The 288,358-nt window shown below is 42.6% G+C and overlaps 1 protein-coding gene across 1 annotated transcript; it reads left to right on the top strand.

Annotated features, from left to right (window-relative positions):
• The first annotated feature begins 90,109 nt into the window (after positions 1–90,109).
• LOC124712108 (galactose mutarotase-like) lies at positions 90,110–260,459 on the top strand. Its single transcript, XM_047242406.1, has 9 exons — positions 90,110–90,133; positions 117,656–117,847; positions 126,525–126,672; positions 172,325–172,497; positions 184,545–184,760; positions 188,153–188,240; positions 202,944–203,088; positions 236,220–236,412; positions 260,277–260,459. Exons 1-9 carry the CDS (start codon positions 90,110–90,112, stop codon positions 260,457–260,459), a joined length of 1,362 nt encoding a protein of 453 aa, XP_047098362.1.
• The last annotated feature ends 27,899 nt before the right edge of the window (positions 260,460–288,358 follow it).

The following is a 288,358-nucleotide window of genomic DNA, read 5'->3' as shown; positions in this document are numbered from 1 at the left end:
TTTCTCACCTCATACTTAATATTATATTTTCATATGCAAAAGATAAAATAATATTCAGCAGGGAAAAGAATAAAGGACCATACCTATCTTACACAAAAATTCAAATATTATTGAACTAAAAGATTTTGTTTAACCATTGTATTGTATATATCAAGATATGTAAAGTCAGTTTGCAAATTTGTTGTTAAACTGTTCACTTCATACAGGGCTGGAAGAGAAATACTTAATCTGACCATGAGCATGTCAAGGTATTTGATCATTTCTACTCTAATATTGATGAGATGACACAGTGCTCAAATGTTCCTAAAAGAAATTGGAAGAGTTATAAACCACAATCAGGTAATAAACCCACAAAAATGCATGTCATATATAATGAATACAACAACACTGTTAAGGGTAGAGTTGACTATCTGGATCAAATTTACAGTAGTTGTTCAGTATTCAGACAAACCAGAAGATGCCCAGTGTAAACATTTTATGTCATATTGAATACTGCTGTGATAAAAAGTGTAAAATCATCAGTTTCAGAGGAAATAAATCACAGAGAACAATTAATTTTGTTTTAGAAAGGTCAGGTTTGTCAACTTATAGGGTACAGAGTATTTGTATGCACTTTCCTTGGGACTTGCAACAAATTATTTGCGCTTTTTTACAGGTGAGTGAGTCTCAGCTCACCTTCAGTCAGGAAGCACAAAGGAAATCAAGATGTGAAGTGTGCCTAAGACATACAGACAGAAACGCCAAAATCCAGCACAAATTCTGCTGTATTTTTATTTGCACCCAACATGCCCTTTTGTGTGTGAAAATTGCAAATAGTTTACTCTAGTCAAAATTTGTATATTTTTACTATGTTTCATGCAATAAAAATATTTTTTGTGTTAGTGAATTTTATTTTGAGTTTTGCGAAATCCATGATGGAATGGCAACAAAATTAAAAGGATTGATTGCTGCTTACCATACAGGGCAAGCATTGAATGGCAGAGAAGATTTGTGAGACCCTATCACCATGCTAATACAACTTCAAAACGCCAGCATAGTTAAGGTGGTTAAGGGTTAAGAGTGTTTACTAACAGAAGAAATGATGTACAGAAGTCAAAGCACAAGGGTTGTTTACGTAATTGTAACAATACTGTTTTTGGTTGAAAAAAAAAAAACTAACATTAGAATGTGAGGAGTGTGCAACTGAGTTTCCATGGTGCATGCTGCAATATTTTGTTGTCAGATATTGCGAGACAGTTCGGATGTATATGATTCCGTAAGGATGTGTAGAATACTGCTGGTCCATTATAGACCAACCTGTAGAGAAAGGCACTGGAGAATAATTAATAGCTTGCAATGATTATGAGCACTATAATAGGAATGTTCAGGAAATCTATGTTAATTCTCCAGTTTTGTTTGTAATGGGACATGGTCAATAGTAAATAATTTTTCAATAATGTTTTGTAAGAGCGTGACTTTAACTTCACTTTTATTTCTGTGAATAATGCCATCCACATACATACTCAAAAAGGCTTCGTTTATGACACACACTGGCAACAGTTCATGTGAGAGTACTAATTGTGATTTGATGGAATTCTGCACACAGTACTGCCATGCGTGCTATGGTAATGTCCATCTATAAAACTGGAGATAAGAAAACATCCTCTGCAAATTGAGTTCACTCCATCCTGTTTTTTAAAGTATGTTTAAGAAAATGACCTCTGACAGATGATGACTCATTTCTGTAAGCTGAAATTTAAGTTATGGTAACTCTCATGAATGGATGTAGTCTTATCTTACAGAAAGCAAAGGATCACATTGATAGACCACATCACAGAAATAAAATTAAACTTTTTCTTTATTTTATTTATTTATTTATTTATCCATCTTTAAGCATTTACATGCAATCGATGCTGTCATGAGAAATGTACAGTTTACATATTAAGAAATATAACTATTGTGAGGTATCACACAAAGCTAAAGTATACATTTTAAAAGAACATACATAATAGAGGAATACATTTGATACATAAAGATATCCCACATAAATTAAATGTGCATTTTAAAGAATGTGCATAATAAAAGAATACATTTCATACATAAGGATTTCTCCACGTATTTAACAGTTAAATGTGGAACTACAAAGGCAAAAAAGCTTAGGAAGAGGTACAAACAGAGTTGCTAGTTGTTTCGTAAGTCAGGTCTATTTTTGAAGAGTTTTCAAATTCTTTAACTCTGTAAAAAGCTTTGTCTTTCTTTTATGTACAAAAGGCAGCTGTATATAAAAAGAGAAGGGTCTGTCATTATCTGTAATTCTTTGAAGTATGACCTACATGATATGTTATATTTGGTAATCCCAGAGATGCTCCTGACGGCTTTCTTCAGCCAAATAAAAATTTTCCTGGACCATGGGGAATTACCCCATAGAAGAATACCATAGCTAATATGGCAATGAAAGAATGCATAATAGGAATTAATCAGCAGGCTTTCAGAAACACAGGTGCGTAATTTTTTCAGTAGATAGATAACTCGCGAAAGCTTTCGAGATATGTTGTCTATGTGACTCTGACAGGTTAATTTCGTATCTACGTATATGCCAAGAAGTTTGGTAGAAGTGCACTCAATATCAGCATTGTCTAAGCCGAAGGATATATTTACAGTCTTTTCATAGTTAATAGCTAACTCATTGGCTTCGAACCATATATTGGAAAATCTGAGAAAATCTTTACTTTGCTCCTTCAGTTTATTTATGTCCTTCCCTGAACTGATGGAAGTTGTATCATCTGCATAAAGCACAGATATGCATGGCATATTGCTGGGCAGGTCACTTATAAATATTATAAACAGTAATGGCCCAAACACTGATCCTTGGGGAACACCTCTAGTGACATTCAGTAACTGTGACTTTTGACCGTTGTAGCTTACAGTTTGCTTTCTGTTACTGAGATATGATTTAATGAGGGAGAATTCCAGATCCGTAATGCCATAACACCACAGTTTTTCCAGCAGTATTGTGTGGTTTACAGAATCAAATGCTTTGCTTAAGTCCACTAGTGTGGCTTCAGCAGATAATGTGGATTCAGAAGAAGATTGCACAATAGAAACAACATTTTCAATAGCTTTAATTGTTGATAACTGGTCCCTAAAACCATATTGAGACTTAGTCAGTATATTGTTTTTTGACAAACGCATGTTAATTTGCTTTTGTATACAATATTCGATTATTTTTGAAAAAATAGGTATCAGAGAAATTGGATGATAATTATTAGTGCAGGATTTATCACCCTTTATGTGTAATGGAATTACTACTGTCTTCTTTAGACATTCTGGAAAAATACCACTGTCAAATATCCAGTTTCTGAGTGGGCAGAGAGGGAATGATATCAAGTCGATTATTTTTTAATCACAAAATTTGAGAGGCCATAAATATCTTCAGATCTGGAGTCACTGAACTTTGCCACTGATTTAATTACATCATTTATTTCCACACGTCCCCAATTACAGGTTGGCACGGTATCATCAAAGTTTTGTAAAAACTGGTTTATATAAGTAGATTATGAATTTGATTTTGAACTCTTCTTATGAGGAGATGAGGGATTAGGGTTTGCTGCATTGATAAAAAAAGAGGTTAAATTCATCTGGGGTGACATTAACATCAGTTGTAACTTTTACACTATGACTACCTATACCTAATTCTGCTTTAATGACCCTCCACGCAGCCTTACACTTATTATTGGAGTTTTTGGTGAAGTTATCATTTGCTCTAAATTTTGCCAGTCTGATTTGTGATCTATAGTGTCTCTTGAGGCTAACATACGTTGCATTGTCAACACTACCATTTTTTACCTTATCATAGCATATCAAAACCATTAATTGTAGCTTCTGTAAATATGGTGTGAACCACCTATGTGGAGTAGTTCGACCATGCTTTCTTGCCATAGTTTTGTTTCGTTTGGTAACCATTGGACAGGAGGTATTGAAAATTTCAGATAGAGTACTAACAAACCTGCTACAGTCCTCCTCAACATTGTTGGAAGCATATATTATATTATTCCACTTTAGTACCTTCAGCTTATTCCTGAAGCTATTTATGCTTTTATCATTTAATAACCTGACATACCGGGTTGGTTCACAATCCCCCATTGTTTCATTAATTGTTAGTTTTACCTATATACCTTTGTGATCTGTCAGATGGTCGACATTAAGGAGTCCCAATTGAAAATCATCTTTATGTATATTTGTGATAAAATTGTCGAGACAAGAAAGTTGTCTTGTGGGACTATAATTTGCACAGAAGAGATTATTGGATCTTAGCATGTTAAGCAAATTAGTATTTTTGTGTGTTTTTTTTTCCTTACATCCAAATTTAAATCTCCTAAAATTATTGTCTTGTGTTTGGTATATTTTTCTGTACGGTGAATAAGTTTATCTAAACACTCTACAAATTGATCGGCAACACTATCAGAAGAATGGTATATTGAAATAACTGTGAGTTTTAATGTTGGTAGTAGCATGACAGCCGCTTCAAGAATGCCTTTAACACATATGTCTCTAACATCAAGCACAGTATATCTTAAGCCTAGGTTGTCACTTATATATATTGAGGAACCCCCATAACCTTCATTGGGTCTGCAGTAACTTGTAATTAAATTAAAACCTGGTGGTACATACACTTTTATCTCTTCTTCTCTTAACCAGTGTTCATGAATACGTAATACTATTCTATTGTTTCCATTCAATACAACACCAAGTTCATCAGCTTTATATTTCAGAGATCTAATATTTATGTGCATGATTAATATTGATTTTTCACAGCAAGAGGGAAGATGCATGGTGTCTCGGGCCCAATTGGATGTACACATGGTGGTTTGCCTTTCACTGGTCCTCATGTTTGGTGTGGTGATGGTGTTATGTTTCAGTAGCAGCTGGACGTCCTTGTGGCAGGCCATAAAAAATCATTACTTCTCTGCAGTATTTTTTTGGTTCTGTTTGAGGCTTGGGTGGCAGACTTTTTTATTTCACTTCCTGCATAATTTATCTGGCATGGGGGATTTGATATAGGCCTACTTGATAACACATTAGTGTGGGATGGCTGATTTGATGCACTAGATAACACTTCACTATGGGATGGAGATGATACAATACTTACTGAGGTTTCTGTCTTCTTATCTGCTAATGGAGATGACATTTTTGTTGTCTGTTTCTCAAGGTTCTTGTTTGTTTCACATGTTACATAGTTTATGTGGGCAGGCTGAGTGGAGGCATTTGATAACACTTTGGCATAGGACGGAGGTGGTGATACAATACCCACTGTGATTTCCTTCCTCTTTTCTACCGGTGACTGCAGTGGAACTGCTAGAGTTGTTGTTAATACCATTTCTGCTTCTGTTGCTTGTCCTGCTGCTGTTATTGGTCTTGTTACTTGAGCTGGTTCAGTTGTTGCTGGTTTTGCTGGTACTGCAGTTGTTACTGAATTTGATCGTGATGCTGTAGCAATTTGTGGTTCTGCAGCTGCTTTAGTTGTTGTCTCCAAGACAGAGTCACTTCCTGCATGGTTGCTTTCAGTAATGTATTGGTAGTTCATTACCATGGCTGGTACTGACTCATTGATACTCTGTTTTTCATATGTTTCTAACGTTTCGTAAATTGCTTTGTACAGGGATGACTTGCCTCTTCTATTCAGGTGCATGCCATGTTTTGTAAAGCTGCATCTATCCGGGAAATTGACTGATAGAAATCTTATGTTTGGGTACACCTTACACACTGTTTGTATCTGTTTATTTGCTTACTTAATTTCAGCGTTCACACATGAAGCAGATATGAGGTCATGCCTATGTGGTATACCAATAACAGTTACTTTTTGGTTCTCTATCAAACAGAGGGCACTTTTGAGACTGATAATAGCGTTAGCTAACTCGTTACAATACACGTCATTTGCTCCTCCAATTAATACCACATGACGTTTTTTGTTGTCTTGTTTGTCCAGTAAGATGTCCCTAATAATTTCCCGCATTGGTGCTCCTCACTTAGAGTGAGGGAACATAGTTTGTTGTGTATTGGCTTCATTCATGTTCTGAATCTTGATAAATGATTTTCCAGTGTCTTGAAAGGATGTTTAAAACTGTAACATCCGCTAATAACACAAATATACTAACTATGGGCCTAAACACATTATTACCAGACCCAGTTCAGATTGTAGCTGAATGGGTATAAAATTGACTTGTTCTGAAAATTTGAGGACATAAATGCCAAATGACATATGTTATACAATGTCAAAAAAAAGGAGGCGTTAATAATCATACACTAAATTTATTTAGTTATTTATTTATTTTTCGACCTTTGACACTCTTTTTAGTGATGTTGGATATGTCTGGCTATACAATGATATAAAGGGTTTGGTGCTTACTTAAAAAACATAGGTATCCACAATTTTTCATGCATATGTAAAAAATAAAAATAAATTCTATGAATATTTAGGGTTTACACTATTATAAATAAATTATACACATACATAAGAAAGTAGCATCAAAAAGCGGTAAGAAAATATATACACTTGTAAAAGAGAATATATAATGTTGTGTATACATACAGTGGCCTAAACAACATCTTTATGTGATTTTACATGGAACTGTAGAAGAAACTCATAACTAAGGATTTTGTATATTTGCATCTAAGAACTCTCTGACACTGTAACAATAGCTGAGACTAGATAACATCTTGGTTTTTGTTTGAAAGTAGTCCATGTTTTTAAGTTTTTTATACTGTATGGAAGTTTGTTATAAAACATGCATACAATAAAATACTGTGTGTAAAATTCCTTGCAGGCAAGATAACTAACAAGTCAAAAGGGAGTCATCAAGATAAAATAAACATTAGGCTCAGTTTGCCATGTTTTACTCTAGGAAGTAATTTTCATTGTGTTTGTCTCAAGATAACCATATTAGTTTACTTTGCATGCCTTCACTCCTCATTATCTTGCAGAATTATTCTCTGATGTGCAATAAAAGAATTAAATTGAGTATTTAATCAGCAAAAGCAAGCTATGAGAATGTACAGTAAAGTAGATAACCAAATATCTTGCAAAAGTCTTAACAGTCATAGAATTGATTAGGGCAGTACCTGCATTTCACAGGGTCTGTATAGTTCAGTGCAATGTTCCTTCAGACATGCATGCATGTCCAAAGGAACAGACACTGCTGGCGATTGGCAGCTGTATTAAATTATGAAATGCATTCATGAACTGTGAAAATGATTGTACAACAGCTATACGGTTTATTGGTAACATACAGAAATGTGTGCCATACCAGAACTCGAATCTGGGTTTCCTGCTTCATGTGAGTGGTCACCTTAACCAATTTGGCCATCTAAGCATGCCCCTAGTATCAACCCAAGCTTCCATATGCCCTAGTGTCCAAGACCCATAGGGCTCATATACAAATTGTATGATTCCCATGCAGGAAGAGACATTGTTTTACTCATCCAATTGCCTTGCTTTGGCATGAAATAAGGTAGGGCAGGGTCTGTATTTTACAGTGTCTGTGTAGTTTGATGCGATATTCCTTCTGACATGCATTCTTGTAAGCGGTATTTCATGCCTAAGCAAGGCAATCTGATGAGCAAAACAATGTCTCTCCTTGTGTGGGAACCATGCAATTTGTATGCAAGCACTATGGCATGTAAACCCTAGCACATATGGAAGTTTGGGTTGGTTCTGAAGGTGTACTCAGATGGCCAAGGCTGTTAAGAAACCAGTCATGTAAAGTGGGAAATCCAGGCTGGAGTCCCAATATGGCAAAACTTTAATGTTACTAGTAAATTGAATAGCCATTGCACAATCAAATTCAAATTTGTGAATGCATATCATAATCACAGACTTCTAATTAATCATATTAAATAGGAAACTCTTCCTAATGTTCTGTAACATTATATTTCTTGGGTCACAAATTAACTTTCAGCTTCTTAGGCCACATACAAGTGATAACTGAATGTCACAAACACAGATAAAATAACATGCAACTTACATGGGTCTCATTTACACAGAAGATACAAAAAAAGATGACATGAGGTGAGTTTACATGAGAAAGTATTACTGTTTTTGTCTTTCAAAAATAGTTACATCAACTAAAAAAGGGAACAAAGTTTTACTATGTGGAGTGACATAGAATAACTGATGAAAAAACAAAGCTGAGTTTACAAATTGAATCTAGTGTTTGTAGCTGAAATTGTATTTGGTCATCCTGTGCCATACGTGGAGTCATGTCTCTGTTTTCTTAAAAGAATGTAAAATTTTACTTTTTACATCAAATGGGCAATTTTTTGTTAAAAAGTGATTCGTAAAGGCTGAATCTTTCTTTGTTAATCTCCATCTTATCTCATGTTCACATAATTTAATTACAGCAGCACCACCTCACTCACCAATATACATCCTCTGACAATAAAGTTTGGTGAATAGTCCTGTAGCATTAACATGAATGAATTACAGTTACGTTACTGTCCTTCAAAATAGTTACCTCCCATAACTATGCACCACTGATCTCTGTGATATATGTCCTGGAAACTTTGCACAAAGTCTTCCTTTTGGAATGATGTTCAAAAGCCACGTCACATTTCATTTGATGTCAGGAATGTCATACAAATCCCCTTCCTTTCAAAGTGAGTTCGAGTCAAGGAAATAAGAAGTAGTCTGGAGGATGTGGATCCAGCAAGTATGGTGGATGTTCAAGTTGCACCACCCCCTTTCTTGGCAAGAACTGTTTGACTATATTGGCTGTGTGTGGGTGAGCATTGTTGTGAACATAAAACCAGGAACCTTGTTGTGCATACTGGGCTTGTACCCTGTGTGGACGTTACATGAAATGGGTCAAAATTTCACCATACTGTGCAGCATTCAGCATCATCCTTCAGATAGAAATTCCTTGTGGATAATGCCTTGACTATCAAAAAAGGTGATGAGTATCATTTTGATGGGTGATTTTTCAGCTCTGACCTTTTTCTGATGAGGTGATGTCGGAGAATGTCATTCCATGCTTTGCTGTTTTGTTTTAGCATCATACCAGAGACACCAGGTTTCATCCTCAGTGACAATATGGTTCAAGAAACTGGGTGTCACATTCACTGTTTCGACAAAATCTTGTGAAGCCTCTAAACATGCCTGCTTCTGATCATCAGTCAAGTGATGTGGCACAAGACGACAACACGTTTCCCTTTTCCCTAACTCCTGGGTAAGGATTTGTCACATGGATTCACAGTTCATCTGCATTTCATCAGCTATCATGTGCACAGTCAATAGATGGTCATTGGTGATTAATGTCCTCACTTTCTCAATGTTTTTGTCACTGACAGTGGTCGCTGGTCGTCTGCTATAGGGATTGTAAGAAACACTTTCCCGCCTCCTCAAAAATGGGTGAACCACTCGTACGCACACTTCATGGACAGTGCTTGATCCCCATAAACACATACCAGCAATGCATGTGTTTCTTTCGATGTATTGTCAAGCTTAAAACAAAACTTTAAATTGATCCTTTGCTCGTTCATTGTCCTGTTCTCAGTTCAGAACCAACACACTAAGCCAGCACTTCATCCAACAGGCCTAACACAGAACACACACAATGCTCAACTGAGCTACAGTGGGGGCAGATTGCCAGCACCAGTCACTATGGAGGTACAGTGTTGTGAGTAGCCATTGTTGCCCGATCGATCATTCTGACTTAATTCACCAATCTTTATTGTCAGAGGTTGTATATTTTTCCATGGTGTAATTTTATACAAGGGTTGCACTTTGTCTTTAAACCTACAGTCGAATAAAAATTTTTGTATGCTGTTGGAATTATAAAATGCAGGTCTGTAGTGGCAAAACTTTAACCTTTTTGTGAGGTTATCTGAAATTTTGTCAGAATGTGGGATGATGCACCAGCTTTTGTAACTACTCTCTATATTAACAACCAGCACAGAGCTGTAGCTATTAATGTAGCAAATAATGGAAGCAATTAATTCTGTTTAAAGGCCGACTCAGTTAATGGAACAGATATGAGGTGATGCACCATTGAAAGGAAAGCTGCATATTTGTGGTTGTTTTGGTATGGGAACTCACTGGGATCACTCTGTCTGTAGCTATGATTTTTCTGTAAGTGTTGAGTAAGTGTCTCCTTGTGCTTATTTATTTAAGGCCCAGGAAATTTATAAAAGAGACTCCCAGCTCTGTGCACTGAATAGCACCGGCTGGACACACAACTGCTGCAGTTCGGCAAGTGGACTAGGTTGGGGTGAGGGTTGTGTTGGGTGGCATGGATAGAGTGAGGGAGAGATGGGAGGCAGGAAAATGTGTTTCACATGGGTAGTTAGTGGCTCAGAGGGAGACAGCCACTTTGCCAGCCAGGAACATGGGGGGGAGGGAAGGGGGGGGGGGGAGTGGTGGTAGATGCACAGTCTAGGCACGTGCAGGCGTTGGAGCTGGTGGTGAGGTAGTCTGTTGAGTCGAGGGTGTGGGGATAGTGGATTACTGAAGCCAGGAACTAAGGATGTATTGCAAAGACAACTCCCATCTGTTTAGCTCAGTGTAGTTGGTCATGGAGGAAAGGGTCCAGATGGCCACACTGCGAAACAGCCATTGAAACTGAGCATGTTATGATCAGTTGCATTATGTGCCACCAGTTGGCCAACTTTGTTTTTGGCAACAGTTTGGCAGTGCCCGTTCATCCTTATTCACAGCTGACTGGTAGTCAACTGAAATAAAAAGCCATGCAGTGTTTGCAGCAGAGTTTGTATATAACATTGCTGCTTTCATACAGGGCCCAGCCTCTGCTGGGGGTAGGAAAAGCGTCTTGCAGTTGGTTCTTTCACAAGGATATGATGCCTGTGGAAAGGGGTTGGGAATAGGAATGGCATAGGATTGGATTAAGATGTTCTGTAGGCTGAGCAGACGATGGAACACCACTTTAGAAGGGCTGTGACTAATTATATGTTCCAGTTCATTTCCAGTCTTCAAACAGGAAAAATATGAACTGTTTAATTTCAGAATAGACATTAATGGTTATACACTAAATGAAATGTTGTGTTTCTAATTCCTTGGGGGCCAGATGACCAACAAATCAAAATCAAGTCATCATGCTATACTAAACCTCGAGTTCAGTTTGCCATTTTTTACTCTAAGAAGTATTTGTCATTATTTTGAAACTCTTCACTTTGTGTGTCTTCACTCATTGTTGTCTTATGGAATTCTCCTCTGAGACACTGTATGTAAAGTGCATTGGGAATTTATACAGTAAAAACAAGCAAGGAAAATGTAAAGTGTTCATGTTGTTGTTGTTGTAGTTGTTGTGGTCTTCAGTTCAAAGTTCATCTGTGAATAACTATTGCAACTTACATACTTCTGAATTCACTTACTGCAGTCATTTCCTTGCCTACGCCCCCCCCCCCCCCCCACATTCCCTCCAATACTAGTTTGATGATATTTGATGTCTCAGAATGTGTCCTATCAACTGGTCCCGTCTTCTATTCAGTTTGTGCCACAAATTCCCTTTCTCCCTAATTCTGTTCAATACCTCTTCATTCCCCCCCATGAACCATGGACCTTGCCGTTGGTGGGTAGGCTTGTGTGCCTCAGCGATACAGATAGCCGTACCGTAGGTGCAACCACAACGGAGGGGTATCTGTTGAGAGGCCAGACAAACGTGTGGTTCCTGAAGAGGGGCAGCAGCCTTTTCAGTAGTTGCAAGGGCAACAGTCTGGATGATTGACTGATCTGGCCTTGTAACAATAACCAAAACGGCCTTGCTGTGCTGGTACTGCGAACGGCTGAAAGCAAGGGGAAACCACAGCCGTAATTTTTCCCGAGGGCATGCAGCTTTACTGTATGATTACATGATGATGGCGTCCTCTTGGGTAAAATATTCCGGAGGTAAGATAGTCCCCCATTCGGATCTCCGGGCGGGGACTACTCAAGAGGATGTCGTTATCAGGAGAAAGAAAACTGGCGTTCTACGGATCGGAGTGTGGAATGTCAGATCCCTTAATCGGGCAGGTAGGTTAGAAAATTTAAAAAGGGAAATGGATAGGTTGAAGTTAGATATAGTGGGAATTAGTGAAGTTCGGTGGCAGGAGGAAAAAGACTTCTAGTCAGGTGACTACAGGGTTATAAACACAAAATCAAATAGGGGTAATGCAGGTGTAGGTTTAATCATGCATAGGAAAATAGGAATGCGGGTAAGCTACTACAAACAGCATAGTGAACGCATTATTGTGGCCAAGATAGATACGAAGCCCACACCTACTACAGTAGTACAAGTTTATATGCCAACTAGCTCTGCAGATGACGAAGAAATTGAAGAAATGTATGATGAAATAAAAGAAATTATTCAGATTGTGAAGGGAGACGAAAATTTAATAGTCATGGGTGACTGGAATTCGAGTGTAGGAAAAGGGAGAGAAGGAAACATAGTAGGTGAATATGGATTGGGGGACAGAAATGAAAGAGGAAGCCGCCTGGTAGAACTTTGCACAGAGCACAACATAATCATAACTAACACTTGGTTTAAGAATCATGAAAGAAGGTTGTATACATGGAAGAACCCTGGAGATACTAAAAGGTATCAGATAGATTATATAATGGTAAGACAGAGATTTAGGAACCAGGTTTTAAATTGTAAGACATTTCCAGGGGCAGATGTGGACTCTGACCACGATCTATTGGTTATGACCTGTAGATTAAAACTGAAGAAACTGCAAAAAGGTGGGAATTTAAGGAGATGGGACCTGGATAAACTAAAAGAACCAGAGGTTGTACAGAGATTCAGGGAGAGCATAAAGGAGCAATTGACAGGAATGGGGGAAATAAATACAGTAGAAGAAGAATGGGTAGCTTTGAGGGATGAAGTAGTGAAGGCAGCAGAGGATCAAGTAGGTAAAAAGACGAGGGCTAGTAGAAATCCTTGGGTAACAGAAGAAATATTGAATTTAATTGATGAAAGGAGAAAATATAAAAATGCAGTAAGTGAAACAGGCAAAAAGGAATACAAACGTCTCAAAAATGAGATCGACAGGAAGTGCAAAATGGCTAAGCAGGGATGGCTAGAGGACAAATGTAAGGATGTAGAGGCCTATCTCAGTAGGGGTAAGATAGATACCGCCTACAGGAAAATTAAAGAGACCTTTGGAGATAAGAGAACGACTTGTATGAATATCAAGAGCTCAGATGGAAACCCAGTTCTAAGCAAAGAAGGGAAAGCAGAAAGGTGGAAGGAGTATATAGAGGGTCTATACAAGGGCGATGTACTTGAGGACAATATTATGGAAATGGAAGAGGATGTAGATGAAGATGAAATGGGAGATACGATACTGCGTGAAGAGTTTGACAGAGCACTGAAAGACCTGAGTCGAAACAAGGCCCCCGGAGTAGACAATATTCCATTGGAACTACTGACGGCCGTGGGAGAGCCAGTCCTGACAAAACTCTACCATCTGGTGAGCAAGATGTATGAAACAGGCGAAATACCCTCAGACTTCAAGAAGAATATAATAATTCCAATCCCAAAGAAAGCAGGTGTTGACAGATGTGAAAATTACCGAACTATCAGCTTAATAAGTCACAGCTGCAAAATACTAACACAAATTCTTTACAGACGAATGGAAAAACTAGTAGAAGCCAACCTCGGGGAAGATCAGTTTGGATTCCGTAGAAACACTGGAACACGTGAGGCAATACTGACCTTACGACTTATCTTAGAAGAAAGATTAAGGAAAGGCAAACCTACGTTTCTAGCATTTGTAGACTTAGAGAAAGCTTTTGACAATGTTGACTGGAAAACTCTCTTTCAAATTCTAAAGGTGGCAGGGGTAAAATACAGGGAGCGAAAGGCTATTTACAATTTGTACAGAAACCAGATGGCAGTTATAAGAGTCGAGGGACATGAAAGGGAAGCAGTGGTTGGGAAGGGAGTAAGACAGGGTTGTAGCCTGTCCCCGATGTTGTTCAGTCTGTATATTGAGCAAGCAGTAAAGGAAACAAAAGAAAAATTTGGAGTAGGTATTAAAATCCATGGAGAAGAAATAAAAACTTTGAGGTTCGCCAATGACATTGTAATTCTGTCAGAGACAGCAAAGGACTTGGAAGAGCCGTTGAATGGAATGGACAGTGTCTTGAAAGGAGGATATAAGATGAACATCAACAAAAGCAAAACAAGGATAATGGAATATAGTCTAATTAAGTCGGGTGATGCAGAGGGAATTAGATTAGGAAATGAGGCACTTAAAGTAGTAAAGGAGTTTTGCTATTTGGGGAGCAAAATAACTGATGATGGTCGAAGTAGAGAGGATATAAAATGTAGGCTGGCAATGGCAAGGAAAGCGTTTCTGAAGAAGAGAAATTTGTTAACATCCAATATTGATTTAAGTGTCAGGAAGTCATTTCTGAAAGTATTCGTATGGAGTGTAGCCATGTATGGAAGTGAAACATGGACGATAAATAGTTTGGACAAGAAGAGAATAGAAGCTTTCGAAATGTGGTGCTACAGAAGAATGCTGAAGATTAGATGGGTAGATCACATAACTAATGAGGAAGTATTGAATAGGATTGGGGAGAAGAGAAGTTTGTGGCACAACTTGACCAGAAGAAGGGATCGGTTGGTAGGACATGTTCTGAGGCATCAAGGGATCACCAATTTAGTATTGGAGGGCAGCGTGGAGGGTAAAAATCGTAGGGTGAGACCAAGAGATGAATACACTAAGCAGATTCAGAAGGATGTAGGTTGCAGTAGGTACTGGGAGATGAAAAAGCTTGCACAGGATAGAGTAGCATGGAGAGCTGCATCAAACCAGTCTCAGGACTGAAGACCACAACAACAACAACAACCTCTTCATTAGTTACATCATCTACCTGTCTAATCTTCAGTATTCTTCTGTAGCACCACATTTCAAAAGCTTCTATTCTCTTCTTGTCTAAACTGTTTATCATTCATGTTTTACTTCCATACATGGTTACACTTCAAATAAATATTTTCTGGAAAGATTTTCTAACAGTTAAATCTATATTCAATGTTAACAAATTTGTCTTCACCAGAAACGCATTTCTTCTATTACCATTCTACATCTTATATCCCCTCAACTTCAGCCAACATCACTTATTTTGCTGCCAAATAGTGTAACTCATTTACTGCTTTAAGTGTCACATTTGCTAATCTAATTCCCTCAGAATCACCTGATTTAATATGGCTACATTCCGTTATCCTTGTTTTGCTTTAGTTGATGTTCATCTTATATCCCTCAATCAAGATGCTGTCTATGCCATACAACTGTTCTTCCAAGTCCTTTGCTGTCTCTGAAAGAGTTTTCAATGTCATTAGCAAACATCAAAGATTTTATTTCTTCTACCTGGACTCTAGTTCCTACTCCTAATGCTTCTTTGGTTTCCTTTACTGTTTACTCAATGTAAAAATTGAATAACATTGGGGATAGGCTGCAACTCTGTCTCACTCTCCTCTCAACCACTGCTTTCCTTTCATGACTGTAATCTTATAACTATTGTCTGGTTTCTGTACAAGCTGCAAATAGCCTTTTCCTCCCTCTATTTTTCCCCTTCTACCTTCAGAATTTCAAAGAGAGTGTTCAGTCAACTTTGACAAAAACTTTCTTTGAGTCTACAAATGCTGTAAATGTGTTTACCTTAGTTTAACTATCTTCTAAGATAAGTTGTTGGGTCAGTACTGCCTCTTGTCTTCCTACATTTCTCCAGATCCTATCTAATCTTCCCTGAGGTTGGCTTCTATCAGTATTTCCATTCTTCTATAAAGAATTCCTTTTAGTAACTTCCTGGCAGATTAAAACTGTGTGCTGGACCGAGACTCTACAGTGGAGCGTGCGCTGATATGAAACTTCCTGGCAGATTAAAACTGTGTGCCGGACCGAGACTTGAACTCGGAACCTTTGCCTTTCACGGGCAAGTGCTCTACCAACTGAGCTACCCAAGCACGACTCACGCACCATCCTCACAGCTTTACTTCTGCCAGTACCTCATCCCCTACCTTCCAAACTTTACAGAAGCTGTCGCAGGAGAGCTTCTATAAAGTTTGGAGGGTAGGAGACAAGGTACTGGCAGAAGTAGAGCTGTGAGGATGGGGTGTGAGTTGTGCTTGGGTAGCTCAGTTGGTAGAGCACTTGCCCGTGAAAGGCAAAGGTCCCGAGTTCGAGTCTCGGTCTGGCACACAGTTTTAATCTGCCAGGAAGTTTCATATCAGCGCCCACTCTGCTGCAGAGTGAAAATTTCATTCTAAGAATTCCTTTTAGTATTTTGCAACCATGACTTATTATAGTGACAGTTCAGTAGTGTTCATACCTGTCAGCACCTGCTTTCTTTAGAATTGTAATTATTATATCTTGAAGTCTGAGGGTATTTCATCTGTCTCACACATCTTGCACATCATTTGGAAACATTCTTTCATGGTAGTCTCTCCCAAGGCTGTCGTCCACTCCCAAGGCGAGTTAGGTCTTTCAGTGCTCTGTCAAATTTTTCTTACAGTATCAATCTCCCATCTCATCTTCATCTACATCTTCTTCCACTTCTATAATACTGCTCGCAAGTAGATCTTCCTTGTGTAGACCCTCTAAAATCTAAATAGTCACTCTATCTTTCAGTTTTCCCTTCTTACATTAGGACTGTTTTTCCTTGTGAGCTCTTGATATTCTTCTCTTTTCCATAAAGGCCTTTTTAACATTTTTATATGTGGTATCTGTTGTTCCCCCAGTGATAATGCTTCTAAATCCTTACATTTGTCCTGTTTGCTATCCTGCCTACCAATTTTGCACTTCCTGTCAATCTCATTTTTTAGATATTTGTATTCCCTTCATTTATTGAATTTTTATGTTTCTCCTTTCATCAGTTAAATTCAATATCTCCTGTTTTATCCAAGGATTTATACTACACCTTGTCTTTTTACCCCTTTGACCCTCTGCTGCCTTCACTATTCCATCTCTCAGAGCTACCCATTCATCTTTTACTGCGTTCCTTTATCCTGTTCTTGTCAATTGTTGCCTAATGCTGCCTCTGAAACTCTCAGAAACCTCTGGTTCTTTCAACTTATCTTACACATGCTGTTATGACCATGTGCATTATCTTTGAGATTGGACATGGTGAGTTGATGTTAGTCAACAATGCCTTCAAAGTGACAAAGATGCTATTATCAACAGCTCACTAAGTTTGAAAGAGATCATGTAATAGGGCTACAAAAAGCTAGAAGTTCCTTCTAGGGTACTGCAGAAAGGCGTACATGGCTGCTGGCAGCAGCAGTTATGAGACTGTACGATAGCAGGTGCATAGGTCTCCAGATAGTGATGTGGCACTACCATGAGGGAAGACCATCATGTTGGCCATATGATTCTGATACATTGTACTGCATCTGCAGCAGCAATTTTAGCAGCAGTTGGGACCATAGTGACACAATGAACTGTTACAAATCAGTTACTTCATGGACAGCTCCAAGCCAGATGCCCTGTTGCATGCCTTCCACTCCCTTTCATGACTTCACAGGTGTCAAGTGTGAGCTCACTGGAGGGCACAGTGGAGGTCTGTTGTGCATTCTGATGAAAGCTGCTACTGCCTCGATGCCAAGGAGGCCAATTGAGGGCCTGCAACCAACCTCTCTGCTTGCTAAACACATTGAACCTACACCTGGAGTTATGGTCAGGGGTGCCATTTCGTATGACATCAGGAGCAATCTCATAAACATTTCATGCACCCTGACCACAAATTCCTATGCCAGTCTAGTAAATCGACCTGTTGTGTTACCATTCACAAACAGCTTTCCAGGGAGTGGTTTCCAAAAGGATAATGCTCACCCACATACTGTTGACATAACCCAACACGCTCTACTGTGTGTTGACACATTGTGAATTGTGTATTATTCATCTCATGACATACATTTGCAATCTATTTTGTTTGCATACAGGAGACATGTCAAAAATTTATAAAACAGATACAATGATTTTTACATTAATAAATAATAGCACTATAATAAATGATAACACTATAAGGCTATTTCTTGGAATGAGTAACACACTGCATCCAGCTCAAATTTCCAGTTTGTCCCACATGATTTCATCCACTGAGTAATAACACTTCAGTGACAATACCTCATATACCTTTCAGTTAATTGAACCTAAATTCATTCATTTTAAATTGTTACAGATTTTCATTACCATGTATTGAGGTCCATGGGCATACAATCTGAGGCGGTGGATGGGGAGCATAACATTTTCTTTGTTTCTAGCATCATGTGAAGGGACAAAACGGTTTTCATCAAAGAATTCATGTCTGGTGTACAAAAGTATAATAATCTCATATATGTATAAGGATGGCAGAATTAATATCTTAAGTTTTCTAAATAATAGTCAGCATGGTTCTTTGTGATTTGCAGTGCACATATTTCAAATGATTCTTTTTTCTGTATTTTTAGTATCAGCACTACGTTTGTCAACTTACCCCCAAAAACAATACCATACCTAATAATGGATTCAAAGTAGCTTGTATATGCTACTTTTTGTGTGTCCATGTCAGTTGCAGTTGATAATATTTGCATTGCAAATGCAAAGCTGCTGCCAGCTCAATTTTTTATCTACATTTAAACCTAAGAATTTGAGAGAGTCAACTTCTTCTATATCTTGAGTGTTGTGTACAATCTTAATCTGCTCACATTTTGACTGTTTGGTTTTTAACTGCATCACATGAGTCTTTGATACGTTTAGACTCAACCCATTGAGCTGAAACCAAGTTTCTAAGGTACTGAGGGTACTGATAACAGATTTGGTAATTTTTTTCTGAATCCTGATCTTCAACTACGACAGAAGTATCAGCTGCAAACAGAGCTGATGAGGAGCTGATATTTAATACACTCCGTATACACTCAGGCCACAAGTGGCCCATCGGGACCATCCGAACGCCGTGTCATCCTCAGCTGAGGATGCGGATAGGAGAGGCGTGTGGTCAGCACACTACTCTCCAGGTCGTTACGATGGTTTTCTTTGACCGGAGTCGAGTAGCTCCTCAATTAGCATCACGAGGCTGAGTGCACCCCGAAAAATGGCAACAGCACATGGCGGCCTAGACGGTCACCCATCCAAGTGCCGGCCATGCCTGACAGTGCTTAAATTCGGTGATTGGACGGGAACCAATGTATGCGGTCATTAACATAAAAGAGAAATAGGACTGGACCTAAGATGGAGCCTTGTTGAACACCCTGAGATGTTTTTTTTTTTTTTCCAGTCAGAAAAAATAATATATGCCATTTGAAGAAATGCTAACTCTTTGCTTTATGTTGGATAAGTAGGATTTAAGCCACTGTAGGGCACTGTCGCTAATGCCATACTTTTGAAGTTTGTAAACAATCGATGCATGGTTTACAGATTCAAATGCCTTTGTGAGGTCACAGAAAATTCCTACCACCTTATTTCTCTTGTCTGATGATGTACTCTCCTGGTAAAAACCAAATTGATTGTTTAGAATAACAGAATATTTCACAATGAAGTTTTGGATTTGTTCAACAGCAAGTTTTTCAGATATTTTAGATAGGACTGGGAGAATCGAAGTAGGACAATGATTTCCCATGATCTCTCTTGATCTCTTCTTGAAGAGTGGTTTAACTTCAGCATATTTCAGTACCTCTGGGAAACAGCCCTCTTCAAAACATTGATTTATTATTTTAGCTAGTGGGTTTGCAATTCTGTTATATACCACTTCAATAACTTTGGTGGGTATTCCATCCCAACCTGCACATTTTTTGTTTCTTAATGTTAGAATAGCATTTTCTACATCCTAGACAGAAACTTTTAAGAATTTTGTAAAGTTTTCACCAAGGCCAAAGGAATTTACTTTGTTGTGATAATCTGTTATACCTGCATTAGACTTTGCTACATTTATAAAGAATTCATTAACGTACTCTGGTATTTGAGTTGGATTTACAATAATATTTTCTTCAATGTCAGTTTTTGAAATTTCTTGGTTACAAGCCTTAACACCTAATGATTTAATGACTGACTACACAGCCTTCGTCTTATTTTTATTATTTAAAATTAGCCTGTTACTTGCCAGTTGTTTTGCAGCCCTGACAACTCTTTTAAATATGGTTTTATAGAGTCTATCATATTTAATGAAATCAATATCTGTATTATATTTTAGTTCTCAGTGCAGTTGCCTTTTCCTTACAATCGAAATTTTTACGCCGTGGTTAATCCACTTTACTTTATTTGTTATTTTATTGCTGCAGAGTCTAGGTGGAAATGTTTCATTAAAGACACCAAGAAAACTTTGCCTGCTTGATCACCAGATTTGCCTCTGGTTGAGAATGAATGGGATGTTATCAGATGAAAACTTCAGTGTCATCTACAAACAGCATTGGCCATCCCTTTATTGACTGACTTAGTGCAATGGGCGTAGAGCTCCCTCCCACAATCTAATATCTGGCACCTGTACAACACAATACATGTACATTTGCATGCTTGCATACAACATTCTGGTGGTTACACCAGTTATTAACATACCAGCATTTCACATTTGCAATGGTTTATCTCAACCAACATTAGGGGTACTATTTTGTACAACAAACTTCCAACTCAGCTAAAAGAAATAAAAACGTTGTCTACATTTAAGGAAGCAATATTTAAATTTTTAATGACCAACTGCTATTATAGTATAAATGAATATCTGCAGTAACCTTGTAGCAAGTAACTACATTCATTTACTGTATGTAAATAGTACCATAAATCAAATGCTTGCCACAGCCTCAGTGTATTTACTCGTAATGTATTTCATCCCCCCCCCCCCCCCCCCCCATGAACCATGGATCTTGCCATTGGTGGGAAGCTTGCGTGCCTCAGTGATACAGATAGCCATACCGTAGGTGCAACCACAACGGAGGGGTACCTGTTGAGAGGCCAGACAAACATGTGGTTCCTGAAGAGGGCCAGCAGCCTTTTCAGTAGTTGCAGGGGTAACAGTCTGGATGATTGACTCATCTTGCCTTGTAACACTAACCAAAACAGCCTTGCTGTGCTGGTACTGCAAACGGCTGAAAGCAAGGGGAAACTACAGACGTAATTTTTCCCGAGGTCATGCAGCTTTACTGTTACATGATGATGGCGTCTTCTTGGGTAAAATATTCCAGAGGTAAAATAGTCCCCCATTTGGATCTCCGGGTGGGAACTACTCAGGAGGATGTCGTTATCAGGAGAAAGAAAACTGGTGTTCTACGGATCGTAGAGTGGAATGACCCCTTAATCGGGCAGGTAGGTTAGAAAATTTAAAAAGGGAAATGGATGCATTACAGTTAGATATAGTAGGAATTAGTGAAGTTCAGTGGCAGGAGGAACAATACTTCTAGTGGGAAACTGCCTGGTAGAATTTTGCAGAGAGCGTAACTTAATCATAGCTAACACTTGGTTCAAGAATCATACAAGAAGGTTGTATACATGGAAGAAGCCTGGACATATTGGAAGGTCTCAGATAGATTATATAATGGTAAGACAGAGATTCACGAACCAGGTTTTAAATTGTAAGACATTTCCAGGAGCAGATGTGGACTCTGACCACAATCTATTGGTTATGAACTGTAGATTAAACCTGAAGAAACTGCATAAAGGTGGGAATTTGAGGAGATGGGATCTGGATAAACTGAAAGAACCAGAGGTTGTAGAGAGCTTCAGGCAGAGTATTAGGGAATGATTGACAAGAATGGGGGAAAGAAATACAGTAGAAGAAGAATGGGTAGCTTTGAGAGATGAAATAGTGAAGGCAGCAGAGGATCAAGTAGGTAAAAAGATGAGGGCTAATAGAAATCTTTGGGTAGCAGAAGAGATATTGAATTTAATTGATGAAAGGAGAAAATATAAAAATGCAGTAAATGAAGCAGGTGAAAAGGAATACTAACATCTCAAAAATGAGATCGACAGGAAGTGCAAAATGACTAAGCAGAGATGGCTAGAGGACAAATGTAGGGAAGTAGAGGTGCATATCACTTGGGATAAGATAGATACTGCCTACAGAAAAATTAAAGAGACCTTTGGAGAAAAGAGAACCAATTGCATGGATATCAAGAGCTTAGATGGAAACCCAGTTCTAAGCAAAGAAGGGAAAGCAGAAAGGTGGAAAGAGTATATACAGTGTCTATACAAGGGCGATGTTCTTGAGGACAATATTATAGAAATGGAAGAGAAGGTAGATGAAGATGAAATAGGAGATATGATACTACGTGAAGAGTTCGAAGAGCACTGAAAGACCTAAGTCGAAACAAGGTCCCGGGAGTAGACAACATTCCATTAGAACTACTGACAGCCTTGGGAGAGCCAGGCCTAACAAAACTCTACCATCTAGTAACCAAGATGTATGAGACAGGCAAAGTACCCTCAGACTTCAAGAAGAATATAATAATTCCAATTGCAAAGAGAGCAGGTATTGACAGATGAGAAAATTACCGAACCATCAGTTTAATAAGGCCACGGCTGCAAAATACCAACATGAATTCTTTACAGACAAATGGAAAAACTTGTAGAAGCCAACCTCGGGGAAGATTAGTTTGGATTCCGTAGAAATTTTGGAACATGTGAGACAATACTGACCCCACGACTGATCTTAGAAAATAGATTAAGGTAAGGCAAACCTATGTCTCTAACAATTGTAGACTTAGAGAAAGCTTTTGACAATGTTGACTGGAATACTCTCTTTCAAATTCTGAAGGTGGCAGGGGTAAACGACAGGGAGCAAAAGGCTATTTACAATTTGTACAGAAACCAGATGGCAGCTATAAGAATCGAGGAGCATGAAACGGAAGCAGTGGTTGGGAAGGGAGTGAGACAGGGTTGTAGCCTCTCCTTGATGTTATTCAATCTGTATATTGAGCAAGCAGTAAAGGAAACAAAAGAAAAATTCGGAGTAGGTATTAAAATCCATGGAGAAGAAATAAAAACTTTGAGGTTCACCGATGACATTGCAATTCTGTCAGAGACAGCAAAGGACTTGGAAGAGCAGTTGAACGGAATGAACAGTGTCTTGAAAAGAGGATATAAGATGAATATCAACAAAAGCAAAACGAGGATAACGGAATGTAGTCAAATTAAATCAGGTGATGCTGCAGGAATTAGATTAGGAAATGAGACACTTAAAGTAGTAAATGAGTTTTGCTATTTGGGGAGCAAAATAACTGATGATGGTCGAAGTAGAGAGGATATAAAGTGTAGACTGGCAATGGCAAGGAAAGCATTTCTGAAGAAGAGAAATTTGTTAACATCGAGTATAGATTTAAGTGTCAGGAAGTCGTTTCTGAAAGTATTTGTATGGAGTGTAGCTATGTATGGAAGTGAAACATGGATGATAAATAGTTTAGACAAGAAGAGAATATAAGGTTTTGGAATGTGGTGCTACAGAAGAATGCTGAAGATTAGATTGGTAGATAACATAACTAATGAGGAGGTATTGAATAGAATTGGAGAGAAAAGAAATTTGTGGCATGACTATAAGAAGGGATTGGTTGGTAGGGCATATTCTGAGGCATCAAGGGATCACCAATTTAGTATTAGAGGGCTGTGTGGAGACCAAGAGATGAATACACTAAACAGATTCAGAAGGATGTAGGTTGCAGTAGGTACTAGGATATGAAGAATCTTGCATAGGATAGAGTAGCATGAAGAGCTGCATCAGACCAGTCTCTGGACTGAAGATCACAACAACATATGTGTGGTGTTGTCTATTGCTCTATGGCCAAATGACAATAAAATTATTATTATTATTATTATTATTATTATTACTATTATTATTATTATTATTATTATCATCTTAAATGTTTTACCTAGACAATTGTATTCACAGATTTTCGTTACTCTACATTAATTATCTTTTTTTGCATCAGTGTAGAACTGTAGTCACATTTAACAGAATCTTCCGTCGGTTCTTGGTAGAACAATATTACAATAATAAATGAAAAGCACCAGTTTGCTTTTGTTCTATAATATTATTTTTATTGCTAACCGGTTTTCGGCTTACAAGGCCATCTTCAGACATTTACTAAACCGGTTGGCAATAAAAATAATACTGTAGAACAAAAGCAAACTGGTGCTTTTCATTTATTATTGTAGTCACATTTGGTCACACTCAGAACAGTGAGAACACATATAATTGCAGTTATGTCTCTAAAAGTGAGGTGAAGTGTAAATGATGCTATTCCAGCAAAGAGAAAGTGCAAAAATGAAGAAACTGCCATATCTATATAATATGTGTAACAAAGTTTCTTTTGCCGTCAGCCTCCACTAACAAAGAGGGAAGAACAAGTGCCAGCAACATCAATGACCACAGAAAATGCTTTGTAAATAAAAGCGAAGCACTTCTGGTGTAAAATTCTCTTTAATGAATTGCAGTAAGTTTAAGATAGAGAAACCAATAATAGCTCATAAATCTTTCTACTTACTTAAGTTGCTCTTCTACTTTGATAACCATAACTACTATAGGTGCCGCATGGTCATTGATACCAGTTTCAAGATGGAAACCCTCAAAGAGGTCACGTTTATTTATTGCCATTAGATCCAATACATTTTCATCATGATTCAGGTTCCAAACTTTCTGTTCAGAGAAGGCTGTTAGTGATTTTAGACAGGATATTTTGTCATTCTTGTCCCTAACAAATCTATGATTACATCGGTTGATTATTGGATGATTAAAATTTTCTTCAGTGATTACAGTGTGATTGGGGGAACTTATATACTAGTGAACTGAGGCTTTCTCTAGAGCTTTTGTTAACCAGGGGCTGAGTCTGGTGGTCTATAGAGGAATCCAGTTATAAGTTTATGCCCATTCCTGACATGGACTCTTGCCCAAACACTCTCAACTGCAGCTTCAGTTTCAATCTCAGTGGATCTGAGTCTCTGTCTGCTGTGACCAACGCATCACCTCCATTTCCCATTTGCTCATCCTCTGGATATACGTTTAAATGTTTCCCAAAAGTCCCACTGCTGTTAATGTTGGGTTTTAACCAGCTTTCCGTTCCTACTGTTATGATAGCTTCACTGCTTTTAAGGAGCATTTCAAACTCTGACACTTTGTGTGAAAACTAAAGCAGTTACTAACTAGAATTTTAATATTCTGGCCTATGGGACACTGTTATTTTGATATAACTGATACTTCCATGTCTCTTACAGCTGTCGGTATCTAGACTGGATGGAGAATCACATATTCTAAAAAATCTTTGTGTGCAACCCACACACAGATGGCTACCTGGATAGCAGCCTCTGATGTGTATTGCACACCTGACCCATTTAGGGGGCCCAACAGTTCTCAGTCCTATAGTGCAAGTCTAGGAAGCCGCAAACTAGCTTATCATAGGACCTTCAAAGCTCGAACAGCCTCTTTGACAAGTTGAAAAAGACATTCATGAGTATACACAGAGAACACAAGGTGATCCTCCCCATCCTTTACACCCATTTTCCTAATGCTGCCATTGTTTATTAATGAAACACCCAATATTGTGGATGTTCCATAATATTAATTTATTTCGTTCACCAGTTTCCAGGTTGCAAGGCTATCATCAGACTTTAACTGATCATCATCATCAAAGAGAGTGCAATACTGGTGAGCAAAATTACAAACCATGTTAAACATTGTGACTGAGGTACAAACACACAGTAAATGTCGTTTTTGATTGTGCAATGGCAATGTAACTGAAACTGTTTAAGTAACACAGTGAGTAGATATAAAGGAAACAAAGAAAATGACAGAAACACAATATCATCAAAGAATTGCACTCAACAGAAGAGAGGATGTAATTATGTATAAAACAACCTAGTAACTTGTATAATAACTGAAATTAAATTGTGTTGTTTTGTAGCCTTCAGTACATAGACTGATTTGATCCAGGTGTCCATGTTACTGTCTATCCTGTGCAAGCATCTTCTCTCCCAAATCACTACTGCAACTTACATGCTTCTGAATATGCTTACCGTATTCATCTCTTGGTCTCCTTCTACACACCCCCTCCCTTCCCCCCCCCCCCCCCCTCCACACACACATACATGCACTTCCCTCCAGTACTAATTTGGTGTTCCTTGATATCTCAGAATGTGTCCTATCAATTGGTCCCTTCTTCTAGTCAGGTCGTGACACAAATTTCTTTTCTCCCAGTTCTATTGAGTACCTCCTCATCAGTTACATCATCTATCCACCTAATCTTCATTATTCTTCTGTATCACCACATTTCAAAATCTTATATTCTCTTCTTGTCTAAACTGTTTGTTGTCTATGTTTCACTTCAATATATGGATACACTCCATACAAATACTTTCAGAAAAGACTTGATGATACTTAAATCTATATTCAGTTTTAACAAATTTCTCTTCCTAAGAAATGCAATTCTTGCAATTGCCAGTCTACATTTTATATCCTCTCTACTTCTGCCATCAGTTATTTTGCTACCCAAATAGCATGACTCACCTGTTACTTCAAGTGCCTCATTTCCAAATCTAATCCCCTCAGCATCACATGATTTTATATGATGACATTCCATTATATTTATTTTATTTTTGTTGATGTTCGTCTCATATCCTCCTTTCAAGACACTGTCCATTCTGTTCATCTGTTCTTCCAAGTCCTTAGCTTTCTCTGGCAGAATTACAATGTCATCGTTAAACCTCAAGGTTTTTATTTCTTCTCTGTGGATTTTAATTCCTACTTCAAATTTTTCTTTTGTTTCCTTTGCTGCTTGCTCAATACACAGATTGAATAACATTGGGGATAGACTACAACCTTGTCTCACTCCCTTCTCAACCACTTCTTCAAAAATCAAGAATTTTTATGCACTATTGATCATTTTACATTGAAATAGGCTAAATCATTGTTGTATAATACAAGATGTAGTAATATATGTGGGTATACAGTAGTAAAATAAACTAATATCAATTAACTGTAGTATACATATTGGACATCACAATAATCATTTACACTACAGGAAGATTTCTCAGAGCTAGCTTCCATAAGTTATACTATGATGTTGTATGGTACAAACACTGTGTAATAATAACTGCATAGAGTACATCTACGTCTATATTCTGCAAACTACTGTGAGCTCATGGCAGAGGGTGCATCCCATTGTACCAGTACATAGGATATAACTATACAAAACATAGAAGCACAATTATAAAAAGCATAAACCCACCACATAATGATACAGTAGACTATAGGAAAATTTGTTACATGCTAATATCCTCTTCAGACATCTAAAAGAATTCTTTAATATGGTAAAATGGGTGATCTGATAGACAGCTGTACCATTTGATTTTAAAATTTTTTGGATACATGGTCCAAACAGGTATTGGTAATTTGTTGAAAATTTTGAGTGGGTTCACTTTGTGAGAATTTCCAGGTCTTCCTAACCCATGCTTTGGTATATCTAAATTAGCCTTAGCTCTGGTGTTGTGTTCATGAGTTTTTCCCCTAGCAGTAAATACTGAAACATTACTTTTAGCACAGAGCACAGACACATGTAAGTATAAATCTATATTTGTGAGAGTTCTGAGCCGGGGAAAAAAGAGGATGACAGTGCTCCATGTATCCTGCAAGGAAAAATACCAGGGAAGAGAAGCGTTGGCTGGAGAAGAATATCCTGACTTAAGAACATCAGAATGTGGACCTCTAAAACATCTACAAAGCTATTTAGAGTTGAAAGTGACAGGAAAAGCACTTCTAAGGTGGTTGCCAACATCCGGAATGGATAGAAACCAGAAGAAGAAGAATAATAAGAAGAGGAGGGAAGTGTCCTCGTGCAATCAGACCATACAACATACGTGGCTGGAATAGTCCAAAGTATGTCATCCTAGAGTAATCAAGCTCACTAAATCGCTTAGCTTCAAATTGAGTTGACACACCATAGGTATTTTTTCACATATGTGATTGATATGTTTCTCCCAATGGAGTCTAGAGTCAACATAAATACCTAAAAGATTTACTGACTTATTTTCTATTTCATTAGACATTCCCTTTGGGAGTTGTTGGGTTTTATCAGTCTTTCACAGAAGCTTATTAGCTACAAACCAGTACAACTCTGCTTCAAGAGCTTCTTTTGTTATCCTACTGCGATCTGAGATTCTCTGATTTTTGGTAAGTAGCACTATATCATCTGTATAACCTATGACAGAATGAGCTACATTATTAGACAAATCATTGATTGCTGCATTGAGGGAGAAGAGACCAAAAATAGATCCTTGTGGAACACCTGTGCTGATTTCTGTTAAGGAGGAATTTACGTTTTTGACTAAGACAGACAGTTTTCTGTTGCTTAAATGACAATGCATCACAGTTAATGTGTTCCCACACACTCCATAAAACTCTAGCTTCCTTATTAATATGTCAACAGGAATGCAATCAAATACTTTGCTTTTGTCACATAATAGCAGTGACAGTAGAAGATCATGTTTTTCAAAGTACAGGGTGTTCGATAAGTAACTGTGCAGTTCATAACTTGCCATATTAAAGTCATGGAAGGTATACAAGATGCTGGACGTGATCCCCTTGAAGTTGAAGACACAATTGCACACATTTTTGCATGTTCTTGAAGATGTTGTGGAGAACTTCAGGAGTGATGTTCCAAATGTGACATATCAGTACAGCTTGAAGTTCTTGTATGGTGGGCAGGTGGCCTTCATAAGCCCTTCCCTTCAACATACCCCTTGCAAAGTAATCTGGTAGAGCCAAGTCGGGTGAACATGGAGGCCAGAGACCTCAAGAGATGATGTGGTCACCGAAGCTGTCCTTTAAAAAGTTTATCACCTTGTGGGCAGTATGTGCCGTCACCCTATCCTGTTGGAATCAGGCATTCTCAATTTCGTCTTCATTCAGTTCGCCTAGGAAGGGCTCCAGAATTCAGATGCAGTACTGCTCTGCATTTATGTTGTTCTGAAAGATCAGTCCATGATGTATTTACAAGTCACAGCACACCAAACACCAAACTGTTGATCACGCTGTGGGGTCACATTAAATTCATCTGGCTTCTCCATAGTGCACACACAACTATTCTAGCTATTCACATAACCAGAGAGGTGAAACCATGTCTCATCCATGAAAAATGTTGTGTCAAGAATCCCCTCACCATTGTCCTGCAGAAAGAACAGAAACCAGTTGCAAAAGATCTCATACTCCGGGTGAAAGATGTCTCTCAGTTCATGCACAACCAACATTTTGTACTGATACATAGACAGTGACTTCAGGAGAATCTTTGGATGTGGATGGCCTGTCTGGTTTTGGAGCATTATGAATCCTTCTGGTCTTTTGAAACTTGGTGATGAGTTTCCTTAGAGCACTGTCGTTAAGCATCATCACTCCTGGGAACTTGCTGCAAATGCAGCTTCTACACTCCTGGAAATGGAAAAAAGAACACATTGACACCGGTGTGTCAGACCCACCATACTTGCTCCGGACACTGCGAGAGGGCTGTACAAGCAATGATCACACGCACGGCACAGCGGACACACCAGGAACCGCGGTGTTGGCCGTCGAATGGCGCTAGCTGCGCAGCATTTGTGCACCGCCGCCGTCAGTGTCAGCCAGTTTGCCGTGGCATACGGAGCTCCATCGCAGTCTTTAACACTGGTAGCATGCCGCGACAGCGTGGACGTGAACCGTATGTGCAGTTGACGGACTTTGAGCGAGGGCGTATAGTGGGCATGCGGGAGGCCGGGTGGACGTACCGCCGAATTGCTCAACACGTGGGGCATGAGATCTCCACAGTACAACGATGTTGTCGCCAGTGGTCGGCGGAAGGTGCACGTGCCCGTCGACCTGGGACCGGACCGCAGCGACGCACGGATGCACGCCAAGACCGTAGGATCCTACGCAGTGCCGTAGGGGACCGCACCGCCACTTCCCAGCAAATTAGGGACACTGTTGCTCCTGGGGTATCGGCGAGGACCATTCGCAACCGTCTCCATGAAGCTGGGCTATGGTCCCGCACACCGTTAGGCCGTCTTCCGCTCACACCCCAACATCGTGCAGCCCGCCTCCAGTGGTGTCGCGACAGGCGTGAATGGAGGGACGAATGGAGACATGTCGTCTTCAGCGATGAGAGTCGCTTCTGCCTTGGTGCCAATGATGGTCGTATGCGTGTTTGGCGCCGTGCAGGTGAGCGCCACAATCAGGACTGCATACGACCGAGGCACACAGGGCCAACACCCGGCATCATGGTGTGGGGAGCGATCTCCTACACTGGCCGTACACCACTGGTGATCGTCGAGGGGACACTGAATAGTGCACGGTACATCCAAACCGTCATCGAACCCATCGTTCTACCATTCCTAGACCGGCAAGGGAACCTGCTGTTCCAACAGGACAATGCACGTCCGCATGTATCCCGTGCCACCCAACGTGCTCTAGAAGGTGTAAGTCAACTACCCTGGCCAGCAAGATCTCCGGATCTGTCCCCCATTGAGCATGTTTGGGACTGGATGAAGCGTCATCTCACGCGGTCTGCACGTCCAGCACGAACGCTGGTCCAACTGAGGCGCCAGGTGGAAATGGCATGGCAAGCCGTTCCACAGGACTACATCCAGCATCTCTACGATCGTCTCCATGGGAGAATAGCAGCCTGCATTGCTGCGAAAGGTGGATATACACTGTACTAGTGCCGACATTGTGCATGCTCTGTTGCCTGTGTCTATGTGCCTGTGGTTCTGTCAGTGTGATCATGTGACGTATCTGACCCCAGGAATGTGTCAATAAAGTTTCCCCTTCCTGGGACAATGAATTCACGGTGTTCTTATTTCAATTTCCAGGAGTGTATTTCTGAGGTAAAGTTGTCTCCATTGTGGAACACGTGCTCCACAAGAAACACTCTTTGTTCAGTCGTCAGCATGATGACCTGGATTGCAATGATGTCACACAAGATGTTGATCTTCAATCAAACCAGACCTGTGAACAAATACAAATACCTAGTCAAGTATGGTTCAAATACATTAAACAATGCAAAATTTTGTATTAATAATTGACAATCATGTCAGTCATTACTTAGCACACTACAACATGGCACTGCATAGTTACTTTCTGAGCACCCAGTAGCTGCTTATTTGTATGTGTAGCAGTGCCTAAATATTGGCACAGTTGAGACTACTCTGTAACTGTAGGGAAATTATTTGTTCCCTTTTTTAAAAACTCTTAACTTGTGATACTTTCAGTGATTTCAGAAGTACCCAAGTTCTACACATTTATTAAAAATAAAATCTAATGGTGTAGGGACTGAGTGTGTTGTCTTTTTAATAATGTAATTCAACTACCAATAGCAGTACAGACTTTTAGAATTTGAAAACAGTTTCTATAATATCAGCAAGTGGAATATTAATCCATTTAATACCTGGTGACTTGGCAGAAGGGCTCCAATCAGGTAAATTGGTGATGAATTTGTTCCTTTAATATAGCTTATGTTTTTTAATGAGTTTAAAAAGTGGTGATTTCATTCCTTGGGGTCCAGTGGAGCTGCTTGTGTACACTTTGAAGTGACCCCTTGTTTTATTATTTGCCATGCTGCCTTGCATTTATTGGGGACCCTTTCTATACAGTCAAAATATCCACGGGTGTGCTGCCGGTCTATAGTGTCCAACGGGCACAATATTTCGGCGATAATACATGTCGCCATCATCAGGTGAACTGACGGACTGAGCTCCTCTGAACGTGCCGGCACGGAGATCCGTACGCTATGGCTGCTCAGAGGGAACTGGGTTCGGTGGCGGCGGCGGCTGATTTAAATACCCTCCGCCCGCGGCGCGCTCCCTCCGCCGTCCGCGCCCCGTGCCACGGTCGCGCAGTGGAACAGATTGCGACGGCGTCTGAGATGACGTCGGAGTGATGGCTCTGTCCACCGTGGTCGTCACAACTATACGTTTGCTCGATTTACTCTTGATTAACCCGATCGCTGGTTCCCAAGCCTTGCTAAGATTATAGCCACAGTCACGGTTTATGAGGTCATCATTGGTGCGAATTTCGATGGCCTCTCTAACATTGCGGTCGCTGAACATTGTTTGTCGGAAAATCACGCCATGGAATATGACCGCACGAGGATTCTGGTACAGACGTCGAGATACTGGGACAGCATTGTTAGAGAGGCCATCGAAATTCGCACCAATGACGACCTCATAAACCGTGACTGTGGCTATAATCTTAGCAAGGCTTGGGAACCAGCGATCGGGTTAATCAAGAGTAAATCGAGCAAACGTATAGTTGTGACGACCACGGTGGACAGAGCCATCACTCCGACGTCATCTCAGACGCCGTCGCAATCTGTTCCACCGCGCGACCGTGGCGCGGGGCGCGGAAGGCGGAGGGAGCGCGCCGCGGGTGGAGGGTATTTAAATCGGCCGCCGCCGACACCGAACCCAGTTCCCTCTGAGCAGCCATAGCGTACGGATCTCCGTGCCGGCATGTTCACAGGAGCTCAGTCCGTCAGTTCACCTGATGATGGCGACATGTATGATCGCCGAAATATTGTGCCCGTTGGACACTATAGACCGGCAGCACACCTGTGGATATTTTGACTATCAAATACGCCGGGAGAAACTCAAGAATCCTTTCTATACAGTTTTCCACTGCCAGTTTTTTTGTGATGAGGAGCTTACTTTGTAGAATTTTTTTCATTTCTCTCTCTGTTCTGTCCTTTGTGCACAAGCATGCTTATGTATCTGGTGCAATATGAACATGTTTCCCCTGATTACTGCAAGTTCTTCAGAAAACCAGTTCAGCCTTTTATTTTTAGGTGTAATTGGAGATCTATTTTTCTCTTATGGAGAACAAGAATACCATAAATTATGTATATTTCTTAAAAAGTTATCAAAGGCCAGTTCAGCTCCCCTTTTCCCTGAGTGGCAATTATAGACAAAGTCCCAGTTTGCTTTACGTAGTCTTTTAGTAAACACTCTTATACACACTTCCTTTTGCCTTCTCAATAGTACCACTTAAAATTCCTCCATTTTAGTTGGTTGCCTCTGATACAGCGTGAGGAGTAAAGGCTCATGATCTACCAACACTTCTCCTGAAAGTCTGACTGTGAAGTCTTCCCTGTGGAAATTCACTAAGTATTGTCTATGCAGGCATTCATATGTATAGCACAGTTATTTGTACAATGTATGTCCAATAATCTTAGCATATTCAGAAGTTTCCTTGGGATGTGCCCCTCTGTGTTTGCCATTTCTATCTTAAAATAACCACATATACCAATTCTTGACTTATTCTTCAAGATTTTTTAAATATTAACTCACATTTTCAAATAAACAAGTTTACATCTCCATCTGGAGATTTATAGAGGCTTAACTACAACTACATTTTCATTCTCTATTTTTACACATCTAAACTCCCCATTCAGTTCTGGGCAATATGTAGACAAATCAATTGTGGTAAATTTTACTCATTGTTTGACAAAACTTCCAGCCTCACCATTCTTTCTCTGTTTTCTGCACATTATCTCTGAAACAACATATCCTTGGGGAACAAATATACAAGGAATGTCCACAAAGTAAGTTCCATTTGGTTATATAAAACAAACGTGTACAGATACAGAAAAAATATTTATTGTACAAAACTCTACAACTGTTAAACTACTTTTCCACATATCTTCTGAAATTTTGTAGGCACTTGTCATAGTGTGGCACAAGTTTTTGTATGCCTTCTTCATAGAAGGTTGCTACCTGTGTTTTCAACCATGTGGTAACATGTTCTTTCAGCTCATCTTCATCGTTGAAGTGTTGAGCACCAAGGACAGATTTTAGGTGTAAGAAGAGATGAAAGTCACTAGGAGTGATGTCCGGGCTGTACGGAGGATTATCAAACACGTCCCAGTGAAGTTCCCACAAGAGTTGTTTCGACACATTTGCCATGTGAGGTCGGGCATTATCGTGGGAAAAAACAACACCTTTTGACAGTAATCCTCGGTGCTTGTTCTGTATTGCAAAGTGCAGTTTCTTAATGGTCTCACAGTAACCGTGTGTGTTGATTGTTTGGCCTCATGGTAAGAAATCAACCAGCAAAATGTCTTTTCTGTCCCAAAAAAATGGTGCACATGACTTTTTGAGGTGTCAAGATTTGCTTAGGCTTAACCTTTGTTGGGGATGAAGTGTGCCTCCATTTCACTGATTGCCATTTTGTTTCAGGGATGTCATACGATACCCAAGTTTCATCCCCCCCGGACTGAGAAAGAAAACCATCACCTTCTTCACTGTAGTGTGTCAAAAACTGAAGTTCACTGTCCATCTGTTGTTTCTTGTGTTGTTCAGCAAGAATTTTGGGTATCCAATGTGAGCAAAATTTCGAAATTTCAGTTTTTGAGTAACAATTTCATGAATTAGTGATCGTGAGATTTGCATAACTTCCATAGCAAGGGCACTAAGTATAAACTTACAGTTGTGCTTAATCTTCTCTTCAATTGTGTGAACCAGTTCATCAGTAACTACAGACAGACGTCCACTTTGTTCTTCATTGTGCACTTGATCACATCCTTCATTGAACAGTCTGATCCATCTTCTAACCATTGAATCACTCATAGCATTTTGTCCATAAACCTCACAGATTTGCTGATGAATTTCCTTTGGTTTAAATTTCTTTGCATTTAGAAAACAAATCACAGATCTGATTTCACACACAGAGGCATTTTCAATTACGGCTGAAATTATAAAGAAGCACTACAAAGCTCACGTTGGCAGCAGCGAAAATGCCATACATGTCTTCTCCTTGAGTCAGAGTAACTGCCATGCATGCTCGGAACTGCAATCATAGCGCTGCTGTGTATAGAAATAGAAACGGAACTTATGTTGTGGATGACCCTTGTATTTACTTGGCCTTGGGTTAACCAGTGATCAGATACACATGTAATGTCAACATGCTGATTTATTTCTAATGTAACATATGTCAATTTGTAGAAAAGTGAGTAGTTTGCCTCTATCTGTATTGCTATGGGAGACAATTGTGTCTATATGTGAACAACCTTTCTGAGCACTATTTTGATGGTCATTTAACCCATGTGAATACAGGGAGACACTTTGTTTTCTCAAGTTGGACATAGAGGGGTTAGTTGTCTGCACATTTGTTGAAAGAAATGAAGAACGTAATGCATCTGTATTTACAATTTTGGTGACTAGCTGGAGCAAGATAGTTCATAAAAAATCTTCACTGCAGTTACTCACATTCCTGCTTCTGGTAGATGAACTAGTGGCAGCACTATCCTTCTTCTTGACTGCTGATGTGACTGTATCTGTGGTTCTGTTGCAGTCTGTTGAAGTGGTTGCTGTTGTTGGTTCAGTAGCAAGTTCTACATATGGTTCATACGACCATAGTTCCTCTGACTGTCTTTTGGGATTTCCTTTTAATTGCTTCACTCATCAATTTTCCTATCATGCACTTTTCTTTACAGTTCAAGTGAAGTCCATGTCTGATAAAACAGACTCTATCAAGTGAGCTGATATCTATTAATTTAACATTACTGAACACCTTACATGTGTTTCTTTAACTTTTCCATTTATTCTATGAATTTCATTGTTTACAGGTGAGGATTCTGGCAGGTCATGTCTGTGGTTGAAGTTTACAAGTATGATATTTGTATTAGTTTGAAGTAATAGAAATCTCAAGAACTGTTTACACATGTTTGTCACTCTATTGTTGCAAATGTCATTTTCTCCAGCACAAATCATTATGCTGTCCTGTTTAGTGTAGTCATTCTTCACAATATTTTTCTTCATTTCTTTGAAATTGGCACCTCCAATGTTTTGCTAATGCTTCTAAGTTTTTGAGAAAGTCCTTTTTTGTAGTTGTCTCCATATACAATGATTTTTGTTTCTTTCTTCTTCTCAGTGCATAATTCACTTTCACTTTCACTTTTTGTACATCTGTTTGGGCCTTTTTCACAGAGATATTTGTAGTATCATTAATGGTGTTGTTCATTTGTTGTGTTTTCATTCTGTTGTGCACTTCCAGTGGAGGAAGAGCACTTTAATCATTGTTCATTTTGCTGCATTTTTCTTTGAGCCCCTAAGAGCAGCAAATTTATTCATGGTACTTAGTATGTTTGCACATTTAGTTTTGTTTTCCACAACATTTAGTGAGATGCTATTTGTAGGTCAGTGCCATGTGTCACTGTTTAAATCCCAATTGCTCAAATGACAACACTGTTTAAGAGACAGTTGCTTTCCTAAATTTGCAAGTTTTTCACTCAGAGCATTGTATTTATTTCCCTATCATGCGCCCCACTCCCCCCTCCCCCCCCCCCCCCCCCAACTCTTAAAACTGATAAAATTTTAGGTAAAAAGAGGAAGAAGTAAGCTAGGCCTCTACTGTCCACAATGAAAAACACAGGCCAACAGGCAAGGAAATGGTACAGATTACCTTTTATAGGGAAAATATCAAATAGCATAAGTAACATCAGTGTTTTTCTATGTCCCCCAGACAATAGATGGTTTCTTGTTCAATGCAAAAGACATACAACCAGCAACCACAAAAAGTGGAGTTTATAAAATCACATGCCAGGAGTGTCAGTCTCGCTTCATTGGCCAGCTGGGAGGTCAATCTGTACCAGACTTAAGGAACACCACAGAAGCTGGAGATTGAGGAAACCTGATTCAGCCCTTGCAGAACATTGCCTGAACAATAATCACAAATACGTAGTAGATGTACAAGTCCTACATACAGAGGAAAAGGGGGCCAGACTCGACCAATTAGAAATTTTAGAAATGAAAAACAGATGTGTATATCCCCACACCTATTATTAAACGAGCAGACCCAATTCAGTTATTCAACTCTTTTAGATGAGATCACAATCCCAGGATAGAAGCAAAACTTTGGGCTCCAATCTGTTGTAGTTAAAAATATCTTAGCTGATGCTTAACTTTAGTCTGGTCATTGTAGTAAGTATAATTGGTGAATGTGTAACAATGGATGTAATTTGCTACAGAATGTTCCTCGATGTAAGTGTACATTAAGCTATGGATCGATACCTAAGAAGTTGAGACTATCTTTGCCTTGTCATCATGTTTATCCATGCATTATCATCTTTGGGAATCAGTAATTTACTTGAAAATGGGCTTATAACCCGAAACCTAGGTTGTGCAATAACATTAGAAATAAATTGTGAAACAAGGGTAATCTTCCTGTAAGAAAAATTAAAATTAACTAAAGTAGGGAAAAGAAACAGAAGAGGAATGCAGACCTTGAGTACACAATGGTTAACAAAGGAATAATTATGGGAAAACTTGGAATATGTCATGACTGTGAGTGCAAGAAACAGTGTTTTGTAAAGATTCCACAAGAACTTAGGGAAAAAATATTTTCAGAATTCTGGGGCATGAAAAACTATGATCTTCAGAATTTGTATTTGCATTGATAAAACAAAGTCATCCCAATTAAACATAGGTACATGAAGAAGTATGATGGAAGTGGAAGAACTAATAGTGTGGTGTATACAGTTTTGAAAGATTCTATGGAAGTGGTAGTTCATGAAGCAGCATTTCTAAACCCACATGGACTTCAAAAATCAAGGGGAAGGATTGACATTGTGGTTAAAAAAACTAGCTCTAGGTCAGAAGAGTCCTCCTTTGAACCAAAGAGGCCTTCTTGGAACTAGAAATAATGCTTTTTGAGATGATCAGAGAAAGTGTGTAATTTAACACATTAACAAAATTCCATAATACAGAAGTCATTACAGCCGGAAAGATAACACAGACAGTGTTTGTATTGGTCATTAACACTCAATTAGAAGCATTTATGATGGTTATTTCAATAATTTATGCAAAGAAAATGCACTAATAGATTTAGAAGAAGATACTTATATGTCCTCATTTGGCCTTCAGTAAGCACTGCCTCTTCTTAAACTGAGCACTGGTGCAGCCTTTTATTCTAGGAAATTGTAGTGCTACAATTTTAGTGTACATGACTGCAAGTATGGACTAGGTCATTACTTCTCTATTTGGGATGAACCAACTACAGGCCATGGATCAGAGGAGATCATAGGCTTTTAAAAGAAGCATATCAAGATAATCAAAATATCCACGGGTGTGCTGCCGGTCTATAGTGTCCAACGGGCACAATATTTCGGCGATCATACATGTCGCCATCATCAGGTGAACTGGCGGACTGAGCTCCTGTGAACGTGCCGGCATGGAGATCCGTACGCTATGGCTGCTCAGAGGGAACTGGGTTTGGTCGCAGCGGCGGCCGATTTAAATACCCTCCGCCGGCGGCGCGCTCCCTCCGCCGTCCGCGCCTCACGCCACGGTCGCGCGGTGGAACAGATTGCGATGGCGTCTGAGATGACGTCAGTGTGATGGCTCTCTCCGCCGTGGTCGTCACAACTATACGTTTGCTCGATTTACTCTCGCGACCGTGACGCGGGGCGCGGACGGCGGAGGGAGCGCACCGTGGGTGGAGGGTATTTAAATCGGCCGCCGCCGCGACCAAACCCAGTTCCCTCTGAGCAGCCATAGTGTACGGATCTCCGTGCCGGCACGTTCACAGGAGCTCAGTCCGTCAGTTCACCTGATGATGGCGACATGTATGATCACCGAAATATTGTGCCCGTTGGACACTATAGACCGGCAGCACACCCATGGATATTTTGATTATCAAATACGCCGGGAGAAACTCAAGAATCACAGCATATCAAGAAATTTAATGTGAGAGGAAGGAAACTTGTTTCAATAAGTGGTAAATGTTTCGTCCACAACAAAAACTGGTCTGTGGTAGATTTTTTATCATATCTCATTGCTTCTGGTTGCTTTGAACATGTAGAACATTATTTCCCTACTTGAGGCCATACAACATTCCATTCAGACCAAGATTTTGGCCATTGTTTTGTTGTTGTGGTCTTCAGTCCTGAGACTGGTTTGATACAGCTCTCCATGCCACTCTATCCTGTGCAAGCTTCTTGAATACTTCCTCATTAGTTATGTGATCTACCCATCTAATCTTCAGCATTCTTCTGTAGCACCACATTTCAAAAGCTTCTATTCTCTTCTTGTCCAAACTATTTATCATCCATGTTTCACTTCCATACATGGCTACACTCCATACAAATACTTTCAGAAAAGACTTCCTGGCACCTAAATCTATACTCGATGTTAACAAATTTCTCTTCTTCAGAAACGCTTTCCTTGCCATTGCTGGTCTACATTTTATATCCTCTCTATTTCGACCCTCATCAGTTATTTTGCTCCCCAAATAGCAAAACTCCTTTACTACATTAAGTGTCTCATTTCCTAATCTAATTCCTGCAGCATCACCCGACTTAATTCGACTACATTCCATTATCCTCGTTTTGCTTTTGTTGATGTTCATCTTATATCCTCCTTTCAAGACACTATCCATTCTGTTCAGCTGCTCTTCCAAGTCCTTTGCTGTCTCTGACAGAATTACAATGTCATCAGTGAACCTCAAAGTTTTTATTTCTTCTCCATGGATTTTAATACCTACTCCGAATTTTTCTTTTGTTTCCTTTACTGCTTGCTCAATATACAGGTTGAATAACATCGGGGATAGGCTACAGCCCTGTCTCACTCCCTTCCCAACCACTGCTTCCCTTTCATGCCCCTCGATTCTTACAACTGCCTTCTGGTTTCTGTACAAATTGTAAATAGCCTTTCGCTCCCTGTATTTTAGCCCTGCCACCTTCAGAATCTGAAAGAGAGTATTCCAGTCAACATTGTCAAAAGCTTTCTCTAAGTCTACAAATGCTAGAAATGTAGGTTTGCCCTTCCTTAATCTAGCTTCTAAGATGAGTCATAGGGTCAGTATTGCCTCACGTGTTCCAACATTTCTACGGAATCCAAACCGATCTTCCCTGAGGTCGGCTTCTACCAGTTTTTCCATTCGTCTGTAAAGAATTCGTGTTAATATTTTACAGCTGTGGCTTATTAAACTGATTGTTCGGTAATTTTCACATCTGTCAACACCTGCTTTCTTTGGGATTGGAATTATTATATTCTTCTTGAAGTCTGAGGGTATTTCACCTGTTTCATACATCTTGCACACCAGATGGTAGAGTTTTGTCAGGACTGGCTCTCCCAAGGCCGTCGGTAATTCCAATGGAATGTTGTCTACTCCAGGGGCCTTGTTTTGACTTGGGTCTTTCAGTGCTCTGTCAAACTCTTCATGCAGTATCGTATCTCCCATTTCATATTCATCTACATCCTCTTCCATTTCCATAATATTGTCCTCAAGTACATCGCACTTGTATAGACCATCTATATACTCCTTCCACCTTTCTGTTTTCCATTCTTTGCTTAGAACTGGGTTTCCATCTGAGCTCTTGATGTTCATGCAATTGGTTCTCTTATCTCCAAGGTCTCTTTAATTTTCCTGTAGGTAGTATCTATCTTACACCTAGTGAGATAAGCCTCTACATCCTTACATTTGTCCTCTAGCCATCCCTGCTTAGCCATTTTGCACTTCCTGTCGATCTCATTTTTGAGATGTTTGTATTTGTTTTTGCCTGCCTCATTTACTGCATTTTTATATTTTATCCTTTCATCAATTAAATTCAATATTTCTTCTGTTACCCAAGGATTTCTACTAGCCCTCGTCTTTTTACCTACTTGATCCTCTGCTGCCTTCACTACTTCGTCCCTCAAAGATACCCATTCTTCTTCTACTGTATTTCTTTCCCCCATTCCTGTCAATTGTTCCCTTATGCTCTCTGTGAAACTCTGTACAACCTCTGGTTCTTTCAGTTTATCCAGGTCCCATCTCCTTAAATTCCCACCTTTTTGCAGTTTCTTCAGTTTTAATCTACAGGTCATAACCAATAGATTGTGGTCAGAGTCCACATCTGCTGTTGGAAATGTCTTACAATGTAAAACCTGGTTCCTAAATCTCTGTCTTACCATTATATAATCTATCTGAAACCTGTCAGTATCTCCAGGCTTCTTCCATGTATACAGCCTTCTTTTATGATTCTTGAACCAAGTGTTAGCTATGATTGAGTTATGCTCTGTGCAAAATTCTACCAGGCAGCTTCCTCTTTCATTTCTTAGCCCCAATCCATATTCACCTACTACGTTTCCTTCTCTCCCTTTTCCTACTACCGAATTCCAGTCACCCTGACTATTAAATTTTCATCACCCTTCACTATCTGAATAATTTCTTTTATTTCATCATACATTTCTTCAATTTCCTTGTCATCTGCAGAGCTAGTTGGCATATAAACTTGTACTACTGTAGTAGGCATGGGCTTTGTATCTATCTTGGCCACAATAATGCTGTTTGTAGTAGCTTACCCGCATCCCTATTTTCCTATTAATTATTAAACCTACTCCTGCATTACCCCTATTTGATTTTGTGTTTATAACCCTGTAGTTACCTGACCAGAAGTCTTGTTCCTCCTGCCACCGAACTTCACTAATTCCTAATATATCTAACTTTAACCTATCCAGTTCCCTTTTTAAATTTTCTAACCTACCTGCCTGATTAAGGGATCTGACATTCCACACTCCGATCCGTATAGGAAGGATTTCATCTGTCTGGAGAACCTCAGGAACCTTCTGAACAAAGACTGACCAAAAGAAACCTACTCAATTCAAAGGTACAGTTACCTTCTCATGTTCAATGGATGAACCAATGAAATTAAATATTAATTACCAATTTAATGGCCTGGATGAAATGGTAACTCTTCGTCTGAGAGGTCAAGTTGGATCAACAGCAAAGGCAGTCTTTCCCTTAAAGTACAATGAACCGAAAAGAGTAGATTCATTAAAGATGAAACACATTTTATCCCTGAAAGATTACATCCCAAACATCTTAGAACAATATTACAATAAAGTGAAGATAGGTCACATACCAGAAGAAGAGTTAGAGGAAGAGAAATGTTCTTCAGTGATAACTGAAGATCCATACAAACAGTAAATACCTATGTACTTCAGTAACAATGTTCACTATATTTTTCTTACTTCTCAATGTAGAAGGATGTGGGAAAAAATGTCAGACTGTGTTATGCAACTCAAATTTATGAAATATTATTAGGCTAAATATGTTTATTAGTATTAATTGAGGTTCATAATACACTTTTGAATATTCAGCATATCTTTTATACCAGTATTAAAATATTGTCATAAGTGCATTGTTTTGTTATGGCATAATGCTTTCAACAGATATTTTTTAATACTTATTCCTTAAGAGTTTGAAGTTCTCTAACGCTATAGATACAGCAATAAGGAATAGCGCAGCAGGCAGTACAGTTGAAGAGGAATGGACACCTCTAAAAAGGGCCATCACAGAAGTTGGGAAGGAAAACATAGGTACAAAGAAGGCAGCTGCGAAGAAACCATGGGTAACAGAAGAAATACTTCAGTTGATTGATGAAAGGAGGAAGTACAAACATGTTCCGGGAAAATCAGGAATACAGAAATACAAGTCACTGAGGAATGAAATAAATAGGAAGTACAGGGAAGCTAAGACGAAATGGCTGCAGGAAAAATGTGAAGACATCGAAAAAGATACGATTGTCGGAAGGACGGACTCAGCATACAGGAAAGTCAAAACAACCTTTGCTGACATTAAAAGCAACGGTGGTAACATTAAGAGTGCAACGGGAATTCCACTGTTAAATGCAGAGGAGAGAGCAGATAGGTGGAAAGAATACATTGAAAGCCTGTATGAGGGTGAAGATTTGTCTGATGTGATAGAAGAAGAAACAGGAGTCGATTTAGAAGAGATAGGGGATCCAGTATTAGAATTGGAATTTAAAAGAGCTTTGGAGGACTTACAGTCAAATAAGGCAGAAGGGATAGATAACATTCCATCAGAATTTCTAAAATAATTGGGGGAATGGCAACAAAACGACTGTTCACGTTAGTGTGTAGAATATGAGTCTGGCGATATACCATCTGACTTTCGGAAAAGCATCATCCAAACAATTCCGAAGATGGCAAGAGCTGACAAGTGCGAGAATTATCGCACAATCAGCTTAACAGCTCATGCATCGAAGCTGCTTACAAGAATAATACACAGAAGAATGGAAAAGAACGTTGAGAATGTGCTAAGTGACGATCAGTTTGGCTTTAGAAAAAGTAAAGGGATGAGAGATGCAATTCTGACGTTACGGCTAATAATGGAAGCAAGGCTAAAGAAAAATCAAGACACTTTCATAAGATTTGTCGACCTGGAAAAAGCGTTCGACAATATAAAATGGTGCAAGCTGTTCGAGATTCTGAAAAAAGTAGGGGTAAGCTATAGGGAGAGACAGGTCATATACAATATGTACAACAACCAAGAGGGAATAATAAGAGTGGACGATCAAGAACGAAATGCTCATATTAAGAAGGGTGTAAGACAAGGCTGTAGCCTTTCGCCCCTACTCTTCAATCTGTACATCGAGGAAGTAATGATGGAAATAAAAGAAAGGTTCAGGAGTGGAATTAAAATACAAGGTGAAAGGATATCAATGATACGATTCGCTGATGACATTGCTATCCTGAGTGAAAGTGAAGAAGAATTAAATGATCTGCTGAACGGAATGAACAGTCTAATGAGTACACAGTATGGTTTGAGAGTAAATTGGAGAAAGAAGAAGGTAATGAGAAGTAGTAGAAATGAGAACAGCAAGAAACTTAACATCAGGATTGATGGTCACGAAGTCAATGAAGTTAAGGAATTCTGCTACCTAGGCAGTAAAATAACCAATGACGGATGGAGCAAGGAGGACATCAAAAGCAGACTCTCTATGGCAAAAAAGGCATTTCTGGCCAAGAGAAGTCTACCAATATCAAATACCAGCCTTAATTTGAGGAAGAAATTTCTGAGGATGTATGTCTGGAGTACAGCATTGTATGGTAGTGAAACATGGACTGTGGGAAAACCGGAGCAGAAGAGAATCGAAGCATTTGAGATGTGGTGCTATAGACAAATGTTGAAAATTAGGTGGACTGATAAGGTAAGGAATGAGGAGGTTCTACGCAGAATCGGAGAGGAAAGGAATATGTGGAAAACACTGATAAGGAGAAGGGACAGGATGATAGGACATCTGCTAAGACACGAGGGAATGACTTCCATGGTACTTGAGGGAGCTGTAGAGGGCAAAAACTGTATAGGAAGACAGAGACTGGAATACGTCAAGCAAATAATTGAGGATGTAGGTTGCAAGTGCTACTCTGAGATGAAGAGGTTAGCACAGGAAAGGAATTTGTGGTGGGCCGCATCAAACCAGTCTGTAGACTGATGACCAAAAGAAAGAGTTACATGATGTTAAATGTAAAATTATTTGCCTCTTATTAAGATCATTTTCATGTGTGTATGAGATAATTTTGTTTTAAATTGATGTTTACTGAACAATGAACAAATGAATCCATGTTATTAGAAATAACTTTTCAAGCTAAGAAGATTATTTCAATAACTCTTTTTGAATAAGACAGTAATGTGTTACGCAGTGTGATAGAGTACACTTTTCTCAGCAATTAAATAATAAATATAAATGATATCAATATAATGGAAGGAAACATTCCACGTGGGAAAAATTATATATAAATACAAAGATGAGGTGACTTACCGAACAAAAACGCTGGCAGGTCGATAGACACACAAACAAACACAAACATACACACAAAATTCAAGCTTTCGCAACAAATTGTTGCCTCATCAGGAAAGAGGGAAGGAGAGGGGAAGACGAAAGGAAGTGGGTTTTAAAGGAGAGGGTAAGGAGTCATTCCAATCCCGGGAGCGGAAAGACTTACCTTAGGGGGAAAAAAGGACAGGTATACACTCGCACACACGCACATATCCATCCACACATACAGACACAAGCTCCCGGGATTGGAATGACTCCTTACCCTCTCCTTTAAAACCCACTTCCTTTCGTCTTCCCCTCTCCTTCCCTCTTTCCTGATGAGGCAACAATTTGTTGCGAAAGCTTGAATTTTGTGTGTATGTTTGTGTTTGTTTGTGTGTCTATCGACTTGCCAGCGTTTTTGTTCGGTAAGTCACCTCATCTTTGTATTTATATATAATAAATATAAATGAGCATTTATACTGAAATAACATCACTATTAATATGAAAAAAGCATGGTAATCAACATTTCGATGAATTTTCCAATAAAAAACGAGGTAATCCACACAAAACAGTTAGAAGATAATAAAAGAGATTATTCTGATTTGATAAAATGGTTCTCTATATTAAATCATGATAGCTCATAATTTTTCAGCTTACAATATATAAGGTACATTTCAGGACAAGAAAATCTCAATTATTGGAACTTGGTTTCTGTGGGTTAGGATATTATTGCCCCCAGACCTTCAAATTATGTATCAGGGATATGAAGTAAGTAATAGAACACAGTACATTGACTTTGACAGTGAGTTCTCATCAGAAACAAGGAAATCATCATGAGCACCCTAAGGAAGTGTGATGGGACTGCTCTTATTCTTGATGGACAGGGTGAGCAGCAATTGATTGCTGTTGGCTTATGACATTGTCAGGTGTGAGTAGGTCTTATCTTCAAGTGACTGTAGAAAGATACCAAATGATTTGAACAGAGTTTTTATTTGGTGTGATAAATGGTAGCTTGATCTAAATGTACAAAAATGCAAGGTAATGAACATGAGTAGGAAAACAGTCCTGTGCCATTTGCATACAGCATTAATAGTGTGCTGTTTGACATGGTTACATGGATTAAATATCTAGGTGTAAATGTTGCAGTGTGATGTGAAATGAAATGACATGTGAGAACAGTAGGAGGAATGATCAATGGTCAACTTAGGTTTATTGGGGGAATTTTAGAAAGTGTAGCTCATCTCTAAAGGAAATAGTGTATAGAACGCCAGTGCAACCCATTCTTGAATACTGCTTGAGTGTGCGTGATTTCCACCATTCAAGATTAAAGGAGGACATCAAAGAACTCTGGATATGGCTTGCCAGATTTACTAGCAGTAGGTTTGATGAGCATGCAGGTATTACAGAGACACTTCATGAACTCAAATGGGAATCTCTGGAAGCAAGACAACATTCTTTTCACAAGAAACTATTGAGAAATTTAGAAAACTGGCATTTGAGGCAGACTACAGAATGATTCTATTGCTGCCAACATACATTTTGCATAAGGACTTTGAAGATAAGATAATATAAATTAGGGCTTTCTCTGGAGCATATAGACAGTTGTCTTCCCCCTGCTCCATTAGTTAGTGGAACAGGGAAGGAAATGACTAGTAATGGTACAAGGTATCCTCTGCCATGCATTTTGGAGTGGTTTGTGCAGTTTGTATATAGCTTTAGATCTGGAAGAATTTCTGTTACTGTAGGGAATCTGTACACGTAGAATCACGATAAAATAAATAAATAGAGGAACAAATGGAACAGAATGGGACAGACAGTAGAGAAACAAGTGGGGAAATGTGAGGATTAAGTGAATTTTAGAAGAGGAGAGTTGTGTTTGATCATTTAATATTAAATCAGTGCTGTAGCCAGAAGTTTATTGATTTCCAGGGCTTCCAACAGATCATGTTTTTAGTCTTTATTTGCCAAGTGGAGGGCTGGTACTGTGACTGGTAACAGTGGCCCTCACTCAGTACATTCTCAGCAAATCTGGGTCAGAATTCTGCAACCTCCAGTGGTGTTCACATTTGGCCAACCTAGTTCTTATGTTTCAGCCTGATAAACAATATAAAACTTATCAAAACCAGGATAAGTAGCTGTGTATACCTTACTATGGGCTATATAATTTTTACTGCCATAAAGTGGGCTAACTTGGAACAATATTTGACTTTTACCTTTCCATTTGCTATCGTTTTTTTTTAATTAGCTGGCATGGATTGGTCTTAACTATTAGGTAATGATTAATTCATTATGTTGAGTTCCCCAAAAGAACTTTTGATTCATTTTATGCCAAAAAATCATTTTTGTGCTGGTTTCAAGTTTTCCCATGGTAGGGTCATACTTCAAACAAAGTTTACTTTTTTAATAAATTTCATGCCAAGAGTCTTTTGGGATACATTTTTTCCCCCAAAATGATAGATTTTGGTACCAAGTGATAATTATTAGAACAATATTTGATTAAAATTAAAATGAAATGACATTATTGCATGAAGTAATACTTTTACAACAAGTTTATTTGAAATGACAAAAATAATACAAATGAAGTGTTCTTAAAACAATAAAATATGAAACTGTTACCTAATAAAATACTTCCATTGTGTTGATATACGAAAATTAACTGAAAGAACAGAGATAAATGAGGAGGAGTGACCCTGGTACAGCACAATGAAATCAGCATAGTCACTACATGGCTATTATAAACTTTCGAACTAAACGTTTAAGAGACCACACTTTCCCAGAAGTTCAGTATAGTTCATCTGATTAGCAACAATGGTTTCATTTATAGTTCATCTGATAAGCAACAATGGTTTCATTTATAGTTCATCTGATAAGCAACAATGGTTTCATTTATAATTCATCTGATAAGCAACAATGGTTTCATGTTACACACAGTATTGTTAACATATACCACACTTACATCATTTTCAAGAGGAAATATAAAAATGTTAGATGCTTTTTACACTTCAAAGTTTTGTTTCAAGGTATCCCACATTGGAAAAATTTTAATACAGTTAATAAAATATGATAGCAATCTCCTGTTTTATATGGATAAAAGTATGTTTTATTTTTAATTCAGTTATATGTAGGCCTATGTAATACTGTAGCCCTACAAAAGTAGTTTCCACACTGTTATTTTTTAATATGTCTTCACTTTCCCTGATTTCAATCATTTTTAAATTAAGTTACCTATGACAAATTAACAATCTTCCAAATGTTTCAAACTGTTTGATGCCTAAACAGAATTAATTACGCTCATTTGCCATATGAACAACATCACAATCTTGCCAATCTCGAAAAAACTAAATTTCCAACAAAACATTGCAAGTTCCTCCACTGCTTCAAGCTATCCCAGTTTATAGTATTGAAAATGTCTGGGCTGTGGTGTAACTGACAGAGTAGTAAATCCTACAATTGCAGGATTTCAGTTTTTGGATATGCTATGTGATACTTGTCGTAGATGTAGGATAGTACACCACTTCCTGCAAACATTGGAAGGAATCTTTGTTTGATATGTAAGATGTGGTCAGGCAGTACTAGGATAGAGCTATTGGTTGAGGAAATAAATTTTATAATGTCTACACACACACACACACACACACACACACACACACACACACACACACACACACACACACAATCCTTTTATATTTACTTACTGTTTAAAACTTTCAGTTACATTACCAGTTCACTGTCGGTATTATAACCTCGTTAGTGCGAACTCACAGTTAACACCAAAAAAATATTGGTCCCACCAGGAATACATTAGTTCTTATGGTATATTTTATCAGTTAACAAGAATTTCGGCTAAGGCGAATTACGAACTCTGTTTCAGTTCCTTGCGTAATTAAATTTCACTGTAACACAAACTTCCGACCTTAGAGTATTCTAAATCGTATTTTTTCCCCCAAAATGAATGTAGGAAATGTAGCTACAAAGCTAATTATACTTATTGTTGTCTCATTTTTAACGTATTATAGGTCGGTAGCCGCGATTATCACCTCAACAATCAGCGTATGCTGTACATTGTAAGACATTCAAAAATGTTTGCAGCAGCATTTAGGAATGTACTCAGATCCAGATTTGACAGGTGTTCTGTTAGTCATAGCCATATCAAGTTGGAATACTGAATAAAAACTACAGTTACAACCGGTACCTTAGCATGCGAAAATGGCAAAGAGGAAACAGACAGCTCTAAATGTACAGTTAAAGCTTAAGATTCTAGATGAAGTGGACCATGGTACCAAGAAAACAGCAATTGCAGAGCGGTTTGGAATACCTAAATCTACTTTGTCTATGATTATTAAGAATCAAGAAAAAATTATTAACGCTGCGGCATCAAGTTCTGGAAACAAATCTAAACGACTTCGTGCCGCCAAGTATGAAGACATCGAGGTGTTACTGCTAGAATGGTTCAATCATATGCGTGCATCTAACATACCTTTAAATGGCCCTGTGATTCAGTCAAAAGCAAATGATATTGCTTAAGATATGGGCATCGAAGACTTCCGTTGTTCTGCTGGTTGGTTGTATCAGTTCCAAAATAGACATTCAATTTCATCTGTACAAATTTGTGGTGAAGCAAGTTAAGTTGATGAAGAAAGTGTGAACAGCTGGTTGCATGAATTCAACCGAGTGAGGGAAAAGTATGCCTCATGTGTTTAACATGGATGAAACTGGATTTTTCTACAATCTTTTTCCAAATTACACCCTAGGGATAAAAGGTGATAAGTGTCACAGTGGATCATGAAGCAAATAACGTGTGACTGTTGTACTGTGCTGTAATGCTGATGGCAGTGAGAAGTTTTGTCCCTGGGTTATCGGTAAATACGAGAAACCATGTTGTTTTAAAAACATAAATATGGACACTTTACCTTTCATCTACTCTCACCTCAAGCACATCAGACTTGTTGGTTAGTGGGACAGATATTTACCCTGAGTTCTTCCTTGTATAAACAGCTGAAAATTCCATCTAATTTGCAGTTGTTCACCAGCATTGTATCCTATTTGATGACAGCAGTCAGTGAAAACCTGATGATGGCCTTGTAAGCTGAAAACTCATTAGCAAAATAAATTAAGACTGCAGAACATCTTCAAGATTGTGTTTTTCATTTCTGAGTATGTACATTGATGAAAAATTGAATTGGAAGAAACACATAGATGATCTGCTAAAATAGTTAGGTTTAGCTACTTATTCTATTAGGTTTATTGCAAATTTTTGTGATAAACATATCAGTAAATTAACCTACTATGCCTATTTTCATTCACTGCTTTCATATGGCTCATATGTTAGGGTAATTTATCAATAATAGAAAAAGTATTCATTGCAATCAGAATAAGAAAAAGTATTCACCGTAGTCAGAATAATAGCTGGAGCCCACCCAACATCACCTTGCAAACATTTATTTAAGGAACTTGGGATATTTACAGTACCTGCCAACACCGTTTCCACTTCTGGAAGCAATCTTGGTACACACCTTGCTGGATCACACAAAGCACTGTCTGCAAATTTTCTTTTATCTCATCTATCATTAAAAACCTTTATCTTTTCAATGAGATATTCAACTTTGGAAATAAAAGAAAGTCCGCAGGGGCAAGATCTGGAGAGTACGGAGGATGAGGCAGCACAGTGATTTTGTTTTTTGTGCAATAGTCACGTACCAACAGGGATGAATGTGCGGGTGCGTTGTCGTGATGCAAGAGTCATGAATTGTCTTGCCACATTGCAGGCCGTTTCCTTCTCACATTTTCTCGCAGGAGTCGCAACACGTCCAGATAGCACCATCGATTAACTGTTTGTACCTGTGGCACGAAGGCATGATGAACTAATCCTTCAAAGTCGAAGAAAACTATCAGCATGGCTTTGGCATATGACTTGACCTGATGAGTTTTTGGGCTTGGACGTTCTTTCTCAACCCATTGTGGAGATTGAACCTTCATCTCAACATCGTAGCCATAGACCCACATCGCATCACCAGTTATGATTCTCTTAACGAACATCTCATTCTCATTTGAGCAATCCAAAAAATTTTCACAGACTGCTAGGCAAAGGTCTTTCCAGTCTTGACTCATGAGCCAGGGGATGAAGTGGCAGTAACATGATGCATTCCAAGATGCTGTGTCAGGATTTCATGACATTAACCAACTGTTTCATGAAGTGGACCAACAGAAATGTTACATTTTTCTGCAATCTCTCAGATTGCCAGTCTTTAATTGGCAGGCACAATTTCATTGATGTTCATGACATGAGCATCATCAGTAGACATCAAATGGAGTCTTGATTGAGGGCCATCTTCAACTTACATCCGACCATTTTTAAACCATGTGAATGGCTCGTAACACTGAGTATGGCTTCAGCGTTCATCACTGTAGGCATACTGCATCATTTGGTGTGTTTCTGTAAAGGTTTTATTGCATTTTACAAAAAAATTAATGCAGACATATCGCTCCTCTAACTCTCCCCTCTTGAAGTTCATGAACTATGTAACACAATTTTCTGCTCAATACAGCACTGAAAAATAACTTGTTTCAGAAAACTGGCCTGTGTACAGTTTTGGATTTTGTAACATTAATTTCTGCTAAATCCTTTTCACTTCCCTGAACCCACTCATTTGCATTTTGTGATTTTTGTCAAAATATTCAAATATTTTTTTATTAAGGTTTCTGGATTCATTCCAACCAAGTAGCCATAAAATGAAAGTCTCTTATTCCTGAGAGCTTCAGATTGTTTTAAAGTTTGGGCATAGATTTCTTTATTATTTCTTCTCATCCACATACTCCAAAGATTTCTTGGACCAAGTATTTTCCATAGTGTTTTCATTTCCCGTTTTTTCCACTACATAAAGGTACTCTGGTTTTATGACATTGTTATAATGTTAGAGTTTTGCTTTTACTGAGAGTGATTTTTTTTATTCTAAATGTCCTTCATTAATCAATCAGCCATTTCCATTTTCTGTGCTCTATTTTTATCTTTTTATACAGGTCACTTGACTGTACTTTTTCCAAGTACCTAAATTTATTCACTCTTTTGATTCTACAGTATCTTGAACCAAGGAATTGTAGAGGATGTTTGTTATGAATTCTATCTTCTTGAAAGAAATTGCCGTGCTACGTTCGAACATTCTGCTATTTCTTCTAGCTGCTGTAACCCTGTACATCATACTTGGATATGTGTCACAGATGTTGCCACTGGCATGCTACATTCAAGCACTCTGCTATTGGCATCCATGACTTGTGCAGATGTTGTGCCAGCTACCAGAGCTCTTCCCTATATAAGAATATCATGGTAGGTATTCATCCTCAGATTGTTCTACGGGTTGTTGCACTGTTTCTTTGTTTGTGTGTAATTGAATGTCGATTAATAAATTCTTGTTCTTTGTAGCTACACTATTATTTGTGTCTTACATTACAAAACAACTGATGTAGAGTGTGGTTCACGTCTGTGTGTTCTGTTTCTGTGGTTGTTCCAAAGGGTCTCATGTCTGTGGAGGCAGTGCTCAAGTCTCTCCTCGAGTAGCAACAAACTCTTACTGTTGCTATTATGCATTTGTTGGCCATGCCAACAATGCAGGCTTCTATACTGTTAGGGTATCTGCCATGCCTCTCCCCTTCCCATGATGTGGCCAAAGGCTGAGAATCTTACAAGTGGCTTTGGTGACACTTCCTCACTTTTGATGTCACTGATGCCAACATATTTAAGGCTTTGTTCCTTTCTTGGACTTCCCTTCGGGTTAACCGCTTGTTGTGCCAGTTAGCCTCACTTCAGGAATCATCATCACTTTCATTTGACTAAATGTGTATAGGTATGCATGTCACTGGGGCACATGCTGAATTCTACTTTTATCACAAACAGCCCCAGCTGTCCTACGAGCTTGAGCAGCTAAACTCTGTGGCCTCAGTCAGTCAGTTTGTTACTGATGTTCATTGTGATTCCTGCACTGATTCTATGGTCTGTTACACCATAATTTGGTTAGATCCCGACAAGGAGGTGTGTTAACACACATTACTGTCCATCTTTCACTGAAGTGTTAAATATCGCCCAATTTTTTGACTTGTGTCTCATGGTCCTGGTGATCAGATAGAGACTTGGTGTGATGTCACTGTGGTGGCTCCTCTTCCTGTTTGTTGGGCATCTGTTACTTTTTTTTTGGGGGGGGGGGGGGGGGGGGGGATACGGGGCAGTAGTACAAATGTGGCCTTCTTATGGCACTGGACAGTGATATGCCAAACAATAACAACAGCTGCAGCAGCACTCAGCATTCCCATCTTCCCATACTGTTTTGTGCAACATGACCAGGCCACATATCCTAAGTGCTGGGCAGCCTGCAACAAATATAGAAAAAAAGGACATATAGCATCTGTGTGTTGTTCCCAGCCTTCTCCTACAGATATAGACATGGACATTAATCGTGTGTCACCAGTGCTTATACATACTAACAAACTGTTTACAGAAGTGTGAATCATGGACAAAGTGCTCTGGCTGCAAGTGGACGCTGGCACTGCACTGCTGCACTGCTGCACTGCACTGCTGAACTTATAAACTAGTGGACTTAGAATCTCCGGCATTGTCTCCTGTTATTTCATGGTTGGTGTATTACAGCAGTAAGCATATTCCAATTTTGGGGCAATTTATGGCTCCCACTGTGTATAATTAATGTCTGGTTCCTTGTCTTTTTTGTTAGTGGAAGGTGCTGGTGCTGACAATTTTTTTGGTTTCGATGCTTTCAAAGTTTTGGAGTTTTCTGTTGCTGACATAGTGCACCTTGTTTCTGAATAGGTCCCTTACCAACATTTAGATTCTCTGTGTTCTGAGTTTTCATCTCTCTTCTTCGGAAGGGTTAGGTTGTGCCACTAATTTTGCACCTACAGAGAGGCCACATTTCTTCTGTGCAAAGCCTATTACAATGGTCTTGCGTGATCAAGTGAAATCCAAGTCAAACGGACAGACATTGCTGGGGGTCATCCAGGCTATTACATCAAGTGAAGGATCTACTCCCTTGTGATAGTTAAAAATTCAAATGGTGGGTTGTGCCTGTATGATGACTTCAAAGTTACCATTAATGCTCAGTCTATCACAGGCAACTCCCATTTGCCATTTTAGGACCAGTTACTGGACAAACTCAATGGAGCAAGGTTTTTATTATAAAAACAATTTATCGGAAGCCTATTTACAGGTTCCATTGGATGAGTATTTGAGACGGCTCCTTGAGATTAACATGCCCTTCAGGTTGTACCAAAATCAGTGTGTCTTGTACAGTCTGGCTAATGCCTCTGTGATTTTTCAGTGGTTTTTGGAAAAATTAATTATGTCCATTCTGGGATGCGTCAACTGTCTCAATGACTTCATCGTGACAGGTGCAGCCATGGATGAACACTTGTGCAAATTACGATCACTGTTCCCAGTCTTACACATTGCCAGATTGAAGTGCAACTTGGCCAAGTACCAATTTTTCAGCCATCAATTGTGTATTTGGGGTTTGAGGTTTCTTGGGATGGTGTAAATCCTTTGCATCATCATGTTACAGCTGCCATGGCTCTGCCTCACCCTGCAAATGTCAAGAACTCCAAGCATATTTAGGAAAACCTACATAGTATTATAAATTCATTCTGGGTGTGGTCACGTAGAACCATTGTCTCCTTGAATTACTTCTGAAGGACATTCTTTTTCAGTGCATGCAAGCCTGTGAGCACACTTTCACATATTCCTGGTCACCACCTGGTCTTGGCTATGGATGCCTCCCAATGTGGCCTCGGGGCTGTTCTTGCACATTTCTTAAAGGATGATTCTGAATGCCCAATAGCCTCTGTGTTAAAAACACTTAACTCTGCTGAGTAAGGCTATTTCCAAGTTGAAAAGGAAATACTTACTATCATCTGTGCCTTCAGAAAGTTTCATGTGTTCTTGAATGGGTTTAATTTACACCTCATTATGGATCACAAGCCCATAGTTTCCTTGTTTAATACTTTTATTTCACTGACCAACAATCATCTCCAGCACTGGGCTTTGTTTCTGTCTTGCTATAACTATGAGAAACATTTTTGGTCTACCATGCAGCATGCCAAAACTGATGCATTGTCCCAGCCTCTGATGGGCTCTCGGATTGCAGCTGCTGTTTCTGCCAATCCAGTTTTGCACCAGGTCCTTCACTTTAAGCATGGTTGGCTGGACAGGCCTCTGAGAAGGGCTTCTGATCCTTTACATAAGTATTTAGCCCTATGATACCACATTGAGGGTGTTGTTCTCCTAACTGCAGGTGCACTGTCACCCAGGGTTGTGATCCTAGCCACCTCCAGTAGGGATGTGCTTCAGATCCTACATCAGGGACACTGGAGGTTCTTTCATACCAAGTTATTGGCCCATCAGCATGTGTTTTGGCCTGGCATGGGTGGTGACATTATGCATCCTGTCTCGGCTTCGTCTCAATGTGCTACACAACAGGTGGCACCATGGTCGACACTCTCTCCATGGCCTGCATTACAGCACCCATGGGAATACATCCATGTTGATTTTGCTGGATCCTTCCTCAGTTTTTATTGGTTGTTTGTTATTAATGGCTTCTATAAATTTCCAAGTTATCCACGGTCCTTCGACATCACCTACAGCTGTGGTTCCAGTCCTTTCCTAAAACTTTTATATTGAGTGAGTGCTGTATACACTTTATGGATAATAGTTTGCAGTTTGTGTCTCAGACCTGCCATCATTTTTGTGTCTGCCAAGACATTCGCCACATGACTGCTCATGAAGCCTTGACATGCTTCTGGGGTTACTACAAGTTTATGGCAGGATCGTGACTGTACTCCAGCTGAGCTGCTCCGTGGTTGCCAACATCAAACCCTCCTCCATCTGCTCATGCTGTCCCACCAATTTCCATTGTCCTGGTCTTAATCATAAGTCACTCTTGGCTCCATGGTCTGTGTGCAGGGGTTCGGCTGCTAACTGAAATGGATTCTGGCCATGGTCCACAGCTGACCCGCTGCTACCTGTGCTTGGTGCACACCAATGAGGGGCTGGTGGCATGCCACTGTCATAAGTTGCGTCCTTGCATGATGGTGAGGACCCCAGGTCTGCCGCCACTGCGTCCATCTCCTCTCTTAGGGCCTGTCCAGTTCTCACGTGATATACCTGCTGCAGGGATGGATGTGCTCTCCTTGTGGATATCATCTTCTTCTGCCTCTCCTATAGGGTATAGTGCTCCAATGCCTGTGGCCAGCCCTCCCTGTGAAGCTCCACCACCATATGCACTTATGTCGCTGGCTGGGCCAGTGCTGTTGGGCCCCGTGATGATATTGTCCTTGGCACCACCACCAGAGCAGCTGATGCCTTTATCATCAGCAAAAGTCTGCTACATCAAGGTTCCAGATCTCTGGATGCTTCCTGTGCCCTTGCCAACTGTCCCCTGTTCTGTTCCTGCTTCTACTCACCAATTCTGACCCAGAAACTCCTTCTGCCACTGCAATCATCACTTTTGGCACCCACCACAGATGCCATGGATGTGTCACTAGTCATCCCAATGTCTACATTGGACAAGTGCCCTTTCCCTAAATTGTGTTGGAGGACTTACAACAAATTAACCAACATTCTAACACAGGAGGATGTAAATGACTTAGTTTGTGATCTCAGTCTACCTAAAAATTAGGAAGAGTTACTTGCTTCAAGACTGAAAAGCTGGCACCTCTTGCAGGATGGCACTAAAATAACTTCTTACTGCCAACACCAGGAATTTGAGCATTTATTTTCTATACTTCAAGATCTAGTTTTTAGTGTAATGTTGATTCTTTGAAGGAAGTTTTGAACAAAAAACCCAAGATTCGCATTTTTTAAAGAATTCTGCTGATCTTTGCAGAAATAGGTCCAGCATACGGCAGGTATGCCACCTTCTTCGCCTCCTCTGGCTCCTCTTCTGTACCCTGTGGTTGGCTGGTAGCATGAAGTGCCCTTTGGATCTCTGTGGAGGAGTATCCATTTCTGCTGAAACCAGCTGTAGATGTTCCATCTCTCTGGCCAGACTTCCCGTATCTGACAGAGCCCGAGCCCTGTGACCTAATGTTTTCAAGACTCCATTCTTCTGTGCCAGGTGGTGGCAGCTAATGGCTTGAAGGTTTAAGTCAGTGTGGGTGGGCTTACGAAACACACTGTGCCCCAGAGTGCCATCTGCCTTTCTCTTGACTAGGACATCTAAGAATGGGAGCTGTCCATCCTTCTCTAGCTCCATAGTAAATTTTATACTTGGGTGGCGTGAATTTAGATGTTCCAAAAAGTCACCTAGCTTCTCCCTGCCACGGGGCCAAATGACAAAAGTGTCATTGACATACCTAAGAAAGCACTTGGGTTGGTAAGTGGCTGATGCAAGTGCCTCCTCTTTGAACCTTTCCAGGAAAAGGTTGTCTACCACTGGTGATAAAGGGCTGCCCATTGCCACTCCTTCCGTTTGCTCATAAAATTAACCCCCATAAAGAAAATATGTTGAGGTCAGTACATGCTTGAACAGGTTGATCAGGGCACCATTGAACTTCTCTCCAATGATATTGAGTGAATTGGTGAGTGGCACTCATGTGAAGAGCGACACCACATCGAAACTGACCACGATGTCAGAGTCCATGGTGTGTAGCTGCCTTAGCCGTTGTAGGAAGTCCTCTGAGTTCCGAATGTGGAGTGCACATTTGCCCACATGTGGTGCCAATATCTTCTTCAGGTATTGTGCAGTGAGATATGTCACTGTGCCGATGTTACTGACAATAGGTCGAAGACGGACCCCCTCCTTGTGGACCTTGGGGAGTTCATAGAGTCTGGGTGGTACAGGTGCTTTGGGATGAAGCTTCTTGATGACCTGTTCAGGTAGATCTGTCTCCTTCAGCAATTTCCAGGTCTTCTTGTCCACCTTGTCAGTGGGATCGCCATCTAGTGGTTTGTAAGCAGTGTCTTCCAGGAGTTGTTGCAGCTTCCTATCATAACCCAACTTGTTTAAGATGACCGTGCAGTTACCCTTATCAGCTGGTAGAACTGCAACGCTTTCATCCTCCTGTAGCTGCCTGAGTGCCACCCTCTCCTCACTTGAGATGCTGGATTTGGGGAGGGGGGCGGGGGGGCTTCGTCCTGGTGAGTGCCCTGCAGGTCTCCCTGCAGATCTCTTCAGACACGGAGCGTGTTGACGACTTGCTCAACCGAACTGATGAAGGCTGCAACAGGTACGCTTCTGGGAGTCACTGCATATATCCGGCAGTAGTCCTGATTATTCCACATGTCAAGATCTTGCCAGGAAAGCCTGAAGAGTTACATATGTCAAATGATACTTCACAAAACCCAAAGAAATTCTGGTCATGTGTAAAGGCTGTTAATGGCACCAAAGTCAGTGTCCAATCCCTAGCAAATGAGACAGGAACTGAAACTGAGTGCAGTAAAGTGAAAGCTGAAATCTTAACTCCATTTTGAAATGTTCCTTTCCAAAGGAAAATCCAGAATAATTGCCCCAATTTAAATATCATACCAAGGAAAAGATGAATGATGTAAGTGTCAGCATCAGTGGTGTTGAGAAGTAGCTGAAATTGTTAAAATTGAACAAAGTTCCAAGACTTGATGGAATCCTTATGATATTCTATGCTGAATTTGCAGCTGAGTTAGCCCCTCTTCTAACTATAATCTGTCATGGCCCCTGAAACAAATAACCATGCCCAGTCCTTTGGTAAAAAAGCTTATGTCACACCCATCTACAAGAAGGCTGGTAGAAGTGATCCACAAAAGTACCATCCAATATCCTGGACATTGAAATGTTGTAGAATCTTAGAAAATATTCTGACCTCAAATATGAGGTATCTTGAACAGAAAGACCTCATCAGTGCCAACCAGCATGTGAAAGACAACTGGCACTTTTTTCACATCAAATACTGAAGCTTCGGATCAAGGCAGTTGGGTAGATGCAGTATTTTTTGATTTCCAAAGAGCAATTGACTCAGTACCACACTTACACTTATTGTCAAAAGTATGATCATAATGGGTAGCAAGTGATATTTGTGACTGGATTGAGGACTTTATGGAAGGGAGGACACAGCATTTTATCTTGGATGGAGAGTCATCATCAGATGAAGTAACTTCAGGTGTGCTTCAGAGAAGTGTGTACGGACCCTTGCTGTTCATATTGTACATTAATGACCTTGCAGATAATATTAAATAGTAACCTCAGACATTTTGCAGTTGATGTAGTGATGAAGTACTGTCTGAAAGAAGCCAACAAATATTCAGTCAGATCTTGACAAGATTTCAAAGTGGTGCAAAGGTTGACAACTTGCTTCCAAGGTTCTCGGGTATACTGTCAGATGCAATCATTGCTGGGCCATGATAGTTTGGCAAACAACTGTTCCTCCATCAACAGGTGTTACGGATGGAATGAGGAGCCTGGAATGTGCTCCTGGTGTATATACCTGTGGGTCCAGAGTTCTGGCCTCTCACTTTTTGCATCATGCTCTGTGGTGGGGGGAGGGGGGGGATGTGTGGATGCGGCATTGGGGCTCAGAGCCTCAATTATCTGCTGGCCACTGTCCGTGTCACATCTTGCATACGGATTTTATGATTTTCCTTGATTGAGCTAAGTACTGGCTCCCATGCCTTGCTTAGTTCAAAACACATGTTCCTGTCTATTAAATTACTCATCACAAGTATTTCAATAACTTCTTTAAAAATAAAGTCCCAAAATTTGTTCATGTTCGCCAAGATCTTCACTTGCTGATAATTCATAGAATGTCCATTCTCAATGCAGTGTTGCTATTTCCATCTCACTGGGATGCAGTAAGCAGGTGTGGCACTTGGCACTTGTGTTATTTGCAGCTATCTTCAGTAGTGCAGATTGTTTGACCAATATAGGTTATCCCACATTCACGTGGGACATGGTACACCTCCGATTTTTAGAGACGTGGATCATTTTTGACTGAGACTAATAGGGTTTGTATTTTGGCTGGAGGATAGAACACTGATATTATTTTGTGTTTTTGAAGTAATCTGCCAATTTTGGATGATACATTTCCAGCAAATGGTATGAGAGTGGTCATCTTATTTTCTTCTACTTCTGGTTTTTCATCTTCCATGGCTTCCTTGGGGTTCTTGCATTGTATGCTGTATGAGTGTGTTAATTGTTGTATCCCTTTTTGTGGAAGACAGACACTCCACGTCTGCCTTCAAACTTTGTTTATCTGAAATGGTGTACACCTTGTGCATGAGGGGTTCAGCACACTAATCTTTTGTGAGGGATGGTGGCAGCTGGTGGCGTGGAGATATAAATCTGTTCGAGTCATCTTATGGTGAACACTGTGGGTAAGCAAGCCATCTGCTCTATGCTGAACTAGAACATCAATTAACAGTTCACCAACTTTTTCTGTTTCCACTTTAAATTTAATATTTTCGTGGGTGGAGTTCAGATGTTCTAATAACTCCTGTACTTTTTTGGGTCCATGTGGCCAAATGATAAGCATATTGTTGAAATAATGTAAGAAGCAGACAGATTTCAGTTGCACAGCTTACAGTGCTCTCTCTTCGAAGTGCACCATAAACATATTTGCTACAACCGGTGAGAGATTGCTGCCCATTGCTATGCCATCAGTTTGCTCATAGTACTGTCTATTGAAAACAAAGTAGGTTGATGTTAGGACATGTCTGAAAAGCTTTGTCAGCTCTGGGCTGAATATCTTGCTGATTGGTTTTATGGAGTCCTCTAAGGGAACCTAGGTGACAAGTGAGATGACATCAAAGCTCACCATGATGTCAGACTCTTGCACCCTCAGCTCCTTCAGCCGACTGATGAAATCTCCCAAGTTCCATATGTGATACATACTCTTTCAGACATAAGGGCTCCATATACCAGCAAGGGGCTACACAAGAGGGTGTGCTGGTGCCCCAGTGTTGCTCACTATTGGACACATGTCTTGCTTGTGTGTTTTGGGCAAGACATACAGTCTGCGTGGTACAGGAATGTGGTGGTGAAGTCATTTGGCAACATTGTCCTCAAATGCCCCATTTTTTAAAAGAGTGGAGGAGCTTTGCTGATCTTTCTTGGTTGGATCTGCTGCTATTTTCTGGAATGCTGGATCATCCAGGAGTTTGAACATTTTCCATTCATAGTCCTTGAGTTGGTTGAGAACTGAGGCATTACCCATATTGGCTGTAAGAACAACAATTTCTTTCTCTTCCCTGAGGGTACAAGGTGCTTTCCCTTCTGCTCTGGAAATGTTTCATGAAATCTGTGCCCTGGAAACTGTGGAACTAAAACCCATCTGTTTCTTCCATTTGTTCATTGCAAAGAACACGATATGTTTGTCATTTGGCCACATGGACCAGAAAAAGTGTGGGAGTTCTTAGAATATGTGAACTCCAGCCATGAAAATATCAAATCTACCATGAAAACAGAAAAAAGACAGCAAACTTCCCTTTCTTGATATTCTAGTTCAGCTTAGACTGGGCAGCTCACTTGCCCACAATGTTTACCACAAGCCAACTTACACAGATTTATATCTACATGCCTCCAGCTGGCACCATCTCTCACAAACGAATAGCATGCTGAACATCTTTGTACACAGGCCATACACCATTTCAGATGAGCAAAGTCTTAAGGTGGAGCTGCAACACCAGGAGTCTCTCTTCCCTGAAAATGGATACACCAACAGACAGAATTTTCATGGCCCTACAATGCAATAACCACAAAAACACCATGGAAGATGAAAAGCCAAAACTGGAAGACTACTGTGAAAACACAAAATAATGTCGATGTTCTACCCTCCAGCCAAAATATGAGGCCTGTTAGGATTCGTCAAAGATGATAGTACTGCAAAACTGTGGGGGTGTACCATGTCCTGTGTGAATTCAGGAAAAGCTATATTGGTCAAACAATCTGCACTACTGAAGATCATTGCAAAGAATACGAACACTGCACCTACTTACTGTAGCCCAGCAATTTGACAATAGCAGAACACTGCATTGAGAATGGACATTCTACGAATTATCAGCAAACAAAAGTCTTAGCCAAAATGAACAAATTTTGGGACTCCATTTTTAAAGTATCTATGGAAATATGTGTCATGGATAATTTAATAAACAGGGACACAGATTTCCAACTAAGTAAGGCATGGGAGCCAGTACTCAGCTCTATCAAAGAAAATCATAACATTCACACACGAGATGTGATGTTGACTGCATCCAGCAGACAACTGAGGCTCTCTTCTCCACCACAACAGCCACACAACCCCCCCCCCCCCCTCCACCACCACCACCACCAAGCAAGGCATGGAGCCTGAGATGCCAGAACTCTGGACCCACAGGTATATACACTGGGAATGCACCACAGACCTCTCATTCTATCAGTACCACCTGGTGATGGTGGAATGGTTGTTTGCCGTGGACCTTCAGTGATTGTCCAGCAGTACACTTGAGAACCTTGGGAGCCTCAGAATGGTTATTGGAAACTTGCTTTAAATGTTCACAAATGTAAAATTGTGCACTTCACAAAACAGGAAAACATAGTTTCCTATGATTGTTATATCAATGAATCACCGCTGGGATTGTCCAACTCGTACAAATACCTGGGCATAACACTTTGTACAGATATGAAATGGAATGACTGCATGGGCTCAGTAGCATGTCAAGCAGTTGACAAACTTCAGTTTATTGGTGGAATACTGAGAAAGTAAAATCAGTCTACAAAGGGGATTACTTACAAATCACTCATGTGACCAGTTCTAGAATGTTGTTCAAGTGTGTGGGACCCATACCAAATGGGACTAACAGAGGATACTGAAAGTCTACAGAGAAGGGCAGCACAAGTGGTCACATGTTTGATCCATTGAAGAGTGTCACAGAGATACTGAAGGAACTGAGGTGGAAGACTCTTGAAGATAGGCATAAACTTTCCTGAGAAAGTCTATAAACAAAGTTTCAAGAACCAGCTTTAAATGATGACTCTAGGAATATACTCAAACCCCCTATGTATTGCTCACATAGGTATCATAAAAATAAGATTAGAATAATTACTGCACACACAGAGGCATTCAGACAATCATTCTTCCCACACTCCATATGTGAATAGAATGGGCCAGAAAATTGATCTAATATCAGTTTCTGAAATCACATTCCCAAAGTTTTTACTTCAGAAATATCAGGTAGATAATGTTCATATAAAACCAAGATTTAGACTATATGATAGAAATAAAATTCTTCTGTAATTAAAAGTAAATTAATATTTTTTGTAAACTAATTTTAACATACCATAACTAATAAAATTTTAAACAGAAAAATGTGTTCAATAATGATTCAGCTTCTGTGAAGAGATTTTTCAGTTTTTGTAGTGGGCCTACATGTTTCAATACTTGGACTTAAATGAAACATAATTTTCATTTATAAGTTTAATCATGTTTAAGCACTAACAGTATTTCAAAGTATGTCAATTACTGTTATCTATTTGTACACCAGTGGCAGAGTTAGCTGGGGGCTAGTCTGCGTTTAGTCCAAGGGAGTTGAAGTTTGTAATAGTTTCAGAGCAGTACCACTCTGTGTCATAGTTGTCAGCATGAAATGTTAAGTGTACAAAATTTTGTTATATTTTGGAAAGAATAAACAGAACAACATATGGAAATTTTTGTCTAATTATTAGTTTATGTTGACAAAAAGGGGTTAGAACTGGGTTTACACTTGCTGCGAATAAGTATACTCTTAAGTATTGATTTTGTTATGCATTAGCATTCAATGTTTTTGCTTCTCAGTGGAGTACACTGATGATATGTTCCAATCAATTCAACTACTATATTTTAAAACACCAAACTTATATTAATGGCTTATAGCAAAGCCATGAATCAATGGTAAGGTCACACTTGATGTTCGGAGCTGGAATACTTTGTAAATTGTTAATACCCTGACATTAAAAACTGAATTTCAAGTTTTTGCAGCACCTTTAATTTGATGTAAGAAAATTGAGGAAAGAACACCAAGGATAAAAATGGATATGTACACAAATACAGAATAAAGAACCAAAGTTTGATAAAGTTATTGTTAGCAAACTGAACTGAGGTAACAGCATCATTTACAGGAAAAAGATATGTGCTGTATACTTTTTTTTCAGTATGAATTGTGTACAGTATAATTTTTATTTGAACTGAAAGAATTACATCAAAACTATGGAACCAGAACCACTGTTAGTGTGTGATGCAGGGGAGGACTCAGGTTTTGAACAAAACTTCAGTAGTTCGTCTACAGGGGACAGTATAATGTTCAAAAAGATTATGAGAATGATAAATGAACTAGACAATAAAACTGATGAAACTAACAGTAAAATGGCTCTGAGCACTATGGGAATTAACTTCTGAGGCATGAGTTAGGCCTCCAAATACCTAAAACAATTTTTAAAAAAATCGAATGTTCAAATTGTGTGTCAAGCAGCCAAATAATGAAATCAAATTTTCATCTTTATTGCCCACTAAGCATATATGCAATGTAATAGAGTTCATCTTTCATAAATAATATGGATATACTTAAGTAAACACACTAAAACAAGACTGAAGTCTCAAATAGTGAATACAAATGTAAATTTAGGAAAAGAAAGAAAAAAGAGAACTGTGTCAGATTTGCCAAGAAATTTCATAAACAACCAGTGAAATAAATATTCTAAATCTTAATTACAGTAGCTAGGTCATGTATACAAAAGAGGAACTTAAGAAATTGAAATCCACTGTAGAACTAGGGTGGAGACAGCTCAATGCTCAAGTAGATGTGGTTGAATCTAAAATTGTAATTATAGAAATAAATCTTGTGAATAAAATCAAAAGATCTGCAAATAATTTTGAAATATTGATACTGTAACAAAATTGGACAACAAGTTTTCAAATCAGAATCTCAAAGAGAAGCTTGAAACTTTGGAATGTAGAACAAATAATCACTTTTCTGATTTCTGTAATTAATACTACTGTGGTGGACACAGAAAAGGTGGTTATTTGTAATGCAAAAGTAATGTGCTGATATTAGTCGAAAAGTCATTGAATTACAAGAAAATTCTGCTGCCAAAATTTTTGTCAGTAATTATAGTGGCATGTGGGCTAATGTACATGGAGAGGATAAGTCAATGCTGTTCATTTTGTTCAAAACTGCTGTGATAATTTTGTTCCTGAAATGGATGATATGTTTAAAATAAAATTTCTAAATAAGTTTTTGAATGGTGAAGCACTGTCATGAGAAAACCAGAATACTAATGCAGACAGTTTGCCTTGTAGTGAATTTTAAAGAAGTTTCTTAATCATATTTTGGTCAAAATCAAGACAGGCTAGAATCAAAAGCAAAATGGGCCAAAGTACTGAGAAGAAAGTGAAAGTATGAAAGAATATTTTGAGAAACAGCTGAGGAGCTTAATTCATTTGGACAAACCATGGATACTAGAATATACGGCAGGGGTCAAACGCAGACGGGCTGTGAGCTAAGACATCACCGTGAACCCTTTTGCCACACAATATTCATATTACAAAGGATAGACAGCTACTCAGCATAGTGTGTGTGTGTGGGGGGGGGGGTGAGAGGGGTGGGGGGGTGAGGGAGGGAGAAAGAAAGAGAGAGAGAGAGAGAGAGAGAGAGAGAGAGAGAGAGAGAGAGAGAGAGAGAGAGAGAGAGACTCTTTTCATAATACTGTCATTACTTCATCTTTGATTCTCCATTGTTTGCTGATATTTTCTGTGTTTTAGTGTGTAATTATTATTATTGTTATTATTCTTAAGCTTTATATTAATTAGACTATTTTCTTCTATGGTCAGTGAAATGCTAGTATAAAGATTCCTTAGAACATTAACCTCTGTTGCCATTTCAAAGAGCAGTGCTTTTTTCTGGGGGAGAGGCCCCACAGGCTTAGACCACACAGACAGAGAAATCCTGTATAATGTCATTTTACAATCTTCAACTGTATTGACAGGATTTCTTTTTCTATCCAGTAAAGCTATATTACAACATTTTTTTTTTATTTTTTCTGTTTTTGTCTTTATTCACTCTCAGTACACTTACCACCATTGCATTTTGCTCCCCTGTTGATAGCATCTATTCTGATGAAACATTTGTTTGACCACTTAGTTTACCACACAAATGTGCTAATTCAGGCTGATTGGGTTTAACTCTATAAGCAACATATCCTGAAATCATATCTAACACATCAACATCGTCTTCAAATCCAGAACATTTCCTCTTTGTATTCAGTGCAATTCTCAAAAATTTCTCCCCCTCTGAAACAATCTCTTCACCTTCCTTGTTGTAGAGTGCAGTTTCCTGTAGACAAAAACTACCTTGCTTCTCAGAATATGATGGTTCTACAGTCATACCTTGAGTTTCTGCCAATATATTACCATTTAAGTATCAAATTCTTTCTCATTCTTGCATGTACTACCTGATAGGAGTCTACTCATGTGACTGCTAAAAATTAAAAATTTGACTCTTTGGGAGATGGTGGTAGGCAAAGGATGGTCATAGAATCTCCCCAGTCCTCTTATTTTGGAGAAGTAGCTTTCAAGAATGTCTTGATTGCATCTGGAAGACATGATGTGATAACTCCTTAAAGAGAGAGCATTAGATTGTTTACAGACAACGGAAATCCTTTCTGAAAAGAAAGCAAATAATCACTAGGTTTCTTTTCATTTTCTCCCTTTTGCTTTCTCATTTGCATTTTGTGTAAGACAAATTCACTGGTCATTTTTTTCTTGTTCTTTCTTCTCTCTCTCTTCTTTTCTTCCTCTTACTCTCAATGTGAGAATTAGATCACACAGTTCTTGTAATGCACTGTCTTTTCCTGGTAAATAATTTCCTTGTGCACTTTTTAATTTGTACACATCAACAGGAATTCTGAAGTTCAATACACCAAATCCATTGTTTATGACTTTTACAGACTCATCAAGAGAATTCAAAAAAACTTCTGACAAATAGCTTAACCTACAGCAAGAGAAACCTACAGCAAGAGAAAACAGTTCAGCTGCTTTCCTTGTGAGGTAGGGTTGGGTTGATTTGGGGGAGGAGACCAAACTGCGAGGTCATCGGTCTCATCGGATTAGGGAAGGATGGGGAAGGAAGTTGGCTGTGCCCTTTCAAAGGAACTATCCCGGCATTTGCCTGAAATGCCTTAGGGAAATCACAGAAAACCTAAATCAGGATGGACAGACGTGGGATTGAACCATTGTCCTCCCGAATGTGAGTCCAATGTGCTGACCACCGCGCCACCTCGCTCGGTTTTCCTTATGATTTGCCTTTTTTGTACCAACTGCAGAGATAGGTTTCATAGTTACTTTATGGATATATTGTAACTCTATGCCAGATTCTGAAGTTCAGTTAACTTAATGAAGATTCTTTCATGAGCAAACTACCAGAATTTACTCAATAACCATCATCAAACAGATGATTCCATAACAATTTTAAGGCATGAGGCATATCACAGGAAATACATACTTGGCTGTTTTGATTGGATGGATTTTCAGATCCTGAGTTATCAGATGTAGCCTTCAGATTCTGTAAAAGTTTACTGTTTGATAACCCGATACCACCCACAAATACTCTCAATTTAGATTCAGCATTTTCTATTACTTGAACTCTTTCAGTCAACAAGTCTTTAGAAATGACTGTATCAAAGCTGTATCCATTTTCCTGCCAAACTTCTGATAACCATAACTTGAGCATTGTTGTGTTGTTCTCTGGTAATCTCCTTTGCTAGTCAAAACATTTATCACTGTTTACTTTCATCAAAGCTAACAACTGTGTCTTATTCAAATTTTTGTATAGAACTTTAAGTGAGTTTTCAAAAGTATAAGACTTAAATCATTAAAAACTGTTGGAACACTAAATTACCTGAGTCTTCTTTTAGTAGTGACTTCACTAGGAAGAGGATGTTTCAATGTCACCCCGACAAAAGATAACAATTTATAAGATAGTCAGGTGACCAGTAAGTACACCTTCTTTTCATAAACACTTGTGGTTACAAACAGAAAAAGTACCCTGTATCACTCTTGGAACATGTTTATAAATTTCATAACTCAGTGCTACATCAAGAGAGATAATCTTGTAAATCTCCATTCTTTTGCCTAGGCTCTTCTACAGGGTGATTCAAAAAGAATACCACAACTTTAAAAATGTGTATTTAATGAAAGAAACGTAATATAACCTTCTGTTATATGTCATTACAAAGAGTATTTAAAAAGGTTTTTTTTCACTCAAAAACAAGTTCAGAGTTGTTCAATATGGCCCCCTCCAGACACACGAGCAATATCAACCCGATACTCCAACTTGTTCCACACTCTCTGTAGCATATCAGGCGTAACAGTTTGGATAGCTGCTGTTATTTCTCATTTCAAATCATCAATGGTGGCTGGGAGAGGTGGCCGAAACACCATATCCTTAACATACCCCCATAAGAAAAAATTGCAGGGGGTAAGATCAGGGCTTCTTGGAGGCCAGTGAAGAAGTGCTCTGTCATGGGCTGTCTGGCGGCCGATCCATCACCTCGGGTAGTTGATGTTAAGGTAGTTACGGACAGATACGTGCCACCTACCAGGAGGTTTAACACCATACTTCGTTCGAAATGCACACTGAACAACTGTCGTCGATTCATTTCTGCCGTACTCAATAACACAAAAAGCTTTCTGTTGAGCGGTCGCCATCTTAGCATCAACTGACACTGATGCCTAGTCAACAGCGCCTCAAGCGAACAAATGTACAACTAAATGAAACTTTATAGCTCCCTTAATTCGCTGACAGATAGTGCTTAGCTCTGCCTTTTGTCGTTGCAGAGTTTTAAATTCTTAAAGTTGTGGTATTCTTTTTGAATCACCCTGTATTTCTCTTTCCATAATCTGTAATTGTAGGCATAAGCATGCATTGTAGTATTCATAGTAGTGTTTTTTTTCATGGTTAACATTTTGTCTAGTAGTAATTTCTTGATTATCTAGTAATCTGTTTACCTGTTAACTATCTTCTGCTTTTTTTGATAGTTTCATTTTCTGTAGCCGACCATTTCTCTCATTATTAGGCTCATTACTATGTCATAAATCAACATCAGAATATGGTAAATTTAAAGTTAGGGCAGCATCAGTCTTCAACTTGAATTTCAAAGTGATATTCAACAGTTCATTTTTCAGATCCCGTTCACAATCTGAATCAGTAAAATGTAATGTGCGGACAGAAATCTGGACATTTACAGGCATTTATCCATTATCCCTCTCTATTTTTAAAAATAACTATATGAAACTCAATTCCTAATTTACTTACTCGTCTGCTCTAGCTGGTACAACTGGTGACAGTGCAGTAAACCATTATTTTTGGCTTGAAAAACTTGCTCCAAAAAATCCCTCAATACACTGATAATTTTGGTTTACTCTGTACTCAATCATTAGTCACTAATAAAAATTTGTACCGCCTTTCAGAACCTTGTTGTTGCTCATAAATGCAATTACAGCACAATACATTATGGCAAATGCAGGCTACTTCGTGCTTGTTGGGCTCACTTTGACATCAGCAGCATGGCCTGCTACGGTGCATATATCTCATGATTCCTACCATATATTCTAGCACCCATGGGACAAGGACAAACTTCTTCATGAATTAATAAAAATAGATGCTCTAAGAAGGTGATTACCAGGGAATGTACAGTGGGATCATACAGAGGAGATGATAAATTACAAGATAACAGAAGACGAGAGTACAGTACAAATATACAGGGGAAATTGCAGATCATCCAATTGGTATGAGGGTAATCCCAAAAGTAAGGTCTCCTATTTTTTTATAAGTACAGAACTCTGTTTGTGTGGCAGTTGGTCACTCTGTTATGAAGAGTGCTTCACACACTGTGTGTAAACATGCACATGCCACGCAGAGGCGCTCAGGCAGCCATTGAGAATGGAGCTCCCATTGGATGTTACCGCCAAGTGTAAATTGTGTGCAGTTATTCAGTTTTCGAACACAAAGAGCATTGCGCCGATTGAAATCCATCACCAATTGATGGAAGTGTATGGAGAGTCATGCATGAATGTCAAAAATGTTCGTATGTGGTGTAGAGAGATTGCAGCTGGTCAGAGTGAAATTCATGAAGAACAGAGGAGCGGGAGACTGTCAGTTTCTGAGGAGACAGTGTTGAAGGTTGAGCAAAGCATGCGTGAAGATTGGTGGATCATCCTGGATGATCTCTGGACGTTGGTTCCTGAGGTTTCCCGAAGCCCCCTCACAGAATTTTAACAGAAACATTGAACTACCAGAAGATGTACGCAAGATGGGTGCCATGCATGCTGACTAAGGACTGCATGTGGCAACAAGTTGATGCTCCCCGCGCATTTCTTCACCACCTTGCAGCCGTGGAATTTCAAACAAACACAGTCTGCCAGTAAAGTCATGCCGACCGTTTTTTGGGATCGGAAAGGGGTATTGTTGGTCCACTTTATGCTCACTGGGACCACAATTAGAGCTGACGGGTACTGTGAGACTCTGAAAAAACTCAAACGGGCGATTCAGAACTGGAGAAGAGGAATGTTGTGCAAGGGTGTACACATTCTCCATAACAATGCTTGCCCACACTTTGCTTGGCAAACCATTGCTCTCCTGCAACAGTTTCAGTGGAACATAATCACCCACCCACCCTATAATCCTAACTTGGCCCCCAGTGACTATCACATGTTCCCTAGGTTAAAAGAACATTTGGCCAGAAGGTAATTCACCTCTGACGACGAGGTGAAAGAATAGGTTCATAACTTTCTGAACAGCATGACGGTGAGCTGGTATGACATGGGCATACAAAAACTGCCACTGGGTCTACAAAAATGTATCGACAGAAATGGTGATTATGTCAAAAAATAGCTATGTTCAAGCTGTGAACTGATGTAAACCATTTTTTTTTGTAGAAATAAACAGGTCTGTGTACTTGTAAAAAAAATAGGAGACCTTACTTTTGGGATTACCCTCGTAATTGAATAGATAAAAATCCACTCACCAAGTGGTGGCAGGAGAACACATATGCAAGCTTTTGGCACCAGTGGCTCCTTATTCTGGCAGAAGATTTGAAGGGATTGGAACTGGAGAGGTTTAGGAAAAGGGGTAGAGTTTGGAGAAAAGATTAAAGAGTGGTGATCTGGCAACACTGTAACCATACGTATGGTAACTACCTCTGTCAGCACTTATTGGTCGTCCTGTACAGTTGGTGCAGTGGATAGAGGTTTGGGTTAGCAAGCATGTGGTCAATGGTTCGATCCTGGGTTCAGGCTTATGTTTTTTATTTAGTAACTGTAGTCCAGTAGGTACGGTATCTGGCACCTTAATCGTCAACAGTTATTGCAGTGAGCCCTCTAGAAACCATTTGCACTTACATACTGTAATCATAGTAATGAAAGATCGGTCAGCTTTGAAAGAAGGCCTTGCCACGTCATGAGCATGAATTTATTTGCACCACTTCATCTACTAGATGTGAAACTTGTTTTCTTTGTACCCTCCTCCAATGGCTCCATAGATTGGTACCACTTATTATTCTTGCCTCGTTTAGGTCCATTACATTTCGTAAACACATTACATTGTGCTAACCGAGTTTGGGCATGTTACTATTTGTGTGTGTTATCACCGTGGTCCCACTAATTATGCCTTTCAACACTGAGTCTGGCAGTATTCCCTCATTTTCTCCCCATGAAGTCTCTTCCTTTCTTCTGTCCATGCTGTTGCCATTTTTTTTATTTCTTCTGCTTTGAGAGCCTTCCAAATTTAGTATTTTGTTTTTAAAATGGTTTCTTTCTGCTATTTCTGATTCTTTGATGTTGTTTCTTTCAAGATCTTTTCTTACTTCTGTAATCCAATCTATTGTCGATTTCTTCTTCCAGAAATATAGGAGTGTTGGTTTTGTTAGTCTATTTCCGTCCATTCGGTAGAGATGTCCAAAAAAGGTTAATCTTCGTTTGGTCATTACTTCAGATATTTTCTCTATATTTTTGTAGATCTCCTCATTACTTCTTATTTCCCAACCATCTGCAGTTTTCATTGCACCCATTATTTTTCTAATAATCCTTCTTTCCTCTAGTTTGTCCATCTTATAGTTCATCGTTAGGCATTCAGATCCATATATAAACATTCTGGTCATACCACTGTGGTGTAGTGTTTTAGTTTTGTTTTTCTAGATATACATTTCTTGTTGTAAATGCGTTGCATGCAGGACTCACTCCAATCACTGTTGACGATTAAGGTGCCAGATACCGTACCTACTGGACTACAGTTACTAAATAAAATGCATTAATTATTATTATTATTATTATTATTATTATTATTATTCTATCAATGGTATTGAGGAAACATCACATCTATTACTGTTATGGAAACAGTGTAATTCAAAACTGAACATTTCATAATTAGCAGTGTCCAGATGAATTTTGCAGAAAAATATCTATCAGAGGCGTAATGCACGTTAGGTGGAAAAGCACGCAGCACTGATGGCATGTTTATACTGTATGCGTTGTCCATCAGATAGAGACTAGTTGTGAGCAGAGTAACACACCCATGACAGACTCCAATGTACATGTCCACAGGTATCGAATTTTCTCATTGTAAACCTCTAAACCAGTGTGGCAGACATGTGGAATACACAAACGATGGATATGTGAATATGCTTCTGGTCCTTGGTGCATCTGATAACCGTGCTGGTGTTGCTGATCATGAATATGCTGCTAGATATCCTCGTCGAAGCCATCCAGATAAAAATGTGTTTTGTCATCTGGAGCTGCACCTTTGGGCACCAGGTTCTCTCCTTCCACCATAAAGTGACAGAGGTCATCCATGGACTCGCCATAATCCAGCTACTGAGGAAGCTATTCTGGAGGTCATTCACCAAGAACCTCAGCAAAGTACATGTAGCGTAGCAAGGCAGCTGTGTGTCTTGCAATACACAGTCATTAACATGCTGCATGAGCATGGGCTGCACCCATATCATTATGCTTTCACACAACACCTGCATCCTGCAGATGGCCATCAGTGGATGCAATTCTGTGAATGGCTCCAACAACAACAGGAAGTATAACTGTACAGCAGGATGCACAAACAGTGCTTGAACTCTTATGGGAATTGGCAGTAAAGCCACGAGTAATGAGTATAACGGACAGGGTCACTACGAATACAGTGCGGGACAATAATTTGGGAATGTGGATCTCGCGGGAGGTGTGCCACAGGTAAGTCCCTGCAGTCGCATTATCCTCTGTGTCCTCAGTGGCTCAGATGGATAGAGCATCTGCCATGTAAGCAGGAGATCCCGGGTTCGAGTTCCGGTCAGGGCACACATTTTCAACTGTCCCCATTGACTTATATCAATGCCTATATGCATCAAGGGGTATTCATTTCACTGTAGTGTGTTAACTATCTCACTGCAATCATTGCAACATATTCATCCCATTTTTTCAGCCCACAGTAGAATACTTGGGTCAAATACTAAGTAAGAGTAGTCTGAAATTAACAGAATAATATATTAAGGTAATCAGTGAACAAACTGCCCCCAAAAATCCCAAAGAGGAACAGTCACTCTTGGCATTGTCAATTACTACAGAAAATTCATACACCAAGTTTCCCAGATTTGTTGTCCTTGAATCTCCTCTTCTTGTCCTTAAATTTCCTAATTATATGGTCTAGGGATCATCATAAGGCATTTTACATGTAAAAAGCTGTTTAAAACCATCACCTTATTCATTAAACCAAATACATATTGGTTCAAAAATGGTTCAAATGGCTCTGAGCACTATGAGACTCAACTTCTGAGGTCATAAGTCCCCTAGAACTTAGAACTACATAAACCTAACTAACCTAAGGACATCACACACATCCATGCCCGAGGCAGGATTCGAACCTGTGACTGTAGCGGTCGCGCGATTCCAGACTGTAGCGCCTAGAACCGCTTGGCCACCCCGGCCGGCTAAATATTGATATCAGTGACATAGGTGTCCCAGCATGGCACCAGAGCAGTGCTTTCACACAAACATGAGTATGGCTAGGACAGCCAATAGCATTTACAACATAAATGTTAACAGCACAACAAATTAATTATCTCAAACCCAGAAAACAATCTTCAGCCATCATTTGCGGTGTCCCAAAGTTGCAAAATTTTCTTATATCATGCTAACTTTCATCTGGTGTTAGATCACAAACATCTCATCACACTGCTAGACTGATACACTACGTGCCAGGAGGAGGATGTGATAATTTCAAGGATAGACACTCTGACTGAGCAGTTTCCAATACTCAATTAATTATTGTCCTGTAATCCAACAATGATATTTTACCACACCTTCCAATGGATCCAGACACCAATTTTGACTCCAATGATGCACTTCAGTTCCATTTATTCTAAAACTTACAGCAATCATTGGATAATTTTCCTCTGACACCCAGCGAAGTTGTGGCCACCATTTACCAAAGATCCATTGCCACAAGTCCTCAACTACATTCAGTGGGGATAGCTGCAACACCTATGTACAGATGACTCATCTTCTCTATATACCCTCTTCTCATCCTTGATGTACGTACAGCAGCATCCTGCTTTTTGATATGACTATGAGGTGGACATCTCAGAGCCCTCTCCATCTGCAGGTGGCTGCACCTGCTTCACCAATCTTATTGGAGCATGACAGCATTACACAGGACTCATAGCCTGCACATATAACCAGTCACAATCACTGTCCTAATACTTGCTGTGGCTGAACCTGCAGCAACCATGAAAGGCTGAAAGCCTGCCCACATAGATTCTTCAGGATCCTTCATGATCTGCATCTGGCTTCTGGTGCTCAACACCTTCTTCAGTTTTCCAGATGTGGCCAGCATACAGTCCACCACAACTGCAGCAACCACTTTTACCACTGAATGCATCCCTAACACATTGTGTCAATAGTGGTTCATAATATAGGTAGATCCACTTTGTACCTTCCTGCTACAGGAATGGAACTGAATACCCCATGACCACAATACTTCACCCTTGTCAAATGCAAAGTCTGAGCTGTTTATGAGAACATTTAAGTCAAAGGTGAAAACTCTAACAATCTTCTTGGCTAACCCTGTTAACATTTGCAGCCTTGCTTGATGTGTGGCTGCTGCAATCACTACCTGGTTGGCCTCTTGTATCCCCCATTTCTGTCTAGAGCCATGAACACACCATTATTCTGACCTGGGGTGGAGGCCTGTGCAAGGACATTGAGATACAGGTGTGGATGAACAGCAGGCATGTATACTACTTACTGAGAACAAGAGATATTCCCCTCAAGGCTCAAGATGAAACACTGATGCATCACTAGAACCATCTGTGGCCAAATCATCCGAAAACATCTCCGTACTATGTTCAACTTCCTGCCAGAAACACAAATGGCCTGCAGACCATATCACCCTCCTATGGCATAAGTAAACCTGCACCCCTGACATCAACCTGCACCCTCAACATCACTGCCAACTCTGCTTCTGCCTTGGAACCAAGACAACTCACCATAGCAGGTGTGGAATTTGCTGGAGACAAAATTGACTTCTCCACTCCATGTGATACCAGCAGCCTTATTCTTGGATGCAGGTAAACCTAAACAGCGAGCAGCACTACCCTTGGTTGCACCATACACACTCGAGCCCCTGGCATGGACTTCAGGTGCTTTCCCCTCCTCATTAACAGTCCATCCCAGCCATTTCCATCCATACAGGGGTGTCAAAGAGGGAAGGGACTTGGTGATATGGAGCTCATAACTACTTATACACCACCAAGGGTGCTCACAGTGTGAGACTCCAGATGTTTCCATAACCACCACTCTCATTGTGGCTAGTTAGCAATATCACTTGTAGTTGTCTGTACATAAAGGAGCCAAGTCTGTAGCTCACAGACACTACTATGTTTATCCTGAGTGCTGCCTATATCTTATTGCTACACCAGTTATCAGATCCTGACAATGAATTTGCTTTCTCTTGAATGTTCTTCAGATGTTTACTTGAACACAGGTATTGGGACTATCCTACAGACTTTTCTTGCTTGGAACTTCCTGCCCCGTATTTCTCTTTAACCTGGTATGATTTTACTGTTCTAGGCTTATTGCTATTTGTATTCTGTATAACTTGTGTTAGTGCAAATACAAAAATAATAATATGAGATAAGTGGCTAGTTTACAATGAGGAAATGCATGTTATTAAGAGTGTTTGGTACTGGTGATCACATTGATACATAAAGATGCAGCGTTCTCAAGGGTGCCAGAAATGAAGGCTATGAGTGTCTTTCTATCATCACTATATGAATTTTCCTCTCTGCATGATAAATGTATGCCCTCTGAGCCAGTCCGGCTGTTTTCCACATTATTAATGCATATTTTTTACAGAAGGTACTGCACATACTCTATCTGATTAGGTTTCTTCATGACCATAGTTTCTCCCAAACTGTATCATTCTGGAATGCAAACATTTTATAAGTGTATTTGAAAGTTTTAAAATGTATTCACTCATTCATTTATCATTTGTTCACGCATCATCTCCCATAAATCGTATCATAAATGAGAGCCTTCAGGTATATGACAAGAGTTTAGCTATCAATTACTATATGTATAAATAAGTATATAGTCTTAAAAATTTAGCAAAAATCACGATTTTGTACAATAGTATTCCAGACCTATTTCATATTAAACTACAATTTTGTTTACATCATTTATGATTTATGTACTTGTATATGTAAGTTACATCTCTTTTTGTTACAGTAATTGTGTTGCAGTTTATCTCAAACTGTAGTACACACAAAAAATTTATACTACAGTAATACTTTTCTATCAAAAAGTCTTGAGAGATTTTTTTGAAAATATTTTTATTGTTTACCTCTCTCAAGGTTGAAAGGGGTTTTTGTAGGGCTTTCGTTCCTGCATGGGAGGGCTTTGATTTGTATTACATAGTGTAGTGTATGGGTATATGGAAGGGAATCCGATTTCCTTCAGTCATTATTGTGTTATGTCTTGTTATCTTGAGTACTGGGAGCATATCTGAATGTGGTCCAGCATGGAAGTTCGGGTAGGTGTATGCTGGTTAGCGTATTAACAGCTTTAAATGCCAGGCTACATGATTATCTCCATTTAAAGCTGGCTATCAATCTTATTGTTGTTTTTTGGTATTCAAATACTTTATTTATGTTTGTTTTGGAGGTGCTTCCACACCAAATTATGTCATTACCTAATGTTGAATGGATTAATGCAAAATATACCATTTATGTAATATTTGTGTCTTTTAGGTAGCTGAATTTGTGCAGCACATATATGTTTTAGCTGCGTTTTCCACTTATAGATTCTAAGTGTGTATTTCAAGTTACATTTTCATCAGTTATTATTCCAAGGAATTTTGTGTGTTTGGAGTTTCTGTGGTGCACTCATGAATGCAAATGTTTATATGTTCATTGTGTTGTTTTTTTGGTTTGAAATTTATTTTTTTGGTTTGAAATTTAGACGAAGTTTTTTTAGTAATGTTTTTATACAAATTTAATTTGATAAATCTTTTGATAGCATTATTTATTTCTAAGTTAGCTTCTTTTCTATAAGTTCTCTGTCTTCATCCTTGAACAGCAGAGTTGTGTCACTAGCATAAGTAAATACACTGCCAGAAAAAAATTAATGCAACTGGAATGATGATATCAATGTTGGTTCGATAACAGCTTATGCCATGAAGGGGTAGTACATGTAGCCTACTGATAATGGCTTCAACATCATCTGGCAACAGACAGCATAGTGGCATAGCTAAGAGAACAGCATCTATGCCTACCCTTTAACAGGGAATGCTTACAACAAGAAGGCTCTGTGTGGTGCAAACATGTGAAGCAGGCAACCAACCATGCCATGGAGCCACACTTGTGCTTCCTACTGCCAACTGAGTAAGTTTGAAAGGGGTCACGTTGTGGTCTTCTAGGTGGCAGGATGGTTCTTTCGAGAATTGCCACACAAGTTTGACATGCTGCGTTAGCCGTGCAACGAGGCTGGTATCAATTGTCTGGTGAAAATTTTTGCATCTGTAGATGAGGTTCCACACAGCACAGACACATGCTAGGATCATTGTATTGTAAGGGCAGCAGTGGCAGATTGTATTGCTACCACAGCACAGAAAAGAAAGCTTGTGAGCCCAGTCGTGTCAACACGAACTGTTACAAACCTGGTGCTTTAGAACTACTTGTGCTATTGATCTGTAAATGTAATCATGTCATGTACTCCATATGCACTGTTGTAACAATAAATTTTGAGTGAACTGGAAACATCTAAAAGGATGTGTTAATTTTATTCTGGTAGTGTATTAGCTGTAATGAATAATGTTAGAATTGTGATTTGTTTATACAATAAGAAACAATGGGCCAAAAATGGATCCCTCTGGGACAGAGAAGTGTAGAATTCTCATATCAGATCTTATTTTCCCTTCTGTCCTTTCTGTAAGTTCTGTGTATTGGCTTCATTTGTCAGGGACGATAGGATTCAGTTTGATGCATTTCCTCTCACACTATGTACCCCCGACATTACTACTAAATTTTTGCAATCTGTACAGTCTAATACTTTTGGTAGCCCATAATTACTCCTACAAATATATTTATAGAGCCTAAGTTGGTTATGACATTCACAATGAGCTTTATGACTGGATCTATGGTGTAGTTATATTTCAAAAAATGAAATGGTGTCTTGTTGATTAATTCATAATTCATCAGAAATACAATGAGTCTCTTTGCATAAGCTCTTTCAGTTTTCTTTGCTATGACTGTTATTGGTGTTATCAATGCTATCTTAAAACAATTTGGAAAAATTCCTTTTAGGAACAATATGTTTACTAGTTGTTTAAGAGGTTTCTTGAGTTTTTAATTTATGTAGAGTGTTACATTACATCCATAGTCTCGGATATTATTGTATTTAGCATATGTTAAAATTCAGGAGTAAGTAAGAAACACATAACACATATTTTTTCCTCCCCCATGACACAGGCCTCGAAAGATGACACTGCAAACACCATTTTGAAGATGCGAATTTCGGAAAAAATTTTTAAAATGCTTTATCTCTGTAACAGTTCTAAATAGTTTGTTAGAGTTTATTTGAAAGGTAATTGCTTTTTGATCACAATGGTATCCTCCGTTTGGACATAGCTGTCAAAGTTCTTTTACTGTCGCCTTTTGAATTTTTTTATAATTCACAGAAAATTGTTTTTTCAAAAATGCCAATCCAGAAAAGTTAGATTTTTTTTCTGTTGATTAGTACCATGTAGTATTATATTCTCTGTAAAGGAGAGCTTTCACTTTTAAGTTGGACTGGTTTTATTTTAAAAAATCATTTTTTTTTTAGCTTTCAAGGGTAATGTATGTCTTCACTGAAGTTGTTTCTTACTAATTTCTTTGTTACAATGTTTATTTCTACAGCCTTTGTTGCAGTTATTTTTTATCACTTTCTTTTTTGCAGTTATTTCTTTTCACTTTCATTGTTGCAAATATTTCTTACACTTCGTTGTAGTTTCTTGTCAGTTTCTTTGTCATGATTGTTCATTGCTGGTTTCTGTATAGTAGTTGTTCAGTGCTAATTTTTTTACTGAAGAGGCTTCTAAGAAATCTGAGACCATCCATTGAGTTCTGTGTTTTTGTGAGGAATTCGCCATTTGACACAGATGCAGTGTGTTTTGTGCAAAGGACAGTTTGAAATGTCATCTGACTGGGGCCACAGGAAAGTGAAGTGTGCTGACTATTTGCATATCCATAAAAGAGTGATATATAAGTCAAACAAAAACATAGACTTTGTTCGGGTTGGGAATAAGTGTTCTCATTTGAAGACTCTGTTTCAAACTGAAGGCATTTCCAGTGGCGACCTTTTGTGGTCTAAATGTTTTGACAGCGTAACAACACTGATAGTATCTGAACAAGGTGAAGCCTCCCATGGTGCAGATGATGCAGATTTTGCATCAGTAGAGGAAGAATTAAACATCAAAAATGGCTCTAAGCACAATGGGACTTAACAACTGAGGTCATCAATCCCCTAGACTTAGAACTACTTAAACCTAACTAACCTAAGGACATCACACACATCCATGCCTGAGGCAGGATTCGAACCTGCTTCTGGACTGAAGCACCTAGAAAAGCTTCAGCGGCCGGTGAATTAAATATCCTGAATCAGTCAACTACAGAGATAGGTGTTAGACCTGTTAAGAAATGGTGGTCAGTGAAGACGAATCTTAAGCTCTATGCATCAAGAAAGCACAGAGAAATTACTGAAGCTATGGATGAAAACACTACAGCAAAACTGACCACATTCTTTGAAGTATAATTTCCATCTTCAGAAGAAAATGAACCAAAGAACTCTTGCACCTCTTGCCAGAATTTTTCACAAATATCATTTCAGCTGTTGAATATTGTGCATCCTACAGTGAAAAGGTGCAAGTCTTAACTATTATTCCAGAGACATTTAAAAAAAAAAGAAACCATTTTGAACCACGTTCCATCAGTATCAAAGTACATGGTAGACAAATTAAGAAATGTGAGGTCTGTTAAAGGAGTCTTTGGAAGACCAGATCCCTATTACGGTCATGCTGTAGAAGCAGCTCAAGCTCAAATAGTGCAGTCATTTTATCTGGAAGATAGATGGAACTGTTCTCACCAGAGTGAAAAAAAAAAGAAAAAAAAAAACACTATAACTGTAGCAGTTGAAGGTCAAACATTGTGAAAGTGACGAGGTACAAAACTCGCAGTATTAAAGAAACTTTTGCAATTTATAAGAGCAACTATACAACTTCACATATTGGAAGATCAATATTTTATGCACCATGGCATAAGTGGGTAGTTCCACACCAATAAGAGATGTCTGCACGAATTTTGAACTTTGTGTGGTAACTTTGAAGAACTTACTGGAGCACATGACAAATGACACCTGGGCTGGGCGTCTGAAGTCATCAGCAGTCTGTGATGTAAAGTGAGACACTTGTTTGTTTCAAGAATATGGTGACTGCCCTGGAAAGGGAGGACTGTCTTTACAGACATTTGGCCTGGAAGAAATAGCAGATAACTATGCAGAAATTACATATCCCACATGCGAGGAAAATAAACTAATTAAGAAAACTGTTGCCTTTGACAGTTTCATTGATGATCTTGGTAAATGGTCAGTGAAAACAGTAACATACCAGCATATGAAGAAATTGCAACAACAACATATTGCAAAAGTGAAAGGGTGTGCACAGGCTGAAGAACTATGTTTAGTGCTTCACTATGATTTTGCTGAGAACTGGTCTGTAAATCTCCCACAAGAAGTACAAGGGTATCATTGGAGTAATGACCAGGTTTAAATTTTTACAGGAGCAACATATTTTCAAAACAAGACCACAAGTGTTGCAGTTATAATTGATGACACAGGACATGACTCAGTACATGCTTTGCTAGCAATGCGCAAAATTCTCAACTGCAAACAGGGGCAGAGAAGATCATCATCTTTTCTGATGGGGCTGCTATCCATTTTAAAAATCAATACCAGCTGTCTGAGTTGAGTAAGTAAGTCGCTTGTGCCAATTGACTGGGTATACAATGGTCACGGGGAGGAGCCTTGTGATGGTGTAGGAGACCTGCTGAAGCACCATGCTACAAAACATAATCTTTCCAGACCAAATACAGCTGCAATTCATAATGCTGAGGATTCTACGAGAGTCGTGAAATCTTACACATCCACAGCCCTCATTCTTTTGTTCAAAGAGGAAACTGAAGAATTCAGTGAGAAGGAAAAAGAAGAATGGTCCAAACAAACTACTCCTGTGAAAGAAATTCAGAAGACACATTTTTGGACTAAAAGTGATGAGCTAACTCATACAGCATGCACTTTAAAGAGCAAGAAAGAAGAAATTTCGTTCATTCGGCCAACACCTCAGAAACAGCAGGATAATATTTAAATTCACAACCTGAAGTTGTGGCATGTGTGTATGACTGTGACTGGTGGATTGCAGAGATTATAGACACCAGTTATGAGTTAAACGAAATTGTAATGAACTTTATGCTACCACATGGGCCAGCTGCTGGATATAAGTTTCCAGCTGAAGGACAGCAACAACACCATCAGTGCTCACTTCCTGTTCACAATGTTTTGAAGATTGTAAGTGCTCCAATTCCTATTGTTTCAACAGGAAGGAATCACTCTATATCAAAGGAAGGTACTGAAGCAGTGGAACACACTTTTAGTTCATTGACAGGATAATTTCAGTACAAAACGGAGTGCACAGAAGTTTTATAAATTGAAATCTTTAAGTCTTTGGACCTTTCACAAACATTTTGGAGCCATTTAAAATTCTTGAAAAATGAGTCTCTTACTCATATTTCAAACTAAAATTATGTTAAATAAGGCTAGGTTTTGAATTTTATGAGCCTGTTATGTGATAATGTGGTAATAAAACATGTTTTATGTATGGCAAAAATTTCAGTTGTTTACAAAATCTGTTCAGCCTAAAAGTGGAAGCTCTCCTGTTCAGGGAATTTAGAACTATATGATACTAATCAACAGAAAAAAAATCAAAATTTTATGAGTAGGAATTTTTGAAAAAAATGTTTTTTCTATAAATTAAAAAAAGTGCAGAATGATATAGTAAAAGAACTTTGACAGGTAAGTCCAAATGCAGGATTTCTTTGTAAGCATAAATCAATTATCTTGCAACCCAACAAAATATTTAGAACTGTTCCAGAGATACAGCATTTTAAATTTTTTTCCAAAATTCACATCTTCAAAATGTGTTCCTTACTTAGTCTTTCATTTTAACATATGCTAAATTCAATAACGTCCGAGACTATGAAGGTAAGATTTTTTCTTATCCTGCCTGAACTGATATGCCCTATGCTGTTAGCAATCTGAACTTTCTAGTGCATAGATCTTCTGGAAGGAGAATTTTACCTCATAAAGACAAAATTTATGCCATAGTGAATCTTCCTGGTCCCAATATCAAAAAGCAACTAAATTCATTTTCAGTCTTATGGGATTTTATAGAATTTTATTTGCCTTACACTTTGAATGCCAATTGTTTATGCAATTTGTTAATGAAAAATTCAGTTTGGGCTTGGACCCAAGAGTTCAATGATGCATTTGATGAAATAAGAAAACAACTTTGCCAAAGTCAACTTTTGTACAGACCAGACACGTCCTTGGCCTTTTGTATAATGAGAGATAGTACTGATACGGATTTAGATGCACATTTATCCCAACAAAAAAAATAAGAGAAAACTAGAACATCATTCAACTGCTTTTGCAGGTCATGTAATACAAAAATATGAAAAAATATTACACTGTAACAGAAAAGTAACTTGTTATGTCTATTGGGCATTTAATAATTTTAAGAACTATCTTTCTAAACCAGTATGAAATTAGGTAAGATCAGGGAATAGAAAATACCACAGCTGACACAACTGTAGACTACAAGTTGGAGCAAATTCTGAAAATTCTAGTGGGGAAGGGGAGAAAGAATTCAGAATTATGTACTTCAAGTGAGTGACAGACAAGGGAGAAGTTTTGAAAATGTAATGATATTTGCAGAAATGAAAACATAGATGAGAACTTGAAACTACTTAAAAGTTGTTCAGGAAAAAAGGGAGAAGAAAAGGTTGAGCAATTCAACAAAGTTTTTTTTTTTTTTTTTTTTTTTTCCAGGAGACCAAGACATGATTTAGATGACTGGCCATGATGGTGGCCTGAACCTTACATTGACACATTAATAAATCGCATACAGGAAGCCTTTGGACACCGTGGGTCAACAAAATACTGGAAAACATACCTTTTTAGAATATTGGCAGAAGACAAAAAGAAACTTGCTACCTATGATCACTGTCAGAGAGTGAAATTAAGTAACCAAACTTTGAGAGGATTGAGACAGAACATTCTATTAAACAAGAAATTGGACCTAATAACTGTTGACAATACAAGGACAGGGGTCAGTTTTATCTTCATTATAGTTGACATTTTTTTCAAATCTATTAAATTGTATCCATTAAAGAAAGCAAAAAGTGAACAGATCATTTCCAAAATGGCAAGGAACTATTTCACCTATGTTGTTAATTAATATGCCCCAAACTATTCTGTCTGACAATGGATCATAGTTTACTTCTAAATCTTGGAAAATCTTTGTTGAAGATGCAAAAATAAATAACATATTGATTTCAGTTCATCACCCCACAAGTAATCTGGCTGAAAGATATATGAGATACGTAGGAAGGCTTTTCAAAAATTAGTGTACCAAAAATCATGTTAATTGGATTCAACACATTAATTATTTTGAGGACTGGATTCTTCCATCACATTTTCGACATTGCAAATCATGTTTCAGAAAAAATCTGCAAATTTCATTTCTGAAAATACAGAATACCCATTTTTCTAAGATATTTATGGTAGCAAATGGGCAGGTCAGTCTATTTGCCAAATATCCTCTCATTCCAAGAACTCTTCCACCTACGGTGTATGACGTGGTCAAGCATTCTCATCCATAAAAATGAAGTCAGTTTTAAGGGTGCCCTGAGAAGACACATACCCATGTGCACAGTGTCAAAATATCATTGATTGGTGAGTATACTGTGTTCAAAGAAGATTTGGAGGTCAGTATGCAATTGCAACATTATGCCTCTCCACAACATAACAGCTGAACCATCAATTAAAATTGATATACAAAAAACGTAAATGCTTCTACTGAAATGCATGTTGCAGGAGGGGGGGGGGGGGGGTCATGATCCCCATGGTCCAACCCACTCCACCCCCATTCATGGATCTGCACCTGGGCACTGCTGATGGCATTTCTTTTAAGGCAATTGCCAACAGATGTTAAGTATGTCATTAAATTCACGAAACACAGCAGTCTACATGGTATCTGACTGAAAGTATCCAGATATGTCTATGTAATGCAGAATTTGCAACTAGATGTCACAAGAGGCGGAAAGTATTGAATTGTAAATAAAGAAGCAGTAACAGCAGAATGGGTCGATCAGGAGACCTATATGACTTTGAACATAGACTAGTAACTGGATGTCACCTGAATAAGAAACCCATTTCAATCCTTCAAAGTCTGCCCAAGTAGACTATTGGTGATGTGAATGTGAAGCGGGAATGTGAACGAACAGCAACAGCTAAACAAAGACCAGACAGACCACATGTACTGATGGACAGGGACCATCGGGCATTGCCAAGGGTGGCTGTAAAAAATTGCATGAAATCAGTGGAATGAATCACCCATGAGTTGTAAAGTGCCACAAGTAGTCCAGCTAACTGGACTAGGGAGATAATAGGAATGGGGTACAATGGACAACAGGTCCTCATAAGCCACACAAGTTCACATTCAGTGCTAAGTGACGCCTGAGGTGGTGTAAACTGCGATACCATGGGACAGTGGATGACTACACACAAGTGATTTGAAGTGATGAATCATGCTATACCCTGTAGCAATCTGACGGAAGGGTTTGCTTTTGGTGAATGGTTAGACAATGTTATCTGCCATTATGTGTAGTGCCAACAGTGATGTACAGAGAAAATTGTGATACAGTATTGTAGTGTTTTTCATTGTTGGGGTGTGGTCCCATTGTTGTGCTAAGAAAACGCTAAAAGCGGTAGGACAAGTAGGGGAACAGTTTTGAGACGATGGTTGTATCAGGATGAAAATGCACTCATCAAGTAGTGTCGGTGAAGTAACAGTTTATGAACAGTACATTCATGAAATGGATTGGCCTGCCCAGAGTCCTGAAGTGAAGACAATGGAACATCGTCGGGATGAGTCAGAACATCAACTTTGCTCCAGACCCCAACATCCAGCATCAGTACCATCTCTGGTTTCGGCTCTTGAGGAAAATGGGCTGCCATTCCTCCACAGACATTCAGACACGTCACTGAAAGTGACCCCAGCTGAGTTCAAGATATCTTAAAGGCGAAGAGTGGGCACACCCCATATTAAAGTTGACTCAAATTTGTCCAGATACTTTTTATCAGATGGTAATTGTACTTTATTACTACTGCTGGTTTCGGTTAATACCCATCATCACAATATAGAGATCACATGACATGATAGGCATAAAATACAAGGTCTGTTCAATAAATTCTGGAACTCTGTCCACAAAGTTTTTCGGCAATTACCTTTCACTTATTGTGCATGGTCTCCTTTGAAACACTCTCCTCTAAAACTGATACACAGCTCCCAACACCATTTCCACATCCAAAAGCAATCTCAGTATGCCTCTTTCTGAATTGCGCGAACCATCATTTGAGGATTTCCTTTTATATTGTCTATCGTTGCAACTCTTCATCCTTTCAATGGGGTTTTCAACTTTGGGAATACTAAAATGTCGGCAGAGGCCAGGTCTGGAGAGTATGGAGGATGAGGCAGCACAGTGATTTTGCTTTTTGTGCAATAGTCACGCACCAACAGGGATGAATATGTGGGGGCATTACCATGATGCAAGAGCTATGAATTGTCTCGCCACATTCCAGGCCACTTTCTCCTCACATTTTCTCGCTGGCGTCGCAACACGTCCCGAGAGTATCATCAATGAAGCCCAACTGGTTAGCCGTGCAGTCTAACACACTGCTTTCTGGGCGGGAAGGCATGTTGGTCCCTGGCACGAATCCACCCAGTGGATGAGTGTCGCGGTCCAGTGTGCTGGCCAGTGTGTGGATGGCTTTTAAGGCAGTTTTCCATCTGCCTCGGTGAATGCGGGCTGGTTCCCGTTATTCCACCTCAGTTACATTATGTCAGTGATTGCTGTGCAAACACTTTCTCCACATATGCGTACACCATAATTACTCTACCATGCAAACATTAGGGTTACACTTGTTTTGTGTGAGACGTCCCGGGGGGGGGAGGGGTTGTCCACTGCGGGCCAAACCGCACAATAACCCTGGGTTCAGTGTGGGGCGGCAGTGGGGTGAGTGGACTGCTGTAGCTTGTTGTGGGGCTGTGAACCACTGAGGGCTATGGCGGGGACGAAGCCTCTCTCTCGTTTCTAGGTCCCCAGTTCCATACGATACACAATACAATACAATCATCAATGAACAGTTTGTCCCCTTGGCACGAATTCATGATGAACTTCCTTCAAAGTCAAAGAAAACTATCAGCATGACTTTGACATTTGACCTGACCTGATGATCTGATGAGCTTTTTTTTGTCTTGGAGAACCTTTCCCGACCCATTTTGAAGACTGAACCTTGGTCTCAACATCATAACCGTAGACCCACGTCTCATCATCATTTACGATTCTCTTAAGGAACATCTCATTCTGATTTGAGCGATCCAAAAGCTCTTCGCAGAATGTGAGGCGTAGGTCTTTCTGATCTTGATGCAAGAGCCGTGGGATCAGCTTGGCTGCAAAACGATGCATTGCAAGATGCTGCGTCAAGATTTCATGACGTGATCGAACGGAAATGTTACATTCTTCTGCAATATCTCGGAGAGTCAGTCTTCGATTGGCATGAACAATATCGTTGACATCCCTGACATGAGCGCCGTCGGTAGATGTCGAAGGGCGTCCTGAACGAAAATCATCTTTAATTTCCGTCTGGCCATTTTTAAACTGTGAATCATTCGGAACACTGTGTACAGCTAAAACACTCACCATAGGCTTCGTGCATAATTTGGCGTGTCTCTGTAAAGGTTTTGTCGAGTTTCACGCAAAATTTAATAAAGACGCGTTGCTGCTCTAACTCTTATCATCTCGAAATTCGCAAATTGTGCAACAGAACGTCCTACTCAATACAGTACTGACCAATAACAAGACATAAGTTACAACAGTGAAACTTCTGGCAGTTACGTAATACAGGAGTGTGCAGGGATGCCAACCGCATTTCGCTCCAACAATCCATTGGTGCGAAATTACGACTGTTCTGCAATTTTTGGAACAGACCTCATATATGGACTTGTACTATGGTGATGCTTGTTAACAGTAGTAATAAAAGGCTTACGAGATGTGTGAGAAAAATAATGAGGTGTTTTTTTATCTGCCATAGTTTTTATTTATTTATTTTTCAAAGAACAATATTGTTCTTTTCAAAGTAATTCCTTTCGGTAGCTATACACCGATAGATTTGTTCCCACTCTCCCCAGCGGTGCTGAAACGCTTCAGCGTGTAGGGCCTTTAATACATGGATCACATTCATTTGAATGTTCTCCAGAGTCTCACAACTACGTCCTCTTAAGACATTTTTCCATTTCGGGAAAAGAAAAAAGTCACGAGGACTCAGATCTGGTGAATAGGAGGGTTGTAGAACAAACTATTCAGGTCAAAAATTCCGTAACGGAAGTGGCTGTGTGACAGTTGTCATGATGCAGCATCCACTTGTCTGCAATGTCTGGTCTCACTCGATTCACCCTTTTCCTGAGCCTTTCAATGACATCTTTGTAGAAAAAAAAAGCTTGGTTGACAGTTTGTCCTGCAGGAACAGATCTTTATTCACGATAACCCTACTGCCCAAAAGCAGATTAGCATTGTTTTGATCTACGATTTGCTTTTGTCGGTCGAGATGTCCTAGTATGGCACTCATCACTTTGCCGCCTTGTCTCAGGATCGTACTCAAAAATCCGGCAATCCTCCAAGAAAATCATGCACGTTTCTTTGATTGCCTTTCTGCTCAGTTGTCAGGTTTTTCAGGACCATTTTGAGACAAACCTTTGGCATGTGCAAAACTGAGGTCAAAATTTGATGTACAGTGAAAGTGTTTATGTTTAACAGGTCACCCATCATCCTCATTGTTAAACATCAGTCTGAACTCTCAAGACAACACACACGTTCGACGCTTTCATTGGTTTTTGAAGCTGGTGGCCTTCCAGAGCGAATTTCATTTTCAACTGTTCTGTTTTTGCGGTAAGTTCCTATGGGACCAGACTGCTGAGTTCATCGGTCCCTTAACACACACACACACCCAAGACCGAGGGAGGCCTCCTACAACGGGGTGAGGCGGGAGGGGGGGGGGGGGGGGTAGCCGCGCGAACCGTGGCAAAGCGACCTACACCACGCGGCTACTCAGAAGGCTGACTTGCTTCTTCATCTTTTGTTTTGTTACTGTATCCCTTGTGTCGTCATTCTGAAAAAATAGGGAAAGTAATGATAACGTTTTAACTTTTCAGATTCCAAATGATACTGAAGAATGTTGCCAGAAATTTAGAAGTGAAGTGGAACTTCCCTCACTATGTAGGAGCCATAGATTGCAAGTATGCGCAGATTATATGCCCTGCCAATACTGGAAGTGAGTATATTAACTACAGAAAAACATTGACCATCGTCCTTATGGCTATTTCAGACGCAAATTACTGCGTTCAATATTTGCATGTTGGTTGTCAGGGCCGCCTATCAGATGGAGAAGATTTTAAGAACACTTCGTTTCATAAAACGTTAATGGAAAATAAATTAAACATTCATCCCCCAGAATCTCTTCCAAGAAGAAAATTTGACACCATATGTTTTATTAGCGGAAGAGGCATTTTCATTGACCACAAATGTAATGAAACCGCTTGCTGGACAGTTACCTAGATCGGAGGAAAGAATATTTAATTACCGACTTTCTCGCGCACAACGTACTGTCGAAAACGCTTTCGGAATAGTGTCCTCAGTTTTTAGATTGCTTAGGAAGCCATTGTTACTTAAAGTTGAGAACGCTGAAACAGTTACAAAAGCTCGTACGTATCTCCATAATTTTTTAACGTCCAGAACTATTTATTCACCTCCACATAATTTGGACACAGAAGACATAGATAAGGGCGTAATTACTCTTGGAGCGTGAAGTTAGTCACCACTATACAGGCTTAACGAATTTATCAAAGGTATCTCGAAGACCTTCATGTGATGCACTGGCAGTACGAGAAGAATTCAAAGAATATTTTATGACACCACATGGAAAGGTTGAGTGGCAAGAGAGATACCAATAGTATTGTCCCGCACCAACGTATATTAATTATGTTAGTACTGCAATGCATATTCATTTACGTAAATAAATAGGATCATCTAGATGAACTCAAACTGTTTAGTTACTTTCTTACTACAAACTTGTTCGTGTGGTCCATTGTAGCAAAAATGTAAATTGAAACTACTGTTTACATCTATCAAAAAATGTTCAAATGTGTGTGAAATCTTATGGGACTTAACTGCTAAGGTCATCAGCCCTAAGCTTACACACTACTTAACCTAAATTATCCTAAAGACAAACACACACACCCATGCCCGAGGGAGAGACTAATTAACCTAAATTATCCTAAGGACAAACACACACACCCATGCCCGAGGGAGGACTCGAACCTCCGCCGGGATCAGCCGCACTTGGTAGAAGCCTCTTCATTGCAACAATTTTACGAATATACTTACTGATAATTTTGTTGCTACGGATTGATATACTACAGCAGTCAGTTAGGAAATATGAATAGTTACTGAAATCGAGATACAACTGAGCTGTCCATTCCTACACGTGGTTTTTTTATAATTACTTTCACGTTCATTCCACAGAACCTCAGTTTGTCTGTAGCTCTTTATGAATGTTAAATGCTTCTCGTTCGACCATTCCACATTTTCGAAATTAGCGCTTCCGCACAGAAAATGTTGCACACGAAACCGCTCAGCTCGGGAGCTAGCTACGGCACATTGCGGCAGCTTGCAACATGACGCACGGTATTGACCATGCAGCAGGAATCATGTGACAAAGTGCGTCATTGTAGCACGCGGCACTGTTGCATTCCACAATGTTGCAAGATGTTGTTCCAACGTCAACGAGTCTTAACGCGTTCTATACCTTCCAAAAATGATTTGCGTCAGCAGAAACTCGTGTTCTTGATAGGGAATGTTCCCCATAAGCCCAGACTTATATCTACGATATTTCCGAACCGAGGCATAAACTTGGTAGAGGCGCCCCCCCTCGAGCATTTGAGATGGGACGCCAAAATCTTTTAAAAAATCTATTTTTCGAAAATATATTCATTTTGTAGCGCAGATCTTTCTGAAGAGTTTGATATATAAAACATATATGTCCGAGGAAATGTAGGACATGTTAACTGGTGTTTAGTGTGCCAAAGTGCAGTGCCGTGCCTCTCTCACACAGCATTCTTCTATCGCACGTCACTGTATTTCGCTCTGGGGAATTCAAACACATATATTTTGTAACTGAAGTCATCAAACCTATATTTATGACAGTGGAAATTAAAATGTCCCGTGGTGTCTCTCCTGCTCCCTGTCGGCCGGTTTGACATCCTACCCCCCTTTAAAAAAATCTCACAATTGAAACTGGTTAGAATTATTTGTAACCGGAAGACTAAGAACTCTTCAAAAAATATGAACTCTTTGTTGCCTATTAGCTAATAACTTTCTCTTTTGTGAGACATAAAATTAAATATAGGAAACATTAAACCAGTAAGGAACAGAGTCAAGCAAGACAGTGTACATTTCTTCAATTCTTAGGTTCCAACATTTTTTCTCTCCAGTCTTGCAACAGGTTTACAAGGCATACTTTCCTTTCTGCGAAAGAATCTATTACGTCATCAAAGTTCGTCAAACGCTTTGCTACATCAAAAATCAAAATGTCGTTGTCTAACACTGAAAATGCTTTTAATGCGAATAATACCCAAGACTGGTGTGTTTTCTGGATTTGATTACGTCTATTTTGTCACTGTCTGTTAAGTAAAACGAAATACATCTTCCTAATATTGCAGCAATTGTAACTCGCCAAATAAGCGAGACTGCTTTGGCATAAATGGACATTTTTATGTGCCTCCTTTACATAAATAACGACAGAATATAATTCACGAATTACCAATATCAAATGCCTATTAAGCCTACTACAAGCAAAAAGTTTTATGTTGGGAAATAAATTTCACATTTCATTCATACGCTCCAAGTTCACACACATGACACATGAGATTGAAAAGTAGTTGTGAAATCGTCATGTTCTTCCATATAATTTGTGTGATGTCCCCGTTTCTCCCCCTTCCTCGTTCTAACAAATAATCTTGTCATCACTAATTCTGTAACTATTCCTGGCGTTGTCAAAACTTATTCTCCGGTTAACTTCACTAACTCTCCCAGAATCGCCGGTTTAGTTACCCCGCGTTTATTCTCCGGTTAGGCGTTATTACATGTTCGTACAACACGTTTTCCGCGCTGTTCCGAGAAATGTACTTTTAGCGGCTGCTAGCCGAAGATTGTACAACTGACGCTTAGTGATGTAGCGATCTGGTAAACATTTTCTGTCAAATTTTCATTTTTTTTTTTTTATACACCGAGAAGATAATTATTCTTTCTTACCTGTTATTTCTGTTAGCCGTTCATTTCCTCTCTATGGATTTCGTTAGTAATTGTAACAACGATGATCATTTTTGGCACACCCAGTCAACCACATAAACATACAGCGATTTTGCGTTCACCTGTTCGGGTTTATTCGGCTCATCTCGTACAGCCTCGTCCCCTTTCGTCTGCGGTAACGTTTTTTGTTTCTAGATGCAGTGGGGATTCCCGTGGCAGAGACATCGGGTACACTTTGCAGATATTAAAAAAGCAACTTTTGATTCGTTCAGAAATCAACTTGGAGTGTGTTCAAAAATGTTCAAAGAGCAAAAGGAATGCGTTTCAAAATCATATGAGTAATCGACAGACCAATGTGCGCTGGATGCTAGGCGCTTTGTGAAAGAAGGTCTTTTTTTTCCTTCAAGAATATGAATTTGGTGCCTCCTGAAATTGCCAACCAGGACAGGTACCCCCGTTGTCCCCACCCCCCACCCCCCCTCAGATCCAGGCCTGTATAGGCCTGTTTCAGCTTTTCAAAGATCACACTCGTGGATTGCCTAAGTTTAACAGAAAACTTGATTACATGCATTGCTCTAAATTCCGCTGTTCCATTTTGGAAGCACAGAACAAAAACACAACTTCACTGATGGTGCTCTCAAAATTCACATGATTGGCGCACGCAGCTGAAAATCTGACAGCATCTGGAAGGGATGAACACACCAGTCTACAGAAGTAGAACAATACTACGTTGCCAGATCGCTCTGTGTTGCGAGACTCACTATTTTTCTAACACGCCTCGTATAGACAGCTGTGGGTCTTGAATTTCGTAAACCATTCCTGGTAATTCAAATGTGTGTGAATTCCTAAGTGACCAAACTGATGATGCCATCAGATCCTAGACTTACACACTAGTTAGTCCGCGCCGTAGTGCAGCGGTAGCGTTAACGCCTACCACGCAAGAGGACCCGGGTTCGATTCTGTTGTGCGCCCTTCATCATCATTTTCATCATCATTGACTTGCAATACGGCGGCCGAACCCCGAAGGGGATATCCCGGCAATAAATGCCATACGATCATTTCATTTCATTTTTCACACACTAGTTAAACTAACTTATGCGAACACACACACCCATGCCCGAGGGAGGACTCAAACCTCCGGCCGGAGAGGCCGCGCAATCCGGGGCATGTCGCCTGTAACCGAGCGGCCACTCCGCGCAGCCCTGGCAGAAGAGGGGGCAGAAGAGTATGATTCACGCCCCATTGCATATCTGACATTGCATTGTTAAGCAGGAGGAGAGGCAGTAATGTGTCATCAAAGCAGGACCAATTCGAGAACATTTTTTCCACAGAAGCGACTTATCATTTGGCTCCTGTCCTCCCCCGTTTCCTCTGTACTCTTTTACCCCTTTCCTTTTCACTGCTAATTGTGATACACACTGGATGCAAATCCTACACTTCGGTGCTCCTCTCAGCTTGGCTCCACAAACGGCCGTAAACCTGCTTTGCATCGACGGTATAAGGCTTCTGTAACTTCGAACAAAATGTGGCAACTTCTAGGGACGCAACTGATGTGAACGTTTCCACGTCTAAATACATTGCTGTACATGAAACATATCTGTAGTTTCTAGACGGATCATCTCCAAACATATTAATTTTCATCGCATAGGACTAATCCATAAAAATAACACAAGGTCTTTACAATAATGAAACGTTTCAGTCAATATAACATAATTTGCTCTGAAATTACTGATTAACAGCTGTGAATCAGGAGAATACCTAGATTAAAAACAAGTGAAAAAGATTTTGGAAAAAAATCATTCATAAAACTACGGATTTATTCAACGGCTAATAACTTATCCTCTATCTAAGAATATACACATAATGTATCCCACTGCTGGACCATCCTCAATCCAACAGTATTTAACGGTAACCACCGTGTCTGCTACAGATGAGGGGTTCTGTGAATAAGCAGCTTAACGAACGATTGATTCGCTTAACTATTCAACATTCTACGTCCGACATTCAGACAAATAACTGAAAGTGACTCCAGCAGAGTTCAAACCGTTGTAAAGGCGTAGGTTGAACACATCCCATATTAATGTCCATTAACAGATATCAGGATACTTTGGGTGAGATAAGGTATTCCGTCACCACTGTACCTGCAGCGATTTCATTAAAATGAGTCATTACGGTGTTTGCTACACCATCAACACATTGCACCAACCTCCTTCAAAGTCAATAACCCTTTTAGGATGTTTTTACCCCGTGTAATGGAGTTATTGACACAACGAAACGCCGACCGTGGTGGCCGAGCGGTTCTAGGCGCTTCAGTCTGGAACCGCTACGGTCGCAGGTTCGAATCCTGCCTCGGGCATGGATGTGTGTGATGTCCATCGGTTAGTTAGGTTTACGTAGTTCTAGGGGACTGATGACCTCAGAAGTTCAGTCCCATAGTGCTCAGAGCCATTTGAACCATTTGAACACAACGAAACAAACTGTCAACCGGCCCTCTCATTCTCTCCAGATTCAAAAATATTTCTCAAATTCTAAAACTTTCACTCCTTTCTATTTGACGAATAAATAAACGTGTTCTATTCGAGCGTTTGTCAAAATACGTAACCACGATGCTAGGACATACTATGGTTCCTTCGTCAGTGAACTCTTCAATTAAGATACTTAATTTCAATGAACGGAGTCTGTTTGTCAATTCCTCCACCTGATTTTTTGCAACGACATTTTTAATAATGGTTGCACATTTAGTACATGTTCAAGAAAGTCTTGCAAACAAAAAAATCTGTTCAGTTCTTTGACTGGCAGCTGAAAATGTGCTTTTTCATCTTTGTTGCGTAGGTTTATTTTTAAATAGGCTTATTTAAAAACAATACTTCTTAACAAATTTTACGCTTCGCCCTCTGTTGAATTAATCTGGAAACAACCAGAATTTAATAATTTGCAGTATTTTCCCACTCCTGACTACACACTTTTTTGCGGTATTGAAGGACCGTTTGCAGTACCAGAATAATTGTTGAAATCCATCAGGGCTACAGTGTTAAATAAACACAAGAATGAGCACAGAACAAAGCTATGCACAACTGTTACGCCCGATATCGAATTTCGACTTCCAGTTTTTCACACGCAACGTGAAGTAATCGGATATTCTCGTGACCGGAACAAGCCATCGTTGTCGACCTCTGGTCAATGGTCAACGCCATGGGACACCACTTCAATCTCGTCAGGTATTGACACATATGTTTAGAGAAAATAAGTGCTGTGGAAAGAAAAAGAATACTTCACATACAAATACAAAAATCTTTATTTGTAGTGATATTTTTAAAATATCGCCGGGCCCGTTCTTAGCCCGTGCATTTATAGCCTCGGATTGTACACCGTACAGCGGTCTCATAAATCTGCACCACAAATGGACGCTCGGAAAGTGGGAATCGTCTGGTTGTCAACGCTCGTACCGTCCACCAGCAATGTGCGACTGTAATATCTCTGAGACATTGTAACATCTGTGAGATGAAATTGTGTTTGCAAGCAGCACTCCTTCAAAAATGGTAAGTACCAAACTGTGTTAAGAATGAAGTTGATTTAACAACTTGAGCAAAAAATCTTTTGTCAAAAAATGTATTGTCCACCACTGGATAACAGTCCATATTGAGTCCACCATTGTCAAATATTCAGAGAATTTCGCATGCGAATCGACTACAGTCAGACGCGTACTGCAATTAGTGGTTTATTACCAGGAGCTGAATAATGTTGGCTGCATTCTGCCAACATGCAATTAATGTTAAATGATTATTTTGCATTTTAACACCTTTCAAATGACATTCTGTTATGGGGTCATAAAAGACACTGTGAATCGTAGCAAGACTATACTGTTTTTGAACTGTAGCTTATAGAAGCCGATGCTGGCTAAATAGGCCCTACTGTAGTATCCATCCCTCGTACGCCAGATCCCGAGTTTGGTGACGTACTTATTTGTACTGTATTTCGAGGTCTAGGTTTGAATGGAAGGCCAGTGGAGAAACCAAGAAGTGTGAATGTGCAGTAATGGTCTTAGTAGCCAACGAATCCGAGGTCCTTCGGTGACAACAGTCGTTTCATATAGAATACACATCATTATGATGACAATGAAGTCCTTCTTTGTTATTGGTTCAAGCATTTGTAACTTCGGACAAGTTTCTTCATTGCCTACATTCGCTCCAAATTCAACACACTTTCTTTTGTAAACAAATCACGGTTACATTTAGAAAAATCGTATTACGTAAAAGAGAAATCTACGAAAAATACCTTGGTGGTGGTTAAAAGAATAAGCTTCGCAGTGCCAGGAGAAAATAGCCGAAGTTGTACTGACGGTAGCCGGCCTGAGTGGCCGTGCGTTTCTAGGCGCTACAGTCTGGAAACGCGCGACCGCTACGGTCGCAGGTTCGAATCCTGCCTCGGGCATGGATGTGTGTGATGTCCTTAGGTTAGTTAGGTTTAATTAGTTCTAAGTTCTAGGCGACTGATGACCTCAGCAGTTAAGTCGCATAGTGCTCAGAGCCATTTTGTACTGACGGTAGAGGATTCTAAGCAGATTACTTCGAAATAGAGAACCAATGGTTGGGAATGAACATTGCTCTAACAAAGCTTTCAGGAGAGATGGTATCACTCTCCAACTGCTATAAAATTTATTGTAAAAATGTCCCAGTGCAGAGTCAAAGATATTATGTACCACATTTGTAACTAACCTGTTACTACGGGTTATTCCTTATTATTGGGAATGGAAATACTTATTGCTTATGAAATTAACTTGAGAAGATTAGGGTCGCCACCGACTCTAACCATACAACTAATCGAAGGTTTGGTCGAGTCGGAAAATAAATTAATTTGATCACAGACCAAAAACTCACAAAAATGCATACGTTGTGAGGTCGCACACAGCGGATACGATGTAATTAATAGTATTGCCTGTGCACTGTTCACGACAATCAAACATTTAAAATAAAATAGGAAATGCATTGACACTGCATAAGATCAGCTCCCAGCAACACACCTGAAAATATGACTTAATCTAAAGCATTTGCTATAAAATACAAGAGGAGACTAATCACTGGACCTGTGCATAAGGAAACGCATTGGATGTGCTAATGGGAAAGCTACGAGGTGAGTGGCTTAGGTGCAAAAACGTAATCTAGGAACACAAGAGAAAATTGTAGGTAAAATCATTTATTCCTAAGATAAGGACGTGAGGCATATACACGATTCCTGATAACACGTGGTTTGTGGAGACGCTATTTCTAGGTATAGTGCCCAAATTTCAACAATATCACATCACACAATCATGTTAACATTATCTAAAACAAACATGCGATCGGACAGTTAGTGATGCCGGTAGCCCAACAACTATAATGTTCTACCACGTGGTTGGCTCCCCACGGACGAAAGACACATAAAGCAAGGAAAATTTACGAGAAGGCAAGGCTCTAAATATTTAGAAAAATGAAAGCTTATGCAGGCACAGCTGAAGGCAAACAGACATTCATACAGAAGCGAGTGCTCACTTCTTATCGACACCTTTGTGTGGCGCTCTTCCGGCGGATCCAAGTCTGCTACAGAAATTTGTTAAAGGAAAAATCTGCCAAAGTTTTGCATTCCTTGCTGCGACAAGGCAAAGCAATCTTCCAGATTTGAAAAGCGAGACCAAAAGCTAACAGCTCTCCCCTCGCCCAGTAACAACGCGCCACGCGGTCAGTCTAACTCATCCTTCTTCGACTGGAGCACAGCTGTGGACGCTTCCCGTACCGGCGGCAGACTGCCTCCTTTTTCCTCTCCAGCCTCCTCCACGCTCCGTGTGGACCGGAAAGCCCAAAGATGCCATTTCCGCCACCAACCTAACGCAGGTGGATTTCTCACAAGTAGCGCAAACCTCTTTGCCTACTTGACCACTACGAGAGTTGGCTGTTCTGTACCAGTACTGCTGAATCTGTACGACTATCGCAGACTTTCTGCAGCAGACTACGCCACCGTCTAGCAACGTGACACACAACCACATTCATTCAATCACGCCACTATGAGATTAAAGAGAAAAGAGAAACAAGGAAAAGAAAGAGAAATACTTGTGAAATTGGGCTACCGGACTAATGAAAGGTGGCTACAGGACCCTTTCACATTTGACAAATATCTTGTACGATGTAATACGAACCTGAAGCGACCTTCTGGGTCCCCTATTTTTATGTCTTAACTATGACGGACCATAAGAACACAGTCTTTGTTGGCCACCAGGCATTCAGAAAAATGAAACAATGCGTCGTGTCTCTTTCAGTCACCAAAACCGTCACAATTTGACGTTTGTAGCAAGCTTCGTTCGTGGTTTTGCAGTTTTAGTAGTCAGCACTGTGACACCGGTGCATTCCTTCACCTACAGAACTGAGAGATGCACCATGTTAATTTTTCCTCCATATAGATTTTGTTCCAAAATATCATTTCCGCTGCTAGAGATCATAACTTTCATTAAGATGACGGACAGCTGTTGCAAGCGAGCGTTGTCGCTTTCTGTTTTGTCCTTGCGCAGGGATACGCTCTGCTCAGGAAGGTTTTGACGGTTGACAGAGACAAAACATTGTTGCTGTTTCCTGAATGCCCATTGGTCAACAGTGACTGTGTTCTTTTTGGACGCCTAGGTTAAATTAGTCATAAAAATAAGATATCTTCCGATTGCTTTTTATTTTCTCTGGGGACTTCCTTGGATATACAGGGTGTTTCAGAAGTGATGGTCAATATTCAGGGGTATGACAGGAATGATCGTTCGAAACAAAAAAGTCAAGGGAGCATGGGCTCTAAAACGCATACCTTAAGAGCTATGAGCAATTCTTGATTTTCGATACTTTGAAACAAATCGCTTCTACTGCCAGCTCTTTGCTTTCCATATTTTGGTAAGTGGTAGTACTGACCAAAATAAGAAAAAAGTCCAGTAAACATGTGGTGTAAGATGCATACTTTAAGAGCTATGAGAATTTGTTCATCTTCGCTACTTTGAAACACAACTCTTTTAATGAACAAGTGCTCATAACTTTTAAGGTATGCATTTTAGAGCACATGTTTAATGGACATTTTCTTCTTGTTTTGGTCCATACTACAATTTCCCAAAATATGGAAAGCAAACTGCTTGCAGTAGAAGAGATTCAGTACACAGTATGGAAGATCAAGAATTTCTCACAGCTCTTAAGGTATGCGTTTTAGAACCCATGTTTACTTGACTTTTTTCTTTAGAATGATCATTCCTGTATATCCCTGAATATTGACCATTACTTCTGAAACACCATGTATAAATGATTGGCGTTTCAGCATAACCACACAGCGGATTTCTGGTTCAGAAACTGCATTTGAATATAGTTTGTGAAAAGCTCGAGTTATATCTTGTGTAAAAGGAGAAACTCCTAACAATACGTGTCGGAATCCAACAGCAGCAGGATAGGGTTGGGATATGGACAGCGATATACTGAAATATACGTCTTGACGATGACATCAATATATTGTGGCGATATAACTGGATATTATTATTATCATCATCTAACTCATAACAGAGAAATTTCAATTCTACTTTCTTTTTCATATTGGAATATTTAAAAAAACTGAAGGAACCTACAGTTTTTTACGTTGAAGTTCTCATAGAAATTTTGACTGTTATTAGCTGTGTATTTTCGTAACTCTTCTCCCTCGAAAGTGAGGTTGGCAGAAATACTCGAAATGTGAAAGCTGAAAAAAAAGAGAATAATTGTAGACACTTCTCTAGAATTATCAATGTGCTTATGAATATCACACACTGGATGGTTGCGAGATAACTTATTCACAATATGGAGGGAAATATCTCAAGATAGTTCCAGTCTCTATCAGATAACTAGAAATTATTTGTCTGCTGTAGGGAGTCCAGTTCTTGCAGAAAGAATATTTTAGAAAGCTGGTGGACTGATTTCTGTTCAAAGACGTAGATTAAAAGCAGAACATGCCAACAAGCAAATATATAAATATTTCAAGTTCTTTAGAAAATAAGTTTCAGAACTCGTATTTTTTTCATTTATGTGATCCGTATTTCCAGTGGTTTTTTCTGTCTATTTTTTGATAACTTCTTTTAATTTTTTCCCAAAATTTCTCTATTTATATGTAAAACAATGTATAATTAAATTTGATTTTAATTAATTGTTTATTAATTCATAAATCTCGCTTTTCACAGTTTAAACAATATGTGCAGTTATTATTAACGTGAATTTTGGAACAAAATTTTTAGCTCCAGTATACTGAAACTGATAGTTTTAATTATGTCGAAAATCGCTATATATCTGCCGATGTCCCATCCTTACTGCAGGATCGTGGCCTCTCGAGACTCCAGTTTATCATTCTTCGATATTTCTGCTCATGGGTGTTGGTATCTAGCGACTGTCATGCAAGAATGGAATCGATTAGTTGGGGAAGGCCATATTCAATGCCACGCAGGATCTGAATGGCACCATGTTATTACTGCCCTAGAGGGCACATATATTCCCTGAGCAGCATAGGCCCGTACAGCCATGTCACATTGCTTGAGTAAGAAAACGCGTTGGCTTTCAGCAAGACGACGTCTGGAACACCACAGGCAGTCAGCACGGCAATCATTTCCAAGATGCAGCAGCCAAGAGAGGCACATCTACAGTGATGCACCTAACGACAACAATGGAAACAGCAATGGCACCACACCGCATTTCAAATGAATCTCTCAACAGAATAACGCATGACAGCATGTTGTCTTTCATATCCTGACATACGAGGGGAGCAGTAGTACGTCACTGCAGTTTCCTGTCATGAATTCGCTGATGTCAGCAGCAGCACTTTTTTTATCTGCAGTGGCATATTACAGCTAACACAACTGTTCATGTCATATTTCGCTGACATCAGCAACAGCTCTTTCTTATCTCCAAGGCCACTCCAGAAATCCCACCATGCTCATGTAGTTGCACTTGCCATTTTTCGCTGACACCAGCATCAGCACTTAGTTATCTCAAAGGTCATGCTGGGGAACCAAAGACCGGTCCATTTGCCTGGGATTGAGAGTTTAATCTCGCTCCCATGAATAGTGTGAATGTAGTGCTAAACATGTGAACTGCAGTCGATTCTCGCCACGAATCTGCAAACAGAGTGACTACAGTAGGACTAAGCCAGCTATGCATTAGAAATGGGATGGGGGCAGGGGCAGGTGGTGCTTCATGCTGGACAGAATATGACAACACACATGGAAGGAAATTAAAAACTGCATGCCATTGGCTGCTGAGAAGGGGAGTATGATGTCTGGTTTCCCAGTGCATGTGGCCATACGTGATTCCTGAAATGACCTTGGAGATAAGGAGATGCTGCTCCTGGTGTCAGTGAAATATGACGGCTGCAGTGACATGAGCACAATAGGATTCCCAGAATGTCTTTGGATATGATGAAGTACTGACACTGATGTCAGCGAAATTGCCATGCCCAATGTGTCAACTGTAACATGACACTACAGATAGGGAATTGCTAATCCTGATGTCAGCGAATTTCTGGTCAAATGGCTCTGAGCACTATGGGACTCAACTGCTGAGGTCATAAGTCCCCTAGAACTTAGAACTACTTAAACCTAACTAACCTAAGGACAACACACACATCCATGCCCGAGGCAGGATTCGAACCTGCGAACGTAGCGGTCGCGCGGTTCCAGACTGAAGCACCAGAACCGCTCGGCCACCAACGGCCGGCAATTTCTGGTCAGAAACTGCAGTGACCCCACAGTTTTCAAGGTCTGATCGGTCATAAAAAAGAACCACATTGAAAATTAAAAGTGTTTGCACCACATAGCTAAATCTTCCAGCTGCTCCTGTGCATAGTCGCCACTCTGGCTTACATATTTTCATAGAATGGTACCAATGTCCCAGTATGCTCGTCATAGAAAGCAGTCGCCTATTATTTCCGGCCACTCCCTACGTTGGTTTGCAGCTCATTGTCTGTGCCAAAATTATGCCCTCATAGTCAGTGGTTCATCATGTGCATGAAAATCGGAGGAAGTCAAGTTTGGGCTGTATGGTGAGTCATCAAACACTTCCTATCGAAACCACTGCAAGGAACATCATCGTTGCACTTGAAGCGTGTGCCGAGTAATGTCATGAAGAAGGGAAATGCATGACACGTTATGAGGGCTGCATCGAATTGGGCTAATGTCCTCTACATGCCCTTCCTCTTGGCGGGAGACACTATTCTTCTAAGCATCTTTATGTGCTCGCTGAGCGCTCATCACCGAAATGTGTGACGTGATACAATAGACAGGAATACCAGAGACGCTGTACAACAAATCTGTGTAAAGCTTCATTAGATTTTCTCTGGTTTTAATTTCGCTACCGATAGAAGTCTGAAAAAAAAACAGCCTTCATATTCTGGCTCATCATTGTTTTGTCCTGCCGGCAATGAATAAAACCCACATTCACCAAGATGTTTTTACATTTTTTTCGAGAGGATGTTAATCATGACACTGCAGTGATACAATGGCGCTACTTATTTCCAGATGAGCGAAGTGATGTTCATGAACAGGCTGGGAGTGAATGACCGTTTGATAGCCACTGATGTACAAAAAGGACATGAAACATAGAGAGAAAACAGACGATCCACATTTCTGGAAACATCGGGCTGTATTTCTCAAGTTTATGGTAAGACACTGGTCTTGCATTGGAGAGGAAGCCGGCCACCCAGGTTCAGCTTTTCTGTCATCTCCTTAATTCGCTTAAGGCGAATGCTGGGATAGTTCATTAGAAAGGGCACAGCCGATTTCCTTCCTTATCCTTCACCATTCCGACCTTGTGTACCTTCTTCAACTACCTCGTCGTCGACGGCCGTTAAATCCTAATCGTCCTTCCTTTTATTTTTCTCAACTTCTACAAGCGTTTTTTGACGGTGTGGTACGTGAGTGTTCAGACTTCTGAAAGTTTTACTTTCGCTTGTTTCCCTACTTTGTTACTGATGATCATAAGAGCCACAAAATAAGTTTGGCTCTTACGTTCCTGTTACGGTACACAGGCGCTACAACTGTGTAGATGTGGGTTTCGTATGTGGACGTCGAGACAAACAGGCATGCGGCGGAATAGGCTCTTACTGTAGTGCAGCCAGATCGTTTCTCTGAAGAAAGTCAGTATCATTTGGGATATGAAGGAGATGCTGCTGGTCACTTCTGTGAAACGAAACGCATTTGAAGGTTACATAGCGAAACGTCGAAAAAGCCTCGAAGAGCGATTCAAAATGAACGGTAAGACAGGTTGCGTTACAGTGTGATTTTACCCATCCAGAAACCGCCACGAAAATTGAGAACTCTTTAAGTTTGAAATAGGACTTCGCTGACCATCCTCCCTGCAACACTGATTTAGCTTTCAGTGGTTATCGGTACTGACCCAAACTGTGGGAAAATCTGCCGTCGCAGAAATTCACAGCGACAAAAATCTCTGAGTCGACGTCGGAGGTTGTTCATGGCATAATTCTACGACTGTATAATTGTACTCAAAGAAAAGTGTTCAGCCTTACGATAAGTGCCTTAAGTAAAGTACACTGAGGTAACAAAAGTCATGGGATAGTGATATACACAAATACAGATGGCTCTAGTATCGCGTACACAAAGTATAAAAGAGCAGTGCATTAACCTAGCTGTCATTCGAATCAAGTGATTCATATGAAAATATGTCCAACGTGATTATGGGCGCAAGAAAGGAATTCACAGACTTTTAACATGGAGTGGTAGTTGGAGCTCGACACATTTCGGAAATCGTTAGGGAACTGAATATTGTGAGAGCCACGGTGTCAAGAGTATACCGAGAATTGTTGCGAATCTCAATCAGCGATGAGTACAAATTAAATGTATTAGGACTTATTCAGCGGGAAAGGCAGCTAGGCGTAAGGTCCAGGATGGAAGCAGTGCGACAGTATTTGTCGATGGTACGGGCCAGCGCTGGCGAAGCAGCGCCAGGAGACAAATAGCGTTACGTGACAAGCTGGACGCTGTAGCTGAATGCATAACAGGGATCAAAGTAGCTTTCTCACATCAGACGATGATGGAAATATACCATTTACGTGGTCAGCTTCCAGGGAGGAGGTATAGAACATTCTAGAAGCTTTCCGTGATGCACAAAGGTAGTATAAATAGGGGGTCAGGAGGACCCTATAGTCAGTCGAGATCTGCTGAACATACCAACACGGAACCTGTGTCGTTCTATAGCAGACGTGGGGTACTCGGCTCCGCAGCAACGAGGGAGATAGTTCCAGACAACTGACAGAAATTAGTGCAAGATAGTGCCAGTAGGGATTCTCAGCTGTCACACTATAAGGGATCTTATGAATTCTACCCTGCAGCAGTAACCACTCCTCACTGAGTTCTGTATCCTGCACCTTAGCATTACCTTGCTCCTTCTAGCTGTCAGAGTTGCAGAAGCTACCTGCGCCTACTTCTACTCTTCGCGAAGATCGAACCGAATGCAATTCGTGTCAATCTCACTCCCTGTTGGGACACGAGAGAATACCAGATTTTAGGCATCACCTCTCACCATGCACAACACAGTGGCCGATGGCCTTCACTTAACGACGGAGAGCAGCGGCGTTTGCGTAGAGTTGCCAGCGCTACCAGACAAGCGACACTGCGTGAAATAACAAAAGAAAGGAATGTAGGACGTACGACGAACGTATCCGTTAGGACAGTGCTGTGGAAGAAACGACTGACGTGACCGCCGCTAACAGGGCATCACCTGCAGCGCCTTGCCGGCCGAAGTGGCCGTGCGGTTCTAGGCGCTGCAGTTTGGAACCGTGAGACCGCAACGGTCGCAGGTTCGAATCCTGCCTCTGGTTTGGATGTGTGTGATGTCCTTAGGTTAGTTAGGTTCAACTAGTTCTAAGTTCTAGGGGACTAATGACCTCAGAAGTTGAGTCCCATAGTGCTCAGAGCCTTTTTTTTTTTGTTTTTTTTGCAGCGCCTCTTCTGGGCTCGGGATCATTCTTATTGGACTCATGATGACTGGAAAACCGTGGCCTAGTCGAGTCCCGATTTCAGTTGGTAAGAGGTGATAGTAGGGTTCGAATGTGGTGCAGACCCCACGAAGCCATGGACCGAAATTATCAACAAGGCACTGTGCAAACTGATGGTCCTCTGGTCCTAGTGAACCGATGATTGACTGAAAACGGTTATGTTCGAATAGTTGGAGACTATTTGCAACCATTCATGGACTTTTTATGTTCCAAAACAACGATGGAATTTTTATGGATGACAGTGTGCCATGTCACCAGGCCACAGTTATATACGATTGGCTTGAAGAATATTCTTCAGCGAATGATTGGGCCATCTATATTGCCTGACATGAAAACCATAGAAAATGTATGGGACATAATCAAGAGCACAAAATCCTGCACCGGCAGCACTTTCACAGTTGTGGACAGCTATAGATGGTGCATTGTTCAATATTTTCGCAGTGCTTTTCCAGCGACTTGTTGAGTTGTTGCACTACGCAAGGCAAAAGGAGGTCTGATGCGATATTAGGAGGTATCCCATGACTTTCGTCACATCAGTGCAAAGTAAACACCATTCACGGATTAGGCCTTAGGCTTGTTCTGACAGGCTGACTGCTGCATACAGGGCGGTACGAAGAGCGATCTATGATCGTGCGGCGTGTGATCAGTACGTTGCCAATCCCTCCAGTCATTATTGCCAGTAGATGAATCCTGACTGTGCTGGTGTTTCTGTATTCAAGCAGCTCCTCACTGGGTCTCACAAGGTCTCAGTGGACCCCATACCAGACTTACATTGTTGTTGTTGTTGTGGTCTTAAGTCCAGAGACTGGTTTGATGCAGCTCTCCATGCTTCTCCTTCCTGTGCTTGCTTCGTCATCTCCCAGTACCTACTGCAACCTACATCCTTCTGAATCCGCTTAGTGTATTCATCTCTTGGTCTCCCTCTACGATTTTTACCCTCCGCGCTGCCCTCCAATACTAAATTGGTGATCCCTTGATGTCTCAGCCCTACCAACCGACCCTTCTTCTAGTCAAGTTCTGCCACAAATTTCTCTTCTCTCCGATTCTGTTCAATACCTCCTCATTAGTTATGTGATCTACCCATCTAATCTTCAGCATTCTTCTGTAGCACCACATTTCGAAAGCTTCTATTCTCTTCTTGTCCAAACTATTTGTCGTCCACGTTTCACTTCAATACATGGCTACACTCCATACAAATACTTTCAGGAACGACTTCGTGACACTTAAATCTATACTCGATGTCAACAAATTTCTCTTCTTCAGAAACACTTTCCTTGCCATTGCCAGTCTACATTTTATATCCTCTCTACTTCGGCCATCAGCAGCTATTTTGCTCCCCAAATAGCAAAACTCACCTACTATTTTATGTGTCTCATTTCGTAATCCAACTCCCGCAGCATTACCCGACTTAATTCGACTACATTCCATTATCCTCGTTTTGCTTGTGTTTATGTTCATCTTATATCCTAATTTCAAGACACTGTCCATTCCGTTCAACTGCTCTTCCAGATCCTTTGCTGTCTCTGACAGAATTACAATGTCATCGGCGAACCTCAATTTTTTTTTATTTTTTCTCCATGGATTTTACTACCAACTCTGAATTTTTCTTTTGTTTCCTTTACTGCTTGCTCAATATACAGATTGAATAATCGTAGTTATGCCTATCGGGGATAGGCATAACTCATAAAAAGTCTGAGCAGCTACTGGGAATCGAACCTGTGTCCTTCTGCATCGAAAACAGCGACGCTAACCGTTTTTGTTTTTATTTATTTATATTTTTATCAAAAAAAGTTGTGCCATGGAGACGGTCAAGCGCCTTGAAGTTGAAAGAAATTAATTTGAAAAGAAATTCATATGTGTTTAATACAATGATGAGCCCAAACATTATGACCACTGCCCAACACGAGGTTGAATACCTCCTCGTGGTGTTGGGGGCACGTGACACAGTAAGGAGAAATGTAAGCGGAACAGAGACGAATGGGCGGTCATTATAGCGAAGATACGGGCTACAAATTCTGAAATCCACTGATATAAGCAGTTTTTAACAAAGAGCGCATTGTTTGGAAACGAGAATCGATAAGTGGCGAAAATAGTGGAATAATAAGTATGCCGTATGGTGTTGGATGTCCACATCTCATCACATAACGTAACAGCTGGAGATCCCCGCTGTGTAATACAGGATAGGCAGCGATCTGCGAGATATCTGCCGACAGAGTACAATGCTGGTGCAGGCACAAGTTTTTTAGAGCACAACGTTCAAAGATCATTGTTGAACATGGAACACCACATCACATTACTCCTACATGTTCCTGTGTTGACCCACCGACATCATCAGTTACGGTTGCAATGGACACAGCATCACTGAGTTTTCACCATGGATCAATAGCAACGTGTCGCCTGTTGAATAAATCGCACTTCTTGTTACACCAGGTCGATGGTTCGGTCCTTACACAGGCGAATGGCTGCTTGAAAGTGCACCACACCATAGTTGCAGGCCAGTGAGAGCAGAATTATGCTACGGGATGGATTGATTTTGGTTTCTATGGGACCTATAGTAGTACTCAAAGACAACTTGACAGTAGTGAACTATGTGAACATTATAGCGGACCATCTACATCCCTTCGTGGCTGAATCCTTTCTGATTGCAATGAAATCTTCCAGCAGGATAACTCTCCACGACACAAGGCCAGAATCATACTGCAGCGGTTTGGGGAGCGTGATAGTGAACTCACATTGATGCCTTCACCAGCAAATACCCCCAACCGGTACGCATTGGAACACATATTGAGCGCCAGCTGCGTACCCACAAAGCACCCTCCCGTAATTTCTGGGAATTTAGTGACTTATAGAAACCTATCAAGGACTTACAGAATCCATACCAAGCAGAATCTCTGAGGTATTGTGCTTGAAAAGTGGACCAACACGCTACTAAACAGGTGGTGATAATGTAAGACCTGAGTTTCTCTGGGCGAATACAGTTTTCAAACAACTTACATGAATTCAGCCAGGTAATATTTACAGCGACCACCGATATTTTGGCAAGAGTACACCCCGCCATTTTCAAGTTTGTGTCTTGAAATTGGTGGGGTGTACGAGGGGCGTTTGAAAAGTATGTGCAAAAATAAAAACTACTTACATGTTTGAGATTAACCTTTTTTATTTTTCGACATAGTCTTCTTTTAGACTTATACACTTCGTCCAACGCTGTTCTAATTTGTTGATCCCTTCTGAATAATAGGAATTGTCCAAGTCTGCAAAAAAGCTATTACTTGCTGCAATCACCTCCTCATTTGAATAAAATCTTTGTCCTGCCAGCCATTTCTTCAAATTGGGGAACAAATAACAGTCCAAGGGAGCCTAGTCTGGAGAATAGGGGGGTATGAAACGAGTTGGAATCCCATTTTCATTAATTTTGCGACCACAACTGCTGAGGTGTGTGCTGGTGCATTGTCGTGATGGAAAAGGACTTTTTTGCGGTCCAATCACCGGCGTTTTTCTTGCAGCTCGGTTTTCAAACGGTCCAATAACGATGAATAATATGCACCTGTAATAGTTTTACCCTTTTCCAGATAGTCGATGAGGATTAACCCTTGCAAATCCCAAAAGACAGTCACCATAACCTTTCCAGCCGAAGGAATGGTCTTCGCCTTTTGTTGTGCAGATTCTCCCTCGGTAACCCATTGTTTAGATTGTTCTTTGGTCGCAGGAGTATAGTAATATATCCATATTTCATCCACAGGGACGAAACGACACTTAAAGTCCTGCAGATTCTTCCTAAACAGCTGCAAACCGTCCTTCCAGCACTTCGCACGATTCCGTTTTTGGTCAAGTGTGAGCAATCGCAGAACCGATCTTGCAGATAGCTTTCTCTTGTCCAAATGTTTATGCAAAAGGTTATGTACCCTTTCATTCTAGATGCCCACAGCACTAGCAATCTCACACACCTTAACTCTTCTGTCATCCATCACCATAACATGGATTTTATCAATGATTTCTGGAGCTGTAACCTCCACAGGGCGTCCAGAACGTTCAGCATCACTTGTGCCTATATGGCCACTCTGAAAATTTTGAAATCACTTATAAACTGCTCTAATCGAAGGTGCAGAATCGCTGTAATGTTTATCAAGTTTCTCTTTAGTCTCCTGAGGCGTTTTTCCTTTCATAAAGTAATGTTTAATCACCACACGAAATTCTTTTTCGTCCATTTTTTGACAATCACGCTTCCTTGATTCACACGAATGCCATACACAAAGAAATTGACCAATATGGCTGAAACTTGGTGTGCGTTGTTTCCAAAGATGCTTCTAACTAAACATGACCTCGATACGCGCCAGTGGTGCCATCTCTCGGACTTTGAACGGATTTTTCAAACGCCCCTCGTACTCCCGGCGGTCGCTGTAAATATTACCTGGCTGATTCCCGTAAGCTGTTTGAAAAAAGGTGATCATAATGTTTTGACTCATCGGTGTATGAATAAAGTGAAAAAGTTTTACGAATCTGTAAATAAAACCCAGTTTCCTAATCGTCGTAGCAGTGGTGAAAGGAGTTTTATCTAGGCAGTGAAAGTTACAAGAGAAGCCTGTCTCGAACGTTTATTTGGCCACACAGTTTGTGTCTAAGCTGTTGTAGATTTTTTTAAAAATCATTTAACGGAGTATTTAAATATATTTCCGTTATGTCGTTTCCTGAATTTCGATGGAGTGGAATGCAAGTAACTTTCTTTTTAATTTTAATTTTGTTTGATTTACGCTGTCTATTCCTTGAAGGAGAAAGGCAGGCTGCTGACGGCTTCTTACAACTCCATTAAGCCTTCGAGATATGCGTTTTATATTTCTATTTCTTTATTACATAAGAACTAACGTTACATATATGTTCCACTTAAAAATTTACTGATTCAGTATTTCTTTTATATTACCATCTTTTATGCCAGGTTTTCATAGTCTTTCTGCTTTGCACAGTTGCAAGTTTTCATCGATTTAATTAACATGGAAGAGATCGTGTAGAGTTTCTTACAGTTTAACTCTCACATTTCTTAGTTGTTGTGTACAGTTGTTAGTTACACAGTATTTTCTCTAGCGTCTCCTAACTAGTGTATTGGTAGATATAATGTGATTGTTGGATCTTTTCTTATAGTCATCCTTCCATTTGTGGAGATGTCTCTTCACTCTGGGTTAAAGGTATCATTGTTAATACACAGTCTAGAAATGTCTTTGTACTGTTATGGACTATTGTCCGTTGTTGGCAAATAGTTTTTATTCAGCTTTTATGTTGTGACTGGCTTTGTGTGTCACTAGTCTTCCCTGTCTGGACGTTGTGGCGGATGTGTCTGTCGTATCTGACTCTTGGGTTGACATATCTACTCTGTAGGCGCAGTATTCTTCTGCTCTTATTACAGTGCTCAGAAAGAGTCTGAAAAGCTTGTAACGATATTGCAAGGTAGGTTCAGCTGAGAATTGTTTGTTAAGAAAAAAATTCGATACGATGTGCCGTTTCCGAGTTAATTAGCACTGAAGTTAGCCCCTCAGGCCGTTGTGAGTGCAAATTCAAGCAACCTACCAGAGACATTGCCACCGAACGTGCTCTTCATTTGGTTTCCTAAAACTGAACAGGAGAGTGGTATATAAACTGGGCATGGGACGGTACTAAGGATCGAACCCGAGCCAAAAGCGGAGCAGTCTCGTGCGCTATCGTCTACGCTATGAGAACAACTGATACTAATTTTATCTGGCAGACCGCTTGAATTTGAGCATGCAACAGCCTGATTGGCTAACTTCGGTGCTAAACAAGTTGGAAACGGCGCAACGTTTTCTGGAAGTTATTTAAAGCACAAGCTACCCAGCAGCACTCCAACAAGCTTTTCAGACTGGTTCAAACAACACCGAATCGCTTGGGGTTCTGCAGGGTAGCGTGGTGTACACTCATGCTCATAAATTAAGGATAATTGCAGAATGTGGTGCCACACAACGTGGCACTACACAAAACTGGCGCTAATAGCATAGGCACATAGGGAACACACACGACACAGATCTGTAAGTCCACGGTATTGGTGATAAGTTGAGAAAACCGTCCCAAAACGCACATGCTACAAAAGCCACTGTTTCCTGCGCATGTATCCCGACATCAATAGGGGATATGATTACCGTGCACACGTACATAGGCCGCACAACGGGTTGGCATACTCTGGATCAGGTGGTCGAGCAGCTGCTGGGGTACAGCCTCCCATTCTTGCACCAGTGCCTGTCGGAGCTCCTGAAGTGTCCTAGGGGTTCGAAGACGTGCAGCGTTACGTCGACCGAGAGCATCCCAGACGTGCTTGATGGGGTTTAGGTCTGAAGAACAGGCAGGCCACTCCATTCCCCTGATATCTTCTGTTTCAAGGTACTCCTCCACGATGGCAGCTCGGTGGTGCCGTGCGTTATCATCCATCAGGAGGAAGGTGGGACCCACTGCACTTCTGAAAAAGAGGACATACTGGTGTAAAATGACGTCCCAATACCCCTGACCTGTTACAGTTCCTCTTTCAAAGACGTGCAGGGGTATACGTGCACCACACGTAATCCCAACCCACATCAAACCACGACTTCCATACAGGTCCCTTTCAAGGACATTAAGGGGTTGGTATCTGGTTCCTGGTTCACGGCAGATGAAACTCCGGCGATAATCACTGTTCAGACTATGCCTGGACTCGTCTGTGAACATAATCTGGGATCACTGTTCCAATGACCATATACTGTATTCTTGACACCAGGCTTTACGGGCTCTCCTGTGACCAGGGGTCAGTGGAACGCACCTTGCAGGTCTCCAGGCGATTAAACCATGTCTGTTCAGTCGTCTGTACACCGTGTGTCTGGAGATAACTGTTCCAGTGGCTGCGGTAAGGTCCCGAGCAAGGCTACCCGCCGTAGTCCGTGGCCGTCTGCGGGCACTGATGGAGAGATATCGGTCTTCTTGTGGTGGTGTACACTGTGGACGTTCGTACTGCAGCGTCTGGACACGTTTCCTGTCTGCTGGAATCGTTGCCATAATCTTGAGATCACACTTTGAGGCACACGGAGCGCCCGTGCTACGACCTGCTGTGTTTGACCAGCCTCCAGTCGCCCTAGCATTCTACCCCTCATATTGTCATCAATATGTGTTTCAACACACAGTCACCATTAGCCCGTCTGAAAACGTCCGCACACTTACTCGCTGCACCGTACTCTTACATACACCAACACACCTCTGCTTATGTGGACTGCTGCCAGCGCCACCGTGCGCCGATCGCAGGTGAAATGCTCCGCATGGTCATACCCCGAGGTGATTTAAACCCGCAAACCTCCCACCAGAGCTTTGTTTCACCATGTCAGCATTATCCTTAATTTATGAGTATGAGTGTAGGTTCGTAGTTGCCTCCTCTGTACTGTCTTTTCTACAGTTCTTGTCATGTGGGGGGCTCCAGTTTCCAGCAGCGGCCGTTTATATGTTGTTGTTTTTTTGTAAATCTACATAGATACTCAGGAAACTGCTGTGAAGAGCATGGCCTAGGGTGTTTAGCATAGTATCAGATTTTCCTGTTTCTTCCCTCTCCAATCGCACAGGGAGCGCGAAGAGGACTGCTTAAAAGACTCGGCGTGTTAATCTTTCCTTCGTGGCCCCTAGGGTAGCATTGGAGACAACACGGTGTCGAGTGGAGACTCCTGAGGAAAGCTAGCCCACGTGTACAAAGTGACGAGGACTCCATAATAAATGCGCCAAGGAAGTCCAATACTCTTTTGGCAGTGATGGGGCCTGAAGATGGCGGTAATGTGCCGCCGAATCTAGTCGTGTGAGACAATAAAGACATTTTAAAGATACAGGTGTGGTAGTACTTTTTCTCATTGTCTAGAAATATTTCCTTATGTAATGAATTGGGAATGGGACATGGAGAGAAAAGGCCAAACAAGTGAGAAATGCATAATATTGATTTTATTGTTGACTGCCGCTTACACCATTCGTTCAGTGTGAGCACCAGAGACGTCGGCGAAATGCTGCAAGCGCCAAATTTGCACTTGGTGGCCAAAATTTGAACTATTTTTTCCAGCTTAAATCGGTTGTGCATTAACACACTAGCATATCTACCAAGTTTCACTGCCATACGATAATTACAGCACACACTGGACCACCACCAAACGCTGGCCTACAAGAAACTCTGCATAAACACCAAGCAGAAAGTGGGCGTAAGAAACTACATGGTGTGGAAAAATACAGGAAAAACTTGGGGGGTCGCAGCCAGAGACATCCGCGTTAGCCTTGTTCTATTCCACGTCAAAATATGTCTGCCCAGTATGGTATCAGTCTTGCCAGTCTAGAAATGTGGATACAGCTCTTAATGAAACGTGCCACGTCGTCACAGGCTGTCTCAGCCCCACACTTCTGAAGAAGTTGTGTTGCCTTCTTGAAATACCATCCCCAGACATAAGAAGGCTTTCGGCGACCAGGAAAAGAGGACCAAAGCCACAACATCTGCAGCCCACTTAAGTCAAGGAAGAGCTTCTTCAGAACAACCGAGACGCTGGCAAGACCAACTAAGCAAGGAAGACTTCAGGTGTGGCGCACCAGGAGACAGAACATCAAAGACTGGCGAGTACCAGGCGAGAGAACGCCCCATGGCCACACAGAAGACACTCAACCGACTTCGCAGCAGTGTCACAGGGCGAAGATCGAACATATGCAGATGGGGTTACACAGTGGAGTCAAGACTGTACGAGTGTGGTGTTGAACAGACTACAGACCAAACGTTGCAATGCAGTCTGCCCAACTATGTGCACTACCGAAGATCTGGCCAAAGCTTCAGCCAGCTCTGAGGCTAAATATTGATCCAGGAAAATTTAATACACAGGAAATGGCTACTTCCGTTTAATTATCATTAAACATATACATAACTTGTATATTTCTTTTTTAACTATTATGACACAAGTGTCTAAATTACTGTGTAGCTCTTTGACGTACGAATGCCTCCGAGACGAGAAATAAATAGATAAACAAATGCATAAAAATCGCAGATTTGTTTGGTAATATTTCGGGAATTTTCATAAATCAGTCTGTTGTAGTTTCTGGCATTCATTTCACAATGGTCATCTGCACTTTCTTTTTGTCGAATAAAGCATTTTTTTTATTTATTTTGCACGAATTCATCTTGGTCCCAAATATGGTACATTATAATCCTTTTCGTAGAACCGGACGGTGTTTGAATTCCTCTTTTCCAGTCATTCCACTCTTATATACGTCCTTTGTGATAATGATGTAAAATTTCTGATACGTAAGGCGTGTATTGTTCCTGCCATTCAAACTTTCTAGTATAACTTGCACCACATCAGTGTACGTTAAAACCTATCCAGTGTTACGCAAGTGTTTTGTTTCCCATTACAACTCTTCTCTTTTTCTAGCTACTCGTCTGTTTTCCAACAGCATTCTTTGACGTATGAATGCCTCCGAGACGAGAAATAAATAGATAAACAAATGCATAAAAATCGCAGATTTGTTTGTTGACCTTTTTATATCTGAAGCCAGTTTCCGAATAGGACGCCAAAGCATTATTTCCTTCACATCAGGAAAGTCTCCCGTTTCAATCTGCAGCTCTTCCAGTACTGAGACTACTGATAGGAATTGCTTTTCCATATACAAATCCTGGATTTTCTTTCTTATTACAACCTGCGTAGGCTTTTCCAATGCAAACTTCTGTCATTGGACATAATATATTTGTTGGTGCAGGGAATGAAATTTCTCCTCATACTCTTGAAATTCGCTTTATTGTAGTTTCACTAATACCGAGACATTCAGAAGCCCTCGCCACTGGATGTTACATGGAACTGCTCTCACCCTGTTTTCTGCCTCAGAGTAAGCACGCGCACTGATAACCATGGATTTTTCACAACTCGGTAAATGATGTATGGCTCCCCACATGTACAAGCCAAGTAATTGTATCTCAAGAACTGTCTCACACCATTACACAACAAGGTATAGCAGCGCGATTTTTTGTTATGCGACGGCAAGCCCGATGTAAATACGTCAACAATAAACAATAAAACTGAGATACTTTTGAGAAGTCCGGCAACATGACATACTTTAGCACACGGTGCATAAAGACGCAAAAACAAATAAATTAAACAGGGGATAAAAATGGCTCTGAGCACTATGGGACTTAACATCTGAGGTCATCAGTCCTCTAGAACTTAGAACTTCTTAAACCTAACTAACCTAAGGACGTCACACACATCCGTGCCCGAGGCAGGATTCGAAACTGCGACCGTAGGAGTCGCGCGGTTCCGGACTGAAGCGCCTAGAACCGCTCGGCCACCACGACCGGCAAACAGGGGATATTATCGCTTTATGTAACCAAAGCAACCAACAGCTCTGGAAGGCAACAACAGAACCTGCATTTACACTTTTCATTTTGTTCATAGGTATCACCATCAGGCGAACTGCAGCAATCTGGATTCGGCATTATTACGATAAATATTCCAATAGGAAGACAAAGGAAATCCGTCTATAAGCAGAGAATAGTCATATCTTCGAACTGTGCAGAAGAAATAGTTGACGTAGTTACGGTCTGACTTCTGTGTCTCGTCAAAGTTGACACTAGCCCCCTTTTCAACCAAAAATGTAGTACGCATACACGAAATAAAAGTACACATTCTCACGATTCCACCAAGTTGCAACACATCGATGTTCATCATGTGATGTAACAATAGTATGAGCTTCGAATCAGGGATCTGTTATTACTAAATGGATAACACAGGGTATCCCAGAAATGTTACCACAAACTACGAAGTGTTATAAATGGTGTCTTGAGGAACAAATCAAGGATGGAAAACCGCGTCCGGAAACATTATCCAACGACACTACAGAGCGTCGAAGTTATAGGCCTGCCACGAGGCCATCGCTTCGGCAGCAAACGCGACTTTGTACGCTGACGGACCGTAGGCGGAATGTATCGGAATGTTGTTTGTTATTCGGCGATCGCGACCGCCAGTGGAGAAGATTGAGCTAGCTGCTGCATAGACAGGCCCCGTCTCCTATGAATGCGATGATCCGTTGCCTTCAGTGGATGACGGTTTCGGACACGGATTTCCATCTGAAGTTTATTTTTCTCCTGTATACCAAAAAACACTGGAGATTTTAGAGGGTTCCAGGAGAAAAACTGTGTAAAGAAACACGTGTCTGAAATCATCATCCTCTGAGGCAACAGAGCATCGCAGTCATAGGTCATAGGGCCTATCGACACAGAAGTGACCCTCACGCGTCTTCGGATTGGGCACTGTCCTCTCACACATAGCTTTCTATTACGGCGGGAGGATCCTCCGCTGGCCGGAGTGGCCATGCGGTTCTGGGCGCTACAGTCAGGAGCCGAGCGACCGCCACGGTCGCAGGTTCGAATCCTGCCTCGAGCATGGATGTGTGTGTTGTCCTTAGGTTAGTTAGGTTTAATTTGTTCTAAGTTCTAGGCGACTGATGACCTCAGAAGTTAAGTCGCATAGTGTTCAGAGCCATTTGAACCATCTTTGAGGATCCCCCGTTTTGTGATGCTTGTGTTGTGAACATCTCTGTCCGGGACATTTTAACAGACTGCATTTTATATCGTGATGCAAGGGCAGAAGCACAAGTTGATGGGGTCCGCCCTGTGTTTTAGCTAATGATGAGACGTGTGTGTCCAGGGTTTTAAAGTTTTGTGATGTGTCTGGACTCTGGCCTAAACTTTTAGGCTGGAGGTTTTAGTGTATTGCAGAGTGGCTGGCTCCTCCCTTTTTTCCTTGCGGTCAGCCAGCCTCTTCCATGTGCTATATTGTTTTAGCTCCCTCTACCACTTTCTTCCTGGGTTGTCCATGTTTTACTGCTGGCGGCATGCTTCGTCCCACGCATCGGTGTGGGTAGGCACATATTTTTCCAAGCTTGTGTCCTGTGTCTTACGTTCTGTTTTATCTTATTGTTCTGAGTCTTTTCTTGACACCCGTCTCAATCTGTTACTGAGCGGGCGCTGAAGACCTTGCCATCGTGCGCCGTTAAAACCCTCTTCATCCATCCATACATCCATTGGCGATATGGCGATCAGTTGCTATCACTGAAAAACAAACAAAATTACTAGACGTTCCGTCGGCTTACAGGGCTCCTGAAGGGGTGGCCTAGTGGCAATCGCTGGCGTCCATAAATATGACGCTCTGTAGCGCCGTTACATGACGTGTCTAGACACAGGTTCCTACCCTCGATTTGTTCCTCGAGACACTCTCACTGCAACCTCTCTAACATTTCTGGGACAAACTGCCTATTGGCTTCTGTCTCGGGTTCTTCGGCCGACGTTCATCTAATGATTTTTCTGACGTTTCGCCAGCACGAGTGGCTGGCATTGTCAAAGCTTCACCCTCCATTGCCGGTGGTGAACTGGAGGCGAGCTCGCGGCCGCAGACTATATGTACCTGGCGCGCCAACGTCCGAGGGCTTCACCGCGGTCATTTCCGGTGCGGTTCTCCTCTTGCTACCTGCGACGGTCGTTCGCTGCAATACGGGCAGCCAGGATCCGTTTACCTTAAGGCTTTCCTCAGGTAGCAAGAGGAGAACCGCACCGGAAATGACCGCGGAGAAGCCCTCGGACGTTGGCGCGCCCGGTACATATAGTCTGCGGCCGCGATCTCGCCTCCAGTTCACCACCGGCAATGGAGGGTGAAGCTTTGACAATGCCAGCCACTCGTGCTGGCGAAACGTCAGAAAAATCATTAGATGAACGTCAGCCGAAGAACCCGAGACAGAAGCCAATAAGCAGTTTGTCAACAAGTGGCCACGAAAGCCTTAACAATTTTGTATTTCTGGGACACTCTGTAAACATAGCGAGGTTTAGCCAAGTGGAGTGCCCTGCCCCAGAGGGCCGAGCGAGTCTGCTGTGGGAGTGAAACTGTGTTTCTGCAGGTGGTGCTGCGGTCCGACCCGAAGCCGATAACATCGGAAGAGGAGTCGGAGTCCGCGGCCGAGGCGGCCGAGCACGAGGGGGAGGAGGAGGAGCACGACCCGTCAGTGCCTGCGGGGCCCTGCGCCGACAGGTGCACGTGCGGTGTCTACCGGGAACCGTTCGGCACCTTCGAGGACCTCGAGACCGGACAGGTAATGCGTTCTTTGTATGTAAAGGCTAAACTGTTATTATTCCATATCAGTTATAGCTGACCATTAAAATTGCTATACTACGAAGATGACGTGCTACAGACGCTAAATTTAACCGACAGGAAGACGATGCTGTGATATGCAAATGATTAGCTTTCCAGAGTATTCACACAAGGTTGGCGCCGGTGGCGACACCTACAACGTGCTGACATGACGAAAGTTTCCAACCGATTTCTCATACATAAACAGCAGTTGACCGGCGTTGCCTGGTGAAACGTTGTTGTGATGCCTCGTGTAAGGAGGAGAAATGCGTACCATCACGTTTCCGACTTTGATAAAGGTCGGATTGTAGCCTATCGCGATTGCGGTTTAACGTATCGCGACATTGCTGCTCGCGTTGGTCAAGATCCAATGACTGTTAGCAGAATATGGAATCGGTGGGTTCAGGAGGGTAATACGGAACGCCGTGCTGGATCCCAACGGCCTCGTATCACTAGCAGTCGAGATGACAGGCATCTTATCCGCATGGCTGTAACGGATCGTGCAGCCACGTCTCGATCCCTGAGTCAGCAGATGGGGACGTTTGCAAGACAACAACCATATGCACGAACAGTTCGACGACGTTTGCAGCAGCATGGACTATCAGCTCAGAGACCGTGGCTGTGGTTACCCTTCACGCTGCATCACCGACAGGAGCGTCTGCGATGGTGTACTCAACGACGAACCTGGGCCCACGAATGGTAGAACGTCATTTTTACCGATGAATCCAGGTTCTGTCTACAGCATCATAATGGTCGCATCGTGTTTGGCGACATCGCAGTGAACGCACATTGGAAGCGTGTATTCGTCATCACCATGCTGGCGTATCACCCGGCTTGGTGGTATGGGGTGCCATTGGTTACACGTCTCGGTCACCTCTTGTTCGCATTGACGGCACTTTGAACAGTGGACGTTACATTTCAGATGTGTTACGACACGTGGCTTTACCCTTCTTTCGATCCCTGCGAAACCATACATTTCAGCAGGATAATGCACGACCGCATGTTGCAGGTCCTGTACGGGCCTTTCTGGATACAGAAAACGGTCGACTGCTGCTCTGGCCAGCACATTCTCCAGATCTCCCACCGACTGAAAACGTCTGGTCAATGGTGGCCGAGAAACTGGCTCGTCACAATACGCCAGTCACTACTCTTGATGAACTGTGGTATCGTGTTGAAGCTGTACCTGTACACGCCATCCAAGTACTGTATGACTCAATGCCGAGGCGTATCAAGGTCGTTATTACGGCCAGAAGTGGTTGTTCTGGGTACTGATTTCTCAGACCTATGCACCCAAATTGCGTAAAAATGTAATCACATGTCAGTTCTAGTATAATATATTTGTCCAATGAATACCCGTTTATCATCGGCATTTCTTCTTGCTGTAACAATTTTAATGGCCAGTAGTGTATTTTTCGCAGTTATTTGTAACAGTCAAGGGAAAAAAGTTTACGAATGCATAACTTCTATCTATCTACACTTGTTATAAAAGGTACTGCTGTTACGCGTCGGTGAGCTGTTATTAATCACAGTCTATTACTAGTAACTGGCCACTTATACTTGGGGATCAATAGAAATTTATTTACAAGCTTATCGGAATGTTTCTGACCGTCCTCTGTACACGATATCTCAGGAAGAATGGCCAGTATTAGGGAATATGACGGGAAGCATTATTTGAAGCAAATTGTCTTGCAAAGATAGGCTCTAAAATGCATACCTCAAAAACTATGAACACGTCTACCTCTCCGATACTCTGAAACAAATCTCTTCTGCTGCAATCTCTTTGGTTTCCATATTTTGAGAGATCTTAGTATGGACTACAACAAGAAAAAAAATCCAGTACACATGGGCTTTAAAGCATAGGTACCTTACGAGTTTTAATCACTTGTTAATCTTTGCTACTGTGAAACTCATCTCTCCTACTAAACAACTGCTCACATAACTTATGGTATGAATTTTCGGGCCCATTTTTATTAGACCAATTTTTTGCTTGTCTCGGTCCCATACTATGAAAAGCAAAGAGCTTGCAGCAGAAAAGATTTATTTGGCAGTACCGAAGATGAAGAAGTGCTCATAGCTCTTAAGGTCGTCAGAGTACGTGTTTACTAGAGTTTTTTTGCTCCGAGTGATAGTTCCTGTCACATCCATGAAAATTGACCATTCCGTCTGTTGTTTGACGTTTCAGTCGGTCGCTAGGCACACCGACGTCTAGAAGGGCCTGCGTACTTGTTGGACGATTTTCACTCATCTATACTCTGCAAACCACTGCGAAGTGCATGGCAGAGGGTACGTTCCATTGTACTAGCTGTAAGGACTCTCGATCCCTGTGGGAGCGATGTGTAGGGGGTTGTATTATCGCCCTAGAGTCATCATTTAACGCCGCTCCGTGAAAACGTATGAGCAGGCTTCTGTGACACTCTCATGCAGGTCAGACAAACCTGTGACCATTCGTGATGCCCTTCCCTGTTTACGTTCAATATCTTCTGTTAGCCCGATTTCGTAGGCATCCCACACTCTCGACCAGTATTCTAGTGTGGTTCGCACGAGTGGTCTGTAAGCAATCTCCTTTCCAGATTGATGCCATCTCCCTAGTTATTCTACCAACAAACCGAAGTCGCTCTCTGCTTTACCCACGGCTGAGCCTATGTGGTCGTTCCATTTCATGTCGCTGCTAAGTGTTGTTTGTATGAGTTCGCCGATTCCAATTGTGACTCGTTGGTACTACGTTTTTTCATTTTGTGAACTGCATAATCTAACATGTCTGAACATTTAAACCAAGTTGCCAGTCTGTGCACCACTTTGAAATCTTGTCAAGACCTGACTGAATATCTGTGGAGCTTCTTTCCGTGTTTACTTCACTGTAAATAACTGCAGCGTCTGATAAAAGTCTGAGGTTCGTATTAATATTGTTCACAAGGTTATTAATATATGACTCGAATAACATGGAACCAAAACACTTCCCTGGGGAACACCCGATGTTAGTTCTGCATTAGACGATGACTCTCCATCCAAGATAATATGCTGCCTCCTCACTATCAAAAAATCCTCAATCCACTCACAAATATCTCTTGGTACCACATACGACAGTTGTAATTGCGACCGCAACGGTCGCAGAGTTGCCGAGAACGAAGCGCAGCGGTGAGCGGAGCGCGAACAAACAAACAAACGAACGGGAAAGGACGGACTCGAACAACGACGGACGACCGAGCAAGAGCTTACGACGACAACACGCAAGAAGCAACGAGGTAACAAGTGTCAACCAAACGAATCCACAACGTTCACTCATAAACAAAAACAAAGTATGGTAAACGCGCTGTCTGTAGCCGAGATGTCGGTAGACTCACACGAATATCAGACTGCTTAGCTGAGCCACCAGAAAGTAAAAAAAAAAAAAAAAAAATTAAAAAATTAAAAAAAAACACAGTTGGCGATTCTTAAAACACAGAGAAGACACTGAATGCGCATGCGCAGGTTAAAAGTCGGCCACAGTATTAAAAACACTCTGGAACAACACACTTAAAACCCACTTGGAGCACATACGATGAAGAATAAAACTGCCAGGTGGGACCTGCCGAGGGAAAGGTCAGAGAGCATGGAAAAAGAGAGTAGTGCATGGGGCAGCTGGGGAAGCGGCGGGATGAAGAGAGGAGGGGCATCAGTGGGTTCACGAAGAGGCAGGAGACACGTGGGGCGGGTGAGGAAGAGGGAAGACAGGGCAGGAGGGAGCGCAGAGACACTGAAAGGAGGCACAAGAGATGGAGGGGGAGTAGGAGGGGGAAGCCGCTCAGGAGGAGGGAGGGGGAGGAGAGGGAGCCCTGAGGAGGAAGCAGGAAGATGGGGTTAGAGTTGGTAGGAAGGGTAGATTTCAGGGGGAAGCTCATCATCCGGGAGGGGTAGACGGTGGAAGTTGTGTTGGGAAAGGAGATGGAGGGTGTGGAGATGGAGAGAGGGTGGGACACAACGGTAAAGGCGCAGCAACTGATTGGGGGTGGAGAGGAAGGGAGACACCAGTGGGTGAGAGGGAGCAAGGCGGCGGACAATATATAGTGTGCGGATGTGTTCCATGAAAAGGAGACGGTGGGGGAAGGGGATGTGGTCGTAGAGGATGCGCATGGGGGATGGATGGAGGATGCGGAAGGCGAGGCGGAGCGCATGGCGTTTGAGGATTTGGAGGGCTTTATAGAACCGGGGAGGGGCGGAAATCCAAGCTACGTTGGCATAACAGAGGATGGGGCGGATCAAGGATTTGTAGGTGTGAAGGATGGTGGAAGGATGCAGACCCCACGTCTGGTCGGACAGGAGTTTCAGGAGACGGAGGCGGTTGTGAGCTTTGTTTTGGATGGTAAGGAGATGGGGAGTCCAGGTGAGGTGGCGGTCGAGTGTGAGGCCAAGGTATTTGAGGGTAGGAGTGAGGTCATAAATGGTCAGGTAGAAATCATGGGGGCGGAAGGAGCGGGTGGTGCGGCCTATGATGATCGCCTGTTAGCTGAGCGAGAGGCAGGCGCTTATATGCAGGGTACGGTACGTCGCTGTTGGCTGCTGGGACCACGTGCTCCACCGTGGCGCCCTCACGTCATACGCGATCCAGGAACGCGCGCAGCCACGGCTTACGGCGCGACGGAAATCGAGGTCCATGCCGTCTGGTGCTGATTCGCAAACCGCGGCGCTCGGTACCAGAACAGTACTTTCGATAGTGAGCGTAGGCGTCGCACTGCGTTAAATGATTTTCGGAAATCAATAAATACTGTTATTTCATGTGAGAAAAATGCGAGTAGGCTTTCACATATCGTTGTTTTTGAAATCCACCATTCAGCCAAGGAATATGTAGCATAAAAAAAAAAAAAAAAAATTAAAATGGGACAGATTTACAAACGACTAAAATTTGCAAAGATGAATTTAATGAAGGACTTATATAAAAGAAACTTTATTTTCGTCATTGCTCATTTAAATGAAAAATTCTAAAAGGTATAACGAAAACGATCAGAGTACCTGTAAAACACGATGCAGAAAAATGTGACTTTGACAATGAACTACTTGTTGCAGAGGAAAAAGTTACACACTCAGTGGGGTAGGAGGGTGTGGGTACACGTGTGGAAGACTCATGAGTAGTATCGATGGAGAAGGAATGTATGTTGGGGGCAGGAAAGAAGGAATGATAGGGAGTGTCAGTAAGTCAATAATATGAAGAGGAGAAAGGGGTAGGTAAAAATGGGGAGCGAAAGCGAAAAAGGGCAGGGAAAGATGGGGAGGGAAGGGCAGTGGAGTGGGGATTGATGGAGAGGGAAAGGAAGTGACGTATGATGAGATGGGGTTGAATTATATAGTTGGTAGGATGAGTAAATAGAGGTCCGGACGGATTTCATTGTCTGGGAGAGCGAGACTGTAAAAATTTCTTTGGTAGAGCAGCAGGTGTAGAGTTGGTGGAATGTGTCAGTCAGTATAGGCACGTCAGCGTACTAGGAATGCAAATTACAGGGGAGGCAAAACGATTGTTCGAATCGAGTTTGCAGATGGTGTAGGTTGTTCGAAGGTGTTCATCTTGAGTGAGGACAAGTGGAAATTTGATTAGATGATAAAAGATCCATGTCGGGGAAGGTAAACGGATGCTGAAACAAGGTCGAGTGGATGACGTTCAAGGATTTTGAGGGACTGATAAAACAGAGGTGAAACAACATTTACATAGGAAAGGATGGGTCGGATCTAGGTTCTGTAGATGTGGAGGTAAGTAGAGGGTATGACCGCAAGTTGGGCTAGATAGAAGTCTTAGTAGTTTTCGTCTGTTGTGGGCTTTCTGTTGGATGGTTAGTAGGTGAGGGTTGCATGTTAGTTGCCGGTCGAGGGCTAGTCCAAGAATTTTAATGTGTTATTCAACTGGGTACGACAGTTGTAAATGGTGAGGTAGAAGTAACAGAAGCGGAAGCTGTAGGTGGTTCTTTGTCCTGGGTTTCGGAGGGAATGATCTTGAGGATCAGTAGGTTGCACCAGGAAGAAAAGTGATGGAAGTGGATTTGGAGGAATCGTTGGGATGTCTGGAGTGTAGAGCAGAGGGTGAGGAAAGCGGTATCATCAGCATACTGAACAAGCTGAACTGGTGGAGGTGGTCTGGGCATGTCGGCAGTGTAGACTAGATAAAGGAGAAGGGAGAGGACATACCTCTGCGGCACACCTCCAGGGGGATGTAAGGTGTGGAAATTGGCATTGTTAATAGTGACAAAGGTCAGGTGATTAGATATGAAGAATACAATAAAGCGAAGGGTCGCCCTGTCCCTTCCCGATCGAGAGCGCTCGAAACATTATGGGCAGAGCCCTCAAACTGTCTCAGGATTTTCACAATATAACGTGCAAATTTGGACAGAATCTGGCACGATATTCCTCAGGAAGACATCCAGTAACTCTGTCAATCAACGCCAAGCCGGTAACTGCTCGCATAAGGGCCAGGGGTCGACCAACGAGTTATTGACTTGCTCAAATTGTGAAGCTGTTTCTCTTGAATAAATCATACGGTTTTTCTGGGATTGTAGTCATTTACCCCTATTCCGACAAGATCGATAACTTGCACATAAGTCTGAGAAGAAAACTTTGTCCCGCTGTGGGAGCATCACAAACACGTCGAGTAATCTCGAGCAAGCTCCATGTCTTCGCTGCATGTCCTCATCACTCAACTCGTTTACGAAAGCTGACCTATAAGGTTTTAATTCTAAACCTTTCTTCATGTGTGTCAGCATAGTCGGTTTTGGAATTCCATGTTCAAAAAAATGGTTCAAATGGCTCTGAGCACTATGGGACTCAACTGCCGTGGTCATTAGTCCCCTAGAACTTAGAACTAGTTAAACCTAACTAACCTAAGGACATCACAAACATCCATGCCCGAGGCAGGATTCGAACCTGCGACCGTAGCGGTCTTGCGGTTCCAGACTGCAGCGCCTTTAACCGCGCGGCCACTTCGGCCGGCTATTCCATGTTCAGCCGATCTATTCCGCAGTGATTTTATGGGAGTTCTGATCACAGAATCCGCCACTACGCACATGCTTGTTGTCGTGTTGATGGTCAGCCTGTCCTCTTTCCATCCTAAATGAATCCAGTTTTGAAGAATTTCTGTTGCCATCACAGTGTCGTTCGCTTTCATTGAGCTTCTTTCCGTTGCACATTTGTTAATGGTTTTCCCGATGTATGCACTTTCATGAGCTTGTGCACTTACCAAAGCACGTTCTTCCAAACTGTAGGTGCTTTCCTCCTCCATCTGAAAACAAAGAAAAGACTACTGGAATGTAAATATACATCATGACTAACAAGGGGAGGCCGCCAATTGTGAAATTCAGATTCAATTCATACTGCGCATAATAAAATCTCATGGCCAGAGGTGTAATGTGGCAAAGCACCAAAATGCACTTCTCATCCTGGAAATCAGTTGCAACAATTATGCATATAATAAGTTGTTGAAAGTCGTTTGTCGTGGAAAAACTGGCGACTTCGAACATCATTATGTTTTCCGCAAACAAAGCTGTATTCCATAAATGTTATTGTCTTCATAATATTAACCACGTATAGTTAACAGAAGACGTAGAAACGATATTCCGAAACGAATACGTATAGCGTAAGTCAAACGTTCGAATTAGAATAGAAACCCCACGAACACAAATTTGGTGTGGCAGGTATGAAATATAAACTCCGTTACTCGGTCGTTACACTTGAAGGACAGATGTTGAATGGGCCGAAACGAGCCGCCGCATAACAGCGTAGTTGCCTGCTAACTTCGAAAGAAGGTAGATACGGTCCCTAGCGCAACTTATAACATCGTCGAAAATCAGTGCGGACGTGAGAGCTTTGGTACACCCTGTTAAACAAACGGAAAAATGGAGGCGGAGCAATTGGAGAGCGATCCGCCTTCACCAACATGCATAAGCAATTCAATGGTTCAAATGGCTCTGAGCACTACGGGACTTAACAGCTATGGTCATCAGTCCCCTAGAACTTATAACTACTTAAACCTAACTAACCTAAGGACATCACCCAACACCCAGTCATCACGAGGCAGAGAAAATCCCTGACCCCGCCGGGAATCGAACCCGGGCGCGGGAAGCGAGAACGCTACCGCACGACCACGAGCTGCGGACATAAGCAATTCATTAATAGTTTTATATATATATGTTGCATGGCGCGAGATTCGATCCGGCGACTTTCGGATTACGAACCCGAGCGCTTACCGCTGCGCCACGACGCTGTAGAAAATTATTAATCGTAGAGAGTATTTCACCGCAACGGTTTCTTTCAACTGTCGATTTTCTCGACAACGGCTGAGAAGTGCATCTTGGTGCTTTGCCACATTACGCCTCTGGCCATGAGCTTTTATTATGCGCAGTATGAATCGAATCTGAATTTCACAATTGGCGGCCTCCCCTTGTAAAACAGAGAAGGTTGGTAGGACTTTGACATCGTACTGTAGATGTAGATTACGAGTATGTACCTCCATTTCAGGGACAATGATCTTACGTTAGCATCGACCCACAAGTCAACGTTCCAATGATCAGGATGGTGCTTAAGTTACGTTTTAGTATACGAGAGCTCTCAATTGATTCTGAATGTTGAGCTCTAGTAAGCTCATGACGATCACTGTGTTGTTGGACGAGGTGGCACGCTTGCAGGTAGTGGAGGCGACGGTGTTCACGCTGACGTGTCGGCGGAAGTTCGCGGTGAGGATCACGGACTACGGGGCCACCGTAGTCGCCATACGGGCACCGGATTACGGAGGAGTCGTCAAGGACCTGGTCTTCGGTTTCGACGATGTTCAAGGTGCGCATCAATCTACATATACGTCTGTTCTTCTGGAGCCACCTTCTGGCAGTGCCCCAGGGTACTTGTGTACCATTGTCCGTTCCCTGCTTTCCTTTTCCAGAAACAGAGCGATTTATCCGACGTCGAAAAGGGTATGATCGTTGGCTTTCGGACCAGAGGTGCAAGCATTCCGGAAACGTTTAAGTTTTTAAACAGTTCGCGTCCACTGTGCTTAAAGTACAGGGTGATCAAAAAGTCAGTATAAATTTGAAAACTTAATAAACCACGGAATAATGTAGATAGAGAGGTAAAAATTGACACACATGCTTGGCATGACATGGGGTTTTATTAGAACAAAAAAAACAAAGTTCACAAAATGTCTGACAGATGGCGCTGGACAGCAAAACGTCAGTGACTGCGCATGACAATCGTGTATGAAAGGAACTGTAATGAGAGAGAGAATCAGATGCGCCAGCAGTCGCAGCATGTTGGCGCTACCTGAAAAGGCGCTTTTAGTGAAGCTGTATTATCAGAATGGGGAATGTGCTAGTTCAGCGTTACGATCCTATCGCCATAGGAAGGGGATTCGAACGGGTAAAGGTCCGTTGACAAATGCAGCTGTGGCGAGAATGATTTCGAAGTTCGAAGCCACGGGTTGTTTATACGATAGACCCCGTAGTGGCCGACCGAGCACAAGGCGTAATGCTGCTGAGACAGTTCAGGAAGAAATGGAGACTGTAGCGGGTTCGTCTATGCACGGGGAAGTAAGTGCTCGTGCAGTCACACGTCGCACCGGCATTCCATACATACTGTTTGGCACTGAGGCGTACCCTCCGATGCTATCCGTACAAAACACATCGGCAATTTAGTGAAGCGGAGGGCATTTGCGGTGTGGGCGTTTCAAAAGATGGCGGAAGATGACGATTGGTTGAGTAACGTCTTGTGGACCGACGAAGCTCATTTCATGCTCCGAGGGTCTGTCAACGCCCACAACTGCAGAATTTGGACAACCGAAAATCCTAGAACTGTCATGGAAACTCCACTGTACGACGAGAAAGTCACGATACGGGTTGGATTTATCACATCTACCGTTATCGGGCCTTTTTTCTTCGAGGAAATGCGTGATTCTGGTTTTGTAACTGCTACCGTGACGGGTGAGAGGTACGCCGATATGTTGCAGAATCGCATGATCCACAGCCTGGCTGATGAACACCTGCTGGAACCTACGATGTTTATACAGAATGGCGCTCCACCCCATATTGGTAGATGCGTGAAAGATCTCTTGCGCGCGTCGTTTGGTGATGATCGTGTACTCAGCCACCACTTTCGTCATGCTTCGCTACCCAGGCCCCAGGCCTCAGTCCGTGCGATTATTGGCTTTGGGGTTACCTGAAGTCGCAAGTGTATCGTGATCGACCGGACATCTTTAGGGATGCTGAAAGACAACATACGACGCCAGTGCCTCACCATAACTCCGGACATGCTTTACAGTGCTGTTCGCAACATTATTCCTCGACTACCGCTATTGTTGAGGAATGATGGTGGACATATTGAGCATTTCCTGTAAAGAACATCATCTTTGCTTTGTCTTACTTTGTTATGCTAATTATTGCTATTCTGATCAGATGAAGCGCCATCTGTCGGACATTTTTTGAACTTTTGTATTTTTTGGTTCTTATAAAACCGCATGTCATTCCAAGCATGTGTGTCAATTTGTACCTCTCTATCTACATTATTCCGTGATTTATTCAGTTTTCAAATTTATACTGAAGTTTTGATCACCCGGTATATCGTGCATGGCAAAATGGCGCTATCCAAAACCGGTTCCGAGGCAATTGAGGTGCATCAAAGACCATAGCTGCGAGATGTGAACGATGGCTGCGGACATGTCTACAGGCGAATAGACGTACAACTGTTGAACAACTGTCTGCGCAGATGAACCAAGGGGCTACGAACAGTGTCTGCCCAATGACCACTCAGCGAACGTTGTTGTATATGGGCCTTCACAGCATGTGCCTGTTTACCGCAACAGACCATCCACTGAGTGGCAATGTATGGACTTTTCAGGTTAATCACATTTTATGCTCCATCATACAGATGGACTTCGGCATGTACGGCGTGAAACGTCTGAAAGCAAAGAAGAAGGGAGTGTTATGACCTAGGGAAAGTGTTTGTGGCATTCCCTGGGTGATCTCGTCATACTGGAATGCACAGTGGATCAACACCAGTATACATATATCCTGGGGGCCATGTGCACCCTTTCATGGAGTTTGTTTTTCCTCGGGACAGTGGCATCTTCCAGCAGGATAATGCAACGTATCAAACAGTTTTCAGTGCACGACTGTACGTGCTTCGTTTGAAGACCACCAGGATGAGTTTATCGTACTCCCCTTGCCACCAAACTTCCCGGATTCATACCCAATCGAGAACCTAGGGACAACCTGGGCTGGTCTGTTGGCGCCATGTATCCTCAACTGAGAAACGTAGTGCAGCTGGCCACTTGACTGGAGTCGCCATGGCTCCACATTCCTGTTGGTACGTTCCAGAACCTCATTGACTCTTTTCTTGCACGTCTTGCAGCAGTCCATCCTATGAAAGTAGGATATTCGGTACTTTGATGGGTAGTCACATTAATGCGACTGGACAATGTATATGTAAACTATATTTGACATGTGCGTTTGCAGGCAAAGTTTGGAGCACATGTTGTTTACGATCTGGAAAGAAATACTGTGGGGGTAAGAATCACCAGTCTCCCATGCGGGTGGGGATCACAACATCGAGAAAGAAGGGGAGAGGAGCAGATGGATAGCAGTGAAGGGGAATTAGGAGATGAACACAGATGGGGAGGAGGAGGAGCTGGACAAAGAGAGGGAAAGAGAAAATGGACAAAAAGAGTGGATAGGAAGAGATGGGCAGGGGAGGAGATGGAAAGAGACAATGGGTGGAAGATGTGAGCAGAGAGAGGGGAAGAGGAAAAGCGCAGAGAAAGTGAAGAGGAGGTGGACAGAGAGAGGGAGTGGAGGAGTGTAAAAAAGAGGGGAGTGGAGGAGATGAACAGAGGAGGAATGAGCAGATGGACAGAGGGGGAGGAGCAGATGGACATTTATTTATTTCTTAAGTAAAGACTTGCTACCTGTCATTATATAGCAGGTCGTGGATTGTGTGATTTTACATGTTCTGCTATACAAATTCAGTTTTATTACTAGTACATTTCTTTTTTTGTTGAAAATATTACAAAAAATAAATGTTAAAAAAACAAATAAAACCCTGTATAAACAATAAGTACAAACTCTTATAATCAATTTTATTTAAACTTATTGACAACTTAGATAATGATAGTAATGAATACATAATAGGTTGTGGATGTATTTTAATTTTAATTTAAAATTGTGTTCAGTGGAAGAAACAAGAGATCGGAATTTAATTAGATGCACCTAGATGGATAGGAGACGATGGACAGACAGAGGAGGATGGAAGAAATGAACTAACAGTAATTAGAATAAATACATACTTTTGTGGCGGCGTTCGTAGCGACAAACAATTCGCTGTAGAAACGGCTTACGAAGTCACCGCCACACTTTCAATAGCGGGCCGACCGGTCCGCTGGAACAGTGAACAGAAAGATGAAAACCCAAACACTCTGATTAAATAAAAGTCGGTACTTATCTTTATTGACGAAGATACAGAAACACAATAGTGAACTCCGTGTCTACAGAAATCTGTCTAGTTCGAGTCGGAGCAGCTAGGTCAGCGTCGGCTGACGACAAACAACAACTCTGCTGCGATGAACACACAACTGACTAGCAAGTACACAATTCGGTGGCGAGTATACAACTGGGCGGCGAATACAGAACTGTCCTAGCGCTCGCGACTCCAGCGCTTAAGAAGCCAGAAGCCAGCGGTGGCGCGCGCAGACTTGCGGCGATTTGCTGTCTCGCTGGCGCTGCTTATGCGGACGGCGTCCGGACTTTGATGCTGCCAACCTTTTGGCAGCGGGCTCGGGTGGCATTACTGGCTAGGATATAACACATACGAAAGCAATGCTGGGTACTCATATAAGGCAATGTCTGGCTAACTGACTATCATCGCCCAGCGCAAACCACTAAGGATAGATACTTGAAATTTGCAGAGGTGTTGACCGTATATTATAGGCGTCGTTTAAGAAAGGAGTATTCGACATTCCGTCCCTAAGGGTGTGAAATAGTGGATGAAAGGCTTCATCTACATCTACATGGATACGTTGCAGCTACATCAAGTGCCTGGCAGAGGCTTCATCGAAACATCTTCACAATAATTTTCTATTATTCCAATCTTGAACAGCGCGTGGAAAAAACTAACACCTATAACTTTCCGCGCGAACTCTGATTTCCCTTATTCCATTATGATGGTCGTTTCTCCCTATGTAGCTCTAGGTCAAAAATATATTTTCGGATTCGAAGGAGGAAGCTGGTGATTAAAACTTCATGAGAAGATTCCGCTGCAACGAAAAACTCCTTTGCTTCAATGATGTCCACCGCAAATGCTGTATGTCAGTCACACTCTCTCCCCTATTTTTCGATAGAACAAAACATGTTGCTACTCTTTGCACTTTCTCGATGTTCATTATTTAGGGCCAATTGCTAATTTTCACACTATACAGACATGTTTTCTAAATCATTTTGCAATTTGTTTTGATGTTCTGATGATTTTACTGGACGATAAATGACAGCATCATCTGCAAACAATTCAAGACGGCTCCTCAGATTGTCTCCTAAATCGTTTATATAGATAAGGAACAGCAATTGGCCTATAACACTACCTGGGCAACGCTAGATATCACTTCCGTTTTTCTCGATGACTTTCCATCAGTTACTACGAACTTTGACCTCTGTGACAGTAAATCACGAATCCAGTCACGTAACTGACACGATTTCCGTAAGTGCGCTATCTGAGTACAAGCCACTTGTGAGGTACAGTGTAACAAGCCTTCTGGAAATGTAGAAATACAGAATCAGTTTGAAATCCCTTGTAAGTAGCATTCAACAATTCGTGTGAGTATAGAGCTTTGTGAAAATATGTCGTCATTAAGGAAAATTTTAAGTTAGAACTACGAAAATTGGTATTTGGTTTCGTCAGTGGGAACTCTTTTTTTATTGCAGATTACGATTCTACAGCAAAATCTACATACGTCTTGTCTGAAGGGTTTCCTTAGTTTCGCCACAGATGACGGTGTAATCGTAATTTACGACATTCTACTCAGTGATCCTTAAATATCCATTACGACATTCTACTCAGTGATCCTTAAATATCCGATATTACGTGGAACCTCCGTGCTGCGAGGGTAGGACAGGCCACTATTTTATAACTTCTAATTGGAATCCCCCTTCGCAACATTGTATTCCTCTGACATATCGGACTTGGGACTACTCGATGTGCTCCTGTGGTAGTACACAGCATACAGACCTGCAAACTAGGGGCGCTACAATCTGGAACCACGCGAACACTACGGTAGAAGGTTCGAATCCTGCCTCGGGCATGTATGTGTGTGATGTCCTTAGGTTAGTTAGGTTTAAGTAGTTATAAGTTCTAGGGGACTGATGAGCTCAGATGTTAAGTCCCATAGTGCTCAGAGCCATTTGAACCATTCATACGCAGTGCACAAACACGCATTGCATGTAAAAAAACGCTTCTGGACTATCGTTAACCACAACTATCAAAGACTCCAGGGCACGCACGCACATATTTCACCGCAAGCCACCGCCAGACGCAAACCAGTGCCGGAGCGCAAGCTACTGCTCTCAGGCCACTGCCGATGGTAGGTGAAAGTCACATCTACAGTTAGAGTTCTTAGAGTATTATAGTGACGTCACATGTCTATGTAAATAAGAGGCAAGTTAATATAAGGCACTGCGCAGCAAACAAGAAAAATAAATCAGCAGTAAATCTGGCTTAACAGAGTAATACAAAGTGAAATTCAGTAGCACTATGCCTGGCAAACAGCAGCAGCAAATGCTATAACTTATATCTAAACATGACAAAGCTCATGCAGAAAAAAAAGTACACTAAAGACAACAATGCAGATATGGAAAATGTCTATTCACATCTTAATGTCTATATAATTAAAGTGGTGCACCACAACTTATTCTACAAAAGAAATTACCAAGTACTTGAAAAGAAAATTATGTATGCAGTTACTGTTATTAGTCCCTTCTTATTGGTCTTTCCTTTCCAAGTGCTCCCTGTTTGAAGAATGTGGATCATAAAATTATTATTTAATAGACCTGTTGACAGAAAGTGTTCAAATTAGCAAATGCATTTAATTTTATTTTATAAAACCAATGCTGCAACACAGCTGGAAACCAGATATCAAATGAAATAAGCAACTATGTAAAGCAAAGCATAAAAAGATCATTCAATAGCTATGTGGCATTTCATAAGTCAGTAGAAGTTCTCTCAACTCTCATAGAAAGACACTTGTCATAATCAGGTGTGCAGATGTAAGAATATTTCCCATCAATTCATAAGCGTTTCAGTAAGTAGCACAAAGTACAATATGTTTCCAAGTAATGAACGTGTCGTATTTGTGATGATTTCTACAAAGGAATGTCATTAGTGAGGTTAATGGCCTCTTTTTTTCTCCACCTAATGGATTTTTCTCCAGGAGCCTGGCACAGCTGGGCATCCACAGCGCATTACGTCAAGGTCACTTAGGTGTCTTTCCGAAATATTTACGACAGCTGTTTGCACTACAGGTCGAGAATTTGCGTTACAAATGAGTAAAAAAAATCCTATAAATATAACAGTGTCCAAAAAATTTTCACCGGCATTGTGATACATTCACGCATTTACACACATTCCATAACTCTTAAAGTACGATTTTTGGTTGCCAACATCCTTTTTCACAAACCAAAGTCCCTAACCACTGCTCATTATTCCTTACTTTATTACACATATACATAGTCTTCGATACTTCTTCAATATTTCATCATAATAAATACGTAGCAGAATCAAATTCCATATATAGCATCAGCTTATTGATTATAAACATACCTCAACAGCATAATACACATCGTCATCGTAATAATAACATCATAAAACCTCAGCCAAATCTCAAAAACGTCGTAGCTTTCTGCAATAATTTCAAAACCTAAAACAAATTCTCTGCTCATTTCAATAGTGCCATCTATCTCAAACGTACTTTAAAAAATTATGATCCCATACCAAATACATCATTCAAAGCTCTCATAGTATCACAATAGTTCTGAAAAAATGTGAACAGTTCACAAAGTACAGACAAAATACAATTTCATAAGTGAGAAGTTATCGAACTGTCTCTCAGTTAAATAATCAGATAGCTGTGTAATTCTGTGTTAGAGAAATATGGTACCGATGTGTAAAGTTGCATAAGTAAATACCATATTTACTTGTGCTTGCTACACACCTGGTACACAAAGTAAGTGTGTACCCTCCTGAGGATTAATGTAACTATACCCTCAGGTGTTACAGATTACAGCAATTGAATGAAATGTATCACGGAAAAACTTTGTCTCATTGTAATTCAAAAATCTTTAAAAATAAATGTTTTAAGTACAAAATTAATCACTCAAATACGTGTACCGTAGCGCTAAACTGTGCGTCTCGTTGTAAGATAATCTCTGTTATTACTTAAGGGTAAAAAATGTGCCAAGTGTCGTAATTATCGTCGTCCGTAAGCACTGTTGTGTAGAAGTCAATGTACTTACCTCGCAATAAACGGAAGTGAAATGCTTTGTGTATAGCTATCGTAGTTATTACGTACCTTGATCAAGGAAGTACTATACTGTAATGTATTGTTGTGCTACGAAAAAGGCTGTCTCATTGTAGCTATACCACAAAAGCTACTTTTAAAACATGTTTTCCTTTCCAGAAGAATTCAGAAAAACTGTGTAGAGAGAAAACAGATACACCGCAAAAGCAACAATGTAAATTGTGTCACACATTAGTAGCGTCGTGATATAATCGTGTAGCTGTCAAATAAACTAACCACTGTGTCATCTGGTATCTCTCAGAAAGTACTTTAAATCCAGAATGTATTTTCAAGTAAACCAAAATGTTGCATTTAAATCTCATTAGCAGTACTGGTATATGTTCTAAGTATGTGAGCCTTATAGTCATTACGTAATCGTGCAACTAACAAGCAAGAATGTACACACACAATAACACTGTGTTGTCTGTTCACTGTAACAATGCACTCGTAAATACTGTCTAAATATGTTCCCTAGGTTCTAGACTGGATAGTTACCTTCAAAACATTGTTTCATGTTAACAGTTTCTAAGTGTGACAAAGAGTACTAGTAACGTGAAGTGAAAAATTTTATAGCAAAGACTAAGTTAAAAAGCAGATTATCTCTCAATAAACGGTTTTACATGTGAAATGTGGTGCAATCTTTTACCCTTTCTAGTGCGCAGAGTTTCACCTTCAAAGCAATTATCATGTTGTATACGTCAGTAAGGAATGCTAAAATTTTTCTCAAGGTTAGCGTCTATGTTATTTTTCTCTGACCCAGCCAGCGCACGTGGCTGCCTGAGCTGCGAGTCATTGTCTGTCTCTTAGTTGGCGCGCGTCGTTATTAGGATTAGGAGACCTAACTTCTACAAATTCACCTTGTCTAGAGTGCCCTACTCTGTTTGAATCACGCCAATATTGGTTAATTTCTAGTCTGTTGTTAAGATTATAGCGTCTGTCGTCATGTCGGTAGTTTCTGTAAATTTTTTCTTGTGGGTCTCTTGGTGGAGAACTGCGCGCTGAACCGTTGCGTCTGAAGTTGTTCTGTCTCCCTTGATAATAATTATTTTGGATCCCATATTGTCTGTTTCTCTGATTGTCTCTGTGACAGTCATTACCGCGGAAAGGTGATCTTTCTCTGTAATTATTACTACTCTGCCAACGGTTGTCATACGGGTGGTGTCTGTTTTGGTCACGATTTATGTTGTAAGAATAGCCTTGTCGTGTACAATTATTTCTTTCATCACGGAATTGTGACGGATGTGACCTGTAATTATTGTGTTCCTGTTTTCGCGTCCCGCAATTGTCAGTGTCAATTTCCAATTCTTGTAACAGTCCCTGAAAAGCTTCAGTGTCGTCTTTGCAACGTCCTGCCAAAATAATATGTCGTAAATGTTCAGGCAATTTGATTAAGCAAATGTGGATGAGTTCTGAGGGGCTGTATGGGTTTGACAGATACTGATTCACAATATTTCACAAGACTGGAAAATTCAGATTGTTCGAAATGTTTCATCATTATGGTGCTATGTTTTACTCGGTCTTGTGTAGCTTGAGACCAATATGCTGATAGGAAGGCATGATAAAATTCTCCTTCACTGTGACAATCGTGAATGACCGACCACATTCTTAAAGCTGGTTCATTCTCTAAATAGCCACACATATATTCTAATCTGTGCTCTAATGACCAGTTGGGAGGAAAACAATGAGAGAATTGATGAAGCCACGCTTGTGGATGAATGTCATTGCCGGAATTCTTAAATGTTTTGAATTTACGTGTAGTAACAAACAGCTTATAGTCAAAATCATTATGTCGGCAAGTCGCATATCGGTCATTGTTACTTCTTTTCGGCGGTTCCATCTCAAAATTCGATGTACCATGCCAATTTCTTTCATAATTTCCGAAGTGCCCTGTGTTATTATTTTGTGGCTGTTCCGTATTTCTATGTCGCTCTTCCTGTATTGGAGTGCGAGTCTCCTCTGAAATATGTAATTCTTGTATTACTTGTGCCAACTGATCTTGTACTTCCCGGATTTCTCTTTTGTGTTGCATATTAATTTGATTCTGATTTTGTTTGAGTTTCCTAATTTGTTCGTATTCTTCTGTGTCATTAAAGACTACCGGTCTTGTGACATTCAGAGTGTCATCTATCTTCGTTGATAAATTATTTAGCTGATCCGAAAGTTCGACTACTTTCTCTGATAATGAACTAATATCCAACATGTGTCTTTCTGAACCAATTTTCAGAGTATCTACTGTGTCCTTTAAGTTTTCCTGAGTTTTTGCAAGTTGCGTAACCAAATCTGTAGATGCAACTGAGTCAATTTTAGCCCGCAAGGTCTCGTGATTTTCATGAACAATAGTTTGTAGTTCTTTTATGGCTGCTCCGTGATTCTGTAATGCATTTTCATGCCGCCAAAAAATAGGTTGAAAATGCTCACAAATTTGGGTTTTTACATCATTACAGACTTTTTGACATTTCAATTCGATGTTATGTAACTCAGTAGTTAAATCTTCACGTGTTTGTTGAAGTGTTTCTTTAATTTGTTTCTGATTTTGTTCCATTTGTTGCTGTGACTGTTTTTGATTTTGTTCCATTGCGTCTAACTTTCGAAGATTTTGTCCCATTTGTTTCTGATTTTGTTCAAGCGTTGTGTCTAACTTTTGTAGCCTTTGTCCCATTTGTTGCATTGACTGTAATAACAATGCACTGGTGTCTGAAAGATGTTCCTCAGTGCTATTCGGCATTTGAACCAGCAATATTTGCATTTTGAAAAGCAGAAAATGTGTCTTGACTTATTTGAGAAAAAGGTGATGACGCAAAACCTGAATCTACAGTATTTGCAAAATTTTGTCCTGTAATTTCGGATTCCTGAGGTGAGCTGTTGCTGACCAATTGATCGACAATGCTTCCCTGTTCACTAATTGTTTCACTGTCTACACCATTATTTATTGCCTGGTCCATTTCCCTATTCGCAATTACCAAATTACTACTTTGAACATTAGTTAATTCATTACACAGTGGTGCTGATAAGCTACGCTCGTCGTTACTATTATTTCTCAGTTTAGTTTCGAGCCTAATGTTACGTTTTTCACACGCCGTAATTGTCACAATATTTCGCACGATAACACAGAAAAGCACAATGTGAAGAGAAAAAATAAGAAAACACATTAACATAGCACTGAAAATGATATCTAGTTAATTGCAAGTGCAGCTGCGAAATACTTGGTGCTAATCTACATGCATGCCACAACTGTTTTACTGTACACAATGAAAAACTACAACTACAAAGGAAATTCTCTCTATAATTACACACTTGCAATGAACAATAGCTACACTAATTACACAAACTGCAAGAAAAAATCATAAGATTCCAGTGAGGTATCCTGGCAGGGTCGCCATATGAAATGTCCCCTTAGAAAAATTTATGAATTACTGTGCTGATAAACCTCTTACGTTATTTGATTTTCAAACAGCCGAGCACAACTGAACGTACTCAGACATTTCTCTCTTTACTTATTCTGATCAACACTAAACTGACACACAATATTTTTAGCGCAATGCAGTCTGACTTTGAAAAATCCCTACAAAATAATGGCCCTGACTAACATTAACCTATACCTTTCATGAATCACTTACCTCACAAAAATCTTCGTTACTCGAACTACTGCAATACAGCGAGCGCCACTACTGCCAGCTAAATAAAAGACTCTAACTACTGAAGGCACTAACTACTGATAGGCATAGTTAGCAAAGAAAGATTTTGATAGAGAACAAACAATGTATTTACCTTAATAGTGTTCAAAAGTCATTATATATATATATATATATATATATATATATATATATATACATATATATATATATATCAGTTAATGATATCCAGTATTATAAATTTACTCTCTCTGATGGACACAGGTCCAGATCATCTGCTCTCAAAACTCTGCCATCTCTCTCCCCACATCCACCACTGCTGGCGGCTCACCTCCAACTGCGCAACGCTACGCGCTGTTAACAGCCAACTGCCCAACTCTTCAATAGCAAATTCCAACCATGCAAACCAGCCACAGACTGCACACATCACGGCCAGTGGTTTTCATACAGAGCACTACGTGACGTTACCAACATAAAAAACTTAACAGCCTACTTACATCTAACGATCCTAACAGGACATGCGAGATGCGTCTAGCCACAAACGTGTTTAGTGTTGCTGATGCATCGCCGCAAAATGTTCTGACAGTGGCTCTCCATCTAAAAGGTTCACAGTGTTATACTGACATCACATGACTATATAAATAAGAGACATGTCACCCTCTGGGCCACGTATGAGTGTCTACCATTGCTGGTGCGAAACCTCTCTACCTGCAGATACTAACATCACAGGTCGCGCTATAGAAATCTGTTCCAATGCTTCCCAGATTAATATCTACTGCTTTCTCCCTCGTGATCCTACTGGGACATCCTGTCCATTACTCATCAGTTAATCATAAAAGCATTCTTGTTACTTGTAGAGAGAAAGAGATAGATAGATAGACAGATAGAGAGAGAGAGAGACAGACGATGGTCACACCATGCCCTTCCAGAAATAGTGACGTTCCATAGTAGCTTCTCATTGGCTGAACATTCAAATGAAGCTCTCTCATTGGTCGCGTCAGTCTATATATAAAACCACAACCAACCTCCATTGTCCTCAGTCCACTGCTGTCCGCCTTATTGTGCATTCCATTGTCTCTCTGTGTGTGTGTGTGTACTCATTCTTTTCTCTCCGCAAGATGAAGAGAAGTAGCTGCAGCAACGCTTCAGAGTGTAAGCAGCAAGAGGCGTAGCGTTCTGGAGACAGTATTACCAAGTGAGTAATAATTTCTATTTTGAGTGTAAATTTTCGTGTGTGTATGTTAAATTCCCCTTATTAATTCTGTCTTCTTGTTATAGTACAACTCCAGGATTTTGTCTTTGAGTGTGAAGAGAGACAGGAGGGGCTGAACCCTCAAAGTCAAGCCTCCTGTGTTGGGTTCACACCCAGAATTGCCATGTGAGTATAATTTTCACTGTAATTTTTTCTTGCATAGTAGCGATTCTAAATTTTCTTATTTCATACTTCTCTTTTTTTCCCTCTAGCTCACGTGATGCAAATGCAAACTGAGTAGGAGGCAGAGCTGGGGCCAGAAAGCAACTATTTACTGCAGTAGCAGCAACACTACGTGGAACAGCCTCCAGCTGTGGATAACCAACAACAACACTCACGTAAGTATAGGAAAAATATCCAGGTGTGATCTTTCTGTGTAACTCGACATAAATTTATGTTTCGTCCTGTTACAGGAACAGCTCTAGGGGAGTTAGATTTATTCGACAGGCAGCTGGAGGCTGTTCATCAGCAGATGCAAGAACAGCCTTCAAGAATTAATGAGATGCCCAAGCAGCATACTTGTAAGTTTTAAAAAAAGAGTACATTTCTACGTGTCTCTAGTGATAGTGGCAGTAGCAGTAGCAGTACAGGAAGTTTTTTTCTGTAACAAATCGGTTTATTTATTTTATTTGTTATATTTGTTGTTGTAAGCGAGACAGACCAACTACCAGATTCTGACAAGCACAGACAAAGGCGTTCAGATCTGGCCCTATTAGATGACGATGACGACATTTTTGAGGGTGCAGTGGAGTCGCCCGATCAAATGTTAATGCCTTGGAGTCAGAGCGAGAAAGGTAATTACTCACTGTGCTTATAACCTTGTGATCGTCGTAATTCTTTCTTTCACCATGCCAGCAGTGGTAAGCAATGTACTTAACTATTTATTTTATCTCGTCTTCTACAGCAGCCGCATCTCCGCAACCTCAACGCAGTGTGGCACGGATACCGCTGGTGGCCCAACTTCCTCACCAGAGTGGCGCCCAGTAACGCACACCTCACCTATAAGGGCGCTGCTACTCGCTGCACAGGAAGCCACCACTGCCACCTCCCCGGCACCGCCACTCTGGCGTCCGTGGGCCGAGCAATGAGCCACCGCCCCTCAGGTTACCAGGTCGGGTCTACAACAGCACTGGGAACCTTCGCCACAGCCTGGTGGTTCCCATCGCTCTGACCCGGTAACACCGCAACATCCTCCTCCGTCATTATCATCGTATGAGCCTTGTCAGTATTGCTGTAAGCACAAGGTATGTGTGCCTCACTGCATACCGACTTGCCCCTCCACAACACCATTATTAACGGGGTGGACTCAGAATAGTATTAATACTAATATAGATGACCCTGTGGCTAGTGGCAGTTCTCTCTCCTGTCCTTTTAGTGAAAGACATCAGGTCAGTGATCCCATACCGCAGTTAGGTGATTGCAGATGCTTTTGAGGAGCGAATCTCATTCACGAGGATCAAGAACCTGGCAGGAGGATACAGTGCCCGTTTTGATTTTCTAAGGGCGTGCCTTCCTGTCGTGGAAACGGAGCTCCTCAAGGTAGTCAATGATCCACGGTATCCCACCATTAAATAAATGTAGTGGCATGCTTTGCTTCGAATTATCGCCCCCACCCCCCTCCCCCAAAGTTGAGTCTGGTGTTGAAGAGACAACACTTCATTATCTTTGGGGGGGGGGGGGGGAATGGCGTGATAACGCAGAGCATGTCAATCTCTGAGTGGTTTCGTAAGTCCACCTTGAGTGCTATACTGGCCCAGTTTTCCGAGATGGAGGTCAGTCAGTCAACTAAAGCACTCAGCTGAATACTACGAGGTGCATTCAAGTTCTAAGGCCTCCGATTTTTTTTTTTTTTTATTAACTACTCACCCGAAATCGATGAAACTGGCGTTACTTCTCGACGTAGTCGCCCTGCAGACGTACACATTTTTCACAACGCTGATGCCAAGATTCCATGGCAGCGGCGAAGGCTTCTTTAGGAGTCTGTTTTGACCACTGGAAAATCGCTGAGGCAATAGCAGCACGGCTGGTTAATGTGCGGCCACAGAGAGTGTCTTTCATTGTTGGAAAAAGCCAAAAGTCACTAGGAGCCAGGTCAGGTGAGTAGGGAGCATGAGGAATCACTTCAAAGTTGTTATCACGAAGAAATTGTTGTGTAACGTTAGCTCGATGTGCGGGTGCATTGTCTTGGTGAAACAGCACACACGCAGCCCTTCCCGGACGTTTTTGTTGCGGTGCAGGAAGGAATTTGTTCTTCAAAACATTTTCGAAGGATGCACCTGTTACCGTAGTGCCCTTTGGAACGCAATGGGTAAGGATTACGCCCTCGCTGTCCCAGAACATGGACACCATCATTTTTTCAGCACTGGCGGTTACCCGAAATTTTTTTGGTGGCGGTGAATCTGTGTGCTTCCATTGAGCTGACTGGCGCTTTGTTTCTGGATTGAAAAATGGCATCCACGTCTCATCCATTGTCACAACCAACGAAAAGAAAGTCCCATTCATGCTGTCGTTGCGCGTCAACATTGCTTGGCAATATGCCACACAGGCAGCCATGTGGTCGTCCGTCAGCATTCGTGGCACCCACCTGGATGACACTTTTCGCATTTTCAGGTCATCATGCACGATTGTGTGCACAGAACCCACAGAAATGCCAGCTCTGGAGGCGATCTGTTCAACAGTCATTTGGCGATCCCCCAAAACAATTCTCTCCACTTTCTCGATCATGTCGTCAGACCGGCTTGTGTGAGCCTGAGGTTGTTTCGGTTTGTTGTCACATGATGTTCTGCCTTCATTAAACTGTCGCACCCACGAACGCACTTTCGACACATCCATAACTCCATCACCACATGTCTCCTTCAACTGTCAATGAATTTCAATTGGTTTCACACCACGCAAATTCAGAAAACAAATGATTGCACGCTGTTCAAGTAAGGAAAACGTCGCCATTTTAAGTATTTAAAACAGTTCTCATTCTCGCCACTGGTGGTAAAATTCCATCTGCCGTACGGTGCTGCCATCTCTGGGACGTATTGACAATGAACGCGGCCTTATTTTAAAACAATGCGCATGTTTCTATCTCTTTCCAGTCCGGAGAAAAAAAATCGGAGGCCTTAGAACTTGAATGCACTTCGTATACCTGGACATCCATACACATGTCTACGATCTGCTAAATGGAGGGTCAAGCTGCTTCCAGCTCCCTAAAGATATAGCTAATAAGCAGACGTGTATTAATATCGAAAACACAAAGGATCAGGCTTGTTTTGCATGTTCAATCCTGGCTTGCGAAAGAAAGTACGATCGGAGGGATCATCCTGAGCGTCTGAGTACATAGCATGTATGTGGTAATTTTCGTAGGTGTTATAACTTTGTGGAATCGATTTCCCCATCAAGATGCAGGGCATACCTAAATTTGAGGGGCAGAGTACCGGAATATCGGTTAATGTTTGCGGCCTGGAGAAGAAAAGCAAGGCAGACGAGCAAAAAAAATATTGTCATCGGCTCCCTCCATTTCTCAAAATTTGCCAGTGAGTGCGAGTTGCATGTAAATATGCTGTTCTTCTCTGAAGGTGATAATTATCACTATGTTTGGATCAAAGACATGTCCCAACACCTTTCCTCCAAACTGAGTAATCATAATGGTAAGCAGCTTATTTGCTTAAGGTGTCTTAATGCCTTTTCCTCAGACAAGTTATTAGCAGCACATCTAGTACACTGCACTTCCAAGGATCCGGTGTGTGTTATCATGCCTACTGAGAAAAACAAATTCATAAAGTTCAAGAACGCTCACCACCAGGAACGATGCCTGTTTGTAGTGTACTTTGAATGCCTCCTCGCTCCCATGACCCACTGTGAATGTGACCCTACAGCCTCACACACCACCTTTAAAGAAAAATACGTACCATATGTGGCAGTGTACCAAATTGTATCATCCTATGATTCCAGTCTTAACCGCTACAAATATTATGTCAGGGATAATCCTGTGGTTTGGCTGCTCACTGAGCTCTAAAAACTTTCACAGGGGGTTGATAAGCTTTACAGCAGCAACGTTCCCATGACCAAATCGAAGGAGAATGAAGATTTGTGTAATAACATGATTGATTGCCATATTTGCGGACTGCCATTAGATACAAAAGCGGAAACTCCTCATAGGGACCACTGTCATCTTACAGGGAAATTCCGTGGTGCAGCTCACAACGCGTTGAATTTGAAGTACTAGCTACAAAGACACATACCTGTTTCCATCCACAATTTATGTGGGTATGACGCTCACTTTGTACTTCAACACATGGCTGATTTCGATTGGGAGAAAAATCAGGTCAGTGTCCCACCTGAGAGCGTCGAGAAATACATCTCATTCTCAAAACAAATAACGCCTAGAATTACGCTCCGATTCCTTGATACGCTAAGCTTTATGCATGCACCACTCCGGAAACACATTGAAACTCTTACCTCGTGGGGGTTATGCATATCACTCAAGCTGCATTTCCCGATGAGGAAAAGTTTCAACTTGTGACTAGGAAAGGGGTTTTCCCATATGAGTATGCGGATAGTATGGCGAACTCAACAAAACCAGGCTACTCGACATAACAGTATTTTCCAGTAACCTTACAGGCGATGCTATAATGGATACAGAGTATGGGCATGCCATGAATGTCTGGTGGGAATTCAATATTTCCACTTTAGGAGATTACGCACAGCTTTACATGGACACAGACATGCGCTTGCTTGCGGACGTTTTCGAGAAATTCCCAAGTCTATGCATGACCACATAACCTCTGGATCCTGCCTTTTATTACATGGCACCAGGGTTGTCTTGGAACACGATGCTCAAGAAAACAAACTGTAACATTTAATTATTGACCGATGCTGACATGCTGCTTTTCTTTGAGTGAGGGATCTGTGGGGGACTTTACCATTGTGGCCATAGACATGCAAAGGCAAGTAACCCGCGGATGGGTGACAGGTTCAACACATCCCTTACATCGAGTTACACAATGTACCTGGACGTAAATAACTTATATGGGCACACCATACAGCAATGACTGCCAATTGGTGAGTTTCGATGGATGCCCAAAGACGAATGCAGGGGATTAGGTGGAAAAATCATGGGGGTACGGCAGCTGATTGTTATGTGGAGGCAGAACTCACATACCCTATTAGTTTTCACGATGTGCACGCCAATTTGCTGCTGTGTCTAGAGCAACTAGTTCCGCGAGGAGCCTCCATGCCAAAACTGATGATACACTAGGGGATAAGCGGAGATACATTATTCATTATCGTAACTGCAGCAGTGCCTCAGCTTTGGTATGGAACTGGTGCATTGCCAGACCAAATTTTAAGCAGGTCACCATATTCAGTCAGAACTTTGTTGCTGTGGAAGTGGCGAAGACTGCAGTAGAGTTTACGAAACCTATTACTAGACCTATCCAAACTCCACATGTACCACTTTCATTGTAAGTTTGCGAAAACTCATTTCGCAGATCCTAAATTACTTTATATGGATACGGATAGCTTCATCTATTGGGTGAAGAACTGCGATCCATATGGAGTAATGAGGTGCCACTGTAATGAATCCGACACATCCTCATACATGGCCGATAATCGTTATGGTATTATCGGTCTTATGAAGGACGAGGCGAATGGATTGCGGATTGTGAAGTTTGTAGGTCTACGCTCAAAAATGTATGTGTATTGCACATTGGAAGGTGGCACCCAGAGGCGGGCTAAGAGTGTGTGTCATATGGCATCGAGAGCTCTCCCTATCGAAGACTATTTGTGGTGTCTGTGCAGTGGTGTTCGCGGTGCTGCACCGCAGCCACTGTATGTGGTACGGCAGACCAGCATTCGATCGAAGGGACAGGAGGTGTACACTGTGCTACAGTCTAAAATTTGACTGTCGCCTAATGACGATAAAAGGGTCATTTGTGATGATGGAACTGAAACTCTCCCATACTCGTACTACTCACTTGTAGTGAGTGAAGGGGTGGGGGACTCTGATTGAGGAAGAGTGAGAGAGAATGAGAGAGATGGAGAGAGAGAGAGTGTCTGCAGAGTAGTAGTGTGACCCTTTTATCATAGTGTAAGTAATTTTGTGTATGTGTGTGTGTGTGTATATGTGCCGTGTAAATATTTTTGTGTATTATGTACACTTATATATACATACATAGGGAGAGAATGTGTGGAAAAGAAAGGAAAAAAGGAATATATATATATATATATATATATATATATATATATATATATATATATATATATATATATATATACTACGCACCATGTGCGTCTTATAAATAGAAGAACTTTTAAGTTTTTCAACTGCCACTAGCCATCCAAGTCAGAATAGTTTTATAAGTGTCTATATATCTATATAGCTCACAGTCCTTCAGAATTGTTATTGTAAAAACCTTTGCTATTGGGGACTGGTGAATTTAGATTCTAAGAGTTCACAGTCCATCAGAATTATTGTAAAAGCTATGCTACTGGGGCTGTGGAATTTAGTTGTAGTAAAGAAACTATCTCCGCATTAGTTTTTAGCGTAGATTTATAAAAAGAAGTTCTATCAGTGTTATTGTTGTAACGTGTAGGTTAAAAGTATTTCTTCATTGGAATTGCAGAGTCAATTTATACCTCAAGGATACTATTTTGTACACCAAAAACTACATTGTACCTCAAGAATTATATTGTACCTCAAGAACTATATTGTATTTGTGTGAACTGAATAAAAGAAGAAAAAAATTAGTCACCATACTTCTTTGTTGTTGTTATTTACAAAAAACCTATCCCCTATTGCATTATGTATGTATATGTATAAAAAGGCTGTGTAGGTATCAAATGACATTAGTTTTGCTAAAGATGAGTGCTATTAATGAGGTGAAGTTTAAGAGGGAAGATAACAAAATATACAGAATGGTTGCGTGGAATTACGCCTATCGTGCAGCATGAATTGGGTCATGGGAGCAGGAGGGCGTGACCGTATCCGCTTCCAAAGATATATAGCAGACGTGTATAAAATTATATCTCCTGTGCTTGAAGAAAACCAGACATAGTCTCTGGTTAAAACTGTACACTGCCAAAGCGGGAACAGCATTGAAAAAAAAAAAAAAGAAAAAAAGAGAGAACACGGAGTTTGTGAAGTAAACAATTCATTTATTTCTTATCCAACTTAAAAGTAATTTTACATTTTCATAAGCAGACACAGCAATGCTATTTTCACACACCTTCTTCTTCTTGAATAGCAGCAAACTTTAAGATTCGATTCATCCGTGAGATCTTCTCTTCCGCCAGCGGGAGTGGCCGTGCGGTTCTAGGCACTACAGTCTGGAACCGCGTGGCCGCTACGGTCACAGGTTCGAATCCTGCCTCGGGCATGGATGTGTGTGATGTCCTTAGGTTAGTTAACTTTAAGTAGTTCTAAGTTCTAGGGGACTGATGACCACAGCAGTTAAGTCCCATAGTGCTCAGAGCCAGATCTTCTCCTTGACGTAGATGAAGGTATCCATGTGATCGAATAATTTAAGGGCCGTCACTATATCTGTATAGGGTATGCCAGGATCATCCCAGTGAATTCCATGGTAGAAATGTGTTAACCACTTTGCACTCTTCCATTTCTTAGCACACTTCACATACTTGAAAGACCTCGGTGATTCAATGTTAGCTGAGGATGTCTCTATTATTCCTGCATCTTGTGTGTACGTTACGAACGCAACATCTTTAAATATGAACTGTCTATGCTCACCATCATAGAAACCCTGAGCGTCTGCAATGATTTTTATGCCTTGAGATGCCATTGTGTAATGCTCTAGGTATGGTGCAGCACCTGTCCGTTTATACAATTTGTTGCACAACACCAGTGAGCGGGCAGTTGTTAATCACACGGTCATGTAGAACTAGAGCATACACGGCAGTGTGTTCTGGGAAATTTGTCGAAGATTCAAATTCAATTCGCACATCTATAGGTCTAGACTTATTTATCTCGTTCTGTTTCGAGCAGTCTATTACGATGATCGGTGAAAGGTCCTTGAACTTCCGTGGACTGAGTAGATACCCTCATCCCTCTCCTTCAGCAATTTCATAGTAGGAAGCACGAAACCTTGCATACATGTCATATGCTAGACTGTATACATTTTCATTCCACTGTAGGTGTAAATTCTCATATTGGTAGAATTCTGGTAGACGTTGGCATTAGTTAACTTGCAGTTGTCGAAAACGGTGGAATCGTTTGCTCTTCTATCAGTCTGAAACGCAAGTATGATGAATCTAAGTGTCTCTAGCTGCGAGGTTTTAATAGCCCAGTTTGTCTGCTCGCAGTCAGTAACACTGGGTACTCACAACCCTCCCACGAGCGAAATGTCAGTGATAGAAATGTACCGTAATGTAGTACTTTTAAAAGCTTCAAATGCTCCTCGTCTGATTGTGATCACATTCTCTTCTCTTCCGTCGCACTCCGTAGCAAAATGAGTTCTTATTTAGCGTTCGTAATAATCTGTCTCATGTCCTCGAAGTTTCCCATAAGCATTTTTAGGGGTATGCATGCAGCAAATCGCTTGTATTCTGCAACTGTTCTGTCCCCCTGACCATCTATGAACCACCCCGCATTTTCTAAATTATGCAAATCCGCGAATGATGCAAAGATATATGTTTTAAGAGTTGATGTTATGCCGACATTGCATGTACGATCGATCTCAGACCCATTGAGTTCATAGCATATCTCGTGGAACAGGAATACTAAAGCTTTACGTGTGAGCTTGGATCCCACTGTATCGTTGCCATTTGTTTTCGTGCATGACCCCTCTAGATATACGAAACGCTTGCATGAAAGTGTCGGTGGGTCTTGGTGCTGGATGAAAATCCAAATTTCTTGTTAAATATGGTTGAAACGTAACGTTTATGAGAGAAGTATTCCTGACATATAATCCTCTCATCATACTCTAATGGGCTGGTTGTATTGAGTGAGGACGTCACTGCAAGGTTTCAAGCCAACTGATTTAAGAAACTCGTAGTTCGCACGTGTTATCACTTTGCAGTTCGGTAGTTAAGTGACGTGCTGTGGATTGCGTGCACTTGTTTTATACCTTACGTGTATCCTGCCTTAGATATAATCGTACAGTGATTTCCTCACCACGAAAATTAGCAAGTTGATTATTCTGGTCCACAATACGTAGCTCCAAATAGTCCAGTATCTGAGCTGTCACTGGAAGGTATATTGCACTGGCAGGGGTCTCAACAATCTTATACCCCATTGCAACTGAGGGGAAGAAACCGTAAATAGTATGAATCACACTGTCGTTGAGATAGGAGTTCGTTGTAATGTTACACTCGACTCGAATTGTGCTGACGGGAAGTATGTCCACAGTCTGGTCTGACTTGTAAAATTTACTTGGATCCTTCTTCAAATCTGCCCTTTGTGAAACCCAGTAGAAGCCCTATTGAACATTTCTGGTTAAAGTCAATCGTTGCATTTACAGTTCTTATTTCAGATTTGAGTGTATTGATGTTTTCATGTAGCACAATACCTTTTCCAGACTGTTTTAAGACTTCGTTTAAATCATCGATATCGTATGCACTCGGTTCTATTTCCACAATGTCTTTTTCACCATTAATATCTAGACGCAGTTTGTTGTTAGTCGCAGTGATATTTGGGATGCTGTTGTACGTCTCCAGTCCAATCAATGCAATACTCCATTCACCAATGCTCAAATCAATTGGCGGGAAGTAATTGGCACACAATGCAGATGATCGTTCTTTTAACGTCAAAGTGTACGACATTGCATCTGAACCTTAACTGCTGAAGGAATGTTTAAAGCTCCTCTTTATATAGCATGCTTCTTCTTCTTTGTAAACGTCAAGAGAAACATGATGTATAGATGTCCACAGAGGTATGTATTAAAGTCCTGATAGCGCCGATACTTGTAGAACACACGTCTTCTGTGAATGAAGTATCGGTGTAGTTCTTCTGGCGGTTGCAGGTCATCAAATGAGTCGAAATAATAGACGGAATCCGCAGTTTTATTTACATATGATACCCAGCAGGTGCCGTGGCCTCCAGCAACAGTTAAACTCACAATGCCACGTTCACCAATTTTCCACATAGTCTTCGGTAACGCACGCCACGGAATCTTGGAATGTTGAATTTCTTTCTAACAAACCTAAGAAGATCCATATTTGCGAGTGGTCGATCTGGTAAGACCGCCAATGGACTTTTTCTGTTATTTATGAATAGACCAAGCCCTTTCCTGAACGGTTTCAAGTATAGTCCTTTTCCGATGGCTGTGGCCTCCATCATGTGGTTATGTTTTCTTGCCTCTTCCAACTGCACTTGAGAGTTTTGCGCGTTCTTGACCGTTCGAACCATAGCTGCAGCACCACCAGCGAGGGACCCTACCGCCGAGAGAGCGGAGAGGGCCAGGATGAGAAATGGAAGAAAACCGACAGATTTCTTGGGTATTGGTAGAAATCGAGGTGCTTTAACCGATCCTCTTCTTCTTCATCCTGCACCTTCTGCTTCAGTGCGTTTTAGCTGCATACATCGCTGTCAGGATACAGTTCTTCAAACCCAATCGAGAATCTGTGGGGCCACCTCGATCGAGCTGTTCACGCCATGGAACCTCAACCGAGACAGCCCGCGCAGCTGTCCAAGGGACTGGAGTCAGCGTGGCTCCACATCACTTTTGGTACCTTCTGGAACGTGATTTCCATCTTGTGGGTAATTACTCCCGAGGGGTAAATTGAAATTGTGAGGGGTGAAAACTAAACGATTCGATACTGTCTCAGTTACATAACTGAATTATTTTTAAAAAGATCATTACTATCATCACAATTCTGTAAGACTAATATTGAATATATAAATTACCAATAATTACCTTTTCTCAATTAGTGGCATTAATGAGGTGGAGGTTATCCCCCTTCACATAATTCCACCACTACACATGGAACGCGATCGTATTTATTAAACTCATGTTTGTAAGTGTCTGGTTGATGTCTGAGAAATTGGTAAAACTTATTTTGGATATCGAAATACGTAAATCTCAGTGCATAGCAACAGAACTGGGTTAAAATTAAATTTTGAACGAAAATACGCGGAGCTCAAGCTACACGATTTGAAATCCAGGCTAGCCAGTACATCAAACAATTCGCTGCGAAGGAGCAATCCGTTTTCTATTAAATTTTCATATGCCATTTGACTGCAAAAGAAACGACTCAGATTAAAATGGTGGCCCTGAATACTGTTAATCTATCTTTTGTCTTGCAAACAATGACTGTACTAGAACTGTTAATTTAATTACACAGCAAATCTACATAAAATTTAATGCATCTGACTTTCTGATAAAACTGCTTGAAAATCCGCAATTCAAAATTTAATGAGATCTTCCACTGGTATTAAGTTTCTTGCCTAGTATATTATTTTCACACGTAACACTCTATCACTGTGCCTTACCGTGGGCATGAATTTTGATGACAATTAAATTTGTTGGCCTACCTATGCGAAGGAACGCTCGGCTGTTCTGAAACCTGTTACTATTAAGATAATGATGAAACTACCACAATCAAATTTCATTTACAGTACTTGCGATGTGCAATGCACGACGGTATCTTATCACTTTTCATTAAAACGCTTCTGCAGCACACAACTCGATATGTGCAGTGCGAGTGTACAAAACATATTCATACAGTTATAGAATGGAAAATGAGGAACTAAACTTAACGACTGATAAAAGTGAGAACAAGGCTCCAAGTTAAACTATGCTTCGTTAAACCATGACAACAATACACATTATCATAAATTTCACAGAGCTAGACAAGTTAGCAAAATATTTCCTAATAACTCTCGTGTGTGTACAGTTACCTTCCTTAACACTTGTTTCGTTTATAAGACAAAAACATATGTTGCATTATAAAATTTCTACTGCAAACTTCAATCATACGCAATGTTCCAACAATAAGGAACTACACAATTACAAATACAAAAATCTGGATTACATTACGTGTTGGCCTACATAATTCCTCCATTAATACAATGCCATGTACTCAATATTTTTCCATTACAAATCATTTCAAAATCCTATTTAAATAATGTTGCCTCCATTACATGGCAGGCCAGCTTCCATCATTTTCAAACCAAGCACATTACCAGACTGTGTAACACACACTAACGGCTACTTTCTTCAAAAGAAGTAATCTCTCTGGTCAATTTCTATGGTCTCAGGAACAGACTTACTAAGAATATGGTTGAGTATATTTATCAGATTCACAACTTCATTCTCATTTTCGGCCAAAACTTCTTTAAAACCTTTATGGCAATAAGACAATCCTCTTTCAGATGCTTGTTTTGCGCTGTGTTCCAAACGTCGCTGATCATGAAAGTGAGACATATACATAACAAATGCTAACTATCTCAAGAAAATGTGTTCTCCAAGTTGTACATAGTACGTGCAGTAGTCCAGAAACTGTTCCATTACTCGCTTGGAAACAGATAAATGAAATAATTGAAAGCACGACATAACAGTAACTACATAATGGCTCCTATAGTACTTTACGCAATTTTATCATTATTATTAATAGAGTGATTAGTCACAAAGCGTTAACAGCCTAAAGTGTCCAATTTCTGCCAGTTCGGAAGTAAGGAGTACAGCAAAGAAGTGATTTGCGAACAGTAAGTAGAGTGCACACATCTGAACTTCTTTGATTTTAAATGTGGTTGCAGTGTGCAGTTGAAACAAGGAGTTGCGGATAGCACTTGCAATGCACCTTCGTCATTCATTCTAACACCTCTCCCCCCCCCCCCCCCCACACACACACACAAACACATATGAACACGAACTTAACATCATTCACCTTTCATCATTTTAAAAATAAAAGTGTTCCAAGAATTCTTTCATTCTAGAGTTTAGCGAGGTGCTAAAATTGGTGATAATGTGGACGAGGGGGGGAGGGGTGGGGGGAGCACGTACACGGAGGATAGGGTGGGGGTACCAGCTAATTTCTTATTGCACTCAGGGAACTGGTCTAAGAACGTTTGGGTTAAAAAAAATGGTTCAAATGGCTCTGAGCACTATGGGACTTAACTTCTGAGGTCATCAGTGCCCTAGAACTTAGAACTACTTGAACCTAACTAACCTAAGGACATCACACACATCCATGCCCGAGGCAGGATTCGAACCTGCGACCGTGGCGGTTTCGCGGCTCCAGACTGTAGCGCCTAGAACCGCTCGGCCACTCCGGCCTGCTGAACGTTTGGGTACCACTGTTCTAAAACTACACTGACTCTTTCTGCACGCCAGCGCTGTAAAAGTTGTTATTCAGGCTTTTGGCAGGACTAGCAAAGAAGTTTCTCTTTCTAAAATAATGGATAATATCGTGAGAAATACGTAATGATATGAATAGAAACCCATGTCTTGAAAAGGACTGTTATCACGCAACAGGAACGAACATGTGAAATTATATGGTCCACTCTCCCGCGTATTTTCATTGAGATATCGATAGTAATATACTGTAACTGTGATACAGAAGTTGAAACACAGAAACTAATGTAGCACTAATGCCAGGCGCAGTAAAGCAATTTAAATACACTGTGTTCAAGTGTCACCGTTGATGTACATTCCTGCACAGAGTGTCCACATCCCATTCCTTTATTAGAACAGCCGTTACCGTTGGCCATTCTTACCTATTAGAAACAGGATTGCTTCACTGGCGCCTTATACATTATCCAGTCACATTAATGTGGCCGCCTGTCAAATGCCTGAGTAACCATTTTTTGCAATGCAGACGACTCCGAAACGTGCAGGAAGCGAGTCAGTGCGGTTCTGGAAGGTACTGATGGGGATGTGGAGCCATGCCGACTCCAGAGAATGTGCTCTCTGTTGTGTCGGGGAAGTGTGATACAACAACAACTGAAGTGGAAAAACAAGTTTAATCTCTCAATTGAAGTTCACACAAGATCTGAATACAAACACTGTCAGACGGAATTGCACATTGACACCCAAACATCCAGATGTCAGACACTCAGATCGGTACTAACGTCGATAGAGTATCAACCGAAACTCCGATTTAGTCTGTACTATGTGCTGTCATCCAGCAGAACGTTAATTAAAACTAACACCAGAACTACGTAACATAGGAAAAGCTTGATTGTGAGTATGTAATACGCACAGATTCCGTGGCGCAGTTGGTACTGTAGGCGCCCCGGTGGTCCCGGTCGCCTACGGTGGACTGGAGGCCGAGCGGTGACCTCTCCAGTTGTCAGGATGCTAGGAAATGACTGTGGATGCGTCAGAAATGCCAAAGAAACATTATTAATTCATAACACCTTTATTCCTGCTGAGTACAATGCGGCCTGCGTAACACAGGCCGGCTGAGCTTGGTGATATCAACGACCTTCCGCGAGTCCTCACTGACTCGTAGCGATGACACCAGCTCCGGGACGCATCAGTCTTGCTAGCACAGCGCCGCGTGCTGTGACGTAGCGGCGGAATGTCCTTACTTCAGCCGCGCGTGGCTGGCGGCGCTCGGCTGCGGACAGCAGGCCGCTGCTTGTAGGAGGCTCCGGGTTGGAGTCCCGGCGCTGTCGGCACGAGAAGCGTCCTCGTAGTACGTAGTGTACTCTATCCCACCCCGTCTTCTTCCCTGCTCCTCCTGGTGGCTCGGCCGTGGTGGATGGGCGGAACAGGCTGCAGTCCCCCATCATCGTCGGCTCACCCGGTTGTGACGGCGGATGCACAGGGCCTTGGCCCCGCACGATCTCGACGACGGCTTACAGATGTGGTCAGCATTGGCGGCGAGCGAGTCTGCCGCGATGTCTGCTAATCCTGGGTTGATGATTGACAACGGCAGCAGAGAGGACCAGAGCTGGTACTGTCCCCTCACGTCTGCTGCTGGATGGGCCGCCCTTACTGCAACATCTCCTTAATAAAGATTAACATGGCGATCACCGAACTGAGCGCTACACAGCGACCCAGTACACATCTAACCGCAAGTCTAACTGCGAGTGCCTCGTTGCTATCAAAGCTGGCGTATTTAAAGGAAGCACGAGCGACGTCCTGACGTCATGGTCGTTGGTAATGAACGCATTCGTGCCACTTATACTGCTGATTCATCTGTCGTACTCGCCCCTTAGGTGTTCTTGCGACAGAGGTATGTGTTGTTACGGCAGACTTTCGCGAAGTTGTGAAATGCAGTACAGCTGACGCTATACTTCTGTCTTACACTCTACGAAAGTCTCCACCTAACACAAACCCATGTGCTAAGCAATTCTCTCTCGCCTGTTGTTTGTAACCAGGCTATTGCCCCTGCGTGACGACACATTCCGATACATGTGCAATCCTCTTACCTCTTGGCTAACCTACTGCCTCTGGCTCTCGGCATAAGCAACAAAACTTTGACAATATTCCACGTTTCCAACTCTTTACTATTCTGCGACACTACAGTACAGCGTTAGATCGTCGTACCAAGGTTCATAGGTCCATACATCGGTGATGACAGTGTTTATTACTGTATTATGCGTGAGAGTGTTATTTGGGATCATCAATACTTCTGCACGTACGATGCAGTTGTTTCTTTATTCTACTGCTCGGATTGTTTATGTTTATTCTGTAAAACAAGTGCATCAGCTGCTTAATCATGACTGGTGTCTGTTCTGTCACATATGTTCGACATAACAAAAAAAAATGGTTCAAATGGCTCTGAGCACTATGGGACTCAACTTCTCAGGTCATTAGTCCCCTAGAACTTAGAACTAGTTAAACCTAACTAACCTAAGGACATCACACACATCCACGCCCGAGGCAGGATTCGAACCTGCGATCGTAGCGGTCTCGCGGTTCCAGACTGCAGCGCCTAGAACCGCTCGGCCACTTTGGCCGGCTCGACAGAACACCACACCTATCTATACAAATGTACTGTATAAAGGGTTTGCTGCTTTCAACTAACAAAGCGAAAGCAGACTGCCAAAAGAACATTGTTACAAACTCCGAAAAGTCCTTTTGTATGTTAGAAAAATGTTCTTCCGTATAACAGTTTCACGTGTAAGCAGTTAAAAGACATTGCCATCAATTGGGTTTGAATGCGGGACCTGTCACATAACGACCTCATGCTTTACCAACTCACCCCGTCGAAAGTATAACTCACGGATAGAAATTTCTTGTGTTCCGTAGTTCTGGTTTACGCATTCCCGATGCGTATGTTCTACTGGACGACGAACTAAATCGGCATTTTGGTTGATACTCTGTCTACATACAGCCTTTGGTGCCTATCTGAGTGTCTCACATCCGGAGGTTTGGGTGTAATTCCCTATCAAAAACATACAATACTGTCACTTCTAGTCCGTATATGTCTGTAGTTACAAGCGGTGAGTCCAAACACTTCGCAAGACTCCAGCCTGACTTCGCACTGCCTTCCAGACAGACGTGACACACGTGCAGTACATGCGCGGTCGATGCAGGTAAAGCAGAGTATGCTATTCCTGCTTCGGTGAATCGTAATGTATTTGTTTTCTTCTCTTTTCGACTCGTCTTCTTGGTTGTCAGTTAGCTGTATTCTTCTTCTCTTGCTGCTGGGACATCATTCTAGGACCAGGTCCGGCTATCTGGTTGCCAGGCGCCAGTGAACTTCGTTTCCCAGTCCACTGACCAGCGGGTTTCTCGATGTCCTCGCCGACGCGTAGAAGCTCGTCACGAGTTCGCGGAAGCGTCGCTTCAGCGTCGGAATTCCCGCGATGTCGTGAAGCTGCTTCGTGCCAAAGTCTCGAGGCAGATGAAGCGCCAGCCGAAGGGCTTTATTCGGCACTCTTTGCAGTGTCTGCAGATGGGTTTCTGCCGCGTTTCGCCACACCACGACCACGTACTCAAGCACCGGCCTAGTGAGTGTCCGCAGTGTGTGGGCAGAGTAGTCGTGGGGTTGAGTTGAGGACACAGCAAGCGCATCCTTCCGAGCGCTCGGCCTCCCAGCTCCCGATGTGTGGTCCCTAGGTCAGGTGCCGGTCCAAGGTAAGCCAAGGTATTTTCCAATGCGAGACCGCGGAATGGGGCCTCCCATGATCCGTACTTGCTGCAGAGCATCAGGAATGCGTCTGTGCGTAAACACCGCAGCTTGGTTCTTCCCAGCATTGAACTTGAACCGCCATTTGGTAGCCCAAGTTCCGATCTCGTTGCAGGCGGATGCGCACCAGCGGCGCGCTCATACTGCGCGTGTAGAGAGCGGTGTTATCCGCGTTGAGCGTACAGCCTAGTTTACACGACGACATTGCGTTGCGCCACTCGTTGCGTGGAATGAGTTGCATGCAAATGGATTCATATTCGACTGTAGACACGGCGAAACCAGTATATACTTCAGTTTCGTCGTTTTGTGGGTTCCTGAGTCGTCTCTGAAATGAAAGTTTTGGCAGCTGCACGTCGCACGAGTTGTGATGTAGTTAAAGCTTGTTGCGTGGAATCGCTGCATAAGAAAGAAATAAGATAAGTGTTTCGATTCGTGGCTGGATGAGGAAAAGAGCTTGCTCACCATCCTTGCTGAAATAATTTGTAATGGAAGACCCAAGAAGTTCTTTTATTTATCTTTGAATGTCACCACAACGGTTCACGTTTCTTCTTTCTTTCTTTCGCTTGCGCCATAGTCCCGCAGCGATCGCAGGGTCGGCGTGGTTAGAACGGATTTGGCAAGGTTAATTTTAGGGATGGTATCAGTGTACCCCCAGGGATGGTATCAGTGTACCCCAGCTGTCTGCATCTAGTGTAACTCGTGAAATAGTCTGAACGTGTTTCAAATGTCTGCGACGCGTGTAACTGAGGAGGAACATGGGGACCAGCCCGGTATTCACCTAGCAGGATGTGGAAAACCGCCTAAAAACAACTTCCCTGCTGGCCAGCACACCGGCCCTCGTCGTTAATCAGCCGGGTGGATTCGATCCGCGTCCGGCACGCCTACCCGAGTCTTAAATAAGCAGCGAGATAGCGCTCTCGGCTACCCTGGCGGATCGGTTAACGTTTCTTCTAAATAGAGTTAATTATGCGATAAGAAATAAAGAAGCACTGTCGCCAGAACTGACGTTACATATCACATTTGATATATTGACGTTACATATCACATTGCATGCATTACAATCGAGAACACTCGGCATGCTGTGAGATGCGGTTTTAGTTGATGAGGCTTTTTCATTAACAGTAATAATTATTAACAGCAGTAATTATACGAAGCAGGCCGTGTTATGAAGAAAATGGTTTGCAAACTACTCTTTTGAAGATAGATCTGTACAGTGGCAATGTTTCAAAATTCAAACATTTGTGAATGGGGAGCACTGCTGCGACGTTTTAAATGGATTATAATTGAATAAAGGATGTCGCTTCTTGATTTGCGTAGCCTTCCCTACTGTCAACAATATTCCTTAAAAACAAGAGTGGGCCAACTCGAATGACGGGATTTTAGTCTTGTAGACAAGAGCATTTCTACAGCTATAATTACATTTGCTTGTATTTACTTAATTCAGTTGTATATGTGCTCCTAATTCAATAAATTTTGCCCTGCAGCTCCGATATTGTCGAACTATCTATGTTCTGGTCGCACATGACGGTCTCAGGAGCAGCAATATGTTGTTTATTTTTGTAATCAGCATCACTGGGAATTCCACAAACACCTATGCAAAGCATAGATATCCTAAAAGCAAACATTATTCTCCATTCCCCACTTCATGTTTCAGTTTGTCTACACTTTACGAACACACACAACCTGAAAACTCATACAACTAGTGTCGCCAAAGTTGGAACACGCCGAAACTGTTTAGTTTCAATGACGAGTTGCGCAAACGCGCGGCGCGCATGCGCAGTGGCCTGTAGCGCAGTGCAAGACTCAAGTTTCACACGGAATTTGCAGTCTCCCCTCCACAACGACCACAGGCCGGTCACGTGATTACACCTCCACACGTACAGGAGGCGGGGCGTGAATGCCAGCGCTCCTGGTTTTACTTGAGTGTACTATGTTATTCAAAAGAACAAGTTTCCGGAGCTAATAACACACACATATTTTGGATATGCAATAGATACATAAGGTAATTGATAATAATGACAACAGAGTTTGTAATGGCAGCAAATATGTGTGGTTCTTGTACAAAGCTTTAAAACCATGCAGCAGTTTGCTGAGGACGACTGTATGGAAAATATTGACAGTTCAATAATTATTGTATCCTATTTGAGCAGCAAATAGACAAAATGTTGGAAACTCATTCTTCAGCCGACTGTAAAACTCTGAAAAGTCATATCCCATGTATTGCCAAACTATGCATTAATTGTTATATCAGCCTAAGACACAGATATATTATGAACATAATGCTTGAAGTATGCGGAAAAAACTTTAATAAAGAAACGAAACGAACAATGAAAGCCTTTTTAATTGCCGTACAAGAAATTAAAGCCGACTCCTTCGGCAATTTTGTCACAGACATTTTATTTTGAGCAATAAAAACATCACAGTGGAAAATCATGTTCGCTATGCATGAAAGTTAATAAGAAAAATATTTATTTTGAGTAACAAAACGGAATAAGAGTGCAAACTTTTGTTAAGTCTCTTAATCTCCTAGGCTCCTTTTGGGCTGTAAATTTTTGAACAACTCGTAGTAAAAACCTGAAAAGAATCTGTGCCATCTGGTTGTAGTGCACTTTGCTGGTTTTGCTGACAAACACAAAGCAGGCGAGAGTGTGTTCGTTTTCCGGCGGGAAAGGCAACATAGTACACTCAAGTAAAACCAGGAGCGCTGGCAGTCACATCCCGCCTCCTGTCCGTGTGGAGGTGGAATCACGTGACCGGCCTTTGGCCGTTGTGGAGGGGAGACTGCAAATTCCGTGTGAAACTTGAGTCTTGCGTAGCGCAGTTGCCTGCAACCTAGTGTCGTCGTGTAAACTAGGCTTAAGATGTACTTTCGGCAGCGTCTTTGGGACGTCGTTCGTGTAAAGAGAGTACAGCAGGGGGCCAAGCACGGATGCCTGCAGTACACCAACTCGAATGTGGCGCGCTGTTGACACACCACCAGCAGCTCACACATGGGGTGTGCGTCCATGCAGATAGGACTGAAGTAGATGGGCGTGCAACACAAGTACCCCAAATACCAGCAGCTTGTACAGGATGTGTCTGGAGCTCGTGGTCGTGCGGTAGCGTTCTCGCTTCCCGCGCCCGGGTTCCCGGGTTCGATTCCCGGCGGGGTCAGGGATTTTCTCTGCCTCGTGATGACTGGGTGTTGTGTGATGTCCTGAGATTAGTTAGGTTTAAGTAGTTCTAAGTTCTAGAGGACTGATGACCATAGATGTTAAGTCCCATAGTGCTCAGAGCCATTTTTTACAGGAGGCCATCGTGTCACACGCTGTTGAAGGCTTTCGAAACGTCGAGGAATACCACCGCAAGGTACTCGTGACGTTCCAGGGCCCCCACGAGTCGCAGAAGTTGGTGTTGCGTCGAGTGACCGCGTTGAAAGCCAAACTGCTCGTCGGGAAGCAGGCCTTCTTCACTGACGTGACGCTGCAGCTGTTTGGCGTATATCCTCTTGAAGGTTTTCGAAAGGGAAGGCAGGAGGCTTATCGGGCTATAGTTTTGCGCCAGCTTGGGCTCCTTTCCAGCCTTCAGGATGGCGACTACCTCGGCGTGTTTCCACGCAGTGGGGTAAACGCCAGTACGAAGGATGACGTTGAAGATCGCAGTGACGATGCGCACAGCTTCCTGCGGCAGCTTCTTCGTCAGTGCGTTGTCAATCTTGTCAAACCCCCCTGCCTTCCTGGGCTGGGTGGCGTTGGTCTTCTTTCTTCAGTGGCGGCTTCGATGACGTTGTCCTCGTCCCGTCGATTCACGTACGGCGGTAGATGCTCGTTCACCTCCAGGATCTTGTCGTCGTCCACTGCGCAAAGTTCTCCGCCAAGGTGTCAGGCTCTGCAGCAACGCCACGACCAACTTGTAGCGGCAGGATGCGCTGGCCCTTGGTCCTGCCGTCGTCGATCCCGAGCGCGGCTATCTTTCCAGCCCAGTCCCGATTTCGGTGGTGGCCGACGGCCGCCGAAATCTCCCGGCGCACCCGGTTGAGCAGCCGCTTGGTGGCGAGATTTCGCGTGATCTGCCACTCATCGAAAACCCGATTTTCTACATCTACATCTACATCCATACTCCGCAAGCCACCTGACGGTGTGTGGTGGAGGGTACCTTGAGTACCTCTATCGGTTCTCCCTTCTATTCCAGTCTCGTATTGTTCGTGGAAAGAAGGATTGTCGGTATGCCTCTGTGTGGGCTGTAATCTCTCTGATTTTATCCTCGTGGTCTCTTCGCGAGATATACGTAGGAGGGAGCAATATACTGCTTGACTCTTCGGTGAAGGTATGTTCTCGAAGCTTCAACAAAAGCCCGTACCGAGCTACTGAGCGTCTCTCCTGCAGACTCTTTCACTGGAGTTTATCTATCATCTCCGTAACGCTTTCGCGATTACTAAATGATCCTGTAACGAAACGCGCTGCTCTCCGTTGGCTCTTCTCTATCTCTTATATCAACCCTATCTGGTATGGATCCCACACTGTTGAGCAGTATTCAAGCAGTGGGCGAACAAACGTACTGTAACCTACTTCCTTTGTTTTCGGATTGCATTTCCTTAGGATTCTTCCAACGAATCTGTCTGACATCTGCTTTACCGACGATCAACTTTATATGATCATTCCATTTTAAATTACTCCTAATGCCTACTCCCAGATAATTTATGGAATTAACTGCTTCCAGTTGCTGATCTGCTATATTGTAGCTAAATGATAAGGGATCTTTCTTTCTATGTATTCGCAGCACAGTACACTTGTCTACATTGAGATTCAATTGCCATTCCCTGCACCATGCGTCAATTCGCTGCAGATCCTCCTGCATTTCAGTACAATTTTCCATTGTTACAACCTCTCGATATATCACAGCATCATCCGCAAAAAGCCTCAGTGAACTTCCGATGTTATCCACAAGGTCATTTATCTATATCGTAAATAGCAACGGTCCTACGGCACTCCCCTGCGGCACACCTGAAATCACTCTTACATCGGAAGACTTCTCTCCATTGAGAATGACATGCTGCGTTCTGTTATCTAGGAACTCTTCAATCCAATCACACAATTGGTCTGATAGTCCATATGCTCTTACTTTGTTCATTAAACGACTGTGGGGAACTGTATCGAACGCCTTGCGGAAGTCAACAAACACGGTATCTACCTGGGAACCTGTGTCTATGGCCCTCTGAGCCTCGTGGCCGAATAGCGCGAGCTGGGTTTCACACGATCGTCCTTTTCGAAACTCATGCTGATTCCTACAGAGTAGATTTCTAGTCTCCAGAAAAGTCATTATACTCGAATATAATACGTGTTCCAAAATTCTACAAAAAAAAAATGGCTCTGAGCACTATGGGACTTAACTTCTGAGGTCATCAGTCGCCTAGAACTTAGAACTAATTAAACCTAACTAACCTAAGGACATCACACACATCCATGCCCGAGATAGGATTCGAACCTGCGACCGTAGCGGTCGCCCGGTTCCAGACTGTAGCGCCTAGAACCGCACGGCCACTCCGGCCGGCAAAATTCTACAACTGATCGACGTTAGATATATAGGTCTATAGTTCTGCTCATCTGTTCGACGTCCCTTCTTGAAAACGGGGATGACCTGTGCCTTTTTCCAATCCTTTGGAACGCTACACTCTTCTAGAGACCTACGGTACACCGCCGCTCTCGGATGGCGTCCAGGGTGTCCGGCGGAAGATGTTTGGAGTTGCCGTTGGGCTTCCGCGGTCGCTGTTGCGCACTGCCTTCCGTCTTTTTTTTTCTTTTCTTTATTGTGATTTCAATTCCCCATCCGGGGCGGGCTGGCAGCAGCATAGGCGCTGCTCTTCAGCCGATAGATGTTACAAGTGTATAGGAGGACATTTAAAACAGTAAAGAGGAGAAACATGGGTGAACATAGACATAAACAAGGGGGAACATAATGGGATGCAGTATCCAGAAAAGAGGTGAGTGTAAAATGAAGATTAAAAACAAAAAATATGTTACACAAAAAACCACACATTGTGAGTATTGAAAGACACAAGTCCAAGTATGACAGGAGTACAATAAGTCCCAGAACGATTAAAACAGCCACGCGATATTAGCGCACCACGGTCAACAAAACTATATACAAGTCGAGCACACAAGTAAAAACCACACCACTTGACGACACTGTAGAAATGCACCGAAACGACCACTGACGCAGCACACTCGGCGATGAATAAGAAAGTTGGAGGATCTGCCAGGGGTTGCCCTCCGCGGCGGGGTGTGCGCTTATAACTACTCCGGGCGCCCAGGAGTACACAGGCCGCCGGTGAGGCCACGGTGGCGTGGCATGGCGTGATTGGCCCATAGTCGGTAGGTTGCTGTTTTCCGTATGTGCGCCGGATGGCGTTGCTGGGGTTACCGCGGAAGTGTATGAGGAGTGGTTGCGCATGCGCTGTTAAGCGGCGGTGGTAGCGCCCCCTATCGGCCGTGAGCTAAACGCCGTCTGATTCCTGGCCCCGAAGCGCTGTGCGCCAGGGTGAGGTCATTGATGATACTACACTCCCGAAACCGCATTTTAGCTTCACGATCTCTTTGTCAACTCTATGTAGAAGGAAAAAAATCGCGACACCGAGAAGCAGTTGTTGGACATAAAAGAAAGTTGGTAGATGTGTTTCTACATCGGAAAGTTGATATCTATCCAAATTTTGCGCCAGTCAAATAAGAATGGCGCTAGTAGCAGCACAGATGGTAATGAGGTCCCATACTCCGAGGAGCGTAGGGGACGATGTGGGAGACCCGCACCGCTGACTAGGAAGGTCCTAGCGGAGATTGTTTGCCATTGCCTTCCTCCGGCCGTAATGGGGATGAATGATGATGATGAAGACGACACAACAACACCCAGTCATCTAAAGGCAGGGAAAATCCCTGACCCCGCCAGGAATCGAAGCCAGGACCCCGTGCCCGGGAAGCGAGAACGCTACTGCAAGACCACGAGACGGGGACAGTAGCACCACTATGACGATGCAAATCAGGTTTGCGTTAAATACACGCTGTAACGGTCGTAACCGTTAGTTATCTTTGAGATTAGACTTGTTGAGTTGATGTTAGTTAAGAATGCTCTTAAGGCGAAAAAGACACCATTATCAACACTTCACCGAGTTTGAACGAGGTCGTGTAGTAGGGCTACAAGAAATAGGGCTACAAGAAATGGGATATTCCGCGTGCGATATAGCAGAAAGTCTTGGCAGGAATGTAGCCACTGTCCATGATTACTTGCAGCGGTGGTCACGAGAATGTACAGTCGTAAGAAGAGCAGGCTCTGCGTGGCCATGTGGCATTACCGAGAGGGAAGACCATCGTGTTCGGTGTGGGCCTCTGGATTCTTGCTCATCGTATTGCATCCGCAGCAGCAACTTGAGCAGCAGTTGACACCACAGTGACACAACAGACTGTCACCAATCGGTTACTTCCATGACAACTTCAGCTCCGTCGTCATCCACAAATAATAGTAACCGTCCTCGTATTGACTTGCACCAGGCATGGGACTTCACCGCAGAAACTGACATCTGGCACCTGTACAAAGCAATATATGCACGTTTGCGCGCTTCTATTCAACATTCTATCGGTTACACCGGTTATTAATGTACCAGCACGTCCCATTTGCAATGGCGTACCTCGCGCTTACATTAATCAATGATCTTGCAATGTAAATCTCTCAAATATGCTGCCTAGACAGACGTATTCCCAAAATTTTGTTACTCTACATTAAATATTTTCTGGTTTCGCGATTTTTTTCTGTCAGTGTAAGTACGAGGGCATTGGACACTAGTGAGAGTATAGTCTCCTGAGATGGAAAAGAAATCTTTGACTTGTATTTCATTATCTGCAATAATTTATACTGCTGCAGTCACTTTTTACTAATATTTTATTAACACAATGCATTTCGGCAGCATGCTGCCATCATCAGGTGCATTATACAGTTACTTATACATCAGCTGATGGGCTATGTACATTAGATGTGTGTGCCAGTGGGGTTAAGAATCGAAAAATAAACCTGTGTGGAAGGATAAATGTGTTACAGTGTGTACATTATGTGAATAGCATGATTAGGTAATATATTAATACGTTTACTTTCATTTGTGTTGGCGATTTAATTTTCTGGCACACAGAGCACAGTAAAAGGTAAATCACAACTTAGAATTTTCACAAACATCTGTTTACATCTTCCCAAAGAGCTTTAAAATCTAATATAAACTACTTATAATTTCAAAAACTGTTAATATCTTTCCAGAGAGTTATAAAATCTAAGCTAAAATACTTACCATTTCAAACACAGTAATATATACCTGTGGTGAAGATGATGACTTTTACCTAGATGTATTGGCAATGTGGAGAATGTTACGTGAATACTTAATGAAAACTATTCCGTCAATGAAATAAACATTTAATATTGGAGAAGTTTTGAAGAAGCTAACATTATTACTTTCAAGCTTATCATTTAATAATACATCTCCATGTGCTGTGTCATGAATGAAGATTTCCAGTTGTTCAGATAAGTCCGTTTGACGCCCCTTATTCTTTTTATGTAATATATGAAGATAATTTGCAGTATCATGGAATGGGTGGCCTGTGTCTTTTATGTGGATGGCTATTGCTGATCTATTGTAATTGTTTGTGTGGTAAGCATTTATGTGTTCATTATATCTTGTTTGGAAGTCTCTTCCAGTTTGGCCTATGTAGAGGGATCTGCATGTATTACATAGTATTTTGTAGATGCCTGATTGTGAGTGTATATCCGGCTGTGTGTAGATATTGTGTCTCAGTGTGTGTTGCAGTTTGTTGTGTGTTGTAAAGGCAATGCTAATGTCATTTGGTCTGAGAATGTTTGCTATTTTGTTGGAGAGTTTGCCTGTGAAAAGTATGCAAGCCATGGGTTTCTTTATCATTTCATGTATGGAAGGCGGTTTATTATTGTTTTACCCTTTTTCCGTGGGGTTATCAATTAATACTTCATCATAGCCATTTGCTGAAGCTGTGTGTACTAGTGCTCTGTATGCAGCAAGTTTGTGTGTTATGGGGTGACAGGATGAGCTGTATATGGTGGTATTTTTTGCTGTTGCCTTTCTGTGAACTGGTTATCAATTAATACTTCATCATAGCCATTTGCTGAAGCTGTTTGTACTAGTGCTCTGTATGCAGCAAGTTTGTGTGTTATGGGGTGACAGGATGAGCTGTATATGGTGGTATCTTTTGCTGTTGCCTTTCTGTGAACTTTGAAGATGTGTGAGTGAATTGCTACTGGATTTTAATATCATTGCCTTTGAGGTGGTTGATGATTGATGAGTCTGTAACATATGTCACTCACAAAAGATAGGTTAACGTAGATGCACTCAGAAGGAGTACTTCGCGTACCAGCTGTGTTATTCATATTGGATGACTTGAAATGAAATATGTTATCTACTAAATTGGGACTGAAATCATTGGGTTGCGCAATGTATTTCAAGTTAACTAATTTGCGGTCAAAAGAATTAAGGCTTAAAGGGACAATGAGTGCCTGATCAGTCATATATAAGAAAAACTAGGTTTATGCATAGTTAGATGACAAAACGACGCTTGTATGACGGCGTCACTTGTTGCAGGTTTTTGAAGAATGTCATACACAATGCGCCCTCTACTAATCCGATATTTACATCAAAGTAATTGAGTAACTGATTAGATGCCATAACTTTGTGAGTAAAACTCAATTTGAGAAGCAAACGACAGAACATTTTCCCATGTGGGCTTATGTTATATGGAGTGGAGAATGTGTTATAAATAGCAAACAAAAATTTTGCATTTTGTTTCTGTATTTAGCTTCTAAAAGTGAAACTACAGTTCTATTGAGACGCTAATTTTACGATAGGCTTGCTCAGAAGAGATGTCAAAATGACGTGTACTTGATGCGACCACGAAAGTTGGTAGCAGTCGACCTGGTAAGCCGCGAGTGGTACGATCTTCTTGCCATTGCCAGTCTACATGTTATATCCTCTCTACTTTGGCCATCATCAGTTATTTTGCTGTGCAAATAACGAAAGTCATCCACTACTTTAAGTGTCTTGCTTCCTAATCTAATTCTCTCAGCATCACCCGATTTAATTCGACTATATTCCATTACCATTGTTTTGCTTTTGTTCATGTTCATCGTCATCTTATATCCTCCTGTAAAGACACTGTCCATTCTACTCAGTTGTTCTTCCCATTCCTTTGCTGTCTCTGACAGAATTACAATGTCATCGTAAAATCTCAAAGCTTTTATTTCTTGTCCCTGAACTTTAATTCCTACTCCAAATATTTCTTAGGTTTCCTTTACTCTTTGTTCAGTGTACAAATTGAATAACATCAGGGATATGCTACAACCCTGTCTCACTCCCTTTTCAACCGCTGCTTCCCTTTCATAGCCTTGACTCTTATAACAGACATCTGGTTTTTGTATAAGTTGTGAATAACCTTCTCTCTCCCTGTATTTTACCCCTACTACCTTCTGAATATCAAAGAGAGTCCTCTGGTCAACACTGTCAAAAACTTTCTCTAAGTCTACAAATGCTATGAACATAGCTTTTTCTTTGCTTAACCTATCTTTGAAGATAAGTTCAAATATGGTTCAAATGGCTCTGAGCACTATGGGACTTAACACCTGAGGTCATCAGTCCCCTAGAACTTAGAACTACTTAAACCTAACTAACCTAAGGACATCACACACATCCATGCCCGAGGCAGGATTCGAACCTGCGACCGTAGCGGTAGCGCGGTTCCAGACTGAAGCACCTACAAGATGAATCATAGGTCAGTATTGCACTGTGAGTTCCTATATTTCTCCGGAATCCAACTGATCTTCCTCTAAGTTAGCTTCTACCAGTTTTTTCTTTCTTCTGTGAAGAATTCGTGTTAGTATTTTGACTGTGTAATTAACTGAAATAGTTATAAGAAGTTGTACCAAGAGTATCATGTTTGTAATACAGTAAATCTTGAATGCGCCGCCGTTGTCTTTGATCTGCGTATAACACGCAAATTACATTAGGAAAACAACGAAATACGAAGAAATCGTACATTTGTGGACTGCTATCGAGTTTCGTAGTCGCACAAAGTCACTCCTGGGTAAGCCAAGCGCGACACTAGCTCGTCTCATTCAGATGCACTCAAGTATCTCGCAGCATCAGTGTTGCCACCTTCACACTAGGCAAAAACAATACAGCGCCATCTTGAAAACATGCACATAAGTAGCTGTCAAAGCGTCTGCTTGCTACGTCCATTGATATTGTGCCAGGACTGTTCCGACAACTACCACCACTACTTCTCATGGTGTCAGGCAAGCTGTATGTCAGAATTACGGCGTATATTATGAATCAAATTAAGTTATTCTGATGGCCAGTTAATGAGATGATTCAGTTCGTCCAAATGACATTGGTAATAGGTGACAAAAAAAATGGCTCTGAGCACTATGGGACTTAACATCTATGGTCATCAGTCCCCTGGAACATAGAACTACTTAAACCTAACTAACCTAAGGACAGCACACAACACCCAGCCATCACGAGGCAGAGAAAATCCCTGACCCCGCCGGGAATCGAACCGGGAACCCGGGCGTGGGAAGCGAGAACGCTACCGCACGACCACGAGATGCGGGCGTAATAGGTGTCAAATGGCGGTTTCTGTTTACATACAAATCGTGTTTATAGTATTCTGATTGAACCGGGTTGTTTGGTGTGGAAGAATTAGAAACACACGATAACAAAAATCACTTGGAAAGCAGAAAAATGAAAAACCAGACTATTATTGTGATGTACCGGATGGTTACAATTAAAGTGCAGCTAGTCATGGAAGTCCAGTGTGAGCTGTAATTATTGTATGGCAGTGAAATGTGGTAGGTATGTCAATTCGTTAATGCAGAACTGATTTGCGCCGCAAAAAAAATGGTTCGAATTTCGTCCAACAGGTGCAAATCTGGCGCTATATAGCATCTGGTCGACGTCTCTGGTGCTCATACCGAACAAATTTTGTAAGCGGCAGATAATAATGCAATCAACATTATGCATTTATTATTTTTTTAATCTTTTCAGTCCACGTCCCGTTCCTAATCCATTCTGGAAAGATTTATCTATCTCTTTCTTGCATTCATAGCGCCAGATGTGCACCTGGTGGCCAAAATTGGAACTAATTTCTTTCCAGCGTAAATAGATTTCGCACTAACGCATGAGAATATCCTCCAAGATTCGCTGCCATGCGATAATTACTGCTGTCACTAGACTTCTGTGAGTAGCTGCGGTTTATTTGGGCCGGCCGGGGTGGCCGAGGGGTTCTAGGTGCTACAGTCTGGAACCGCGCGACTGCTACGGTCGCAGGTTCGAATCCTGCCTCGGGCATGGATGTGTGTGATGTCCTTAGGTTAGTTAGGTTTAAGTAGTTCTACGTTCTAGGGGACTGATGACCGTAGAAGTTAAGTCCCATAGTGCTCAGAGCCATTTGCACCATTTGAACTTTATTTGGTATTTATTGGGTTCCTCAGAGAATTAAGAAATAAATTGGATTTTGTCTCGGCAAAGTATTACAGGTTTCATCCACGTATCTTTATCAATGTTTTAATTAGTAGTAATAGAAACTTCATTTTTTAAGTATAACTTAGTATCAGAACCGAGGTATTTTACCTGTGTGCCTCGACTGAAATACCTGAATGCTTCAAAATACTGTTCTAAAAAAGTATCAAAATTAAGATGAGCTGAGTTTCATATCAATCTTTGCTAGAATAGAGGATGGGAGCAATCGTCCACAAAACATGTTACGTCACTGTGAATAAGAGGTGGTTCTGTTATCCTGTACATCATAATAAAACGGGGTATCTACCGTATATAACTAAACGGCTAAAATGATCATCTTGTCCTAGTTGCAAGTTTAGTATCTACACAGAGGTGACAAAAGTCATGGAATAGCTCTTAATATCGTGGCAGTCCTCTTTCTGTCCAGCGAGATGCAGCAGCTCGACGTATCCTGGATTCAACAACTTGTTGGAAGTCCCCAGCAGAAATAACGAGACATGTTCTCTCTGTAGCGGTCCATAATTGCGAAAGTGTTGCCGGTGGAGGATTTTGTAAAAGTAAGATTGGATTTAACGTCCCGTCGACATAGAGGTCTTTAGAGATGGAGTGCAAGCTCGGATTGTGTCACGGATAGGGAAGGGCCGTGCCCTTCCAGAAGAGCCATTCCGGCACTTGCCTAGAACGATTTAGGGAAGTCACGGAAAACCTAAATGTGGATGGCCGGACTCGGGTTTGAACTGTCATCCTCTCAAATGCAGGATTTTGTGCACTATCAGAGCTCTCGATTGTATCCCATAAATATTCGATGAGTGGCCATATCATTCGCTCGAATTCTCCAGAACGTTCTTCAAAATATCTGCGAAGAACTGTGACCCGGTGACATGGCGCATTGCCATCCATAAAAATTCCATCGTTGTTTGGGAATATGAAGTCCATGAGTCGCTGGAAATGGTCTCCAAGTAGCCGAACATAACCATTTCCAGTCAATGATAGGTTCAGTTGGACCAGAGGACCCAGTCCATTACATGTAAACAAAGTGCACACCATTATGGAACCGCCACCATGTTGCACAGTTCGTTATTGAGAACTTGGGCCCATGACCCAAGTCCTACCATCAGCACTTGCCAACTGAAATTGGGACTCATCTGACCAGTCCACGGTTTCCCAGTTGTCTAGAATCCAACCGATACGGTGATGAGCCCAAGAGAGGTGCTGCAGGCGATGTCGTACTGTTAGCAAAGGCACTCACGTCGGTTGTGTGCTGCCATAAGGCCATTAAGGCCAAATTTCGCCACTCTATCCCAACGGTTACGTATGTCGTCCGTCCCACATTGATTTTTGCTGTTATTTCACACAGCATTGTTTGTCTGTTAGCATGAAAACTCTACGCAAACGGTGCTGCTCTCGGTCGTTAAGACAAGGCCGTCGGCATTGCCCGTGGTGGGAGGTAATACCTGAAATTAGGTATTCCAGATCCACTCTTGACATTGTGAAACTCGGAACACTGAATTCTCTGAGGAGTCCCCAAATGGAATGTCCGATGCATGTAGCTCCACTTACTCTTCCACATTCCAAGTCTGTAATTCCCATTGTGCGCCCTTAATCAAGTCGGAAACCTTTTCACGTGAATCACTTGAGTACAAATGCACTTCCCATTTATACCTTGTGTATATGTGTCATCTCAGTGTAAGAGCTTGCAGAAGTAGCAACAATACCATTTTCAGTGTTTTTTATTTAATTAGTGACCGAACGTAACTTTTTAAAATGCCACGATAATCTACTCATTAAGAGCTATAATCTTACGTTAAAGGTTAAAGATAGTAACACAATTATGAAAGTAGTAAATTTAGTACATGTCCTGAAGGTGTTTTATATATGGGAGTTCGATTCTTTCAAGAATCGGTGGTGGGGAAGTTGCTAGTAATTTCTGAAAGAGAAACCACATGAAAAAATATGATAAATTAAGCAACGTAAAAAGATCAATAAGGAACCAGACGGATAATTTCAAGTAGTTTTTGTGGTGATCTAAAGCGTCTGCTCTATTACAGCATAACCAAGTTTTATTATGTAGAATTTTGATAGTAGTTCACAAAGAAGTGTTCATTTGGCCAAGTCGATTTGGAACAGATCGAATGGTTCCAGTTGATCCTGGATTTATGAAAAGAGATCCGAGTTCAATAGGTTTATATCACAACTGTATCTTCACGTTTGAAATCTGCCAGATGGGCAGATCTGTGAAGCATCCCCAACTCTTTTGTGATTCCCTTTTTAGGTACTCCACGTCGACGTCTGCTCGTAGATACGTATCGTCGGTAGGTTTTCCGGCTTTACTTCCCGACGTGACAGCGACGACTCTCCGATGAGGTGCGGACCTTGTGTTTTGCTATTACTGCGAGCCTTGTAAATATCGCTTTTATTTAGTAATTTGCTCGGCTGAAACTCTCCCCTTTTATGATGAAGACAGCCTGCGCCACCTTTCGGAGGGAGTGGGCACGTCAAAGAGACAAAAAACCTCATATTAAGCAGTCCGTAAAACACGTAAACGTTCACTTCAGTTAGCGTGTTTGTTAATGCCTACGCTTTCCGCTAGATGGTGCTGACTTACTGCCGAATAACTTTGGGTCCGTAAAACCTTCACTGATTAGTACTACGTAAATGAAATAAGTACAACACTCTTGTATTTCACTTTCACTCTATATTCAAGGATTAAGATGGTGATGGATGATGGTCTATTTAAAAGGTTCCTAGCCTGGAGGAATCTAAATAGTCCGCAAATGCCGATATGCACGCGCTCTACGTCCAGATTCGCAACTAACGGCACACGACACTTTCAAAAGTCCACACGTAAACATCTGCATACCGGTACTTCTGAATTCACTCGTATCAGCAGATAATTTGAGTTTCTGTCGTCTATATGTCCGTAAAGTTCCAATCTAGAACAAAAGTCCTAAAATCCCTATAATACTCCGTTGCTACCAACAGTCAGAGTTCGTACACTACACCACTTTTAATCTCCGTAATATTCTAACAGTTTATCGCGAATCTTAACACGATAAAGTACAATCTAATTATTGTCTCGCTGATTGACACGGGTTCCCCGCCCTTTAACGAAACAATGAAGGGAAAAAAAGGGGGCAATAATGACGATCAGGCCTTTTTATAGGTTTTTTCAGTACAAGAGTTTAATATAACGTCACTGCCTTCTCTATGACGGAGCTTCCGTGGCTTTGCTGTACTTCGGCGTTAAACTACTTGCTGATATACTATAATTTTGATCTGTAATTACCGAACTCTGATTCTACACTATTTTCCCCTCTAAAACTTCTATTCTTAACTTTAAATTATTCTTTCTATAGCTTTTATCACTTTACATCTGATATTTCTACATTCGTAAGTGGTGTGAGTAGAGAATGTGCTGCATGGGATTTTTATCTGCCGCCAAGACTACGTGCAGCACCGTGACCATCTGTTCGGGGGAATGGTGGGCCGCGTGGCGGGCCGCGTCCCGTACGCGCGCTTTTCCCTGGCCAACGCAATCTTCAACCTCACTGAGAACGTCGAGACAGACGGGCCCGTCCGCCACCACCAAGACGGCGGCTTCCACGGCTTGCAGCACGTGAGCACCTCTTTCTTTCCTATTAGCCTCGAATACACCATTGCGAATGAAAAGTTAATCTCCCAAAGCAATGATCTCACAAGAATGAAGTTCATGGGCAGATTCTACACAGTCCAGTCATATTAATGTGACCCCATCTACACTCATGCTCATAAATTAAGGATTATTTATTTATTTAGCGTATGGCTAATACAGATATACCATGAAATTAAATTACATATACCGGGTGATCAAAAAGTCAGTCTAAATTTGAAAACTTAATAAACCACGGAATAATGTAGATAGAGATGTAAAAATTGAATTGACACACATGCTTGGAATGACATGGGGGTTTATTAGAACAAAAAAAAAACAAAAAAAAACGTATTTCTAGACGCGTGAAAGATCTCTTGCGCGCGTCGTTTGGTGATGATCGTGTGCTCAGCCGCCACTTTCGTCATGCTTGGCCTCCCAGGTCCCCAGACCTCAGTCCGTCCGATTATTGGCTTTGGGGTTACCTGAAGTCGCAAGTGTATCGTGATCAACCGACATCTCTAGGGATGCTGAAAGACAACATCCGACGCCAATGCCTCACCATAACTCCGGACATGCTTTAAAGTGCTGTTCACAACATTATTCCTCGACTACAGCTATTGTTGAGGAATGAAGGTGGACATATTGAGTATTTCCTGTAAAGATCATCATCTTTGCTTTGCCTTACTTTGTTATGCTAATTATTGCTATCGTGATCAGATGAAGCGCCATCTGTCGGACATTTTTTGAACGTTTGTATTTTTTTGGTTCTAATAAAACCCCATGTCATTCCAAGCATGTGTGTCAATTTGTACCTCTCTATCCACATTATTCCGTGATTTATTCAGTTTTCAAATTTATACTGACTTTTTGATCACCCGGTAGATTGTACATATTGACACACAAGAAGCTTAAGTTTGTCTTTACAACTGAACATCCCGTCCTTCAATCCAGCGCACTGCATCTGGAGTTGCTAGCAGGAAGCCCTCTGGCGCCGTGATAGGCTCGAATCCTGCATTCACTGACAATGTGGTGAACAGTCTGATATGGAGCCCCGCAGTCACAGGCTGGATCAGGCAGCTTCTTCCACTTAAAGAGAGCATCCCTGCATCGGCCATGGCCGGTACGGATTCTGTTGACAGTAGTCCATGTCTTGCGTGTTAGGTCGAATCGACTTGGAAGTTTTGCACCTGAGAAGATATTATGCAGGTGCACGTCTGTAACTGCTTCCCACCGACCTTTCCATTCTTCAAGAGGTTTGAAATCCTTAGCAACCATGTCAGCAGCATCGCACAGAGTTGGATGGCGTGATTTAAGTCTCTTACGATTTAAAAGTGGCAGGTCGCTATGCACGGGTAGGTTAGAATTCCTGGAGATCTTGTGGAATTCTCTCATAAGGGCAGTACATCTGCGTACATCAGGAGGCATTACACCGGTTAACAGTGGAAGCCAATAAACTGGAATAGATCTGATTGCGCCAGATATTATGCGCATTGTCGTATTCAGCTGGGTATCAACAAGCCTTGTATGATGACTGTTCGTCCAAACAGGTGTACAATACTCAGCATTTGAGTACACCAAGCCCAGAGCTGAAGATCGCAGGGTGGTTGCTGAAGATCCCCAGGTAGTTCCGCATAGCTTATGGAGGATGTTGTTTCGAGTCCTCAACTTTTCAGCTAAGTTAAGAATTTGTTGCTTGAAGCATAGTGAACGATCCAGGATGACACCAAGATATTTTGGGTTCCAATTATGACGAAGAATTCTGCCTCTGAAACTTACTTCCAGTTTTACGTTCGCCAACCAGGAAATGAAGACAACAGAAGAGATTCTAGCCAATGACCTGTCTGCATTAGATAATTACTTCAAAATCTGGAGACTCCAACCCAGTGTGAGTAAAACAGAAGTGTGTTGCTTCCATCTAAATTAAGGATAATGCTTATTCATGGTGAAACAACGCTCTGGTGGGCGGTTTGCGGGTTTAAATCACCTCGGAGTATGACCGTGCGGTGCATTTGACCTACGGTCTTCGCACGGTGGCGCTGGCAGCAGTCCACATTCGCAGAGGTGTGCTGGTGCATTTCAGAGTACGGCGCAGCGAGTAAGTGTGCAGACGTTTTCAGGCGTGCTAATGGTGACTGTGTGTTGAAAATGGCTCAGAGAATACATATTGATGACGGTACGTTGGGTAGAATACTAGGGCGACTGGAGGCTGGTCAAACACCGCAGGTCGTAGCACGGGTCCTCCGTGTGCCACAAAGTGTGATCTCAAGATCATGGCAACGATTCCGGCAGACAGGAAACTTGTCCAGGCGCTACAGTACGGGACGTCCACAGCGTACAACATCACAAGAAGACCTATACCTCACCATCATGAAAGCCGGAAATTCATAGCGGGACGAAATTAGGAGCTGGGACGGAACTACGGTCCGTAACTAATAAAAGGGAATGTAGGGGACGGTAGTTTCAAGAGCAGCGATGCCTGTGCGCGAACGTTCTGTATGCATTGGACAGTTCATGCGGTACTGAGTTTTAACGAAGGTTGTTGTGAAACCGGTTAGTGCGACATTCCGTCTGGTAAGGAAACACGTCTGCAAGACATCATTTGAGTTCTTACGATTGTGGACGGGCAGTTGGAAGGCTCGAATCCGGTCAAATTGTTATTACCGTGGCTCCAGTAGTGACTGCGTCCAAAAGAGCTGATCTCGCGATTAAAAAGGCCGCAGATGGTGGAAACACTATGCGAAACCATGCCGGTGGCCGTAGACGGACCACCACACCGCAGCAGAATCGATACGTAGCCCTAGTGGCTGAAAGTAACAGAATTTGTATCTCAGGTACCGCCGAGGTGTCGGACGCACTGGAAAGTGGAAGTATTGAAAGTATGGAATGGCCTGCATACTCGTGGGCCCTAAACCCTATACAGCATGTCTGGCATGTTCTTGACAGACGTGTTTCTCAACGAACACGCCCTCCTCGAAACTGTAGCGTCGGTGAGAGAGGAGTGGGACAATATCCTACAAGGACAGGATTGGTAGCCAGCAAGAATATCAGATGCAAAATGTGCCTTAGTACCTAAGAGGGCATCTTCGCTACTAGATACCGAAACCGACCTTTAAGTTGGGAGTCTGACCTGTGCCAAACATGTCCAGCAATGTCTCTGTTCCTTAGCAATCGTCAAGCAATGTAGTACAGAAGGTACCTGAAAGATCTACGCAATGAAACGAACAGAGATAACACTTTTATTGAAAGACAATAATTACACTGACGTTACCGCGATTCATGATAGTCCCCTGGATATTACCAAAAGCGAGACTGGTTCTTAATAGGGTGGGTAATAACCACTGACGGCAGAGCATGCTCCGCAACGTGCTGCTATCCGGGCCACAAAGTTGGTAACAAGTTCTTGTGGAAAATGTTCCATTCCCCCAACCAGAGCCATTTATAACTGTGGAAAGGTCGTTAGTGCATGTGGTCGTGCTGCAGTACGTGTCCCCCACGCATCCCACATGTGCTTCATCTACTTACATACTCCGCAATCCACCATACGGTGCGTGGTGGAGGGTACCTCGTACCACAATTAGCATCTTCTCTCCCTGTTCCACTCCCAAAGAGTACGAGGGAAAAATGACTGCCTATATGCCTCTGTACGAGCCCTAATCTCTCTTCTTATCTTATCTTTGTGGTCTTTCCGCGAAACGTAAGTTGGCGGCAGTAAAATTGTACTGCAGTCAGCCACAAATGCTGGTTCTCTAAATTTCCTCAGTAGCGATTCACGAAAAGAACGCCTCCTTTCCTCTAGACACTCCCACCCGAGTTCCTGAAGCATTTCCGTAACACTCGCGTGATGATCAAACCTACCAGTAACAAATCTAGCAGCCCGCCTCTGAATTGCTTCTATGTCCGACCTGATAGGGATCCCAAACGCTCGAGCAGTACTCAAGAATAGGTCGCACCAGCGTTCTATAAGCGGTCTCCTTTACAGATGAACCACATCTTCCCAAAATTCTACCAATGAACCAAAGACGACCATCCGCCTTCCCCACAACTGCCATTACATGCTTGTCCCACTTCATATCGTTCTGCAATGTTACGCTCAAATATTTAATCGACGTGACTGTGTCAAGCGCTACACTACTAATGGAGTATTCAAACATTACAGGGTTCTTTTTCCTATTCATCTGAATTAATTTACATTTATCTATATTTATAGTTAGCTGCCATTCTTTACACCAATCACAAATCCTGTCCAAGTCATCTTGTATCCTCCTAGAGTCACTCAACGACGACACCTTCCCGTACACCACAGCATCATCAGCAAACAGCCGCACATTGCTATCCACCCTATCCAAAAGGTCATTTATGTAGATAGGAAACAACAACGGACCTACCACACTTCCCTGGGGCACTCCAGATGATACCCTCACTTCCGATGAACATTCACCATCGAGGACAACGTACTGGGTGCTAGATGGGATTTAAGTCGACTAAACTGGCAGGTCAGTCCATATACCGAAAATTCTCTCGTTCCAAAAACTCCTCCAACTGCGTTGTTCGATGCGGTCGTGAATTGTCGTGCGTAAAAATGAAGTCAGAACCTAAAGAACCCACATAGGGAAGGAGTTACAATAACTTTGGCTGCTGAATGCACCGTGTTCAAAGATTGGAAGGTCAATACGCGCGTGGGACATTATACATCACAACACCATAACACCCAGACCGCCAAAACGACCATGTTCAACAATGTTCCCGGGTGAATTATGTGTTCCCATCTCTTGCCACATGAGGGTACTTCCAGCACCGTCGAACATGGCTATTTTAGTGTGTGTGTGTGTGTGTGTGTGTGTGTGTGTGTGTGCGCGCGCGCGCGCGCGCGATGTTTGCGGATCTTATGGGCGCCCAACGGCGAGGTTATCAGCGCCCTAACAATTATTAAAATAAACGAATGTGGATAAGAACGAAAACTGTCGTACACGCATGCACACGAAATGACCACACAATTACTCTGTCGCACAGGTACTCTGACATGCGCTAAAACCAATGAGGAGGCAAGATGGCTAATCAAGAATTTAAAACAGAGGGAAAACAAAACACAGAAGAGCTAAAAGAACAGCACAGGGAAATGTGACTGGCTGACCACTTACAAAAAACTTGGGTGAGCCAGCCATCCTGTTGACACATTTAAAACATCTCCCCAAAATCTTGTTAAAAACGTGGGACAATTCACAAGACTTTAAAACGCGAGCCACATTCGTTTAATCGTTGCACAAAATAGACTGTAGATCCGCCGGCAAATCCGCTGCAGTCCGCTGGTCAGCAAATAAAATGCAGTCCAATAAAATGTGGTGCACCGTGATCCGCAAGCCACAAACACCACACATCTGAGGGTCCTCTCGCCGGAGTAGAAAGCCATGCGTCATAGGGCTGTGGCCGATGCGAAGACGAGTAAGGAGGATCTCGCCCCGTGGACGTGTCTGGAAGGAAGTACCCCTCGGCCGAGTTGTGGGCTTGACGGCACGGAGCTTGTCGTCGGTCACTTCTAGTCACCCATGTTCCCAGCGACACAGGACTTTATACCGCAACAGCGAGGTGAGAGCACGCAGGGGGATAGCACACTGAAAGACCTGACGGTCACGACACGCCTCCTTGGCTGCTCGATCAGCCCTTTCATTCCCCGGAATTCCCGCGTGCCCTGGTACCCAGCAGAAAGACACCTCCTTCCCCAGTCGCTGTAGTTGGAGAAGAGCGTCCTTGGCTATTTTAGTGGTCCGGTGTTATGGTGAAGAGGCCATAGTGGTGCAGAGTATATTGAGTGCGAAAGCAAGAGTGGGATGCGTTGGGAAGTACTGTGACACATCCACAGACACCAACGGCCATGCAGCGGTTGTCAATAGCACTGTTGGGGGAACGGAACGCCTTACCACAAGAAGTGCTTACGAATCTTGTGGAGGACATGGGAGCACGTGCACAGGATGCATTGCCATGTCACGTGCATTCTGTAATAAGAACCATGTTCCACCGCTTGTATTGCCTAGAATACCATCATGAACAGCGGTGACTTCACTGGAATTATTGTCTTTGAATAAAAGTGTCATTTCTGTTTGCCTCATTTCGTATTTCTTCCTGTTATCTTCTCTATTGTTCTTGAGGCGTGGCGCCTTTATATCGCTCCTGTCTATAGCCTGTGTATCGGGAGAATAACTCATGCGTGCACAGTGACAGATGATCTGAACCGTGTTCAGTAGAGTACGTAGTTCTAATTTTCATCCACCAGAGTATAGTAGCGGACAGAGATATTCAAGAAAACAGGTCAAGAGAATGTTTTCGTGAATTGCTCATTTTGTTTCTTGGAGGTTTTTGTGTTTATTTATGTTTGTATAGTTTTGTATATGATTTTAGTAGTGTGAATGATGCGTGAATGTGGTCTAAAGTAAATATGTAGATCACTGTTATACTGACAAACGCTGTATGAACTAGCGTTAGAAATTATTAAGACAGTGCGAATGCAGGCAACGGGGAATTTTGTATCATAATATGTTAAGTAAGTTTATGGTAGAAGGAAAGCTAATTCGAGTGCAAATGAATATAGTTAATAACGTAAAGTATAAATAAAATATCAGAATGTTAAATATTTATTTCGGGAAAAAGTACATTTCGAAAGTGTGTTATTTGTTGATTGGTTAGTCATGAAAAGCGCGGACTGACGCGAGAGAATAATATTTTTCCATTGGCCTTAAAGAAAACTAACCAACCAAAACGGAGTATTCTCCGCGCGTCTTTTCTCTTGGAGACATAGAATGTTTACAGCACTAAGTAGTCGGAGCCCAGCCTTTCAATGGTACGGTCGTGTGTAGTATGAGCTCCGAAGGAAGTTATAATTTCCCGGTTTTAGTTGTGCTACATGTTCCAAAAGCATTTCAAAGTGGAGGTATTTTTATTCCTGTGTGTTTTTTAAGTAATTTTGTGTATGACAAAAGACAGTAGTTCGGCGTGGCATATTAAGCAGATCGGTGACTAAAAACATGAGTGCATTAGACACCGATAAACTTAATAGTACGGCGAGCATTTTCATTTAAGAACAATCCGTGCTTAGTAACTGTGCAGATTTCGGTAAATGCGTTACCATAAACTTGCTAACGTGACTGAAAGGGTTTGTGCATGACTATGTTAAGATTAGCACGGGCTTGGCAGTGAACGAGTACATTATCAAGTTTCAGAATATACCGAAATTTTGCCAGTATTTCCACCTTTCATTCAAAATTAAGACATTTTCCGATTCTTGGAATAGTTACGTTGTATGCAGCCTGATGCGAGTTGCAGTACGGTAGGTTTCTGCTCGGCTTTCCTACCGGCGATCTGCTGCAACGAGTTCACGGGTAAGTGCAGGACAAACAGAACGGCGCCGCCGTATACTGTTCTTTACTGTAGCAGTTATTTCTATGCATGGTCCAAATTTCATTGAGCTATGGTACTTGGCGGTGACACATCAAGCGAAAGTGACTGTCGTCTGTAAATTTTGCACAGCAGTGTATATTGGAAATATCTAGCATTGCAATCACAACGTGTACTATGTTCTCGTAAGTTCTAAACAAAATCACGACTTTTCTCACATTATTCCTTAATCTACCGACAAGCAGAGCTAACAGTTGCTTGTCATTGTAGACCCTGACTATAAATTTTCTCAGTAGTTTTTATTATAATTACAGCCAACATTAAAAGGTGAAGTCGTCATATTATTAACTTAAGAAGTTTAAACCTGTTGATAGAACAAATTTTCTCGACATACTTCGTAGTTCTGTGCCATACAGTAAAACGTCCCTATACAAAGTTGGGAAAGGCTGACTGTTTTACATCATTTATGTGGCTATACTATCCACAGCTGCTTTAGAAGTATGAAAGGTGTTTAAAATGAGTCTGTCAAAATACAAAGTACGTATTTACAACACCATACGCATTCCGTTTTCATTGGTATGAAACATCGTTCATGTGCCGGCAGTCCCAACAGGTGGGCCCTCAGTTTAGGGATTGGCAGTGATCATAATGTCTTGGCTGTCTGTATATCACGCAAAAGCCTACTTACAGAGCTTCAAGAACCGGTGTTAGGCGAGAAACATGCTGTGGCCCGTTGCGCATCGCGTCTTTACGGATCGCGAAGGTGAGATTAGACAAATAGCAGCATTCTTCCCGCGTTCCATTCGTTACAGGAACGGGAAAAAACCCTAATACGTGGTACAGTGGGAAGTACCCTTTGCAGGCTATGGATGCAGGTGTAAATAATTACCATTTCCAGGAGCAGTCTTATATACTAGCTTTAATTCCAAGGCTGTAATGCAGTATCTATGTTGTAATCACAAACCCAACTTTTAGAATAACGCATTACTCGATCCAGTTACACGGTCCAGTCACATTAGTGTGGCCACAGCCTATGTTCGACATCAACGTGCAATAACCACTCACAGGAGGCAGGTGTCAGCACGAGCAATGGAGAGTATATAAAGCGTGTCGTGGGATGCGTAAAACAGTGCCGTAATTGTCGTAATGCGGAAACGGAGCGACTTATCTGACGTCTAAAACGGTATGAGCATTGGCTTTTGGGCCAAAGGGTGGAAGCATTTCCGGAACAGCTAAGTTTGTGAACTGTTCAAATGGCTCTAAGCACTATGGGACTTAACATCGGAGGTCATCAGTTCCCTAGACTTAGAACTACTTAAATCTAACTAACCTAAGGACACCACACACATCCATGCCGGGGCAGGATTCGAACCTGCGACCGTAGCGGTCACGCGGTTCCGGACTGAAGCACTTAGAACCGCACGGCCACACCGGCCGGCCGCGGCCAGTTCATCTCAAACATAATGAATTTAACAGCAAAAAATTAACATTTAAATCGTTTTGTTTATCTAGCCTTCTTGCTACGAAACTACCGAGCTTGTAAGGGTTAAGTCTGAATCGAATAGTAAATGTGATTAGTTTTGGTATAACGTTTCCAAAACGTCTTTTTTCTTTTATTATCTTCACGGGAGAGTTTAAGTTAATAATGTTAACGAAGTAGCCGAATAAGTCAGTGGCGTAAGAGAGAAATAAAGGATACCGAAAATCTTGCACGGTGCGCATGCGCTTTAGCCTAAGCTTTTGCGGGCTTGCTGTATCATATTCATTTCGGCTTCCCCTGTGGTATTTTGTAAACAGTTATCGTTTACACTCTGCAGAGCAAGGTTGTAAAGACTCGCTAGTACCGCGGGCCCCAAATCCCTTCCTGGGACTATGTAGGGGCCACAAGTTAAAAATTTTGGATCCATATGCCATAATGCCAGCTAGACCCGGCTCAAAAGAACTAAGCACTACAAGGGCCGCTCTCTCCGTTTCAGGAGGTGATGGAAGATTAGTAAAAACCGAAAAAATTACAAGAACAAACGGTGAGGGATGGGCCGCCATTAGATCAGTGGCTGTCTTCGAGCCGCAGTCTGTACATCCCTGCTGAAGAATAAGGCATGGAAATCACCAGAATAAATAGTGACAACAAATATCCCCTCCCACTGCCAGAGCACCATCATAACAAGAAACTGGCCCAACACACTTATATAACAATTCGTCACTATATTTGAACAAGGTCATTAAATAGCTGACACACACGCGCGCACGCGCGCGCATGCACTCGTAAAACATAGACCATAGACAACACACAAATTTAAGCTACAATGACAATACTACACATAACTCAGTCATAATAAAAAGTGTGTGTTCTGACAAGTGTTTATAGCGCTTCAGCCCGGAGCTGAACATCAGCAGAAGAGCAAGGACACAAAGCGTAGCACCGATGTTGTGGTTGTTTTCAATCCGAAGACTGTTTTGATGCATCTCTGCAAGCTACTCTGTCCTGTGCAAGCCTCTTCTTCTCTAAATAATTGCTGCACCCTACATGCATATGAATTTGCTTATTGTCTTCTACAATATTTACTCCCCACGACCTCCAATACCGAATCGGGGATTGCTTCCTAACGCAGGATATGTCCTAGCAACCAATCGCTTCTTAGAGTCAAGTTGTGTCATTAATTTTCCTCCAATTCGAATCAGTTCCTCCAGAGCAATTTCTCGATCTACCCATCTAATTTTCAGCATTATTCTCTGCTTGTGTAGGCAACATATCGTATGAGTTTCAGTTCCGCACAAGGCTATACTCCAGACAAATAAAAAAAATGGTTCAAATGGCTCTGAGCACTGTGGGACTTATCTTCTGAGGTCATCAGTCCCCTAGAACTTAGAACTACTTAAACCTAACTAACCTAAGGACATCACACACATCCATGCCCGAGGCAGGATTCGAACCTGCGACCGTAGCGGTCGCGCGGCCAGACAAAAATACCTTTAGATATATTCTTCTATCATTGACATTTATATTAGATTTTAAATTCCTCTTTTCTTAGAAATAATTTTCGTACTGTATCCAATACTCATTTTATATCTTCTCTATATGGACCATCAGGTATTTTGGTGCCCAGTCTGGAAATCTCATCTACTCCTCTTAGAGTCTCATTTCCTAATCTAATTTCTTCAGCATCACTTGATTTAATTTGACTACATTCCATTATCCTCATTTTAATTTGGTAGATGTTCGTCTTATAATAATATTATAATAAAACATATATTGAACAAAAAGTGACACGATTAGAACTGATAACTTATAATGACAGAACATGTAAGTTGAAAAAAATGCATGTAAGTGAAAATCTGTGTCTTTCAGGTTACTCGAGGAAATGCATATATTGAACAAGAAGTGACACGATTAGGACTGTTAATAACTTATAATGACAGAACATGTAAGTTGAAAAAAATGCATGGAAGTGAAAACCTGTCTCTTTCAGGTTACTCAAGGAAATGTATATGGCAAAACGTAAACTGCATTTATTCAGTTGTTAATATTTCCACTACTTTTCTTCAATTGCTTCTTCTGTTATGCAATATCGTGTAGATAATTTACAGTAGACAGATTTTCCCTTATTTATATGGTAAAGCATAACTGCACTTATTTTGTTGCTTACGGACACTACCTCAAAATCATTCATATACAGCATTCGAAATTTGTTCCTACCTTTGCCAGTGATGCTTTACAAATAAGCTCGAAGGCGAAAAATCGAAGCACCACGAAGGAATTATCACAATGGGACGGAATCGGGAGATCTGATACACTTGTACAAACAACTGATTACAATTTCAGAAAAATTGAATGATTTATTCACGAGAAAAACTTCACAAACTGAGCAAGTCAACAAGTCAATAACAGGTTGGTCCACCTCTGGCTCTTCTGCAAGCAGTTGTTCGTCTGTGTATTGATTGACGGGTTTGTTGGATGTCCTCCCGAGGCATATCGGTCCAAAGTCTGTCCAGTTGGCGGGTTCGATCGTCAAAGTCCCAATATTGTTCGAGGATCCTGCCCATAATAATCCGACTGGGGAGAGATCCGGCAACCTTGCTGGCCAAGGTAGAGTTTTGCAAGCACGAAGACAAGCAAGAGAAACTCTCGCCGTGTGTGAGTGGACGTTATCTTGCTGAAATGTAAGCCCAGAACGGCTTATCATGAAGGGTAACAAAACGGGGGGCAGAATATCGTCGTCGTACCGTTTTGTTGTAAGAGTGCCGTCGATGACAACCAAAGAGGTCCTGCTATGAAAAGAAATGGCACCCCACGTCATCACTCGTGGCTATCACGCCGCATAGAGGGTGACTGTCAGGTTGCTATCCCACCGCTATCCGGGACGTCTTCAGGCACGTCTTCACTAGTTATCGGGTCTGGATTATCATTGCATGGGGTGTAATTGTCTTCGCTGATAAGTCCAGCTTCGAGACGAGCCCAGATGACCAGCGAAGACATGTTTGAAGACTTCCGTTCGGATAATTCCTTCGTGGTGATTCATTTCTTTCTTTCTTTTTTGCCTTAGACCGTATTGTAATGGCCTTAAAATTTTTATGTTACGCTAGAGCAGAACCTATGGATGTGATAGTTCAGTATGGAGATAATCCTGAGCTTGTTATGTGCGCAGCTGCGGTGGAACTCACATGTGCCGTGTGAGGGCAGCTCGTTGGTGCTGAGCGTGGTGCACCACGACGAGCAGGAGGGCTTCCCAGGAGCAGTGTTGGTGCAGCTGCTCTTCCAGGTCACCAAGGACCACCGGCTGGTCATACACGCGCGGGCTGACTCCACCAAGCCCTCGCTCATCAATCTGCGACAGGGCATCATGTTCAACTTGGCTGGACACGTGAGCATCTCATAGCCCAATTCTGTCTTTTTCTCCTGATTGATCTTCCTTCAGTCCACCATTCGAGGGCGAGGGTGGACTGTCAGCAGTACCATATGCTGCTCTTCAGCCACAAGCATTTATTCTAATACAAACAGTTTTGTAATGATGAAATATCTATATTGTTGTTGTTGCTGTGGTTTTCATTCCGAAGATTGGTTTGTCGCAGCTTTCCGTGATACTACATCCTGTGCAAGCTTCTTCACCTCCGAGTAATTACGGCAGCCTTGCTTGCTACATTCATCTGTTGGTTTCCTTTTACAATTTTGAGCCCCTACACTTCCCACCAGTATTAAACTGATGATTCCTTGATGTCTCAGAATATATACTATCTACCCGTCCCTTAGTTTAGTCAAATTGTGTCACAAATTTCTTTTCTCCTCGGTTCTATACTGTAACTTCTCATTAATTACACGCCCTACCCATCTCATCTTCAGCATTCCTGTGTAGCACCACATTTCAAAAGCTACTACTCTCCTCTTCTCTAAACTATTTATAGTCCATATCTCACGCCATACATGGCTACATACCATACAAATACACTACTGGCCATTAAAATTGCTACACCATGAGTATGATGTGCTACAGACGCGAAATTTAACCGACAGGAAGAAGATGGCTGCGGTTACCCTTGACGCTGCATCACAGACAGGAGCGCCTGCGATGGTGTACTCAACGACGAACCTGGGTGCACAAATGACAAAGCGTCATTTTTTCGAATGAGTCCAGGTTCTGTTTTCAGCATCATGATGGTCGCATCCGTGTTTGGTGATATCGCGGTGAACACACATTGGAAGCGTGTATTCGTCATCGCCATACTGAGCTATCACCCGGCGTGATGCTATGGGGTGCAATTGGTTACACGTCTCGGTCACCTCTTGTTCGCATTGGCGGCACTTTGAACAGTGGACGTTACATTTCAGATGTGTTACGACCCGTGGCTCTACCCTTCATTCGATCCCTGCGAAACCCTACATTTCAGTAGGCTAATGCAAGACCGCATGTTGCAGGTCCTGTACGGGCCTTTCTGGATACAGAAAATGTTCGACTGCTGCCCTGGCCAGCACATTCTCGAGATCTCTCACCAATGAAAAACGTCTGTTCAATGGTGGCGGAGCAACTGGCTCGTCACAATACGCCAGTCACTACTCTTGATGAACTGCGGTATCGTGTTGAAGCTGCATGGGCAGCTGTACCTGTACACACCATCCAAGCTCTGTTGGACTCAATGCCCAGGCGTATCAAGGCCGCTATTACGGCCAGAGGTGGTTGTTCTGGGTACTGATTTCTCAGGATCTATGCACCCAAATTGCGTGAAAATGTAATCACACGTCAGTTCTAGTATAATATATTTGTGCAATGAATACACGTTTATCATCTGAATTTCTTCTTGGTATAGCAATTTTAATGGCCAGTAGTGTACTTTCAGAAATGACTTTCTGACACTTAAATCTATACTTGATGTTAACTAATTTCTCTTCTTCTAAATCGCTTTTCTTTCCATTGCCAGTCAACTTTTTTACTCTCTGCACTTCAGCCATCATCTGTTATTTTGCTGCCGAAATAACAAAACTCGTCTATTACTTTAAGTATCTCGTTTCCTAACCTAATTCTCTCAACATCGCCTGATTTTATTCGATTGCATTCCATTAGCCTTGTTTTGCTCTTGTTGATGTTCACTTTATTTCCTCCTTTCAAGACATTGACAGTTCCGTTCAACTGCTCTACATAGTCCTTTACTGTCCCTGACAGAATTACAATGTCATCGGCAAAGCTTAAAGTTTTTATTTCTTCTCCCTGAACTTTAATTTCTTCTCAAAATTTTTCTTTGGTTTCCTTGACTGCTTGCTCAATGCACAGATTGAATAACGTTTTGCCATAGGCTACAATCTTGTCTCACTCCCTTCGCAGCTACTGCTTTCCTTTGACACCTGTCCACTCTTATAACTGCCATTTGGTTTCTGCACAAGTTGTAAATAACCTTACGCTTCCTGTATTTCACCCCTGATACATTCAGAATTTCAAAGAGTGTATTACATTGTCAAAATATTTCCCCTATGTCCACAAATGCTATAAACGTACGTTTGCCTTTTCTTAACCAATATTCTAAGACGACAAGCAGAATAGCAGACAGAGTACAGTAGCAGCCATAAAAAATAATACATAGGTTTTGTTTTACTTTCAGCTTTTTCATAAATTTTGTACAATTCGTAATTTATTTATGAACTATTTAATTAATTTGTTGCGTGCAATATTTTTTTTCCTCTATAGGTCACATTAGTAATAACATTCAATAACGCTTTAAGTCTGTATAGAAAAAATTTACAATAATGGTGGGGGAGGGGGGAGGGAACTGTGAGAGTTCTGCCAGGGGGCGCCGGGTCACCTCGGCATGGTTCTGGTGTTATCTCAGTGCACGAACAAGCAAAATAGATATCTGGGACTTCCAGCAGATACATGAGAGTTTGCCGAAAGTGCCTTGTATCCGTCAGACGTTACTTTCATTGTGGACAAATGCATTCTGTTTTCATTTCCTGCTATCTTTGTTTCGTGATACAGGTTATGCAACTTGTCAGATGCAACTTGCAATTCAAAAGTGAAGAATGAAAGAGTAGAAAAATGGTTCAAATGGCTCTGTGCACTATGGGACTTAACATCTGTGGTCATCAGTCCCCTAGAACTTAGAATTACTTAATCCTAACTAACCTAAAAACATCACACACATCCATACCCGAGGCAGGATTCGAACCTACGACCGTAGCGGTCACGCGGTTCCTGACTGAAGCGCCTAGAACCGCACGGCCACTCCGGCCGACGAAAGAGTAGAATTTAATCTGGTAGTTACCTGTGAACATTTTGTCATGCTGCCTCTGTACGCTTTTTATTATAAGTACGAAATTTAAATTTAACATCTTCATACTGCTCAGCAACAGATAAGTATGAGTTTAGCCATTAAGGGGAAGCGTAAAGCAGCGCAGCTTATGAAGTGCGTAAGAGACAATTTTTAAATGTGGACACATGATTTATAAGTAGAAATTAAACGTGTATAATTAAGTAAACTGTCACTCATTAGCGACGTATAGACTGTACAAGGCGGTACCAGCGCCTATTTGTTGTTCAGAAACTCTTTTGCTCTTTCTGTTGGCGTAGGCATACGAACAAATGATCAAAAAGTCATGGAAAGCGTTTGCATCTGATAATGAATACTGGTTACATGAAACTCGTTGCTTATTTTGCAAAAAGACAAATTAATAAATAAAGACAGTAGTATGACGATTTGAAGTTATAAGAGTATTGCTGCGCCTTGTGCAATACTATACGATTTTAACCGAAGTGTGGCCTCTATTGTGTAGGATGCTGGTCAACCCGACTTCATGGATCACATACTCACCCTCAACGCCGATGAATACGTAGTGCAGACAAGACGTGGCACTCCAACAGGTACGACATTCAGCTCTTTTTGCAATATTAAGTGATTATGATGATAGCCCAAACGGTGTCAATGTATTATTGTTTTCAATTACTATGCACAAGAGCGCAGATGGCTAGGGACAGCGGATGGCAGGAGACCCCCCCCCCTCCAGAAAAAAAAGATGTTATGAAACCAAGTCTGCAAGCTGAACATGTGATATGGCCCTGGATTCTGAAGCTCCAGATTAACCTTCAGTTAACGACGCTTTTTCTCGTATTATCGGTCAGTGTCTAAATCTGCTAAATGTGAATACAGATAGTACTCGCGTCTGGCCAAACGTTATCTGCCTGACAGTTGAATAATATTTACGAAACTGTTCTCTCTCAGTTATGTACTTTGCAAGTGGTAATCATCCATTACAAAATGGCAGCATTAGTATGTTGATAATTGAGAAACACAGGTTTTTAGCAGTTTTTAATTTTGTTTTGTAAAATATTGGGGTTCGTCTCCACACTCCTCCACCTTCCACAAAATTCCCCTGCCCTCTCCCCGAGCTTAGGTCCGGGTCACGCTCACGGACGGGCTACTTACTTGCGAGCCATCATAATAGGAATGATCAATAACCAAATTATAGCCCGATCATTGTAAGCTAGCAGTGTGAGACTATCATAAGCGAAAAAATCCGTGTTTGTACGGATCCTTAACTTTCTATAAGACTAAAAACACGATAATCCAAAAAAGTTTACTTTATTTTTTATACCAAAAGTACAATGTGGTCTGAAAAACCCCCTTCAGAAACAGGATTTCGTGTACTTGATTTCAGTAAAACTATTTTATGTAAGGCAGCAGCAGATGACACGATAGCGCACACTATGGACGCTGGTAGTATCCGCTAGATACACTTGTAAAAGCCGAGAACTGTACAGGAAGATAAGTGGAAGAAATATATCCCGAACTGCGAATACTATTAGACTTCAGCTGCGCAATTTAGTAGTGACAAATAAAAACTTGTGCCAGGCTGGGACTCAAATCCGTATTTCCCGCGTTACACGAGCGGTCGCCTCAACTACCTTTTTTCAACTGGTAGAAAACCATATTCTACATACATGTTCACATGCCATTTCAAGGGAAGAACATGTTTCAAATGCGTTTACTTAAACTAGAGACAGAGTGTTTGCTCATCTGCAAGAAATTTCATTTCCTTCTTCAGAGAATTGCATCAGTATTAAAACAGGAACAAAAGAAAATAAAAACTGCCTTTATGCTGCAGTTTACAGAATGAGATTACGAATTTTTGTAACAGTATAACAAAAATCCAGACTGACATAAAACTAAACCTGTAATGAAGTGGCATACTTTGGAAACTCAAACATTAAAACTTGAAAAACGCAATAAAAATATAAAAAAAGAAATACTTCTCCAACTATGCTTCAGATCTTAATGAATTTCTTTCACACATCACACTAAAAATTTAATTAAATGCTGCTATACAAATAACACTTAAGTACATTTGAATTTCAGTAACAACCACTTCGTTGCCGTGCCACAAATAATATATCTGTATTACTTGAAGTATACATAAACTTTACACTATTCTCGCATAACATAAAGAAATAAATATGCAGCGTAATAGAGAATTTGATTTCCAATCCCCCGCTGTTGTTTCATCCAGGTACGTCCTCTCATACGGCTGGTGTTGTCTGTAGTTCCACCATGCATAGACGGTCAATACCGCTGTTGTATCGTGTCCGCATTGTTACTTTGTTCCAGGAAGGGTTCTCAACAAGGGAAGTGTCCAGGCGTCTCAGAGTGAATCAAAACGATGATGCGCGGACATGGAGGAGATACAGAGAGACAGGAACTGTCGATGACATGCCTCGCTCAGGCCGCCCAAAGGCTACTACTGCAGTGGATGACCGCTACCTACGGATTATAGCTCGGAGGAACCTTGGCAGCAACGCCACCATGTTGAATAATGCTTTTCGTGCAGCCGCAGCACGTCGTGTTACAACTCAAACTGTGCGCAATAGGCTGCACGATGCGCTACTTCGCTCCCGACGTCCATGGCGAGGTCCACCTTTGCAACCACGACACCATGCAGCGCGGTACAGATGGGCACAACGAATAAGACACACTGTCAAGACACACTGTCCAACGAGTGCAGCAAGGTCGAGGTACCCCACTGTTTTGGGGTGGCATTATATGTGGCCGCCGTACGCCGCTGGTGGTCATGGAAGGCGCCGTAACGGCTGTACGCTACGTGAATGCCTTCCCCCGACCAATAGTGCAACGGTATCGGCATTATATTGGCGAGGCATTCGTCTTCATGATCGGCAATTCGCGCCCCCATCGTGCACATCTTGTGAATAACTTCCTTCAGGATAACTACATCACCCGACTAGCGTGGCCAGCATATTCTCCAGACATGAACCCTATATAACATACCTTGGATAGATTGAAAAGGGCTGTTTATGGACGACGTGGCCCACCAACCACTCTGAGGGATCTACTCCGTATCGCCTTTGAGGAGTGGGACAATCTGAGCCAACAGTGCCTTGATGAACTGGTGGATAGTATGCCACGACGAATACAGGTATGCATCAGTGCAAGAGGATGTGCTATTGGGTATTAGAAGTACCTGTGTGTACAACAATCTGGACCACCACCTCTGAAGGTCTCGCTGTATTGCGGTACAACATGCGATGAGCAGTTTTCATGAGCAGTAAAATGGGCGGAAATGATGTTGATGTTGATCTCTATTTCAGTTTTCTTTACAGGTTCCGGAACTCTCGGAACCGAGATGATGCAAAACGTTTTTTGATGTGTGTATATCGTATTCACCGACTCGTATCTTCCGTTCATTCAGCAGTGATAATTTAACTTCCTCTGCCTAGGACGTTCCAGCTATGCAGGAATCTTGAAACACAATCCATAGGAAATTAGAGTAATATTGTTGGTATTTCAGATTGCACACGATCTTCAGATGTCGTTACTGTAAAAATGTCGAAGTTCAGAGTTTGGCATTGAGGGCATAATGGCGAATCCGTCATATGAATCCTATGGAGTCTGGATCGGGTAACATTTTCACCATTAATTGTTAGCTACCGCATTGCACGTGTCTGTGTGTCTAAGGAAACATGGCGCATAGATCGCCATACAACATGCCATTTGATATGCGGATGCCTTGTCTCAAGAGGATTGCCAGGTCGTCCGGCCATTACTAGCCGATATATCTCGCGTGCTGTTGCAGATGTGGTTTCCGGCAGATATCTGAATGTAGCTGTTTTCCACAGAAAAAAAGAAAAAAACGCGTATTTGGTGAATTGACTGGAAAATTTGCTGCATCGCCACTGGAGCCACTCGACAAACTAGTGCTAGTTCCTCTGTTAAGATGTCCGCCAGACATGTATGATGTCATGTCCACAGTTTTAACATCGTGCTGATATGTAGCGCCACTGCTCGATAGGGATCTTGCGGGGGACCCAGCTCACGTCTACCGAGTCCGCCCCGACAGTTGAATGGTTAGCGTGACGGACTGCCGTCCTAAAAGGCCCGGGTTCGATTCCCGGCTGGGTCGGGGATTTTCTCCGCTCAGGGACCGTTGGTTGTCTTCATCAAATGGTTCAAATGACTCTGAGCACTATGGGACTCAACTGCTGTGGTCATCAGTCCCCTAGAACTTAGAACTACTTAAACCTAACTAACCTAAGGACATCACACACATCCACGCCCGAGGCAGGATTCGAACCTGCGACCGTAGCAGTCGCATTGTCTTCATCATCATTTCATCCCCATCCGGTGCGCAGGTCGCCCAATGAGGCGTCGAATGTAATAAGACCTGCACCAAGGCGGCCAGACATGCCCCGTAAGGGGCCTCCCAGCCAATGACGTCAATCGCTCGTTTCCATTTACCTCTGCCGAGAGGGAGGGTAACGCCGTCGTACCTTACTACAGATAGTAGACCTGCGCTCACGAAGAAACTGAACACCGTCAGCAGGCGTCGTGCTACCATCATTGGCATCGGGAGTACTTGGGCAAAGTGTAGAATTGGTGACGCTAGGGTTTAACTTCCATCTGGAATGATTGTAGCAGTGTTCTATAGTTATACCCTGCTGTGCGTCGTATGTCATTGGTAAAAACAATACCCAGGCATTTCAAGGTATCCATGAACCGTAAAGGCACTACACATTCTTCCGTTAGTCCAACACCAATATTCAACGCGATCGACTTGTCCACATTAATGCGGCTGCCAGTGGCCGTACCGTAGTTGTGGATGCAATGTAAAGCCACACCCATGTCGTTTTCATTGCGCACTATCAGCACCGGGTCATTTGCATATGCCTTGCACGGAAATGTATATCCACATAAATTCAATCCAGCCAAGCGGTGACAAAAGCCGCAGAGTAACTGCTTGGAGGCCAGATATCGTAATAGCGGACATCCTAGTCTGACCGATCTCGCTACAGTGGAAGATTTCGTCGTACGTCCATTGACGAGGCATTGCGCAGTAGCCGCATCACGATAGTAATAAATGGTAGTGGAAACCGCTTGTGCATCAAGACTTCTTCAAGAAAGGCATGGCTCACTCTATCAAAGGCTTGATCAAAATCTATCAACGCTAGTACTCCATGGGGGTTGCATGTCTTTGCTAGTGCAATCAAATAGCAATGTTCACAAAAGCACCGTCTGGATGTTGTTATCTTCGCCGAGCGACTTTTGATCGAGTGATATCACTTGTCGCAGTACTGTTCGGAGGCGTTCTGCTAAAAGCCTTCTGAATATTTTAAAGTCGCAGTTAAGGAGTGAGTGTCAGCGGTTGGTAGTCCCATATCCATGTGCCACCTGAGAGTTTGTTTACGGGGATAATTACGCCGTCCTCAAAAGCTTGTAAGTAGGCTGTTTAGGTTTTTATGTTGGTAACGCCACGTAGTGCTCTGTATGAAAATCGCTGACTGCGCTCTGTGCAGTCTGTGGCTGGTTGGACTCGTTGTTGGAATATTTGCTAGTGTAGTGCACCTTGTCAGTTTCTTTCAAAGTTTCCAAAATATCCTGTGTTGTTATTTTGTGACTTTTCCTTATTTCTGAATCCCTCTTCCCATGACGGCGTGCGAGTCTCATCTGCAATATGCAATTCTTGCATCACGTGTGTCAACAGATCTTGTACTTCCTGCATTTCTCTTTTGTACTGGTTTTTGATTTGATTCTGATTTTGTTTAAATTTCTTAATTTGTTCATACTCTTCTGTGTTTTTAATAAAAGTGACATCTTTCTATTTTTAATTAGTTATCACACAAAAGTGCGAGTATTCACAGGAAATTAAAGTTTGGTGGAAAAGGCGAAAAATCAAATCGAAAATAAAACTCTTTCGTATTTATAGACAGTGAGAACTGTTACTGATGTGTATAACTACACAGGTGTGCCAAACTTAAGGACGAAAGCAATTTTTGCTTGACGTGTTACTGCCAAGAAACATAGTTGTAACTTGGATCGTACATAGAAAGAACTACTACAGAAGGTACGAGTACACTGAAAGAAATACGCAGTGAGACGAAAGGAAATGACACTTTTATTCAAAGATAATAATTACACTGAAGTCACACCGATCTACCGGGTGATCAAAAAGTCAGTATAAATTTGAAAACTAATAAACCGCGGAATAATGTAAGTAGAGAGGTAAAAATTGACACACATGCTTGGAATGACATGGGGTTTTATTAGATAAAAAAAAAACAGCGTATTGCTAGACGCGTGAAAGATCTCTTGCGCGCGTCGTTCGGTGATGATCGTGTGCTCAGCCGCCGCTTTCGTCATGCTTGGCCTCCCAGGTCCCCAGATCTCAGTCCGTCCGATTATTGGCTTTGGGGTTACCTGAAGTCGCAAGTGTATCGTGATCGACCGACATCTCTAGGGATGCTGAAAGACAACATCCGACGCCAATGCCTCACCATAACTCCGGACATGCTTTAAAGTGCTGTTCAAAGCATTATTCCTCGACTACAGCTATTGTTGAGGAATGATGGTGGACATATTGAGCATTTCCTGTAAAGAACATCATCTATGCTTTGTCTTACTTTGTTATGTTAATTATTGCTATTCTGATCAGATGAAGCGCCATCTGTCGGACATTTTTTGATCTTTTGTATGTTTTTGGTTCTAATAAAACCCCATGTCATTCCAAGTATGTGTGTCTATTTGTACCTCTCTATCTACATTATTCAGTGATTTATTCAGTTTTCAAATTTATACTGACTTTTTGATCACCCGATATGAGAGCCACCTGGACATTAAAAACGGCTCTACATAGTTCTTAATAGGATGTGTGATCACAACGGGCAGGAATGCATGTTCTGCATCGTGCTCCTACGCTGGCACAAGTTTGGTAAGGAGTTCTTGTGGCACAGCCTTCCATTCCTCCACCAGTGCGGTTGACAAATGTTGGCTGATTGTTGATGAATGTGGACAGGCTGGATTACGTCTCCCCATCGCATCCCGCACGTGCTCGATGGGGTTTAATTCTGGGGTGCGGCCAGGACTACTCATTCGCCGAATGTCCTCACGTTCCAAGAGCTCATCCACGTACGCAGTTCGGTGCGGCCACGCCGTGTCGTCCATAAAAATGGAGTCAGGGCTGCGTCCAGCCCTGGAAAGTTAGAAATGGGGAAGGAGAACGGAGCCACAACACTGTTGATCGGTGAGTTTACCGTGTTCCAAGGTTCGGAGGTCAGTACGCCCGTAGAGCATTATACCTCGTCACACCCTAACGCATGCACCACCAAAACGATCCTGTTCGACGATGTTCGTTGGTGCATTGCTTGTTCCCACCTCTCGCTACATAAGGTTAAGCCCAGAATCGCTACTCAGACTGAATCTGCTCACATCCGAGCAGACCATGCGATCCTACTCCTTGTTGCTCTAGTCCCTTTACTTTTGAAAAAATCGCAAACGGTTCCGTCGATGGATTCCGGAAACAGCGATCGTGTGAGACCCAACTCGCTTTATTTGTTCATGAGACCCAGAAAATATTAGATAAGGCTCCCAGTGGATGCTATTTTCCTTGACTTCCGGAAGGCGTTCGATACAGTTCCGCACTGTCGCCTGATAAACAAAGTAAGAGCCTACGGAATATCAGACCAGCTGTGTGGCTGGATTGAAGAGCTTTTAGCAAACAGAACACAGCATGTTGTTATCAATGGAGAGACGTCTACAGACGTTAAAGTAACCTCTGGCATGCCACAGGGGAGTGTTATGGGACCATTGCTTTTCACAATATATATAAATGACCTAGTAGATAGTGTCGGAAGTTCCATGCGGCTTTTCGCGGATGATGCTGTAGAATACAGAGAAGTTGCAGCATTAGAAAATTGTAGCTCAACGCAGGAAGATCTGCAGCGGATAGGCACTTGGTGCAGGGAGTGGCAACTGACCCTTAACATAGACAAATGTAATGTATTGCGAATACATAGAAAGAAGGATCCTTTATTGTATGATTATATGATAGCGGAACAAACACTGGTAGCAGTTACTTCTGTAAAATTTCTGGGAGTATGCGTGCGGAACGATTTGAAGTGGAAAAATCATATAAAATTACTTGTTGGTAAGGCGGGTGCCAGGTTGAGATTCATTGGGAGAGTCCTTAGAAAATGTAGTCCATCAACAAAGGAGGTGGCTTACAAGACACTCGTTCGACCTATACTTGAGTATTGCTCATCAGTGTGGGATCCGTACCAGGTCGGGTTGACAGAGGAGATAGAGAAGATCCACAGAAGAGCGGCGCGTTTCGTCACAGGGTTATTTGGTAAGCGTGATAGTGTTACGGAGATGTTTAGCAAACTCAAGTGGCAGACTCTGCAAGAGAGGCGCTCTGCATCGCGGTGTAGTTTGCTGTCCAGGTTTTGAGAGGGTGAGTTGCTGAATGAGGTATCGAATATATTGCTTCCCCCTACTTATACCTCCCGAGGAGACCACGAATGTAAAATTAGAGAGATTCGAGCGCGCACGGAGGCTTTCCGGCAGATGTTCTTCCCGCGAACCATACGCGGCTGGAACAGGAAAGGGAGGTAATGACAGTGGCACGTAAAGTGCCGTCCGCCACACACCGTTGGGTGGCTTGCGGAGTATAAATGTAGATGTACGTATGTCAGCAGAACACAACGTACTGGTCGTCAGGCAAAGAGTCCACCCCCATGCAGTCGCCGTGCCACTGTTAAACATCGTTGCAATTCTACCCGCTGATTGACTTGGGTCGCTTCTTGCCTGTTGCACAATGTAGCAGTCATCTGTTGCTGCATCTGAATGTGGGCGACGACATCTTCTCTTCCGGACAGCATCGCCTATGGCTCGTAATGCTCACAATCCGCTTGAAGAAATACAGTGAGCAATACGTAGCTTCTGAGCTACACACGTCATACTTCGTCAATTTTCCAGTTTCCCGATGATTCTCATCCATGTGAGGTCATCCAGATCTTGTCTCTGGGATATGTTAAATGAAGAACACCATCACAGTGCACCGTAACTGTTCGTTGATCGCCACACACTGTCTTTTCCCATTCCTTCATTCCTCAACAAGCTGGCTTTCGACCTGGAAAGTCGTACTGCAGTCAGATACTGAACCTCACTCAACACGTCGAAGATGGTTTGAAACAGGGTAAGATAACAGGAGTTGCCTTTGTCGACCTAACAGCTGCATAAGACAGGAAGTTGTTGGAGAAAATTTACCAACTCACCAAGGATTACCAACTAACATCTCTTATTGCTACTCTCCTACAGAACTGAAGATTCCAAGTCTCTCTCCATGGTTAGAAATGCAGATGGCGCGTACAAAAGAATGGCTTACCTCAAGCCAGTGTGCTCATCCCTGTGTTTTTCAATGTTTACACTAATGATCAGTCCATAACGAAAAATTCCCTGCCTTCCATCTATGCTGGCGATATTGCAGTGGCTGCTCAAGGAAAGACGTTTGAAGAAGTAGAGTAAAAGTTGACTTCTGCGCTAGATACGCTAGGCTCCTACTGCAAAGCCAACCATCTGAAGCCAAATCCCAACAACACTCAGGTGTGCGCATTTCACTTGAAGAATAGAGAAGCTCGGCGGGAACTGGACGTTACATGGCAAGGCAAACGACTGCAGCATTGTCAGGCACCAGTATATCTGGATGTTACCCTTGACCGAACTCTGTCCTTCAAGAAACATTGCCATAACACCAGGCTGAAGGTTAGTTCACGGAATAACATCTTGAGGAAGGTCACATCCACCGCCTGGGGAGGAAGTCCTCCCGTCCTGAGAATTTCGGCCCTTGCTTTGTGTGTGTCCGCTGCAGAGTATGCTTCACCTGTGTGGAGCGCATCCACTCACACCAAACAGGTTGATATTGCAATCAATGAGACCGTCCGAATCTTGTCGGGATGTATGAAGCCAACTCCAGTCGATAAAATCTACCTTATTGTTGGAATAGCTCCCCTGACTATTATAGTCCGTGAGACGAGTGATTGGTACTGACAGTTCCGGCGGGCAGACGGCGCTGTTGCCGAACGTGGCTCACAGCACGCGGCGCCCTGTCTGTACACGCATTCTCTAGCAGCAGAAATAAAAGCGAGACAAAATACAAGTCGTATTGGTACGCGTGAATTTCTTTAAAGTTGATGCTTGAAATATATTAACTCGAAAACTGATAAGAGCTATTTAGTACAAGTATCTAAGATGTTGAAACATAATAAAGTTATTTGTTAAACTTCACAACTGAAATGAAAACTATTTTCGCAAGTTGTTGAACATTAGCAGTTTTGGTTTCCATTTTTAAGTATTAGCATTATTAATTTGTTCTACTACAAGCTACAGAATAATTGGTCAGTGTATTAAGAGTTATAATCTGAAGAAAGTACTCACAATATGATGATCTGGTTGTAGATCGATAGCAAACTTCCTCCTTACATTCCTGAATACGTTGTAGTTACTGTAATGGAAAAACACCACTCACATCATTGTCAGAATCTGATTTGACATTGTCTTCCTCAGCACTACTCGAACTACCACTGCTCTCTCCCAGATGTATAATTAAATTTTCGATCCATTCTTCCACAACCCCTTCGGTTTTGGCCGCCTCTCTGATGGCACTTGCAGTGCTGTTTACAATTTTAGCCCACGTCTCGTTTGTCACTTTATTGATAGCTGCTGGAAGGAGAGTTTCCACTTCAGAGATCGTGAATTTTTTATTGTTTCCAGCAATGTAATTTTTTATCTGCGCCCACACTCCTTCAATTGCATTGAAGTGACAGTGGTATGGAGGAAGCCGAACGATTTCATGCCCGTGCCTTTTAGCAATCTCGTCAATTACATATGTTGGAAATTGGGGTTTCTTTTGTGCCACAATTTCGAGCAGTTCCGCCTTCCTTAAATCTTCTCTGAAATCTACTTTTCGCCGTTTCAACCACTGAATGATATCGTCTTTTTTTGTTGCCAAGGTTGGTGCCTTATCGTGAACAACGGAATGATAAGGCGCATTGTCCATAACAATCACTGATGGACTTGTCAGATTCGTCATAAGCGATGTCTCGAACCATTCTTGAAATACTACACTGTTCATTTCTTCATGGTAATCTCCCGTCTTTTTTGACCGAAACATTTTCAAGCAGTTTGGCACAAAACCTTTCGATGTTCCTGCATGTAAGACAACAATAATACGCCCTCCTTTGCCAACAGGCACTGCCATTGTCCCCTCGGGCGTTCCATCATTCCAGCCTCTACGTAAAGAATGGCTGGCATTGACCCAAGTTTCATCTAACCACACTATACTTTCGAATTCCACACCCATGATCCTGCGCAGAAATCTGCACCGCCATGCAACTACATCTGTCCTTTCCATTAATATTTTGCGTCCGTTAAACAGTGAATAGCTGAAGCCTATGTCTTTCAACACTGTACGCAATGAAAATTCGCTCCCTTTAAAAAGATCATCTTTCTGAAGCGACACCTGTAATTTAGATAGAGTGGGATGTTCCCTTCTCTTATAATAGCTGTATATATGACGACGAATAGCGTCTTTCTGAAAATCGTCCAAAGCTGTCACCTGCTTATTTCTCGGTCGCTTCTTTCCTGGTGTGTGCAGCTTTATTGTGCCACTCTCGTCACAATCTACACTATACTGTTCTTTCCCTATCTTTACAACAGTGTTCTCACTTATTTTCAATGCTGCTGCAGTTCTCTTCGCAACCTGAACAACAGGAATTAAGGGCCCACCTTTGTCCTTTTCTTTCTCAAAGTAATCCCTCACAGAGCACACGAATTCACGGGCATGGGTGTGTAGCACACTTTTCTTCCTCCGTTTCACTTCTTGTGTTGGGCTGGTACTACCCGCCGCACTAGACATTGTTTACAACGAAACATAAACAAAGAAACACTAAAAACAACAAAAACGGAATAAACTGCGAATTCAACTTCAGACAAACGACGAACGACCGCACCGCCTGCACGCGAACACTGGTAAGTTTCGTAAGCGCGCGCGACCGGGTTTCACAGCGACAGCGTGGCCCTTGCTACCCGCTCAAAGTCAGGCCGTCATTGGCTGCCTGCCTGCGGTCGCTAGGCAACGGAAAGACGCTACCGAGCTGTCAATACCAAAGACTCGTCTCCCAGACTATAGAAGGGCTGTTGCTGCTGATGTAGAGAGGGATAAGCAAATTTATGATCCCCGACATCCACTGCACGGTCATCAGGCTGTAGTCCGTCGACTGAAGTCGAGAAAGAGCTTCATCGCCAGGACTCAACCGCTAGAGGGAACACCAGAGTTTGACCGCAACACCACGTGAAAGAGCAAGCTACCACCTGATATCCCTGTAAAGTAAGAGCTAGCTCCAGGAAATGACTTGCTCTACCCTATTTGGAGATCGCTCAATCGTCTTAGGGTGGGCGTTCCTCTTTGCAAGACCAACATGCGAAAATGGGGCATTCTTCCAGCTGTTGGAGAAACATCCTGCGAGTGCAGAACAACACAAGACCCGGCCCACCTGCTAATTTGACCTCAACTGGAACAACCCTGCACAACACAGGACCTGTTCGAGGGAAACTACAAGGCCATCGGAGTTGCTACCTTCTGGAAATTGTCACCGGACACGGAAATGAATGAATGAACTGCCTTATGTTCCGGGGTGTGACGTCCAGCTTACTGTGCGTGTCTTAGAGATCTTTCGCAACATCCTTCAACACTTTCATTCGTATCCACTTGGTAGTTAGTATGTTACTTTATCCATCCCGTCCATAGATTCTGCAGAGAAGTGTATTTCATTTCACAATACGGATCTTAACATAGTTTATCAAACAAAATTGTTAAGGCTTTCGTGGTCATTTGTTGACAAACTGCCTGTTGGTTTCTGTCACGATTTCTCCGGCCGACGTTCGTCTGATGATTTTACTGACGTTTCGCCAGCACAAGCTATTCTCGCTTGTTCAGAGAACAAAAACACGGGAACAGCTTCAACAAGAAAGAGGAAAGCCTTAAAGTAAAAGGATCCTGGCTTCCCGTGCTGCAGTGAATGGCCCACTCAGGTAGTAAGAGGAGAACCGCACGGGAAATGATCACGGAGAAGCTCTCGGACGTTGACGCACCAGGTACATATAGTCTGCCGCAGCGAGCTCGGCTCCAGTTCACCACCAGCAATGGAGGGTGAAGCTTTGACAATGCCAGCCACTCGTGCTGGAGGAACGCCAGTAAAATCATCAGACGAACGTCGGGCGAAGAACACGGGACAGAAGCCAATAGGCAGTTTGTCATAGTTTATCGCATTTTTATTTTGTTCATTCGATTACTAATTAAAAACAGAAGCGCGCTATTTTTACTACAAAATTTGATTCCGTATTAGCTAAGTAACATTTATTTTGGTTAATAACTATGGAATCTGAATAAAAGTTATACAAACTTTTAAAAAATGTTCAAATGTGTGCGAAATCTTATGGGACTTAACTGCTAAGGTCATCAGTCCCTAAGCTTACACACAACTTAACCTAAATTATCCTAAGCACAAACACACACATCCATGCCTGAGGGAGGACTCGAACCTCCGCCGGGATAAAAACTTACCACCATCGAGATTCGTACCAGTGACTTCATCATTTTTAGACTTTTACCCTACATGATTAGCTAACGCAAAAGTATGTTAACATGTTAGAAGAAATGCTTTATACGAGTGTTGCCCAGAAAGTAATGGATTGCATTTTTTTTCTCAGCCGAAAACAACGCTACGAATGCCAAACGTTACGCAAGTATTATCTGAAGTCTCCTGAGTTAGGGCGCCAAGTTTCTGTCACTCCCGATAGATAACGTAGCACAGGACAGTTTCAAAATGGCGTCTGTAGGTGACGTACGTCACAAGAAGAGTAAGAAACTGTGGAGACTATTCACAAGCGCTTGTGCAAAGTTTATTGAGCATCCACCGTCGTCAGAAGTACAGTTAGTCGCTGGGCACGGAGGGTGAGGTCATCAAAAAACGGTTCGGCGGAGCTCCACGATTAACAGCGTTTGGGGAGACCATCCACCACTGTCACACCTGACAGCCCTGACCTAGCCCCCTCGGACTTTCACTTGTTTGGGCCACTAAACGATGCTATTCGTGGAAGACATTTTGAGGACGAAGCACTAACTCCATCACCAGGACAAGGATTGGTACAGACAAGGCATACACGCCCTTGTTTCGCGCTGTTTGAAGGCCATAGAACGGGATGGAGATTATGCGAAAAATAGGGTGTGTAGGTAAAACACCATTCCTTCGTGTGTGTAATTCTCATTATGTTCAATACAGAATTGTTGAGAAAAAAATGCGGTGCATTACATTCTGGGCAACCCTCGTAGTTAACAGCGATGGGAAACCTTCAAATATTCAAAGACGAATTTTCCGAGGTTTTTTTATTACCTCATACTACTTTTGTCTGGGTACTAAGCTTCAAATCCTAAGAACATGAAGAAATCCTAAGAGGATGATTTCGTGAGGTCCGCCTGTAAGTATCGCCGCTCGTTGCGTGGAGCATAGAAACAAGTCACAGAAAACAGCGCTCAAATCAGCTTTCGATCACGAGCTCTTTTTCTAGCAAAAGTACACACATTCACACACACAACCACAAAGCCACCTAAACACACACTCCCGTGGTTATTCTTGTGTTGAGATGGAGCACCCATTTTAGTCCCTTCCCTTGAGCGCTCTTGCCTTGCAGCAACACTTTGCCTGTCCCTTAGCGCGAGGTTTAACTGGCGCTGCTGTGGAGTCCGTCGGGCCGGGGCCACGGGAATGTGCGCATGGTGTTCAAATGGCTCTAAGCACTATGGGACTTAACATCTGAGGTCACCAGTCCCCTAGAACTTAGAACTACTTAAACCTAACTAACCTAAGGACATCACACACATCCATGCCCGAGGCAGGATTCGAACCTGCGACCGTAGCAGCAGCGCGGTTCCAAACTGAAGCCCCTAGAACTGCTCGGCCACAGCGGCCGGCTGCGCTTGGTGTCTTCGTGCTTGTATGCGTGAATGTGTGTACTCCAGCTAGAAAAAGAGCTATTGCTGGGAAGCTTATGCGAATGCTTTTTCTGTTACGTGTTTCTGTGCTACACGCATCATTCCGCTATACGTGGGCGGTTGCCTTTTTCTTATTTTACACATTGCCCCTTCCACGAATTTCCATTAAATTGTCAAGATAGCTGTATAGGAGTGTTGTAGCTGGGCAGGTGCCGACAGAATCCCACATGAACAGGAGAGATCCGACTGGTGAGCAAGACGGCGCTGGACTTCCGGGCACCAAAGCGCATGCGCAAGCAACACGGCCGGACGACCGCAGGCTACGATCACTTGCTTTGCCTCAACCACCTGCCGCCCGACGGACTCAACATGGTCGCCAGGTAAGCGCCGCACTGCGCTACTGCAAGGCGGGAAGCAGAAGCGGCTGGCCCTGCCTGATAGGCAGTCGCGTTCTAAACTACACTACTGGCCAATAAAATTGCTACACCACGAAGATGACGTGCTACAGATGCTAACTGTAACCGACACGAAGAAAATGCTGTGATATGCAAAAGATTAGCTTTTCAGAGCATTCACACAAGTTTGGCGCCGGTGGCGACACCTACAACGTGCTGACATGAGGAAAGTTTCCAACCGATTTCACATACACCATCAGCAGTTGACCGGCGATGCCTGGTGAAACGTTGTTGTGATGCCTCGTGTAAGGAGGAGAAATGTGTACCATCACGTTTCCGACTTTGGTAAAGGTCGGATTGTGGCCTATCGCGATTGCGGTTTATCGTATCACGACATTGCTGCTCGCGTTGGTTGAGATCCAATGACTGTTAGCAGAATATGGAATCGGTGGGTTCAGGAGGGTAATACGGAACGCCGTGCTGCATCCCAACGGCCTCGTATCACTGGCAGTCGAGATGGCGGGCATCTTATCCGCATGGCTGTAGCGGATCGTGCAGCCACGTCTCGATCCCTGAGTCAACACATCGGGACGTTTGCAAGACAACAACCATCTCCACGAACAGTTCGACGACGTTTGCAACAGCAAGGACTATCAGTTCGGAGACCATGGCTGCGGTTACCCTTGACGCTGCATCACAGACAGGAGCGCCTGCGATGGTGTACTCAATGACGAACCTGGTTGCACGAATGGCAAAACGTCATTTTTTCGGATGAATCCAGGTTCTGTTTACAGCATCACGATGGTCGCATCCGTGTTTGGCGACATCGTGGTGAACGCACATTGGAAGCGTGTACTCGTCAACGCCACACTGGCGTATCACCAATCGTGATGGTATGGGGTGCCATTGGTCACACGTCTCGGTCTCCTCTTGTTTGCACTGACAGCACTTTGAACAGTGGACGTTACATTTCAGTGTTACTACCTGTGGGTCTACCCTCCATTCGATCCCTGCGAAACCCTACATTTCAGCAGGATAATGCACGACCGCATGTTGCAGGTCCTGTACGGGCCTTTCTGGATACAGAAAATGTTCGACTGCTTCCCTGGCCAGCACATTCTCCAGATCTCTCACCAACTGAAAACGTCTGGTCAATGGTGGCAAAGCAACTGGATCGTCACAATACGCCAGTCACTACTCTTGATGAACTGTGGTATGGTGTGGAAGTTGCATGGCCAGCTGTACCTGTACGCGCAATCCAAGCTCTGTTTGACTCAATGCCCAGGCGTATCAAGGCCGTTATTACGGCCAGATGTGGTTGTTCTGGGTACTGATTTCTCAGGATCTATGCACCCAAATTGCGTGAAAATGTAATCACATGTCAGTTCTAGTATAATATATTTGTCCAATGAATACCCGTTTATCATCTGCATTTCTTCATGGTGTAGCAATGTTAATGGCCTGTAATGTATTTTGACAAACATATTAATTGGATTAATTAAAAGCAAATATGAAACAAGAAAATCAGTAATTTATTTCATTCATGGATATTCAATATTCTACAGAATAGTGACCAAGTAGCCCTTGTTTGCAACATTACAGAGTGTAATTTTTTGTAATGAGAACAATGGTGGAGCATAAGTATTTTGACATTGTTTGAAAGAAACATTTTTAACGCATAATTATCATCTACCATAGCAAGAAAATCAATATTTTGTGGGATATCCATTGGCCTTTATAGCAGCCTCACGTCGCGCCGTCATTGAATCGACCAACATTTGGAATCGATCAATTGGAATTTTATCCCACTCATTTTAGAGAGTTACGAAGAGAACGTCTTTGTTGGAGTAATTTTTTATTCTTATTCTGTTATCCGACTCCTCCCACAAATGTTCTATAGAATTCAAATCCGGACTTTGACTTGCTCACTCCAAAACCTCGACTTTTTTGCGTTTTAAAGAACCACTAATGCACTTGGACTGTGCTTGGGATCGTTATCTTGTTGAAAATACCACCTAGCTGGCTTGTCGTTGCGGCGGGGCGGTTCCTTTCGTACTGTACCTGCACCTACCTGTAAACTAGTTGCAGCAGATCGTCGGTAGGAAAGCCGAGCAGAAACCTACCGTACTGCCACTCGCACCAGACTACATATAACGTAATTGTTCCAAGAATCGAAAATGTCTTAATTTCGGTATATTCTGAAACTTGATAATGTACTCGTTCACTACCAAGCCCGTGATAATCTTAACACAGTCATGCACAAACACTTTCAATCACTTTAGCAAGTTTATGGTAACGTATTTACCGAAATCTGAACAGTTACTAAGCACGGATTGTTCTTAAATGAAAATGCTCGCCATACTATTCAGTTTATCGGTGTCTAACGCACTCAAGTTTTTGGTCACCGATCTGCTCAATCTTAATATGCCACGCGGAATTGCTGTCTTTTCTCATACACAAAATTACTTAAAAACGCTTACTTTCTTAAAAAAAACAAAAAAAAACGTAATAAATGAGGCATGTAGCACGACTATAAGCGGCGGCAAACTATACTCCGTTAACCAATCAACAAATAACACAGTTTAGAACTGTACTTTTTCTCGAAATAAATATTGAACATTGTGATTTTTATTTATATTTTACGTTATTGACTATTTTCAGTTGCACTCGAATTAGCTTTCCTTTTACATAAACTTATTTATCATATTATGATACAACATTCCATGTCGTCTGCATTCACACTGCCTTAAAACTCTCTCACACTCGTTCGTACAGTGTTCATTTACTTTAGACCACATTCATGCATCATTCACACTATTAAAAGCATATACAAAACTGTAAAAACATAAATAAACAAAAACGCTTTCAAGAAATAAACAACATTTCACAAAAACATTATCTTGACCTGTTCCTTGAATGTATCTGTGCACTGCTGGACTCTGGTGGATAAAAATTAGAACTACTTACTCAACTGAACCGGCTTCAAACCATCTGTCACTGTGCACCCAAGAGTCATTCTCCCAATACACAGGCTCTAGACAGGAGCGATATAAGGTGCCACGCCTCATGGTGTTTAGTGTATGGTAGTATTTCAGTCTTCAATACTTTTTCGTAAACGAATCGATCCATATTACCTTTAATTGGAACTAACAGTCCATCTCCAGAGCGTGAAAAACATCCCCAAGTCATCATACTGCCACCTCCATATTTGACTGTGGGTATTATTATTTACAGGACATCGAACATACTTGATACCATCAGATGACATAAAATTAAATTTGCTCTCGTCGCTCCACAGAATTTTAGAGCAGTCTGAACTTGAGCATGATCTGTGCCCGTTTTGCAAACGCAAGTCGGGCCTTCCTGCTTTTCATAGATGCTAAAAGCTTTTTCGTCAGTCTTCGTCCATGTACTCCAAAGAGTTTCAAGCGTCGTTTGACAGTGGAAACGTGAATGTCGACGTTATATTTTTCTTTTAATTCTCTTTATGTAATTACAGTTGCATCATTACAGCGGACTTGGGAACATCACTTGTTGATAACTTCTTTATAATATGATCGACTTCAGGGGCGTTTTTATTGGACCTCCACTGCAAGGCTTATTTTCGACAGCCTTTCTTTTATTATGCAATTTTTTCTGTGTACTAACGAGCTGACGAGACACAATTAAAATACGACCAACTTCGGTTTGTTTCAGTCCTTGCTTTATTGCATTTATCATAGCGTTTCTAAAGTCACTATAATATTCCTTACGTTTCGACATATTGAAATAATTACTGTAAGTAAATATCAGCAGAAATCAGAACCAAGAAGCAAGTAACGTCCACGAATTCACGGAGCAAACTGCGTGTCAAAATACTTTTGAGCTCGCTGAAAGTCGCATTCTTCCGGCAGCGCAAAGTGTAAACAAACACGTCGCAACCTGAAACCTTCAAAATATGATCGCAGTTATTCTGCTCTCCACTATACTCAAGAGACTGTCCGATAATGTTTTATTTTAAGAGAAATAGTAACGAATTTTATGTTGTCAAAATACTTTTCAGCGCTACTGTATCAACATAAATATCGTTTGTTATTAAATGATGAAAAGCAGTGCTAACTCACTAGACAAGATATTAGTAACCCTGTAACGACCCTTCGCATTTTCTGTCTCCCAATATCGTGAACTTTTACCGTCTATTACACACATCAAAAAAAGTTTTACGTCACCCCGGTTCCCAGACCTCCTGAAGATAGACGTTGACTGTGGATATTATATCACAGACACAGTCCCTTTGACTGTTCAGAATGTCACTAAACCCACCCAAACATGTAAACGACCATGAATGAGCAGCGCATGCGAGGGGCGTTTGAAAAGTCCTTGCAAAAATAAAAATTACTTACCTGTTTGAGGTAAACCTGTTTTATTTATCGACATAGTCTCCTTTTAGACTTATACACTTCGTCCAAGGCTGTTCTAATTTGTTGATCCCTTCCGAATAATAGGAATTGTCCAAGTCTGTAAACTAGCTATTAGTTGCTGCAATCACCTCCTTGTTTGAATAAAATCTTTGTCCTGCCAGCCATTTCTTCAAATTGGGGAACGAATACTAGTCCAAGGGAGCCACGTCTGGAGAATAGGGGGATGTGAAACGGGTTGTAATCCTATTTACATTAATTTTTCGACCAAAACTGTTGAGGTGTGTGCTGATGCATTGTCGTGATGGAAAAGAACTTTTTTGCTGTCCAATCGCTGGCGTTTTTCTTGCAGCTCGGTTTTCAAACGGTCCAACAACGATGAATATTATTCACCTGTAATAGTTTTACCCTTTTCCAGCTAGTCTATGAGGATTATCCCCTGCGAATCCCAAAAGACAGTCGCTATAACCTTTCCTGCCGAAGGAATGGTCTTCGCCTTTTTTGGTGCAGATTCTCCCATGATAACTCATTGTTCAGATTGCTGTTTGGTCTGAGGAGTGTAGTAATCTATCCCTCTTTCATCCACAGTGACGAAACAGCCCTTAACGTCCTGTGGATTCTTCCTGAACAGCTACAAACCTTCCTTGCAACACTTCACACGATTCCGTTTTTGGTCAAGCGTGAGCAATCGCGGAACCCATCTTGCGGATAGCTTACTCATGTCCACATGTTTATGTAAAATATTATGTACCCATTCATTCGATACGCTCACAGCACTAGCAATCTCACGCACCTTAACTCTTCTGTTATCCATCACCATATCATGGATTTTATCGATGATTTCCGGAGTTGTAACCTCCACAAGGCGTCCAGAACATTCAGCATCACTTGTGCCCATGTGGCCACTCCGAAAATTTTGAAACTACTTATAAAACTTATAACTATAAAACTATAACTATAAAACTTATAACTACTTATAAAACAGTAGAAGAAGAATGGGTAGCTTTGAGGGATGAAGTAGTGAAGGCAGCAGAGGATCAAGTAGGTAAAAAGACGAGGGCTAGTAGAAATCCTTGGGTAACAGAAGAAATATTGAATTTAATTGATGAAAGGAGAAAATATAAAAATGCAGTAAATGAAACAGGCAAAAAGGAATACAAACGTCTCAAAAATGAGATCGACAGGAACTGCAAAATGGCTAAGCAGGGATGGCTAGAGGACAAATGTAAGGATGTAGAGGCTTATCTCACTAGGGGTAAGATAGATACTGCCTACAGGAAAATTAAAGAGACCTTTGGAGAAAAGAGAACCACTTGTATGAACATCAAGAGCTCAGATGGAAACCCAGTTCTAAGCAAAGAAGGGAAAGCAGAAAGGTGGAAGGAGTATATAGAGGGTCTATACAAGGGCGACGTACTTGAGGACAATATTATGGAAATGGAAGAGGATGTAGATGAAGATGAAATGGGAGATATGATACTGCGTAAAGAGTTTGACAGAGCACTGAAAGACCTGAGACGAAACAAGGCCCCGGGAGTAGACAACATTCCATAGAACTACTGACAGCCTTGGGAGAGCCAGTCCTGACAAAACTTTACCATCTGGTGAGCAATATGTATGAGACAGGCGAAATAACCTCAGACTTCAAGAAGAATATAATAATTCCAATCCCAAAGAAAGCAGGTGTTGACAGATGTGAAAATTACCGAACTATCAGTTTAATAAGTCACAGCTGCAAAGTACTAACGCAAATTCTTTACAGACGAATGGAAAAACTGGTAGAAGCCAACCTCAGGGAAGATCGGTTTGGATTCCGTGAGGCAATACTGACCCTACGACTTATCTTAGAAGAAAGATTAAGGAAAGGCAAACCTACGTTTCTAGCATTTCTAGACTGAGAGAAAGCTTTTGACAATGTTGACTGGAATACTCTCTTTCAAATTCTAAAGGTGGCAGGGGCAAAATACAGGGAGCGAAAGGCTATTTACAATTTGTACAGAAACCAGATGGCAGTTATAAGAATCGAGGGACATGAAAGGGAAGCGGTGGTTGGGAAGGGAGTAAGACAGGGTTGTAGCCTCTACCCGATATTATTCAATCTGTATATTGAGCAAGCAGTAAAGGAAACAAAAGAAAAATTCGGAGTAGGTATTAAAATCCATGGAGAAGAAATAAAAACTTTGAGGTTCACCGATGACATTGTAATTCTGTCAGAGACAGCAAAGGACTTGGAAGAGCAATTGAATGGAATGGACAGTGTCTTGAAAGGAGGATATAAGTTGAACATCAACAAAAGCAAAACGAGGATAATGGAATGTAGTCGAATTAAGTCGGGTGATGCTAAGGGAATTAGATTAGGAAATGAGACACTTCAAGTAGTAAAGGAGTTTTGCTATTTGGGAAGCAAAATAACTGATGATGGTCGAAGTAGAGAGGATATAAAAAGTAGACTGGCAATGGCAAGGAAAGCGTTTCTGAAAAAGAGAAATTTGTTAACATCGGGTATAGATTTAAGTGTCAGGAAGTGATTTCTGAAAGTATTTGTATGGAGTGTAGCCATGTATGGAAGTGAATCATGGACATAACTAATGAGGAAGTATTGAATAGGATTGGGGAGAAGAGAAGTTTGTGACACAACTTGACCAGAAGAAGGGATCGGTTGGTAGGACATGTTCTGAGGCATCAAGGGATCACCAATTTAGTATTGGAGGGCAACGTGGAGGGTAAAAATCGTAGAGGGAGACCAAGAGATGAATACACTAAGCAGATTCAGAAGGATGTAGGTTGCAGTAGGTACTGGGAGATGAAGAAGCTTGCACAGGATAGAGTAGCATGGAGAGCTGCATCAAACCAGTCTCAGGACTGAAGACCACAACAACAACAACAACTTATAAACTGTTCTGATCGAAGGTGCAGAGTCACCGTAATGTTTATCAAGCTTTTCTTTAGTCTCCTGAGGCGTCTTGCCTTTCATAAGGTAATGTTTAATCATCACGCGAAATTCTTTTTGGTCCATGTTTTGACAATCACTCGACTTCCTTGATTCACACGAGTGCCAAACACAAAGAAATTGACTAGTATGGCTGAAACTTGGTGTGCGTTCTTTCCAAAGATGCTACTAACTAAACATGACCTCGATACGCGCTAGTGGTGCCATCTCTCGGACTTTGTACGGGCTTTTCAAACGCCTCTCGTATTAGACGGAGGGGTACCGACAGCCGATCAGTTTCAGTCATTCCACCAGTTCTGTAGTTCAATCATGCATAGACGGTCAGTACCGCGGTTCGATCGCGTCCGCATTGTTACTTTGTGCCAGGAAGGTCTCTCAACAAGGGAAGTGTCGAGGCGTCTCAGAGTGAACCAAAGCGATGATGTTCGGACATGGAGGAGATACAGAGAGACAGGAAGTGTCGATGACATGCCTCGCTCAGGCCGCCCAAGGGCTACTACTGCAGTGGATGACCGCTACCTACGGATTATGGCTCGTAGGAACCCTGACAGCAAAGCCACCATGCTTAATAATGCTTTTCATGCGGCCACAGGACTTCGTGTTACGACTCAACTTGTGCGTAGTAGGCTGCATGATGCGCAACTGCACTCCCTACGTCTATGGCGAGGTCCATCATTGCAACCACGACACCATGCAGCGTGGTACAGATGGGCCCAACAACATGCCGAATGGACCGCTCAGGATTGGCATCACGTTCTCTTCACCAATGAGTGTCGCATATGCCTTCGGCCAGACGTTTTTGGAGGCAACCCGGTCAGACTGAACGCCTCAGACACACTGTCCAGCGAGTGCAGCAAGGTGGAGGTGCTCCGCTGTTTTGGGGTGGCATCATGTGGGGCCGACGTATGCCGCTGGTGGTCATGGAAGGCGCCGTAACGGCTGTACGACACGTGAATGCCATCCTCCGACCAATAGTGCAACCATATTGCAGTATATTGGCGAGGCATTCGTCTTCATGGAGGACAATTCGCGCCCTCATCGTCCACATCTTGTGAATGACTTCCTTCAGGATAACGACCTCGTTCGACTAGAGTGGCCATCATGTTCTCCGAACATGAACCCTATCGAACGTGATTGGGATAGATTGAAAAGGGCTGTTTATGGACGAATTGACCCGCAAACCACTCAGGGATCTACTCCGAATCGCCGTTGAGGAGTGGGACAATCTGGACCAACAGTGCCTTGTAGAGCTTGTGGATAGTATGCCACGTCGAATACAGGCATGCATCAATGCAATAGGACGTGCTGCTGGCTACTAGAGGTACAGGTGTGTACAGCAATCTGGAACACCACTCTGTAGGTTTCGCTGTATGGTGGTACAACATGCAATGTGTGGTTTTCATGAGCAATAAAAAGGGCGTGAATGATGTTTATGTTGCTCTATTCCAGTTTTCTGTACATGTTCCGGATGTCTCAGAACCGAGATGATGCAAAACTTCTTTTGATGTGTGTATTATGAGTGGCTGCTCAGCCTTGCTAAACAGCGTGATCTTTCTACAACCTTGAGTGGTAGTCGTAGCGTCCAACCAAGAACTGGCAAAGATTATTAAAAACTGCTGTCAGGGAACTTCTTTTGGTTAAACTGAACTCTTTTATGAAAGTTTACCGCGTGTAAACCTGTTTTACTATTGTGAAGGCAACAGTAAGTAGCGGAAAAATGCTCCTACCAGAGCACAAAAGAGAGGACAGTGTTCCTTTTTGTTAAAAGGCTCTGACTGAAAATTGGGGTACCAATTTCCTCACTCTACCTTCCTACGATCTTTAAAAATTTTTGCAGAAATGTTGGTAAGCGAACATTTACGCGTTCTTTTTAACATGCAGTTCACCTATCACTCTCACGAGCTTCCTAACTGTTACACGATCACACCCACTTGTCCATCGGTGAACGTATCTCATGACCATCTACTCCCAACTGCCCATTATCACTCATTTACCCGGCTCAACTAATTGTCATTATATCCTTGTGGCTCTCCAACTGTAACTCTTCTGTCTCACAGCCATAGTCGCTTTGCGCAGTGGTTAGCACAATGGACTCGCATTCGGGAGGACGACGGTTCAATCCCGCGTCCGGCCATCCTGATTTAGGTTCTCCGTGATTTCCCTATATCGCACCGGGCAAATGCCGGGATGGTTCCTCTAAAAGGGCACGGCCAGCTTCCTTCCCCATCCTTCCCTGATCCGACGAGACCGATGACCTCGCAGTTTGGTCTCTTCCCACAAACAACCCAACCCCATAGTCGCTTTTGTACTGTTCTACCATTTCTGCTCCTCTCACTGTCACTTTCTACCTCTCATTCTCTCTTACTGCTACTATTTCATTCGTTCCTTCCTACTTCCGATGTCTCTTCTCAGTGTCACTATCTCTCTCTCTTCCTCATAGTCATTGTCACAGACTCTGTCTCTCATTGTCACTGTCTCTCACCCACTGGCACCGTCTCTTGCACTCTTTCCGTAGCACTGTTCTCTCACTGTCAACTGTGTTCCATTGCCGCAGTGTCCCTCTCTTTCTCTCACCCTGTCATTGTCTCCTTTGCTCTTTCTATACGACAAACTGTCTACTACCTACCATAATTTATTATTTCTCTGTCTTTTTCCCCCTGCCACTGTCTCCTTCTCCCTCAGCATAAGAAAGAGCGAATATGACCGCAAGCCAATATTTTTGTGTGAAACTTTAAAGGTGCTAAGAAAGGTAGAATACGACAGCTGCTTCGCCACTTTTCAGAGTCTTTTAATAAAGAGGAGTATATTCACCTCTTTGTGCTCTGATAGAAGCAGTTTTCCTCTGGTTCCCTCTCTTCCCTCTCCAAGCAGGGCATGTCACTCTTATGGAGAGAACTTGGTGTGTCAGTGAATTTTTGACAGTATACTTATGTGAAATTGAAATAACGTAAAACTAATTTTACTCCTCTCACCGGATTTTACGTGCACACAAATTATGCATGTACATCAGTACTACAACGTGGAGTTCCCAGAACCATTCGAATGTTAGCAGGGATACTTTACATCGTATTTCTCCGTACGTTATCCACACACACCGCAAATTACGTACATATTTTACGTGTACGACTACAGTAATTTTGAACCTCTCAATCTCGGAAACGGATAAAGATATCTAGAAAAATTTCAGGATTGTTCGATACCGAAGCCATACAAATATGTCGTAAAAATTACAACTATTTACTGTGCATAGTCGTCTTGGAATCCGCGACTGGGATTTGATCTGCTGCAGTCTGCGAACAAATGGTAAAAAACACTTTTTGGGGGGGGGGGGGGGGGGGTTTCCTATGTAACCACCCACGAATTTACTCAAATGCATAATTCATTAATTGATATACCCGTCAGTTTAATTAAATCACTTGTAAGGGTATAACTGCCACCAGTCAATCTATTTAATTTTTTCGTGCATATTTTAAGTGTACGAATAGGGTAAAATTGAACCTCTGTATCTGAGAAAGGGATAAAGATATAAAGAAAATATTCAAGGTTGTTCGAGATTGGGATCTTAGGAATATATCGTAAAAATTTCAGCCTTTTACTGTACTATCTTGCACTCCTCGGCTATGTTTTGATCCACTGGTGATGGCGAAAATATAGTAAAAATTCTTTTTTGAGGTTTACCGAGGTGATGCCCATGAACTAATGGTGCCTCCATATGTCCCATCAAATCCACTATGTTGTTGTTGTTGTTGTTGTTGTTGTCTTCAGTCTTGCGACTGGTTTGATGCAGCTCTCCATGCTACTCTATCCTGTGCAAGTTACTTACTGCAACCTACATCCTTCTGAATCTGCTTAGTGTATTCATCTCTTGGTCTCCCTCTACGATTTTTACCCTCCACGCTGCCCTCCAGTGCTAAATTTGTGATCCCTTGATGCCTCAGAACATGTCCTACCAACCGGTCCCTTCTTCCTGTCAAGTTGTGCCACAAACTCCTCTTCACCCCATTTCTATTCAATACCTCCTCATTAGTTATGTGACCTACTCATCTAATCTTCAGCATTCTTCTGTAGCACCACATTTCGAAAGCTTCTAGTCTCTTCTTATCCAAACTACTTATCGTCCACGTTTCACTTCCATACATAGCTACACTCCATACAAATACTTTCAGAAACGAATTCCTGACACTTAAATCTATACTCGATGTTAACAAATTTCTCTTCCTCAGAAACGCTTTCCTTACCATTGCCAGTCTACATTTTATATCCTCTCTACTTCGACCATCATCAGTTATTTTGCTCCCCAAATAGCAAAACTCCTTTACTACTCGAAGTGTCTCATTTCCTAATCTAATTCCCTCAGCATCACCCGACTTAATTCGACTACATTCCATTACCCTCGTTTTGCTTTTGTTGATGTTCATCTTACAGCCTTCTTTCAAGGCACTGTCCATTCCTTTCAACAGCTCTTCCAAGTCCTTTGCTGTCTCTGACAGAATCACAATGTCATCGGCGAACCTCAAAGTTTATATTTCTTCTCCATGGATGTTAATACCTACTCCGAATTTTTTTTTTTTTTGTTTCCTTTACTGCTTGCTCAATATACAGATTGAATAACATCGGGGACAGGCTACAACCCTGTCTCACTCCCTTCCCAACCACTGCTTCCCTTTCATGTCCCTCGATTCTTATAACTGCCATCTGGTTTCTGTACAAATTGTAAATAGCCTTTCGCTCCCTGTATTTTACCCCTGCCACTACAAAATTTGAAAGAGAGTATTCCAGTCAACATTGTCAAAAGCTTTCTCTAAGTCTATAAATGCTAGAAACGTAGGTTTGCCTTTCCTTAATCTAACTTCTAAGATAAGTCGTAGGGTCAGTATTGCCTCACGGAATCCAAACTGATCTTCCCTGAGGTTGGCTTCTACCAGTTTTTCCATTCGTCTGTAAAGAATTTGCGTTAGTACTTTGCAGCTGTGACTTATTAAACTGATAGTTCGGTAATTTTCACATCTGTCAACACCTGCTTTCTTTGGGATTGGAATTATTATATTCCTCTTGAAGTCTGAGGTTATTTCGCCTGTCTCATACATCTTGCTCACCAGATGGTAAAGTTTTGTCAGGACTGGCTCTCCCAAGGCTGTCAGTAGATCTATGGAATGTTGTCTACTCCCGGGGCCTTGTTTCGTCTCAGGTCTTTCAGTGCTCTGTCAAACTCTTTACGCAGTATCATATCTCCCATTTCATCTTCATCTACATCCTCTTCCATTTCCATAATATTGTCCTCAAGTACGTCGCCCTTGTATAGACCCTCTATATACTCCTTCCACCTTTCTGCTTTCCCTTCTTTGCTTAGAACTGGGTTTCCATCTGAGCTCTTGATGTTCATACAAGTGGTTCTCTTTTCTCCAAAGGTCTCTTTAATTTTCCTGTAGGCAGTATCTATTTTACCCCTAGTGAGATAAGCCTCTACATCCATACATTTGTCCTCTAGCCATCCCTGCTTAGCCATTTTGCAGTTCCTGTCGATCTCATTTTTGAGACGTTTGTATTCCTTTTTGCCTGTTTCATTTACTGCGTTTTTATATTTTCTCCTTTCATCAATTAAATTCAATATTTCTTCTGTTACCCAAGGATTTCTACGAGCCCTCGTCTTTTTACCTACTTGATCACCTGATGCCTTCACTACTTCATCCCTCAGAGCTACCCATTCTTCTTCTACTGTATTTCTTTCCCCCATCCACTATAGACTACATCAAATGCAAAAAGAACTAACCGATTTGATCCATTTGCCCAAGCAGGAGGAAGTGTGCAGTTTTCATACTTTGACCTTGTACTGTAGGATAGTGACACTACGGCGATCCTTATGTTGGGTATACAAATGGTCCCTAGCCCAATGGCTATCCTAAACACTTGACGCTAACTTTTAATCATCAATAGAAGCCGAGGTATGATCACCGGAAAATCCCGTTTTTTTTGCGCGGCGTTTTAGAACATATTGGTATGCATACTGTCGCATACATACCGAGTTTTCCGGGGCATTTAGTGGAATTTTAGATGTGTTGTTCTCTGTAGAAACGACATTCAGCAGTGCACTTCACTTTTGCTTTAATATTGTTCTCAGATTTTCCCACTAAAACATAGTGCCAGTATTTGGAACAGAAACCAGTGCACACTTTCGCGATCAATCTTACCAAATTTCTCAAATAAAGATGATATTACTTATTATTATCTCGTTGGATATAGTACTCTTACAATGCGGACCATCAAATTTATACATCAGCACTTTATACAGGGTGTTACAAAAAGGTACGGCTAAACTTTCAGGAACCATTCCTCACACACAAATAAAGAAAAGATGTTATGTGGACATGTGTCCGGAAACGCTTCATATCCATGTTAGAGTTTATTTTAGTTTCGTCATTATGTACTGTACTTCCTCGATTCACCGCCAGTTGGCACTATTGAAGGAAGGTAATGTTGACTTCGGTGCTTTAGTTGACATGCGACTCATTGCTCTACAGTACTAGCATCAAGCACATCAGTACGTGGCGTCAACAGGTTAGTGTTCATCACGAACGTGATTTTGCAGTCAGTGCAATGTTTACAAATGCGGAGTTGGCAGATGCCCATTCGATGTATGGATTAGCACGGGGCAATAGCCGTGGCCCGGTACGTTTGTATCGAGACAGATTTCCAGAACGAAGGTGTCCCGACAGGAAGACGTTCGGAGCAATTGATCGGCGTCTTAGGGAGCACGGAACGTTCCAGCCTATAACTCGCGACTGGGGAAGACCTAGAACGACGAGGACACCTGCAATGGACGAGGAAATTTTTCGTGCAGTTGACGATAACCCTAATGTCAGCGTCAGGTAACGTTGACCACGTCACTGTATGGAGGGTGCTACGGGAGAACGAGTTGTTTCCGTACCATGTACAGCGTGTGCAGGCACTATCAGCAGCTGATTGGCCTCCACGGGTACACTTCTGCGAATGGTTCATCCAACAATGTGTCAATCCTTATTTCAGTGCAAACGTTCTCTTTACGGATGAGGCTTCATTCCAACGTGATCAAATCGTAAATTTTCACAATCAACATGTATGGGCTGACGAGAATCCGCACGCAATTGTACAATCGCGTCATCAACACAGATTTTCTGTGAACGTTTGGGCAGGTATTGTTGGTGATGTCTTGATTTGGCCCCATGTTCTTCCACCTACGCTCAATGGAGCACGTTATCATGATTTCATACGGGATACTCTACCTGTGCTGCTAGAACATGTGCCTTTACAAGTACGACGCAACATGTGATTCATGCACGATGGAGCTCCTGCACATTTCAGTCGAAGTGTTCGTACGCTTCTCAACAACAGATTCGGTGACCGATGGATTGGTAGAGGCGGACCAATTCCATGGCCTCCACGCTCTCCTGACCTCAACACTCTTGAGTTTCATTTATGGGGGCATTTGAAAGCTCTTGTCTACGCAACCCCGGTACCAAATGTAGAGACTCTTCGTGCTCGTATTGTGGACGGCTGTGATACAATACGCCATCCTCCTTGGCTGCATCAGCGCATCAGGGATTCCATGCGACGGAGGGTGGATGCATGTATCCTCGCTAACGGAGGACATTTTGAACATTTCCTGTAACAAAGTGTTTGAAGTCACGCTGGTACGTTCTGTTGCTGTGTGTTTCCATTCCATGATTAATGTGATTTGAAAAGAAGTAATAAAATGAGCTCTAACATGGAAAGTAAGCGTTTCCGAACACATGTCCACATAACATATTTTCTTTCTTTGTGTGTGAGGAATGTTCCTGAAAGTTTGGCCGTATCTTTTTGTAACACCCTGTATAACTTTACCACACTAATTATTATATTCACTGCAAACTCTTTTGTACTTAACAAATGCACTCATGTTCAGAAAAAAACAGAACACCTTGAATGACTAAAGATAGGACGTTCATATTCAGAGGACATGTTCATTAGTATATTCTGCAGGAGCGATTAGCAATTTCGCGTCTGTAGCACGTCATCTTCGTGGTGTAGCAATTTTAATGGCCATTAGTGTATTTATGCTTCTGAGTGAAAGCAAGCAAAAGGTACGGCCGTTTCTATTATAAGTTTTGACACTCGCAAACTCACTCATCAAAGCCTCTAGGTTATTTTCCGTAAACTTAAATTCATGTAATTTGGCAGGAAGGAAGGTTTCACAGTACAAGTGAAGAAGAAAATTCTAAAAATTCTTAATTTGTGCTTATGTCACATGTTTTTTTTTCTTTTTTTTTTGTGTGTCATGTTGCCCCACTGTCTGTCTGTCCGTCTGTTAAGAGCCTTTTTCCTCAGCAACAGCTAGACATATCAAGTTGATATTTGTCTCATAGTATGGTCGCTAGTCCCTTGACGGTGTAAAAGTCAGTGTAATCAAAACATATGGCCGTTTATGTCGTACGTACTGATTCTCGCAAATCCATTCTACGAAATCTGTAGGGTACTTCCCGTTGTCCTAGTATCATGAAATGCGGAAAGAAGCAAGGCTTCATGGTTCAATTAAGGGTAAAAATCCGAAACTTATCTTGGAATAGTTCTCTATAAAGTCTTGGATTTCCTGGGACCGATATCTTGTCAGTATAGATATCGATAATAGGCAAAAATCTTAGAGATTCTCGATTCACATGACTGATGAAGTACCTGTATAGACAGCTAGTTTTGATCAGAACCCTCGGTGTATGAGTCCTGCTCGCACTTCGCGGATTTTTTTTCCCACTTCTTCATGATGAGGATGTTTGATCACTCCTGTCTCCCACGAACGCAGCAGCTGTGTTCACAGGGCTACGGTATACCCCTGGTTTGACGATCACTCAACCACTTTATCACATCTCAGCGTCTTTGCCGCTAAATCACCCGACCGTAAACACCGTAAACCCACATAAAATGCCTAGCACTGTTTGAAGCAGCGGCATGGGACTTAGCAGTCAGTATTCTCATAATTGGTAGCTTCACGGGGTATGATCATCAGTGAATGACTTCGTCTTCAGATACATGTGGACTCTCTTCCTTGCCGAACGGAGCCTGGCTACAGGTGGTGCTGCACGGTATTAGCGTGACATCTTCCGAGGGTGATGGTGTTTGGTTTCTGGGGCGCTCAACTGCGCGGTCATCAGCGCACGTACAAAGTCCAAATTTTTACACAGTCCAATTTTTTTTACACAGTCCAGTCTAACCACTATCACGAATGATGATGATGATGATGATGATGAAATGATGAGTAGAACACAAACACCCCGTCCCCGGGCAGAGAAAATCCCCAACCCGGCCGCGATTCGATCTTGGGACCTCATGATCCAGAGGCAGCAACTCTAAGCCACTAGACCGTGAGCTGCGGACACGAAATTTTTGTATGGTGTACTTATGAAAGAGTCAGCTATAGAATTCCTGCTCTTTTTTCCGATTCCGTGATCTTGCTTTAGCCAGTCGGTTCTCATTTGGTGTCTGAGATGCTGCTTACAAATGTGGACGTAGGGACACTATTTCACTTACCAAGACCACGCACAGTTTACCGCCTCAAGACATCAGTTTAAAATAAACTTAGTTAATTACAAAAATGGCTGTAAGCACTATGGGACTTAACATCTGAAGTCATCAGCCCCCTAGAACTTAGAACTACTTAAACCTAACTAACCCAAGGACATCACACACATCCATGCCCGAGGCAGGATTCGAACCTGCGACCGTAGCAGCAGCGCGGTTCCGGACTGAAACGCCAAGAACCGCTCGGCCACAGCGGCCGGCTATTGTTTTGTTGTTCTAGATGCTGCTCAGGGATTTCATTGGGATAATTCGGTAGCTACATTACATCCTGTTGTAGTTTATTATGTGAAAGAGGTCATGTTGCAAACTGTTCGTTGTTGCATTATTTCAGATCAGTTGCAACATGTGTTAATGCGAAAATGCATTGATTTCTTGTCGACTCAAACAAAGATCACTAAAATATATTATTTCAGTCACGTCTCAGCTGCACAATATAAAAGTTATAAGGATTTTGTCAATGTGTGTAGCCATAAAATCGATTTAAACATTGATAAGGAATGGAACATTTTTGGTACCAGCCACGGAAAACCTCCGTGTGATGGGATTGTTGGCGCATCCCAGCGATTGGTTACTCAGGCAAGCCAACAAAGGCCGTCAACAAATGGAATATTGACGCCAAAAGTTCTTTTCAACTTTTGCGACCAAAATGTACACTTCATCACATATACCATATATGTATGTTCCAAAACAAGAAATCTAAGAAAGAAAAAAGTTTCAAGAAAGAAGATGGCGAGGAAGTAGCATGGTTGGTGGTACGAGAGAACGTCATCAGTTTGTACCACCTGACTTGACAATAAATTTTATTGCCAGAATATCTAGCCCAGCCAAGCTAAATCTGAAATGGACGGAGTTGTTGCTTGGCCGTTACGTTGGCTGTATGTTTGATAACAAATGGTGGATCGGCAATGTTACTGACATATCAACGGAATAAAATTATGCTCTGATAAAATTTATACCACTTCAAGACCCGGCTCATTCATTCTAGTGGCCCAAATGACAGGTGCTTGTGGGGTACCATAACACCTCATTCCTACTCTCTCTTTTCCTTCAATTTCATCATCTGGCCGACAGTATCAGTTTCCAGTAAATGAACTGTATAACGTGGCTCAAAAAGTTCGAAAATTGTAAACTACAATGTTGAGAGGTTTAAAATCAAAATTGATTTTCCTTTTTGCTTTCCACCCGTGTGAGATACTCCTACATATTTGAGAATTAGAGATAAGGTACTTAGGAAATGGCTTTTTAAGCAAATAATTACCACAACACTATAGATCGCAAATTAAGAAATCGTATTACAGGCTTGGGAATATGAAAACAGAAACCTACCTGTGGCTGGTATTGCGTGACCCCTATGGCCATGAGGTTGCCCTTTCATGTTCTTGAACTGATAGTGACTATGAAACCATGGAGCATAGTGAGATATTACTTGTTAATTTAAAAATAGAAATCACATGCAAAGAAACACGGCCAACAGGTTGCTGCAATGTAACCTGTTGCCGAAGTACATTTCCTCAAATTTGGCCGTCATATTCAGGTACTGTTAGTGTTGTATAGCTAGAGAGGGCCGAAATGCACGAATTAAACTCAAGCAGGCTGGCGTGAGGTCTGAAACAGGATACGTAATGAATGCTATAAAGAAAAGTACGTAGCTGCTGGAATGCTTAACTTTAATCCATCATTTGAATACATCGTTCTTGATGAGACATGCTTCATACGATAACTATCAATTGCTATGGCGCCTTGCTAGGTCGTAGCCATTGACTTAGCTGAAGGCTATGCTATCTATATTCTTGGCAATTGAGAGAGTCTTCGTCCGTGTAGTCGCTAGCAAAGTCGGCTGTACAACTGGGGCGAGTGCTAGGACGTCTCTCGAGACCTGCCGTGTGGTGGCGCTCGGTCTGCGATCACTGAAAGTGGCGACACGCGGGTCCGACATGTACTAATGGACCGCGGCCGATTTAAAGCTACCACCTAGCAAGTGTGGTGTCTGGCGGTGACACCGCAGTTAGCACATATTGGAAAATTAAACTTGATTTTTATGGATGCTTCAAAACATGCGCTTTCCGACTGTGATTAGTTTGTAATCAGTTATGGAAAACAAATTTTATAAAACGAAATTGTATATAATCCATTTTTGTAATTTTTACGGAAATAAAGTTTGAAATGATATCTTGGGAATTTGTAAATGAATAAGTGAATGATATTTTATACTAGAAAAACTTTTGTTGCTAAGTTTTTGTGTCCAAAGTTTCACGTTTATCATGTTTATCATACCTTTAATCAAGGAGATACTCGTATAAGACGCCAAAGTTAAAACTTCGTTCGCAGCGCAGTTTTTCCGGCTACTTTGCCTCAATTTATGTAGCATTGTTAATCAATGTTGGATATTAAACCCACTGCTCTGGGGGGGGTCTCAAAACACGTTGTTTCGAATCAGGCTGATTTTGAAGCTGTAATAGAAAACTGTATTTGTAATTGAATTGTCACTTGTACCATAGTTTCAGCGTATCAAAAAATCATCTTTTTTAAGAATTTGTAGTTCAATAGAAAATAGTAGGTGAATGAAATTTTATATTCCACATCCTTGTGCTACCGAACTGTTGCGTATTAAGTGTCATGTTCGGTATGCGTTTACGCAACCAGATATAAGAATCCAAAGTTTACATTTTTTTCGTGCCGCCATTTTCGATCCCCATTTTTGATTCAAGTTATGTAGCAGTTTTAGCCCGCATTGGCTAATCAGTACACTGTGGTTTTCGGTTAAAACCATTGTCTTTCTAATAAGCCCAGAGTTTTGTACAAGACAGTTTTTTGCTAAATCGGGTTGAAGATACCTCATTTTTCACCTTTTTGCAAAATCTTCACCTTTGCACTTAATTTATTCACTATTGGAAAGTGGCACATAAATGAAACTTTATATTTAAGAACCTTGTATCTTTAGTTTACGATATGCCAAGTTTCAGTTCGTCACACGTTTAGCGCTCGATAAATAACGAACCAAACTTTGACATTTCTTCGAACGCAGAATTTTTCGGTCGTATTTGCCTACATATTTCTGGCTGAATATCACTCGTACAATTATTTTAATCATTATTCTTAAGCGAACGCATAAAGTTACACAAGGTGACCAAATATAATTTCTTTCAACAAAATATTACACGGGATATAACAGCTCAAAGTGCCAGAAATTCACGGTCGCTCTGCGCAAAGTCGCGCATGCAGTCTTACAAATGACAATACAGTATCTCGAACGGTAAACTTCACCAGTGCCCGTTGGGGAAATGTGTCAATGTTCACATAAAATTTCAATGAAGTCTGACATGATGGAGAAGGAAGGCCTAGGTGACGTAATATGTTTTAAATTCCTTTGCGTCGTATCCGTCGTATCCGCCCGGCGGATTTGTGTCGAGGTCCGGTGAGCCGGCCAGTCTGTGGATGGTTTTTAGGCGGTTTTCCATCTGCCTCGGCAAATGCGGGCTGTTTCCCCTTAATCCACCTCAGCTAGACTATGTCGGCGATTGCTGCGCAAACAAGTTCTCCACGTACGCGTACACCACCAATACTCTACTACGCAAACATAGGGGCTACACTCGTCTGGTGAGTGACGTTCCCTGGGGGGTCCACCGGGGGCCGAACCGCACAATAACCCTGGGTTCGGTGTGGGGTGGCGGAGGGGTGAAGTGGTCTGCGGTAGTCGTCGTGGGGTTGCGGACACTGCGGCTGCGGGGTGGGACGGAGCCTCTCCATCGTTTCTAGGTCCTCGGTTAACGTAACATAGCTAAAATCTTATCTAGTGAAGTCATTGTTACCGTTAATAGTTTACCAATACGTGTAATATACCCATTCAATGCTGTCAGTCTGCCCCTGCCCCTAGCGACGGGACAACAGATTGGTTTTAACAACGGACTGAGCAGTCGATTGTTTTTACATTTAGTCTGTTTTTTCAATCACATTAAACAACCGAATGAAACTAGCCTCTGCGACCATGTCAGCTACATGAATGTTTTCAGTCACTCGCAGGGTTTGAGCACTTGCACTCAATGTGTGACAGCCAACCGACACAAATCTCTAACATTTGCGTCAGGTATATTAATGTTTTCAGTCAGTTTCACTTACTTACTTTTTAGCCTTCACGTTATATATGAACTGTGAGTAGGTTAGCCAACTTTTTTTGCAGGTGAGTGACGTACCTTATTTCAAGGAAACGTGAACAAAAAGTAGAGAGCTAGTATAAATGATTCATTCGTTTTCAGAGTTCTACAGGGTGAATCACCTAAAACTTGCACCGCAAGTATTGGTGGAATGGAAAATGCTATTGATGTGTGGTTTTCACGGAATATATTGGTAGTTAGGGCTCGTATTGTTATCCAGACAATAGACTGTAATAACACATAGAAAGTGTATTTTTTGTACAAACATGCACTTATCTAAATGGCACAATGCCTATTGAAATTAATAGATTAAAAATAGGTTAAATTAAAATGTTATGGTGCTTGTTGCATGATTCTAGTGCGAGTCGTTTACGAGATATCGTAATTTGAAAATTTTTCACATCTACATTTGTTTGTACCATTCAATCTGCGTAGTTGCTAGCTGCGATGTTGTTGTGTTCACTTACAATGTGCTTGTGTGTTCCTTAAGTACATTGCAACTTGATAGGCAGTCCAAGCAGTAGGTCGAGAGTGGGCGATGGAATTTCCAATACAGAAAAAACTGACATTCTCATGGTGTATTGTGAGTGTAGCAAGAATGCAGTTCGGTCTTGTACGTCAACCATCTCGGCCATTATTTATCAATCTCTTCAATCAGTTACGTGAAAGTGATAGTGTAACACCTAGGCAACATAACAGATGGAAGTAAGTGCCGACAAAAGACGGGGGAATGTTCTCGTTGCTGTTGCAGTTGATCCGCACATTAGCTTTCGCGCAATCGCACGAGGAAGTGACATGAGGCAGGCAAGTCTACTATGCATTCTCCATCGGCATAGGTTCCACCCCTCCCATATTTATCTCCAGCAAAAGTTGCATGGAGACGATTATGAGAATCGTGTTAGCTTCTGTACATGGGCATTAAGACATGTACTCCAGACTATCATGTGTATTGTTTAGTGATGAAACTACATTTACACATGCAAGGTGTCAGGCAAATCCAACACCTTCCATGAAAACCCTGACATGATAGCAAATCCGGCAGTATGTCACATAGCTCCGAACAAATCCTGACATTAAATTAACCAAAGTAATACGATCAACGAGTGAGCAAATGGAATACCACAGACTAACACAAGAACGCCTAAATGCATGTCATACCTTCCCACCGTGAAACAGACGCAGTTCCGAGAGAAGAAACGAGAACAGAAGCCGAGAGCAGAGTTGTGTAGGCTAGGAGGCCCTATGATAAGGGACGGACACCCACGTCTCCAGCCGACCGCCAGGACCACCCCCCAGCCCATGTTAAAAGATAGAGCCCTCCAGAAGAACAGTATAGATCTTACGATAACACTAAAAGGACCACACCAGCTGCAAGTTTTAGCGTGAGACTATGCGCGTCTCTGTTACGTAGTAAACATTAAAAACATTGCCCCACCACGAAAAGTATAACGTTTCTCATTGGATAGACAGAATTTTTGTAGGCGGAGCTTAAAGTTAACATCGAGACGCTGATTGGTCAGTTAAAAACGCAGCCAGATACCTTTTCTTAAACCAACTTCGGCAAATTGTGGTAAGGAGAAGTTAGAGAGAGTTGCTTCTGAGACGGCGAGGTGTGTGGAGCTGCGCCACCCGCCGCCCCCTGACGCTGCCTAAACATCGACAAGGTAATGAATGCACGCGATGCCGCATAAGAGCCACATAAGGCTCCACTCAGAACTGCAGAAGTCTCATCTGTTACATCCCCTTCTTGCGTAATACTAGTGTCGATCGTCAATTAAACTTCGCAGTATTCACTTTTGCTACTAGAAGTTAAAATCTGAAATGCGATGATTTTTCTGTTATATAATTACTGAAAAGCCACATCAGCCACTGTAATTTATGACAAGTTACATAAGTAATTAAAGATAATTGAGGGTCACTGTAGACCATTTTGATAGTTTTCGCTTTTATGAAACTTAACTTAAATCTAGATTATAGATGTGATATGGCATAGGTCATCCTTCGATCCATTGTAGAACTTGGAAACCCATTCAGGGAATATTCGTTCACATTTTTGTTGAACGCAGTTGGTTTTTATCATCCTGTATTAAAATATTTTCTTTTATCAATAGTGCAATTTATAAACAATGTTTTGTGAGTAGAATAAAAATTCCAATGGTAAACTTAACTACTTTTTCGACGTTATTTTACCAGCTAACTAAAAATAGGAAAGCCTTTAACCCCTTCCACTAAATTTAGTTAGTATTAACATTCTTTTACAGGGAGTGCAGTGGAGCTGACGCTGAAATCATTAAGTATTTGATTATATCATCGCTAGTCTCACTGAACTCTTCTGAACTCTACATGTTATGTGTGGTCTGGCGTCTCCTTACCAGCAACAGGTCCCACGTTCAAACTAGTCAATTCCCTAAAAAACACGCTCAGAGCGTCGTTGCGCGAAAGTGGTAGGGAGACACGACTTAGAACGAACAGACACCACGCAGAATGTTAGACACATCACAGCCGTCAGCCGGGGTGGCCTAGCGGTTCTAGGCGCTACAGTCTGGAACCGTGCGACCGCTACGGTCGCAGGTTCGAATCCTGCCTCGGGCATGGATGTGTGTGATGTCCTTAGGTTAGTTAGGTTTAAGTAGTTCTAAGTTCTAGGGGACTGATAACCTCAGAAGTTAAGTCCCATAGTGCTCAGAGCCATTTGAACCATTTGAACACATCACAGCCAAGTAAACCTCCGGAACTTGCACTATTGGTGTGTTGACAAGCCGTGGTATCTTCGTCATGCGGAACGTCAGCGTTTATGGAGTGTAAACGTGTGGTGTGAGACAGAGGACCATCAGCTCATAATCCCGTTTTTCACAGACGGAACACTGAACGCGCACAAGAATCGCAACCTCCTAACACATCAGCCTCCACAGATGCTAGGAGACGTTTTTCTGCAGAGTAGGAGGAATCTGTGGTGCCAATATGATGGCTGTCCACTCATACTGCACGATGTAACACAGCATGTCTTCATGAATTGTTTCCATCTCCGGTGAAATGTTACCACACGTGGTGCAGTCGTTCCATACTAGACTGGAAGCGTGTATTGGCGCTGCCGGTGGTCATTTTGAAAATTACCTGTGATGGTCATTTGTCTCGTTACTGGTCAGAATCCACATAACTAGTGTGTGTACTTGTGTTGTTCTTTAGTGTGTGCTACCACAAGTATTGTACAAGGGCCGGTGTGGGAACTTTTCAAAATACGATATATCTCGTAGACGACTCACACTAAAGCCCTGAGACAAACACCACTGACATTCTAATTTACACTACTTTTAGTTTGTTAATTTCAATAGACATTGCTCCATTTAAAAAGTATATGTTTGCACAATCAATTGTCTAACAATACCAGCCATTGACTACCAATCGATTCTGCGAAAACTGCATATTATTAGCATTTCCGATTTCCATAATATTTGCGGTGCACCTTTTAGATGATTCGCCCTGTACGTCTTCCTAGGTATGACTGTGCAGATATGATTGAGGCATGAGTAGAATCGTTAACTCTTTGTATTTACATTTTGCCCACCAATTGGCGCTAGGAGTGCAGTGCCTTGACAAAATGGCGGAATGCGCAGGAAGCACTGGAGGTTGAACATTATTGTACCCACTAATTGGCGTTACGAGTGCAGTACCTTGACAAAATGTAAGTAAGCAAAGGAAGCATCTCAGGTTGAACATTTCGCCTTCAGCGACGAAGCCATCTTCTATAAACAGGAAAGCCTAATCGCCACAGTGTGAGAGTATGAGGCACTGAAACTCCTCAAGAAATTGTTGCGCATGTACGAGATTCGTCGTATGTTAATGTTTTCACTGGCATGTGATAGGCGGAGCTGTATGGGACGTTTCCTACTCTGACAGAAATGTAGCTCTTGCCTTAGTGTGTTGCAGTGTGATTGTTTCCACAACTCACTGTTGATTCCGAGAGTTTTGTCTTCCATCAACCGAGCGAGGTGGCGCAGTGGTTAGACACTGGACTCGCATTCGGAAGGACGACGGTTCAATCCTGTGTCCGGCCATCCTGATTTAGGTTTTCCGTGATTTCCCTAAATCACTCCAGGCAAATGCCGGGATGGTTCCTCTGAAAGGGCACGGCCGACTTCCTTCCCTAATCCGATGAGACCGATGACCATGCTGTCTGGTCTCCTTCCCCAAACCAACCAACCAACCAATCTTCCATCAAGCTGACTGGAGCCTCGATGTTCGGCGCTACCTGAACGGTGAACCTCCGCATCGCTGGATTGGACTTATTGGTGTTGATGTGGCTTTGTTGACTTGGTCCCATAGGTCGTCTGACCTAACGCTTGTGGTTTTTCCTTTTTGTATACATTAGGGACCGTGGCTACATACCCCCATTGCCAAGAACACTAGAACAGCTCAGAAAACGCATCAATGCTGCTGCGATGACCCTTGACAGAACGATGCTACATGATGTATAGAGCGAACTTGACTACAGCTTGGACGGGCATCGTGTGATCAGGGCAGCTCTCACAGAACATTTGTAGAGTGCGAAATGTAAACTTGATGAGTTTATTGTTCTATTCGTGTAGCAATCATATTTTCACATTTAATACTTTGGAAGATATAGAAGTTTGAAAACGAGGGGATCATTTAAAGTAGCCTTGCTTATTTGTAAAAGTGATTTATTTTCAAAAAATGTTCAAATGTGTGTGTAATCTTAAGGGACTTAACTGCTAAGGTCATCAGTCCCTAAGCTTACACACTACTTAACCTAAATTATCCTAAGGACAAACACACACACCCATGCCCGAGGGAGGACTCGAACCTCCGCCGGGACCAGCCGCACAGTCCATGACTGCAGCGCTTTAGACCGCTCGGCTAATCCCGCGCGGCTATTTATTTTCAGAATTTGAGTATTTATTTACTTGAATACGATCCTGTCGTACTTCTCGATTTAAATGTGGATTTTTGGTTGGTTCTAACTGGTTAATAACTGGTGCTACATTATAAATTTATCTTAAAATAAAGGAACCCTTTGTCTGTTAATTAAATTTATTGAATGTGTGTCTCTCACTTCGGACTCATTTCCACCCATCACCGACAGTTCTCGTTCGGTAAATGGTGAGGTGACGAACAGAAATTGTATATGATGCATCTTTTTTAATTGTTTTGCGACTCGATCACTTTCTTTATAAGCATACGGTATCACTTGTCGGAAGTGTTTTCTTTTGCGAGAAGCATTTGTCATCATTCGTTGAGTTTCTTTGGATTACTTTGATCAGAATACACTTCTCAAAAGAATTAGAGGAACATGATATTGTTCGTCTGCCGTACTCAATAAATGAGTACTAGGTATGTTACCAAATTATATTTTCATCTTTCACAAATTAAGCACACGAAACAATACTTCATTACATCCTCAGTCGTTTACATAGAAAGAACAAAAGTGTCGGACATGTGTGGAAAACAATGAGGAAACAATCATTTATCCCATCATCTTAGGTGCTTCTCATTGCACTCTGTGAGCTTCAGTGACGTTTATGCCCTCCATGAAAGTTTATCACTGCATGAAATCTAGGGGGAATGCTCCGTGTAAATCTATGGAGGTCACCCTGTGGCATCCATTCCCATTCTTCAATGAGAGCCCAGGAGAGTTCTTGGAGAGTCTGTAGTGGAGCAGGACGATCACGAACACGTCTATCAATGACGTCTCATATATGCAGGATGGGGTTTCGATCGGGACTCTTCACTGGCCATTTCGTTGCTTCAATGTCCACACTTCGCAAGACATCCGCGTTGATGCCCGCCACATGGGGCCCACGTTAGAAGGAATTCAGGGCCACCACCGAATGCAGCAGCCACCACATCGTCTAAAAGGATCTGTCCGATAGACTGCTTGGCTGTAAGGCGACCGTGGAACTGTATGGCTGTCAACACTAAAGTCTCCCAACAACATCACAGAACCTTAGAAGTGATTCTATTTCCTGGACAACATTTGGCAAATACCGCTCACCACGGCTCTTCAAACGCGAACACGGCCATCTCCTTGCATCAGAAAATATCTGGACACCTCTGTGAACAACACATTTCTCCAGTGACGAAGTTGCCAGTTGGCATGGCAACGGCAGAACTGAAGGCGAGCTGCAAGATGTTGTCGTGTCAAGCGGGATACTCGTGTAGGACGTCTGGGTCGTAAGGTCCTCTTTCGTACCCTGTTCGTGACAGTCTGATCAGACAGTGGCCCTCCTGTGATCGTTTGCAGTGTTCAGGCGGTATCCGTACAACGCCGCAAGGCAGAGATGGCCAGATATCGGTCTTCACGTGGGGTTGCAATGCGTCGGTGACCTTGTCCAACTCGCCTTGTCTACTGACCTATTTCCCTGTAGCTTTTCCACAATCTATGGATGACACATGGAGAGGCAATGATATGTGCAGCAACACTACCGAAAGTCCATCCTTTTTGGATCAAACAGACCGCCCTTGCAACTTGCTCTGCGTTATGATATCGCATTGCATGTGCTTGGTTGAACACAACTTCCACAAATGACGATTGTCATATGCGTACCTCACTAGAAAACTCTGGGACGCCGGTACTCACTTCCTTCTGAGGGGTCATCTGACGCTGTAATGCGTAACACAACCATTAGATGGTGAATGATTTTAATTGTTGCCTATATTGAAAGCGAAGATCTCAAGCCATGCAGTAAGACCAAGGTACCCCCTGTATCAAAATAAATTTAACATACTGGATGTTCGTATACGTGTTCCCTTAATTCTTTTGAACAATAAAGTTTCAGAATATGAATCATCTTTGTAGATATGGTATAACGCCTTGAATTTATCTAGAGGTTCTCTTTTTATCCAATCATGTTATCTCTTCCAGTTCCGCGCCACTGAGCGCTTTAGCCTTCTGTTCCAGGCACAAATTTGGCTATTAAGAGAACGCTTATTCATAAACCTGGACAAAAACTGAACTTAAAGCTATTTATTGGCATTCAATCAAAACGAATTATCGGAACGGCAATAACAGTGATACAGGCCCCCCCTCTAACAGCCGTGTACCGCAAGTCTGTATAGGAAAGGAAGGTTCCAAATGATTGTAAAAGAGCAAAGGTAGTTCCAGTTTTCAAGAAGGGTCATCGAGCAGATGTGCAAAAATATAGGCCTATATCTCTGACATCGATCTGTTGAAGAATTTTAGAACATGTTTTTTGCTCGCGTATTATATTATTTCTGGAAACGCAGAATCTACTCCGTAGGAATCAACAAGGATTCCGGAAACAGCGATCGTGTGAGAACCTACTCGCTGTATTTGTTCATGAGACCCAGAAAATATTAGATACAGGCTCCCAGGTAGATGCCATTTTCCATGACTTCCGGAAGGCGTTCGATGCAGTTCCGTACTGTCGCCTGATAAACAAAGTAAGAGCCTACGGAATATCAGACCAGCTGTGTGGTTGGATTGAAGAGTTTTTAGCAAACAGAACACAGCATGTTGTTATCAATGGAGAGCCGTCTACAGACGTTACAGTAACCTCTGGCGTGCCACAGGGGAGTGTTATGGGACCATTGCTTTTCACAATATATATAAATGACCTAGTAGATAGTGTCGGAAGTTCCATGCGGCTTTTCGCGGATGATGCTGTAGTATACAGAGAAGTTGCAACTTTAGAAAATTGCAGCGAAATGCAGGAAGATCTGCAGCGGATAGGCACTTGGTGCAGGGAGTGGCAACTGACCCTTAACAAAAACAAATGTTATGTATTGCGAGTACATAGAAAGAAGGATCTTTATTGAATGATTATATGATAGCGGAACAAACACTGGTAGCAGTTACTTCTGTAAAATATCTGGGAGTATGCGTACGGAACGATTTGAAGTGGAATGATCATATAAAATTAATTGTTGGTAAGGCGGGTACCAGGTTGAGATTCATTGGGATTGTCCTTGGAAAATATAGTCCATCAACAAAGGAGGTGGCTTACAAAACACTCGTCCGACCTATACTTGAGTATTGCTCATCAGTGTGGGATCGGTACTAGGTCGGGATGACGGAGGAGGTAGAGAAGATCCAAAGAAGAGCGGCGCGTTTCGTCGCAGGGTTATTTGGTAAGCGTGATATCGTTACAGAGATGTTTAGCAAACTCAAGCGGCAGACTCTGCAAGAGAGGCGCTCTGCATCGCAGGTGTAGCTTGCTGTCCAGATTTCGAGAGGTTGCGTTTCTGGATGAGGTATCGAATATATTGCTTTCCCCTACTTATACCACCCGAGGAGATCACGAATGTAAAATGAGAGAGATTCGAGCGCGAACGGAGGCTTTCCGGCAGTCGTTCTTCCCGCGGACCATACGCGACTGGAACAGGAAAGGGAGCTAATGACTAGACCGCGGATTTTAGGTAAAAACCTATTTTGTTCCTGAGTTCCTATTCGCATAAAAATTTGTACTTATGCGTTTCATGACTATTTACACTTAATATCGTTAATTCTATAGGACCTAAAAAAGCCTATTTCGACGTTAGTGCCTATTTTTGCCTATTTCGGCTTTAATATCCTAAAAAGTGTCTATTTCATGATATAAGACAGTGGCTCCAAGTTTTTCCACACTATACGACAGATGGAAAAAAATATTTTCTGCCCAGCGTGCAGCAAGGTGGCTAGTTGATATGCGCTCATGCTACGTATTTGCCTAACACTTCTGTCTTTTTTTATTTTTTTATATCGCTATCCCTGTTAATACCAAATACTCTTTATAGGTGTTTTATTATGCATATGTGAAAAACAGATCGCGAATCTTTAGGTTAAAACCTATTTTTTTTCCTGAGCTCCAATTTGCATATAAGTTGGTACTTATGCGTTTCATGACTAACTAAACTGAATACCGTTAGTTCTATAGGACCTAAAATTGCGTGTTTCGACGTTGACGCCTAATTTTGCCTATTTCGGCATCAAAATCCTAAAAAGTACCTATTTCGTTAATTTGACATAGAGTTCTTGTGTTTTCAAAGATTAGAAAAAGGAAGTAAACTTAAGGCTTTGCGTCTCGTCGAAGTCGAAGGTCGGTAAAGACTGGTTGCAATTCCTTTGCTTGCCTTACTGCCAACAGCACTCGGCACAGTTGAATGGTCATCCATCCAAGTACGCGCCGAGCGCGACAGTGCTTAACTTCGGTGAGCGAATGGGAACCGGTCAAAGATTTGAGTTACACATTAGAATCGAACGTGGGAGTACTAAATTTTATATTTGAAAATATTTCTTTCGTAGGATTCTGGCCAGCTGTGTATTTTCGCAAAGAAACGGTTTCATAGTCCTTAAGCTGAGCACGGATTAAAAAATCACAACGTTAATCGTAGACGCCCTCTAGAGCTAAACCACTGCCCTTCGCGCATTTTCTTGCTGCTGTCTACAGGCAGTCCTATCTAAGTACTCTGTTTTGTGGTTCGAAAAATAATTTGCCAGTAGTGAGATGTTTTCATCTGAAGCATCGGTAGATTCCATTCGCTTGTTCAGAAGGGGCGGCCATCTGTCAGGTGGCATATGTCCAGCAACGAGTACGGTACTTCCACTACCGTTCCCATGCACCACAGTAAAAGGAAAAAAAAAAACAGGTAATAGTTCACTTTTTCCCAGCGAAAACAAATCAGTACATTGTGTAGTGACCGACGTGTTAAGTGTTACTGACGTTCTAAGTGCAAAATAAATTCTAGTTTCTGTGTGAGAATACTTCGCCATGCCGAAAACAGCTAGTTCAAAGTCTACCCATATAAGGCAGTGGCTGCAAGATTTTCCGCATTGTACAACAGATGGGAAAATTATTTTCTGCCAAATATGCAACAAGGAGGTTAGTTGATGTTTTTCTTAGACTTCTTGTTTTCCTGTCACTTAGGATGCTTTTTAATTGCTATCTTTTAGTAAACGAAATACTCTTTATATGCGATTCTAAACTGCGTTTCCATTATCTCTCGTATTAGGTTTCGAGTGTTACGAAATCTCACTTAACTCAGCATGCAGATGGAATCGCACATAAAGCTAATGTTGAACGAAAGTCAAAATTGAAGCAAACTCTTTTAACCAATAAATCTGGTGAATCCTCCAAAAAAAACAAGTTCTGCAGTGGTTTGTGTCATGCACTTGTGGCAGCAAACATCCTCTTTCGGAAACTATAAAACCCTTTTTTCAGAGTTTTCTTGAGAAGTACTGCCATCTGTCTATTCCTGCAGAGTCAACTTTACGTAAGAATTATGTGGATTCAGCGTACAATGCTGCATTGCACAGAATCCGAGAAGATGTTGGAGAATCTTGTATATGGATTTCTGTGGATGAAACTACTGACAGTCTTGGCCGTTACATTGCAAACCTGATTATTGGCAAGCTAGATCCAGATGCTCCATCCAGGGCTCATTTGATTTCCTCAAAACAGCTTGCAAAAACTAATCAACAAACAATAGCACAGTTTGTGAACAATGGGCTTAAGGTGCTATACCCAAACGGAGTGGATGAGAATAAGGTGCTTCTGGCCGTCACTGATGCTGCTGCATATATGATAGCAGCGTTTCAACTATTAAAAGTATTCTGCCCATTGAAGCTGCAGTGCATGATGCTGCTTGGGTAGTGCATGGGATCAACCGCATAGTAGAGCAAGTAAGGCTACAATTTCCTGAAGTAAATAAAGTAATATATATGATGAAGAAAATTTTTGTTAAGGCACCATCAAGAATATAGGCATTCAAAGAACAGCTTCCAGATGTCCCATTGCCGCCAGAGCCTGTTGTCACCCTCTGGGGCACGTGGCTGATAGCAGCAGAATACTATAGTACGCATCTCTCAGCTGTCCAGAAGGTGGCTGAAAATATACCGGAGGATGCTGCATCCGTAACTGCAGCAATGGAGTTACTCAAAGATTCTTCTTTAAAACGGGACTTATCTTACATTAGGGCCCACTACACATTTATGGCAAGAATAATTTCACAATTAGAAGGCTCAGGGAGATCTATCTACGACAATATTTCTTTGCTTGAAGAAGTCAAAATGAAAATTAATGAAGCGCCAGGTGAAGTAGGGGAAAAAGTACTGGCAAAAATGCAAACGGTTTTGTAGAAGAACACTGGCCTGAAGGAGTTGTGTGCAGCTGCCGACATACTTAGTGGAAAATCCAGCACTCCTGACTGCAGCATTCCTGTCCAACATGTGCCGAAAATGAAGTACGCCCCTGTCACATCTGTTGATGTAGAACGTTCTTTTTCAGCGTATAAATTGATTCTGACCGACAAGCGCCACAGTTTTTCACTAGAAAACCTAGAAAAGATTTTGGTTATTTATTGTGAAGCCAACTATGGTCAGAATATGTGAAACTACGAATGTATTAATTAAACCATTGCCACATCTTTTTTACGGAGATCTTTATCTTGCAGGAACTCAAAAATATTTGCAGTTATGTTCAACATTAATGTTGTAGATTGCTGTGCTCTGTAACTGTGTAAATATTCATTCTCCTTGTTTTAATTACTAATAAGACGGCTTCGGAGATTTCAATGTGAATCACAGAGTTGACAAACACTGTGTATTTTAATTTATTTTTATTTTCTCTGCATCATCGTTATTAGAGTCTATTTTAGGTTTTATATAGCCTTAATGAACTACTGAAGGAGCCTATTTTAGGTGCCTAAAACACACTTTTTTACGACCTAGAAGTCCGTGGTCTAGTAATGACAATTGGCACGTAAAGTGCCGTCCGCCACACACCGTTGGGTGGCTTGCGGAGAATAAATGTAGATGTAGTCACCAATAATGATTTAAGAATGGCAAAACTATCGAATGTGTCTGTTCAGAACTGAATGCACCAGACTAAGTCCATTGTTTTCATGCTGTGGTTCGCACACACAGACTGGTTTCACTCGAAAGAAATGAATGAGTAACAATCCTACAGAAACGCAAAACTACGGCCGACTAAATCAACTGTTTTCATTCGGCTATTCCATCTCAACTGCCCTCATCAGAAGAAGGGAATGAAGAAGTAAAGGTGTACGTTGTTGGTGCAGGTTAGAGCACCCAGAGACGGGGCGTGCGCTGGAGGTGCGCACCAACCAGCCGTGCATGCACGTGTACACGGGGCGGCGCCTGCCGCCGTGGCGGCCGCCCAAACCCAGGCCTCCCACGCCGCCCACTGAGGACGTCGAGGAGGAGGAGACCACAGAGACGGACCCCGCCAGCGCCGCCAAGACCAAGTCACAGGTACCGCGCCGTCCCCTTCCTCTGCTGCCTTCCTTCCTCCTATACTTGCTCATTTGGATCCGTACAAAGTATCAAACTCCTGCTGCTGATCATCTGGCTATTATTTGGATCAGTGGGCGATTAATAGCCTGAAGGGACTGCTTGTTATATGTTGTTGTTGTGGTCTTCAGTCCTGAGACTGGTTTGATGCAGCTCCCCATGCTACTCTATCCTGTGCAAGCTTCTTCATCTCCCAGTACCTACTGCAATCTACATCCTTCTGAATCTGTTTAGTGTATTCATCTCTTCGTATCCCTCTACGATTTTTACCCTCCACGCTGCCCTCCAATACTAAATTGGTGATCCCTTGATGCCTCAGAACATGTCCTACCAACCGATCCCTTCTTCTAGTAAAGTTGTGCCACAAACTCCTCTTCTCCCCAATTCTATTCAACACCTCCTCATTAGTTATGTGATCTACCCATCTAATCTTCAGCATTCTTCTGTAGCACCACATTTTGAAAGCTTCTGTTCTCTTCTTGTCTAAACTATTTATCGTCCACGTTTCACTTCCATACATGGCTACACTCCATACAAATACTTTCAGAAACGACTTCCTGACACTTAAATCTATACTCGATGTTAACAAATTTCTCTTCTTCAGAAACGCTTTCCTTGCCATTGCCAGTCTACATTTTATATGCTCTCTACTTCGACCATCATCAGTTATTTTGCCTCGCAAATAGCAAAACTCCTTTACTACTTTAAGCGTCTCATTTCCTAATCTGATTCCCGCAGCATCACCCAATTTAATTCGACTACATTTCATTATCCTCGTTTTTCTTTTGTTGATGTTCATCTTACATCCTCTTTGAAGACACTGTCCATTCAGTTCAGCTGCTCTTCCAGGTCCTTTTCTGCCTCTGACAGAATTACAATGTCATCGGCGAACCTCAAAGTTTTTATTTCTTCTCCATGGATTTTAATTCCTACTCCGAGTTTTTCTTTTGTTTCCTTTCCTGCTTGCTCGATATACAGATTGAATAACATCGGGGATAGGCAACAACCCTGTCTCACTCCCTTCCCAACCACTGCTTCCCTTTCCTGCCCATGCCTGTTATATTGGCATCTAAATTACTGCACTCATAACACAACTTAGCATTCGCCAGTCTACAGTATGTCATTATCACCATCATCATTGTACAGCACCAGTTCCTCAGCTACTATTAATGAGCCTTGTCCACTTCCTTCTGTTAGTGTTTAACCTGCCACGAAGAACTTCATCCATTGTCCTTCCTCTGGCAGCGAGGTCATTCTCATTCATCTCCATACAATGGATTCTGGTTCTTACTACAAGAGATTTTCCATCCACTTATTTTTCCAAATTTATTTGGGCTATTCTTAGGCTGCAGCCTAGGGGTCCCCCTTCAGTTTTCTGTATGCTGGATCCTCGAGTAGGTCGAACATTTTGTGATTGTACTCTGATAATGAAAGCAGTACCGTTGCATTTACTTTATCCGCGGGTAAAATAACTATTTTAGGATCATTCCGTAGTTCTCGAACCCTACCAACAGGGTGAAAAAGAAGACTATTGAGCTTCTACGCCAGTGCCTGCCGAAGGAAATCGTCAAGAAGCTCCGACCTCGAACTGCTGCACCCCCAAGGCTCTATGGGTTGCCAAAGGTGCACAAAAAGGATGTTCCTTTGCGCCCTATCGTCAGCAACATAGGCGCTCCAACGTACCAGCTAGCCAAATATTTAACGGCGGAATTAAGCCCTCACGTCGGGAAATGTCAGCATCACGTCAGGAATTCTGTACATTTCATTCAACGGCTGCAGGAGCTGCGCCTCCGTAACCAGGACCTCATGGTGAGCTTCGATGTGGTCTCGCTTTTCACCAGAGTGCCGCTTGATGACTCTCTTAAGTTGATTAGGAAGAAATTCAACCCGACAATGACTAATGTTTTCGAATTTGTCCACACATCAACATTCTACCTCTTCGATGGAAACTATTACGAACAAACGGATGGTGTTGCCACGCGGTGTCCCCTGTCACCAGTGGTAGCAATCTTGTTTATGGAGGAGTTCGAAGAGAAAGCTCTGGAAACTGCAGCACTGAAGCCTATGTGCTTTTACAGATATGTTGATGACACTTTTGTAATATGGCCACATGGAAGAGAAAAACTTCAAGAGTTTCTCCAACATCTGAATTCTCTGCATCCTAACATCAAATTCACCATGGAGGTGGAAGATAAAGGTGAACTCCCGTTTCTGGACGTCCTAGTCAAGTGCAAAGCGGATGGCACCTTGGAACACAGTGTATACGGGAAAGAAACCCACACTGATCTGTATCTCCACGCTACCAGCTGCCATCATCCTTCACAGCGTGAGGGTGTACTGCGAACACAGGACCCGCGAAATATCAGATGAGGAAAGCTTACAAGGAGAACTTAACCACCTTAAGGACGTTTTCAAGAAGAACGGATATAACGAGAGTCAAATTCGACGTGCTTTCAGGCAGAATGCACAAGCCCAGCAGAGAGAGAACGAAGAGGACGAGAAGACAGTGGCGTACCTGCCTTACGGCGGCAAAGTATCCAACAAAATCGGCAGAATTCTGGCTCGGTGTAACATCAAATGTGTCTTGCGCCCACCTCCGAAAAAGCGTGGCCTGCTAGGTAAAGTAAAAGATGACCTGGGGCTCCGCAAACCGGGTGTTTACCGTATTCCGTGTATATGCGGTAAGGTATACATCGGGCAAACTGTACGGACAATCGAAGAAAGATGCCAGGAACACAGAAGGCACACTGAACTGAAGCAGCCTACAAAATTGGTTCAAATGGCTCTGAGCACTATGTGACTCAACTACTGAGGTCATTAGTCCCCTAGAACTTAGAACTAGTTAAACCTAACTAACCTAAGGACATCACACACATCCATGCCCGAGGCAGGATTCGAACCTGCGACCGTAGCGGTCTCGCGGTTCCAGACTGCAGCGCCAGAACCGCGCGGCCACTTCGGTCGGCAAGCAGCCTACAAAATCTGCGGTTGCGGAACATTACATGGATACTGGAGATACTATGGAGAACGTGGAAACGGAAGTTTTACGGCAGGCCTTGTCCTTTTTGGGACTGTGTTCTGAAGGAGGCGATTGAAATACGTGTAGCTGATCAACAGAGACGCCGGATTCAACCTTAGCAAAGCCTGGACCCAGCACTCAGCCAACTAAAAGCACAGCGCCGATCCAAAGCGACTTCCGCGCCCGTCGAAGGGCACAAGACATCTGATGGTCCACAGTTCGCATCCAGCAGCCGTCAGCCCGCCCCTCCCCACCACAACTCCACGTAGCGCCGCGTGCGGCAGGACGCGGGGGAAAGGGTGGGGAGCGATCAGAGTATAAAGGGGAGGAGATTCAGCGGAGACGCCCAGTCTGCAGGTATCACCTGGAGATGACGGCAAGGAACGGTGTCGAAATATCGTGGTTTGAAAACGATTGCACCCGGCTGGAGACCCGAGAACGGTACAGACAGACATCATCTTACCAGGAGGCACTGTGATGAGTTATTCACCTCCCTTGCCATTGTCACTTTCAGTTTCCAAGTCCCATGACTGTAGATAAACAGCAATTAAGAAGTTACTGGTAACTCACCAGGACCTTCTTCTGCTGCACTTTCATCCATTTTCAGCAGAGAACCGCTTCTCACACCCAGCCATCTCAATATCCAACTATAACTGGTGTCAGAAGGACTGCTGAAGATAAAGATGGAAAGTCAAAAGATAGCAGCCGGTTCCACGGTTTAGCAGCGGTATGTCCTGTACAACAGTATGAGCGAGTGCTGATTTTACAGTTTTTTGGGTCTGTGTGGTTGTTTCCCTACCCTTTCTTCTTCCTTTCCATTTTATTTTGGGTATACTGTATACTTTTGTTGATAGTAAACAGGCAATACAGAGAAACAAGTATTGACTCGGGATGCTATTCAGCAGCAGATAAATCAAGTAATTCGGTTACAGACAGAATTAGGACAACTAAGGGAGGAAAAGAAAGATCACTCACATCCTAGTGCATATACACTCCCGGAAATTGAAATAAGAACACCGTGAATTCATTGTCCCAGGAAGGGGAAACTTTATTGACACATTCCTGGGGTCAGATACATCACATGATCACACTGACAGAGCCACAGGCACATAGACACAGGCAACAGAGCATGCACAATGTCGGCACTAGTACAGTGTATATCCACCTTTCGCAGCAATGCAGGCTGCTATTCTCCCATGGAGACGATCGTAGAGATGCTGGATGTAGTCCTGTGGAACGGCTTGCCATGCCATTTCCACCTGGTGCCTCAGTTGGACCAGCGTTCGTGCTGGACGTGCAGACCGCGTGAGACGACGCTTCATCCAGTCCCAAACATGCTCAATGGGGGACAGATCCGGAGATCTTGCTGGCCAGGGTAGTTGACTTACACCTTCTAGAGCACGTTGGGTGGCACGGGATACATGCGGACGTGCATTGTCCTGTTGGAACAGCAAGTTCCCTTGCCGGTCTAGGAATGGTAGAACGATGGGTTCGATGACGGTTTAGATGTACCGTGCACTATTCAGTGTCCCCTCGACGATCACCAGTGATGTACGGCCAGTGTAGGAGATCGCTCCCCACACCATGATGCCGGGTGTTGGCCCTGTGTGCCTCGGTCGTATGCAGTCCTGATTGTGGCGCTCACCAGCACGGCGCCAAACACGCATTCGACCATCATTGGCACCAAGGCAGAAGCGACTCTCATCGCTGAAGACGACACGTCTCCATTCGTCCCTCCATTCACGCCTGTCGCGACACCACTGGAGGCGGGCTGCACGATGTTGGGGCGTGAGCGGAAGACGGCCTAACGGTGTGCGGGACCGTAGCCCAGCTTCATGGAGACGGTTGCGAATGGTCCTCGCCGATACCCCAGGAGCAACAGTGTCCCTAATTTGCTGGGAAGTGGCGGTGCGGTCCCCTACGGCACTGCGTAGGATCCTACGGTCTTGGCGTGCATCCGTGCGTCGCTGCGGTCCGGTCCCAGGTCGACGTGCACGTGCACCTTCCGCCGACCACTGGCGACAACATCGATGTACTGTGGAGACCTCACGCCCCACGTGTTGAGTAATTCGGCGGTACGTCCACCCGGCCTCCCGCATGCCCACTATACGCCCTCGCTCAAAGTCCGTCAACTGCACATACGGTTCACGTCCACGCTGTCGCGGCATGCTACCAGTGTTAAAGACTGCGATGGAGCTCCGTATGCCACGGCAAACTGGCTGACACTGACGGCGGCGGTGCACAAATGCTGCGCAGCTAGCGCCATTCGACGGCCAACACCGCGGTTCCTGGTGTGTCCGCTGTGCCGTGCGTGTGATCATTGCTTGTACAGCCCTCTCGCAGTGTCCGGAGCAAGTATGGTGGGTCTGACACACCGGTGTCAATGTGTTCTTTTTTCCATTTCCAGGAGTGTATCTTTGACACTCACACTGCCCCATTGGTCCCTCCATTTTTCCAGAAATCAGAGGAAGTTGCCAGTGGTTTTTCATAAACTGGGTACTGACGTCAGGTTGGGAAATTGGAGTAGTGTGCACTTACTGAGTGCAGTTGCAGTAAATTAAAGTTAGTGAGAGATGATCGTGCATTTCTAATTAGCCAGGATAGATTAAGAGAAGCACAGCATTTCGTCGACTGTAGGGAAACGGTTGGTATATGAGGAAAAATACACCCAGATACTAGCATGAGCAACTTAATGGGATATTCCAAAAACAGGGGAAACCAATAGAGAGTTTTATGGTCTGTAATTGATAACAATACATTGACCTCACAGAACATGACAATGCTAAAAAGACCACGTTACAGGAAACTGAGCAGAGTGCACTGGATGCGATTTTACAGGTTTGCAGACAGAAATGTCACAAAGAATTCTTACGGGACTCCTAAAGACTCTGAATGAAGCAGTAGAAACTGCAGTAGTACTAGCTGCAAGTGATATGGTCACCACATTATGGGAAAAGATGGCAGTATTTAAAATAGATATTAGATGTTTTAGATGTGGCCAAACCAGTCACATGAAGTGTAATTGCAGAGAACAGCAGTGCCAGCCTTGTAAGTATTTTGGACATTCTGAACAGAACAGTAATGGCGGAAATTCACTATGGCATGGAAGACGGTAACAGGGTGGACCTTGAATCTTGCCGTTAAAACGGGAACTGTCAGCACAAGTCAGCTCTATATGAAATCAATGGTCGACCTTTTTGACTGGTTACGTGAAAGGGGACTTGTATAAATTTTTATTAGACACTGGACAGCCGGTATCTGTGGCAAGTAAGAGTATACTTCGTAAAATAGAATTAAACCTGCAATGCTGGGAATTAACTGATGTAGGTGGGGGTCGTGTGGATTCACTCAGTTCAACAGTCTGAGTGGGAGGAGGTAACTTTTGTGTTGATGTGAAATTCCTCCTCCTACTCGCAGTGGCTATGAAGTCGTACTTGGTTTGATTTCCTGAGTACACATCATGCCAAAGTTGACTTAGAATGTAGCGTAGCAGAACTGGATGGAACGCTGTTTCATCTTGATTTTACTGCCGGAAAACCATTACTGTTGCAATTAACACCGAAAACATTGGTCTGGCTGCCTAAACTTTGTACAAGTTCTTTACGGCCAATTTGTGGAATATCTTTACCGAAAAATACTGGAAAATTAATCTGCATTGATATAGGTGTTGATCCACTGATGAATCCTTTGTGTGTTGTTGAGCGTTTATCTGAAAATGAAGAATTAGATAAAGTACAATGTTTTGCACTCAGTAGTCTATTCTATGTGTAGATAATTGATAAAACCAGAGTTGTGTCTGTTGGCATTGATAACTTAGACCTGAAGAAGCACAGCTATCACGTCGGACTCTGATAGCTAATTTAGAAATTAGGAAGAACTGGACAGCAGTTCACATCAGATTACTGAACAATGGGACAGTCTGTTATTTCGATCGCATCTCGGAAAGAAGTCGAACTTCTAGACGGACGGAAAGAGCAGGACATGGAAAGATTGTTAGAAGAGTACATGTGGTCACTTGATCTTCTTGGACCATTTCCTGCCATACCGCCAACTCAACATCATATGCCCAATAGGCCTATTTATAAGAAACCATACAGAGTTCTGCAGCATTTGCAGCCTGTCATAGAAGAATTTATAAACCAGCAACTTCAAGATGGGATCCTAGAAACTGGTAATAGACCCTGTTCTGCACCTGTTGTCAACATCCTTAAGAAATCACCAGATGACAGCAGAGCACACAGCAGTGGTCTCCCATCCGCGCCCCGCATGCGGCCCAAAGCAAGTATCAGTGCAGCCGGAGAAGTAAGCAGCTATCACACAACCAGAAAAAAAATCCATTAAATTCCGTTCATGTAAAGATATGATAAATTGAATATTTTCAAATTGAAACTTCTGCCACTCACTGCTATTCCCTCTTCCGTCCCCCATCCCCGGTTCCCTGAGCGGCTATTCTTAGTATTAAGTATATTATGTAAGTCTCAAAAATACTCGTCTGCTTCCAATGTGGTCCAGGTAAGCTAAAAGGTTGGACAACCCTGGCATATAGGTTCCGTTGTCACTACTATTATTTAAACCAGAAGACAAATTCAGATGTCTGCCCTATGACAAACACAACAGAAACCCAAGGTAATCTGGACCAGTGTTGTTATTTCACAACTATGGACCTATGAAGCAGGTGTCATCAATCAGAGGTAGCATCTGAGGATCGTCCGAAAACAGCATTCTCAAATCCCGTCGCTATCAATGATATCACAAGCCTTTTGCGAGGAAAAACATGTGAGGTTTTTAAGTGGCTTTCAGGTAATATATTGCAAAGATTAAAAGTGAAGCAATGCATGGTCTATTTAGATGAAGTAATTGTTTTCTCCAAGGATAAACTGGAGCATCTATAAGCAGCGTTTACATGATGCCCATTACTTCAGCCATATTATTGTCCAAAATTGTGTAGACGCTGATCTGTGACTTGTTGATTCCGTAAAAAATTGTCTGACACCCACAACAGTAAAGGAAGATCCAACTAGTAGTTTAACTAGATGGGTATTACATGTAAATAATTTCGATTCTGACGTAATATGTCATCCAGGTAGGTCGCACACAACAGCAGAGGGTCTTCCAACAAACCTTAAACATAATTTCAAATCATTTTTAAACTTTTCCTCGGTTACATGTTTAACGTCAAATATGAAAGACGGCATATCTTTTGTGGATCAATTAAACATTTGAAGCTGTTTTATACACGGGAGTTCGATTCCTTAAAGAAATGGTCGTTTACTGTTTTGTTTACTGTTTTGCTGCTAACAGCTGACAATGAATGACGTTCGTTACTGAGCCGCGCGGGATTAGCCGAGCGGTCTAAAGCGCTGCAGTCATAGACTGTGCAGCTGGTCCCGGCGGAGGTTCGAGTCCTCCCTCGGGCATGGGTGTGTGTGTGTGTGTGTGTGTTTGTTCGTAGGATGATTTAGTTTAAGTAGTGTGTAAGCTTAGGGACTGATGACCTTAGCAGTTAAGTCCCATAAGATTTCACACACATTTGAACATTTTTTGTTCGTTACTGAGTGTACGATGTCCGGCAGGTGAAGTCGTCGTCGTCAGCTCAGCCTGCGAAAGAGGAGGCTGAGAAGCAGGACGCGCAAGATGAGGAGCTGGTGGAGGAAGAGGAAGAAGACGAGAACGCCGTAAGGGGCAAGGACGGCGTCCGCTACGGCAGCTTCTGTGGCATCTGGCTGGCGCCGCAGTGGTTCCCTAACGCTATTCACATGGTACGTTTAGCCTCTCATAGCTCTGCTTGTTACCAGTATACAGAAATCCGCAGTTAGCAATGACAGGGGTAGAACTGGAACCCGGCCACACCTTCAGCAGTGTGCTGCTTGACACAGTCAGGTCTGTTAAATATTTGGGTGCAATGTTGCGAGGCGATATGATATGGGACGAGCACGTGAGGGCAGTAGTAGGTAAGGCGAATGGTCGACTTTGGTTTTTCAGAGAACTGTAGGGAAGTGTACCTCATCTATAAAGGAGACCGCATGTAGAACAGTAGAGTGAACATTCTCGAGTACCGCTCGAATGTTTGCGATCCCGATCAGGTCGGATTAAAAGAATACAACGAAGCAGTTCAGTGACGTGCTGCTAGATTTGTTATTGGTAGGTTCGATCGACATATGAGCATTGAGGAGATGGTTCGGGAACTCAAATGGGAATTCCTTGGGGGAAGGCGACGTTCGTTTCGCGAAACACTATAGAGAAGGTTTGGAGAACCGACATTTGAAGCTGACTGCAGAACGATCCTACTGCTGCCAACGTACATTCCACGTAAGGAACATAGACAGTCGTTTATACCTCACTCTATTTGCGACGGAACAGGAAAAGAAATAACTGTTGATGGTGTAAGGTACCCTGCACCATGCACCATTCGGTTTCTTGTGGGGTGCGTACGTAGATGCGGATGTGGATGCAAAACCGATCAAGCGCCTTAGTATGGAGGACGAACACGAACACCGTCGACAATATTTCGAAGGTTTTACACAGACATTTCCTGTGTATTTTGGTGTCATGGAGCATGGGTCTCCGGTGGCTGGTTAGAGAGTAATAATACAGGATGATTCAAAATAACTTTCCGAAATGCCATGGGACATTGACCACATAACATGGGCCAGTAATCACTTAGGAACCGGGGCCGCAAACGTCACGAGTCCGAAGCTTCACATTGAGTGTCCTTTCCAGCAGTGAGGTTGCGTTCTCGCTCGAGGGTGTGATGAATGTCCACAACGTACATGCGTAGGCGGATGTGAACCCACATGCTACACGTACAAATCCCTCACAACGCAAAAATACCCTTAACGTTTGGGCTGCCATTGTCGGAGACTGATTAATTGGATCGTACATTCTTCCATATCAACTTGATGGTCACATGTATCTCGTATTCTTGTGAGAGTTTCTGCCAGACATGCTGGATGATGCTCCCATTCCCATACTTCGCCGCATTCGATTTCAACACTACGGAGCCCCCGATTGTTTCAGCGCTCAGCTGAGGACACATCTGCAGACAACCTTTCTGGGCCACTGGATTGGCCACGGTGGGCAGTCGCATGGCTACCACGATCACCTGATCTGCTCCCAATCTTTTTTTTTTTCTTCCTTTGGGGTATTTGAATGGCCTTGTTTATCAAACATCTATTACATCGCTAGAGGACCGTGTGGGCAGGATTGTTGCAGCGTCGATGTCAGGCGTGTCTGTAGTGGGTGTCCATTTATAGAATGTGACTTAATAACTGGAATGCCATTTAAAAGCCAGAATGGCCTTTGCGAACCCTGGTTCATACCTTATTACCAATCTTGGTATGCTCTATGTGCCACATGAGTTTGTAAACTTTTTTGGTCACCCTGTATAGTTACGATTTTACACTTGATCCAGTGAACCCACACACAAAGTGCATAACAGCCAATTCTTGATCAGTAAACCTGTCCAAACCGCTGCGTATCACTGCTAATGTACAGCAAACGCTACTGGAAAAATGCAACCCGAGACAGAACTGAACACTGCTGAATGCTAGTTTCAGGACGAAGAGCAGATCTGACATTCTATTCTAGCTGGCTCCTAACAACTTCTTCCGATAATCTCTTCAACAACAAAACCGGAAAACCGTTCAAAGCCACTTGGCCAAAAGACCCACTCAACACCACTCTTCAAGTTTTCATAGAAACAAATGAAATTTACCGGTTTCAATTAAACCTCGTCGGCCACTGTAACAGAGTGGTTAGCCCGACAGACGGTCTTGCAGAGCACCCAGATACGATTCTCGGTACTGTCAGGGATTTTGACACGCTGGGAGAACTGATATGGGGTGCACTCAGACTCGTGAGGCCAACCCAGAAGCTGGTCGAATGATTAATAGCGAATCGAAGGTCAAGAAACCCCACAACGACCGGGAGAGCACTGTGCATTACCACATGCCCCTCCATTCCACGTCCATTGATGCCATAGGGAGAGGATGACATGGTGATCGGTTGGGCCCGATTGGCTCATCTAGGGTCAGAACGCGGAACTTTGGCTACCTGTCCTCAAACAAATCTCGTCTAGTCCGTCACTTTTTATCCAATACCACCAGCAATTATTGTCTCTGCAATCTGACATCAGGGCTCTGCCTATGCAGCTGGTACTCGCTGAATAAGTCCCACCACTCATCCAGAAAATCAGAGATGATACAATCACAATGCCATTCCCGTATGTGACAAAGCACTTCCGGATTCTTGGAGGCTTCCCATGTTTGGAAACTAACTTGGTTGATCACTAAGAACCGTTCAATGCCGGTTACAGAAACACCGCCTCCGCTCCAAGATCACGAGATTTCCCTACTTCCCTCCCAAATCCCTCCTGCATGACTGTCAGAAGGCTCCAAGTTTCAAAAACTACAAAATTGCTGCACGAAACTGATTTTACCTCCATGACCTTCAACCATTCAATCTCAGGAAGCGAATGCATTCACTGACCTTTTACTACTTTCACTAATACGATTACTTGGCAAAGTGCTGCTCCCTGCCAGGGCTGTTCCCAGTAGAACATATAAGAACCGTCTCATCGTAGGAAAATCACTAGCCCTTATGGCAGCTTAGCTGACCCATACCACAATCTCTTTAGAACAATTGTGAAAAAACTGACCCAGAACCTGCAGGCTAAATGACGCCCTCCCCGTTCTGCCATCAGATACCGGATACTGGCTCTGGCGTCCACAATAGACGAGAAATGAGTCCACCGGCGCCACCAGAAATAATAAGCTCACCAGACACAAAATACTGTTCAGTCACATTAATGTGACCACCAGTGAAAAGCCTGAATATCCACCTTTAGCAGCGTGAACTGCTGCTAGACAGCTACATCTACATCTAACTGATTACTCTGCTATTCACAATAAAGTGCCTGGCAGAGGGTTCAATGAACTACCTTCATGCTGTCTTTCTACCGTTCCACTCTCGAACGGCACGCGGGAAAAACGAGCACTTAAATTTTTCTGTGTGAGCCATGATTTCTTTTATTTTATCGTGATGATCATTTCTTCCTATGTAGGTGGGTGCCAAAAGCATGCTTTTCCAAACGGAGGAGAAAACTGGTGATTGAAATTTCATGAGAAGATCCCGTCGCAACGAAAAACGACTTTGTTTTAATGACTGCCACTGCAATTCACGTATCATGTCTGTGACACTATCTCCCCTATTTCGCGATAATACAAAACGAGCTGCCTTTCTTTGTATTTTTTCGATGTTATCCGTCAGTCCCACCTGATGCGGACAGCAGTACTCCAGAATAGGGCGGGTAAGCATGATAAAAGCAGTCTCTTTAGTAGACCTGTTGCACCTTCTAAGTGTTCTGCCAATGAATCGCAGTCTTTGGTTTGCTCTACCCAGAACATTATCTATGTGATCGTTCCAATTTACGTTATTTGTAATTGTAATCCCTAAGTACTTATTAAAATGTACAGCCTTCAGATTTGTGTGACTTATCACGTAATCTAACTTTAGCGGATTTCTTTTAGTACGCATGTGAATAACTTCACACTTCTTCAATTGCCACTTTTCGCACCATACAGATATCTAAATCATTTTCCAATTCGTTTTAGTCATCTGATGACTTTACAAGACGCTAAATGACAGCATCATCTGCAAACAATCTAAGACGGCTTCTCAGATTGTCTCCTATGTCGTTAATATAGATCAATAGAGGGCCTATAACACTTCCTTGGGCAACGCCGGATATTACTTCTGTTTTACTCCATGACTTTCCGTCTATTACTACGAACTGTGACCTTTCTGACAGGAAATCACGAATACAGTCGCACAGCTGAGGCTATACTCCGTAGGCACGCAGTTTGGTTAGAAGACGCTTGCGAGGAACGGTGTCGAAAGCCTTCTGGAAATCTAAAAATATGGAATCAATTTGACATCCCCTGTCGATAGCACCTATTACTTGATGAGTATAAAGAGCTATTTGTGTTTCACAAGAACGATATTTTCTGAAACCGTGCGGACTATTTGTGAATAAATCGTTTTCTTCGGGGTAATTAATAATGTTCGAACACAGTATATGTTCAAAAACCTTGCTGCAAATGGACGTTAGTGATATGAGCCTGTAATTCAGCGGATTACTCCTATTTCCCTTTTTGCGTATTGGTGTGACTTTAGCAATTTTCCAGTCATTACGTACGGATCTTTCTGTGAGCGAGTGGGTATATAATTGCTAAATATGGAGCTATTTTATCATCATACTCTGAGAGGAACCTGACTGATATACAATTTGGACCGGAGGCCTTGCCTTTATTAAGTGATTTAAGCTGCTTCGTTACTCCGAGGATATCTACTTCTATGTTTCTCATCATGGCAGTTGTTCTTGATTGGAATTCAGGAATATTTACTTCGTCTTCTTTGGTGAAGGATTTTCGGAAAACCGTGTTTAATAACTCTGCTTTAGTGGCACTGTCAACAGTGCCTTCACCGTTGTTATCGCGCAGTGAAGATATTGATTGCGTCTTGCCACTGGTTTGCTTTATGTATGGCCCGAATCTCTATAGGTTTTTTACCAGATTTCGAGACAGAATTTCGTTGTGGAAATTATTAAAATCATCTCGTATTGAAGTACAGGCCATATTTCGAACTTCTGTAAAACTTCGCCAATCTTGGGGGTATTGCGTTCTTTTGAATTTGGCATGCTTTTTTTCGTTGCTTCTGCAACAACGATCTGACCCGTTTTGTGTAACATGGGGGATCAGTACCATCACTTACTAATTTGTGTGGTATATATCTCTCAATTGCTGTCGATACTATCTCTTTGAAAACATTCCACAACTTTTCTACACTTACATGATCAGATCGGAAGGAGTGAAGACTGTCTCTTAAAAAGGCGTTAAGAGCATTTTATCAGCTTTTTTAAGTAGATATACTTTGCGTTTCTTTTTGATGGTTGTAGGTGTTACGGTATTCAGCCTAGCAGCACCTGCCTTGTGGTCGCTAATCCCTGTATTTGCTAAAAGGTCAAGTATGCTTTCGCAACCATTTACGCTTCGAGTGGACTCATGAACTAATTGTTCAAAATAATTTTCTGAGAAATCATTCAGTACAATTTCGGATGACGTTTTATGCCTGCCGCCGGCTTTAAACGTATAATTTTTCCAGCATATCGAGGGTAGATTCAAGTCACCACCGACTATAATTGTATGAGCGGGGTACTTATTTGAAATGAGACTCAAGTTTGCTTTGAACTGTTCAGCAACTACATCTTCTGAGTCTGGGGGTCGGTAAAACGATCCAATTAATAGTTTAGTCCGATTGTCAGGTATAACCTCTACCCATATTATTTCACACGAACTATCTACTTCAATTTCGCTACAAGGCAAACTACCTCTGACAGCAATAAATACTCCACCACCAACTGTATTTAATCTATCCTTTCTGAACACTGTTAGATTGTTTGAAAAAATTTCGGCTGAACTTATTTCTAGTTTTAGACAGCTCTCTGTACCTACAACTATTTGAGCTTCAGTGCTTTCTATAAGGGCTTGAAGCTCTGGTTCTATCCCAACACAGCTACGTCAATTTACAACTACAATACCAATCGTTTCTATAACTACCTCACTGTGTTTTACCTGCTCACTTTTAGACAGACGTCCCTTCTGTGGTTCCCTGAGGCCCTCTAACCTAAAAAAACCGCCCAGTCCCTTCCACACAGCCCACGCTACCCGTGTAGCCGCCTCCTGCGTGTAGTGGATTCCTGACCTATTAAACGGAACCCGGAATCCACCACCCGATGGCGCAATTCAAGGAATCTGCATCCCACACGGTCACAGAACAGCCTGAGCCTCTGATTCACTCGGCTCTGCACCAAAGGACCACAGTCGGTTCTATCGACGATGGTGCAGATGGTGAGCTCCGCCTTAATCTCTGAAGCAAGACTGGTAGTCTTTACCATTTCCGCTAGCCACCCGAAACCAGACAGAATCTGCTCCGAATCAAAACGACACACGTCATTGGTACCGACATGAACCACCACCTGCAGTTGGCTGCACCCTGTACTCTTCATGGCATCCGGAAGTACCCTTTCCACATCCGGAATGACTCCCCCCGGAATGCACACCGAGTGCACATTGGCTTCCTCTTCCTTGGCAGCCATGTTCCTAAGGGGCCCCATTACGCGCCTAATGTTGGAGCTTCCAGCTACCAGCAAACCCACCCTCTGTGAATGCCCAGACCTTGCGGGCCGAGAAGCTTCGTCTGGAACAGCGTGGACGACTGCATCCGGCTAAGAGATATCGTCAGCCACAGATAACACCCGAAACCTGTTCGTCAAACGAACTGGGGAGGCCCTACGATCGGCCCCTTGGAAAGTCCAGGCAGTACCCGTGGCGGCCACAGCAGTGGACCGATTGGAGAATACGTGGGACGTGCTCAACGTCCCTCGCATCCCCGCATTCGATACCCCAGAGTGACGCCCCTTGGCAGCAGCCTCAAGCTGTCTGAAGGAAGCCAAAGCTGCCTGGAGCTATGAGTGAAGGATCGCCAACTCAGCTCGCATCTGTACACAGCAATCACAGTTCCTATCCATTACTGCAGTCGCTTCTGTTTGAAGCTCGTAAAAATGTGTAACAAGCGAACGGTGTACTCGCCCTATTAGTAGCAGGAACTAGCGGTGCTGCTCTTACAGACGGTCTGTCACGTGCGCGAAGAGAGTCAGTGAGGTTCTGGAAGGTACCGAGAGGAATGTGTAGCCATGCCGACTTCAGTGCTGTGGCCGGCTGTGGTAGGTCTCCCAGTCGAGGATCCATGGCACGAACAGCCCTATCGAAGGGGGCCACAGGTTTTCGATTGGGTTTTAATTCAGGGATTTTACGGCCACCAACTGCATGTTGGGGTTGATATGGCCACCAAGGATAGATGCGTACTTGTGTTGATCCATTGTGCCTTCCAGAGGGACCAGATCACCCAGTGAATGCCACGAAAACATGCCCCGGGCTATATAACACTCCCTCATCCAGCGTCGACCCTTCGGACGATTGTTGCAGGGCTGTACACGCTGAAGGTCATTCATCTGTCCGATGGAACATATAACGTGATTCATCTGAAAGGGCCACCTCTCGCCGCTCAGTGGACGTCCTGTTGCGGTGTTGGCGTGCTAATTTCAGCCATCGCCGCCGATGAACAGTAGTCTGCATGGGTGCGTGAACCAGGTGCCTGCTACAAAGGCCCATATGTAGCAACATTCGCTGAAAGGTCATTAAGGACACGCTGTTGGTGGCCCCTTGTTCCATCTGGGCTTTCAGTTGCTCAGCACTTACATGTCTATTCGCCCGTACACATCTCTGCAGCCATTATGGCCAATGGCACACCATAGTTGCCTCGGCGGTGTTTTTTGATAGCGCCATTTTGTCATGCAGAGTATATTTTAACCACGGCGACAGGTGAGCAGCTTACAAACTTAGCCCTTTCGGAAATGCTTTCACCACTGACCCAAAAGCCAATGATCATGCCCTTTTGGGCGTCAGATAAATCGTTCCATTTCCACATTACGACAACGACTGCACTATTGTCTGCGTCCCCCGACACACTTTATCACTCTCCACTGCTAATGCTGCCACCTGCAATCTGTGAGTGGTTATTGCACGTTAACGACGAACATTGGCGGTGGTCACATTAATGTGACTGGACCGTGCATTAATTACCACATTCTAAAACTACATTGGTCGCTTTTAAGCAATGTAGGTAGTGTAGAACTGGTACCTGGCGGCCATGTGACGCTCCACTGCAGACGCAAATCATGGTAGTTCAAAAATGGTTCAAATGGTTCTGAGCACTATGGGACTTAACAGCGGAGGTCATCAGTGGTCAACTTAGAACTACTTAAACCTGAGTAACCTAAGAACATCACACACATCCATGCCCGAGGCAGGATTCGAACCTGCGACCGTAGCGGTCGCGCGGGTCCAGACTGAAGCGCCTAGAACCGCTCGGCCACTCCGGCCGGCAACTCATGGCAGTGAATCGGTGTCTACACACCAGTCGGTTCTATGGAGCAACGTGAGTCGACATGACGTGGAAATGTGATAGAATAACAGAAACGAGCTGTCGCGATTGGACGCATCTATGACCAGACCATGAATTAAGTTACTCAATTTTTTCAAGTTGAGTATCAGTGCGGAGTGTCCAACATTGTCTACAAGGAATAGGGTACCGCCCACAGCCGTATAACGCGGTGCAAGAACAGTATTCGTGAAACCTTCTTAAGACACAAAGGAATTAAAGACATTTTCCGCCAGTGGGCATTCGTATATATCAATGAGGTAAGTTGACCGGACTAGGATTCGAACCCAGATCTCCTGCTCACTACGTAGATGCGTTGACCACTACGCCATCCAGACGCAGTGACCACCACAATTGCTTGGACTACCCTAGAACGCCTCCTGCCAGACACAAATGCTCAACTTAAACCACACACTACGGATGTAGTGCCCCTGCTCATTATTCTCATTACTCGCGGCATATCGCCGATTCCCGCAAGAGTTCGAGCTTGGTGTGTATCTTCAGTGAAGGGATCATTTTCCGTCATCGCCTCAATTATATAGTAGTGCATGTTATTTCAGATGTGTCCGAAAGAACAGACGTCACATATTGAGAAGATCTGAAACGACAGGGACTGAAGAGTAGTGCGTCGCCTTGTCTCTGACAGTCGCTATTAAATCCAATAGGGACTGTTGCTGTCAGTGAATACAGACCCTTCTCAACCATCTTCCAGTCAAACATTCCGATGACAACTGTATGCAGTGGACTTTGGCGGTTAGTCGACTGGAGGGAGGTAGGTTGGTCCCAATGTTGCCTCTATTGAGATAATGCAAAGCGTCGAGAGTGCTGATGGCTCAGTGTAGCTTTTAACGCGCAGTGTGGGGGGGGGGGGGGGGGGGGTGTGGTTGAGGCCGGAAGTGTTCTGTGATGTTTTGGGGTGCATTTGGGTCAAGCATTGGGCCCCCTCATTCAGGTAAGCGCGCTCTGGACCCACAATCGTGCCGGCCGAAGTGGCCGTGCGGTTAAAGCCGCTGCAGTCTAGAACCGCAAGACAGCTACGGTCGCAGGTTCGAATCCTGCCTCGGGCATGGATGTTTGTGATGTCCTTAGGTTAGTTAGGTTTAACTAGTTCTAAGTTCTAGGGGACTAATGACCTCAGCAGTTGAGTCCCATAGTGCTCAGAGCCATTTGAACTTTTGACCCACAATGTTTACTCAACGTTCTCGGTGACCAAGTGTTACCATTAATTTCCATCTTCATGGTGAGTACGCTGTGGACACTCTCGACCGCGTACAAGACAACAGCCGTACTACAGGGCTGCAACCAGGCGTTCTTGGTTTGAGGGTCACTCAGGAACTTAAGTTACCTTTCCGCATCCAAAGATCACTCTTTTAAGACTAAAATGTGGCTACGACCAATGCTACGGGCTTCCTTTACCGTCGTAATTCACCGATACACACTGCAATTTCGGAGCTGCATCTAGCTGTCTGCAATCATGCTTTTGTACACAATTAAGTGCGTGGCTGAAGGTTCATCGAACCACCTTCAAGCTATTTCTTTATCGTTCTACTTTCGAAAAGTGCCCGGAAAAATGGAACTCCTAGTTCTTTCCGTGCGAGCTCTGATTTCTCTTATTTTATTACGATGGTCATTCCTCCCTATGTAGATAGTGGCCAACACAATACTTTCACACTCGGAGGAGAAAGTTTGTGACTGAAGTTTCGTGAGAAGGTCTTGCCCCAACGAAAAACGCATTTGTTTTAATACCTGCCACCCCCATTCGTGTTTCATATCCATGGCATCCTCTTCCTTGTTTCCCGATAATACAAAACGAACTGCCCTTCTTCGAACTTTCCCGGTGTTCTCCGTCGATCCTATCCGACGCGGATCCCACGTAGCACAGCAATACTCCAGAACAGGGCGGACAAGTGTGGTGTAAGCAGTCTCTTTAGTAGCCCTGCTGCGTTTTCTAAGTTTTTTGCCACTAAAGTGCAGTCTTTTGTTTGCTTTACACACAACATTATCTGTGTGATCATTCCAGTTTAAGTTACTCGTAACTGTAATCCCTAAGTATTTAATTGAATTTATAGCCTTTAGATTTATCGTGCAACCGAAATTTAGCATTTCTTTTAGTACTCATGTGGATAACCGCGCACTTTTCATTGTTTAGAGTCAGTTACAACTTTTTGCATCGTACAGATATCTTGTCTAAATAATTTTGCAATTTATTTGAATCGTCTGTGACTTTATAAGACGGTAAATGACAGCATCATCTGCAAACAATCTAAGAAGGCTACTCAAATTGTCTCCTAAATCGTTTATGTAGATCAGAAACGGCAGAGGACACGTAACACTTCCTTGGGGAACGCCAGATATTACTTCTGTTTTACTCGATGACTTTCCGCCAATTACTACGAACTGTGACATTTCATACAGGAGATCACGAATCCAACTGCGACGATACTCCACAGGCACGCAGTTTGGTTAGAAGTAGCTTGTGTGGGGAACGGTGTCAAAAGCCTTCAGCAAATCTAAAAATATGGAATCTATTAGATATCCTCTGTCAGTAGCACTCATTATTTACAGAGAATAAAGAGCTAATTTCACAAGAACGAACCAGTCCACGACGCGTGTAAGCTATGTTAACACCCTCTCCATTTCTTGTGTTTTAACTTTTGCTTGCTAGATGACGTAACTTTACACTCGACTTGGATGCCCCGTCTACTGTAACTATTTTAAACTTTTATTAAATCTCAAAAGTGCTTATAGCCGTTCATTGGGGAGGCATGCAATTTGAAATTTCGAAAATGTCAGAATACAGCTCTTCTTAAAGACGAAGCATGGCATAATTTTTAATCTATTCTATTGTACAGTTTTTATAATAATCATACACCCATTTTTCTCAAGGTGTCATTGGGCACATAACTGTTTAAATAGCCTGACTTCTACATTTTTACTCTTTGACATTACTTCCCTACAGTACAGAGTAGGTTATTTATTTTTCTCTACTTATACTGGCCGGCCGCGGTGGCCGTGCGGTTCTAGGCGCTACAGTCCGGAACCGCGGGAGTGCTACGGTCGCAGGTTCGAATCCTGCCTCGGGCATGGATGTGTGTGATGCCCTTAGGTTGGTTAGGTTTAAGTAGTTCTAAGTTCTAGGGGACTGATGACCTAAGATGTTAAGTCCCATAGTGCTCAGAGCCATTTGAACCATTTTTTTACTTATACTGTACATATATACGCTTTGTTTCTTCATCTCCTATAATGCAGAATATTTATATATCCAAGTTATTATGCATTAATAATGGAAGTTTCAGATCCAGATGGAAATGGCCTCATACGAAGATCAAAATTTTCCGTGAATGTAACAAGTTCTTATTAGCAACTGGAGCGGCTTTTCATTAATGACCTTGGACGGTTAGGACGGTTCAGGAGGTGTTGCATATTTTTATATTCGTCACAATCACATATATCGTCATATTCATCTATAAGGTCCCTCTTGATCAGGTTTGCCTTCACTGCTGCTGCACCCGTTCTGATGCGATTCAGGCTCTTCCTAATCTTCCATACCAAGCTCTCTCCGCTCGGCTTCTCTTGCAGTTTGCAGTGGAGGGTAGTCATTTGTAGACTCGGGAAGTTCTTCGGTGAGGAGTGTCTTAATGGATTTAAGTCTCTTAGCACAATAAGATTCTCCAAGTAAGGAGTGATGTTCATCGGAGATAAGCTTAAATTTCTCCGTTATGTTTACGCGCGGCTCTTTGGGACTTTGCGTTCCCAAATGCGGCCATATTTTACAGTTTACCGAGCGGAATGGGTTTCATGCAACCAGTTATTAGTCGGCCTATTTCATTCAAGCTTAAGTTAATAGTGAAACGGGGTGAATAGAAACAGTTTCCAATTTTTTAAAAAAACTGATCATTTTAAAAATAAATATTAAAATCAAAATTATATAGTATTGTGGGTAGTGTGTCTAGCTTTAAACTTATAATCAATTTTGAAACCTAGTGCATGGTTTTGAAGCATAAAAAGATAAAAACTTGGTGTTTCCATTCACTCTTTGGAGAGGGGTGAATAGCAGCAGCACTACTAACCTCATTATTTTTATTGTTTATTGGTCTTTGGGTTGAATAGGGATATTTCAAATCTGTTCTGGAACTATCCGACGAAGAAACAAAATTTAGCTGGTTCAAAACAGTTTTATTCGACATAACAAATTAAAAACATTGCATGAAAGTTTCTCATTATTTTCCAAATAATAGTTGTTGTATATCTAATTACTTTAGTGTTCAATTAAATTGATAAAAGTAGTTTGTTTGTTAGTACATTTAGAAAAAACATCGTGTTTGAAAATCCAGAAGTAACGAATGGCTGTCGAACAACATCTCCTTGACTAAAACATGTCTCATCTGTTAAAATAATGGTGTTTAATCGGTCTTGTCTTTTTTTATAAAAAAGAATCAACACAATCTTTGCCTTCTAAATAATAAATTTCATATGTATTGAATCTGAATGACTGATTGCTTTTTCCATATACACTATGTGATCAAAAGTATCCGGACACACCAAAACCATACGCTTTTCGTATTAGGTGCATTGTGCTGCCACCTACTGCCAGGTACTCCATATCAGCGAACTCAGTCGTCATTAGACATCGTGAGAGAGCAGAATGGGGCGCTCCGCGGAACTCACCGACTTCGAACGTCGTCAGGTGATTGGATGAAACGTGTCATACGTCTGTACGCGAGATTTACAAACTGCTAAACATCTCTAGGTCCACTGTTTCCGACGTAATAGTGAAGTGGAAACGTAAAGGGACACGTACAGCACAAAAGCGTACAGGCCGACCGCTTCTGTTGACTGACAGAGACCGCCGACAGTTGAAGAGGGTTATATGTGTAATAGGCAGACATCTATCCAGACCATCACACAGGAATTCCAAACTGCACCAGGATCCATTGCAAGTACTATGACAGTTAGGCAGGAGGTGAGAAAACTTGGACATCATGGTCGAGCGGCTGCTCATAAGCCACACATCACGCCTGTGAAAGCCAGTCGACGCCTCGCTTGGTGTAAGGAGCATAGACATTGGACGATTGAACAGTGGAAAAGCGTTGTGTGTCGTGACGAATCACGGTACACAATGTGGCGACCCGATGGCAGGGCGTGGGTCTGGCGAATGCCCGGTGAACGTAATCTGCCTGCGTTTGTGATGTCAACAGTAAAATTCGGAGGCGGTGGTGTTATGGTGTGGTTGCGTTTTTCATGGAGGTGGCTTGCACCCCTTATTGTTTAGCGTGGAACTATCACAGCACAGGCCTACATTGATGTTTTAAGTACCTTCTTGCTTCCCACTGTTGAAGTGCAATTCGGGGATGGCGACTGCATCTTTCAACACGATCGAGCACCTGTTCATAATTCACGGCCTATGGCGGAGTGGTTACACGACAATACCATCCCTGTAATGGACTGACCTGAACAGAATCTGAATCCCATAGAACACCTCTGAGAAGTTTCGGAACGCCGACTTCGTAACAGGCCTCACCGACCGACATCGATACCTCTCCTCAGTGCAGCACTCCGTGAAGAATGGGCTGCCATTCCTCAAGAAGCCTTCCAGCACGTGATTGAACGTATGCCTGCGAGAGTGGAAACTGTCATCAAGGCTAAGGATGGGCCAACACCTTATTGAATTCCAGCATTACCGATGGAGGGCGCCACGAACTTTTAAGTCTTATCAGCCAGGTGTCCGGATACTTTTGATCACATAGTGTACTTTATGCTGCGATTAATCCCCTGGATTCAGAACAGTGCCAGGTGGTTCTTCTATTCCGTCAAATTCATGGTCTTGTTTTGAAGCAACGAAGACGATTACCGTTTCCATTCATCCCGAAAGTTCCGAAAGCATAGCCCTAAATTTTCAGTTAGCCGAAACACAAATCATGTTAAGGTATACTTAAAAACTGAATTTTTGGTTAATGAAACGGAATTGTAAAATGCTTTCCACGTGTTCGAAGTACCACATCACAAATTAGATAGGTGCTTATAAAAAAGGTTCTTAGTAAGCAGATTGGTTCGTCGTAAGGTGAACAACCTCTGAAATTCATAACTTCCCTCTTACACTGGTTCACTACCAATGCAGACAAACAGAATTGTATATTATATTCCCGTTCGTCTTCCGAGACGGTAACACAGAACTTTTTTGGAAGTTTCGTTTCTGTTCACCCCTGTTAGCGACACATGTTTGTCATGTACAGATTTGGGCCCTACCATTATCAAGGTTAAAGCCGGTATTACTTAGTATTAGCTGATGTCTCCTGGGAGATGACAGTTTCTAGTCTGGTGAGTTTGTGCTACACTACGACATTATCGAATACGTACTGATGCTTGCTCATACCAGAAACATCTCAACACCCTTGCAGTGACGTACTGCGTGACCTGTGTTGTGGTTGCCCCAGTTCGCCCACTGTCTGCCGTACCACATGATACTGAAGATTCGCCGGCCGTTGTGGCCGAGCGGTTCTAGGCGCTTCAGTCTGGCACCGCACGACCGCAGTGGTCGCAGGTTCGAATCCTGCCTCGGGCATGGATGTGTGTGATGTCCTTAGGTTAGTTAGGTTTAAGTAGTTCTAAGTTCTAGGGGACTGATGACCTCAGATGTTAAGTCTCATAGTGCTCAGAACAATTTGAACCATTTTGATACTGGAGATTCATTTCTGTATAGCCCTCGTAGATAAACGAGTGAGATCCTGTTTCCATTTTGTGTTCCCAGGATCGCTTCCCAAAGTGCGTGGTGACGCCGGTGAAGACGTATGAGCACGTGACGGTGTACCGCTTCTACGCGAAGCCCAAACCACAGCGCTATAGCCTGGCTGAGGACGTGGTGAGGACGTCCGTCGAGACCGCCATCCAGGAAGTGGAGACTCGCGAGGCAGAGCCGCCGCCGGAACAATAAACAGTCTTTCTCTTCTCCACCGCTCACTCTCATTTCCTTATGTAATCCATAACCGAGAACCTTGCGAGAATCATCCATGACAAACCATTCGAACAGGTACGCAAATATGAGACGGGCGAAACACTCTCATACTTTAGTATGAATGTAAGAACTCCAATTCCAAATGAGGCAATTGCTGACAGACATGAATTTTTCCGCGCTATGAGTTTAATAAGTCACGATTACAAAATATTGCCGCAAATTGGTAGCCGATCTCGCGGAAAAGTACTTTGGGTTCCGGAGAAATGTAAACTGAAGTGCCAAGGATATTGGTACTCCTTCCTAATATAGTGTAGTGCCCCTGTGAGCACGCATAAATGCCGTAACACCACGTGGCAGGGACTCGACTAATGTCCGAAGGAGTGCTGGAGGAAATCGACTCCATGAATTCTGTATGGCTGCCCATAAATCCGTAAGAGTACGACGGCGTGGAGAGCTCTACTGAACAGCACGTTGCAAAGCATCCCAGATACGCTCAACAGTGTTCATGTCTGGGGAGTTTGGTGGCCAGCGGAAGTGTTTAAACTCAGAAGAGTGTTCCAGGAGCCTCGCTGGAAATTCTGGACGTGTGGGGTGTCGCATTGTCCTGCTGGAATTGCCCAAGTTGGGGGGTTGGGTTGTTCGGGGGAAGAGACCAAACTGCAAGGTCACCGGTCTCATCGGATTAGGGAAGGATGTCAGCCGTGCCCTTTCAGAGGAACCATCCGGGAATTTTCTTGGAGCAATTTAGGGAAATCATGGAAAACCTCAATCAGGATGGCCAGACACGAGATTGAAACGTCGTCCTCCCGAATGCGAGTCCAGTGTCAAACCACTGTGCCACCTCGCTCGGTAATTGACCAAGTCCGTCGGAATGCACAGTGGACATGAATGGGTGCAGGTGATCAGACAGGATGTTTATGTACGTGTGATCTGTCAGAGACGTATCTAGACGTATCAAGGGTCCCATATCACTCCAACTGCGCATGCCCCACACCATTACAGAGCCTCTACGAGCTTGAACTGTCCCCTGCTGACATGCAGGGTCTATGGATTCATGAGTCATCAACAGCCCAGTGTCGGTCTTGACGGGCCCAGGCGAGGCGTAAAGTTTTGTGTCGTGCAGTCATCGAGGGTACACGAGTGGGCCTCCGTTTCCGAAAGCCCGTACCGATGATGTTTCGTCGAACGTTTCGCACGCAGACACTCGTTGATGACCCAGCATTGAAAACTGCAGCAATTTGCGGAAGTGTTGCACTTTGTCACGTTGAACGCTTCTCTTCAGTCGCCGTTGGTTCCGTACTTGAAGTATTTTGTTCCGGCCGCAGCGATGTCGGAGATTTAATGTTTTACCGGATTCCTGATATTCACGTTATACTCGTGAAATGTTCGTACGGGAAAATCCCCACTTCATCGCTACCTCGGAGATGTGTCCCATCGCTCGTGCGCCGATTATAACGCCACGTTCCAACTCCCTGAATTCTTGATAATCTGCCATTGTAGCAGCAGTAACCGATCTAACAATTGTTGTCTTATATAGGCGTTGCTGACCACAGTGCCGTATTCTGCGTGTTTACATGTCTCTGTATTTGAATAAGCATGCCTATACCAGTTTCTTTGGCGCTGTAGTGCAGAAACATGTGAGATGATACTAAAACCTACTGTTTATCTTAGAATACGGACTGAAGAAAGGCAAGTATCGTATGTAGATTTACAGAAAGTTTTTGACGATGTTTAATGGATTATTCTCTTCTAAATGCCGAAGGCAGCAGGAGTACAGAGAACGAAATACTGTCTACAACTCGCACAGAAACCAGACTGCGGTGTAAAAGTCGAAGGTCATGGTAGGAAGCAGTAGTTGAGAAAGGAATGAGGGTTTTTTGTAGCCTATTCCGGGATATTATTCAGTTTTTATGTTGAGCAGGCTGTAAAGGGAACAAAGGAGGAATTTGGAGAGGAAATTAAAGTTTATTAAGACCAAATAAGAACCTCGAGGTTTGTTGACGACATCGTAATTCTGTCAAAAACAAGTTGCAATATGTGTGTAAGATGAACATCAATGAAAGTAAACAAGGACAATGGAATATAGACGAACCAAATCAGGCCAAGATGAAGGGCCGCGTGGGGTTAGCTGAGCGGTCTAAGGCGCTGCAGTCATGGACTGTGCGGCTGGTAGCGGCGGAGATTCGAGTCCTCCCTCGGGCATGGGTGTGTGTCTTTGTACTTACGATAATTTAGGTTAAGTAGTGCGTAAGCTTAGGACTGGTGACCTTAGCAGTTAAGTCCCATAAGATTTCACACACATTTGAACAAGATGAAGGAATGGTATTAGAAAATGAACGCTATTTGGACAGCAAAGTAAGTGCGGATGGCTAGAGAGGAAATTAAATTCAGGCTGGTAGTAGCAAGGAAATAATTTCTGAAAAAAAAAACAGATTAGTAACATATTATATAAATTTAAATGTTAGGAAGTCTTTTCTGAACGCATTTGTCTGGAGCGTAGCCTTGTATGTAAGTGAAACTTGGACGATAAAAAGTTCATGCAAAAGTAAAATAGAAGTTTCTGAAATTTGGTGCTGCAGCAGAATGCTGAATATTAAATGGGTTGATGGAATAAGTAATGAGGTGGTACTGAATCAAACTGGGGTACAAAGATAATTACAGCAGAATTATAATAAAAAAAGTGGTCCGTTGCTACGACAATTCCTGAGACATCAAGAAATTGTCAGTTTGATAATCGAAGGAAGTGTGGTGAGTAAAAATTGTTCAGCGAGACTAGGACTTGAATATAATAAGCAGGTTCAAACAGAATATAGAAACACTAAAAAAAAAGCAACACATTACCATGACTAATAGGGACTGAGAAAAGTATTGGCATTCAAAACAACTTGCAATCGTCTCGTAATAGGCAAATACAAGTCCATTATTGTTTCCAAGAGAATCATACACCATTCTTCCTGAAAAACAGTGGCAAGTCCAGGTAACAGTGATGGAGGCGGATTGCAGTCATGGACCCTTATCTCTAAAGGAGACCATTAAGGGTGAATAATGTTGAGATCTGCTGATTATGGTGCCCAGGAAAGATGCGACAGTTCATCCCCGTCCTCACAAAATCAGTCCTGGACGGTGCAAGCTGTGCGAGCAGGGACCCTGTCGTCTTGGAACACGGCATCAACACTGCGGAACAAGCTCCGTACCAGGGGATGGAGCTAATCAGCCAAAACGGCGGCAGTGTGACCTTGCAGAGTAACCATGGGGCCCATGGAATACCACGATATGGCTCCAAAAATCACCACCGATCCCCACCATGTTTCACAGTTTTGACATAAACTAGGTGTGGTGTGCGTACTGTAAGACCTTCAGTACACACACCATCAGATTATTTGACTTGTCGCTCTAACGAAGTTGGCGAGTGTCAGCAATAAGCCTCGTGATCTTATCGTGGCGTGTTTATCTTCTGCCGTTAGGTCAGGCGATAGAAATGCCACTTGGACGCTTAGAGTAGCAGATTGACAGTGACCAACTTTAAACAGAACTTTATTAATTTTCACACACATTTATTAAAATAATAACAAGCATAAAAATTACTTAACGTAGTTCAGGGTGCTATTTACAATTGACAATCTTAAGTTCCTTTGGTATTGGTACATTAATCTTATTCTCACATATATCTCCGATACTTGACAAAAGTGTCTATACATTTATCTTCATGGCTATGTATCGATGGCAATCTAAATGGTGCAATGTTGCGAGTGTGATCCGCGAGGAGAAAAAGTTAGCAGCAATCTCATTGGCTGCGTTACATATTAATACGCGGATCGGTGGAAGCAGAATCTGGTCCGTCTCTATGCCAGCGCCATCTCGTAATGCGGAGACGGACGAGCGCTGCGCCTGCGCTGTTGTGCTTAGCGGGGCGCGCTCTAGTGGGAAAGCTGTGTACGCGCTGACTACACGGGACTATGTACACAACACTAGGTCATGCGTTGGAAAACAGTATGAAACAAGACTCATCCAACCAAATGACTTTCTTCCATTGCTCCATAGTGTACGATTTGTAGTGTTGATACAATAGTTCCCTGTAACAGGCATTTGCATCAGTTACGAATGTTTTTGATATTCCAGGTTGCTCAGCAGTTCCCCGACTGTGGAGATTATTTTGTGTTGTTCTAGCGCTGACGTTTGAAGCTGTCGTTCTCCTGTTTTTCGTCACATTCCTCTTTAACTGCCCGTCACAATCACTTAAGACACTTTCCTCCGCGTTGTGACTTAGCGGATAATGGTTTTCCGCTTCTCTGCGTGCGCTACACACTGATGTGATGAAAGTCATGGGATAGCGATATGCACATCTACAGGGTGGTCCATTGATAGTGACCGGGCCAAATATCTCACGAAATAAGCGTCAAACGAAAAAACTACAAAGAACGAAACTTGTCTAGCTTGAAGGTGGAAACCAGATGGCGCTATGGTTGGCCCGCCAGATGGGGCTGCCATAGGTCAAACGGATATCAGCTGCGTGTTTTTTAAATAGGAACCTCCAGTTTTATTACATATTCGTGTAGTACGTAAAGAAATATGAATGTTTTAGTTGGACCACTTTTTTCGCTTTGAGATAGATGGCGCTGTAATAGTCACAAACATATGGCTCACAATTTTAGACGAACAGTTGGTAACAGGTAGGTTTTTTAAATTAAAATACAGAACGTACGTACGTTTGAACATTTTATTTCGGTTGTTCCAATGTGATACATGTACCTTTGTGAACTTATCATACCTGAGAATGCATGCTGTTACAGCGTGATTACCTGTAAATACCACGTTAATGCAATAAATGCTCAAAATGATGTCCGTCAACCCCAATGCATTTGGCAATACGTGTAACGACATTCCTCTCAACAGCGAGTAGTTCGCCTTCCGTATTGTTCGCACGTGCCTGACAATGCCCGGACGCATGTTGTCAGGCGTTGTCGGTGGATCACGATAGCAAATATCCTTCAACTTTCTCCACAGAAAGAAATCCGGGGACGTCAGATCCGGTGACCGTGCGGGCCATGGTATGGTGCTTCGACGACCAATCCACCTGTCATGAAATATGCTATTCAATACCGCTTCAACCGCACGCGAGCCATGTGCCGGACATTCATCATGTTGGAAGTACATCGCCATTCTGTCATGCAGTGAAACATCTTGTAGTAACATCGCAACATTGCACCATTTAGATTGCTATCGATAAAATGGGGGCCAATTATCCTTCCTCCCATAATGCCGCACCATACATTAACCCGCCAAGGTCGCTGATGTTCCACTTGTCGCAGCCATCGTGGATTTTCCGTTGCCCAATAGTGCATATTATGCCGGTTTACGTTACCGCTGTTGGTGGATGACGCTTCGTCGCTATGTAGAACACGTGCAGAAAATCTGTCATCGTCCCATAATTTCTCTTGTGCCCAGTGGCATAACTGTACACGACGTTCAAAGTCGTCGCCATGCGATTCCTGGTGCATAGAAATATGGTACGGGTGCAATCGATGTTGATGTAGCATCCTCAACACCGACGTTTTTGAGATTCCCGATTCTCGCGCAATTTGTCTGCTACTGATGTGCGGATTAGCCGCAACAGTAGCTAAAACACCCACTTGGGCATCATCATTTGTTGCAGGTCGTGGTTGAAGTTTCACATGAGGCTTAACACTTCCTGTTTCCTTCAATAACGTAACTATCCGGCGAACGCTCCGGACACTGGGATGACGTCGTCCAGGATACCGAGCAGCATACGCAGCACACGCCCGTTAGGCATTTTGATCACAATAGCCATATATCAACACGATATCGACCATTTCCGCAATTGGTAAACGGTCCATTTTAATACGGGTAATGTATCACGAAGCAAATACCGGCCGCACTGGCGGAATGTTACGTGATACCACGTACTTATACGTTTGTGACTATTACAGCGCCATCCATCACAAAGCGAAAAAAGTGGTCCAACTAAAACATTTATATTTCTTTACGTACTACACGAATACGTTCCTATTTTAAAAAACGCAGTTGATATCCGTTTGGCTGATATCCGTTTGACCTATGACAGCGCCATCTAGCGGGCCAACCATAACGCCATCTGGTTTCCCCCGTCAAGCTAGTTCTTTGCAGTTTTTTCGTTTGGTGCTTATTTCGTGAGATATTTGGCCCGGTCACGATCAATGGACCACCCTGTACACATGGCGGTAGTATGGCGTACGCAAGGTATAAAAGGGCAGTACTTTGGCGGAGCTGTCGTTTGTTCTCAGGTGGTTCATGTGAAAAGGTTTCCGATCTGATTATGGCCACGACTTTGAATGCGGAATGGTACACGACTTCGAATGCAGAATGGTAGTAGGAGCTATAAGCATGGAAGAATCCGTCTCGGAAATCGTTATGAAATACAGTATTCCGAGATTTTCAAGACAGTGCCGAGATTACCAAGTTTCTGGCATTATTTGTCACCACAGGCAACACAGTGGCCGATGTAATGTAGTCAGCACATCTGTTGAAATTTGGCTTTTGACCTTTTTTGTTAATGACACGAGCTAAAATTACCGCCAAATACAACTCGGTTCCAAGGCGTCGGTAAAACAGACATGATTTCCTGTTTGAAAAACTTGTCCCTCGCCTCTTTACAAAAACTGGATCTTCTGTTTGTGCTGATATTCCCCTGCCGCGTAATAGCTTCCCAGTTTCACCCACTTGAATGCCATCTTTTGTTAATATCACCGTACGCGCACTTCCAGAAATCCAGAATGAGATCTCATTCTGGAAACATCCCCCAGGCTGTGGCTAAGCCATGTCTCCGCAATATCCTTTCTTTCAGGAGTGCTAGTTCTGCAAGGTTCGCAGGAGAGCTTCTGTTAAGTTTGGAAGGTAGGAGACGAGGTACTGGCAGAAGTAAAGCTGTGAGTACCGGGCGTGAGTCGTGCTTGGGTAGCTCAGTTGGTAGAGCACTTGCCCGCGAAAGGCAAAGGTCCCGAGTTCGAGTCTGGGTCCGGCACACAGTTTTAATGTGCCAGGAAGTTTCACTTCCAGAAATGTTGAGAATTACGTTGTATCCTGAAATTTCACAGTCGGCTTTCAGCCGTGATACCGTGCGGACGGGCTCGGCGCGCCGGGCAGTGCTCCGCAGGTGTTATTGTTTACCCGCTAGCGCGCGGTCGCGTCGTTGTCTTGCCGTATAGTACCTGTACCGACCCGACATGGCGTTCTCATATCGAAAAGCTACAATCAAACTAACGTTCAATGCATCGTACACGAGACCGAAGGCCCATGAAATTGAACGGTTTCTGCGAGACATCATGCACATCGAACCACAAGAACTGATAGGAATTCGTCTGTCTATTGTAACCAGCACAGTGTACCTCAAACTGATTGACGAAGCGGCCTGCGACAGATTACTCCAACGATCTGCAAACGGCTTTCGCTTCTGTCACGCAGACGGTAACGTGAGTGTGGTAGGAGTTGACCATGCTGGTCTGGGGGTGCGTACCGTCCGCATCTTTGAACTACCGTTCGAAGTTCCTGCCAACCTAGTCGTTGATGCGCTGCGGCCATACGGCACAGTTCTGAGCCACACAGAGGAGAAATGGAACACGTTCGAAACGTACCCTGTCCTTAACGGGGTACGACAAGTGCGCATAGAACTTAAGAAGCACGTTCCATCGTATGTTTTCGTTGGTGGCTGCCGCGCAATTGTTATATATGATGGACAACCGAGGACCTGCTCGGGCTGCGGCCAGGAGGGCCATGTTAGAACTGAGTGTCTGCAGCGCCGCCTCGTTCAGGTGCCCCGCAATGAACTTCCCCAACGATCCACTATGACCTCTCTCCCGCTAACATATGTGGAGGTGGCACGACATGATGTGATGGATGATCAAAACCTGCTACCTCCTCATGCCGCTGCCAGCTCCGTTGGAGAGTCAGCGCCGTCGACGACGCCGCAGCCCAACGGTGCAGAGGTTCCTACAGCCTCCGCCCACCGCAGCGTCGTGGGCACCCAGCCACCGTCACTGTCGGGATCAGACACAGGGGTTCCTAGCGACCGAAACTGTGTCGAGCCCCGCCCTCCAATGGATGTCGAATCACGGACCCGAAAGCAAAAATCACCCAAGCGACACAAGAAGAGGCGATTGTCAGCTGACGAACAGGACAGGAATGTGAAGCAGGCGGAAGACATCGACTTCGTTGACTCGCCCACGGTTGCAACGGACTCCAGTGGCATCATTCACCAGAAGGTGCCTGAAGACAAGGAACACTCTCCTAAATCTGATGGCCCAGAAAACGAGGCGCACTGCGTCGACTCCCAAAATGTGGGCTCCTGTGAAAGCGTCCAGCCCCCAATGACATCACAATCGTCTCTTGGTGATTGGGCAGACGATATGGAGGCAGATGATGCACAGCAAACATCGATATCTCCACCAGAGCCCTTGGCTGACATTGAGCCCAGAGGGCTCTGCCAGTCAGGGACTCCTACGGCACAGTAATGCACAGCATGCAGATGGATGGCTGTGTGGTGTGTGGTGTGTGAAATTACTGTGGGATTACACCGGCACACTGCCTCCGCCACTTGATATGTCTCAGTCATACCGTGTGGGAACAGTCAACGTAAATGGTGTCCACTCCACTGTCAAGACCCGCATGTTACACGACATGATCAGAGCGGCAGACTTGGACATTGCCCTTCTCCAGGAGGTCCGTCCCGAGCTGTGTTTAGACCTATATGGCTACACCACGTACAGCCTACCCATAGGTGATGGCGCAGGAGGAACGGCCATCCTTCTCCGGGATGGCATAGACGCGACGGACGCGACGTACTTGCCGAACGGGCGAGGCATCGCACTCACACTTGGCGCAGTGCGTCTCATTAACGTCTACGCTCCCTCCGGTAATTCGCACCGTGGTGACAGGCATGTCTTCTATTCGGAGGAGTTGGCCCCACTTTTGCAAGGAAATATGGACCATTACATAGTGGGCGGCGATTTTAACAGTGTTCTGCGGCCCGAGGACCAGATACCGCATTACGTCCCATGCCCGGCTCTACAAGCATTGATACGTGACCTCGCGCTCCACGACACATGGCTCTTACATCATGGGACCCAGAGTGGATATACGCACTTTACCAGCCATTCTGCCAGTCGTCTGGACCGGATATACGTCTCGCGTGCCCTCCGCACAGCAACCCGTGATGCAGAACTCTGGCCGACGGCCTTCACGGACCATCTCGAGTACATCTGCACTGTCACCTTGCCCCGACAACTCACAAGACGCAGCAGGGGCCCGTGGACGCTGAACGTCTCCCTCCTTCGCGAGGAAGCGTGTCGGCGAGCAGTCACTGACACGTGGCGTCGATGTATCAGGCGCCTGCCTATGTATGCTTCCACGTTGCTGTGGTGGCTGGGATGTGTCAAACCTGCCCTCCGAAAGACCTTGATGGCCTACGGGCGTGACGGATCGAACTGGCAAAGGGCAACATCGGAATTTTACTACACAGCGTTACATGAGCTGGCGACGCAACCGCCGTCTCCCGAACGTCAGATGTCCGTACAACGCATCAAAGCTCGTCTACTTCGCATCAGGACAGAGCAGCTCGACAGTGTCCGCATCCGTGCGCGAGTGCAAGACTGTATCCCCAACGAAACAGCGTCAGTGTATCACATTGTGCGCGAGAGGCGCCACCGCAAACGTCAGCTCATTACGGCGGTAAACACGGAGGACGGCGGGCGCGCAGTGACACAAACGGACATCGCGCACATGTTCGCCAGACACTATGGGACCTTGTACATGGAAGATCCGCGACATGTACGTGATTATGACGAGCTGTTGCACGATTTTCCCGCCCCTCGGGGCGTGGCACCCGATGCTAGTCTGCTGTTGCCCATTACACCCGACGAGCTGACATCGGCCTTGGCACGTGGAGCACCGAACAAGTCGCCTGGACCGGACGGTTTACCCCTGGAATTCTACCGCACTTTTTACCACCTTATGGGTGACAAGTGGCTCCAAATGTTTCAAGACCAGATCCGCCCTGATTTCACTGTCCCCACAGAATTCACAGAAGGCATCTTGATCCCAGTTCTGAAACCGAATGGTGGTTGTAGGTGGCAGGATTTTCGCCCACTCACACTCCTCAACAACGACTACAAGATCTTCGCCCGTATCCTCCGCGCGCGTCTCCACACCGCTATCGGGAAAGCCATCCACACCGATCAGACATGTTTAGGTGGTGTCAGCAACATTCATACGACGTTAGGAGCATACCGCGACGTAATTGCTTTGACGGCGGCCTGCAAAATACGAGGCGCCCTTGTCGCCGTAGATTTTGACCACGCGTTCGACCGCGTCGATCACGGCTTCTTACGCGCAGTTTTGCAACACATGGGCCTCTCTCCGGAGTCTGCACAGGTGGTCCTTCGACTGGTCCACGGAGCGCGCTCCCGCATGATGGTCAACGGTTATCAGCTTGGTCACATGGTTGTTGGACGGTCAGTGCGACAAGGGTGCCCCCTGTCGGGCATATTATTTGCTGCAGCGCTTGAACCAGCTTTACATGGGCTACGGCAGCGATTAACTGGTATCTCCTTGCGGGACGTGACCTTTTGTTGTGGTGCATTCGCCGATGACGTGGTGTTCCTGGCCAGATCAGAGGATGAAATGCATATGGCGCTACAGTGGCTACGCCAGTACGGGGCGGTCGCTGGGAGCGTCATCAACGTGAAGAAGACAAAATACATGGATGTCGGAGGGGGGATTTCCCACACAACGGCGGTGCCCTTTGACAAGGTGCCCGTACTCAAGTGTTTAGGAGTGCAATTCTATAGCAATGTCCGCCGCACGGCGGCGGCTACGTACCGCCGGCTCCTACACCAGACACGTGCTCTGCTGCAGGACAACAAACTGCGTCGCTTGGATATGCTCCTCAGAACACGTTATGTCAACACCTATCTTGTCTCAAAACTGAACTATTTTGCGCATATCCTTCCCTTGACAGCTACGATGGCCGACAGATTTCAAGCAGCATATGGACATTTCGTAAGCACCGGTCTGGTTTTTAAAGTCCGATACGCCACCCTGACACTGCCGCAGCGGGCGGGCGGTATCGGTTTAATTCACGTATATAACCGTGCGCGATCGCTTTATCTCAACACTATGCGTCGCACGTGGACCTCTGCCCACGCCACTCTGACGGGCACCCTGATAGCGGAAGTGGCACCACACTCTCTGCATCCCCCGGTTTCTGTAGGACACATTTCACCGGCACTCACCCACATCAGAGACTTCTTTATTGACTTCAGCTACTTACGGTCAGAACTTCCGACGACACGGAAGCCCAGCACAAAAGACTATTATCGCCTCTATCAGCAGCGGCAACCTGTAAATACGGTCACCCACAGACATCCTGAAGTTGCCTGGAACACGGTGTGGCGAGCGGTACACACGCCTTTTCTACCTACGACGGTGCGTTCATTGTGGTACGTGGTTGTGAATGGGAAGTTCGCTACTCGTCAGAGGTTACGTTCCATACATCTGACGGACGACCCCTTGTGTCCGACATGCTCAGTCGCTGACTCGGATGCACACCGTCTGACGTGTGCCGCAACCAGCGAGTGCTGGCTACTGACGCAGCGCATGCTGGCATTACTCTTGCGGCGATTGCCGGAGTCTATCTCCCCTGATGACGTATTGCGCCCCGACGTCGTATACTTTCCATCAACCAGAACGAACGCCGTTAACTGGCTAAAAGGCACGGCCGTTTACTACATATTTTGTGATGCTCCCAAAGGCACACTCGACTTTTGGTCCCTATTGATGACGACACATGCAGCTTTCAGCCGCCACCCGAAGTACAGAACTCGTTTCGCAAATTATTTAGGTTCATTATTTGCGGATCCTCCTGCTCACTGGGGCGTTCCGGGTATGAGACGCTGAAAATGAAGAAGAATCCTGGAGCATATTGATCCTCTACGGACGGAATAGGGGGGAACCCCTCCCAACAGACGAGAAGACGACTCGGACGCTCGGCTACGGCAGTTGTAGGATCTTTCTTTGTAATGAACCAAAAATAAATCTATAATACAAAAAAAATGTTATAAAAAAAATTAAAGAAATAAAAAGAACAACATCGACAAACCCACTCCATCCTCTTCCTGATCCTTCGATACTCGAACTCGAACACGTTGCTTGGGCGTAGTGGCGGGATGGCCAGGCTTCGGGTGTCGACCCCTGCCCTACCCGTCGTCCTGTCGTCCTGCTCCTGCAGCGGTTCATTAGTGAAAAAAAAAAAAAAAAAAAAAAAAAAAAAAAAGTTGGTAGAGCACTTGCCCGCGAAAGGCAAAGGTCCCGAGTTCGAGTCTGGGTCCGGCACACAGTTTTAATGTGCCAGGAAGTCTCACTTCCAGAAATGTTGAGAATTACGTTGTATCCTGAAATTTCGTGTAAATTGTTAGGTTTCGACTTGTTGCAGTATTACTATATCATTCCAGCCGCGTGTAAAAACCGTTGGAGACAGGAGGTCAGTTTAAGCTTAGCTTATATTCTGTTGATATTTAAAGTATAAATTTTAAATTTTGATAAGTCATAAGTGTCTTTTGTGGTTGTGAATTAATTTTTCTTAGTTCCCGTGTCTATGCTTGATCCTTATATTGTAAAGGGTTTTTCTATATTTCCACTTGGTTCTGCTTGACCTCACAATCCGAAGCTTCTATACTTCCTTTCATTCCTTATGACTGTCTGCAACAATTTATGTTCGGCATGGGACATTGGCGAGTCAGACATTGTTACATCTTCAATCTCGCTGTCTCCTACGTCACTAATGGAATTTGTTGTGGACTGTTTGTTTACATCGTTTCGCCCCCCTTCGTTACTATTCAAAGAAATTTTTCTGTTAGACTTTTCAGTCGAAACTTGACACACTTTAATATACTAGCAGACTCAGTCATGTCAATCTGTGACTGTTGTATTGTTTCTGAAGGTGAATTTGCAGATGCTTCCGCACATGTATCATCGATTTAGTTTCAAGATTTGGTTTCAGAGTGCCGCCCATAGCGTCACCATGAACGACCTCCGTTGCGGACATTTCTGAGTTGGTTGTGTAAACTGTTCGACGTCGACTGCGACCTCTCTTTGAACGTCGGATTGTTAACCATTTGTTGCCTTGACAGAGCTAGTATCAGCTGTGCTATCATCTTTAGCTATACTGCTGGCATAGGCTAGACTGTCAGGTAATGTCTCAGTATTCCTCATTTCTAAATCGGTCCCACTCTTAGCACGTATGCCTAAAGGCGGAGAGACACGTTCTTCTGAACCATGTGGAACATCATTGCCGTATTCACGTTTATTGTTTACAGTCATTAACAGCAACTGAATTACTTTCAGCTGCTGTGGCACTGTTTACTACAGAATCACTGTTTACTCCTACTACGAGGTCTGAAAATAAAGGTTTACGTTTAGTTAGGTGAAGTTCAAGACAAGATTTGGTCTGGGGCACTCTTGTTTAACGTGATATGTTTCAATACATATGAATCATCCTGATAATTGCCCCATGTGTGGAATTTATGCTTGATAGCCCTCAATACTCATTACAGACGGGATCGAGTTTTTAACTTCCATTTTGATATATCTGATTCCACTAGGGATGGGGAACGGATAAGAATTTGCCCAATCCTCGTTCAGAATTGCACGAATGTTATCATAAGGCTGTAATTATGGTTTTATGACTTCGTTTGGAAACTCCAAGTGAATGTTAAGCACACGCAAATTTGTAAAGTTGTCTTCGACTGGACTAACGGTAAAGTTCACGATAGAGCCTTTTGCTGATGTTAGCAATGCATTCACGGATTATTCGCTCGTACACTAAGAGTAAATTTTGGAAAAGTAGATTGCCTCGCTAGTATTCAGTTGCACGTTTTCTAGTTGACCTTCTGTTAGTTTGATATAGATACCAGGTGTAGAAGTATAAAACCGGAATTTCCGTATAGATGGTGCTAGCCGTCAGTGTAGAGAGAGACCGCATCTGCAGCGCCATCTGCTGCCTGTAACGGCTGACGACGAATGTCAACGCAGAGTAACCCAAGTTCCATACGTCGGTATCTGTTTCAAACCCGTAAACATGTCAAGTTTTGTGCCTGCGAACTACGGTTTGCGGACAGCATTGGTTTTCTGTTAGCATTTGAAGAAAACTGCAGAGAATCACATCGAATGCTTGTCGAAGTTTTCGGCGAACATGCTCGTCGAAAACACAGTGTTCCGAGTGCTCAAAACATTCAAACCTCGTGATTTTAACGTGAGAAACGACGTGTGGACGATGTGGCCTATTCTCCACCTTATTTTAGATCTATGTGACAATGCTGTGCTGACTATATTTTTATGTTTTGATGATGCCATTATGGCCTTATCACTTTAGGACAAGGTGTAGAAAAGATCTGTGGATGGTCATCATGGACTGAAACCGGTCATAGTCAAAAGAATTGATATTGTTATCAAAGACTGGAATAAAAAACATTTGACGAAAAACTATTTCAGTTGTTGTTGTTGTGGTCTTCAGTCCTGAGACTGGTTTGATGCAGCTCTCCATGCTACTCTATCTGTGCAAGCTTCTTCATCTCCCAGTACCTACTGCAGCCTACATCCTTCTGAATCTGCTTAGTGTATTCATCTCTTGGTTTCCGTCTACGATTTTTACCCTCCACGCTGCCCTCCACTACTAAGCTGGTGATCCCTCGATGTCTCAGAACGTGTCCTACAAACCGATCCATTCTTCTAGTCAAGTTGTGCCACAAGCTCCTCTTCTCCCCAGTTCTATTCAATACCTCCTCATTAGTTATGTGGTCTACCCATCTAATCTTCAGAGTTCTTCTGTAGCACCACATTTCGAAAGCTTCTATTCTCTTCTTGTATAAACTATTTATCGTCCATGTTTCACTTCCATACATGGCTACACTCCATACAAATACTTTCAGAAACGACTTCCTGACCCTTAAATCTACACTTGATGTTAACAAATTTTTCTTCTTCAGAAACGCTTTCCTTGCCATTGCCAGTCTACTTTTTATATCCTCTCTACTTCGACCATCATCAGTTATTTTGCTCCCCTAATAGCAAAACTCCTTTACTACTTTAAGTGTCTCATTTCCTAATCTAATTCCCTCAGCATCACCCGACCTAATTCGACTACATTCCATTATCTTAGTTTTGCTTTTGTTGATCTTCATCTTATATCCTCCTTTCAAGATACTGTCCATTCCGTTCAACTGCTCTTCCAAGTCCTTTGCTGTCTCTGACAGAATTACAATGTCATCGGCGAACCTCAAATTTTTTATTTCTTCTCCATGGATTTTAATTCTTACTCAATATACAGATTGAATAACATCGGGGATAGGCAACAACCCTGTCTCACTCCCTTCCCAACCACTGCTTCCCTTTCATACCCCTCGACTCTTATAACTGCCATCTGCTTTCTGTACAAATTGTAAATAACCTTTCGCTCGCCGTGTTTTACCCCTGCCACCTTTAGAATTTGAAAAAGAATATTCCAGTCAACATTGTCAAAAGCCTTCCCTAAGTCTACAAATGCTAGAAACGTAGGTTTGCCTTTCCTTAATCTTTTTTCTAAGATAAGTCGTAAGGTCAGTATTGCCTCTCGTGTGCCAACATTTCTACGGAATCCAAACTGATCTTCCCCTAGGTCGGCTTCCACCAGTTTTTCCATTCGTCTGTAAAGAATTCGCGTTGGTATTTTGCATTCGTGACTTATTAAACTGATTGTTCGGTAATTTTCACATCTGTAAACACCTGCTTTCTTTGGGATAGGAATAATTATATTCTTCTTGAAGTCTGACGGTATTTCGCCTGTCTCATACATCTTGCTCATCAGATGGTAGAGTTTTGTCAGGACTGGCTCTCCCAAGGCTGTCAGTAGTTGTAATGGAATGTTGTCTACTCCGGGGGCCTTGTTTCGACTCAGGTCTTTCAGTGCTCTGTCAAACTCTTCACGCAGTATCATATCTCCCATTTCATCTTCATCTACATCCTCTTCCATTTCCATAATATTGTCCTCAAGTACATCGCCCTTGTATAGACCCTCTATATACTCCTTCCACCTTTCTGCTTTCCCTTCTTTGCTTGGAACTGGGTTTCCATCAAAGCTCTTGATATTCATGGAAGTGGTTCTCCTTTCTCCAAAAGTCTCTTTAATTTTCCTATACACAGTATCTATCTTACCCCTAGTGAAATAAGCCTCTACATCCTTACATTTGTCCTCTACCCATCCCTGCTTAGCCGTTTTGCACTTCCTGTCGATCTCATTTTTGAGACGTTTGTATTCCTTTTTGCCTGCTTCATTAACTGCATTTTTATATTTTCTCCTTTCATCAATTAAATTCAATATTTCTTCTGTTACCGAAGGGTTCCTACTAGCCCTCGTCTTTTTACCTATTTGGTCCTCTGCTGCTTCACTACTTCATCCCTTAAAGTTACCCATTCTTCTTCTACCGTATTTCTTTCCCCGATTCCTGTCAGTTGTTCCCTCATGCTCTCCCTGAAACTCTGTACAACCTCTGGTTCTTTCAGTTTATCCAGGTCCCATCTCCTTAAATTCCCACCTTTTTGCAGCCTCTTCAGTTTTAATCTACAGTTCATAACCAATAGATTGTGGTCAGAGTCCACATCTGCCCCTGGAAATGTCTTACAATTTAAAACCTGGTTCCTAAATCTCTGTCTTACCATTATATAATCTATCTGATACCTGTTAGTATCTCCAGGATTCTTCCAGGTATACAACCTTCTTTTATGATTCTTGAACCAAGTGTTAGCTATGATTAAGTTATGCTCTGTGCAAAATTCTACAAGGCGGCTTCCTCTTTCATTTCTTCCCCCCAATCCATATTCACCTACTATTTTTCCTTCTCTCCCTTTTCCTACTGACGAATTCCAGTCACCCATGACTATTAAATTTTCGTCTCCCTTCACTACCTGAATAATTTCTTTTATCTCGTCATACATTTCATCTATTTCTTCATTAGCTGCAGAGCTAGTTGGCATATAAACTTGTACTACTGTAGTAGGCATTGGCTTTGTGTCTATCTTGGCCACAATAATGCGTTCACTATGCTGTTTGTAGTAGCTTACCCGCACTCCTATTTTTTTATTCACTATTAAACCTACTCCTGCATTACCCCTATTTGATTTTGTATTTATAACCCTGCATTCACCTGACCAAAAGTCTTGTTCCTCCTGCCACCGAACTTCACTAATTCCCACTATATCTAACTTTAACCTATCCATTTACCTTTTTAAATTTTCCAACCTACCTGCCCGATTAAGGGATCTGACATTCCACGCTCCGATCCGTAGAACGCCAGTTTTCTTTCTCCTGATAACAACGTCCTCCTGAGTAGTCCCCGCCCGGAGATCCGAATGGGGGACTATTTTACCTCCGGAATATTTTACCCAAGAGGACGCCATCATCATTTAATCATACAGTAAAGCTGCATGCCCTCGGGAAAAATTACGGCTGTAGTTTCCCCTTGCTTTCAGCCGTTCGCAGTACCAGAACAGCAAGGCTATTTTGGTTAGTGTTACAAGGCCAGATCAGTCAATCATCCAGACTGTTGCCCCTGCAACTACTGAAAAGGCTGCTGCCCCTCTTCAGGAACCACACGTTTGTCTGGCCTCTCAACAGATACCCCTCCGTTGTGGTTGCACCTACGGTACGGCTATCTGTATCGTAGAGGCACGCAAGCCTCCCCACCAACGCCAAGGTCCGCTGTTCATGGGGGGGGGGGGGGGGGGGACTATTTCAGTATTCCGTGTTAATCATATGGGAGTGGCATTAGTGCACAAAAAATAAGGGCAAACGACATATTTACTTACTAAAAAAGTTATCAAAACAGGCAACCTTAGCGAAAAGATAGTTACATTGGACCTACTGTGGATATATCTGAATATCACAAACCAAGCAGCAAGAAAGGTTGGTGAGACTTGTGAAAGTGACGTTAGCTTTCGAGATATCATCAATATTTCGTTCGGTATTGTTTCACAGTCAAGAGAAATGCTTTCTACATATACCTCTATATCTACATACATACACCCCAAACCAACGTATTGTTAAGTGGCGGACAGTACCGTGTACCACTACTGGTCATTCCCTTACTTTTTCCACTTGCAAATAAGCCGATGGGAAAACGACTGTCTATATACCTCCATATGAGTGAGCCCTACTTTCTCGTATCTCACCTTCGTGGTCCTTAAAGAAAATGTGGGTTCGTGGCAGGAGAACCGTTCTGCAGTCAGCTTCAAATACAGTTGCTCTGAATTTTCTCAATAGTGTTATTCGAAAAGAACGTCGCCTTTCCTCCAGGGATTTCCATTTGAATTCCCGAATCATACCGTAACACTTGCGTGTTGCTCGAACTACCGGTAACAAATCTAGCAGCCCACCTCTGAATTGCTTCGATGTCTTCCTTTCTTACGACCTGGTACGGTTACAAAACACTCGACCAGTTAGCAGTGCTCAAGAACAGGTCACACTAACGTCCTAAATGCGGTATTCTTTACAGATGAACCACACTTTCCCAAAATTCTCCCAATTAATCGAAGTCGACAATCTGCCTTCCCTACTACAATCCTCATATCCTCATTCCATTGCATATCGCTTTGCAACGTTACGCCCAGATATTTAAGCGACGTGACTGTTTCAAGCAGTACGCTACTAGTGCTGTATCCGAACATTATAGGGTTGTTTCCGCTACTGATCTGCATTAACTTACATTTTTCTACGTTTAGAGCAAGCTGCCGTCATTCATCACATCAACTAGAAATTTTATCTAAGTCATCTTGTATCCTACTACAGTCACTCAACTGCGACACCTTCCCGTACACCTCAGCATCATCAGCAAACAACCACTGACTGCTGTCCTACCTGTCCCCCAGATCGTGTATGTATATACACTGAAGATCCAAGGAAATTGGTACACTTGCCTAATATCGTGTAGGGCCCCCGCACGCAGAAGTGGTGTTACACGACGTGGCATGGGTTCTGCTAATGTCTGAAGCAGTGCTGAAGGGAACTGACACCATGAATCCTGCAGGACTGTCCATAAATCCATAAGATTACGGCAGGGTGGAGCTCTCTTCCGAACAGCACGTTACAAGACATCCCAGATATGCTCAATAATGTACATGTTTGGGGAGTTCGGTGGCCAGCGGCAGTGTTTAAACTCAGAAGAGTGTTCCTCGAGCCACTCCGTAGCAATTCTGGACGTGAGGGTTGTCGAATTGTCCTGCTGGAATTTCCCAAGTCCTCCGGAATGCACAATGGACATGAATGGATGCAGGTGACCAGACAGGATGCTTACGTACGTGTTACCTGTCGGAGTCGTATCTAGATGTATCCCATATCACTCCAACCGTACACGCCCACACGATTACAGACGCTTCACCAGCTTGAACAGTCTCCTGCTGACATGCAGGGTCCATGGATATAGAGGTTGTCTCCATACCCGTACGTACACGTCCGTCCAGTCGATACAATTTGAAACGAGACTCGCCCGACCAGGCAACATGTTTTCATTCATCCCAGGCGAGGCTTAAACCTGTGTGTCGTGCAGTCATCAAAGGTACACGAGTGGGCCTTCGGCTCCGAAAGTCCATATCGATGGCGTGCCGTTGAATGGTTCGCACGCTGACACTTGTTGATGACCCAGCATTGATATCTGCAGCAATTTGCGGAAGGGTTGCATTTCTATCACATTGAACGATTCTCTTCAGTCGACGTTGGTGCCGTTCTTGCAGGTTCTTTTTCCGGCCGCAGCGATGTCGGAGATTTGATGTTTTACCAGATTCCTGATATTCACGGGACACTCATGAAATGGTCGTACGGGAAAACCCCACTTCATCGCTACCTCGGAGATGCTGTGTCCCATCGCTCGTGCGCCGACTATGACTCCATGTTCAAACACAATTAAATGTTGATAACCTGCCATTGAAGCAGCAGTAACCGATCTAACAACTGCTCCGACATTTGTTGTCTTATATAGGCGATGCCGACCGCTGCGCCGTATTCTGCCTGTTTACATATCTCTGTATTTGAATACACGTGCCTATACCAGTTTCTTTGGCGCTTCCGTATAGAAGGTAACAGCGGTCCTCTTGACGGTAGTCTTGTATCTGATGAACACTCTCCGTCGAGAACATCATACTGGGTTCTATTACTTAGCCACTCACATATCTCGGACCTTATTCGGTGTGCTCGTACCTTTGTTAACAGTCTGCTGTGGGGCAACGAGTCAAATGCTTTCCGGCAAAGCCGGCCGGTGTGGCCGTGCGGTTAAAGGCGCTTCAGCCTGGAACCGCGTGACCGCTACGGTCGCAGGTTCGAATCCTGCCTCGGGCATGGATGTGTGTGATGTTCTTAGGTTAGTTAGGTTTAATTAGTTCTAAGTTCTAGGCGACTGATGACCTCAGAAGTTAAGTCGCATAGTGCTCAGAGCCATTTGCTTTCCGGTAATCTAGAAACATGGAAGTTGTCTGTTGTTTCTCATCCATAATTCGCAATATATCACGTGAGAAAAGGGCAAGCTGAGTTTATCATAAGCAATGCTTTCTAAAAACATGCTGATTGGTGAAAATAAGCTTCTCTGTCTCAATATGTTAAGGATATTGGTCTGCAGTTTTGTGCGTCCGTTCTTTTACCCTTCTCATATACAGTAGTCACCTGCGCTTTTTCCAATCCCTTGGGACTTTCCACTGGGTGAGGGATTCGTGATAAACTCAAGGTAGTTAGGGGGCCAATGCTGTAGAGTACGCTTTGTAAAAATGTTCATCACTCAATTTCGTTCAGCAAACTTGTTTCACGTACTTCATTTGTGAAAATGTCTCCCCACAGACATAAGAACGCAGATCCCATACCAGCAGAAAATTTCTTCAGTTTCGAAAAGTCAACATCAGATAAGCGGAATTAAAAATCAGTAAGTTATCCTTATGTGTGATTCTCTTTCAACAAGGCATTTGCTTGTAAATCAGCGACCTCTAACTGTAGTTCAACTGGCACATCATCAAGGCTACAACCATACGGATCTTGGAACAGAAGAACGTCTCTCTCACTTTTGTCAAGATCATCTGAAAATCATTCCAAACATGCTTCGAGTGACGAATAATTTTTTCAGAAAGTAGAGGTTGACATCATTGGGGATTGAAGAACAATAATCCTTGAAACAGTGAGAATTATAAAAGTTTTCTCCTTTCAGTTGTGCTTCAAACAATGACAACTTTCTCCGAAATCCTTTGATGATTCTGTAGAGATGCCAGACGAGGTTGTCCTTTCCCTGAACTTTCAGGATCAGTTCAGTCATATGGAGTGTGACGTTGACCAAACATGACAACTCGGACATCCAGCTAGGATCAGGCACCTGTGGATCAGCTCTCTTTCTCAGTGATAAAAACGTCTGTTTCCTTTCGGAACCAGTAAAAACGGAACAAGACTTTAGCGCAGCTGAGCCACGTTACTTGTGTTTTATAACGCAAGTTACAGAATTCATAAAGAGTGTCGTCAAGAAAAGCTTGAAACTGACGCTCGTTGTGTACATTTCCGTGATTGAAGTTCACAGCAGCAACAACTAGTTTCAGTACACAAGAAATATCTAAGTCTCTCTACGTCCATATTTTCACAGATGGTTCGGAACGTCGGCTGTTCGGTACAGAACGTCAAATTAAATACCTGAAAGAAAAAGCAGTTGGCAAGTGGTGTTTGAAGTGATCACTGTCTCAAGTATAAAGCTACAGATATCAGTCTTTGAATGCTGGCCCCTATTTTACTGAAACCAAGATTGGAATTTTCCTAACCGTCGTTCAGGGGGCCTGAAGATGGCGTAATATATCGCCGAAACTGGCAGTTCAATAAAATAACATTTGGAAATTTAGACGGCTGAAAGGTGTTTGGTTTGACATTCTATATCTAAGTCTTTCCCACAGAGATGTCGCTGATGTATGACGCAATGTATGAACAGAGCAGTCGGAATTTCCAAATCTTCCATCTGAGTCCTGAATTTCCTCACCAGACCATTCGTCAGTCAAGCCATGTTTACCCCTCCGTCAACTGTAACAACTCGAAGCTGATTTCACTGAAAGTTATACTCTATGTGATCAAAAGTGCCCGGAAACCCCCCAAAACTTACATTTTTCATATTAGGTGGATTGTGCTACCACATACTGCCAGGTACTGCGTATCAGCGACCTCAGTAGTCATTAGACATCGTGAGAGAGCAGAATGAGGTGCTCCGCGGAACTCACAAACTTCGAACGCCGTCAGGTGATTGGGTGTCACTTGTATCATACGTCTGTACGCGAGATTTCCACATTCCTAAACATCCCTAGGTCCACTGTTTCCGATGTGATAGTGAAGTGGAAACGTGAAGCGACACGTACAGCACAAAAGCGTAAAGGCCGACCTCGTCTGTTGACTGGCACAGTCCACCGACAGTTTAAGAGGGTCGTAATGTGTAATAGGCAGACATCTATCCAGATCATCACACAGGAATTCCAAACTGCATCAGAATCCACTGCAAGTACTATGACAGGTAGGCGGGAAGTGAGAAAACTTGGATTTCATGGTCGAGCGGCTGCTCATAAGCCACACATCACACCGGTAAATGCCAAACGACGCCTCGCTTGGTGTAAGGAGCGTATGGACGATTGAACACTGGAAAAACATAGTGTGGAGTGACGAATCACGGTACACAATGTGGGCATCCGATGGCAGGGTGTGGGTATGGCGAATGCCCAGTGAACATCCACTGCCAGCATGTGTAGTGCTAACAGTAAAATTCGGAGGCAGTGGTGTTATGGTGTGGTCCTGTTTTTCATGGAGGGGCTTAAACCCCCTGTTGTTTTGCGTGGCACTATCACAGATCAGGTCTACATTGATGTTTTAAGCACGTTTCTGCTTCCCACTGTTGAAGAGCAATTCGGGGACGGCGACTGCATCTTCCAAACGATCGAGCACCTGTTCATAATGCACGGCCTTTGGCTGAGTGGTTACACGACGATTACATATCTGTAATGGACTGGACTGCACAGAGCCCTGATTTGATTCCTACAGAACACCTCTGGGATGTTTTGGGACGCCGGCTTCGTGCCATGCCTCATCGATACGTCTCCTCAGTGCAGCTCTACGTGAAGAATGGGCTGCCATTCCCCAAGAAATCTTCCAGCACCTGATTGAAAGTATGCCTGTCAGTGTGGTAGTTGTCATCAAGGCTAAGGGTGGGCCAATACCATATTGAATTCCAGCATTACCGATGGAGGGCGCCACGAACTTGTACGTCATTTTCAACCAGGTGTCCAGATACTTTTGATCACATAGTGTAGTCCACCAAAAATATTTGCACTTCAATGAAAATGTCTTTTCCGGTAGTTCTACGTGTGCTGCAAACGGATATCAACTCTTTCGTTATCTGAAAGTCTGAACTGACACCACGAAGACAAGGGGTGCTATGCTAGAGAGGTAAGTAGACTCGTCCAGAGCGTGTGAATGCCAAAAGTAGTTCCTAGATTTCTCTCGTGTCAGTAGCACTATGTTATCCCCAATTTCCTCTGTTCTCCGTAGAGCTGAATTTGCTGAAAGGCTGATATTTCCAGACAAATCGGCTTTCGAAGGACACAAGTCATTTGCCGCTTCCATCAACATTATTTGATGCAGCTGCCATCGATAAACGGTTTTCCTCGTTCTGCCATCTTGCGCACTATTTTGTAACTTGCACGAATGACAGATTCATTTCCAGCAAACTATCTCGTGAAGTGATTTCTTTTGGTTCCTACATTACACTTCATTGACTCATATTTCTCAGAGCATTACTTTCTAGAAAACTTTAGTTATGTTAATAGATGTTTTGTTTCATAGTGACGCCCAGGATTGTACTCTTTCAAAATGTCAACGCTTTCACTACACATCACACAAGTAGTTTTCTGGTACTTTGTATTGACGAAGATGTACTTTACTCTCCATTCTTCATTCAAAACGCGCCATTCGGCGTCCACTTTCCTTTGATTAGTAGCCGTAATGAAGGGTGAGGTAAACAGGATGGAAATGAAAAAAACATTTAAATATAGACATAATGAAATCTTTAGATGATGCAAAATAAGCGAACGTTATAATAAACGAGAAAATCTAGAATTAAAAGATGCACTTAGTAAATTTAAGACGGCTAACAGCCACTAGGTCTCCGCGTGTGTAAATATCTCGTAGTAGTCCAAACAATTTTCGGTTTAAATTGTATCACAGTGTCTCGTGTTCCATACGTTTTATTAAGCAAGTTAAAGTACCAACGGCGTGCCAGATGAACTGACTTCGCGGGTCAAATAGTCCGCGGGGCGTAGTATTGTTACCCTTACACTAGGCAGGACGTCAATAAAATGACACTTCGCTTAGTCCACAACCGAACGGTGAAAGCGATGTTATGTGGCATCCATGACACAAAAATTCAGAATATAGTATCAGAATTAAAGAATTAGCAATGATATACTTTATTAATCACCAATGGAAATTTCATAACGATTTTCTTGAAGTTTATATCGTATACTTCTACGAAATGAAACAAGAGGAAAAATTGCAGAATGAGATTTTCGCTCTGCAGCTGAGTGTGCGCTGTTATGAAACTTCCTGGCAAATTAAAACTGTGTGCCCGACCGAGACTCGAACTCGGGACCTCTGCCTTTCGCGGGCAAGTGCTCTACCTTTTTTTTTTTTTTTTTTTTACCATCTGAGCTACCCAAGCACGACTCACGACCCGTCCTCACAGCTTCAATTCTGCCAGTACCTCGTCTCCTACCTTCCAAACTTCACAGAAGCTCTTCTGCGAACCTTGCAGAACTAGCACTCCTGGAAGAAAGGATATTGCGAAGACATGGCTTAGCCACAGCCTGGGGGATGTTTCCAGCATGAGATTTTCACTCTGCAGCGGAGTGTGCGCTGTTACGAAATGATACAATGTGTCCCGAATTCGAGTCTCGGTCCGGCACACAGTTTTAATCTGCCACGAATTTTCATAACAGCGCACACTCTGCTGCATAGTAAATAGTCTGCCTTCGGCAGGGCAGCAGAGCGGACGCGTCCGTATTCGCCGCGTGCGGAGCGCGAGCTCGCCTTCTTTACTTTCTGACGGCCGTTGCCGGCTTACCGTGTACGATCCATGGCGAATCGTTACCGTAAATCTACACTCCAATTTACTTTCTGCAACAATTACGCCCGACACAAAGCACTCGAGGTGGAGCGTTCCCTGCGAGAGGAAGTGAAGATTCCGGCGACCGATATTATCGCCATACATTTGTCAATCGTGAGCAGCACGGTCTATGTTAAAATCATTAAGGACGCGGCTTGCGAACGCATCCTACGTGAGACCAAACAGGGGCTCCGTTTCTGTCATGCTGATGGTAATGTGGGGGAGGTAACCGTCGACCACGCAGGCTTAGGTATGCGAACTATACGCATTTTCGAATTGCCATTCGAACTTCCTGCTGAGGAAGTCGTCGCAGCATTCCGCCCATACGGCACAGTCCGTGGCCACACTGGGGAGAAGTGGACACAGTTTCGGACGTATCCTGTCCTAAACGGGGTCCAACAGGTTACCATTGATCTCCGAAGCCACGTCCCGTCCTACTTACAGATCGGCGGATGCCATGCAATAATTATATACGACGGCCGCCTCGGACCTGTTTCGGGTGCAGCAAAGAAGGCAACCTTCGATCCGAATGCCTGCGACGGCGTATTACGCAACTTCCAGCTGCCGAAGAACCACCCACGTCGCAACCTACAGTGCTGCCGGTGACCTACGCCGCTGCTCTAGCTTCTCCTACCGCTTTGCGTCGCCCGGGCGCCACCAACGACGCCACCAACGAGCCCGACCAGACACCGACGGAGAGCGCCTCGGACAGCCCGCCGCCTCGGCCGGCGACGACGCCGCTCCGACGACGCCGACGCAACCGGACGCTGACCCTGACCTCGGCAATACAATGGAAATCGACTCGGTCATCGTTCCTACAGCGGCCTTCCTGCCAGAGTGACGCGACTCCCTTCCGTCTTCGTACACGGACGGTCGCACAAGGAAACAACGTTCTCCGAAACGTCGCAAGCGAAGACGTCGCACAGTTTCCAGCCAAGAGGAGACGTTGGAAGTCGAGGATGACGCAACCGTCGACCAGCACGAGGCTCCAGAACCCGCTACTGCTGACGAAGACGTTATGAGCGCGGAGACATTCACCGGTGTGCCTGCGTCCCGTGCTGACGCTGAACTAATTCTTGATCATATCACAGGCGACACTACACCACGCACCATTACAACATCGTCTGCAGACAAAATGGACGATACACCGGTGCCCGCTTCCACGGCGTGGCACGAGGAGGAGGTCGAGGAGCAGGACCCGTTACAGGACCCTGCGCCGTCGGGGCCGAACCACTAATCATACTCTCCCCAGAATCCCCTGCGGGCCAGCGGGATAACGTTCCGCTGTGACGCCCACGCCCTTGCACGGATGGCGGAGTGGACCAGCCTCCAGCAGTCCGCCACCATGCCTGCCGGTAGCAACCATCAACACCAACAACATCCGTACCAGGGTGAAAATCCGCCTTATGCAGGAGATGTTCTGGGCTTCGGATATTGATTTCGCCCTTCTGCAGGAAGTTCACTTGACCAGTCTTCCGGATATCAATGGCTATACCGCCCACGCCTCCGCGAGTGATCCTATGGGCCGCGGAGTGGCCATCTACGTCCGCCCTATCTTCGAGGGGTCTTTGTTAGACCTCCACTAAGTTGGGGGGTGCCTGGCTCAGAGGGCACCTACCCCTCCTATCCCGGCGGTGTCTGAGTTTAAGCCGCCTACGATCGATTCTACTTCTGATTGCCGTCTGCTTCACGTCTGCTGTGCAGCGAGCTACCTTAATTTAAGTATTAACTGTATTTTTCTTACTTGTCACTTCTTCATCCGTGTGTTTTTGCTTTTAGGATAGCTCTAATTGTCGAGTGCTAGTAATAGTGTTCCATAGATTTCGTGTTTGTTTTGAATACAGTCAGAGAGAGTCCCTTTAGTCAACCATAGTGCCAGTAGTGCTAGTGTTTGTTTTTAATACAGTCCAGAGACAGATAACGCTATTTTCCTTGTTTTCTACAGGGAGTGGCTAGCAACCACAGTTAAGTCAACAAACAGCCGCCTTTAGTGAATTAGCAATCTAGTTAAAAGTTGATTAACTCTCTGCAGTAAATTGATTCCTTAGGATGGATAGGATGTGTGACTGCTGTGTACGGACGCAGGAGGAGCTGGCCACTGTTCGCAAACAGCTGAACGTGTTGATGGCCGCGGTCAGCCGTCTTCAGGCTGCTGCCTCGGAGTGTAGCGGCAGTGGGGAGTCTGGTGCGTCGCATGGTACACCCCAGCTGTTACATGCTTCACCCACTGTCCCTGGTGTCGAGACGGTGTCCGGAAATTTGCCACGCCGGACATTTGCCACGGTTTTACCTGCTCCGAAGGGTTCGGTCCCTTGTGTCCCCCCCCCCCCTCCTCCTACTCCTCCTCCTCCTCCTCTTCACCCGCCCGCCCAGTTTGCTTTCGAAGTTCCTAACGTGACCATCAGTATGAAAGTTATTACAACGAACAAGGGCAGGCCTCCTGCTCATTACAAAGGTTACGCGTATCTTAAACAGAGGGAATCTAAAGAAGGTGTTGTTACATGGATGTGCTTACGCCGAAAAGCGGATCATTGCAAGGGAAAGCTGCTTTCGAGGAGCGGAGAAGTGTTGAGCGTATTAGAACATCTCTGTGGACCACCTGACAATGCAGCTCTGAAAGTGAGAAAGCAAGTGGAAAGGGCGGAGAGA

The sequence above is a fragment of the Schistocerca piceifrons genome, chromosome 8 (assembly GCF_021461385.2).
Source record: "Schistocerca piceifrons isolate TAMUIC-IGC-003096 chromosome 8, iqSchPice1.1, whole genome shotgun sequence".
In the NCBI taxonomy this organism is placed as follows: Eukaryota; Metazoa; Arthropoda; class Insecta; order Orthoptera; family Acrididae; genus Schistocerca; species Schistocerca piceifrons.
Note: the sequence above shows the minus strand (reverse complement) of the source record. Positions and strands in the feature narration are given on the sequence as shown.

Coding starts and splice junctions, on each gene's coding strand:
- LOC124712108 (XM_047242406.1), top strand. CDS start 90,110: ATGCAGCAGGAATCATGTGACAAA. Junction 172,498..184,544: donor GCTTCCACGGCTTGCAGCAC/GTGAGCACCTCT, acceptor TTATGTGCGCAG/CTGCGGTGGAACTCACATGT. Junction 188,241..202,943: donor AAGACGTGGCACTCCAACAG/GTACGACATTCA, acceptor CCACATGAACAG/GAGAGATCCGACTGGTGAGC.